We start from the raw sequence: 218,487 nt of genomic DNA on the forward strand, positions 1-218,487 counted from the left end.
TTAGAGGCCAGGCGGAGGGCACCATAACAATATCCCAGCAACGGCCTGTGAATAGCAGCCGCCACTAAATCAGCACTGTGCAGCGGCAGATAGCGCAGACACCTGTGGAGCAGGCGGAGGGTCCTGAGAGGAGCAGAGGCGGACTGAGCAGATGTCCTTGTGTGTTCGGAGGAAGAAATACTGTCACATATGCGTTCATCGGCAAAACAACCTGACGTTAATACAGCCTGTTGTGCTTATCGGGGGCTCCAGCAGTGAAGCCGCTCGCCATCACTCTCAATCTCTTCTTGTCTTCCTGTCTCTCTCCGTCCTCTCCGTCTCCCGGAGTCTATATTTACACCCCCCACCGAAGCCGTTTCTGTGCGCCCGTTCCAGATTTAGTGCTCTTGGGCATGACAGCAAAGTGCAATCAGCTCAAGACTCCCGAGTGCCACCGGCCCTGTTAAATCCAAACAAACGTCCTCTGTGGGTCCTTTCAGAAAATAGTTTGTCGTTATTTGCTTTCTTGCTGGAAGTCTCAAATCTGTTCCTTTGCCACTTTAATATAACAAGAGAATATTGAGTCAGTTCTGGTTCTACAGCACTGGAACAATCATCAACATACTGTCTTTACACTATAGCACTAATATTATATGGACCCGTCTTTCCATATTTGTGGCAGCAGTCTGCAGAAGTTTCTTTCATTCATCAACATAAAATATGCACGAACCAGATCACCTGTACAGCTCATCCAGCAGTGTGCAGCTAATGTCCACAGGCTGTGTCACTAAAAAATAAAATGCACAAATGTCCAAAAATAAATGTTTTTACCAGTTTGGCGTGGAGGAATTGACCTGACCTCCTGAACTGAGACTTCTACCATCAAACATCCGTTCACTTCCCAACATCACTTTAACGGGTTACAGATCCCTGCAGACAGGTACCAAAATCTAGTGGAAATTGTGAAGCCAAACGTGTGGATGCTGTATTAGCTGTTAGCTAGTGGCTACTGATTTCAGAAAAGATGGAAAAAAAGGCAACAGGGATGTAATTTTTAGGGGCTTCGTGGTACATTTACAGCTGTGAGACAAGCATACAGGCACCAGACAGTGTGTGTGTGAATCTCAGTCAACGTCATCTCAACTGAATCTCTTCACAGATCTTTGTCTGTACACTGAGTCTGCTAACCTACTGTGAGTTCACTAAGTATGACGGACAGCGGATTACCATGTCAGTGCACAAATGAATGAATATTTTGACTAAATAAGCCGGTCACACATGGAACTCTCTCCTCCTCTGTGCGGTTCAGTGAAAGTCTGGAGATAACTGAGAAAAAAAGCTGACACTTAAAGTCAGATTGCAGATAAAAAAATGAAAAAAATTGGTTTATCGGGACGGTGCACACACACAGCATCATGGATTGATGCCCTTTGTCTCACACACACACACACACACACACACACACACACACACACACACACACACACACACACACACACAATAAAAAGAACAGTTGTGCTCATTGTGTCTCTTAAACAAGACAACGAGGAACACTTCTTTCCCTTAGTCTTTTATTTCCAGTAGTGCTTCTCTCCTCATGGTGCAGATTCTCTTTCTGTCTTGACTTTCTTCCTTTTCCTTTCTTCTGCACCGCTCTGTCCGTGGTGCAGCACCTCTCGCCCTTCTCTGACTTCTTCTTTGTTTCTGTTTCCTCGTCGGCTCGTGCTGCATCTGCTGTCGGTTGGAAAACATCTAAAGCCTCTTCCTCTTTTGTTCTCTCCTCCCTCTCATCACTGCATTTGTGGGCGACTTCTGTTCTTGCTTCCTTTTGAACGCAGCACATCAAAAGTTTTTTCGTAACCTCTACCTCTCTCTCTTACTCTGGACTTCTTGCTGACCACTTATATACTTCATTAAACTGAACATTATCTGCGCCTTCAGCAGAATTATCTCTGTTTGTGTGATAACGCCAGAGATACCGTCACGGTTTCCACATGAGATAAAAGCTGCGCTGCACCATGCCCCCTTCGAGCCACCCTGCCTAATTAGAACAAAACTCATCCACCCTCATTACTTCCAGTCTTAAATGTAAAACTCGTCCGTTTCATCTCCTCGTTTCCAGTCGAGTTACGACGGATCCTGTTCCGCGCGCCTCATGCAAATCTCGGCTTTGTGTATTCAAGCTTATTGATTTGTTTGCCAACTCCATACTGTAGACGTGGAGAGCGTGACCGGCTCCCCCGAAAGTGAGTTTTCTCGAGCGAGGCCCCATTAAACAGGCTCCACTGCCCACACATAATTACAGCCGCTGATTTGCAGCGAACACAAGATGCTGCGTAAATCAAGGGCTGTAGCGACAGAACAGTGGCAGCACGGAGAGGAAAGTGAACAAGTCATAAAGTCACTCTCTCTTCCTCTGACGGACAAAAGAAACAAACCGTCTTCAGTTTTTAGGAATGAATCGTTGGGATTTTTGACGCTGAGGCCACAAACGTGAGGTGGGGGATCACCAGAGTCAGTTATCCTCAGGGGACCATGACAGTCTGTGCAAAGTGCAACATGCAATCCATCCAATAGCTGTTGGATGGCCGTAATCTACGCCAGTGGCACCAGTGGGCACATCGACACATATCGTCCAGTGGAAGGGCGACCGGGGCGCCCTCTTCTGACCCGGTTCACTGTGTAGCTTTGGGGAAGAAACTTAAATCAGAAGAGAAAGATCTTCACTGACATGTTGAAGAAGGTTCTCAGTCATCCGGGTCGTGGCAAATCTAAGCGCTGTATCGTAGACAACCAGATGTGTTTCAGTTTCTTGGAGACGCTTCACTTCCTGGAAGCCTCTCGGATGAAGAAGTGAAGCATCTCCAAGAAACTGAAACACATCTAGTTGCTCTCGATCTTCGTTGACTCCATTGACCTTTAAAGAACACCACAATCTCAGATTGTTTTACTTGGTTTACAGAGGCGGACCCTGCCACCATCTCCAGCTTTACACAGTGTTCTGTGTTCTTGTTTATTCACTTACGGGGGGAAAAAATAAGTATTTTTGAGAGTTTGTATCATTACCTCATTAACACTGTAACTATTATAATTCTACAGTGCCTTTTTTAAAATCATCATGTCAGTACAAATGAGCTCATTTTGGGGACAACTGGGTTTCATCAGAGAAGGTTTCCAGGCATCCTGAGCATCAACATCATGTGTAAATATAGGTCAGTATTAAATGCCCCCTTTTAAAAATTAAAGCTGTAGATTAGGATGTCTTGGGACTCCCTCTCTCTCTCTCTCTCTGTCCATCTGTCTCTCTCCCCTCTCTCTCCCTCTCTCTCTCTCAGTGACAGCCGTCAGAAACACCACCACGGGAGCTCAGATCTGCAGCTTGAAAGAATCCCGCAGCAGAACTCATCTTCTCCTCCAACGCGAGGACGCACGAACAGCGCCGGGATGCCCGAGGACAGCGCGTCTCTCTCCGCCCTGATGGTTCACAGTGAGCGGCGCCGGGCTGAGTCCACTTCAGCTGCCTGAGAGGACCGCAGGACCGCAGGAGTCCACAGCAGAGGCGCGTCGGAGCCTGCAGGAGAGCAGCCGTGAGACTGAAACACGCAGGGCGGAGAAGATGTGGATGTTTCACAGCGCGGACGGGTCAAAGTGTCTCTTCTCTGTGTGGAACCAGTGTGTGTGTTACGCAGTGGTGGTGTGTCTGCTGTCCTCGCCCGTCAGGACGGAGGGTCCCTGCCCGTCGTCCTGCGTCTGTGCCAGAGACTCCGGGACGGTGATCTGCGGGGATGGGGAGGACGGTGAGGTGCCGGGAGACATCCCGGAGTGGACGTCCACCTTGATACTCAAGGGGAGCAACATCTCAACTTTACAGCGCGGCGCGTTCATGAGCAACGGCACAGAGTCGGACATGACAACCCTCTCACTGTCCTACAACGGGATACAGACCATCGAGCCCTACGCCTTCCTGGGGCTCCCCAAGCTGCACCTGCTGGACCTGAGCCACAATCAGCTGGAGTTTATCTCGGCCCGGGCTTTCCACGGGCTGCTGGAGCTGCGCTCTCTCTACCTGAACGACTCTCTGCTGCCTCCGGCCGCAGCGCAGCTGCCCGGCGCGCTCAGCGCGGAAAGTTTGCGCAACCTGCACCGGCTGGAGTTGGCGGGAAACAATCTGCGGTCTATACCCCTGGTAAACTTCAATTTCTATAATCTGCACGCGTTGGTGCTGGTCAATAACTCCATAGAGAGCATCGGGAGGGAAAACGTCACCAGCTTCTACCAGCAAAGGCGCATCCGCGTGTACCTGTCTCTGAACCCGTTCAGGTGCGGCTGTGAGCTGGAGGCGTTTTACTACTGGTTGAAGAACTCGTCCCAGTGTCCGGACGCAGGGCAACTCCTGTGCGCCGAGCCGGAGGCCAAGAGGGGGGTCCCCGTGGAGAGGCTCCGGGGGGAGGACGTGGATTGTATGACCGAGAACCTGGAGGCGGTCTCGTACGTGTTCCTCGGTATTGTCTTGGCTCTGATCGGGGTGGTGTTCCTCATGGTGCTGTACCTGAACCGAGGAGGCATCAAGCGGTGGCTCAACAACATCAGAGAGGCGTGCCGGGACCAGATGGAGGTCTATCACTACCGCTACGAGCAGGACTCAGACCCGAGACTGGCCAACGTGGCTGTGTGAGGCTGACACATCAGGACTCAGCTGTGTGGACGCACTTTTATAAACCACTGTCATCATGTTCTGGTAAACGGACAGCACTCATGCACAGAGCCAAACACACTTCCCTGACTGTGAGATTATTACTGTACATAATGTATATAAGTGTCTCGAATGCTTTTCATGCATCATGTCAGAGTAACTTAGTATTATTTACCTTATTAACCAAGTGACAAATACATACAGAGAAGCTGCTGAATGTGTGATTAGAAAAGTTGGAATGAGAAGGTGAATCAGTGTGATTACTGAGGCTGCAGCTCCCTGCAAAGTAAAAGTCTGCATTCAGGAAACCCTGCAGGGAACACAAGGTGATGCTGCTTTATAATCTCCTGGAGGAGGGAGTGCACAATGCAAAGGAACCTGCAGCAGAGGAGAGGGAGGCTGCAGCTGCCGAGGAGAGTGCCATGTTCCTGCAAGGTGGACTGTCATGTTTCATCATCGACTGACCACATGGCATAAGTTACTCCACCTTGTCTCCACTAGCAGCCTTTGATCCTTTAAAATAACACACGTGTATCATCTGAGCAGAAGGTCAGCTCGTCAGCAACGGGGGGCAGAAGAGGAAGAGACAGAATCTAACCATGCATGTGATTGTTGTAGGCGTAGAAAAACCAACCAAAACATGAATAAAAAGGTCGAATAAAAAGAAAAAAAAAAAACCACGGTGAGTTGGCGGTGTTCTTCACGTCGCTGCCTTTTATCGTCACTGTCAGGAAATGTTGACTCCGCGCAGCGCAGAGGAAACGTTCCCTCGTCTGTGTGCATGTTTGAAAAGTTTTGCAGAATTTGCCAGAATCAGGTGTGAGTGCACCTGCAGGGCGGCGTCTGGCTCATCAGGGAAAAAAGGTTTTCGACCGTCTCATCGGTTTCTTTTTTAAACCACCGAGGAGTGCGAGGCTGGCCGAGGTCTGCGTGGAGAGATAGAGTAACACAGAAAGGCATGGCAGCGTTAATCTCATCAGCACCGAGACTAATAAACCGCACAGAGCGATGATCGACCTGCAAAGTCAGTATCTCTCTGCAGCTCGGAGCTCATCAACCCTCTCAGCCAAAGGTCTGTTATCGTCACAGCGATTTTGGAACCAAGGTCAAGCATAAAAAGGCAGGAGAGGAGTGTGTGTGTGTGTGTGTGTTTGTGTGTGTGAGCACATTTATTTAAAAGGCATGTGTGCAGATGAAAGTGGAAACCTGAACCATCAGGAGTTTTCACAAAGACTGTGTGACGTAGACAAGTTTCAGCATCCAGACTCTGAGTCAGTTCACCTGCATGTGCTGTCATTCGCCTGGAAATCACAATGAATGTGGCCGACACAGCAGATAATGATAGAACAGCTTCAGAGATGACAGGAGGCAGGATGAGAGGGATGGGAGGGGGCGCGGAGACTCGAACCCAGGCCCACTTAAGTAAGGACAAAGCCTCTGCACATGGGACGCCAGCTCTACCAACTGAGCTGATGGGTGCTCCTGATACAGCAGATTTAAGACAAAGAGGCAAGAAATCAATCAGATCCAGTCGCAGTGATATACAGTTGTTACAGATGGACAGACAGATAGATGGATAGATGGTGTAGTCATGTATTTTTCCTGTGCTCTTCATGGGAGTTTTTCACCATGTCAGCAGTGTAGGAGCTGTCTTTATCTAACAGTGACATCAAAATGCAACTGGTTGTCACTTGTTATATCAGGTGACACGACCACATAACCACACACTGTCATGTTGTATACGGAGCCACAGGAGATGCATGTAATCGTATGGAAGGGAGCGCTCGAGGATACATGCATGTTCAACACGCGCACCTCCATAACCAGCAAAGACATCCATCAAGAGAACGAGTGTGACGCCCACCTGTGTGCAGGAGGAGAGCTTGGAGGACGAGTCAGAGAAGGTGTCTACAACGTGAGAAAGAAAAGAAGAAAGAAAGAACATCACAAAACAAGATGTGAAAAAGTTGAGCTAAGCTAAGGCTGCTGAGACTGATGGTGATCATGGTAGATTTGTAGATATCTGATACAGATGATGGTGCTGGATGAAACGTCAGCGTCACCAAAGTTTTTAAGATGTATCTGTTCGGAGTTTATAACCCCTTAATGGTTTGGTTTTTTTCCAAACTGAACTAAGCAAAAGTCCAGAAATGTTTTAAATCAATCCAAGTGTGAGGCGATCACACAACTTCCTCTTCACATCCTTTTTTCTGTTAGTAGTCACAAAGGATTATAGGAACCAGAATTTTCACAAGGTTTTTTTTTGTAGTCATTTTTAAAGAAATTATAAAATAAGTAACCCTGGTGACTTATGATTAAATATAGTATGATCCAGATATGGATTTATCTAAAAAAACAAGAACTTCATTTTCCATAGTTTGTGCTTTGAGCCAGAGTTAATCTTGTATTTAGCATGTAAGATGAATGCTACACTTACTGTGTGTCAAAAAGAAAAATAATTCAGGCATGATGAATATGTAGAGTCAACATTTTGATCCTGTCATGTGAAGTCGACAGTTTCCAAAGTTTGTTTCCAGCTCCAACAGAAAAAAAACTGTTTAAGCTCGTTACCGTCATTAATGGGTTCATTGGAATCGTCCACTTTTGATTTACAACCTCCTACAAATGTCAGCAACGAGGCTGTACCGTAATGTGGCACGTGTCAAAAGCATTTGTTGGGTGTAACTCTTTAGTCATCTTGGAAATGAGTCGAGACACTAACTGACTGTAAAGCAACGTTTAATGTTCAAATAAAACGAGTGCTGCCATCAAACAGAGAGAGTGCAGGCTGACGTTTAACTCATGAAGACGGAGAAAGAGTGAAAACAAAAAGTGCGGATCGTGCTCGGATTAATGGTGACGCTTTGTATTTAACATCTGGACACAAACACACGAAACACTTTGTCTCTGTTTACATGATCCTTGTTTCAATGTCTGATATAAGCAAATGTTCACCGTGGGTTTAATTAGATGGCCACTGCTGTACAGTCTGAAGCAGATATTTAACTATCTTGTCTTTGCTGCCATCTTCTCAGACTTCACGCTGTATAAACACTATAAACAGAAACATGTAAATCTAGGGGGAATGCCAAATGTCTGCAACGTGGACAATAAACCAATAAACAAATGTGCTTCTCCAAGCTCCCAGGGAGATAAAATGTCAAACTGACGGTGTGTAGGAGCTTCGGGTTTCAGGAATAAACAGTTTCCTCACTAGAATGATGTGGAGGGTGGAAGACGAGAGAACACTAGCGGGCCTAAACAGACCAGAATCTCTGGCTGGCAGGGGATGAGGTTCTCAGTTGCTGTGTTTCAGTTCAGGGTCTGTATCCTTCGAAGGAGCATTTGAAGGCCACTTACATCAAAACGCTGCGCGCAGGTTGTCCCAATTTGAAGGCTCCTCCAAATGCAGCCCACAAATGCTCCTTCTTTTCCCTGTTTTTGGAGGATGCACCACTATGATTCTTCGTGGCCTCACATATCCCAAGATTCTTTGCACACCTGAAAAAAGAAAAAAGAAAGAAAGAAAATGGCGACATCGCGTGACGTAGATCGTCACTTTTGCGGGCCTGGGCGGCAGAAATCGGGACATAAGGGTAAAACATCTGGTGACGCAACCAGGAAATGCTGCAAAAGCTAGACCTTTTGATTTAACAACAGCTGATGCGGGTAACAAGGTCTCTGAAGGACTCGCCTTCGAAGACCACAAAAGCCGGGTCCTTCAGAGGATGCAGACCCTGAACTGAGACACAGCAAGTGAGTCAGGAACAGATTCAGAACAAGGGTGAGAACCACATGGGTGTCATTCCCACCTGTTTTAAGCCTTCAGAAACGGGTGACGTCACGCGCTGATTGGCTGGAAGTGAATTGCCCCACGCTGCATCTACTCCTCAATCAGGAGTCCGTCTCCTCCTCCACCTGCACACATCTGATCTGAATCCACTGCAGTTAGTCGGGAAGGATTCTGAAAATCTGCCCAGAACAAAGAAAGACAGCACGTCTCAAACAATGGGACTGTTTACAATGCTGCCGACTAATTCTCTCATCAACCATCAGCTTCCTCTTTTTTCTGGGATTCTGGAACATAAATAAAGGGGTAGAAACAACAGGATGTTCTGTTGTAGGTCAACAAGACAGAACTGACTGCCTGTTCTACATATTCGGGCTTCACCGCTCCACTCAGCATTGCTCCGTTTCTTTGTTCTGTCTCCATTTTGCCACATTCTCCTCGCAGACACAGCGCCTGTCAAAGACATCCGCTCTGCCCTCCCTCTCTCTGTCTATTCCCCTCTCCCGCTCCTCTTCATCCAGGTAAATGACTTTATCCAGTTGAGTGACTTTGTAAGGACGTGGGGACAGGGTTTAAGCTGAGCCCAACGGAAGGGAAGGACGCAAGAGGAGAGATAAAGAAAGAGAAAGCAGAGAAAAAGATTCATTAGAGTTCTTTAGTCCAGGCACAAAATGTCCTTGCCTCATGCAAAGCGATGAGTCATCGTCTTGCTCTATATGCGAGTGTCTGTGTGGTCAAAACTCAACCAGGGGAGAAATATTATCTTTACTGTCGAACGGCTGCTGCTGTCAGAGGATTCAAAGACATCTGAACCTCAGATCACTTTGTAAATGTCATCCGCAGGGACACTCTCACCACGATGATGTGTCTGAGAGTCTAATGTGTCTCAGCCCATCAGCCGCCGACTGAAGACGGTTACCTTTACACATCACGCATCACGAGCTGTGTCAGACGGAGGGTGCACGTTACCTAATGTACTGAGTAAATGTTGCCTGTCCAGGTGAGACGGGAAGCAGAATGTTAGACATTCCTGATGTGATATATGGAAATAAGACTGATTACTGGGAATTGATTGCTGGACACACCTCCGCTGCTGTTTGAAACAAAGCAAAGGAGAAGAGTGTTAATGTTTAAAATAATTTGGAATTTTAAAACATCCTCACTAGTCGAGTTAAAGCGAAACTTGCCAAAATGCAACCTAGGCTTTTTTTTGTGAATGTACCCGAGTCAAACCTTCATGTAAAAGCATGATTACCATGAAAGAGGCACTTTAAGATTGACTATATTTTCATTTTCGGGTCAAGATAATTTTCAACTCAAATCCATGTCATGTCGCATTCAGAAATCGATATTTCTCGGCTGGTAGGACAGCAGCTGGAGGAACAAGCTACTGCTAATGTGAGTTCTTCAAAAACTTTATTTTAGTAAAGTCTGTGTACACAAACAATGTTCTCAGTGCTGGTGTTCATGTGTAGAGACCCTGGTGATACTACCAGCAAAGTTTCATGTTGTGTCGAGCCTTCTTACGGTTTTAAAAATAGAGATTTTGATGCTCTCACTGAAAATGAGCTTGACCCGAAAATCAAAAATACAGTAAATCTTAAAAGTGCCTCTTTCATCGTAATTATGCTTTTACATGAAGGTTTGACTCAGGTACATTCACAAAAAAAGCCTAGGTTGCAATTTGGCGAGAGTTTCACTTTAAGCACAAATACTTTAAGTGTTTTTATTTCTAAATTATATAATCAGTAACCACATGTGAATAATGTCTAGTATGAAACCAAGGAGCGTTATGTGTTGAACTTCTATTCCAGTATGTATTTTTGAGCCAGTGTAAATGTGATATTGAGCATGTCGAATGAACATTAAACTTGCTTTTGTGATTTATTGGTGTTTTTAAAAATGATTTAAATGATAAAATGGCTCCATGCAGCTCCTACGTTGTGATCCAAGTCTCCAAATGATTTCAAAAGACGTCACCGACGCTGCTGCGCTAAAAGTACTTCCTCCGTCTGAAGTGGGTGCATGACCTTGACGGTGCATTTAGTATGTATCATCTCTATCTTTTAAATTGCGTTGTGATCGTTGGGCTTCCACAGACATAAATTATTCTGGACGAGCTGCATGGAGCATTATTTCAGTCGTTAATCATGAACAGGTTAAGAGAATATATAGAAAACAATTACTTGTGCTCATATATACGCCTGCAGGGTTTGACAAGAGCTGGAAACTAATCTGATTTTCTGTTTCCCTCCTCTGCTACCACCGTCCTACAAAGACCAGCAAGCAGAACCTTCTCCTGCATCTCGAAGGGCAGTCTGTTACTCTGAAACGTACATTTTTAGCCCCACGATGTCCCAGAAGTCCCAGGAGTCGGGAATATATTGCAGCTCAGCTTCATTGTTACCCTCAGAATGAAACAGAAGCTGTTAACATTAATGAAAAAAAGGGATCAGCAGAGGAGTGAATGGTTTGACATTGCTTTTTTACTTCTCCTCTGCACTGATAATACTGCATGTGTTCGAGTGAAAGAGAAGCGGTAGAAGACCTAATTATCGAGATTAATCAAAACCAAAATTAAGGAAAACATTATTTCAGATGTGTAACTTTCACATCAAGGGTTGCCTGCACAGAAGCCCTCGACTTGAGAGCAAACTTCAGATTTCAGAGGATTGAAACGTCACTTAAGGCGATGATGGGGATTCCCTGAAGAGGACGAGCTGAGAGGAAGCCGGCGAAGGCTCGTTAAACCACCACTGAGACGTACACAGCGCTGACAATCACCACGCTCGCTTTAAATTAAGTGTCAGTTTTCCAGACCAACTTTTCCTCATTACTTCTTTCCGGTGGAGGCTTGTGGCGCCTGACAAGTTCTTATGAGATTAATTAAACTTAGATTCGAAGAGTAAAAGGTTTGTTTGTTATTGACGAGGTCGTTAACTGGTGGTAATGTCATCATAAAGGGAGCTCATTAGAAAGACTCCCAGGAGTCAGAGTCCTTTGGTCTGAGGTCAGCGTGTCCTGTCGGTGATAAATGCATCCTCATGGGGGAGTACTTTAAACCCGGCGCGTCATCATTTTATTTCTTTGACATCCAAAACTCACGCATAGGACGATCAGCTTCCTCTGAGTCGGGGAGATAATTATGAAATAAAGCATCAATCCCAGATTACACCTGCACGACTCACTCAATATTCCATTTTCTGACGACTCTGCAGGGTAATTACCAATCATGGGAACCAACGCACCGAGGTCTGATACTGTGAACTTCTGTCGGGACTCTGAGCTCAAAGGTCAGGTTGGTTTTGATCAGGTCCATGTGAGGTAATAAAGAGGACGACTGCAGTCCCAGCCTCAGTTTTTAATTCCTCCTGGACCTTGTGTGTGTGTGTGTGTGTGTGTGTGTGTGTGTGTGTGTGTAAACACAGCTGGCTGGTCGATTAGCCTTTGACCAGGAGAACAGATTCCATGTTAACAAGTTGCACAAGACGTCTAAAATCTATACACTAATTAAACCTGCTGACTCGCCTCTAAGTTCCTGAGAGGAAATAGTCAGTGTGTGTGATGAGCTTATGGAGGAGAACCAGAGCGAGACAGAGAGAGAGTCCTGACCTCAGCCTCTCACTGGAGGACAAACATTAATTTGTTGGATTTCACACGCTAATTTCAATCAAGTTCTTTCCAGCGAGGGCACAGGTGCTCGTCTTGGATCAGATGGATCGATTAACACGAATCATTAATATTCTTCACGTCCCTGGTCTGAGGAGTGATTGGAAAGGTGAAGCTGAGGCACTAGATATAACCCAGGAGCCACGGAAGTGATCCAAGTGAGACACTCTGAACATGGCCAAGTGCAATATCCAAATTATAGAGGCAGCATTCGTGTGACATGTGTGACAGAACAGCCTTATAATAAAGAACTGTGGCGCTGCAGAGATGCTCTGTCACATAAAGGTTGTTCTACAAAGTTGTAAGAAAACATGAAAAAAAGTCTCTTCTTCGTGACTTTAAAAGTTTTCTCAATCAAAATATGATGATCATTCACTAATTGCGCATCATCTCGAAATCTTAACATCCGTCAAAATAATATTGTTTGTGACACATCGTGCAGCTCTAATCTCCCAGAGGTGATAACTCAAAAATCCTACCACGGCTGCTTCTTTATGCACCAGACACAAACTTCCCTGCGACCTCACAGCGCTAATATTTCATAAAAACCTCACAGCAGTTTTTACAGCAGCTGCCTTGCAGCCTTCACCAGCTGGGCTGTCCTCTCAAGGAGAACCGCTAATCACTCCATCAAATTGTGAATGAATAATAAGATGTAAGATATGTCTCAGTTTGAAACCTGCATGATATCTTGTAAATCCGTAGACACCAGAGCTGCTACATCAAACAAGAGAGTGAAGGGCACAAAAAGACAGAAAGAGAAAAATGTAAATGTCCTAAGCAAATGCAATTTTGGGCAATGTAATGATTGTCAGTATGAGGTCAGAGTGGATCAGTTCAACACACTCGCCACACGTTATTCAGTCCCAGTAAACACATGCACACCAAACTGCACAATATCCAAGAGGAAAGATGGAGGAGACGCTGAAAGATTCACTGATCTTTATATTCTGTGCAGACCTTATTGGACTATCCAACTTATTTCATCAGTCCATTTAATCTATTAAGTTCAGATTTTACAGTATATGCTGAAGATTTCTATTATCTAATAACCAATAAACGGTTTTCCTGCACATGTTGTCGGCTGTTGTTGAGCCTCACTGTGATGTACCGGGCTCTGTTCGGTCCTGGGCTAGAAATTTGTCATAATTTCGCACCAGCAGAAGTGAGTTTCAACTCCAGCGGATTATAAAAGTGTTCAAGCTATTTTCCAGAACATTTTCAGCAGAATTTGAAATGTGGCGAGGACATGACCTCAGCACAAAACACACCTATGCTTTTGAATCATTTTTACTCCCATTGACATAACAAGATATTTGATGACATCATTTTGGGCTTTAAAAGACACTTTCACCATTAATTACTAATTAAAATGGGCAAATAAAATCCACAGATTAAACAACAATGGAGATAATCTTCTGTTGCAGCCCATCATTAATCTATTCCCTGCTGATGATTTTTTATGAATACAGATGAAGAGTAAATCTGATCTGCTCTGATGTCAGTCGGTGCTGTCTTGGCTTTTGCAGATCTGCCTTTTGGTTTTAACAGAATCAAACTCTATATACTGTATATTAAAAAAACTGCTCTCATTTCTTGCTTACATTGTAAATCTTTAACTCACTTTCTGAGAAAAACGCCCCCCGTGGCTTCGTTTTAATTACAGCAACACGCAAACATTTTTCAATGCGATGTTTGTTTTTGAAACCACTGAGGCACGTCTTTAAAAAATGATAAGAAAGCACTTCAATGCCTTATAACAATTATTCATCTTAATTACTAAGCGTTTAGTGCCCATTAAATCCCATTCACATCAATCACACCACCAAAGACTGCAGCTCTGCTAATTAGCTGCCAGCCAGTCTGTCTGTGCAGCACGAATCCTTGACGGGCAGCTCCTCATTCAAATGGCTGTGAGAAAAAAGAAAAAGTGCCATCTCAGCACTTTGAATATTTCATGCTGTCCTTCAGTCAAGAGTAGCTGCCGATCGTCTGAGCGATGTAACATCGGCCCGCTCCCTCAGAGAAAATAGCATCTGCTCTGACAACCTGTCCGTCACCTCCTGAGCATTCAAAGAGCTTTCTCCTCTCAGTACGAGCTGCTGTAACAACCTGGAGTTCAGCCTGAACCACAGGACACACCAGCACAGTAACATACTTTGATTTTTTTGTATCCCATTTATGTTTGAATTTGACAAATTCATCAGAAAAGTCCTGTTAAAACCTGCAAATTCTGCAGCTGCATCTGGATGGTTTCATGTGACCCAAGACCTGACAAACTTTATTAATTCGAGCAAAATGCTGAATAATCCTGGAACCTGAACAGCCTAAAATGTTAAAGAGATGCATACAGCTCAAGAATTATATACAACCTTTTTATATACATGTGCATCTGAGTGAATACTAACTTTTTGCACCCTTCTTGGGTTTCACTGGTAAAATCTTTAAACTGTCAACTACTGCCCTCCTGTGGCCACAATCTGCTCAGCCCTCCTAGTTTTTTGGTTACATGAACATTATTAAAAGGTGTTGAATGGATCATTTGAATTCAGTTATTTTAGGCATTATTTCTTCAAGTATCAGATATGAACTTTTCTGTAGCATGATCTCTCTGATGAAGTGTGTTCTTTCATTTTCTGGAGGCATTGCTTCATCAGAGGTCATGTGACATAGATTTGTTGGGTTTCAGTGTGTTTCTACATGCATCTCCCACCGACTTCAATACAGCTGTCGTTCTTATTTTAGGCTCCTCGATGGTCTCCTGTCCTGTGCAGATGTTTACCAGCTCCAACACACCTGATTCAAATGATCAGAGCACAAACTTTTTCCCTTTGAGGGCCGAAACTGAAACACAACATTGTATTGTTAATATAGAAAATGGTCCCTAAATCCTGTTAATCCATGTTGTAACAGCAGCTATTCTGACATGAAATAGTAGGTAAACACAGGTGCCTTTAATTAACACTATGTACCTAAACACAGCCTTTAATTATGTGATTAGTAACAGCTACTGTTTCTGCTGAGTGCCATTCTTGTTTTTTTTCCAGAGGCCAGCAGTGAATGTCTATGTTTAATCTCTATAAAGACCATGAATGCAGCATTGCGAGTGCTGCTGTTAGTGCTGAAGCTGACTGTGGTAGGGTGGTCACAAAACTTGGTGCCAACTGTGTCGGGCTGTCATGTCCCCAGAGTAAATTTAATTATATCTAAAGTTTCAACCATCAGTTTCACAGAGCAGAACACAAGTGCTCGTTTGATATCCATCATCCTTGGAATGAAAAGAATCATAAATCAACGTCAGGATGAAAGAACTGTAGATCCGGAGGTTTAGGTGCAGCCATAAATCACAGATCCTGCCAATTAACAGCAGGAGAAGTTTGTTAAACACAGTTAAAAAAAAAGTTAAATATTATATTTTGTGAAAGAGTACGTGCATGTCTTTTTTAAATCTCTCCTGTTACTGTCCATGGTCCTGAATCTGTTAATCCACTGTCGGAGCTCTTCTCACTGCCAATATCAATTCAAGGAGGTCAAGGCTGTAATCCAGCCTTATCAGGAGTCTGTAGTTCATTCATCTATTTTTACCCAATAACCTACATAAATCAAAGCACAACCCAGCTTCATAAGATCCCTCCTGGTATGAATCATCATGTCAGCATTTGTTATGGTTTAAAAAGTCAAGCCAAGGTCGGTGCACTATTCAGACATGGGCTGAACTGAGCACAGACGGTTACATAGCAGAGAGCCCAGTGGACAGTAATCATTTCATTATTTACTGCCTTGACACTTTGATGAGATTCCCCTTGGAATTTACAACTTACATTCATTTCATTATCAAGAAGGACGTGATGACCCAAGACAAAAGGATTGTGCCTCTTGAAGCCTCGCTAATGAGTCCCGATTGCGACGGCATCACCGGGGAGCGATGCTTAACGACCTTGCCTGCAAACAAACAAAGCCTCGACTCTCAAACCCTTCGTCTAATTAAACTTTTCTCTCGTTCATTACGAAAAGAGGGGTGGGAGTTGAAAAATGGCTGACAGACATCAAATAGCTACTGTTGATTTAAACAGCCACCTGTTTTTAGTTGTTGAAAACTGCAGTTTGGCACAGTTCCTTCATTCAGTGTGGGGTTAACATTTGAGCTGAAGAAGAATTAAGACTGCTCCTCATGGGTACTGTCTCGTAATTTGGACAATTTATATGCAAAATCTTGAGGTCTCATTGTGGTGTGGCGTTGTTTCAAATAAGCTGCTTTTAAAATGAGTACACAGCCTTTGCAGCTTATGATTTTCTGTTGTGTTTTTCTGACAATAAATCTTTTCACAGCTTGTAAACTGCATTCCACAGAACAGCTGACAGCAGCTCATATCTGTTCTGTTCTCGTGGACCCTGCTGGGCTCTTGGCTCAGTCTTATCACCAACTGTTCCCATTTTCCACGTCTCCTTAATCCTTTAACACTATTTTTGCAATGGTCTGGACAAAAAGTTTTCAAGAATTGATTTCATTGTTGGACTTCCAGACAGCTTTGAAAGCAGAGAGACACCATTATTGTGAGGATTCTATTGTACACACTGCCTGATATATTTTTAGGACAGGATGTTCTTTTTGGAAACAACACAATAGTTGATACATACAGACATTCCTTATATTTATATTACTGTTACGTCACAGCACAAGCAGCCAGTGAAAGTTATAAATGTGACACGAGCGGAGCAGAGGCTTTTAAACACTTCAATTCAACATTTCACGGTGTATTAAATATACATAACAAAGGAAACCAGGTTAGTCAAAGGGATGCACTAATACAAATACAGTTTCTTTGTCAATGTTATGAAAAGAAAAGTGACGGAAAACAGCAAAATCAAAATAGAAATGTCCTCAGTTTTTCAAAATAAGTCTGTTTGCTCTCTTGAGGTTGTTCTCTGATGAGCCTGCTGTTCATATTGTTTGTGTCTGGTACAAACGCAGCTAAGTTACTGTCGAACACAATCTAAAGTTGAATGGCGCCTATTGTTTGTCACACTTTGAACGCTAATTAAAGAGAGGACACCTCAGAAGGCGGTGTGCAGGGGCTGAGGGGCTTAGAGAAGAGGTTGGACACAAATGACTCATTAATATCACTGAACACCTAGTCCCATCACAGCTTTAGTTGCAAGGGTGTGAAACCTCCTAATGGATGCAGATGAGATTAATTAGGGTTAAGTGTGAACAGTAAAAGTTTTGTTTGTTACAGGCAGGCAGTCATTAACCAGCATCCTCTGGTAATGACATCACATACAGGGCTCATTAGCTGGACTCCCAAGAGTCAAAGAGGAAGGAGAGGGGTCTTTTGTCTGAGGTCAAAATGTCCTGTTTGGTGATAAAAGTCCTCTCAGGGAATATTGTTCTTTGTCATTTTGTTGTTGAGTCACTTCTTACAGTCAAGTTTAAGTGTGAAAGTTGTTTGAAGATTGTGGTTATAACCTTGACAGTGGTGGAGCTCGGTGATGTGTCGCTGCACCGTCCACAGGAACTTCAGTTGATATTTAGAGAAGAGGCACTCTTGGGGAAATGCCTCCCGTGCACAGGGGCTCCCGTCCATTTCCCTCCAAACATGATGCCGTTCCACCTGCTAATAGAGGCAGGTGAGATTAATTAGGCGATGATTTAAATAGTAGAAGGTTTGTTTGTAATGAGAAGGGCCATTAGCCGGCGTTCTCTGATGATGAAATCTTAAACTGGGTTCATTAGAAAGACTCCGAGGTGAATGATGCAGATACTTTAATCACACCCCAGAGAGGATGACGAGAACTGCTTTGTTTTTCACTGATTTCAAGTTGCTTAAATATTTATTTGTATTCTTGACATTACAACATGGTCTTAAATCATATTACCGTGAAATCAAATATCTCAGTATCCTCTGTAGATTTGTTGGTTTGTACTGGTGAGGATCCAGGCTGGCAGGGATGTTATCTTTGACCTGCCGGAGAACCAGTTTCACCAAGCACTTCATCAGAACAGAGGTGAGGCCGACGTGACTCAGCACAGCAGACCTTTTAGGTACAGGAACGGTAATGGCTGTCTACTAAAGAGTCAGGGATGTTATCAAGACTCTCGCCAGGATTCTTTTTTGTCACATCTGGCCGGTACACTTGAGGCGGAGTAGAGTTCACAGCCGAGGCCATGTTGAGGAAAATTAAAAAGGCATAAAATATGTAATGTGGCCTCTCACATTATGGAGTAATGTTATCAAGTGTCACTGCTGATGTCTCTTCTTGGCCGTTTTGATGCCAGCTCTCAGTCTTGTTCAGGTGGTGTTGTATGCTTACTTGTTACCTGACTAAACGGCAGCTTTTCTGGCACTGCAACCGCTTTTCTGAGCCCTAACTACTTCACTCACCCAGGCCTTCTGGTTGGGGAATGATCTTATTGTCTTTGTGATCAAATAAAGAGACCTGTGGTGATCTCTAAATCTCAGAATTTTGCTCCAGGCTGCCGGCTGCTTTGCCAGAGACCGACACCGCTAACATCTACAGCTCCTGGGGGCACTTTGAAGGGCAGCTGACGGTACTACAGCCAGAACAGAGGCTCAGACTGGCTCTCCTCTCAGCAACAGAGTGAGCATCACTGCTCTGGTGGCTGCGGGTGGGACGGGGGGGGGGGGGGGTTGTAGCAAAGAGCCCAGATCTTTGTTGACCATGTTTCAATGTTACTTAGAATCACAAAACAATAATTACATGTTTGTTCTGTTGGAAAGGTAATTTGGAAGACTCATTAGTCATTACTGTAGTATTCATCCATATTATTCATAATTAGAGGGCTGAATATTGTCTCAGGAGATGAAGGAAGGAGGTATTTCTGCTGTACGCTGGATGCAGACACTCAGTGGTCCGATCATATGGAGTCGCTCTGTGCAAACGTTCATCAGTGTATCAGGTGAGTCACAAGTATTCTGTTCCATGTTTGATTAAATGATAATAACACACTTTAATTCACTATAAGGATGGTTTTAATATGGTTGATGCCAAATGCACAAATGTATATGTCTTCATTTGAAGTATGTGATTGGACTGATGAGTGATAAGATTCATTGTTTTCCTCTTTTTCAGACTGTTGAGCTTCTAAGCTGAGGCTGTCCTCCAGCACACAGACTGTGGAGAGCAGAGATGTCTTTTCTCAGGACCTTTTCGAACAACTCTGACATCATTCATCCTCCAGGCTTCTATATCATCGGATTTGAGACATTTCCCTTCATCAGTGTCTACTTCATCTTTCTGGCGTTTGTTTACATGGTGACAGTGCTCTTTAATAGTTTGGTGATCTGTATAATTGTCTTTAATCGTTGTTTACACTCTCCGAAGTTTCTGGCTGTGGCCAACCTCGCAGTGATTGATGTGATCCTGAACACATGTACTATTCCAGGCATGATAAAGATATTCCTGGTTAAGGATAACTTTGTTCCATTCAACCTGTGTTTGGTGCAAATGTTTGTCTACTATATGTTTGGGACTTTGGAGTCATATGCACTGGCTATACTTGCCTATGACAGGTTGATTGCAATATGTTTCCCTCTGCGTCACAACTCCATCAACACATTGCAGAGTATGTCCTGTATTGTTGGCCTGTCTTGGTCTTTTTCTCTGGGAGTCATTGCATTTGCGACAGGTATAATGACTCGATTGTCTTTTTGTAACTCTGTCAGGGTGTTCAGCTATTTCTGTGACTATGCGCCTGTGTTCAGACTGGCCTGTAATGATTTCACAATGCAGTGGTCTGCAGCTACTTTGCTTACTTTCTTGCTGCTGGTGGGACCGTGTATTTTTATCCTCCTGTCTTACGTCAGCATCTTGGTGACTGTGTTCAGGATGAAATCTTTAGACACTCGAGTGAAAGCTTTGGCCACTTGTGTTGAGCATCTCATCCTTGTTGCTGTGTTTTACATTCCTCTCATTACCATTTTTACTGTCGGGTTTTATCTGCGTCTCATTGACCCGGACCAGCGTGTGCTGAGCCTGTCTCTGGCCTCTTGCCTCCCACCCTGCATCAACCCTATTGTGTATTCTTTGAAAACTAAAGAGATTAAAGTCAGAGCCCTGGCACTGGTCAGGAAAAATAAAATTGGCACAGACCTACATAAGAGCAAACCTCAGAGAGGTAAATGAAATGTCATAAAAATGAAGCTCTGAACATTTGTGTAGTGGCCTGGGCTCTTTTGATCCAGTCCTTCACTTTCAGTGTACATATGTTGTGTTGAAGGTTGTGTTTACGTGAACATAAACTAAGGGTAATTCTGGAGTCACGTTATTCACAAAAGCTTTGAATAATCTTCCTCTCCTTTATACTTTTGCTTTTCCCCATCTTTTTATCTAAATCCAGATTATTTCCCATATTAGCACAGTTTGTTTGATTGTGTCAGCAGGGCTGTGTTCAAAATGTATCTATGCAACTTTTAAAAACTTGTTGTTCATACTGTAAACTTATATTCATGTGTAGGCAACAATTTATTCATAACATGACATCACTGCCGTTGTTTCACATCATTTACTTAGAAATGATAAATTAACACTAACTCCAATAGGTTACAAGTTCTAGTCCTGCATTCAACACCTCCTGAGGTGAAAGTATGTAATCATCAAAAATTACATCAAAAGCAGTAGTATCAAAAGTAATCATTGTGCAGCAAAAATGGTCACCACCAGTGTTTTACTAATGAACTTTGTTAATATGCATGTTACAAATTACTGTTTCATAGGTTTATGGTGGATTTAATTTTAACTACTGTGCATACTGTTGTTTATTATAATCTACAACAATAAATCATTTTCAATAGCATCATGTTATCTGTAGCATCACTGCTCTTAGAGAACTACTGTGCGTGTCCCTGCAAAGTCAGTGTCATTGTAAGCTGCGTTCTAGCTAAGCAACGGAACCGATGCACGTCGGAACTATTTTACGGTTGCACATTCGTCCTCTGCTCAAATATATCCCCCCGCGTTAACGCCTGACCGCTGACCGTGTGGCTGGTTATAAAAAGTCCAGAGTGATGCAGGTTGTAGAAACTTAGTGTCAGTGTCTGGACGAACAGATTGACCCCATTGGAACACACAGGTGAGGAGACGGTGATGCTAATATGTGTGTAATATAGCCGTTAGCAATATTCGCGATAATGTTAGCTAACTTATGTAGCATTTGGTCACGTTGAGGGGGTGTGTGTGTTGTGCCGGAATGAAGAGGAATGGAGAGTTTGGAGGAAGATAGGAAAATAGAAGAAGCAGTAAAATCTATTAAAAAGACGTGTGTCCTCTGTGACCCGTGTAGTTACACAATTCGGCAACGGTTTTTAGGCACTGGGTCACATGAGATGGAAGCTATTGAAAAGAAATGTTGGATTTTCATAATAAAAATTCATATAAAATAGAAGAAGCATTAAAATCGATTTAAAAAACATATATCTTTTGTGGCCCGTGTAGTTACACGATTCGGCATTGGTTTTGTGTCACTCGGTCACATAAGATTGACGCTATTAACAAAAATAAGCCATCGCTAACAGATACATAACTCATTAGCAATCAACATTAGAGTGCAACATGAAATCGGTCTAGTACTGTATTTTCAAATGATGATCATCACTAATATCATCAAGTCAGCATGAGGACACACTGTTTTTGTGTTAATCAAACAAACAGTAGGGTAATTTATTGATGGTCTTTAAATCAGCCTCCAGCGCAAGGCGAGGCTCTGGGAGGCGAGCTAGCCGCCTTCCTGCTACCAACACTGGGTCAAACTGAGTGAGAGGGGCCGCTGGGTGTCTCCGGAGTGAAAGTCTGTGACTTCCTGCCTCTTTTGTCAAATCAACACGGTAGTCTGATATTAACTAGCAACACAGCTATATACTGGGTTGTAAGAATGTACACTTGGCAGCTGGTTAAGTTGGAGCTCATTATAACTGCTCACATCAAATATTTGGAATGTAAAATCATAGACTGCAAATGAGCTGTGAATAACTATATTTCAGTCATATGTAATGGAGTAAGGACAATTCTTTTCCTCTGAAATGTACTGGAGTGAACGGGTAAAGCTGAACAGCCTAAATGTAAAGTACAAGCAATACACTGAAATTAATCCAAACTACAAAAGCTGCAATTTTTCATGAAGGTATAAAGTGTAATAAAACAGAAAAATTATAAACAATCCATTGGTTGGCTGATGTAAGTGTTCTATCACAGATGTATCAGGATCAGTGGATTTGTCACCGAAAATGTGCTGACATTAAAACTTGGTTTATTCTGATTATTATGCATAAAAATAATTAATTGTTGAACTGTACTTGATGAATTTACATATATATATAAGTGTTTGATAACCACATTTGAGGGATTATTCATTGCAAAAAAATGTCTGTTGGTCAATATATCAATATCAGGATTCTTTTACTTCCAAATATTGGTATTGGCATCGGACCTAAGAAACAATTATCAGAATCAAAATACTGTAGTCCTGCAGAGATGTCCACATCTCCAAATCTTGTTTTCTACATGGAAGAAAACATGTTTTTTCCTTGAAAATGAGAATACAGAAGGAGATTTCGAGACAAGTTCAACGACTCAGAGGCCGGAGGGGCAAAAGTGTGCTGAAGGAACTCCAGTATGTACTGTGGTTGTCCCTTAAACTGTATTATCACTTGTTTATTAATAATGTTGTGTGTCATCCTCTGCAGACCCACTGAGTCAGCACTGTGCATTTAAACAGAATGGCGTCCCCTTCACCCCATGACCGCAGCCGTAAAGAGGATGACGAGGATGACCCTGTTGAGCGGATGATATCCCGCACTGGCTGTGCTGAGCTACACTATGCAGTGCAGGAGTGCATGGCTGAACACCAGGACTGGAGATTGTGCCAGAGCCAGGTCCAGACTTTCAAAGACTGCATGATGAACTTCCAAAACGCTCGGAAAGAACAGCTGAGGAAGCAGCGGGCGGCCTCCACTCAGTCTGCTCCCAGCTGAACAACAACACTCCACACTCACACTGAAGACTGTACACAATCTAATTATTCAGGGAAAATAAACGAGAATAAGCAGCTACAACATCTTGTCTTGGACATTCATTTAAGAAGTGTCTGTATTATACAGTTTGTCCACCAGAGGGCGCCGCAAGGTTAATTTGTTCTTATTGTAAACTGTCCTGCTCAGTGCATATCTTGATCTGAGTCACTACTGATCTTAAAAAAAATAAACAAACACATTTAATAAAGGAACAAAACTGATTGTTTGTGCTGTCTTGATGGACAAAAACATCTTTTTTCTTTGTTGATCTGTTTAAAATCCAGTGTGGATCCAGAATTCATTTTGTTTTTAATTTGTCAAGCATATTTCATAAGTATAAAGGAAAAGATATCTGGTATAAAGATTTCTATTCTATATTTATTAAAAAAATAAACAAGCACATTTAATGTAGGAACAAAACTGATTGTTTGTGCTGTGCTTAAATATTTCGTCAACAAATTATTTAAAAGAAAGGCAGCTAACAGTTCTCTAATAAATCTCAGTTGATTTTAGGATTTAGGCTAGATACTAGTTGTTGAATTATAGAATCACTGAGAATTTAAAATCTCTGATGTTTCATTTATGAAACCAGTGTGAGCTGTCTATGGTATACAAGAAATTGGAAGAAACAAATTGGAGTACCCCGGACACACACTGGGTGCCTCAGACCACGACTGGAATGAGGAGTGCACACTGAACATCCTTGGCTCGGTGTGAGCGTGCCTGGAGTAAGCCCGTGTGTCTTTGTTTTCTAAGTTGATCAGTTTTACTTCAAGATCACATTTCATTCACCTACAGTTTACTACTTCACAAACCAGAGCACCAAATCAAACCTTAACTTCTACAACAGAAGCTAGTGACCCCAAAGTGCAGGAGGTATCCTATTTCAGTAAACTTTTTATTTGTTGGAAATAAAGATAATACATGTTTTGTTTAATTGTCACCTAATGCAACAAAAGGTAGTGGAGTAGAGAGACAAGCTGGGCTTTCTGTTGCAGCACATCGTAGGTTTGGAAATTTACTGGTAAAGCTCTCATTGTTTAACTTGTTAATAGGTGCAAAAGAGATTAATTAGTCTCAAGTTTGAACAGTAAAATGTTTGTTTGTTACAGCACATGTCATTAAGCAGCATCACTATGGTGATGACATAGCAAACTGGGCCCCCTTAGAACCACAGCCTGTTTAATGATTAATGTACTGTTAAGGAAAACATTGCTGTTTGCTCACTTTGTACAAACAAACTTCATAAAAGTTCTTATACATCATAACGTATCATTATATCTAAGTCTGGGAATATTGATTTGATAATGATTCTGTACAAATCTCTTCCTCTTCTGAATTGACTAACAGAACAGTTGTCACAAGAGGCACTGAGGTATTAATAAAGTTATCACCATCAGTTTTACACTGAGCAACTGCGACTTCCTTTTATTTTGATAAGCTTCACTGAATCCATGTTTTTTAAAGGAGTGTTGTGAGAGGCTGAAACTCACTATGTCATCAAAACAATAATTTGATGTTTGTTTTGAGTACATACAATGTTACAGTACAACCCTGCTAATTATGGATGATGTCATTAATGGGGAAATGCATACGGCTTTAGAGTTATCTCAAGAGATCAATGAGGACACTATTTCAATGTGAACACAGGTCAGACCTGCAGTCGTCTGTTTGCTGCTTTTGGATGCAGCATCTAACAGCTGCTGTTAAACAATCTCTAAGTACATCAGGTGAGCCACAGTTGCTGGATTTCTGCCTTACTGGGAAGATATTCTTTATACAGCTTAATTTGAATGTTCTCTTCAAACTGGCGTAAATATTATAAATGTGATGTGATCATGCGTATGTTGGAATTTCCCTGTTCTTTAGACTGGAGAGCTGAGGCTGTCCTCCAGCACACAGGCTGTGGAGAGCAGAGATGTCTTTTCTCAGGACCTTTTTAAACGACTCTCTCATCATTCATCCTCCAGGATTCTATATCATCGGATTTGAGACATTTCCCTTCATCAGTGTCTACTTCATCTTTCTGGCGTTTGTTTACATGGTGACAGTGCTCTTTAATAGTTTGGTGATCTGTATAATTGTCTTTAATTGCTGTTTACACTCTCCAAAGTTTCTGGCTGTGGCCAACCTCGCAGTGATTGATGTGATCCTGAACACATGTACTATTCCAGGCATGATAAAGATATTCCTGGTTAAGGATAACTTTGTTCCATTCAACCTGTGTTTGGTACAGATGCACATTTACTATATGTTTGTATCATTGGAGTCATATGCACTGGCTATACTTGCCTATGACAGGTTGATTGCAATATGTTTCCCTCTGCGTCACAACTCCATCAACACATTGCAGAGTATGTCCTGTATTGTTGGCCTGTCTTGGTTGTTTGCTCTCGGAGTAACAGCCTTTGCGACAGGTATAATGACTCGACTGTCTTTTTGTAACTCTGTCAGGGTGTTCAGCTATTTCTGTGACTATGCGCCTGTGTTCAGACTGGCCTGTAATGATTTCACAGTGCAGTGGTCTGCAGCTTCTTCTCTCACTGTTCTGATTCTGGTGGGACCCTGTTCTTTTATCCTCCTGTCTTACATCTGCATCTTGGTGACTGTGTTCAGGATGAAATCTTTAGACAATCGGGTGAAAGCTTTGGCCACTTGTGTTGAGCATCTCATCCTTGTTGCTGTGTTTTACATTCCTCTCATTACCATTTTTACTGTCGGGTTTTATCTGCGTGTCATCAACGGGGACCAGCGTGTGCTGAGCCTGTCTCTGGCCTCTTGCCTCCCACCCTGCATCAACCCTATTGTGTATTCTTTGAAAACTAAAGAGATTAAAGTCAGAGCCCTGGCACTGGTCAGGAAAAATACAATTGGCACAGACCTACATAAGAGCAAACCTCAGCAAGGTAATGAAATGTCGCAAAAATGAGGCTCTGTGTGCAGTGGTCTGGGCTCTTTTGATCCAGTCTTTCCTTTTCAATGTACATATGTTGTGTTGAAGGTTGTGTTTTTGTTACACAGTTTGTCCACCAGGGAGCGCTGCAAGGTCAATTTGTTTTTACTGTAAACTGTTCTGCTCAGTACATATCTTGATCTGGGTCACTACTGATCTTAAAAAAAATAACACATTTAATAAAGGAACAAAACTGATTGTTTGTGCTGTCTTGATGGAAAAAAAACATCTTTTTACTTTGTTGATCTGTTTAAAATCCAGTGTGGATCCAGAATTCATTTTGTTTTTAATTTGTCAAGCATATTTCATAAGTATAAAGGAAAAGATATCTAGTATAAAGATTTCTATTCTATATTTATACCATTCAAATTTTAGCGGCTTAAATATTTCATCAACAAATTTCTCAAAGTTGCACCCTTGTGGCAGTGGTTGCGTGAAACCGGGGGTCTCACCACAACTTAATGCTTCCTTTGACTGCAACGTGATTTGTGGTCTCACAACTTTCAAACTGGGAGTGACGTCATTGAGATCCTGGCGAAGCTTCTGGGCTCACAGCCAATAGGCATCGGGTGAACATCTTGGGGGCAGGTCAACCGGAGTCACAGTTTTTCACACCTTTTTGGGCCCTGGATTCGTCCCTTTGTTCTTGAACTCCTAAAGCCCCAGTAGGCTTCTGATTTCTCCAAAGGCCTTCTCTTTGTTTGAGGCCATGTGGGGCAAGGCCCAACAGTGTCCCCCTTGGTCCTAAGGGTGGGGTGCTGGCCACGGACTTAGGAGCAACCCAAGGGCCTAACTATCCTTGTGTCCAGAAAACACGGGCGGTTGTATGAGCCACACGTCCTTGAGACGAGAGAGTAGTTGTTTTGATTTCACAGTTCAGTTCAGTTCAGTTCAGTTTAGTTCAGAGCAGTTCAGAGGCTAATGTCTGGGCATTGACAGAGAGGCAAAGTTTGGGCAGAAGGTTCTTAACTGTCCGTAGCTTATTCTAAAACATTTTAACAAACAACACATCAGCGTTTCCCTTAAAGCACCAGAACACAAATGGAAACAAAGAAGAAAAAGGAAGATAGGTGTAGAAGAGGAAATGTGGTTGTTAGCAAATGATTAGTAAGCTCTTCTCAGTCCTCCTGGGTCATCTATTGGCATTGTGTTGGTCTGTCCGGAAATGTGGTGACACTGGGAGAACAGAGTCTAGTCTGGTCTGAACAGACTAACTACCCCCCTGCTTCTGTCGCCTATCCTGCTGGTCAGGTGGTCTGAAGTCTTTACCACCCCCCCTTTTTCCGTTGGTTTTTTCACTGGTGGGGTGGTTGTCCTTGGGGTCCCACACGTGAAACAAACTTAGCACGAGACCTCTCGTTGCCTTTGAGTGATAAGTTTGCTTCCTCGGATGTTTGGATCCCCAGGACTCTTGCGTCTTGTCTCTTGATATCGAGCATACTGAGGTTCCTAGTCTGACAATACATCTCCACTTGACAGTGTATACTTTCATGAAGGTTGTGAATGAAAAGTGACTTAAAGCCAAATTCCTCCAACCCAGGTGTATTGCAGCCTTGGAAGTATGCTGCTTTCTGGCAGTCGGTAGTACTCCTTGGGAGCTTCCTGCCTCCTGTGAACAATGGCAAGAGCACCAATGGTGGCAGAGGAAGGGCTAGTACACCGAGAGTATTCTTCCCGTAAAGCCATGCAGTGTGCAGGGTAGCAGTCTCCGGCACCAGGGGGAAGTTGTTCCATGAAAACATGGACACTCCTAGAAATGGTCCTCCAAAGGAGCGAGAGCTTCTCGTGGGTGGATAGATTTGGAAGATCGAGGAGACAGTGGTCGACCTCTCTCAGATAATCGTCAAGGTTACAGTCCTTATTGCCGGGATCAAAACGTTTGATGTCCCTGGCTAAGGACTGTATATAACGTGGTTGCAGGCCATATTCCTGAGGGAAATAAGGTCCATCAGAGTAATCTGATGACATGTCTCTGTAGCCGCTACAGTGTGGGTCACTATAGCATGGGTCATGCTGTGAGTAAAGCTCACCGGTGGGCGGAGGTCCAAACCTGCGACTCAGATCTGACTGAGGAACATTACCTGGGGATGGGGCCCTTCTGTCTGGTAGGTGGCCCCTGGCGGGTGACCCATAGTGATCTGGTGGGCCGAGATCACTAGTTGCTCTGAGAGGGTCCTGGGATTGTATGGGATTGGGATTGATTGAACAGTACTGATAAGGAAAACATTGCTGTTTGCTCACTTTGTACAAACAAACTTCATGAAAGTTCTTATACATTATAACGTATCATTATATCTAAGTCTGTGACTATTGATTTGATAATGATTCTATACAAATCTCTTCCTCTTCTGAATTGACTGACCAACAGAATAGTTGTCACAAGAGGCACTGAGGTATTAATAAAGTTATCACAATCAGTTTTTCATTGAGCAACTGCGACTTCATTTTATTTTGATAAGCTTCACTGAATCCATGTTTTTTTAAAGGAGTTGTGAGATGCTGAAACTCACTATGTCATTATCAAAACAATAGTTAGATGTTTGTTTTGAGTACATACAATGTTACAGTACAACCCTGCTAATTATGGATGATGTCATTAATGGGGAAATGCATACGGCTTTAGAGTTATCTCAAGAGATCAATGAGGACACTATTTCAATGTGAACACAGGTCAGACCTGCAGTCGTATGTTTGCTGCTTTTGGATGCAGCATCTAACAGCTGCTGTTAAACAATCTCTAAGTACATCAGGTGAGCCACAGTTACTGGATTTCTGCCTTACTGGGAAGATATTCTTTATACTGCTTGATTAGAATGTGCTCTTCAAACCGGGGTAAATATTCTAAATGTGATGTGATCATGTGTATGTTGGAATTTCCCTGTTCTTTAGACTGGAGAGCTGAGGCTGTCCTCCAGCACACAGGCTGTGGAGAGCAGAGATGTCTTTTCTCCGGACCTTTTTTAACAACTCTCTCATCATTCATCCTCCAGGCTTCTATATCATCGGATTTGAGACATTTCCCTTCATCAGTGTCTACTTCATCTTTCTAGCATTTGTATATGTGGTGACAGTGCTCTTTAATAGTTTGGTGATCTGTATAATTGTCTTTAATCGTTGTTTACACTCTCCGAAGTTTCTGGCTGTGGCCAACCTCGCAGTGATTGATGTGATCCTGAACACATGTCTTATTCCAGGCATGATAAAGATATTCCTGGTTAAGGATAACTTTGTTCCATTCAACCTGTGTCTGGTACAAATGCATGTCTACTATATGTTTGTATCATTGGAGTCATATGCACTCACTATACTTGCCTATGACAGGTTGATTGCAATATGTTTCCCTCTGCGTCACAACTCCATCAACACATTGCAGAGTATGTCCTGTATTGTTGGCCTGTCTTGGTCTTTTTCTCTGGGAGTCATTGCATTTGCGACAGGTATAATGACTCGATTGTCTTTTTGTAACTCTGTCAGGGTGTTCAGCTATTTCTGTGACTATGCGCCTGTGTTCAGACTGGCCTGTAATGATTTCACAATGCAGTGGTCTGCAGCTACTTTGCTTACTTTCTTGCTGCTGGTGGGACCGTGTATTTTTATCCTCCTGTCTTACATCTGCATCTTGGTGACTGTGTTCAGGATGAAATCTTTAGACAATCGGGTGAAAGCTTTGGCCACTTGTGTTGAGCATCTCATCCTTGTTGCTGTGTTTTACATTCCTCTCATTACCATTTTTACTGTCGGGTTTTATCTGCGTGTCATCAACGGGGACCAGCGTGTGCTGAGCCTGTCTCTGGCCTCTTGCCTCCCACCCTGCATCAACCCTATTGTGTATTCTTTGAAAACTAAAGAGATTAAAGTCAGAGCCCTGGCACTGGTCAGGAAAAATAAAATTGGCACAGACCTACATAAGGGCAAACCTCAGAGAGGTAAATGAAATGTCGCAAAAATGAAGCTATGAATATTTGTTTAGTGGTCTGGGCTCTTTTGATCCAGTCTTTCACTTTCAGTGTACATATGTTGTGTTGAAGGTTGTGTTTTTATTATACAGTTTGTCTACCAGAGAGTGCTGCAAGGTTATTTTTTTTTTGTAAACTGTCCTGCTCAGTACATGTCTTGATCTGGGTCACCACTGATCTTAAAAAAAATAAACAAATACATTTAATAAAGGAACAAAACTGATTGTTTGTGCTGTGTTTATGGAAAAATTAAATTTGTCAAGCATATTTCATAAGTATAAGTACATCGTGGCTTTGGAAGTTTACTGGTAAAGCTCTCATTTTTCAATATGTTAATAGGTGCATAAGAGATTAATTAGTCTCAAGTTTGAACAGTAAAATGTTTGTTTGTTACAGCACAGGTCATTAAGCAGCATCACTATGGTGATGACATAGCAAACTGGGCCCCCTTAGAACCACAGCCTGTTTAATGATTAATGTACTGTTAAGGAAAACATTGCTGTTTGCTCACTTTGTACAAACAAACTTCATAAAAGTTCTTATACATTATAACATATCATTATATCTAAGTCTGGGAATATTGATATGATTTTATACAAATCTCTTCCTCTTCTGAATTGACTAACAGAACAGTTGTCACAAGAGGCACTGAGGTATTAATAAAGTTATCACGATCAGTTTTACACTGAGCAACTGCGACTTTATTTTATTTTGGTAAGCTTCACTGAATCCATGTTTTTTAAAGGAGTTGTGAGATACTGAAACTCACTATGTCATTATCAAAACAATAGTCAGACGTTTGTTTTGAGTACATACAATGTTACAGTACAACCCTGCTAATTATGGATGATGTCATTAATGGGGAAATGCATACGGCTTTAGAGTTATCTCAAGAGATCAATGAGGACACTATTTCAATGTGAACACAGGTCAGACCTGCAGTCGTCTGTTTGCTGCTTTTGGATGCAGCATCTAACAGCTGCTGTTAAACAATCTCTAAGTACATCAGGTGAGCCACAGTTACTGGATTTCTGCCTTACTGGGAAGATATTCTTTATACTGCTTGATTAGAATGTGCTCTTCAAACCGGGGTAAATATTCTAAATGTGATGTGATCATGCGTATGATGGAATGATGGCTGTCCTCCAGCACACAGGCTGTGGAGAGCAGAGATGTCTTTTCTCAGGACCTTTTCGAACAACTCTGACATCATTCATCCTCCAGGCTTCTATATCATCGGATTTGAGACATTTCCCTTCATCAGTGTCTACTTCATCTTTCTGGCGTTTGTTTACATGGTGACAGTGCTCTTTAATAGTTTGGTGATCTGTATAATTGTCTTTAATCGTTGTTTACACTCTCCAAAGTTTCTGGCTGTGGCCAACCTCGCAGTGATTGATGTGATCCTGAACACATGTACTATTCCAGGCATGATAAAGATATTCCTGGTTAAGGATAACTTTGTTCCATTCAACCTGTGTTTGGTACAGATGCACATTTACTATATGTTTGTATCATTGGAGTCATATGCACTGGCTATACTTGCCTATGACAGGTTGATTGCAATATGTTTCCCTCTCCGTCACAACTCCATCAACACATTGCGGAGTATGTCCTGTATTGTTGGCCTGTCTTGGTTGTTTGCTCTCGGAGTAACAGCCTTTGCGACAGGTATAATGACTCGACTGTCTTTTTGTAACTCTGTCAGGGTGTTCAGCTATTTCTGTGACTATGCGCCTGTGTTCAGACTGGCCTGTAATGATTTCACAATGCAGTGGTCTGCAGCTTCTACTCTTAGTGTTCTGATCCAGGGGGGGCCCTGTTCTTTTATCCTCCTGTCTTACGTCAGCATCTTGGTGACTGTGTTCAGGATGAAATCTTTAGACAATCGGTTAAAAGCTTTGACCACTTGCATTGAGCATCTCATCCTTGTTGCTGTGTTTTACATTCCTCTCATTACCATTTTCACTTTTGGGTTTCATCTGCGTCTCATCGACCCGGACCAGCGTGTGCTGAGCCTGTCTCTGGCCTCTTGCCTCCCACCCTGCATCAACCCTATTGTGTATTCTTTGAAAACTAAAGAGATTAAAGTCAGAGCCCTGGCACTGGTCAGGAAAAATACAATTGGCATGCAACTAAAAAGGCATAATAAAACTCAGAATTAATTCAAAAAATATGTTGTGTGTGTGTGTGTTGTTAAAATAATAGGGGTCAGATGGAAACAACATAAGGTTTTCAATTGTACACAATTCAACATGAACGTGATATGTATAATACACTGACGCAGCCCCGCTAATTGGGCTGTAGTGAGTCAAATGATCACTCAAGGTCTCAAACTTCATAAACTAATAATTGGACTGTCATTTTACCACTTTTAGGTAACATCTACTATAGTTGTACTCCATGTGTGTTTAAAATATTTTATTTTGTTATCCTGCACATAATTCTTTTTACAGACAATTCATTTATTTTGAAAATCCTGATCTTCCTTAATCAAAGTGACATAATTGTATATTCATCTTTTACATCATCAGTGACACTTGAAACACTTTGTGTGCACAAGTGGAGAAAGTATTTATGGCTTTTACCCCAGTAAAGTACTGATACCGTACTCTGAAAATACTCTGGGTCCTGCTTCATTATTTTAATGAAAGTATGTCATGATAATCTGGAAAATGTACTAATGGTATCCAAAGTAAAAGCATACAATGCAGACACATGCTCCCTGTGACGGTTATGTTATGGTATCATTAAGTCATGGATTTATTAAAAATATGCATTTTTCTGTTGTAGTTGGTTGCAGTGGAGCTCAATTTGAAAAATGTTAGGACTGAAGATAAAGACTATTCATAATGGATTTGTCTGCTTAGTTTGTTAAGAGTACTGTACTGCATGATTTCATGTGGATGTGATTGAATTAAAGTTGTATTGTGTACAATTTACTAATGCATCATCATCTTTTTGACTGGCTGGTGAGTCACTTGATCATCGATCTGTAGTTTATTCAAATCAGCGTCATTACTTTTTGTTGTTAAATTGGAGGTCATTCTCTAAAGTTGTTGGGATTAAAACTGAACCATTTGTTTTGGCTATCCCTTCACAAAAGTTCACAAAAAGTTTTATACAAAGCCTGTGTTGGACAGTCTAAAATACATTTACATTTAAATAAGCATCATGATCACATAGTGATGCTAAATCATATTTACCCCTCTAAGTTTCATGCGACGAGGCAGATATGTGATTAAAACTGCTGATGGTCCTGATTAGTTCAAATGAGGTCAGAGGTTATTCTCATTGTGTTGAGCAATTTAATACTCGAGGACTGAACTCTGATTAATGCACTAAGTGAACTGATATGTTTAACATTTGTACGGCTAGTATATTTACTTTATGTTCTCAAGAATAGTTAACTACAGCAGATACCTGATATGTTTAACATTTGTACGGCTAGTATATTTACATTATGTTCTCAAGAATAGTTAACTACAGCAGATACCTCTGTCAGATCTTGTTAAAAGTGATGTGCTTAAAGATAACTTACTCATCCTGCTTCAAAGACACAGCTTCATAATACACCAGACAGGACACAAACTACACTGTGGTAATATTACGAGTGCATGCCCTCTAGTGGGATTATGTGTACAATGCCGGCTGTGCCATGAATTACACTCCGACTTTAATAATCTGTAACAGTACTACATGAAAAACAAGAGATCACAAAAGCTGCTGAGCAGTAAGTTCTGTTTTGCCACTGACAGATGGGTCAGTCCATCTGTCTCTTTCTTTCCTGCAAGATTAATATCATTATTTGACAAATGTGTTTCATTCTCTGTCCAAACACTGCATATCCACTAGGTCTCCCTACACCCTTTTTCAATAAATCCATCCCCTTAAATCACACATGAAACTAAAAAGGCCCTAACAACATTGACTAAAAAGGCAGAAGCTAAGCATCTGTAACCCAGATGGAAAATAGTTTGTAATTGCTATGACACAGATCACAGCCAGCACAAAAGCATGAATCCTGCTTTTATTTTCATCAGTCTCAGAATGCATTCAACAAAAATCATCTTGTTCTGGACACCGGATATGGATATAGAGGGCATGTCATTATACAGCCCTTTAAATACAAAACATTACATATGTCTAGCTGATTAGTTATAAATTTGAATACATGGGTAGGGGGGTTAGACCTAATGGTCAGATATGTAGGTGATAATGCTAAAATAGTGACCATCCTGTCTCTGTTTTGATTTATATGTTTTAAATCTAATCCAGCGCTCCACTAGATGGAGCAAGACTCCCACATGTTGCATCTTCAGCCCTGTCAAGACAATGTACATCTGTAAAACATCTTAAATATGGATTATGTAACTTGGATATATCTAATATAGATATCGATATATCTGGATGTTTTGAAATCTCCTCTAAAGTACTTCATATCTGTTAAAGAAATATCACAATATTTATGACCAAATCCCTTGATATAGATATTCTTACAATGTATGAGTTTTGGTGCTTTCTGCAACTTTGACAACAATCTCATTGTTGTTGATTTGACAACAATCTCATTGTTGTTGTCAAATAATCATCAGTAATGTGAATATAATGGCTAAGTGGTCAAAGGTAAGTAACAGAACAAGTAGAACTGTCTAAATTTAGAAAATCAGGAAAGACAACAATTATGCCACATCAACATGTATCAATATCCAAAAACTAAGATGACACAAGGTCTCATATATCAGAGACTGACATGACTCAAAGCAGCTCACAGGCCTGAAGCTTGTGGTATGTTAAGCGTTAGGCCTCTCATATAAACATATAATAAATGTTGCAGTCAAACAATGGAGTGTATTTATTGCAAGATTAAAACATAAAAGACACCTAACTGTTTGAATGTTTTGGGGGGGGGGGGGGGTTAACTTAAATGTAATAAACACTCGAAATGATTAGTTTGTTCAGTTATCAGAAGACAAAAGTATGTCTGATAACTTGAGAGCAGACACTTTTGAGATTTGATGGTAGTACCATCACAATGATACAAATGACCAATCAAACCACAAACAACATAACAGATTAGCTGCTACTGTGAGATTTGAGAATAAAAACAAGATTGTTACAGGCTGCTCCAATATGATAACAAATGACCAAAAATCTTGTCACAATAAATAGTTTAGTCAATTATTTGAGAAGTTCATAACTACATTTGTACATGTTTTTAATTTCAGTGAAATAATGACAATATTGATATAATAATAATATTCTTGCACATTTTAATTCACTCTCTGTCTTTGCAGTAATTCTGTTGAATGCAGTATTTCTTTGGATAAGCAGAGATAACAGTCTTCTCACTGGGCTTATACACTGGAGGAAATACATGTTCATTGTGTATTGACAGCATTATTCTATAACAGAAATAAGCAAGATATAATTATTCTGCACACAGTCACAATCCCTCTGATTGTATGGTGTTGAAACCATGACGTACAAAAGCTGAAGTCTAAATATGTTTTAAATTTTTACCGCAATTTTGGATTGCTGTCTAATTTTCAACAACTTCTTCAAAGACTGTTTGATTTCTTGTGTCTGCAGAACATAGCGTTGGCGCAAAGCGATATACAAATATGATGGGCAGGTAATAGACTGCCACTAATGAAAGTTGACCTGTGCAGGTTTTAAAGGCCCTCACTCTTTCCTGAACTGTGGCCACTTTAGACAAAGCATAGCCAATGCCACAGTAACTTGCCAAGATAAACACAAATGGAAACCAAACAATAAAATTTCCTACAGTACCAGCTATTATACGATTGGGAGTGATATCATTGCAGCCAAGCTTGTATAATGGGCCATGGTCACAGAAATAGCTCTGAATAACCACTGACTTACAAAAGGAGAGTCTAGTAATGAAGCCGACTGCAATGAGTACAAGTGTGATGGCCAACACACAGAAAGATGCAATCAAAGACAGCATGGACTTGTTGGTCACCTTAATTCGATAATGCAGTGGGTAGAAGATGGCCATTAGTCTGTCATAGGCGAGTGCAGCCACATTGAAAGACTGCATCGAAAAGCAGGTGAAGCAGAAAAAAAGGTAAGTCAAGCAGTTGTTGTAGGGAATGTAGTGATGGTTGAACAGAAAGATGTCAAGAACCTTCGGCACCATGGCAGAGCTACTAAACAGGTCCACAAAAGCTAGATTAAAAACTGCAATATATTTTGGAGCTCTGAGATTATGATCTAAAATAATTACAGCCATCACAGTCACAGTTTCCCATCACTGAAACAATATAAAGAACAAGACGTAGTAATACTTAACATTAGGTATGCCAGAATTATTACGTATTATGAAATATTCAGGCCGCACAAAGGTGATGTTTCTTCCTGAGCTGAGTTGAAAAACTCCATTTGAAGAATAAATGTCAATGTTTTACTTTAGGGAGGGCAGTGCTTCATGTAGAGACCTGTCCCCTCCTGTGACTCAGTTGGAGTCCTGCATTGTCTTATGTAAACTGAGACAAGCTTCTCTCCCTCGCTCTGTTTCTGGTGCCACGTTATAGTGATCTTCTCTGTCTCTGTCACTGTCCCCCTGTCTAACACTTTCTCTACTTGAGCCAGAGGCCCCACATGGGAGTGTTTCAGACTGATGATACTGACGTTGATGATGACGGTCCATTTGAGGCTCTCTTTGTTATTCAAAATAAATCTTTGGGTGACACTTTCTATGTTGAGTTCATTTGTTTTTGTACATTTTTTGAGTTTGACTATTGTGAAGAGAAACTACATTTCAACTAAGGCACCAGCACGAAGAACTGTACATAAAGTGATTTCAAATGGTTGATTAAACAGACAACAGACAGAGAATACTGGAACTGACCAGTTGGGAATGAGACTCAAAACTCAACTTTTTTGCAAATGTATATTTTATGTATGTATATCGCGTTTCAGTTTGTTAAGCCATTGTGATTTGTGATTCTTGGCTGAATAAATAAATTTACTTAAGTTAACAAAATACATAACATTACATATCAAATATGTGAAATTTATGTGATGCCCTGATAGCTCAATTGGTCGAGTGTGCCCCCATGTGCAAAAGCTGAGTCAAAGTCTGATTTAATCCAGCAGTCCAGTCAAATATTAAAGGCCCAATAAGTGCAAAACAATTAAACAAAAGCAATTACAATACTATTTTACTAGATGTAAAAAGAGCATCTCAAGCTTGATGCCAAGACATTTGTTAGGATAAACAAGGTGTCACTGATTTTAAAATGCACCTTCTTAAATTGTATTGATTTTTCAACTAAGATATAAAAACGAATACAAAATGTACTGCCAGATACACAGCAGACATGATACTCCAACTGGGTGACATGCGTAGACACAGAATGCAGATATACAGGTTACCTCAACAATTTCAGTATACGGTATTCTCTGACACAGCAGTCTTACATTAGTTCACTAGGCTCATACACTGTAAAAAGAGTGAATAGCTGTGGTTATTATGTGGTGTTAGCTTTAAAAAAAAGATTAATGTAAAGAATTGTTACAAAAAGTGTACCTTATTTGCAAATGTATTAAATTATAAATTCTATTTAGTTAATTCATATTCAATTTGTGTGATGTTAGAAAGAAGAGTGATAATTTATGAAAAAAGTTTTACTATTCTCAACTGACTGTAAATAAAATAGCAAAAGAAACTGTCACATTATGATCACTTTTTTCACAGTTATTTTGTTTTTTCTTCCGATTTTTAATAACCTTTTCACAGATTCTTTGATTTCTTGGGTCTGCAAAACATAAATGATTGGGTTCAACATTGGAGGAAAGACCGAGGTCAGAGACAGGTTTATAATTCTGGCGTTTGGATTAATTTTTTCCATTAATGTAAATGTGATTAACAGTGGGATGAAATAGATTGCCACTAATAAAAGATGACCTATGCATGTTTTAAAGGCCTTCAGTCCTTGTTGAACTGTGGCCACTTTAGCCAAAGAACAGCAGACATATAGGTAACTTAACAAGATGAAAACAAGTGGAAGCCAAAATATAAGAACTGGGTAGAAACAGCTAATTGCGTAATTGGGGAAATGGTCATTACAGGCCAGCCGGTATATCTGACCATGGTCACAGAAATAGCTGTTAATGACGACAGAATCACAGAAGGAAAGTCTTGTCAGGAGGCCAACTGCAATAAGAACAGCAAGTATAATAAACAGCCAGAAAGATGCAATCATACAGAACATGAACCTGTGGGTCACCATCACTCGATAATGCAGTGGGAAAGTGATAGCTATCAGTCTGTCATAGGAGAGTGCGACCAGATTAAATGACTGCATAGAGAGGCAGGTATAGCAGAAAAAAAGGAAAGTCAAGCAGTCATTGTAGGGGATGTAGCGATGGTCAAACAGAAAGATATCGAGGAGCTTCGGTACCAGAGCAGAGTTACCAAACAGGTCCACAAATGCTAGATTAAAAACTGCAACATACTTTGGACTCCTCAGACTACGATCCAAGATTATCACAGCCATTACAATAGTGTTTCCGAGCACTGAAACAATATAAACAAAGAAGAGAAAGACATAGTAATGTTGTATATTTGGAATACCGGATAAACCACTTATTATGAAATACGCAGGACGCACAAAAGAGATATTTTTTCCAAGAGCAGAGTTGAAAAACTCCATTTACTTGTAAAGCCGTCCACAGTTCAGTATTTTATATTGAGAAGTGTCCTCTTCTGTGTATCAACACCAGAATGTTGTTGGCAGTTCCTTCTCTTTCTGGTGACAGACGTCTGATGAGGTTTAACTGAGGCGGGAGTGGCTACTAAGAGAAATAGTCTATCTCTGTATTCCCCTAATGTAAGGTCAATGTCTTTCCCCCTGTGTCTAAGTGACTGCTCATCAGACAAACACTCTTTAAGCCACTTTACTGACAACTGTTGATATAACTACAATAACTACAGAGTACTCATAATACATTTTTTTAATATTTGGAATTGTATTTCACTCAGTGACCATTAAATTGGTTTTCTGACTGGATAAAATGTTTTTGTTAAGAGATATTTCAAAAAGAGACAATAACTAAATGTCTGGCCAATCATTCCGCTGTATTTTTTAATCCCTACCATGACAAATAAACCTGAATTTAAAATTTCCATGAAAAGGCTGGTGGAGCACTACTTGCTTCAGTGAGAAGAGGCAAGTTAGGGATATTGACCAGGGCAGAACATGACAGCATCCAATATATTCGGCCACATTTGGCACCTGGCACCCAAGAGCTGAGTCAAGATATACGATTGCTAATTGCAGGGCTAACCGAGCTAACCTGGCAATGGAAACTTAATTTAGCTTTTGCAAAAAGGTTGAATCATCATAAATTGTATCATCAGGAAACTCAATAAATCACCTCTCTAATGTTAAAGGCCTCTGTTGTTGTTGGAGGTAGCACACGGCCTCCATACGGATGTGTTGACTGAGATGCTGCTGTTTACCAGCAGTTAGAAGTTATTTAGAAACAAGTAAATCTGTCTTTCCAGAGTTGAGACTGAGCCACTGAAAGGACAAGCCACAAAACATTTTCTCCATAGCATATGATCAAGCAGCTCTTCTCAGTTTGTGTAAATAAGGTTATTGTTGATCCCCTGTGTCTATTTAACCTGAGAGTCTGGCCCTAGCTCTGGTTCAGGAAAAAATCCATAAAATCAGCCCAGTCAGGTTTTCAGGTCCTATCATATTAATAACCTACTTTTATCAGACAATGCTGTGAACCTTTCCATTTTGGTTCTCCTTGATTTTAAAACAGAATTTGACCGACGTCCACTGATTTAAGTCAAGGAAGGACTTTCACAGTGACTCTAGGCTCTCTGTCTTAGAGCCTCTCTGCTGGGTTACAAGGGGTTAAGTGCTTCAGTTACTCCTGTTGTTGATATACTACCTCTTGTACAGGACAGCCGCCGCCTCAATAAAAAGTCTGATTCTGTGGGGAATAATGCATATCTTATATATCATAGTATCAGGTTCTACTTTTATACGTATAACACAACAACCTATGAAAAAAAATCATCAAAAAATGCGGGTATGAAGGGGTTTTTAAAAATCCGTTCTCTTCATGACTGCATTTCAGACAATGACGATAACATGAATCAATGCATGCTGCATTTCCATACTTAAACTGCATGATTAAAGCCTTGTGATTGAACAAGATACCCTGAATTAAAACACCATTCTTAATGGTAATAACTATCTCTGGACAATAATGTCAAAACCCTTTTTGTTCAAATTTCACAAGATTTCATGAAAAAGAGATCACATAAAGAGAAGTCTGGTTTCTCAGAATCCACGCTTCCTGATTCACAATAAAATTATTCAACAAAAGTCAGTGTGTCCCTCAGTGGCAGGAGAGGTTTTAATGCAAAGCAGTATTAAAAAACACAAGAGATTAATTAAAAAAAGAGACACACACAAAAAACTAGATGAGATCCTGTTTTTAAATTAAGTATTAGTATGAGCTACCACAATAAAGCAGGAAAACATTGCAACATTTGATTGCAACACATTTTTCTGAAAAATCAGCTTCTCTCTATGTTTTACATTTTGCCCAAAAAGATGAAGAGAGAAAACAAAGTAAACTTTAACATCTCTCTTAAAAATATCCTGCTTGATTTTTAGGTTAATAATGATGTCATATGTGTGGAATACATTCTATTAAGTTTCATGTTAAACAAGTATTTACAATACATGTTGCTTGATTGATTTTTGTCATCTTTAATGTCCCAGACAGAAGAACAAGAAAATATACATAAACGATCATTTTATGTTTACTTTCTTTGCCATAATTTTGTGTTGCTTTCTGATTTTAAACAGTTTTTTCACAGATTCTTTAATTTCTTGTGTCTGCAGAACATAAATGATTGGGTTCAACATGGGAGGAAAGACAGAGGACAGCGACAGGTTTATGATTCTGCCATTTGGATGAATTTTCGAAGCCATTGTAAATGTGATTAATATTGGGATGAAATAGATTGCCACTAATGAAAGATGAGCTGTGCAGGTTTTAAAGGCCTTCACTCTTCCCTGAACAGTGGCCACTTTAGACAATGCATAGGCAATATATAAGTAACTAAACAAGATGAACATCAGTGGAAGCCAAACAAGAAGAACTGGTAATGACATACCAATACCAAAGCTGGGACTTATGTCATTGCAGGCAAGCCTGAATATCTGACCATGGTCACAGAAATAGCTGTTAATCAATACAGACTTACAGAAGGAAAGTCTGGTAAGCAAGCCGACTGCAATTAGTACAACAAAGATGACAAAGACCCAGAATGATGCAATCAAAGAAAACATGAACCTGTGGGTCACCTTCAATTGATAATGCAGTGGGAAGATGATAGCTATCAGTCTGTCATAGCAGAGTCCAACCAGATTAAGAGTCTGCATAGAAAGGGAGGTGTAGCAGAAAAAAAGGAAAGTCAAGCAGTCGTTGTAGGGGATGTAGCGATGGTCAAACAGAAAGATGTCAAGAAGTTTTGGCACCAGGGCAGTGCTACCAAACAGGTCCACAAATGCCAAGTTAAAAACCACAATATATTTTGGAGCTCTCAGATTATGATCCAGGTAAATTACAGCCATTACAGCGGTGTTTCCCAGCACTGACACAACATAAACAAAGAAGAGAAAGACATAATAAAACTTGATATTTGGTATGCCAATGAATCCACTTATTATGAAATATGCAGGACGCACAAAAGAGATGTTTTTTCCAAGAGCAGAGTTGAAAAACTCCATTTAATTGTTGAACTGTCCACAGTTCAATATTTTATGTTGCGAAGTGTCCTCTGCTGTTTATCGGCATCAGAACGGTGTTGGAAGTTCCTTGTCTTTCTGGTGACAGACGTCTGATGAGGTTTAACTGAGGCGGGAGAAATAGTCTACCTCTGTATTTCCCTAATAAGGTCAATGTCTTTCCCCTGTGTCTAAGTGACTGCTCATTGGACAAACCCACTTTAAGCCATTTTGCTGACTACAATCATGTAATACGCTGATATAATAACTATAGAGTACTTGTAAATTATTTTTTGATATTTGGAATTTTATTTCACTCAGTGACCATTAAATTGTTTTTCTGATTAGATTAAATGTTTTTGTTAAGAGTTATTTCAAAAAGAGACAATAACTAAATGTCTCTGGCCAATCATTCAGCTGCATTTTCTAATCCCTACCATCCCTACCAATTAAACCTGAACGCAAAGTTCTCATGAAAAGGCTGGTGGAGCTTCATTTGCGTCAGTGAGAAGAGGCAAGTGAGGGATATTGATGAGGATAAAGCAAGACAGCCTCCTATATATTCAGCCATATTTGGCACCTGGCACCACAGAGCTGAGTCAACATATACAACTGCTAGCTGCAGGGCTAACTGAGCTAACCTGGCAATGGAAACTTAATTTAGATTTTGCCGAAAGGCGAATTGTATCATCAGAAAACTCAATAAATCACCTCTCTACTGTTTAAGGGCTCTGTTATTGTCGGAGGTAGAACGTGGCCTCCATACAGATGCGTTGACTGAGCTGCTGTTTACCAGCAGTTAGAAGTTACTGGTTCAGGAAAAAATCCATAAGATCAGCCCAGTCAGGTTTTCAGGTCCTATCATATTAATAACCTACTTTTATCAGACAATGCTGTGAACCTTTCCATTTGGTTCTCCTTGATTTGAATACAGAATTTGACCGACGTCCACTGATTTAAGTCAAGGAAGGACTTTCACAGTGACTCTAGGCTCTCTGTGTTAGCGCCTCTCTGCTGGGTTACATGGGGTTAAGTGCTTCAATTACCCCTGATGTTGATATACCACCTCTTGTACATCAGTGTTTCTCACACATTAATTTATTTGTGGCTGTCCATCACAATATCAACATTGGCTGCAACATACTGATTTTCTATTTTGGAACTGCACGTTCCGTTCTCTCATTCAAGACAGCACACCCATCAGTGGATAGCATGATGTTATATACTCCGATACAGTGGATGGTGGTGTGGTTTTTGGTCCGCAAGTAAAACCAGTGACGAAGAGGAGGAGGACTTTTTGACGCAGTCTGCTCAACTTCCTCTGCAAAGAGGGGATATTTTGGGAAATTCAGTCCAATAAAATATGGAGAGCCTAGAGGAGCCACCAAATTACTTTTCATCCCATATTACATATAGATATTTAGCTCAGTGCTAAACCGTAAGTTAGCCGACTGGACAGCAGCCACCTCAATAAAAAGTCTGATTCTGTGGGGAATAATGCATATCTTATATATCATAGTATCAGGTTCTACTTATACGTATAACACAACAACCTATGAAAAAAAATCATCAAAAAATGCGGGTATGAAGGGGTTTTTGAAAATCCGTTCTCTTCATGACTGCATTTCAGACAATGACGTAACATGAATCAATGCATGCTGCATTTCCATGCTTAAACTTCATGATTAAAGCCTTGTGACTGAACAAGATACCCTGAATTAAAACACCATTCATGACGATTATAACCATCTCTGGACAATTATATCAACAGCGTTTTGTTGACTTTTCACAAGAATTTGCAAAAAGAGATCACAAAAAGAGAAGTCTGGCTTCTCAGAATCCACGCTTCCTGATTCACAATAAAATTATTCAACAAAAGTCAGTGTGTCCCTCAGTGGTGGGCAAGGTTTTAATGGAGAGTAGTGTTAAAAAACTCAGAAGATTAATTCAAAAAAGAGAAGTACACAAAAAAACAAGGCAAGATCCTGTTTTTAAATTAGGTATTACTATGAGGTACCACAAAATAGCAGGAAAACATTGTGACATTTGATTGCAACACATTTTTCTGAAAAATCAGCTTCTCTCTGTGTTTTACAATTTGCCCCAAAAGATGAAGACAGCAAATAAAGTACATTTTAAGATCTCAAGCAGATACAATCAAGACAACATATGCAGATTACATGAACATATTTACAGTATAACCTTGCAGCCATCACACCACAGCAGTCTCAATAACGCGGATCTCATGTGTGTCATTCTCTCTAATTATGACTGTATTGTGCTTTCTTTGAAATATTCATTTGATTTCAGTAATCCTTTAAAAATGTCCTGCTTGATTTTAAGGTTATCAACGATATCATTCATATAGATTCTATTAAATTCTATTGAGTTTCAAGTTAAACAAGTACCTCATTGAGTTTTGTCATTTCTAATGTCCCAAACAGAAGAACAGGGAAATATACATAAAAGATCATTTCATATTTGCTTTCTTTGTCATAATTCTGTGTTGCTTTCTGATTTTAAACAGTTTTTTCACCGATTCTTTGATTTCTTGTGTCTGCAGAACATAAATGATTGGGTTCAACATGGGAGGAAAGACAGAGGACAGCGACAGGTTTATGATTCTGCCATTTGGATGAATTTTCGAAGACATTGTAAACGTGATTAATATTGGGATGAAATAGATTGCCACTAATGAAAGATGAGCTGTGCAGGTTTTAAAGGCCTTCCTTCTTTCCTGAACTGTAGCCACTTTAGACAATGCATAGGCAATATATAAGTAACTAAACAAGATGAACATCAGTGGAAGCCAAAGAAGAAGAACTGGTAATGACATACCAATACCAAAGCTGGGACTTATGTCATTGCAGGCAAGCTTGTATATCTGGCCATGGTCACAGAAATAGCTGTTAATCAATACAGACTTACAGAAGGAAAGTCTGGTAAGCAAGCCGACTGCAATTAGTACAACAAAGATGACAAAAACCCAGAATGATGCAATCAAAGAAAACATGAACCTGTGGGTCACCTTCAATTGATAATGCAGTGGGAAGATGATAGCTATCAGTCTGTCATAGCAGAGTCCAACCAGATTAAGAGTCTGCATAGAAAGGGAGGTGTAGCAGAAAAAAAGGAAAGTCATGCAGTCGTTGTAGGGGATGTAGCGATGGTCAAACAGAAAGATGTCAAGAAGTTTTGGCACCAGGGCAGTGCTACCAAACAGGTCCACAAATGCCAAGTTAAAAACCACAATATATTTTGGAGCTCTGAGATTATGATCCAGGTAAATTACAGCCATTACAGCGGTGTTTCCCAGCACTGACACAACATAAACAAAGAAGAGAAAGACATAATAAAACCTGATATTAGGTATGCCAATGAATCCACTTATTATGAAATATGCAGGACGCACAAAAGAGATGTTTTTTCCAAGAGCAGAGTTGAAAAACTCCATGTCAAATTTTTCACTTTCCAAAGCAGTGTCAACTGAAGAGAGCAGTACTGCAAGTCAGCACTGTCTTCTATAACTGAGACAGACAAAAGAGCTTCTCTCTCACTGTCAGTCTGATGATGATGCTCTGACAAACTTTAAATGGTTTGCCAACCTCTGTGTCTAATCACTTGAGACTTTTGCATCAGACAAAACATTCTAAAGCCAGTTAATCCATTTTAGATATGAAATCTAGGAAATATGTTCAAACAGTTTTTTATTGTCTTTGCCTTTCTGTCTTCTTGACCTTTCAGTTAGCTTACTGTTTTGAATGTGTGTGTATATAAAGTAATTCTGAGAGGAGTTTTTTTTCCGTTTTACCTTTTACTTTTATTTTACTACCAAAAACAGTGTGTTTTTAATGTAAATGACCAAAATGTACACAAACTAAATAGAAATTAACTTAAATTTATTGAGGTGACAAACAACACATTTCCATCAATACTGTACTGTACAGTACATTAAAGTGCATCACAAACAAGTAGTAAGTAATGAAACTTTAATCAATTTGTCATAAAACAACAACCAAACATTTTAAACTTCTTCAAAAGTAACTTTAGTTATTTAAGCTGTAGAACTAGTTAGTCCTTGTGAGCTGCTCTCTCTTCAAGTTTCCCACTTGTCAGCGACATCACCATTGAAATACATGACTGCCAGCATCTTTGTGCTGAGTTCACGTGGCCTTGCTAGTGTTATTATTGTACTTTTCCTTGGGGGTTTCCTTAGGGGTTAATGTCAAGTTTCTCAATTTTTTCACTGACTAAGACAGAGCCATGGGCAGCCACTTCTCCATGCTTACATTGTTTTGAAGGTGGAGGCACTCAGTCTGTGGAGGAGGCTTATAGTGCCACCCAGATTTGCTTAATTCCGAGCAGTTTTCCTCAGACATACGCATTTCAAACAGCATTTCAGTAAAATTATGTCAAATTCCACGTTATTCCGCGTCAAAAAATAGTTCCGGATTTAATTGGCCAATTCCGTGATTCCGTCCACGATTCCAGAATTGCAGAAATCATAGGGTCCTACCAATAGGGGAAACAAAATGAAGGGGTAACAATCCTGTAAATATGCAGATGTAGCATTTTTTTTTTAGACCCAAGCACCAGACGACAGTGTAGTGCCTGGAAGGTTGTTCTGGTGTTCAGCTCTTTTAAGCATCTAGTGATTCAAGTGATTCTATGATGCACTGATTCATTAACAGCGCATAAGCAAGTGTTTGCAGCCTATGCTGATTGTCTGCTTGACAGTACATTTGTAAAGTTAAGCAGCAACTCTGCTCTCTTGCCTTTAACTGTGGGCAGACAAGAAACCCAGACAACTGGGCACATTTCAGACTTTATGAACTCCCTTGGGAATCTGTAAAACATGCCTCACTAAACATGTTTATAATATTCTGTTGCTGTCTTCATAAACTAAAGGTTTTTCTATCTCACATTCAGTATTTGTTGAAGTTGAAGATGCTGAATACTGTACAGGTTCCCTCCTGATTTCCAGATGATGCCACCACAGTATTGGTGACTTGTCTACTTCTACTTTTCTACTTTTTAGTGCATTTCATAATCTGACTAGTCGACTAGTCGTCACAGTAGCCGATGACTAGTCAACTATCAAAATAGTCAATAGTTGCAGCCCTACAGAGAAGGGTTACGGAATATGGAATCTCCCTGCCCAAAGTGACAAACTTCAAGCGCCTCGAGATGATGTTCATGGATGAGACTACTATAAAGCCTGAGATTGCCACTTGGTGGTTTCAAGAATCATGAGGATGCCCTGCCTGACCATGACAATAAAATGGAAGTTAAACCTCAATGCTGAATACTTGAGTTACTATACTTTGATGATCACTCATTTGTAGTCAGGACTTTTGGGTTACAGTCCTGCTCAGGAGTGTATTTCAGAATACTCTCAATGCCAACAGAAAAAAGACTGTTTATGCATCTAATTGTGTTGCTATAACAAAATACTTGATATCTAAAAAGTGAGAGGCAACAAACTTTTGGTTTTTTGATTTGTACTTAGATTAAGATTGTTTGTGCCTTGCAGTGCTCGTAAGTAGGCGGTTAACAACATAACTATTCTTCACACCCTTGCTGAAAGCTGGAACATCTCTGTCTCAGGAGGCTGCTAATGAGCTGTTTGTCAGCCCTACACTTGTGAGATGATGACACATCCAGAAGAGCTAGGTAAACACCTTGTCCCGACTGCAGGGAACTCTCAAGAGACAGGGGAGGCTTGTGTTATGCAAGTTTGAAGAAAGTAAGAATCACATTGCCTCATGAAGTTAGAAACTTTCCATGGCATAGAGCATCAGAGGAAGAAAAAGCATATGGTTCATGTCTGTTTGTCTTGTCTTGATTAGTGCATGTAGCAGCAATTTGATTAAATGCATAATATCTATTACTTTAATTTAATAATTAGCTTTGCTGTCCTGTTGGTGGAGAGGTTAGTGCCTCATCTAATAGTTATGAAGAAATGTTACACATCCACATTTCCCAGCTAGATTTCTCCAGTTGCTCTGAGTTTTAAATCAGCAGAACTGAATGCTGAACTGATAATCCCGCTTTTCTAACGTTAAGCCTCTCAAACACATATGCACAGAGATGAAAGGTTTGGGATTTTAAGATATAACCTTATATCCGATCACACTGAGATATGTGGTAAGAAATGCATCGCCAGCAAAACAAAGCAGCTTTTAGAAGTTAAAATGAATACATTGACAGGTGTGTCATGCTCAAACAGGCTTTTGAACTCTGTGATCAGGGTCTTATTCATTTGACTTCCTGAACAACAAACAGTTCCAGCATCCAGCTGATGTTTTAACATTGCAGTTTTCAGTTTAGCAGGAGTTGCGTAACATATTAGCTAAGCTAACTGCTTGCTGACACTAGCTTAACATGTAGTACAAAGACAAAGCGGGTTTAGTGCATGTGCACAAACACCTACATGTGGGTGGAAGGAATGGCTCTGATATAATGTACAGTGGATGGCTGTGTCTGCACTTACAGGTAGCAGGTCAGTTCCAACATGTGACCTTTTCCTGCATGGCATCCCCCCTCTCTGGAAATCTGACTTCTCCTCCTGCCTTACAGAATGCACAATATAAATTCCTGGGATACATACAGTACACAAGTAATTCTTATTAATCCCATTGGGCTCAGTGTGCTGTGCCAAATACATTATTAGAATTGACCCAAGAGACTACTGAAACTCTTGGGCACCGACACCTCTAAACTATTACATGGAGCATTATCCGTAGGGATTTAAGGTATTATTTCATCAGACTAATGAAATTAGCTCCCTGGGTGTATTTCCAGTGTTTCAATTGTCCTACAGAGAGAGATGTCCTCTGAATATTATTTACAAAGTAGATAAATGATGGGATGGACACTGCCTCATGCAATGCCATGCCCTCAAGCTCACAAATTAGGGGATCAACCACCTGTTAATTTGACCACAGTAGGAACACATACATTAAAGATGCAATTAATGTTGTTCCTTATCAATTCATCTTTCCGTTAATTTGTTCAACAAATCAGCTGACTGTTTCTGCAATTAGACGTCAGAAAACAAGGGATTAATATGATAAAGGGAAGTTACCAAAGCACACTCCTCAACCTGAAACCTATAAATGGGGCTGAGCATTCAGCATTCATTCTGGGCGTTCATCAGTTTTTAAAATTGTATAAATAAAGTAGTGTTACCAAAAATGCGGTGCATGTTTCAGAAGTTTTAATACATCAAGCAGTAATTGAAGTCGTCACTGTATTTTTGCTGGGTATAGTTGTGATTAAAGTAGTTATAATTAGTCTAAATGAATAACTACTGGTTGCAGTCACAGAAACAGTAATGATAGGGTAATAGTCCTGAATTACAAGCAGTAGTGGCAATCTTTACAGTGATGAAAGGAGTAGAGGAAGTTGCCTTGTAATGTTATAATAGTGGTTTTAGGACATGACATTTTCTTAAAATGCAATTCTCATATTTTGACCTAGTTTACCTACACTGCATCTTTAGGCTGTCTTTACTTTTTTTCACAGAGCCTAAAACATTCATCATGGATTGTAGGGTTAACTTGGCCTTACTTTACCCTTTAACAAACATGTCTATCAACCCTCATGCAGGCTCACACAGGGGAATCCCACCACAAGGCCAGTTTAACTGCTCATCTTTCCTCAGAGGAGATCTCTGTTTTTTTCTTGCTTCCTGAGGGACAATAATCTTGCTTACACCGGTTATGACCAAACTGACTAATTGATCCTGGGGGGGGCCTCTTAGGATCAATTAGTCCCCCCCCCACACACACACACAACACCGACAGACAACAACACCAACAGTATTTATTTTTATCACACGGATGGTGACGCCTATTGTTGTTCAAGAACTTTTGTTTTTGTAAGTTTTATGGCCGCTTAGGACCTTTATTCCGAGGAATTACCTAAATAAATGACGTTATGATTCAATGATAAGCATTTACATGACAACCCTGCCTTATCGTCACAGAGATCCAAGCTCAAGGAAATTAAATAACTGTACTGTAGAAAGAAAGTTTGAATTTATTTAACTTTACTGCAGGAAAAACTTTTTTATCTAACTCATGATTTACAACATAAAGTGGTCCACGTGGCCAAAAAGGAAAAAGTTTTGGCAACCCTGCCACCAGAAACCCTCACAGTAACAAAATGCTATGAGGGACTGTACTCATACACCTACAACCGTATTTGGGTGACAAGTGAGTCTCGAGCGGCATCAACACGAATGCCAGAACCAAAGGTTTCCCAGGTGTATGTAATGACTTTAACAACATGATCAACGTTATTCACTTCCCCTGTCTGTGCTTTCAATTTTCGGTCTTAAAAACTAATGTTAATCTATAAACAGACTACATTGCTTTCACAGGCCTTAAACGTCACCACCACTTACTGTTTTATGATTAGATTATTTGCGATTAAATCAAATAGGCTTTATTTATCCCACAATGGGAAAATTCACTTGTTATAACAGCTCAAGATGCAACAAGTACCAGATTATACATTTAAAAATTTCAAACAATTTCTAGAATCTGCAAGTTGGAAAGTTAGACTAAAGCCAGCCTGTAAAAGCAGACTGGTAAACAGCCGCTATGTCCAAATCACCTTAACACTTAATTGTGGGATATTAATTGATTTATTTTAAAACGTGTGAGTGTTTCAAGCCTGTGGTAACCACAGACCTTATTTCAAGTATTTACCCAAAAAACTATTTTTAAAAACTAATGAACTTTGGAGTGACTGCCGGGACTGCTAGCTAACTAGCTAATGGCAGCTAGCAGCAGTTGGCAGTTAACTTCGTGATATGCTGCCCCCTATTTGTTTGAAGTATGAATCTGACAGGTGGTCAATTCTTATTGCACGTTTAAACATCTTTAACTTGTTTACCATGATCAAGGTAACCCCACCAGGCCAGTTCATGCTTTAGAGCAAACCTGCTCAGGAAATTATTGAACGTTAGCCCCGTCGCTTTGAATAGCCGTTGATCAGCTCAGGAGTGTAAGACACTGTATTTGTTAGCTAGACAGATGAGCTTTAGCAAAATTTGACATTATTGAAGAGTTATCAGCAAGTGAGCAAGAAAAAAAACAATATCTTACCTTCATGGCTCCAAGTGTTGACGCTGTTGCCCGAGGTGAAGTTTTAAAGTATGACACTGGACAGAGATTCAGTCCGCAGACATCGGGTGTTGGCTGCAGTGCGACCGTTGGCTCGAATAAGAGAACGTCGCACGCGCTGAGCTGGAGGCTGATTTAGGGACCATCAATAAATTACCGTATTGTTTGTTTGATTTACACAAAAAAAAAAACGACGTTTCTTCATGCTGACTTGATGATATTAGCGAGAATTATTATTTAAATAATAATAATAATAATAATTCATTAATTTTATGTAGCGCTCATTCGATTTTAGTGTTTTTTTCTATTGTGTATGATTATTTATTATGAAAATCCAGCATTTCTTTTCAATAGCTTCCATGTCATGTGACCCAGTTACTCCAAACCAATGCCGAATTATGTAACTAAAAGAGACAAATATGACACACTTCTTTTGATTACATTTTATTGCTTTTTCTATTATATATGATTATTTATTATGAAAATCCAGCTTTTCTTTTCAATAAATTCCATGTCATGTGGCCCAGTTACTCGAAACCAATGCCGAATTGTGTAACCAAACAGGATAATTAAGACACACCTCTTATCGTTGGGTTTTAGCGCTTTTTCTATTCTATATGAACATTTATTATGGAAATCAGCATTTCTTTTCAATAGTTCCATGTCATGTGACCCAGTGACTCCAAACCAATGCCGAATTGTGTAACTAAAAGAGACAAATATGACATACTTCTTTTGGTACATTTAATTGATTTTTCTATGTTATATGAATATTTATTATGAAAATCTAGCTTTTTTTTTTCAATGGATTCCATGTCATGTGTCCACTGATTCCAAAACAATGCCGAACTGTGTAACTGAATGGGACATTTAAGACACACCACTTGTCATTGGATTTTAGTGCTTTTTCTATTTTATATGAATATTTATTATGAAAATTCAGCATTTCTTTTCTTTTCTTTTTCAGACTAACTTCACTAACAGTCAAGTGTTGCTCTTAATAGTTGAGCACGCTGTTTTTCTGTCCCATACTTTGATGCATGTTCTCCTGTCCAAGGTCGACGCAGATCCCTAAAATCAACCGATTCATGCTACCTTACCAACTTTTATTTCATCACAGGTGGTGTGAGGTATCAAATGAATGAATGTTAAAATGGGTGTAGCAGCGGGCAGGGAGTGGTTGGGTTTACACAGAGGAGGTGGCTGTACTGTGATCCCACATTCCTGTATGCAATGATAATCAAGCTGAAAGGGGGACTGAGGCCTGATTCCCTAACACCAGAGAGGTGTGTAATTATCAGGTGTGTTTTAATGGGTCATCATTGAACTCTTTGCACACATTCTTCTGCAAATTCCACCATCTTAGTTTCAAACACTGTACAGCTCCTTTCGGTTCAACAAGGTCACAGCAAACTACTTGATCTAAGATAAGATTTAGCTGAAACTTACTAAAACCTGTCAAAGCATGATCCTAAATACTTATTAACATTTTTCCCCATGTACCCAAGATGTTAATAGGTGCCGTAGAGTTTCATTAGTCTCAAGTTTAAACAGTAAATTTATATTTGTTTGATACAGTGAAGTGTTCTCCGGTGACAGCATTGAAATTTTGGCCCACGAAAACCACGGAGGGATTGAGATTAGAGTCAGCTGCAACCTGCTCATCATGGATGACATCATTATCGGGGCATTATGAAATGAATTGTCAGTATCAGCTGGAAGCTCTCTCTCAAGAGATCAATGAGGACAGTATTTCAGTGTGTACGCAGGTCAGACCTGCAGTCGTCTGTGTGCTGCTTTTACATGCAGCATCTAACAGAGCTGCTGCTGAACAATCTGTAAGAGAACATCAGGTGAGCCACCGTCACTGATTTACAGCATATTAAAATGTAAACATGCTCATCAGCATGGCATAAAAAATGATATGTTTTTCTCTTTGTCAGACTGGAGAGCTGAGTCTGACCTCCAGCACACAGGCTGTGGAGATCAGTGATGTCTTTTCTCAGGACCACTTTAAACGACTCTCTCATCATTCATCCTCCAGGCTTCTATATCATTGGATTTCAGACATTTCCCTTCATCAGCGTCTACATCATCTTTCTAGCAGTTGTCTATGTGGTGACTGTACTGTTCAACAGTTTCTTGATCTGTATGATTGTTTTGAATCCATGTTTACACACTCCAAAGTTTCTGGCTGTTATCAACCTCGCAGTGATTGATGTGATCTTAAACACGAGCGTTATTCCAGGCATGATTAAGACGTTCCTCTTGAAGGATAACTTTGTTCCATTCAACCTGTGTTTGGTTCAAATGTGTGTCTACTACGCTGCTTTACCTCTGGAGTCATACGCGCTGGCTATACTCGCCTATGACAGGTTGATCGTGATATGTTTCCCTCTGCGTCACAACTCATTCAACACATTACGGATCATGAGCTGCATGGTCAGTCTGTCTTGGCTTTATGTTCTCTCAGTAGATATATTTGCGACAGGTATAATGACTCGACTGTCTTTTTGTGACTCTGTCAGGGTGTTCAGCTATTTCTGCGACTATGCGCCTGTGTTCAGACTGGCCTGTAATGATTTCACAATGCAGTGGACTGTTGCTTCCACTGCTAGCATTGTCAATGTGCTGGGGCCTTTTTCTTTTATTCTTCTGTCCTATTTCAGCATCCTGGTGGCTGTGTTCAGGATGAAATCAGTCAGCAATGGAATAAAGGCTCTCACTACTTGCATTGAGCACCTCATCCTTGTTGCTGTGTTTTACATTCCCATATTCAGCATATTCTTAATCGGGCTTTATGGGGGCACCGTCGACCCGGACCAGCGTGTGCTGAGCCTGTCACTGGCCTCTTGCCTCCCACCCTGCATCAATCCTATCATATATTCTTTGAAAACTAAAGAGATCAAAACTCGAGCCCTGGCACTGGTCAGGAAAAATAAAATTGGCACATAACCATCACAATAAAAACTTAAAAGAGGTGAATAAAGAACAGTGACTGTACGCTTTCTGAATAATGTCTGTCAGCAGAAACGTGTCGCCAGAAGGTCAAGAAGGATGTGAGAACTGTACTACAGACACTTTCATGTGGATGTGATTGAATTAAAGTTGTATTGTGTACAATTTACTAATGCATCTCCATCTTTTTGGCTTTGGTCAATTGATCATTAATCTGTTGAAGTTTGTTCAAATCAGTGTCATTACTTTGTCATTCACTACAGCTAAACTGAACCATTATATTTTGGCTATCCGCGAGTGTTTTAATGAAAATGTATCCTCATGGAACATGATGCAAAAGCTGCATCATTAAATGTTGTTCAATTTGAGCATAAAAAAAGTTTTTAAAAAGTTTAGTACCTTCTGTTTTGTATATATGTATTCACTTTTGAGTTTCATGTGACCGAGCAGATGTGTGATTAAACTGCTGATGATCCTAATTAGTTCACATGATGTCAGAGGTTATTCTCATTGTGTTGAGCAATTTAATACTCGTGGACTGAACTCTGATTAGTGCATTAAGTGAATTTATATGTTTAACATTTGTACGGCTAGTATATTTACATCATGTTCTTAAGAACTACAGCAGATACCTCAAGCAGATCTTGTAATAAAATGTGATGTGCTTAAAGATAACTTACTCATATGGTTTCAAAGACACAGCTTCACAATACACCAGACAGGACACAAACTACACTGTGGTAATATGATAAGTTTATGCCCTCTAGTGGGATTATGTGTAAGTGCCGGCTGTGCCATGAATTACAAACAGACTTTAATAATCTGTAACAGCACTACATGAAAAACAAAGAAATCATGAAAGCTGCTGAGCAGTGAGTTCTGTTTTGCCATTTGTCTCTTTCTTTTCTGCAAGATTAATATCATTAGTTGACATGTGTGTTTCATTCTCTGCCCAAACTCTGCATATCCACTACTATTAATAACTGATGTGTTATAAAGCTCACAGATGTGAACAAGGCAGTAAGTACTCATCAGTGTCACTAACAGGAGGAAACTTAATGTACCAACTCACCAGAGGGAAGAAATCTGTCAACACAAAAGACTAAAAGTAATACATTATGTTCCCACAAGTGAACTATAATGATTTATCTTGTGAACTGACTTAAATCAGGCCAATACTGACCTTGGCTCAGACATGCTGATCAGTAAAAGTCATTAAACAATGTTTCTTAGTTGCTGCAATTTTATGAACCATCTGTGACAATATTGATCCAACATGATCCTTAATACTTATTAATATTTTTCAGCACATATCCAAAATGTTAATAGGTGATGCAGAGTTTCATTAGTCTCAAGTTTAAACAGTAAATGTATGTTTGTCACAGCAAAGCATTCTCCAGAAATAGCAAAAAAATGTTGGCCCACGAAAACCTTGGCCTGTTAATTCTTGAATAAAACTTTAGGGAACACTGTGCTGTTTGCTCTCTTTGTACAAACAAACATCACAAAACATTTTCTAAGTTCTGTATAATCATTCTGCTGTCACAAGAGGTCAGTGAGGAGATCAGGGAGGCACAACAGAGCTCTTCAACTGGACCAAACTCACTAAATCATCATCAGAACAAGCATTTAGATGTTTGTTTTGAGATTAGAGTCAGCTACAACCTGCTCATCATGGATGACGTCATTATTGGGGCATTATAAATGAGGACAGTATTTCAGTGTGTACGCAGGTCAGACCTGCAGTCGTCTGTGTGCTGCTTTTACATGCAGCATCTAACAGAGCTGCTGCTGAACAATCTGTAAGAGAACATCAGGTGAGCCACCGTCACTGATTTACAGCATATTAAAATGTAAACATGCTCATCAGCATGGCATAAGAAAATGATATGTTTTTCTCTTTGTCAGACTGGAGAGCTGAGTCTGACCTCCAGCACACAGGCTGTGGAGATCAGTGATGTCTTTTCTCAGGACCACTTTAAACGACTCTCTCATCATTCATCCTCCAGGCTTCTATATCATTGGATTTCAGACATTTCCCTTCATCAGCGTCTACATCATCTTTCTAGCATTTGTCTATGTGGTGACTGTACTGTTCAACAGTTTCTTGATCTATATAATTGCTTTTAATCCATGTTTACACACTCCAAAGTTTCTGGCTGTTATCAACCTCGCAGTGATTGATGTGATCTTAAACACGAGCGTTATTCCAGGCATGATTAAGACGTTCCTCTTGAAGGATAACTTTGTTCCATTCAACCTGTGTTTGGTTCAAATGTGTGTCTACTACGCTGCTTTACCTCTGGAGTCATATGCACTGGCTATACTCGCCTATGACAGGTTGATTGCAATATGTTTCCCTCTGCGTCACAACTCATTCAACACATTACGGATCATGAGCTGCATGGTCAGTCTGTCTTGGGTTTATGTTCTCTCAGTAGATATATTTGCGGCAGGTATAATGACTCGACTGTCTTTTTGTGACTCTGTCAGGGTGTTCAGCTATTTCTGCGACTATGCGCCTGTGTTCAGACTGGCCTGTAATGATTTCACAATGCAGTGGACTGTTGCTTCAACTGCTAGTATTGTGCATCTGATGGGGCCTTTTACTTTTATTCTTCTGTCCTATTTCAGCATCCTGGTGACTGTGTTCAGGATGAAATCAGTCAGCAATGGAATAAAGGCTCTCACTACTTGCATTGAGCACCTCATCCTTGTTGTTGTGTTTTACATTCCCATATTCAGCATATTCTTAATCGGGCTTTATGGGGGCACCGTCGACCCGGACCAGCGTGTGCTGAGCCTGTCACTGGCCTCTTGCCTCCCACCCTGCATCAACCCTATCATATATTCTTTTAAAACTAAAGAGATCAAAACTCGAGCCCTGGCACTGGTCAGGAAAAATAAAATTGGCACATAACCATTACATTGAAAAATAAAATAGGGGAACAAAGAACAGTGACTGTATGCTTTCCAAATAATGTCTGTCAGCAGAAACGTGTCACCAGAAGGTCAAGCAGGATGTGAGAACTGTACTGCAGACACTTTCATGTGGATGTGATTGAATTAAAGTTGTATTGTGTACAATTTACTAATGCATCTCCATCTTTTCAGCTTTGGTCAATTGATCATTAATCTGTTGAAGTTTGTTCAAATCAGCGTCATTACTTTGTCATTCACTACTGCTAGCCTGAACCATTATATTTTGGCTATCCGTGAGCATTTTAATGATAAATGTATCCTCATGGAACATGATGCAAAAACTGCATCATTAAATATTTTTTAATTTGAACATAAAAAAGTTTTTAAAAAGTTTGGTACCTTCTGTTTTAAAGGGCGGCTGTTCGCTAATTCAAATCCCGGCTCAGGGCAAGGCTGAGCTGCATGTCGAAGTGTCTTTGAGCAAGATACTGAACCCCCCATTGCTCACTAGTGAGGGCCCTGCGATGAGCTGGCGACTTGTCTAGGGAGTACCCTGCCCTTGCCCTGAGACAAGGCTGGGATTGGCTCCAGCAGCAACACCCCGTGACCCCATGGAAAGGGATAAGCGGTTACGGATAATGACATGACATGACCTTCCGTTTTATATATATTCACTTCTGAGTTTCATGTGACCGAGCAGATGTGTGATTAAACTGCTGATGATCCTGATTAGTTCACATGAGGTCAGAGGTTATTCTCAGCAGATTGAGCAATTTAATGAATTTGTACTGAACTTTGATTAATGCACAAAATGAATTGATATGTTTAACCTTTGTACGGCTAGTATATTCACATTATGTTCTCAAGATTAATGAGCATCACCAGATGCCTCTGTCAGATCTTGTAAAACCTGATGTGCTTAATGAAGACACAGCTTCACAATACACCAGACAGGACACAAACTACACTGTGGTAATATGATGAGTGCATGCCCTCTAGTGGGAATATGTGTACGTGCCGGCTGTGCCATAAATTACACTGTGATTTTCATAATCTGTAACAGCACTACATGAAAAACAAAGAAATTACAAAAGCTGCTGATCAGTAAGTCTTATGGTTTGCACAGAGCCTGGACCCAAATGCACAACTAAAACAACAGGTTTAACAGTGAATAGCAAGTCTTTTCCATGTTCAATGTGCAGACAAGTGCAAGTGGGAGGGCTGGGGCATTGTCCCGGGATCCAGACATGGCTTGTGGACTCACCAGTGAGGGGGAAAGAGAGAGTGTCTTGATGTGGCGGCGCTGTGGCGCAGCACAGTGGGTTCCGTCTCTCGAGCTAACTCACAGGCAGGCAGGGAAGTAGCACATACGAGATCACGAGGCACGCATGGCAATCTGAGGTGAGGTGGGAGGAGACAGAGGTATTAGCTACACAAGCTAATAGATAGAACACAAAGGCAAAAACACAGAGGAGCCAGAACGCAAACACTCCCGTAGACTGATGAAATGATCTGGCAATGAGCAGGAGTGAATCGAGAGGCCCCCCACCCCCTCCAGGATCCAGGATAAGCCCTCTGAGTCATCCAGCTCCTCTCCTCGGGTCCATATCCCTCCCAGTCAGCCAGGTATTGGCACCCACGTTCCCTACGACAAACATCCACAATGCGACTGACTGTGAAGGCTGGGTGTCCATCGATAAGACACAGGGAGACTGGGGCGAACAGCAGAGGGATTTACAATGGTTTCTACTTCAAATGGACCAGTGAATCTGGGAGAGTTTCTTTGAAGCCACTCTGAGGTGAATGTCCTCCGCATTCAACCAAACCTTTTGTCCCAGTTTGTACTCTGGAGCAGGAGTATGCCGCCGGTCAGCCGACCTCCTGTTCTGGACCTGGCTGCGCAGGAGAGCCACTCTGGTCTCCCCCCAGATTCTGCAGATCCTGTGAAGGTTGAGCTGAACCGATGGTACAGCAATCTCCTGTTTCTGGGAAGGGAACAGAGGTGGTAAGTGGCCTACCGAGGCTTCAAATGGTGTCATACCAGTAGCTGCTGATGTTAGGGACTTGTGTGAGTACTCCACCCAGGCGAGGTGAGTACTCCATGAGGCTGGGTTCTGAGCACATATGCAGCGGAGAGCGGTCTCCTTCTCCTTCCACACTGTGACAAAAACTGGGGGCCTCTGTCTGACGTGATGTCCGCTGGAATCCCATGGATCTGGAGCACATGAGGGCAGTTAAGGAAGGGCCACAAAATATACAGCTTTGGAAAAATTATCCACAATTGTTAGTATAGTGTCTTTACCTTGGCATGGTGGCAATCTGGTCACGAAGTCCGAGGCAATGTGGGACCATGGACGGCCAGGTACCGGAAGCGGACGGAGAAGACCAGCCGGTGGCCGATGGGTCGCCATCCCTCAGGGGGGTATACAGTACAGGCCTTGACATACTCACAAGTGTCAGATGACATGGTTGGCCACCAGAAGTGGCATTGTAGAAGAGTCAAGGTGCAGAAAGTACCAGGATGGCAGTTGAACCGAGATGTGTTACCCCACTGGAGGACCTGAGGATGGACAGAGACAGGCTATCCTGGGGACCACCACCAGGATCTGGGGTAGCACAAAGAGCTGTCCTTACCAAGGACTCAATCTCCCAAGTCAGGGAGCCAATAAGACAAGATGGAGGGAGAATGATGTCTGGCACAGGTGGTCTGCCCCTGTCATCGTGAAACTATCTGGATAAAACGTCAGGCTTAACATTCTTGCTCCCTGGCCGGTAAGTAAGGTTAAACTTGAACCAGCCAAAGAACAAAGCCGACCAGGCTTGGCGAGAGTTCAAATGTTTAGCACTTTGAATGGACCAATCATGTAAGCCAAACTTTCATGATTGGTCCATACCGTGAAAGGTGAGTCCGTCCCCTCCAGCCAGTGTCTCCACTCCTCAAGCACCAACTTTACAGCAAGCAGTTCCTGGTTTCCCACATCATAGTTTCGCTCCACAGGTGACAGTTTCTTGGAAAAGAAGGCACAGGGATGTAGCTTGTTGTCACCTGAGGTTCTTTGGGACAGCACTGCGCCCACAACAATATCTGATGTGTCGACTTCAACCACAAACAGACAGGGAGGGTCTGGCTGAACCACGACGGAGGCTGAGGACTAGCGTCTTTTCAGGTCCATGAAAGCCTCCTCCGCTGCAGGAGACCAGACAAAAGGCACAGAAAGAGTTGTGAGTTGGGTTGACGGGACAACTACCTAACTGTAGTTTCTGATGAAACGGCGATAGAAATTTGCGTAGCCCAGGAACCTCTGGAGCTGTTTGCATGACTTGGGCTGAGGCCAGTTTGTTGGCGTCATGGCTGGTAATGGGATGGTCAAAAACAGAAGTCATATCGTTTGAAAATAGTTCAAAAGTGGCACTGGCAGTGAGTGGGCTATGCCAAAATGCCGTCCCCTAGGCCTTAGCCCTCCACGTGAGCAAACCCAACAATTTTAGCTCTGTCAGTACTATAAGTAAATGGTTGTAATTCACAAACTAGGGAACACTGGAAAAGGAAATACTTACAGTCACCTCAGTTACTGTCGTGATGTTCAGGGGCTGGAACGAATGACTCACATGGAAGAAAGGTGCCCACTGGTACTGCTGGGGAGAGATTAGGCACAGGTGGGTCATTTTGCTAGAGCTGACCACTTGAGGTCAGATTGGCGAGGGAATCCATGATCCCATGCAGTGTCTGGTCATGATGTCCAAGCATAATTGCTTGGGAAGACACAGCATGTTTAAGGTTCGTCACCTGTGAACCTGAGTCGGCTGGGTCCAACATGGCCAAATCGTTCTGTTATGGTTTGTACAGAGCCTGGACCCAAGTGCACGACTCAAACAACAAGTTCAACAGTGAATAACAAGTTGTTTTAATGTTCACTGTGCAGACAAGTGCAAGGGGGAGGGGTGGTGCGTTGTCCTGGGATTCAGACATGGCTCGTGAAGTCAACAGTGAGGGGGAGAGTGAGAGTGTCTTGATGTCTGCCACATGGTAATGGCGGCACTGTGGCACAGCGCAGTGTGGTCCATCTCTTGAGTGTACTCACACTGAGGGGAAACACAGGAGAGCAGGCAACGGGCAGGCAGGTCGACAGGCAGGGAGGGAAGTAGCACACACGAGATCAGTGGGAGGAACACATAGGTAAGAACACAGAGGTATTAGCTACACAAGCTAATAGATAGAACACGAAGGCAAAAACACAGAGGAGCCAGGACGCAAACAGCCACGTAGACTGATGGAACGATCTGGCGACGAGTAGGACGGAATCCACAGGCTTTATAGGAGGGTTGATTACTGAAGTGGATTCACCTGGTGCTGCCTGTAGAACGAGACCACGCCCACATGCATACACACAGAACAGACGGTGGAGAGACACAGGATGAATTATACAGACTGGGAATGACAACACACACATGTAAAGAGATAAGGGAGGGCTGCCATGATGAGGATCATGACAGTCAGTTCGGTTTTGCCACTGACAGATGGGTCGGTCCATCAGTCTCTTTCTTTCCTGCAAGTTTAATATCATTAGTTGACATGTGTGTTTCATTCTCTGCCCAAAAACTGCATATCCACTATGTATTAATGACTGATGTGTTGTAAAGCTCACAGATGTGAACAAGGCAGTAAGTACTCATCAGTGTTACTAACAGGAGGAAACTTAATGTACCAACTCACCAGAGGGAAGAAATCTGTCAACACAAAAGACTAAAAGTAATACATTATGTTCCCACAAGTGAAATATAATGATTTATCTTATGAACTGAATTAAATCAGGCCAATACTGACCTTGGCTCAGACATGCTGATCAGTAAAGGTCATTAAACAATGTTTCTTAATACTTATTAATATTTTTAACCACGTACCCAAAATGTTAATAGGTGCCGCAGAGTTTAATTAATCTCAAGTTTAAACAGTAAATGTATGTTTGTTTGTTACAGCAAAGCTTTCTCTGGTGATGGCATCAAACATTTGGCCCATGAGAACCTCGGCCTGTTAATTCTTGAATAAAACTTTAGGGAACACTGTGCTGTTTGCTCTCTTTGTACAAACAAACATCACAAAACATTTTCTAAGTTCTGTATAATCATTCTGCTGTCACAAGAGGTCAGTGAGGAGATCAGGGAGGCACAACAGAGCTCTTCAACTGGACCAAACTCACTAAATCATCATCAGAACAAGCATTTAGATGTTTGTTTTGAGATTAGAGTCAGCTGCAACCTGCTCATCATGGATGACATCATTATCAGGGCATTATGAAATGAATTGTCAGTATCAGCTGGAAGCTCTCTCTCAAGAGATCGATGAGGACAGTATTTCAGTGTGTACGCAGGTCAGACCTGCAGTCGTCTGTGTGCTGCTTTTACATGCAGCATCTAACAGAGCTGCTGCTGAACAATCTGTAAGAGAACATCAGGTGAGCCACCGTCACTGATTTACAGCATATTAAAATGTAAACATGCTCATCAGCATGGCATAAAAAATGATATGTTTTTCTCTTTGTCAGACTGGAGAGCTGAGTCTGACCTCCAGCACACAGGCTGTGGAGATCAGTGATGTCTTTTCTCAGGACCACTTTAAACGACTCTCTCATCATTCATCCTCCAGGCTTCTATATCATTGGATTTCAGACATTTCCCTTCATCAGCGTCTACATCATCTTTCTAGCATTTGTCTATGTGGTGACTGTACTGTTCAACAGTTTCTTGATCTGTATGATTGCTTTTAATCCATGTTTACACACTCCAAAGTTTCTGGCTGTTATCAACCTCGCAGTGATTGATGTGATCTTAAACACGAGCGTTATTCCAGGCATGATTAAGACGTTCCTCTTGAAGGATAACTTTGTTCCATTCAACCTGTGTTTGGTTCAAATGTGTGTCTACTACGCTGCTTTACCTCTGGAGTCACATGCACTGGCTATACTTGCCTATGACAGGTTGATCGTGATATGTTTCCCTCTGCGTCACAACTCATTCAACACATTACGGATCATGAGCTGCATGGTCAGTCTGTCTTGGGTTTATGTTCTCTCAGTAGATATATTTGCGACAGGTATAATGACTCGACTGTCTTTTTGTGACTCTGTCAGGGTGTTCAGCTATTTCTGCGACTATGCGCCTGTGTTCAGACTGGCCTGTAATGATTTCACAATGCAGTGGACTGTTGCTTCAACTGCTAGCATTGTGAATGTGCTGGGGCCTTTTTCTTTTATTCTTCTGTCCTATTTCAGCATCCTGGTGACTGTGTTCAGGATGAAATCAGTCAGCAATGGAATAAAGGCTCTCACTACTTGCATTGAGCACCTCATCCTTGTTGTTGTGTTTTACATTCCCATATTCAGCATATTCTTAATCGGGCTTTATGGGGGCACCGTCGACCCGGACCAGCGTGTGCTGAGCCTGTCACTGGCCTCTTGCCTCCCACCCTGCATCAATCCTATCGTATATTCTTTGAAAACTAAAGAGATCAAAACTCGAGCCCTGGCACTGGTCAGGAAAAATAAAATTGGCACATAACCATCACAATAAAAACTTAAAAGAGGTGAATAAAGAACAGTGACTGTACGCTTTCCAATAATGTCTGTCAGCAGAAACGTGTCACCAGAAGGTCAAGCAGGATATGAGAACTGTACTGCAGACACTTTCATGTGGATGTGATTGAATTAAAGTTGCATTGTGTACAATTTACTAATGCATCTCCATCTTTTCGGCTTTGGTCAATTGATCATTAATCTGTTGAAGTTTGTTCAAATCAGCATCATTACTTTGTCATTCACTACTGCCAGACTGAAACGTTTGTTTCGGCTATCCACAAGTGTTTTAATGATAAATGTATCCTCATGGAACATGATGCAAAAGCTGCATCATTGTTGTTGCTCTCTTTGTACAAACAAACATCACAAAAGATTTTCTAAGTTCTGTATAATCATTCTGCTGTCACAAGAGGTCAGTGAGGAGATCAGGGAGGCACAACAGAGCTCTTCAACTGGACCAAACTCACTAAATCATCATCAGAACAAGCATTTAGATGTTTGTTTTGAGATTAGAGTCAGCTACAACCTGCTCATCATGGATGACATCATTATTGGGGCATTATGAAATGAACAGTCAGTATCAGCTGGAAGCTCTCTCTCATGAGATCAGTGAGAACAGTATTTCAGTGTGTACGCAGGTCAGACCTGCAGTCGTCTGTGTGCTGCTTTTACATGCAGCATCTAACAGAGCTGCTGCTGAACAATCTGTAAGAGAACATCAGGTGAGCCACCGTCACTGGTTTACAGCATATTAAAATGTAAACATGCTCATCAGCATGGCATAAAAAATGATATGTTTTTCTCTTTGTCAGACTGGAGAGCTGAGTCTGACCTCCAGCACACAGGCTGTGGAGATCAGTGATGTCTTTTCTCAGGACCGCTTTAAACGACTCTCTCATCATTCATCCTCCAGGCTTCTATATCATTGGATTTCAGACATTTCCCTTCATCAGCGTCTACATCATCTTTCTAGCATTTGTCTATGTGGTGACTGTACTGTTCAACAGTTTCTTGATCTGTATGATTGCTTTTAATCCATGTTTACACACTCCAAAGTTTCTGGCTGTTATCAACCTCGCAGTGATTGATGTGATCTTAAACACGAGCGTTATTCCAGGCATGATTAAGACGTTCCTCTTGAAGGATAACTTTGTTCCATTCAACCTGTGTTTGGTTCAAATGTGTGTCTACTACGCTGCTTTACCTCTGGAGTCATATGCACTGGCTATACTTGCCTATGACAGGTTGATCGTGATATGTTTCCCTCTGCGTCACAACTCATTCAACACATTACGGATCATGAGCTGCATGGTCAGTCTGTCTTGGCTTTATGTTCTCTCATTAGATATATTTGCGACAAGTATAATGACTCGACTGTCTTTTTGTGACTCTGTCAGGGTGTTCAGCTATTTCTGCGACTATGCGCCTGTGTTCAGACTGGCCTGTAATGATTTCACAATGCAGTGGACTGTTGCTTCCACTGCTAGCATTGTCAATCTGATGGTGCCTTTTACTTTTATTCTTCTGTCCTATTTCAGCATCCTGGTGGCTGTGTTCAGGATGAAATCAGTCAGCAGTGGAATAAAGGCTCTCACTACTTGCATTGAGCACCTCATCCTTGTTGCTGTGTTTTACATTCCCATATTCAGCATATTCTTAATCGGGCTTTATGGGGGCACTGTCGACCCGGACCAGCGTGTGCTGAGCCTGTCACTGGCCTCTTGCCTCCCACCCTGCATCAATCCTATCATATATTCTTTGAAAACTAAAGAGATCAAAACTCGAGCCCTGGCACTGGTCAGGAAAAATAAAATTGGCACATAACCATTACATTAAAAAAATAAAATAGGGGATTAAAGAACAGTGACTGTATGCTTTCCAAATAATGTCTGTCAGCAGAAACGTGTCACCAGAAGGTCAAGAAGGATGTGAGAACTGTACTGCAGACACTTTCATGTGGATGTGATTGAATTAAAGTTGTATTGTGTACAATTTACTAATGCATCTCCATCTTTTTGGCTTTGGTCAATTGATCATTAATCTGTTGAAGTTTGTTCAAATCAGCGTCATTACTTTGTCATTCACTACAGCTAGCCTGAACCATTATATTTCGGCTATCCGTGAGCATTTTAATGATAAATGTATCCTCATGGAACATGATGCAAAAACTGCATCATTAAATATTTTTTAATTTGAACATAAAAAAGTTTTTAAAAAGTTTGGTACCTTCTGTTTTATATATATTCACTTCTGAGTTTCATGTGACCGAGCAGATGTGTGATTAAACTGCTGATGATCCTGATTAGTTCACATGAGGTCAGAGGTTATTCTCAGCAGATTGAGCAATTCAATGAATTTGCACTGAACTTTGATTAATGCACAAAATGAATTGATATGTTTAACCTTTGTACGGCTAGTATATTCACATTATGTTCTCAAGATTAATGAGCATCACCAGATGCCTCTGTCAGATCTTGTAAAACCTGATGTGATTAATGAAGACACAGCTTCACAATACACCAGACAGGACACAAACTACACTGTGGTAATATGATGAGTGCATGCCCTCTAGTGGGAATATGTGTACGTGCCGGCTGTGCCATAAATTACACTGTGATTTTCATAATCTGTAACAGCACTACATGAAAAACAAAGAAATTACAAAAGCTGCTGATCAGTAAGTCTTATGGTTTGCACAGAGCCTGGACCCAAATGCACAACTAAAACAACAGGTTTAACAGTGAATAGCAAGTCTTTTTCATGTTCAATGTGCAGACAAGTGCAAGCAGGAGGGCTGGGGCATTGTCCCGGGATCCAGACATGGCTTGTGGACTCACCAGTGAGGGGGAAAGAGAGAGTGTCTTGATGTGGCGGCGCTGTGGCACAGCACAGTGGGTTCCGTCTCTCGAGCTAACTCACAGGCAGGCAGGGAAGTAGCACATACGAGATCACGAGGCACGCATGGCAATCTGAGGTGAGGTGGGAGGACACAGAGGTATTAGCTACACAAGCTAATAGATAGAACACAAAGGCAAAAACACAGAGGAGCCAGAATGCAAACACTCCCGTAGACTGATGAAATGATCTGGCAAAGAGCAGGAGTGAATCGAGAGGCCCCCCACCCCCTCCAGGATCCAGGATAAGCCCTCTGAGCAATCCAGCTCCTCTCCTCGGGTCCATATCCCTCCCAGTCAGCCAGGTATTGGCACCCACGTTCCCTACGACAAACATCCACAATGCGACTGACTGTGAAGGCTGGGTGTCCATCGATAAGACACAGGGAGACTGGGGCGACCAGCAGAGGGATTTACAATGGTTTCTACTTCAAATGGACCAGTGAATCTGGGAAAGTTTCTTTGAAGCCACTCTGAGGTGAATGTCCTCCACATTCAACCAAACCTTTTGTCCCAGTTTGTACTCTGGAGCAGGAGTATGCCGCCGGTCAGCCGACCTCCTGTTCTGGACCTGGCTGCGCAGGAGAGCCACTCTGGTCTCCCCCCAGATTCTGTAGATCCTGCGAAGGTTGAGCTGAACCGATGGTACAGCAATCTCCTGTTTCTGGGAAGGGAACAGAGGTGGTAAGTGGCCTACCGAGGCTTCAAATGGTGTCATACCAGTAGCTGCTGATGTTAGGGACTTGTGTGAGTACTCCAACCAGGCGAGGTGAGTACTCCATGAGGCTGGGTTCTGAGCACATATGCAGCGGAGAGCGGTCTCCTTCTCCTTCCACACTGTGACAAAAACTGGGGGCCTTTGTCTGACGTGATGTCCGCTGGAATCCCATGGATCTGGAGCACATGAGGGCAGTTAAGGAAGGGCCACAAAATATACAGCTTTGGAAAAATGATCCACAATTGTTAGTGTAGTGTCTTTACCTTGGCATGGTGGCAATCTGGTCACGAAGTCCGAGGCAATGTGGGACCATGGACGGCCAGGTACCGGAATCGGACGGAGAAGACCAGCCGGTGGCCGATGGGTCGCCATCCCTCAGGGGGATATACAGTACAGGCCTTGACATACTCACAAGTGTCAGATGACATGGTTGGCCACCAGAAGTGGCATTGTAGAAGAGTCAAGGTGCAGAAAGTACCAGGATGGCAGTTGAACCGAGATGTGTGACCCCACTGGAGGACCTGAGGATGGACAGAGACAGGCGACCCTGGGGACCACCACCAGGATCTGGGTTAGCACAAAGAGCTGTCCTTACCAAGGACTCAATCTCCCAAGTCAGGGAGCCAATAAGACAAGATGGAGGGAGAATGATGTCTGGCACAGGTGGGCTGCCCCTGTTATCGTGAAACTATCTGGATAAAACGTCAGGCTTAACATTCTTGCTCCTTGGCCGGTAAGTAATGTTAAACTTGAACCAGCCAAAGAACAAAGCCGACCAGGCTTGGCGAGAGTTCAAACGTTTAGCACTTTGAATGGACCGATCATGTAAGCCAAACTTTCATGATCGGTCCATACCATGAAAGGTGAGTCCATCCCCTCCAGCCAGTGTCTCCACTCCTCAAGCACCAACTTTACAGCAAGCAGTTCCTGGTTTCCCACATCATAGTTTCGCTCCAAAGGTGACAGTTTCTTGGAAAAGAAGGCACAGGGATGTAGCTTGTTGTCACCTGATGTTCTTTGGGACAGCACTGCGCCCACACCAATATCTGATGTGTCAACTTCAGCCACTTCAGTCAGAGGTGGCGGGTGCAGTGGGATCTGGGTGGCGGTCGTGGGCGGGGGCCCCGGCGACCCAATCCCCGGATGGTGACTCTAGCCATGGGGACATGGAATGTCACCTCACTGGGGGGGAAAGAGCCTGAGCTGGTGCGAGAGGTTGAGCGGTACCAACTAGAGATAGTCGGGCTCTCCTCTACGCACAGTCTGGGCTCTGGAACCGAACTCCTTGAGAGAGGCTGGACTCTCTTCTATTCTGGAGTTGCCCGCGGTGAGAGGCGGTGAGCTGGTGTGGGCTTGCTTATAGCTCCTCGGCTCAGCCGCTTTGTGTTGGGGTTTACCCCAGTGAACGAGAGGGTTGTTTCCCTGCGCCTTCGGGTCGGGGATAGGTATCTCACTGTTGTTTCGGCTTATGGGCCGAACAGCAGTGTAGAGTACCCGGCCTTCTTGGAGTCCCTGGGAGGGGTACTGGAGAGTGCTCCAACCGGGGACTCCGTCGTTCTTCTGGGGGACTTCAACGCTCACGTGGGCAACGACAGTGTTACCTGGAGGGGTGTGATTGGGAGGAACGGCCTCTCCGATCTGAATCAGATTGGTGTTATGTTACTGGACTTCTGTGCTAGTCACAGTTTGTCCATAACGAACACCATGTTTAAGCATAAGGGTGTCCATATGTGCACATGGCACCAGGACACCCTAGGCCGGAGGTCAATGATCGACTTTGTGGTCGTGTCATCTGGCCTCCGGCCGTATGTCTTGGACACTCGGGTGAAGAGAGGGGCTGAGCTGTCAACTGATCACCACCTGGTGGTGAGTCGGATCCGTTGGCAGGGGAGGAAGCTGGACAGACCTGGCAGACCCAAACGTATTGTGAGGGTCTGCTGGGAACGTCTGGCAGAACCCCCTGTCAAAGAGCTCTTTAACTCCCACCTCCGGGAGAGCTTGGACCTGATCCCGAGGGAGGCTGGGGCCATTGAGTCCGAATGGACCATGTTCTCCACTTCTATTGTTGACGCGGCTGTCCGGAGCTGTGGCCGTAGGGTCTCCGGTGCCTGTCGTGGCGGCAATCCCCGAACCCGGTGGTGGACGCCGGAAGTAAGGGATGCTGTCAAGCTGAAGAAGGAGTCCTACCGAGCCTGGTTGGCCCGGGGGACTCCTGAAGCAGCTGACGGGTACCGGCAGGCCAGGCGGGCGGCGGCGCAGGCAGTCGCGGAAGCAAAAACTCGGTTCTGGGAAAAGTTCGGAGAGGCCATGGAGGAGGACTATCGGTCAGCCTCGAAGAAATTCTGGCAAACCATCCAGCGCCTCAGGAGGGGGAAGCAGTTCTCCACCAACACTGTTTACAGTGGAGGTGGGGAGCTGTTGACCTCGACTGGGGATATTGTCGGGCGGTGGAAGGAATACTTCGAGGATCTCCTCAATCCCGCTGATATGTCTTCCATAGAGGAAGCAGAGGCTGGGGACTCGGAGGTTGACTCATTCATCACCCAAGCCAAAGTCACTGAGGTAGTTGGGAAGCTCCTCGGTGGCAGAGCAGCGGGGGTGGATGAGATCCGCCCTGAGTACCTCAAGTCCCTGGATGTTGTAGGGCTGTCTTGGTTGACACGTCTCTGCAGCATTGCATGGCAGTCAGGGACAGTGCCTCTGGACTGGCAGACCGGGGTGGACCGGAGGGTGTGCTCCAACTATCGGGGGATCACACTCCTCAGCCTCCCTGGGAAAGTCTATTCCAGGGTAGTGGAGAGGAGAATTCGGCCGATAGTCGAACCTCAGATCCAGGAGGAACAATGCGGTTTTCATCCGGGCCACGGAACACTGGACCAGCTCCATACCCTCCGCAGGGTGCACGAGGGTTCATGGGAGTTTGCCCAACCAGTCCACATGTGTTTTGTGGACTTGGAGAAGGCATTCGACCGTGTCCCTCGTGGCATTCTGTGGGAGGTGCTCCGGGAGTACGGGGTCGGAGGCCCCCTGTTAAGGGCCGTACGGTCCCTGTACGAGCGGAGCAGGAGCTTGGTTCGCATTGCCGGCAGTAAGTCAGACCTGTTCCCGGTACGTGTTGGACTCCGGCAGGGCTGCCCTTTGTCACCGGTTCTGTTCATTACTTTCATGGACAGAATTTCTAGGCGCAGCCACGGGCCGGAAGGGATCTGGTTTGGGAGCCACAGGATTTCATCTCTGCTTTTCGCGGATGATGTGGTCTTGTTGGCTCCTTTGAGCCGGGACCTCCAGCATGTCCTGGGGCGGTTTGCAGCCGAGTGTGAAGCGGCTGGGATGAGAATCAGCACCTCCAAATCTGAGGCCATGGTTCTCGACCGGAAAAAGGTGGCTTGTCCCCTCCGGGTTGGGGGAGAGCTACTACCTCAGGTGGAGGAGTTTAAGTATCTTGGGGTCTTGTTCACGAGTGAGGGAAGGATGGAGCGTGAGATTGACAGGCGGATCGGTGCGGCGGCCGCAGTAATGCAGTCGTCATACCGGTCTGTCGTGGTGAAGAGAGAGCTGAGTCGAAAGGCGAAGCTCTCGATTTACCGGTCAATCTACGTTCCTACCCTCACCTATGGTCATGAACTTTGGGTCATGACCGAAAGAATAAGATCCCGGATACAAGCAGCTGAAATGAGTTTCCTCCGCAGGGTGGCGGGGCGCTCCCTTAGAGATAGGGTGAGGAGCTCTGTCACCCGGGAGGAGCTCGGAGTAGAGCCGCTGCTCCTCCACATCGAGAGGAGCCAGTTGAGGTGGCTCGGGCATCTGCCCCCGGGACGCCTTCCACAGGAGGTGTTCCTGGCATGTCCCACTGGGAGGAGACCCCGGGGAAGACCTAGGACACGCTGGAGTGACTATGTTGCCCAGCTGGCCTGGGAACGCCTTGGGATCCTCCCAGAAGAGCTGGAGGAAGTGTCCGGGGTGAGGGAAGTCTGGGTGTCCCTGCTCAGACAGCTGCCCCCGCGACCCGGTAACGGATAAAGCGGTAGAAGATGGATGGATGGATGGACTTCAGCCACAAACAGACGGGGAGGGTCTGGCTGAACCAGGACAGAGGCCGAGGACTAGCGTCTTTTCAGGTCCATGAAAGCCTCCTCCGCTGCAGGAGACCAGACAAAAGGCACAGAAAGAGTTGTGAGTTGGGTTGACAGGACAACTACCTAACTGTAGTTTCTGATGAAACGGCGGTAGAAATTTGCGTAGCCCAGGAACCTCTGGAGCTGTTTGCATGACTTGGGCTGAGGCCAGTTTGTTGGCGTCATGGCTGGTAATGGGATGGTCAAAAACAGAAGTCATATCGTTTGAAAATAGTTCAAAAGTGGCACTGGCAGTGAGTGGGCTATGCCAAAATGCTGTCCCCTAGGCCTTAGCCCTCCACATGAGCAAACCCAACAATTTTAGCTCTGTCAGTACTATAAGTAAATGGTTGTAATTCACAAACTAGGGAACACTGGAAAAGGAAATACTTACAGTCACCTCAGTTACTGTCGTGATGTTCAGGGGCTGGAACGAATGACTCACATGGAAGAAAGGTGCCCACTGGTACTGCTGGGGAGAGATTAGGCACAGGTGGGTCATTTAGCTAGAGCTGACCACTTGAGGTCAGATTGGCGAGGGAATCCATGATCCCATGCAGTGTCTGGTCATGATGTCCAAGCATAATTGCTTGGGAAGACACAACATGTTTAAGGTTCGTCACCTGTGAACCTGAGTCGGCTGGGTCCAACATGGCCAAATCGTTCTGTTATGGTTTGTACAGAGCCTGGACCCAAGTGCACGACTCAAACAACAAGTTCAACAGTGAATAACAAGTTGTTTTAATGTTCACTGTGCAGACAAGTGCAAGGGGGAGGGGTGGTGCGTTGTCCCGGGATCCAGACATGGCTCGTGAAGTCAACAGTGAGGGGGAGAGTGAGAGTGTCTTGATGTCTGCCACATGGTAATGGCGGCACTGTGGCACAGCGCAGTGTGGTCCATCTCTTGAGTGTACTCACACTGAGGGGAAACACAGGAGAGCAGGCAACGGGCAGGCAGGTTGACAGGCAGGGAGGGAAGTAGCACACACGAGATCAGTGGGAGGAACACATAGGTAAGAACACAGAGGTATTAGCTACACAAGCTAATAGATAGAACACAAAGACAAAAACACAGAGGAGCCAGGACGCAAACAGCCACGTAGACTGATGGAACGATCTGGCGACGAGTAGGACGGAATCCACAGGCTTTATAGGAGGGTTGATTACTGAAGTGGATTCACCTGGTGCTGCCTGTAGAACGAGACCACGCCCACATGCACACACACAGAACAGACGGAGGAGAGACACAGGATGAATTATACAGACTGGGAATGACAACACACACATGTAAAGAGATAAGGGAGGGCTGCCATGATGAGGATCATGACAGTCAGTTCGGTTTTGCCACTGACAGATGGGTCGGTCCATCAGTCTCTTTCTTTCCTGCAAGTTTAATATCATTAGTTGACATGTGTGTTTCATTCTCTGCCCAAAAACTGCATATCCACTATGTATTAATGACTGATGTGTTGTAAAGCTCACAGATGTGAACAAGGCAGTAAGTACTCATCAGTGTTACTAACAGGAGGAAACTTAATATACCAACTCACCAGAGGGAAGAAATCTGTCAACACAAAAGACTAAAAGTAATACATTATGTTCCCACAAGTGAAATATAATGATTTATCTTATGAACTGAATTAAATCAGGCCAATACTGACCTTGGCTCAGACATGCTGATCAGTAAAGGTCATTAAACAATGTTTCTTAATACTTATTAATATTTTTAACCACGTACCCAAAATGTTAATAGGTGCCGCAGAGTTTAATTAATCTCAAGTTTAAACAGTAAATGTATGTTTGTTTGTTACAGCAAAGCTTTCTCTGGTGATGGCATCAAACATTTGGCCCATGAGAACCTCGGCCTGTTAATTCTTGAATAAAACTTTAGGGAACACTGTGCTGTTTGCTCTCTTTGTACAAACAAACATCACAAAAGATTTTCTAAGTTCTGCATAATCATTCTGCTGTCACAAGAGGTCAGTGAGGAGATCAGGGAGGCACAACAGAGCTCTTCAACTGGACCAAACTCACTAAATCATCATCAGAACAAGCATTTAGATGTTTGTTTTGAGATTAGAGTCAGCTGCAACCTGCTCATCATGGATGACATCATTATCAGGGCATTATGAAATGAATTGTCAGTATCAGCTGGAAGCTCTCTCTCATGAGATCAGTGAGGACAGTATTTCAGTGTGTACGCAGGTCAGACCTGCAGTCGTCTGTGTGCTGCTTTTACATGCAGCATCTAACAGAGCTGCTGCTGAACAATCTGTAAGAGAACATCAGGTGAGCCACCGTCACTGGTTTACAGCATATTAAAATGTAAACATGCTCATCAGCATGGCATAAAAAATGATATGTTTTTCTCTTTGTCAGACTGGAGAGCTGAGTCTGACCTCCAGCACACAGGCTGTGGAGATCAGTGATGTCTTTTCTCAGGACCACTTTAAACGACTCTCTCATCATTCATCCTCCAGGCTTCTATATCATTGGATTTCAGACATTTCCCTTCATCAGCGTCTACATCATCTTTCTAGCATTTGTCTATGTGGTGACTGTACTGTTCAACAGTTTCTTGATCTATATAATTGCTTTTAATCCATGTTTACACTCTCCAAAGTTTCTGGCTGTTATCAACCTCGCAGTGATTGATGTGATCTTAAATACAAGCGTTATTCCAGGCATGATTAAGACGTTCCTCTTGAAGGATAACTTTGTTCCATTCAACCTGTGTTTGGTTCAAATGTGTGTCTACTACACTGCTTTAACTCTGGAGTCATATGCACTGGCTATACTTGCCTATGACAGGTTGATTGCAATATGTTTCCCTCTGCGTCACAACTCATTCAACACATTACGGATCATGAGCTGCATGGTCAGTCTGTCTTGGGTTTATGCTCTCTCATTAGATATATTTGCGGCACGTATAATGACTCGACTGTCTTTTTGTGACTCTGTCAGGGTGTTCAGCTATTTCTGCGACTTTGCGCCTGTGTTCAGACTGGCCTGTAATGATTTCACAATGCATTGGACTTTTACTTCCACTGCTAGCATTGTCAATCTGATGGTGCCTTTTACTTTAATTCTTCTGTCCTATTTCAGCATCCTGGTGGCTGTGTTCAGGATGAAATCAGTCAGCAATAGAATAAAGGCTCTCACTACTTGCATTGAGCACCTCATCCTTGTTGCTGTGTTTTACATTCCCATATTCAGCATATTCTCAGTCGGGCTTTATGGGGGCACCGTCGACCCGGACCAGCGTGTGCTGAGCCTGTCACTGGCCTCTTGCCTCCCACCCTGCATCAATCCTATCGTATATTCTTTGAAAACTAAAGAGATCAAAACTCGAGCCCTGGCACTGGTCAGGAAAAATAAAATTTGCACATAACCATCACAATAAAAACTTAAAAGAGGTGAATAAAGAACAGTGACTGTACGCTTTCCAATAATGTCTGTCAGCAGAAATGTGTCACCAGAAGGTCAAGAAGGATGTGAGAACTGTACTGCAGACACTTTCATGTGGATGTGATTGAATTAAAGTTGTACTGTGTACAATTTAATAATGCATCTCCATCTTTTCGGCTTTGGTCAATTGATCATTAATCTGTTGAAGTTTGTTCAGATCAGCGTCATTACTTTGTCATTCACTACTGCTAGACTGAACCATCATATTTTGGCTATCCGAGAGCATTTTAATGATAAATGTATCCTCATGGAACATGATGCAAAAACTGCATCATTAAATATTGTTTAACTTGAGCATAAAAAAGTTTTTTAAAAGTTTGGTACCTTCTGTTTTATATATATTCACTTCTGAGTTTCATGTGACCGAGCAGATGTGTGATTAAACTGCTGATGATCCTGATAAGTTCACATGAGGTCAGAGGTTATTCTCAGCAGATTGAGCAATTTAATAAATATGCACTGAACTTTGATTAACGCACCAAATGAATTGATATGTTTAACATTTGTATGGCTAGTATATTTACATTATGTTCTCAAGAATAGTGAGCATCACCAGATGCCTCTGTCAGATCTTGAAATAAAATGATGTGCTTAATGAAGACACAGCTTCACAATACACCAGACAGGACACAAACTACACTGTGGTAATATGATGAGTGCATGCCCTCTAGTGGGATTATGTGTACAATGCTGGCTGTGCCATGAATTACACTCCAACTTTAATAATCTGTAACAGTACTACATGAAAAACGAGCAAATCACAAAAAGTGCTGAGCAGTAAGTTCTGTTTTGCCACTTGTCTCTTTCTTTCCTGCAAGATTAATATCATTATTTGACATCATCAGAAGAAATCTGTCAACACAAAAGAAGACTAAAAGTAATAAAACATGTACCCACAAGTGAAAAATAGTGATTTATCTTATAAACTGAATTGAATCAGGCCAACACTGACCTTAGATCAGATATGCTGATCAATAAAATACATTAAATGCTAAATATGCCTTTAATTGCAGCATCAGATAATTCAGATCTCTCGTCAACTGTCAGTCACCAGCTCATCTCCACCACACTTTCTACAACATGGAATTCATTCTCTCAATAAAAGCTGTTCAAACAGATTCATGTTCATTCCTACAAATGATTTCTACAGTCTCCAGATTGTAAATGATGACTTTCCTTATGCTAATGATGCATTAAGTGCGTGTGGAGGAGCTGAAACACTGGAGAGGAGGCCCTGCGGATGCTGCTCTGGGTCAACCAGGAAGTGTTTGAGCGTCATCAGCGTGACCACCAATCATCTGACCAATCACCAAAGAGGAGGCAGAAACCCCGAAAATGAACAAGAGGCTTCACTCTTTACTTCCATTTACGACATCTGAGTCGTCCTACGTCGTTTTCTTGGCATGAATTGATTTATTAATCAGCATCACCGGATTCAAATGGATAAGCTCACTACTTATTTTGATAGAGAGAGTCAACTTGTTTTTTTTCTTTTTCTCCCCACAGGCTTGAAAATCAATCACTGAATGCAAAAGAACATCGTTCTCACCGCTGATACACCTGCACAGACGGACCTGTACCGTGAGTCACCAAAGATCTTTATCAAACATATCCAGTTTATGTATTTAGTTCACCCAGCAGGTGAATATGGCAGAAATGTGGAGACACTGTGTCGCACTATCGTCGCATGAAAATCGATTGTGCGTCTACATTGTTTTTTACGGTAAAACCCTTCGACGCCGTCAGGTACTTCGTGGTGCATTCAGGTAGCATTTTTTTTTTATCATAACAATATCCTATTCAGCATTCTCCACCAGATTTTAAGGTAGGCTGACGTGTTTCTTCGTATTAACATTTACAAAGGTACTCTGGGACCTACTGTACAAGAATCTGGTGGAGTCTGATTATAAGAATTTGATTTGAGATTTTAAAAGTAATTTTAATGTCTGTTGATGTAGAACTGACTGAGACATGTTTATGATTTTGCTTCACATAATTTAAAATGTAGAAGTAGTCTATAAAGATAAACAGAGAAAAAACACGGGAGGGATTTTTTCGTTTTGAACAACCTTTGTGGCTCTTCAAGAAAACGCTACAGATTTTACAAGGTGTACCTGAATGCACCATCAAGCGCTGTCGTAGCTCGCTCGCTTTACCGTATAATGTGATTTAGACGCGCACGTGGAGAAACGTACCCGGTGTGACCGCAGTAACCAAAGACTGACAGCACAGGCAGGGGAACATGACGCGGGACCGGACTCATCTTGAGCTTCTCTCCACTCTTTGGTTGTACTTCGACCATCCGGCAGCTTTCTAACGCTCCTCTCCTGCTCCACCAGCAGTCAGCTGGTTCATGAACCTTCAGCTCAGACATGGCAGACATCAGCGAGACTGAAAAGGTCCAGCTGCACGCCCCGGATTTAACGGAGCTGCGTGGTGGTAAGAACGTCCAGCTTTAATATTACAAGCAAAGTAAATGAAACAGGATGTTCATGCGGTGACGGCGGCCTGATGAGGACATTGTGTCTGCTGGCAGTGTTACAGGCAGGACTTCAGGACAACTTCGCTGAAGTTCAGGTGAGTGTTGTGGAGTGTCCAGATCTCACAGAGGAGCCCTTCCAGTTCCCTGTCAAAGGTAAGAAGAGCCTGGCTGCTGCACTTCATGCATACTATGCACACTTTGTTTGCACAGTGTATTTACACCTGCATGAGTGGAACACTGGTAACTGGTTTGTGTCAGGTTGCTTTTGAAACAGATTCGGACCTTGTTGTTGAAGAATAAGATCCTTTTTTTTTGTATGTTGGTCTTGATGAAGCCACCAGACTCCATTTGCAGAAACACTAATTTTATCGTCATGTTGGTCTCCCAAACAAAATAAAACTCACCAGGACTAGAAGAAAAAAGCAGCTGGAGACTAATAACTGTTTCTTGCAAATGGAGTCTGGTGGCTTTGTTAAGCACTTTGCTCTTATTCTTTAAACAAACACGTCTATCTGTGTTGGGATCTTTCACAGACATTCATAAAAAAAACCAAAACGATCTGAGCCTGTCAGTGGCAAAAACAAACAGTTTTAAAGTTGTTGTCCTCATCAGTAAAACATGTAAAGACAAGGTTTGACTGAAAAACAGCGACATTCCCCTTTAACGTCCCCTCCCTGCTCTCCCTCCAGGCCTGTGTGGACATCCTCGCATCACTGACGTTGGTGGTGTGCCGTATCTGATCCCCTTGGTTCAGAAGCACAAGGTAGTTTTATCCTGAACACATCACGGTGCAGATATTGAGCGATGACCCGTCGAGAACCTGATTATTATATATTTTTCTGTCTTCCTCACAGGAATATGACATGAACATCATATCGAAGGAGGTGGAGCTGCCGGGATGCTTCATCCTCGGTGCAGCAGGAGCAGCCTCCAGGATTCTTGGAATGAACGCGGAGGTGAGTCGTCCTGACGACTGTGTCTTCACTGTCGAGCTGTGTATGTGTTGCATATACAATCAGTTTTCCCTGGAGTGGAGACTGTGGATATCGTCTGAAAAGCCCCGAGAGGATGCATGACAGATCTCAACATAGTGAATTATCAAGTTGTCACCCTGCTGAACTGTAACCCAGATTTGTCGTCCACAGCTGATGCCCGTGGTTCTGACTGAAGCGGAGGGCCGGCCTGCGGTGAACAGCAGCTACTTCTCCTCCATCAATCCAGCCGACGGTCAGTGTCTGCTAGAGAAGTACAGCGACAGATTCTCCGACTGCTGCTTCGGACTGCTGGGTAATCTGTACGCCTGCGACGGGAAGCCCGGGAAGGTAAATCAGCCTCACCTGAGGGTGAATGACGGGCCTTTTTTAGAAAATAATGCACTGTCATCTTTTTATTTCTGGCAAATACTGACTTCTCTGGTTATTTATGAACTGAAACACAATCATCTGTGGGTTAATAATCTTGTTGAACTCGCCGTAAGTGAACCTTCAGCCCCGTCACATGTGCGCTCCAAAAGATAAACATTAACAAAAGGAAAATGAGTGTCCGAGCTGAGCTGTGGAGCCCTCCTCACCTCCCTGCAGGTCATCGAGGTTCGGGCCAAGAGGAGAACAGGAAGCCACAGTCTTGTGACGGCCATGAGGACGACGCTGGAGGGCCACTACCCGGATAAAAGCCTGGCTCTGGGAGGCACCTTCATCATCCAGAAAGGGAAGGCTAAAATCCACATCATGGTAAACGTCAGACGTGACACAGAACACACGATGGAAAGCTGCTGAGTGTTAACGTGGATTTTGATGTGTTGGTTTTTGTCTGCTCACCGGCAGCCGAGAGAGTTCTCCGTCTGCCCCCTGAACACCAACGATGACGTCAACAGCTGGCTGAAGCACTTCGAGGTCAGCGCCCCGCTCGTCTGCCAGTCAGTGCTGGTGTCCAGAGACCCGGTGAGCAGAGTCAACAAACCGTCACCTGAAGCTATAAATGAGGCTGTTTTTGTAATGGTTCTCTTGTGTGTTCAGGGTTTGGACCTGCGTGTGGAGCACACCCACTGCTTCAGCCACCACGGAGAAGGTGGCCACTACTACATAGACACCACACCTGACACCGTGGAGTACCTGGGCTACTTCATGCCCGCAGAGTTCGTGTACCGCATCGACAGGCCCAAAGAGACCCACGGAGTCGGGCGGGATTGAGGAAAAATGGAGGAATGAATAACAAATCACAGTGAATCCAGCAGTATTTGATTTATATTCTGTGTGTTATAACACCGCACAGAAACTTTGTATTTTTTAACAATGATCATGATGATTTTACATCATTCACTTTAAGCTCTCAAACCACATTTCTAAAAATCATAGTTTAAAGACAATCACTGCTTTTCCTTTAATAAAAAAATGTTGAGTTTCTTTTGGTCTTTGTTTGTTTGATGAATACAGGAGGAACATGTAGCACCCATTACTTCGAAAATAATAATACATTTGGGATCTTTAAACTCCAAAAGTGCTCACCAAGCATCGTGATAATACAAAAAAAATGTGTAAGACAGACCAGAGCAGACTGGCACAATGTTATATACACAAACAACACATGCACGCACCAGTGTTGTCACTTATTACCTCAATTCTGCCTCCTTTAAATCCTTTTTTGACGTCTCTCAGGCAGATATAAAAACACCTGTGCTGGTAATTAAGTCGCCATCATGTGAAATAAAACCATCAACAAAAGCTTCACTCGCATGACGGCGCAGGTTCAACCCTCCTCCTGGTTTTAACTGTTATTATCATATTATCATATGATAATATCATAAAAATGAAATAGTTTGTCAATTATTTGGTGAATTAATTGCTTATTGCTAATTACTAAATAATTGTTTGAGAATGGTATATTGCCAAAATAATTACCTCAGTTTAACACATTCCTGAATGTTTGTTTTTTTAAATCCTATTGTAAAAAACATATTTAAGGAATTAAAATGCAGAATTTTAATATTTACAATATCATTGAAGTAATAATACAAACTCAGAAATATGAATCTTATCATAGCTGAAGAAAAAAAGCTGTTTGTTTATTTAGTTTGTTCAGGCATTCAAATCTTCCTCTTCTGATTAAAATTAATTCAATAAACTACGTACTGCACCTTTAACGTTACACAACACGTCACTGTACTTCTGTCTCCATGGAAACACCGCCCTCTGCTGGTCAGAGCCGGTGACGCACCATTTCCCACAATGCTACTGCCGCACCAGCCCGGAAGTAAGACGTTTATTGACAATATGGCCGCGGAACTGGGTTTGGATTTGGGGGAAATTTAGTTTTGACAGCAGTCGCCGGTGCTGCGTGAACATCCCGTTTCCACCTCAGGAGTGAGCGGGACAGATGCATTTGAATGAAGGGACCCGCGGACCCACGGGACGCTGTCAGTGAGCTGAGGAAACGTCCAGAGTGTCAAACCCGTCATGTCGTTTTTCAAGAGGAAAGGTGAGGAAGCTTCCCTCCTGAAGGCTGCAACGTCAACGGCAGCTAGCAGCAGGGAGAGCCCGGCAGGGGAGAGGAGAGGAGAATGGTACCGGGTGAGATGCGACCCAGTGCGGTCCGGACTGCGGCAGCAGGCTGATTACAGCGGACGGACACCGCGGTGTTCGCGGGAGCGAGTCGTCCTGCTGCCGCTGCTCACTGCAGTAACATGTTAGCTAGCTTAGCGGTGGCCTCTCTGTCCTGCCTGCCTCATCGAACCTCACGTTAGCCCGGGTCGAGTTAAATCCACCGCACTCAGCTGTCGGAGGTTTACCACTCAGACACTGTACTATTATTAACAAAACGGCTCTTCTGATTGTTAAAATAAAACTCACAATGAGCACTTTTATCTGTGATAGCCACAAGTGTCGAGCTGTGCCATGACAGCTAGCTAGCTTCATCACCTCACACAGATTTAACCAGCAAGAAAATCTGAAGACAAAGATGCAGTTAGCCATTTATATCCGACCCACAGCTGTCAGTCATCATGGACAACATGTAGTGGTCTTTATTAACACACATTTGGGCGACATGGCTCACGTCACTGAGATAGTTCAGCCCAATCTCAGCAGAAGGACGTGATTGAATTGAACCTGTCTGCCAGCAGTGGTGGTTATAATCCACAGGAGCAGGCGCAGTTTAGACAACCAGGTGAAGGAATTGTCATTGGATGAAATACAAAGTGTGTTTTTACAAATATGATTTTCTTTTTAAAGCTTTATATGTCCCTGCTTGACCTGTACTGAGCTGCATTATCTCAAGTGAAATGGTTAATCAGTGCTCCTTCCCTGTCACATTGTTTTACTGCTTTATTAGGTTCACCCAGTTCAGGCTAATTCAGTCCAACACCTCAACCTGTAACAACTTCTACCTTCACCACGGTCACACTGCTAGTTTTCATTCATACTGTCTCATTGATCCATGTTTGGGTTATTTTGAAGGCTGTAGTCGCAGTTTACTGACGTGTACCATCTTGTATTTATTGTCCACACCACTTATATCAATCAGAGTAGAATCACAGTTCAGCACCACCATCCACCACAAACTACAGCCTTCACAATGAGCAGAGAGTTGAATCCACATCTCTCTAAATCAAATTCAACAAATCTGAACCTTCAGGATTAGATCACAGCAGTTTTAGCAAAATGAATCACAACATTTTCCTCTTTTAAAAGTATCAAGCATTTTCTCTGAGCCAGGTTTCTCACAATAAGTCCGTCTCAGTGCTTCAGTAGAAAGTACACAGACAATATGTGATTGTGAAAATGGATTTCAGCTGAAGTCTGTCTGTGTTATTCAGGAAATTGGCACAGAGTCTGAACTGGCTCGCTGCTGCTCATCTTTCGGTTCGTAGATTTAGTGGCTTTTCCTCCTACAGTGGTGAAAGCAGCTGACGCAGCACAGCTTCAAAATGAGGAAATATCAGAGAGAGTGCACTCAAATACTGGAGGATGACTGACAGGAAGTCAGAGTGTTCACTGGTAAACGGCACAGTTAAACGTACGGAAGAACGTTTTGCAAATAAATAGTTGGCAATTCATTTAATAGTTGATGAATCGATTAAGATTTGCAGCTCTAGATGAGTCCTGGTGGAGCTTTTATGTCCGTAGGTGTAGCATGTAGCTGCTGTTGCTTTCTCTTTGATGGAGCTGGTTTATAATCTCTTCCCATCTTTGCTGAGCTCCCACTCTGCTGGTAATACATCAGCACAGCAAAGACTTTCAGAGCTCAGGCTGTGAAAAATCCCGACTCTTTGGACGGCCTATCAGTGCCGGCCGTCTGTGACTCTTGGCTGACACAAACAGCTCCGTCCAAAGTGTCCCGCTGAAAGAGCATCTTGTGCACCGTGTGCCCAGACCTCTTTGTAGCGCCAGTGCTTGAAAGTGATACTTAGCCCTGACCGCTCTTTGGAGAAACGGCCTAGTCTGAAGATATGAGTGATGAGTCACTCTGAGGAGTCTGCCACTGGCCACTCAGTCCGCTGCAGGCGACATACTTCATTTTTTATTTGACAGGTAGCCACAGAGCTCAGGAGCGATGCCAAGTATTTAATTGCATTTCCCCACATTGTTTTAGCTCATCTGTGAGTTTATCTTATAGTACAGACAGCAGCTCCTATAGGTGAAGCTTTCAGACAGTCAGCTCCACTCGACTTGAGCTCATAGACCGAGGTCGCAAATCTTAACGCTGACGTCCAGCATGAAAGCCTCCTCAGTCCTGTTTACTGTATAAAGAGCGGGACTGAGGGGGCTTTCACATATCGGAACACAGCCTCCCTATTTATCTCCTCATCAGTCAGCAGCAGCAGCAGCGGTGAAGCAGCTCTGCAGTAAATTTGCGTAGCGTAGCTTTTCACAGCGGCTTTGCCAGTGTATCAGTTTCCTCATTTTGTAACCAGATAGTGTGTTCCAGTCTTTTCCTGTGACACTAAGCCCACCCTGCACCTCACCCCTCAACAGATCTCATGAGCGACTTTTGTTTTGTTTGTTTTTTTCACTCGTCCTGTCTTGTGAATGAAAATGCTTTCTCCTCCTCCAGTTACAAGCTCGCTCTCATTTTTCTCCCCACAGCCAAAAGCAAAGAACCTGAGAGAGGGACAGATGCTAAAGTCAACAGAGGTGAGTTACGTCTCATCTGTGAGGATACGAAATGTTGTGGAACTGAAAATGTTTTGTGTTGGTGATAGATTCGGTGACCCTCGGCTACTTTCAGTTGTATTATCTGTGTTTTTGCTTGTCCGTGCTCTCAGAGCTGAGATTAACTTTTGCGTGGACGTGATTCAAGTAGCTCTTTGCTCAAGTCGTCTCTTGTTATGTTTGATCGCTGCTGGTTGTATTGTCACAAGGACCAGCGTTTTCACCTCGAGCTACTGAGTGAAACACAGACGGCTCACAGTCGAACACTGAGCAGTCTGTCGTCTCAAACATCTCTCGCGCCCTGAGGCCTCTGCTCTCAGACTGTGAGCTCTTTCAAGGACGCTCAGTAAAAAGACCTTTTCATAACAAGTCACACTGATGTCATGCACTCAGCCTGCTCACAGCTTTCATATCATTGTGCTTCCTTTTCTTTGTTTGGTTTTTGCCTAACGTCTGTTTTGTGCCCTCCACCCGCAGCTCCAGCCAGCCCTCACTCTCCATCACTTGGACTGAGGAACCATAATGCCATCCAGGAGGCTGCCGGGCCGAGCCATGTGGCCATCAACGCCATCTCCGCCAACATGGACTCGTTTGCCCGCGGCCGCACCGCCATCCTCAAGAAACAGCCGAGCCACATGGAGGCTGCACACTTTGGAGATCTCGGTACGCAGTCTGCACTCATGTGTCTGTATACTGTTTTTTTTTATGAGAACATATAAAGTCACAACCAAACATTTGATTATATAGATAACTAAAGAGAATTTGAATTAGATGTAAATCAGGATTTAGAGTTCCTCAATTAAAAAACAAAAAACAAAAGTTATCATACATGTATAACACCAGAATCAGCCCATAAATGAGGAAGTCACCTTTCTGATTGTTTCTTCTTACTTGTGTATCAAGTTCAGAGTCAGAAATGCACCAGAAAACCACTGCAGTGTTAAATAAATACCCATGACAGCTGCAAAGTAATTTGACCAGGGAATAAATGTTGATTATATCTTTTCCAACTAAGAACAAAAGCCAGATGAGGAGTATTTTGTTTGCTAGTCAACCAATCTGTAAGTGATGGCAGGTGACATTCTGTCTTTCATTTGGACCATTAATTCACAATAATTTGTCTTAGATGTGGAATCATAAAAACATGCCCTTAATACTTCACCAGTCTTTTTTGCCTGAGGAGTGACTGAAATGAATAATTCATTATCAAAACAGTTGCTTACTTAAATATTTGTTTTGAGTATTTCATTTCCATTCTCACGTCACTGAAAGAAAACAGGAAAAGGAGAATAATGCGATGAGTAAATACGTGAAATACAGCCTGTGTGCAGGGTAATGATAAAAGAACAACACACTGATGCAAAGGAAATGAATAAGAAGTTACCTTGATAATATGAAAATAATTTAAAAAACAAAAAGGTGAGGTGTCATGATTTAAATTTTAAATCGAGAGTCATTTGAAGTGAGAATTCAGTTTCACTTATTAAAAGCGAAAAGCAGGATTGTTTTTTCTCAATTTATTATCTAAATTTGACCGTCTGGACTTAATTTGCTACATTCCTCCACAACATATGGCGCTTACATAACTTTTCTTTACAAATCAAGACTTGACTGCCACACCATGAAACAGCCGTCAGAGCAAAAATACATTTTCAATCAGAAAAGTGGAAAAAATCATGAGTTTACAACTGAAAGTCTTATTGAACTGTGGACACAATTCACGCCTGTTTGCTTAATAAGCTGCTGTTTAACCTACTGGGAATAATAACAGCTGTAGTAGCTGCAGTATGCCAAGTGTGTGACTCTTGCATCATTAAGTTGGTGCAAACGGCGGCTTGTGCAAGCGGCGACGACTCTCAGACTAATCCTGTGTGAGGCACGCGCCTGAGTGCACGCTTCAGTTTTGACAAACATTTCAGAGCCTGTCAGGATAACGACGGCCTTACGCGGTCACATGGTGGAGAGACGGCTCCTCCCTTCAGTCAGACGTAGGCTAAAATTAGCTTCCTGTGTGTGCCATGATACAATGTTGTGTGGCAGACGTGATAAACGACAGTGACGACAGGAACCGTACGAGCAAGTTGTCTGGAGAATAGCTGGGCTGAGTCAGAGGCAGGTGGAGGAACCTGTGCTGCAGCCGGGACAACAACACCTGAGTACAACACACCGAGCCGCCAGCGAGTCCCGAGGAGAGGCGTGAACAGGCGGAGCACAAAGGAAGGAAGTTAGGTGGGTCAGTTGTAATGATAGCTCACAGGCACAGTGGAGCTGGAAGGAGTTCAGAGACAAACAGGTCAGTGGCCTGTTGGAGATGACAGAGTGGATGTAGCACACGTCGTAACAGAACTCGACGGCCTCTCAAAAGACATGCAAATGAGGCTTTTTGATGATCTGATGCGGACAGCTGCTGCGCTGCACGGTTTGATTTGAATGGCTCTCAGTGTTAAGTTTCTCCTCGCCTGTGTGATCTGAAGGAATCTGAAGAGTGTGATTGATAAGCACCTCACACCGGCTGACATCTTTTTGAAGCGCTTTCAAAGGGCAGACGCGACTCCAGAAAGCTTCCGCCCACACAGCAGCTGATGTGCTCTGATTCATAATCCTAATTCATAAGTCTGCTTGTTTATTTTGTTTTCTGGGAGTGTGTGTTTGTACTTGCAGTCTCTCAGGATGACGGATGTTATTCAAACAGATGTGAAGTTAAACAATACGGCATCCCAACAGGAGTGGGATTTGTCCCAGTGATCAGATGAAACTGGAGTTTTTGGGACTGTCAAAGGTTCCTTTGGGTGCTCAAGTCATTTGCTGACCACCTCATACACGCTGCATGACTGACCAAACACCCAGACGTAGTTTGACTTGTGATTCTGCAAAGTCTGGTTCAAATCATCTGTGAAATTGCAAAGGCTAAGGCCACAGAGAGCTGGAAATTCACAAGACATCAAAACAAATATCCAGGAGTTTAGATTCAGCTCACGTCGGCCTCCAGTCTGGACTACATTTTCTGTTGAAGTGGGAGAGCTAAACACGGCAAATCCACTTCTTTATCTTTCACTTCATGCTGCAGCTCCCGTCAATACACTGCTCATTTTATCTTCCTTCTGGCTCGAGTGTTGAAAGCTTTGAATAATAGAGAGTGAAGTGCTCGGTCTGTTATTAAAGTTGAATATGTCTGTGTGCTTAAAGGCAATGTAAATCTTGAGTAATATGAATGCAGCGACTTTCTCGCAACCTTGTATAGTGTCTGTAGCTCCAGGGCTGCAACTATTTACCTTTCAGATGAATTATATTAGAATGTTTCCACTTTAAGTAATTTGTGGTTATTTTCTTAAGCTGCCTTCCCTTTTTTCCCTTTTCTTCTTGCTTGAAACACACTGTTTTGTAAAGCGAGTTGATGGATGACCTGCGTGTGTGTCTGTATGTTCCAGGTCATTCCAGTGTGAACTATCAGCCTCAGGAGACCCGCTCTCGGCTGTCCAAGACGGTGGACCATGTCCTCCGGGACAATATCGCGATACCCCATTATATGCATTTCATGGAGCGACGGGGCGCCGACCACCTGGTTCGGTTCTGGCTGGAGGCCGAGAGTTTTCGCTCCACCAGCTGGTCGCGGGTCCGAGCGCACAGCCTGAACTCTGTCAAACACAGCTCGTTGGCCGAGCCCGTCCCCGCCTCCTCGGATGGCTCGGAGCTCCGGGAGCTCGGACGGTACACTCCCAGCACCCTCTCCAGGGACAGTAGCATCGAGGGCCCCGCGGTGCAGACGGAGCAGCGGGACCCCTCCAGCACAGAAGCGGGCCTGAGACCCGGCACTCCTCGAGCAGACACTCCCAGCAGGCAGGCGCCCTCCAGGACTGGGACGCCTGTCAAGGGGCAGTCCAGCAGCACCCTGCGAGACCTCTCGGACAAGCTCATGAAGAGTGAGTCACCTTCAAACACAACTTTCTCTTTATGTTTATTTAAGAGGTTTTTAATTTTCAGTGTACAGTCAGCGGGCTGCTACTGCTCAACTGATTCATTATTAATGTCTTTAATCTGGGAAGCAAATTTTTAAAATTATTATGAAAGGAAACTTTTAATTGATTTACTGTTGAAGTTAATTTAAGAATTGTTTTCAAGTCTTTTACATGGAGCGACATTAAGCGTGTTTCCATCCAACCCTTTCTTAAAGCACACAAGGTAATCCGCAGCGTACCTGAGCACATTTGACCCCTAAAGTCCAGTTTGTGTGACTGGCGTGAGCTCTGTACTGTAACCTTCCTAAATGAAAACACAAAACAGACACTCAGCATATCTTCATCATGTTTCCACCATTTGAGGTTCGACTGATGCTCTTAACTCCTGAAGTTTGCATAACAGTCGTGGGTGGAAACTAAAACATGAATTAGTCAAACAGTAATTAACGTTGCTGTTTTCCAGGGATGGTTGAGAGGAATTTTTCTGTCTGCTGTTGATTTAACTCTTAACTTTCTGTGTTATTGTTTGTTTAAATGTGTCTTACAGCAGCAGTAACATGCACTGTGTGTACTTTGGATGAGTAATTAGAAGTTGTCTCTGCTGTCCTCTTGTTTGTGTAAAAATACATTCAGCCTCAGTTGATTTGAAGCGTCAGCAGTCTGAATCATACAAAACACAAAGCAGCCTTTTCAGTCTTTGTGATTTACTTCCACTTGTTTTGAGTGGATCTCTTTTCAGCCAGTACAGACAGGAGGAGCAGTCGTGGTAATAATGCACATGGATATGTTGAGTGTTGTTTTCAGAACCGATCCTTTCATCCTCGCATCACTGGATGATCAGCTATTTGTCTGTATTTTATTCAGGTATAGAGAAAGATGCGGTGACCATCTTCACTAAGTACATCTCTCCAGATGCTGCGAGGCCGATCCCCATCACAGAGCAGATCAGAAACGACATAGTTGGTAAGACGCGGCCCTCGTCCGCAGAGATTTACCGTCACGTGCTCTGCTTTCAGTCACAACAACTGAAAGTCGTCCATCTTTAAATGCTAGTCTCTAGTGCAATAATGTCTTCTCCCTGTGTAGCTAAGATATGTGGAGAGGACGGCATGGTGGACCCAAACTGCTTTGTCATCGCGCAGTCGGTCGTCTTCTGCATCTTGGAGCAACAGTGAGTTTCTGTCTGTTGGTAGTCTAGAGGAGATAATTCTCCCGCTGTGGTGTTTTGACACAAAGATTGAAGCGCAACCGGTGTCCTTTGTCAGTTTCTCCGCCTTGACATCTTCTCGAGCGGCTGCATTCATCTTCCACTTGTTCCTTCATTTCCAGGCACTTTAGTGAATTCCTGCGGAGCCATCATTTCTGTAAATACCAGATTGAAGTGTTGACGAGCGGCTCTGTGTTCCTGGCTGACATCTTGTTCTGTGAGTCAGCGCTCTTCTACTTCTCTGAGGTGAGTGGGCCCAGCGGTTCACAAAACACCACTGACTCACTGAGGCGTCCTTTTGGTTTTGTTCTTTTTTACCCACAAACTGCCTCCTCTTCTGTTAGTTTGTTCATCTACCGTGTTCACAGAAGCCCGAATATAATGGAACATTACAACATGACAAAACAAAATCTTTTGCATGCTCTGTATGTTTGTTCTAATGTTACCAAAATGACAGTTAACACCAGAACTGTATATTGCCTTCTCTCTGCAGTACATGGAAAAGGAGGAGGCGATGAATGTACTGCAGTTCTGGTTGGCAGCAGACAACTTCCAGAACCAGCTCGCAGCTAAAAAGGGCCAGTATGACGGCCAGGAGGCTCAGAACGATGCCATGATCCTCTACGACAAGTAGGTGTCCACTCCAAAACACCCGGTTATGAGAATAGTTAACACGAGCGTGTGACTAGTTCTGCTGAACAGCTGCAGTCCTGACCACACAGTAATGTTCTCAGGCTAACCGGCTGTCTTTGGGCTGAACTCGGATTGTTTCGTGGGTACGATGAAGCAGAAACTCTTCAAACCGAGAACATTTAACCTCCTGATTAGCAGGTTAGCTTCAGTGGAACAGATCAAATCGCTGCTGCAGGATCCCTGTGTGAACAAAAGAGTCTACGATGAAGTGAAAAGTAAAACAGTGCGGTAGATATTTTAATGGATCAGTTGAGACGCTTTTGCTGTTAAAGAAAGCCTCTAACGAACAGAGGGGATAGTTTCTGACAGTAAATACATAATGACAGTCATAACTGCACTTTAACTGTGCAAACATGATTTAATTCCCGTCAGGAAGCCCTGGGTGTGGAGGCTCCTCTGCTCGCACTCCATCACTGCAGCTCAGAAAGACTCGATGTGACACTGTGATGATAATTGGAAATTAAAACTATACCCACTGTTTTCTTTTATGAGGAAAACAAACCACACGCTGTTAATTAGTTCCTGTGATTATAAATGCAACATTTTCAATCAGATCGACCTCATCAGGCGCTTCTTCTCTTTTTCTCTCTGCTCCAGCAGCCGTCTTCAACTTTAAAATGTGCATCACATGAAAAATACTCTATTACTTTATCAGTTATATATCTATTTATACTCTATCACTTTATATCCATTACTATATCTAGTGTGCCAACAGCTTCTTATTGTCTTCTCACTCGCATGAATTCACTCACAGCTGAACAGGAAAACCAGGAAGTAACAGATATGGTTGATGCTCAGCTTCCTAATTATTAGTTATTAATCAGGATCAGTGATGTCAGGTTAACCCAAAGAGAGCTCACTGAGCTTGATCCATCGTAGTGGAACGTGAAACCAAAAGTAACCAGATCAAATGTACAACGTCTCAAAACTGCAAACCTTGGTTCGGACTCTCTTAGTCGCCACTTCAGCCTCATTTTAAGATACAAATCCTTCAGTAACTTCTTGAGGTTTCCTTTGAACTTGCACTGCATTTGTGTTTTGACTAAACTCTTCATGAGGTGCCTCTGTCGTTCACTCCTCTGTTTCCTCTCCAGGTATTTCTCACTCCAGGCCACCAACCCTCTGGGCTTTGGCGACTCCGTGCGGATGGAGATCGAGTCGAACATCTGCCGAGAGGGCGGGCCACTCCCCGACTGTTTCACCACTCCGCTCAGACAGGCCTGGACGACCATGGAGAAGGTCAGAGTCTTATTATGTTTCCTCTTAAACGTAGAAAACATTTAAAACATTATTTATATATTAATTACCTGCATGAACTGATTTCTTGACTTTAATGAGGTTCAGTGTTGTAACTCACTGTCGAATCGTCATATTACTCCACTGACAAATGCACCTGAGCTTATTTAATGAAATGAGGGCTGAACGCAGTTGTTAGCATATAAAGGTCAGTAGCAAACCTTTGTACCAGCCATATATCATGGAGCTCATTATTCTCTAACAGAGTTCACCGTGTTTTGCGTTCGTTCAGGTCTACATGCCGGGCTTCCTGTCCAGCAACCTTTACTACAAATACCTGAGTGACCTCATCAACTCGGTGCGGGCAGATGAGTTTGTGAATGTCAGCGCTCCGGGTCAGGGCGGGCCCGTGGACAACGACCGGTCCAGTTCAAATGCCAGCGAGGGCTCGCAGACGCAGGTGACCCCAAACTCGAACCCACATCCTCAACCTCCTGCTCCCCTGACTGCTGACATTTAGACCTGTTCCGCCTCATTACGTGATTAACGAAGAGATTTTTCTTAATGCCAAATGGACGTGATCATCTTTAACAATGTTGCCTGTTACAGTATAATGCTGCACAACATTCAGTCCGTGGTTTCGTCTCTACAGCAGGGCGCCAAAAGGGCAGCGATCAAGATCCTGAAAAACTTTGACGAGGCGATCACGGTGGACGTCGCCAGCCTCGACCCGGAGTCTTTGTACCAGCGGCCGTATGCTGGGTGAGTTTAACGGGTCAGATGTGTTGACACACAGAAACCATGTGAAGGTAGAGTTAATGTAACAGGGCGGCATCTAACCATGTCACTTCATTATCGATTTTATGATGAATCCATTAATCTCTTTGGTCTACGACTGAACAGTGAATCCAATTATTGTGCAAAATCCAAATCGCAAGAAACTGCAAATGTCTGCTAAAGATGAAACGTGTGACAAACTGCAGTTCAGCAGAGGGGTTCTGGTCTGCACAGCTGCTTCTCCAGTTGTAAGAAAACATGTTTGTTCCCCAACAAACCACATTATTGATCATTCCCAGAAACTGTGAATCATAACGCAATCGCAAAATGAATCTCAGTATGAGTTTTTTGACAATATCGTGCAGTTCTAGTTCGGTAATTCAGTGAAATCTTCAGTTAGCTTTTTTTTGTCCAACCAACAGTCCAGAACTCCAGACTCGGTGACGAACACAACCAGCAAATGCTCGCAGTTAAAAAGCTTGAACCAACAAATGCTTGACGTTTTGGCCTGAAAATCAATTGATTGTTACGAGTAAATTGAGGAAATCCACTGTTAACATGTTGTGAAACAAATTAGAGACGCACCAAGAGGAGCTATTATTATTATTATTATTATTATTATTGTTATTATTAATATTATTATTATTAATATTATTATTATTATTATTATTATTATTATTATTATTATTATTATTATCACTGTTATTGTTCTTGTAAAGTTCAAGAGTAGGAAGGAGGTGAAGCGATTTGTGAACCACCAGTTGTCTTTAAACCGTCTGAATCTGTATTTTAAATCATCTCTTTAAATGTACTCGTCTTTGATCTTATTATCCTTTTGCTAAGCTGCCATGTTTGTCTTCATGCGTCTCCTCTGTCCCGTCAGAAGGATGACGTTCGGGAAGGTGAATGAGATGGGCCAGTTTATCAGGGAGGCAGAGCCGGAGCCCGACGTGAAGAAATCCAAAGGTGTGACCGACTGGCTCTCTCTCCTTTCTACCTGTCAGCCTCTTCTTTGTCCCTTTATTTCCTCTGAGTCTTTGCGCTCTCTGTCACATTCGATATCATTGCTTTTTGTGGGGAAAATAAAATAAAAACATCTACTGTACTCCCGTGAATATAAAGCTCATGTAGCTGCTGCTCCTGTTGTCCTCACAGCTCCGACTCTTCTGAAATATTAAAGAACCGTTTCCTCCGCTGCTCTTTAGATCCAACAACATGCAGAATCGTTCTGTATCATATCAAAGAGTGACTTCACCTGGACTGGAATATATTAACTCACCTCGAGGAAGTCAAATGTAACCTGCAGTTTGGTGGCAGAGATTCATTGATGATTTCACTGATGCAGCCGCTCCTCTCCTCTCGTTTAGGTTCCATGTTTTCTCAAGCCATGAAGAAATGGGTGCAAGGCAACTCTGACGAGGTGAGGCCGCAGCGTGTTCAAATATTCATAACGACTCGGCTCTCGGTGGCGTGTACCCAAATTCACTTTGTGACCCGAGTCCATGACAAATGATTTATTAAAGAGGGTATTTTAAGGTGAACAGGGGTCACATGTTTAACTGATATCACCCTGAATCTTCCTCATTCGGTTACTCACGTTAAGACAGTTAATTGTGTATTGCAAGTTTTCTAAAATGTCACGTTTATGGTGCAAATTGAGAACTGTCTAATCTGAAATGTGCTATTTTGTTTTGTCTCCTTATGTCAACATAAAAGAGCGTTTTTGTTGTTGTTTTTTTTTAATTATTTGGACTTTTTCCCTTCTTGGAGTTCGGTGGTCCTTCTCTGCTTCAGCAGCCGTTAAATAAAACCCATACCTACCGAATCTTATGAATAGAATTTTCTATAAATCAGGCTATGAATGATATATGAGCAAACCTCTCTGCAGAAACCTTCAGAAGTTAGATGAGAATAAAACTGCAAAGTTGCTACTAAAAGCTACTGAAGTGGAGACTTCTGGGAGGAGTGAAACTGAAGAAATATATATAAATGGTCGAGACTTTTTCTTTCTGTCCCGTCCTACATTGATATAATTGGCTCATGAAGAAAAACTCGAAATAATAAACATCTAAATGTGTATTTTGGACTTTTTCCCTTCGACTGGACCAACAGAATGGGCGTGAAATAAACAAAACAGTGTTTTTATCCGTGGTGTTTCCCCTTAAAGTCTGCAGTGAGTCATTATCTGTGTTTGGCTCTTCTTCCCTCCAGGCTCAGGAGGAGATGGCGTGGCAGATCGCCAAGATGATTGTCAATGACGTCGTCCACCAGTCAAACCACGACAGCCCGGGCAAGTCCACCAAGGTACTGAACCTCGCTCTGTGGTCTGTTTTTCTTTCTGTGATGGCGTGTGGATTGGCTGCAGTCCTTCTCTAAGCGTGCTCTGTTGTCTGTCTGCAGTTATGACCCCGCTGAGGAGGAACCAAAGGACTGTCGCTCCCTGCGGACGCTGGCCGAGCCCGTGACGAGCTGATCGCGGACCGTAATCACCTCACAACAAACTGAGTTACTCTTAGAGCGAACAAGGCATTTTATCACCTCCCCAACCGCAGTGTGTAAGTGTGTGTGTGTGTGTGAGAGAGAGAGAGAGAGAGTCGGTGAGTGATTGTTCACCTGTACGTCATGGTTCCAATCTTCCAACTCCATAACACTATAAAGGTGCGCGTGTAGTCTGTCAACGTAAAAGCCAAGCGCTCACATCCGGCTGGAGGAAGTCACTCCTGGTGCAGGAAGCGTTCTACATGATGCTGGAGGAAAAGAAACGGCTGCGTCGCTGTCGCCGCACTGTCTGGATAACGCCTCACCTGCGGAGGATGTGACAAAGACCGAACAACCTTCGCTCCCTCATGACGCGCCTCCCCACACCTTTTATAACCATTCCTTTGTTTCTAGACGAGCGTCTCTCTCTTAAGGGTCGGCCGCTCGAGGCTTAAAGCAGATGTACAGTTTTTTGCAAAACGACGCTTCCCCTCAGCCTGCCTGGAGTAGTTTTGTCTGATGTGGCCGTTTGACGTACTGTAGAGCGCCTGGAAACGTGACAATGAAACGGAGGGAGAGTTGATTCAGTTCTCGGACTGGCTGACCTGCTATATGAACCTCCTGGCACCTTTACAGAGCGTAGAAGAAGAAAAAACTCTCCTAATGAACTTAAGAGCTCCAGTTGTGTTGGAAAACTCCAAACTCCATGTCGTAAATGTTCTATATATATAAATATATATGTAGATTTCTGGTTTACCCCATATGATAATGTTAGTCTCATTTTTTTATGGTGATCGCTGTTTGTTTTTGTTTTTTTTTTAAATGCATCGCTGACACAAACTTCAGTGATGATCAGACTGTTCAACTGGAAAATGTGCTCAGTAAATTAAACCTTCTTTTTTAAAATTTTATTTGTTTTGAGCCTTACCAAGATGTGGAACAGAACCAGAAGAGACTCTTGGTACTATGTACCACTAATGTTTTCTGACATGTATGTGTACTTAATCTATAATATATTTAAATTGTGTTTGATTTAAATACATATATTATGAAATGTTTTTTGTCTGTCCTCTTTTTTTCCCCTTTGATTTATTTTAGCTGAATTGTTTTTTGGGTTTTGTTTATGTCACTGTGGATTCAGCCCACTGTAGGCTTTGGTTATTTTTAATACATAAACGTGTTTTATGCTAACAGGCATTATGAATTTTAGCATTTTCATAAACATTAATGAAGTTATGTGGGAAAAGCAGTTTCATGGTGGCCTATTATCACCTGTGACCAGCTGGGGGCGATGTTGGCTGTATGTCAGGGTATACAAAAAATAAATAGGGGGGACAAAACATGAAAAAGTGTCTGCAGCTGAAGACAAATCCACAAATTGTAAAGTGCAGCTCAACCCAAAGGGCCCAAATGTCACTTTAAGTCAAGTCTAAAGCATTTAAATCCTGGATTCAGGTGTCAGTGTTGTAGTCGACTCCCGCTGTGTGACGTGTAACATCAGCTCACATCGTTCAACATAACTTAAAAACTTGAATTATCGTTCATTTAATTTTTAAAAAGTGCGTATTTTAAGGAGAAATCATGTTCATGCTAATTAGCAACAATGCTACATCCTGTTTGAAGCCTCACGAGCTCAGACCGAGGCTCACCTGCACGTGCAGAGGCAACGCCCACCTCGACACTAACGGGGGTCCCTGTCCCCGAGCTCTGATTGGCTGAGACGCTGAACGCTCTCTCTCGTGTCCGTGCGGCCGTGAACGCACCAGTAATGACTTTAAACTTGTACATGTTGATGCTGAAAAAGAAAAAGTGTTTTGTTTGGCGGACAGTATTAAAGTGAGATTAAAAACGTTTAATGAATAAAGTCATATACTGTTTTTTATCACCACCGTGTTTCTTTCTGTCTTCATCACTGGACACTGGGCGCTGAGAAGGTGAAAGGTGCGTTTAGATCTCTACCTGAAGCCTGTTCTGTCAAGGTAAACAGAGTCAGCACGCAAAACACAGGAAGCGTACATGTGGTTTTCACAATAAAAGCATGGTTAAATAACAAGTTGGGTTTCTGACCACAAGCCTGGAGTAAAAACACATTTCCCACCAATTACATACTTGACCAGACTGTCAGTGTTCACTGTTGCATTCTCCAGATTCCTGAGCAAGTCTCATTACGTGCTGAAGGTGGTGTTGTTGTGGGCGGGTGTCAGAACCTGCTGGTCCACCTGGATAATTTGTTATCATCGTGTTTAAACTTGCCGGTGTTGACAAAGGTGTAATATATTATTACACAATGCAATATCATTTAATGACACCCAAAATACATGAAGACGTTTTTTCATCCATCTGATTATATTCTTCTATGTAAGCTTGTGGAAGTGCAGGCCTACACATCGATGAATTACGTCTGTAAAAATCTCACCAGGCTTTATAGAGTGATCACATAATTACAAAGTTGTTGTTCCTGTTGATTTAGTATGCAGTCTATCAAAATTTGTTTCAGTGATATCAAGTGTATTCTATTTTAAATTGGTACACCGCTGATTTCATTGTGATAAACTAATTGTATAAAGACGTTAAAGAGGAAAACCAGGCTTGATGACATAAAATGTCGTGGTCAGTCATAATTCAAAATCTGCTCAGAAATAATTCAGAGTGTGATTAAAACTTCAGACTGATGAAATGGAGAGTAAACCTCGTGAGATAAAAAGGCATGATTATTAGCTAAAAAGTCAAATATTAGTTAAAAAATGCATATTTTTGAACATTAAAAGTAATAATCAAATTTTAATGTTAATTATCAGTGAAAAAGTCATGATTATTAATTAAAACATCACAAATAGAGTGAAAAGTAATAAGTATTAGTTAAAAGGTCAATTATTAGTTAATAGATCATACTTATTAATCAAAAAGTCAATTATTTGAAAATCATAATTAGTTGAAAAGTCACAATTATGACTCAACATTTATAGTGATAACCTAATGAGAATAATTCTGTCAGACTTCATAAAGCGTCATCACACATTAATATATGCTCACTGCACTTATAACTATTTTAAAACACACTCCTCGTTCAGCTGTCGAGGCTCGTAGGTGAACGCAGCGCCTCCTCTCTGAGAGCTTTACTTTGAAAATAACAGCCGGAAGTAAACACCTTAACCGTCTCCAGCTTGACGGTGTCCAGACGCACAGACGCGGAGCCGCTGCGGTCCGTGCGGAGGCAGAGAGTGTTCGGACGGGAGCAGAGCTGAGCTGAGCGGCTCCAGGACGGTTCGTGTGTGTTCTGGTGGGTCTGAGCGGAACCTGCTCCTCCACCTGCTCCTCCACCTGCTCTGATATGACAGCAGCGCACCCGGGTTTGGGTGTGACAAACATCTCGTGTCACATCTGGGCTCGTCTCCAGGCTGCGTGGAGACGCGGGTGACTTGACTCTGGTCTGCGCCGCCGTCCCTCCTCCCTCCTCCTCCCTCCTCCTCCCTCCTCCCGGCTCATGTGTGTTGGACGTGTTCAGAGTGGGTTCTGTCGGTCCGGAGCGGATGTTGTTCTGGACGCTGCCCCTGTGGATGTCCAGTGATTTACGCGCTGATGTCAGAGGGGCTGCAAGTTGAAGTCCTGCTCTTGAAGGTGTGAGCTCACAAATGCATTCGCTCCTGGGCCGGGAGAAGAAAGAAGAAGAAGCCGGGTTTGGGTTCGAGCTGGGTCTGTCTCCGGGCTCTGTGCCCCACGCTGCCACCATGTTCAGCTGTGTGGGCTGCTTCTGGGTGCTCCTCTCCTCCGCTCTGGTCGCCGTGTGCAGCTTCAGCTTCATCTCTCCTGCCTGGATTGTTAAGGACCAGCTGAGGAACAGCCACCACCAGCAGAACCAGCACCACCAGCACCACCACCACAACAACAACAAGGACTCCGTCAGCTTCGGCTTGCTGTGGCACTGCTCGGAGTCTCTGGACCACATGTACCGGTGCTACACCTTCGGGGGACTGGGCAAATTCGCAGAGATCCCCTCCAGCTCCTGGCAGGTAGGGTCACCACACACACACACACACACACACACACACACACACACACACACACACACACACACACACACACACGTCAGCCACATGTGGGTGGAGGTGATCCAGAATGAAAAGAGCAAAAAAAAAAAACCAACAAATAATTCAGCTTCCAAAGTCTAATTACTGCGTTTAATCAAAGAAAATTACACCTGATGAGAAAACTGCTCCTGATTAGAGACGTTCAATCAAAGAAGCTGATTGTGCAAATTTCCACTCAGGTGACCCGTGACGCTCATTAATCCGTCCTGTTTGCAGAACCTCATTCGATTGTCCACATATTTAAGAAATCCAGGTGACAGAAGCTGCAGGGCCTCCGGGTCCACTGACACGACCAGGCGCGTCCTCAGGTTTTCACCTCCTCCCTCCCCAAAAACAGAACCACACACATTTGGACCGGTGCTGTGGGAGAAGTGATTCATTGATCCAGTGCGTGGGATCACACAGAGCAGCATCTGCAGCACAGCATGGCAGACACACATCAAAGCTGTGAAAGTGGCACCGGGCTTGGCGGGGCCCTCCTCCACCGATCAGAACCCCCCCACACACACACACCAACCAAGCAGGGATTTCAATTTCCACCCTTTTATTTTTTTTCTTTTGTCAGATTGAACCCGGTCAGGGAGTGTGTGAGCTCTTCGGACCTCACAATTCAATCTCCCCACCTGCGGTGGAAACACCTGCGCAGTTACATCCAACGACAATCACACTCAGGAAAATGGAGGGTTGAGAGTTTGATGGATCAGCTTGACTCGGGGGGGAAAGTTGTGGGAAGTGATGGAGACGCTCTGCTTTGGAGAGTCTGAATGCTTGTTAGAGCAGAAAACAGTCGGCCTTGTTGGGAGACTTGTGTCTGCTGGTGCTCACTATTCATGTAAGTAGGGATGATTTCCTCCTCACCACAGGCTGTTTGGACCCCCCCGACAGAAGGAAGGCTGCTACAGTGAGCGAGTCACCTCTGGAGTTATGATTTATGTATGAAGGGAATTAGCATTTGAAAGGGAGATATTAATAAGTGGCTGCTTGTGTAATTGTGGCGCAAAGAGGGGAAGAATGCGGCGCCTGGATTTCTGTGCGCAGGACTGAGACTGTGACGCGTTTAGCTAATTTGGCTGAAATCAGCAGTTAGTTAGCCGGTTGTCAGAGAGTCGATTAGTGTCTCTTCCTCCTCTCAGTGTGTTAGCGAGCGCGCGGAGCCACACTTGTTATTACGGCGGTGAACCCAGAGCGCACGATCCCGGCTCCCACAGCCATTAATAAAGGTGAAGGGGGCCATTAAGTTTTCATCAGAGCCACTTTATTACTCCACCACTCCTCACTGATGTGCACACCGTTTTGGGGTTTTTTTTGCTGATGCCGTCTGTTTTCGACTTGTCAACAACCTGCACACACGAAAAACAAAAGCCTGTGCACTTCACTTCAGCATGTGTGCTCAGCTCGGGCTACGACACGGGATGGTGAGAGACGATCAGCGCGTGTGGAGCTCTGCGGTCTCCATCGGGGAGGTGGAGTCTGAGGAAGACAAGCCGGAGCTCTGCGGAGGCTGTGAGAGTGAACCAGAGCAGGGTGAGGACAGGACAGAGGAGGAGGAGGAGGAGGAGGAGGAGGAGGAGGAGGCTCCCTTAGAGGCTGGCCTACTTGTGCTGTAGTTTCTGTGGGCTCCTCTGTCGTCGCTTCATGTTGTCAGAAGCTTTTTCTTGGACCGAGCTGCCATCCAGAGCTGCTGGCGCTCAGGAGGACGGTGCTGTAGGCTGGCGCGTGTTTGTACAGCTATCCTTGTGGGGACTTTGTTTTGACACACCGGACTACAGCATATTTGATATTTTGGTTTCATTAGGGATTAAAAAAATCTGATAAATCAACAGATATGTTTTATTCACTGTTTATACACATACAGAATATAAACATAAGCATCCATTATTTTTTTTTGCAACAACCCCTCAAATGTGGTTTTTAAACACAAGTGACAATGTAATGGTGGCAGGTTATTTTATTTCACAGGTTAAGAATAAACTTTATTGTCCAAATCAATAAACTTCAGTGGAAGCATCTTTTTCTGCAGTATGTTTCTAGAACAATCGTCTGACCTTTAACCTCACCAGGACCTCAGAAGTTACATTTTGTCTCATTAGATCTTTGGTCCCCACAATGTGTTAACCAGCGTAGGTCCCCAGTAGGTATCAAAATGTTTCTTATACACACACAAATAAAATACTGGACCCTCTTTTTCCAATACTAGTAATATTGCTGTGTTTTCTGTTTCTTTTTTCTAATTGCAAGAATTTGTTCATTAAATCTGAGTTACCTTGAAGGCGTTGAGTGTTAGGAGGCGTCTGTACTTGTTTCTCAGTCTCTCAGTTGTAACTGTGATGTGGATCTTAACCTGAATGCTGTTAACAAGTTGGAAAGTGGTCCTTCACTGTGACTCACACTTAATCTGATTGCAACAGGAAAGCTTTTGAATTTTCTCCTCTGCGTCGTGGTTTTCCACATAAATTATTCCTTGTATTACTTCTGCTCGCTCCTGCTGGGTCGCTTGATTTTTCCCATCAGCGCAGATGTAGAGCAGCAGCAGCAGCAGCAGCAGCAGCAGCAGCAGCAGCAGTAGTGGTATTAGTGGTAGTAGCTCATGACCCTGCTTGTGCACACACACACACACACATATTAGCATATGTACATGTGTGTGTGGAAGTCAGTGGAGGTGTGAATGGCGGCGGCGGTTGCCAGGTTGAGCCTGTCAGTGGAGGAGGTGCACTGCGAGCCGCCGCTAGGTAAAGTGTGAAGGAGGAACGAGGGCGCCTGCCAGAAAACGTTTTCACCTGAACTTGTTAACAGCTTACGTGCTCCCAGCTGCTTCACAGCGCTAAACACTGGAGCTGGATTAGCTTGGCCTCTGTGGGAACCAGCCAGCAGATCAGACACACACCTCGGCGTGCACACAGGAGGTGGTGTGTTCTGGGTGCTCTTGGATCGAACTGTATGTGTTCGCTGTGTCGGCGGTGGCATGTGTGCGAATGTCAATGTTGTCTCGTAGCCCTAAATGAGTCGTGGCCGAGCTCCAGGAACGCTGATTGGAAAATGAGTCTGTCCTCGCCTTTTTTTTTTTTTTTTTTTCGTCTGTCTGTGCTGGAAATGGCAGCGCGACAAGGCGGAGATTGTGGACTTGTAGAGAAGCGGATGTGATTGTGCTTCCATTGAAATCCTCTGACACACGAGACAAAACAATCGGCCCATGTTGTCTTTTCACACGCGCTAAAAAAAGATGAATTATAGACATCAGCGGGAGATGTTTTACCATGCCTAATTGCCAGCTACCTATGAAGAACACTTACTGGTGCGGAAAGTCTGCTCGACGCTCCAAATGTCATTTCACCACTCAGTGAGCCAGAACTAGTTCAAAGTAGATAGATAACTCATTTAATGAAATTCACTTGTGATTCCTTTGTCTGGCTGCGACCCAGCTTTTGTCTTTGCCTTTGACTTCTGCAGTGAAAAAGGATGTTAGGGCCACAAGTTTTACTGTCTTCTGTGTGCGTTAACATGTTATTTTACATGCAGGTCTGTTATATAACATCACAGCTCATGAAATGAGTTTTAAAGCATCTTAAACGTCAGTGTGTAATCTGTATTTTAGGGAATATTATCCAGGTCGTAAAATGAAATCACGGTCTGCAGGTTGCAGCGGTTTCACTGCTCGTGTTGCTTGTCTGCGGCGTGGAGCAGGTAATGAACCAAAACAGATTAAGGCTTCAGTTAATCAGCAGAATAGACTTAAAATCCAATTACGTCGAAGCTGGAAGTCAGAGCCAAATACATCATCCGAAGACAGCGAAATATAACACGTGTGTTTACTATTTACCTTTATTCAGGTTTCTATTTTGATAGCTCGTTGTGCACTTCTAGTACTTTTTGAAGTGTGTTTTAAAAAATGTATTTTGCCTTGGATACATTTGAAATCAAACCTTAAAGGGATAGTTTGTGTTTTTTGAAGTCATATGAAGTACATATCTATAGTCGGTCTGTTCCCGACAGTAATCACTGATCAGACCTGCCTCTCTTTTGGCACTATGTTTTCTCAACCGTAGAACCTTAGTATCCCTACGCATTAGCGCAACTGGGCTTTTGCAAGTGGTGAAACACAGCGCGAGGCCCAGTTGTTGGATGAGAGGCTTGCTTTGGATAAAAACTTAAAAACTTAGAGCGTCTTGGCTGGAGCGGCTCTCTGCTTCTCCAAAACTGAGGCAGCGCTGATCAGTGATTACGGTACGGATCAAATCGACTATAGATATGTACTTTATATGACCCCACGTCAAAAAACACAAACTATCCCTTTAAGGAACCACGTATTGTGATTTCCCAACTACTTACTGCAGATTAGGTGGTGTAATAAAAACGTGCAATTAAACATGTCGTGCAAATTTAACAATTCTTGTGGGGTTTGGCAGTGAGAGAATATAAATAACTCTGGGGAGGAAACATGAGGTTTGTGAGGAACGCGGCTGTTTAGCCCTCAGAGGACGGCGGGTTCACACAGATCCACCAGTTCATGTGCCGCCTGATAAAAGAATGATGGACAAGGTCTGGCCTTCATCTCCCTGAACAACATGAGGAAAGAATGAAGGGTCTTTGCTCTGAGCCGGCCACGTGGGGCATGAAGGTGCATGAACACACACACACACACACACACACACACACACTTTCCCCAGGGAGTCAATGTGTTCCCGTCCACTTAGTGACAGATATGGCGGCTCAACAGACTCGCGGAGGGCTGTGAAATCTCCACTGAACAGAAAGCCGTCATATTCGTCCTTGATGCAGACTCGAGTTGCTCCTTAGATTTACTGTGGCAGTAAAGCTCCTCTCTCCCTCTCCGCCTCTCACAGCCTCGCTCCCGTAATGCTAATGGGGGAACCTCTGTGGTGAAAGCCATTTGTGTGGAAGTGTGTCTGCCTGTTATAAATGATGTTATGGGGTCTAATGCACATGTTGTATTGCTCCTGCCTCTCCCTCCCTCCCTCCCTCCCTCCCTCCGTGGGGAGTTCACTGCCCAGTTTGCATGTGAGACAAAAGCAGGACTTGTCTGGCTGCTTTCTCCCGTCGACCTCATTCTGTTTCCAGCCTCGTGTACGGTGCTTTTTTTCTCCTACGGAGGCAGGTTCACCACACACACACACACACACACACAAGTATGATTAGACAACTCAGAGTGATGAGACGTACACACACACACACATACACTCACATGCACACAATGAGATGAAAAGACTGATGCAGATCTGCACACAGAAAAGACTCTCTCGCCCGTCAGAGTGCGATCAAAAGAGACGTTGACGTGATGTGCAGTGGCTGTCCGTGTCAGCGCCGATGCAGTAATTAAGGGTTCAGGGGAGGGAATGCCGCAGGACATTAGAAGGCAAAGAGAAAGAAGTAGACCCAGTGAGTCATTTCAATAAAAATCCTTCTGCTGTTGCCCTAAGAAGAGACTGTGATTTCTGAAAGAAGCGGCAAGAGCACAAAGCAGCCATCGCTCCACATTCTCCCTCCCCGAGCAAACCGCTTCCTTTCAGCTGATATCATAAAAGGGACTTCCACCTGCAGTGTTGCGGCGAACAGCTCCAACCCATTTCCCACTTTGCTATGCTTCTCCCCCCCCACCCGACCTTTACTGCCGCCTCTTGTTGTCCGAGCACTTACCTGCGAACAAGAAGAGAGCAAAGAGTACGGCGACGGTCAAGAGGGGGGCGAGCGACAACTGGAGGGGGTCAAGAGTCGCGGTTTTTCTTTCATGCGGCTGGTTTATTTCAGAGCAGTGTGAAGAAGCACATCGTCTGCTTTATGAGACAAACTCGGCCTCGGACGCTGACGAATATATATTAGTGCTGGTTTGTATTTGGCTGTCTGATCAACTTGACTTATACCAGGTACATAAATAGACCTGTAGCAAAAAAAAAGAAGAAAAACTGGCATTAGGAGGCGCCGGGACGGGACAGAGAGATAGATGTTTGGTCCTTTGACAGCAAGTCTTGCGTGAAATGTGGTGCGCCGGCTTATTATCATACAGTGCATGTTTACTTCAAGGCCGCCGTCTGACTGGTGACAATATTAATGGTGGGCGGTATGTATACAGAGGAACGTTTACAATGATGGATTCAGGTGAGAATGGGCCGTTTGGATGACATCCCGGTTCTAGTTCCTGCTCTCAGAAGCCATAATTTGCTTTTTCTCGCCTCCCGTTAGAAACAAACCTCTTGTGTGTTTGACTGTAACGTAACACAACGTGACGGTAATATATGTGCTGATGTGACACTCGTCAATACTCTGGCTTGTTGTCTGTGGAAGGCACTTAAAGGATCATGCTAGTGTCTCCGCACTCATTGTGCCGTTAACTTCACGTTGTGAACACAACCAGATTTCACATTGATTTTCTTCTGCCACCCATGAAGCTGCTGGTTTCAGTTCATGTCATCACACAATGAAAATGAACAAACAGATGTTTGAGACCTGCATGAGAAAAGGTAATCTACCACAGTGAATATTAGCTGCTTTTTTATTCATTTATTTATTTATTTATTTATTTCTCGGTGTGACATTATGTAGAAAAATACAGTTTGAAGCAGCGACTTGTTCCTGAAGCTCTTCATGCTGGTGCCTTCAAGGACGCTCTGACATCTGAGACTTCCAAGTCGGCTGATGATCAGAAGATTTTTTTTTTTAAAGGCTAAAGGATACTTTCATTCTGGATGTCTACTACAAAACTTAACATGCCTTGAGATGGAAGAAAACACATCATTTTCTTCACACTATTCAGACTCAGAAATGACATTTTCTTACAAAGAGCACTTTGATACTTTCACAGCATTTATATTTATATAGCACCTGAATCTGCTTTATGAAAAAGATCTCCTACACTTGTTTGTGTTTCCCTAATACGTTTTTCAAGATAAAACTCCCAAGCGAACCCCCGCCCAGACCTCGCCACCTCCCCGGGGAGGAGGGACGGCGCCCCCTCGCTCCCGGTGCGACTGTCGCCATGTTGCGTTGTTGCCAGGGCGGGGAGCGCCGAGGGTCTGATTTCTTTTAAACACTGTTGGTGTGGACAGGAATTTGTTTGAAACCGGAGGAGGGAAAGAAAAAAACAAAACGTGTTTTTAAGTCTCAGAGGAGCAGAAGGAAGTAAAAGTTAACCCTGTCTGATGTATTTATGCATAAACATGATGTATCTGTGTATCGATCTGCACACGAGCCTGCATCAGTCACAAGATAAATACATAATACATCTAATACACATTCGTAAAAGACATAGACCTGAAACATTTTAACATTTGGAGACACACTCAAATGATAATTACATTACATTCTGTATTTAAACACATACATACAGGAGCTCATTCACGCATTTCTTCTTGTAATCTCACTCTGAAGTTTTACATGTCAGAGCGTCTTCGAACACTCGAACTCGACAAGTTTAGTTCACATCTTCCGGAAAAAGAAAAGCTCCAACTCTCTGCAGAGTCGATTTTCATGCTGTTTTAGAGAAGAATGTAAAGCAGCGACTGCCTGGAAGGGAGGTAATCAATTTAAAAGGCTTTAGAAAATGTTTGCCAGTAATGTTGAGAATATTGGATTTGTAGTTCATTTAATTTGGTCGACTCTAATGACCGCGCGGCTTTCGCTCCTGGAGTTTGGTGCCAGAAAAGTTTAAAGCGGCGAGGATCGACATCAGACGCACACAGACGAATATCCAACAATATTTCACAAATACACACAGTACATGAGGAACACGTGGGAGTGGGGAACATGCAAACTCAACAGCATTGCTTCTTTACACCTGTCAGTTCATACTCAAAAAAAAGAAGGGGGATGCATATTATTAGAAAAAAATGCAAATTGCTGCTAACCGTAGCTGCCCGTTAGCGGGTTAGCTCAGTTAGCCATGCAGCTAGAGGTTCAGACAGTAAACATGGTAGCTTTTAACTTGAAAAGGGACAGATGTAGCTGGTTAGCATGCTAACTTTAGTAGATGTCTCCTCGACGTAATACAAAAATGACATAAAGTTCATTTTTTTTTTTATGTTTACAACTAGAATTCTTCCATATTGGACCTTTAAGGACCTAAAGTAGTACGTTTGTTTTTCCTAACATGAGCAACATGATCGTGCTCGAGGACACTTTGACATGTGGAGGCGAAGATTGACCCACCGACCCGACAATAAAATGCTGAGCCGCTGTAAGACCTGAGACAGCCGCCCACTCGATGTTTCCTCGTGATTAAATGAAAGGGTGGTGCAGGGCGTGTCCTCCCTCGGTCCAATCCAACTGTCGCCTCTGTAGATTTTCTCTCAAATACCTGGATATGGGATTTCGACGGTGGTGAGTGTGTCGACGGGCGGAGCAGGGCAAGAGGTCGCTGCTGCACACCGGAGAGGAATTGAATGTGCAGAGGAACAGCTGTCCAGATGATGGATAGAACAGGTGCCTCGGAGAGAGATGAGGAAGAGGAGGAGGAGGTGGAGGAGGGGGGGACATGTTGATCTGCATTTTATACCCATCTCGGTGAAGTCAGGAGGAAATCAGTCCGTCTGAGGAGGAGAGGGATTTATGATCTCATCAGCGTTGATGGATGGATGCTACCTGCAGCGCGCGATCATTTTCTGCAGCTTCTTACATCTGATACTCGACGCTCTCTCAGCAGCAAAACACTCGCCTTTGATGAAAGCCACCGATGGTCAAAAAAAAAACCAAAAAGTGATGTACTCCGCTGACGGAACGGGAAATGTTTCCTCAAATACTGGCAGCAGCAAACGTTTATCTCTCTTATGAATTATACTCTTTGCTTTGGTGCTATTTAAGAGTCTCTGATCAGCAGTTCGCAGGTAGACTCAGCGAGCCGTCTGACTGATAGGAGGCGGCGAGGGATGGGGCGGCGGGAACCGAGCGCCGTTTCCCCTCAGCCTGCTGAGTCAGCGGGCTCCGGGAGGCCGCCGTCCATTTGTTAAGCGGGCTGTCACATCCACTGCCTTCACTGTGGATCCTGCGGGTAGTTTATGTATTGATTTAACAGGGAGCCTTTCTCCATTTTTTAACATAAATGATGGCTCACTTGGCTCGATGCGCTGAAGTCGGTCGCAGCCGGCCTCCATCAGTAGTCAGAGCACAGGGGCAGCAGGTAAAAGAGCTCAGTAATAACCCTTTAATACGCTAAATCCGCCTCCCCTCCACATCTTAAAGCCGACACTGTGCAGGAAAGAAGTGTTTATAAGAGGAGGAGATGCTAGTTTTATGGAATCAACTATTTTGTGGTAGTCGGCCGTGTCTGTGTGCAGTTTCACGCTGCTCCAGTTTTTCACTTCTCACGAATCCTGCAACATCAAAACACAAAGCTCCCGGGGATCCAGATCCGAGCTCCAAAACACAACTTCTCCGTCGGATCCCGGAGCGCGTCGTTCATCTTCAGAGAAGAAAACCCACAAGTCCCATGTGTGCAGAGTTCTATTCTGTGCTATTTAAAGGGAAATGTCACTGAATTTCTGCTTTGAAATATCTGACTCGTATAAGCTCTCAGACAGTTTAGACATGTCAGACATGAAAAAAAAAAATAAAATTAGCCGCTGGTTGGGACACGAGCTGCCAGCGTTTCCCCTCAGAAGTTTAGATTCGGGGGTCAGAAGGGAATTGCAGCATCTAATCGGATTTTCTGATCTTGCTGTGGGGAGTTTGGCCGTCTGACTTCAGGCGAAGACTTTTTCTCCTCGCTCACTGAAACGAGATGGAAGCAGCCAAACTTTGCTGCACTGGAGTTCATGTTTTTGTGCATCAACAGGAGACAAACTGACCTTAAAGGACGACACGGTTTCATGCTGTTTTACTTTGTTTACATGTGGCGGACCCTGCCACCTTCCCAGCTTCAAACAGTCCAGTGAGGAGGATTCATTCACCAAGTAATAAATACTTGTCGCTGCTAAAACGTGAAAGAGGTAGAGCCGGTCTTTAGTTTGGACGCTCTGGGCTGCTGTAGAAAACATGGCAGGGTGCAACGTGGCGAACTCTGCAGAAGATCACTCAAAAAGGCTCATTCCGTGTAATGAAAACACTCCTGTTGTTAATTTCAGGTGATTATAAACCCGTGAAAACATAATTATGAGCATCATATTCCATTTGTGCTAATGGATCCACTCCTGAATCCCACTCAGCTGACCTTTGAGTAACATTCTCTGTTTTTGTTTTCATCTGATCTTCATCTTCACAGAACAATATGCCACAGATGTGAAGTTCAGGCCAGCAGCGTGTGTCATCTTAAGGGTTTTTTTTTATTTTTGCTTTAGTCGTTTCAACCTTCTTTCTTACTCAAAAAAAAAAAAAAAAAAACAGCTTAGGAGGATGAAAATATGCCTCAATAAAAAGTTAATTTCCTGCTCTGCTACAGTGAAGAGTTTGACGCCGCTGTGCTAATGTGCCTCTCCGCAGAGAGAGCGCCGACTGAACGGAGAAGATGAATGTGGGAGCACCCAGCAGGACTCGGGCAAGAGCCAGACACACATTTGTGCGTCAGTAACATCTCAGATTAAAAAAATTTTCCATTTTAAGACTGTTTGCGCTTATGAATCTAACGCGCCCCCCCTCCAAGGCCAGACGAATACGAGTCCTGCATTTTGTGTTTGCTCCCATTAGTGGGTCGGTAAGTAATGACTTTAATAAGAACGGCGGCTCCTTGTTGACAATTTTTCCTTTTGAAACTCTTGTTGTGCACCGACTCTAAAACAGGAGCGGCTCAGTTACTTTGTGCTTTTAAGATTCATGCGTCTTCAAGCTGCCCTCGCTTATCGTACATCAGTGTTGGCCCAGCATGCGACAGCCATTTACAGAACCGAGCCTAATTAGCGACCTACTGTGTAACGATAAACTGTCATCATGTGAGATGAAGCAGCTCAGCAGCACGTTGTTGTCCGGTTACATCACTCTCTTCCCCGAGACCTGATAGGCGCCGACTCCTTAACATGCGCGAGATGCTCTCCCTGCCGTGAGGTTGATGCTTCATCAGACTGATGCAACCGTGATCCAGACCCGGTAACACACTGATTAACCCCTCCAGTGGAGATCCTCCGCTCTCTTCTTAAATTTGTGGGGAAAAGAAACACCCCAGAGACAAAAACCAGAGAGGTGAGCTGACTCTCAAAACTAAGATGTGTGAATGTGGAACTTTTTTCTTAAATGGCAGCCTGCAGCCATATGTTCATTTCAAGAGGTGGTGGCGGTGGCGGTGGGGGGGGGGGTTTGAGGAAGCTGTAATCTGAGCGTGGCGTGGAGCAGCAGTCTGACTTGCTGATGAAACGAAGCAGAGTGAGTGGTGGAGGCAGATATAGTAGCATTTCCAGTTGCTACAGTACAGTATGTATGAATTATGAAATGTGCACTTGGGACCAGCGGTAGTGCAGATCATGCATAAATGCAAGAGCAAGCTGGGCTGGGTGAGTTTGTTTGAGGGTGTGTGAGTGTGCGGGAGCTGAAGGACGGGAGCCCACACGCTCTCTGAAACTCCTCTAATACAGGTGGAGGAGGTGGAGGAGGAGGTGGAGCCACGTGACACCCTCCCGGTTCTCCTTCTGTTAGGATTCAGCCCTGTGTCGCTGATGTTTTAAACGAGAAGGTCTGTACCATCAATCGAAACGCCAATATGCGAATATATAAGAGGTATAAATATTACATCAAAATACTGAAGAGCTAAATGTCGTCTGGGACTTCTCAGCCGGTTCAAACTGGATCGTAGAAAGTAGCTTTCTGCTCAGAAGATGCTGCTTTCTAAAATCCAGTCATCGACTCGTTTGGACTTCCTTTAAGATTAATTGATTTTCTGAGTCTTTAACTCATCTCTGTCCTTTAAATCAACACACAGTGACACAGTTGGTTGATCTCGACGTCTCCGTCATGAAATAACATGTCATTTTCCACATGCGTGTCGAAATAAATGACAGCAGTGTCGCTCAGATGTGGTTAAATTAATCCAAGTTAACATGTTCGCAGCTTAAAATGAGCTGGGAAATCTTAATTTGCCATTCTTGGAAGGAGATATGTTTGTGTCAAGAGTGTGACCGCAGATGAATGAGGTGAATGTGTCGGTAAAGCTTCCCAGCATGCATTGCTGCAACAGACTCCAGAAAACGTGTCCTCAGTCTCAGAGGTTCGTTAGCCTAGCTTAGCACAAAGCTGTTTTTGGAGGTAATCTATTGGAAACAGACGTTTAATTTAATATTCAAACATGACATGTACACATGCTTGTATAGGTGCATTAAACCTTCATCACGTGTAAATATTTTAAATATTTTACTTTTTTAACAAGAAATTAAATGCCTTGGTCACAATTTCAGATAACTGAATTGACAACAAGAATGCACTTTTGCAGGGTCGGGCTTTAGAGCTGCAGAAACATTTTCAGATGACTTCGGAGAACGGAAAAATCCAGGAGATCACAGTCATCCACCTACGGATCACAGGACCAGGAGCAGTGCTGTGACAGAGAAAGTAATTCTGTACAAATGCTGCGTTCACTTCCACCGTTAAGAGTGTAAAAGTGACAGTTTTCGTACGTGCTTTTCAAATAATTCTGCTTTTTTTTCGTCTCAGTTCTGACACTTTGAGTAGGTGGGTTGGTGCTTTATTTTTTTTTTTTTCTTACGATTAGGAGTCATTTTATTTGCTGACAAACGGGGACTAAGTGAGCTTCAGGGAGGACAAACAGCTCCTCGCTTGACAGGACCTCTTACAGATGGAGCCTTACAGTATGTGGGCTGCAGTGTTATCAAGCCAACGTGAGAGGAGAGTAGTACAGTATTTCTTCTGCACTTTGAAAAAGGCACAGTGCTCCTCCCTTCTCCCTCCATCCTCTCCCCTCCGCTGCCTCGCCTTGATGTAAATAAAAAAAAAAAAGATCCACCCTCATTTCTGAATCAGGCCTTTTTTTTTCTTTCTGTGCACCAATTATGCTCGGCTGTTTGTTGGGATGCCAAACATACGTTCGTGTTAGCGATCAAACCTTCTTAATTCAGTCGGCTCCTTTCGCTCCAAATTTTTAACATCCAGTTCTTATTAGCGTCTTGCTTTCAAAGCCAAGAGACAAAACAAGACAAATTCCAGCCGGGGAGGAGGAGGAGGAGGAGGAGGAGGAGGAGGAGGAGGAGGACGCAGGAGTATTAGTCGGCTATAATTCAATTACAGCATCTATAGAGGGAGAAGAGAAAGGGGGAAACTTTGCCTGGGGGTCGCTCTCTTTTGACTACCCATCAGCCCCCACCACCCCTCACCACCACCAGCCTATTATAGGAGCGTGGTGAAAACCTCTGGCCCGACTCTGAGGATGTCATCATTAAAGTAAGCTTTGAGGGATCCCATGCATTTCAAAAACCAGCTGTTTGATCCCTCCTATCTGATCCGATCGTCTTGTGTGATCTATTATGAACGAGCAGAGAGCAGAGAGGCGCTATTAAGAAGTTTTCTGCCTGCACCAACAACCTGCACACCACCATCCTTCCTCCTCCTCCTCCTCCTCCATCCTTTCTTACAGGGGGATTTAATTGAGAGAGATGAAGAGAGAAGAGGCAGGAGTGTTGCTGCTGGTTGCAGTTTGGATGCTCCTGCCGGGTGTGTGATGGCTCCGATCTGATGCCGTGGTTTGGGGGCACATGGAGGCAGGAGGAGGTGTGATGATGAGGACGAGGCGAACAGAGGGAAATCAGTCGTGGAGCGCTGCAGTGTGTTTGTGTGGGCAGGTGGTGCTCGGCGCTGCCAGATGGACACTTGATCACTTGTCACGCGATTCTCCTGATTAATCCATAAACGGGGGAAACCGCTTGTGTGAGCGCTATCTCGTAAAGTATTTTGGATTGTCCCGGTTAGTTAGATGTGAATCATCGGCGGCTGCTGTGCTCGATGTACTTTTGAAAAAAAGAAAAAAAAAAGGAGGTGTTTTCTCTCCGAACGACGAGCCTAGAATAGAAGCGTCTCTCTGCGCCCTATAGCCCTCCATAACAGCCTCTTACACATGAGTCACCGTCTGTGCTGCTCCACCTGAGGGTTTCATAAAGATGACTCTCCTCTGGGATAATACCAGCGTGCATCTATTTCCTCTTCCTGCAGCGCCGCTGATGTGAAACTGGAACTGCGGGTTTTGTGTTTGTTTCTCCAGCAGTTCTGGGACTCGAGCCGCACTGAACTTTTTTTTTTTCTTTTTTGGCAGGTTGGCAGGTTACCCGAGGCAGTTTCATATTCACACAACTTCTATTCATAGACTGAAGTCATTTTGAAAATGGAGAACACGATACAACATAATGGCTTTACTGTGCAGAGAAAAAAAAAGCTCAGGTAGATCCTCTCCGGAGCTTCTCGTCAGCGTGGAAACATTTAGGCTGCAGTTTTTAAACTCTTGAACTCGTGACGTCACCGACAAGCAGCTTGTCCTTCTGACCGCTGTATCATTATCACTGGCAGCACAGTTCATTTAGCTAAAAGCTGAGAAGGTGTAAAACAGACTTTAATGAGTCCGCTGGGGAGATCGCAGCACTGTGAAAGTTGAATCGGTTAAAAAAGCTGAACGAAAAGATCAGGACTGAGAACCGTGTCGTCGCCTGGCTGCTCGGAAACATGCAGCTCGAGATATTTACAGCTACGCAAAACATGCAGGCTGATGATTTGTCATCATTCAGACCGGCTGCAGTGAGAGAATAGTTCGCAGTGACAGGTCACAGTGCAGCTTTGGCTCGTTGATCAACAATAATTTGGGTTGATTCATCAGCCCCGAGCCCCAGAAGTGAAGTCCCTCTGGTCTCCAGGTGTTGCAGCAGGTGGCGGGGAGGCAGCTGCCTGCAGCTCCGGATCAACTGGAACCGGGCCAGCTACAACCGGAGCGCCGTGGGCTCGGCTGTGGGTGTCTGTTATTTTGCCCCAGTTGACTTCTTCTATAAGTAGCAGGTTCAGTGTTGTTGCCTTGAAGCAGTTTGATTAAACACTGGTCTGATTTGGGATTTGGACCATGTCAGTGCAACAAAACACTCCATGTGTTCAGGTGATTAGTCTCTGTCAGTGGATGCAGGAACTAAATTAAACTTAAAGCAACATTATGTAACTTTTTTCACCATGAAATAACAGATCGAAATCATTTTTATTGTACAATATCTGACAAGGTGTTTGTTTGTATTTACAGCAGTCGTCTTGCACTCAGAAACTGTGGAGGGGTGGTAAAAATAAAAAAAATAAAAACAACTTAGAAAACTGATATTTGATTAACTGCGTCACAGAATGAAATACCAGCTCGTCCTGTATGTTGGCTTGATGATGAATCCTCTCAAAACATCTGAAATATTCCAAGTTCAATGAAGAGCTGCAGAACAAACATGAACCTCGCTGCTGTGTGGGACACACTTTTAGCTCAGCGGCCAGATTATTGTTGCGTTATTCTGTTTTGCTGACTGATTGTGAGCAGGTTTTAGAGTTGTGGATGTCCTCTGGATTACCCCGAAACTTCTCCTTCTGTTTTAAATTCTTTATGATTTACTCTCGGATGAGGAAGAAACATCGAAGTCCTGAAGTTGGAGCTGAAATAACTTCTATTTTTACGACTGTTGGCTTGTGGATGTTTTGTGTATACAGCCTGATGTCGGGTTGATGTTGTGCCTCCAGTCTGGACTCAAAGAGTGTTTGTTCTCTCAGAGTTGGACTTTCTGCTTCAGATACAAACGCTGATGTTTGGTGGGGAGATACGGTCCATTATACAGACGCTGGACCAGAGACGACAGGTTTGTGTTGTCCTTTCCGTCTCTGGTGATTTGAAAACCGACTTCCTGCTCCTGAACTGTGATCCAAACCAAACATGCAGCGTAGTACTGTAGTATACAGGTGTGTGTGTGTGTGTGTTCTCCTGTTTCCTGCACAGCTTCAGACGTGGCATTTTTCACCGGCTGCAGGAGATTCCCACCGTGTTTTGATTGAACGTGATACCGACGACTCGACACCACTTTAAAGCTCGGCTCCGCAGCAGGCGGCGTCCTGTGTGGGTCCCTCACGACAGCGAGGGGCTTCCTGGTGCCTCTGTGTTTCTTGGCTCTTGTTGGACGAAGTATTAACATCAATATTTACACTGGTGCTCTGAAGGAGTCGTGGTACCAAACATTATAAATGTCCCGATCAGATCGGAAGCTTGTTGCGTTCTGCTCCGAGCAGACGACGTTCACTTCCTGTGACATGTGACGCCAACGTGGTGAAGTTAATGCATAAAGTTACATTTTTTTCAGACATTGGTTATGAAAATGTGCTGAAATGCAAATGTTCCGTCCCTCCGAGCACGAGCTTTTAATAATTTAAGTATTACATTTTTAAATTATTCATGTAAATGTCATTACTTTGATGAGAAACCCCAACATTTTCCACTACATAATGACATTAAAGCTGCCACTTGACCTTTACTTTACGGTATTATTACATAATTTAAGGGAAGTCACAGTTGGAGTTTTCCTGTCTGACTCAAAGTTCTGGAAAGTTGCAGGAGAGCAGAATAGATTCTAGTAAACAAGACAAGAGGCCTGTCAGGTATTTTATCGTCCTTTCTTCGTGATGATGCCATGTGAAAATGTGCAAGTAACCCTAAAATATGTCAGACAACACAATCAGGCAACAAGATGATGAAATGTCCGAGGACGTGAAGTCGGCAGTGAAATCTCAAAACAGCTTTTAGAAAAGACGCGTTCCTTCTTTTGTTAGTCGGCCTGTGAATCATCGTGAAGAACGTCTTTTTATTCTACAGTTTCAGCAGCAAATCATCGTTGTCGTGTTGGAGTAAGACCCGATTAAAACGCTTGAAAAGTTGTAGATAAATTAACCTTCCCCCTCAGGACTGTCCCCTCTCAAAACGCCAGGTAACCATGACAACGTCGTTATTTTAATGATGGCAGCCGAAGTGTCACAGTACAGGAAGACGTCTGTGATATAGTGCGAGAGTTCACTGTGGTGTTCCCAGAGACAAAATGATTATTTTTAATGGTGCACTCTGTAGTTTTGGGAGAAAAGTTGGAATCAGAAGAGAAAAATCGTCACAATCTTCGATGCCACCTTTCTGGCTTCATGCTTGTTTATCCACTTAAGGAAAAAATAAATGTTAATATTGTTAAATGTTATATTAGTATTGAAAATTTAAAATATTCTGAGTTTGAATTTCTTCTCCAGAACTACGTAGTGGCCCTTTAAAGTCCTGATTTATTTGTGGATCGGGATGTCGTTCACGTTGCAACGTAGAGATTCGAGATGCTGCTGTTTTGTTTCCTGACTGTGAAAATAATTTTTTTGCATGTAAAAAAGTCAAATCTAAAGGACATATTTCAGAAATCAAAACTTTCTAGAAAATCTATGAGTTAAAAAAAACAATAAGAAATTAAAATAACTACTATAAAAACTAAATTAGAGATTAATGTGGGAGAAACCAGCAACAGAAGGATCCATAACAGGCCAAAGAAACATGAATTCATCATGAAAAGAGTCATTATATGTGAATATATTCTACATTCCCATCACTAAAAGTCAATTTCTGATCTCTACAAACTTCTTCAGGAATCCAACATCTGAGCCCTCGTCTTCTTCAGACATCTGAAACTGTTCCCGCCCTCACACATGAACCAACAAGTGTTTCCTCCGAGCCTGATAATGAATCTCAGCATCGTGCCGTGTCTCAGTTCCAACTCCCTCACAGTCCGGTGTGATGCCAATCCCCCTCTGAACATATATGTGTTTGTCTGCTGACATTACCTCTGTGTGTGAGTGTGTGTGAGAGTGTGTGTGTGCGTGTGTGTGTGTGTGTGTGTTGGAGTGGGAACAGCGAACGCTCCCATGTCCTCCTAAGTGCTCCTGAATGTCACATCCTATCTGCAGCCTGTCCCCGAGGCACAAATGGACACTCCATCCACTTGTCAGGTGATTAATCTCCGCTCCCCTCTCTCCCTCATCTCCTCTCCATCTCGCATTCACTGTGTGTGCGCCCACAGCTTCGTCAGCCATACAGAGCGCCGTCACACACACACACACACACTTAACTCCATACACTGCCTCTCCCACTCTCCTCCCAGTGACGATCAATGAGGAAGACGGATGTATTATTCAGCACATTAATTTAGAGGTGGGTGTGTGTGTGTGTGTGTGTGTGTGTGTGTTTCTGGCAGGATTATTAGGGTCCCTCTGAAAAGATGATGAAGTCGCACACCTGGCAAAGAGAGGAAGAAAGTAGAGGGGAAGGGCAGCGGTTAACAGAAAGTGGACCAGACAAGAGAAATCTGTGATTCCTCGTGTGAGGCGGAGGGAGCAGGAACACCTCTGGTGGCTCGGAGATGTTCTGGGGAAGCTGTGTTACCGCGCTAATGGGCTTCTAGAGGCAGAACATGTCGGGGCTGATGCTTCAGTGTGACCGCCGGGCCCTCGCGCTGCTGAATGCTGATTAGCGATGGGAGGGCCGAGGATGAGACGGCATACCTATACACACTAACAATGCACAGAGATAGAGAGAGAGACATGAGGCAATACGGCAAACTCGTCACGTCTGCTTATCGCCGGATCTGCAGCGCTCTCGCCTCACCTCTTGTCCTCCATGAAAGAAGAGGCATCGGATTGTAAAGTGCCGGGGTTATTTCTGTCAAGGGCCGACGCCGAGCATTAACCGGCTCCTGTATCGCTGGCACCCGCTCGACGAGCACAAGTCCTCCGTTTTCCACCGCCCGATCTGAAACATTTAGCCAGGCAGCCCAGGCATGGAGAAGGCAAAGTGTGTTTAATGAGACATGCCGTGCCCATCTCCATCTTGTAACTCCCAATTGAGGAGACAATGAAATTTCATTGGCCCGTACAGTGTAATCCCTGACTTCCTTAATGTAATTGGAAATCAAAGAGTCCCCTTCAGATTGTCCCTTTATTAGTCAAAGCAGCTGGATGGGTTTTTTTTTTGTACCAGTTATTGGTCTCTGACAGGCTCAGGATTTGGACCATTTATTGTGGGAAACCAATAAAGTTTCTTTATGACGGAGCCGGGTAGTCTTACATGTGTATCAGAGGCTGCCGCCTGTGGTTTTATCAGCATTGTAACACTTGTGCAGATACATTAACAGCCGCCCCGGGCCGGTTACTGCTGCAGAGGGATTAAATGGTGCTCGTGGGTCGAATCCACCCAGTAGTTCTTGTATTAATCATGACCGTGATGTAAAAGTTGTGTGTTTGAGGTTGTCGACATTTGGTGTGATCGGATCACAAGTGGGCAGCTTTCAGCCCGTCAGTCGACACCTGGCTACAAGTGCGTCACGACATGCAACATGCAGATAAACGCCTACATCACTGGAACAGATCAACATGTGCTGTTACACAAAGAAATAAATATCTTCATGTATAACATTTGCCGAATTATCAAGAAGGCCCAAATAGAAAAGATTTTGTTGCAGACAGTGTTTCACCATGTCTGTAAGTTGCAGTGATGCAATAGCAAACTGACATTTGTTGCAAGGAAAGAAACATCTTAATGTCTTGTGTTTAATGCTGAATATACAAGAAGGCACCAGTGATTTAGATAAAATTCACAGTAGTCGTTTCACAAAGTTCGCAAGTTTCTCCTCACTCAACAACTCTTAAAATCGCTATATTTGTAAGGGAGTCTGGGGATTTAGTGATTGGATCTCAAATGCATTCTCCGTGCACCTTGGAGGTGTTCGCACCTGTACTCTGAGCTGTCCACTTCTGATCGGATCACTCAGGATGGATGTGAGCCGGGCTTTAGTGCCTCGGCATCGCACCAGACAGAATATCCCGAGGTGATTACCGTCAAAAGTTTTCAGATCCCAGTAAAGACGGAGAGATTAAGACTCACTCTGTCTTCTGCCAATTGTCCTCCACAGTTTTCCATTTTCCACCCTTTCATCCCGCTGCTTCCTCTCCAGCTGTTATTCCGACCACTTATTAACACGAAATTACAATCTATTTAGGAAGCATCACTGAGACTTACCAGTGCTGTTTGCAGCTCATTTTCTACTAAATTAACTCGTGCTCAGAGCACCGTAAGTACAATTGAGGAAAAGGGGGATTCGGAAGACTGTTTCTGTATTGTCTGTAAGTAAAAATGGTAATGATTATGAGTTTGTTTCATCAGGACACACACACACACACACACACACACACACACACATACAGGGACGCAGTGTGGGGAGTTGATTAATTGGGGCGCCATAAATTGAAATGTTGGTTGGTTTTCTGTGAAAATAGCTGTTGTAGCGCTCTGATAGCCTTTGTTAGTCTCTTGGGCTGCGTTTAAATGGCACACAGAGGATGTCACGTGTTATAAATCTATTAGCGCTCGCAGATAATGAAGCGGCTGGAAAAATGGACAGAATGCGAGAAAAAAAAGCTGCTGGATTTACAGCTTACATATGGAAATATTTAGATTTACAGCTGTTGGTAATTTTCATTGGATTTTATGCTAATCGGCGTCCTCGGACTCGATTCAGCCGACTTCTCCTAACGCGTCTTTTATTGTTTAGTGTGACTGTAACTTATGTACCTGAACGCGGCACGTCCTCCCCCCTCTCGAGCTCTACTCCCCCGTACGAGACGTGATGTACCTTTAATGTGTCATAGTGAATTGAGAACAGCAGGGTGGGAGGTGGGCTGCACACCGGGAGCCCCCCCACGAGGCACGCCGAGATCAAGCAGCCAGAGAGGCGACGAGGCATTCCTCTGCATACATGAATATCATTCGAAGGAGAACAAAGACCACAGAAGTTAATGACTTCTCTGTATCTTCAAGTGCGCGGCTGCGTTCTCTCCGGTCCTCGAGCAGTCGCCCGGTTCAAAACAAGAAACACAAGGAGCGGCGGCAGGACCACCGGAGATAAGAGCTGTCGCTGGGAGCATGTTTTTACTTATTATGTTCCTGTTATGTCGTGTTAAAACGGCTTTAATCAGTGTTTTTATACCAACATCAGTCACAACAGTCGTGTTTTATGTTGCAATATGTGAGAATTGAGCTCAAACAAACCAGAGGAGCCACTAAATGGAGCTGTTGTTAGCTCAGTTAGCCACACAGCTAACATTCAGACATGGAGCACAGGGACAAGAGCTGGGGCTAACTGGCTAGCATGCTAACTAACACAATACATAGAAATCATCAATCATCAAAACTGCAGTTTCTTCACATTCTGTGGATGGTTTCAGTTGTTCTTGCACGTTTCTTAATTAAAATTCTTGCGTATTGCCCCTTAAAGTTGTTATTAGCTCTTGGGAGCATTGTCGTCAGTCAGAAAAAGCAATTACACAAAGTTAGCAAGCAGGGAGAGAACCGAGTGCAGAATTTAAGCTCGTGGCCAAAAGAGCTTTTAATATAATGTCCTGCTGTCATTTTTTTTAACCAGCTAAGAACAAGAATATAAATCAGAAGTTATGTGTCTCCTACTTTCATATCTAGTGTTGAGGATTTTTACTAACGTACACCTAAAAGACAGACTCGTCTCGGAGGGCTGTGAGGCGGATGAATCTCTCTATTCTTAGACCCTGACCTGATCAGACCCTCGCTGCATGTCATTCCACCTCTCTCTCGTCTGTTTTACTGTCACTCGACAGCTGTCCGGTCCGATTAAGCCATGAAAAGGAAAATATACTTATCCTAAATAAGTCTGAAGGCTCCAAACATACATGAAGAAGATGTATACGGTGTGTTACAGCTTGTCCTAGCAGACATTTCTGCTATGAGGTGCTGATATTTAGCATCTAGTGTGTTAGCATGCTAACACTAATACCACCGTCACTGTAACATTACTACTTAGTCGTAAGCACAAAGTACAACGGAGCCTTTTTTGTCATAAAAGTATTCTAGTTAAAATTGTGACCTGGCTCAGCAGGATTCTTCCTCCGCGGTTCATCAATATTTGTGCAAATCTTCAACTTCAGAATTTCTCTGTCTGCTGTGTGCTGGCTAATATTGAAGCTTCCATTAGTTAATCTCCCAGCGGCCATCACAAAAGGAGCCAAATGTCAGCAGACACTGTACCGCCGGAGGACTGAGAGATGATCTGAATAACGATGACACTCGAATCGTTAATTAGATCAAATTAAAACTGTAATCCTCAAAATGATTTGCAATAAAAATCACTTGCTCTTACTCCGCGCGTGTTCTCTCTTTGCTCTGTCTCTGTGGTCAAGGTGCCCTTGTGCAAGGCACTTACAGCAGCTCCCAGCGGTTCACTAAGGAGCCTGAATGTGTCTGAACGCACCGCTTGATGTGTGTGAGGCGTTGACGAGGAAGAACACACTCACGTTCAACAAACCTTCGATAAAAAAAAAAACAAAAAACTAAAGGTCAAAAGAATAATCATCATCGTCGCCAGCGACATCACAGCACTTAAATATTTCGCGGCTCTCCTCTGCTGCCTTTCTGCCAAACACCCAGAACAAGCTAATTAAATCTTCTGTCAGGCACGGAAGTCACTCTGCTTTCATCCTCCCTCCATTCACGTCAGTCACATCAGGGACACGCATAATGACACATGTTTTAGGGCTGTAATTCCCCCGTGCATGTTAGACATTTCTCTCGCGCCTGCCTGCATGCTAATCAACCGAGCTGCTCGTGCGCCGTTCTTGTCCGACTCCTAAATGCAGTCTGGCGGGATGTGCGGCAGCTTTTATTTGAAGCTGGAGAGTCTCAGTTTGAGAGGTTGTGCAGATCAAACAGGCCTCCAGATTGCAGGGAAAACACTCTCACACATGCACATAACACTCTCCCTCAGGGCTGAACGCGCTGTTGGGCTTTAAACTCAGCTGCCGCCACTCGTACAGGAGCGTACTCACTTTCCCAGGAGTCTGGAGCCGAGCGGAGGGGGGTTCAGCTTAGCACATTGATCAGCATGAAAAGGCAGACGGACAGGTAACAGATAACCTCGCGTCCTCGCAACTGGAGAATCAAACGCCGGCTGCTCGAATGTATTCATGCACTCGTAGCTCAGCGGAACAAGTTGTGAATGGATCTGTGTGTGTGTGTGTGTGTGTGTGTGTGTGTTACAGTGCTGCTTCCCTCTCAGTTTTGCTCCTCTTGCTGGCAGCGTGTGTGTGATTAAGCTAAGATGTAATGAATAGGGACAGAGCCCCGTTGTTTGGCCGGGCAGCGCTGTTTTCCAGCTGAGAGAGCCATTAACCTGTTAGGAGGATCGACTGTGAGATTACACAATCTGACCTGACCAGAACACAGACTTCTTGGCTCCTCGGGAGTGTTTTCAAAATTGTAGAAATTCACCTTTATTCACTGACAGGAATGTAAAACATGTGCACGTTGGTTTGTGGCTTCAGTGTAGCCGCTCCAAGGTGTGAAAATTGAAGGTTATTGTTTAAAACCTGTCAGTCTGTTCGCTCTGCACTTCCTTCAGAGCGCTCCGTCAGCGCTTATCAAACCCATTCTGCTTTCTTATTCAGCAAATACCTAAATCAATGAAAAACATACCACATTTCCCCACTTCACCACTGTGCATCCTGGCAGATTGACACACAGTACAGCACACGCATACAAACGAGCACGCCGCTCAGGTTAATTAGTCATTGATGCCCGATTGCCAGGCAGCTCATTTAAGGCGGGTCACCACAAAAAAAAACTGACGGAACGGAAGGTTGGAAGAAACGTGACCTAAAGGGAGAGGAAGAGGGATGAAATGAAGAGGTATCTTTAAATTGTTTACTGCAGTGCAGCCATGACATTAGATGATATAACTGGGATGCTGTTGAACCGTTGTATTTTCTGAGATGGTTATCCTCACAGCGGCTTCCACAGACGAAGAAGTCGCTCCCTGTCGATGAGAGCGGTGTTGGCTCCACCCTCAGTAAACTTAAATTGTGTTTGTCTTCCTCAGACGAGTGCGGTGCTCTGCTCAGGAGGCTGTGCTCTGCTGGCCGTCAGCTCCCTGTTGGCCATCATCACCATCTTCCTGCCCAGCGGAGGATGTGAGAGGAGGATCTGCACCCTGGCTGGATACATGCAGATGGCTTCCGGTGAGCACAGACGTGAACACGCACACTAGATGTGTACAAAATTCATCATTTCGCCGAATCTCGCGTTCTCTTTGCGTCTCTCAAGTAGAAAACATCCTTCACTTTTCAGGAGTCTTTCACCATTAGAGCCACTCTGCATCAAGCACTGATAAAAAAAAAAGAAAGAAAGAAAAGGAGCTGACTTTGTGTTGCCGATCAGTCACAAAAACAAGAAAAGACAAAAAGAAACAGCTCGAGGACAGCTGCTGCTAGGCAACCGCAGTCTGCACCGTACCTGTAGGGGTGAATCGGGGAAGGGGAGGCGAGGATAGATTTAGAGCTCGCTGTAAAAAAGACAATTATGCCTCCTTAACACAGGTCATTGGTTCAGGGCTCCATGTGACTTATCAGGCCGCTGCTTTCGTTCAAACACAGACGGAGTCTCGTAAACAGAGCGCGGACGTGTCAGCACTCCGGCTTTAAAAGCCCATAATGCAGCACGGCTCATGTCACCGCTCAGCGCCGGCCTTCACGCTCTTGCATTGTGAACTCGACCATTTTAATGGCGGTCATGTTTTCTGTTGTTGTGTGAGGGAATGTGGTTCCTGTGTGCTTTAGATATCAACGTACTGTCATATACATGTTACATTTACCACCGTGATGCTGTAAACACCCACTTTATTGTGCTGCTACTGCGTATTTACGTCACATTATGTAGTAGGTAGTTCATATCTGTCATAAAGTATCATAAAGCCTCTTTAACAGACGAGAATGGCACTTCTGTAGATTGCATACCTCCACCAAGGCCCAACAGTCCCCTCTGTCCTCACACATAGATAGCAGCCACCTAAATACACTAGATTTTTTAAGATCAAGATCCAGTAATTACTCCCTGAGAAATCAAAGAAAAACACCCAGTCATGCAATGTTAAAGAAAGAGAGGAAACAAATAATTGATCCGTCCTTCTATCTGGATCAGCACCAGCAGTTAAAGGGGTCTATTCTGGGCCGAGACCCATCTTCCATCCAAGTTTCGTGGAAATCGGTTGTGTGGTTTTTGTGTCGTCCTGCCGACAAACCAACATACCGACAAATGTGTGAAGTGTTAAGTGCCGAGTCGCAAACACCAGCATGCTAACGCGTCAATGTTAGAACATTTTCTCTGCTTAAAGGTCCCATTTCATGCTCATTTTTTCATATTTTAGGTGTGAACTAGAAAATGTTTACATCGCTACATAATACTGCCAGTCTGCTCTGACTGGTCAACTCTCACGTGCCTGAGCAGGCCCCGCCCACTGTCAGCTCTGCCAGTGTTTTTGTAACCATGGTGACAGTGTAGCTGTGACATCACAAGCTTACAGAGCCGTGAGGGCGGAGTTTCCCTGGAGAACTTCGACCTGCTTTATAATAAAACAAGACATCTCATATTACAGGACATGGGACGTCAGCCTGGTGATTTTGTTATTTAGCATTAGCATGATGATGTTAGCGTTTAGCTCTCTATATTCCCGCCCCTGTCTGCCTTTGCCGGAGCTCTTCCAGAACCTCTGAAGCCATTTTGAGTTAATAAGTCTGAAGTCGCTTCATCGGCCCGCTCTCTCCTTCAGCTCGACTGATCCACAAACCCGTAATCGTTACTTTTTTTTCCCCTCTTCTCTCATTTATTTAGCATCAGCAGCAATTACGTGGCCTCTATCCTTGAGAATATTGAGTAGCTAATTTGAATCCCTGCATGTGGCATTTAACGAAGCGTAATTAGAGGCTGAATTCATTGGGCAGGTTAAATCTTTACTGACGAATCTGGAACTTTCACAGGGGCATGCTTAATGGTGTGTTTAAAGTGGCCCCTCATCGCTTACAGCCAGACTTCTCCGTCTGACTCCAGGATCAGATCAGTGTTGCTCAGAGGGGGGAAGATGAGAAGGAGTCTGAGGCGAAGCGCTGAACCTCTTCCTGATTGTGTGCGTAATCCCGCTCTGTGCGATAGAGCTGTGCTGTCTTTTTCTTGGCGACGGACTTTTGCTAAATGACATCGAGAAGTGAGACGCCGGCGCCTTTGTTCCGTTTCCAGGTCGACTCTTGTCTTGATCGACGGAAATTTCACAGAGAGCCCACAAAGCCCCCGAGGAGGGCAGATCAGAAGAGTGTTTGTTTTCCCCGGCATTGCAAGTGTGTGTGTGTTTGTTCGTGTGTGTGTGTGTGTGTGTGTGTGTGTGTGTGTGTGCGACCAAAGAAAGCTGATAAACTGAAACAAAGTAGATTAAGAACAATGGGTTTCTTTGTGCTCGACAGATTATCAGCGTTGCTTTTGAGGGTGTGTGTCTGTGTGTGTGTTTTCTAGCAGATTGGAATAAAAATGAACCGTTGACGAGATTCTGCATGTCAACTTTCCCTTCGCAGATAGAAGTGATGCCTGTTTTGATCCCCCTGGGAGAAAACTGAAAAGAGAAATCCTACAAAGCGAGGACATTTTGCACATCAGACTTCTTTTGAGGCTCTGGATTGAGTGTAAACTCAGTAATTAGAGGGTATGTGACGAGAGTAAAGGCAAAGGCGAGTGTTTGGAGAGATTCTTCCCCAATTTGCAGCAGTTAGATTACATTTAACATGTGATGAGAGGACAGGTTTATTCTTGAGGGGCGATGAGAGATTGAAAGTTTATTTTGCATTTCAAAGATGGTTTGACTGAGGCACGTTAGCCTGACGCTAACCTGGTCGCTAACTGTACGGATGTAAACAAGCTAGCAGCTCTTACCTTTTCCTCTGAGCGGCCTCGCCTCCCCGCATGCAAAATCCCCCAGGACAGTATTTTGCAGGTGCATGTCGCTGCCTCATGTCGCCTTTGTGCTGCACAAGGTGATTGTGATTGGTTGAAAGAAATACAAACAAGCCGGAGCAGTTTTTCTCCCTCGATAAGCTGTTTTTAGTTCTGTGCTGGAGAAAGATTCTGGCAATTTGAATCTGCAAAATCTGACCTCCACTGTCACCATCCAGCCCCCACAGACGCCTTTTCACAGCCGACATTTGGACTTGTCAAAGACGGAAAACCGCAGGTGTGACCAATAACATTGACAAGGGCTCAGTTCTATTAGGAGTCGTAGTAAGTCATAGTAAGTCCTTAGCGAACACACAAACACACACACACACACACACACACACACACACACACACAAAGGCAGAGCTCCGGAACAAGCTCACATACACGGAAAGCAGAAATATGAACTCATGACACTCATAACAGAGCTGCTAGACCGCATCTATCACAGGCTGAATCATTGTCTCGTCTGAACTGTGGTCACACCTGCAAAGCTCCTGCTGCTTCCATTCACAGTAACATCTCCTGAGCCACTATTATTACACAGCTGGCAGGTAGGAGGCAAAACCCAGGGCTGTTTGTGTGTTCGCTTGTCGAGGTAAAGCAAGAAACGACCTTACATGTCAACCGCTCCGTCATCTCTTGCCCTATAAACACACACATCACACACACACAGAGCGGAGGGCTGGGTTGAACCAGGAAAAACCTTTTTTCGAGGTAAAGCTGCCCGGCTCTCTGGTCCCGTGGGTGAAGTCCAGAATTAGATGTGAACTTGCTAACCCAGCTCAGCGCTCCATCCAGCGGTTCAGCTGCTGCGCCCGCCGAGCGCTGCCGCCCATCAATGTTTTACGCCTTGAGAGGGAGGGAGGCAGAAACATTTCTGTGTGCTGAGGCGGGGAGCTTTTCTCTCCTGTCATGCATATTTCATCGGGCCTGTTCTTCTTAGCGGTCAGGATCCATTGGGTTGCACGGCTCAGAGGGAGACATGCACACACAGACACTTTGCACGGTTACCAAATACACAGAAGCATCACTCAATCTGATTTAATAACATTTTATTTAGATTTCTTTATTTAGAGCTCACGTTCTTGCAGCGAGGCTTTGAGCAAATGTACTTAAATGCTTCATTCTTGCTGACCTCTGTTGTGATTCCAGTTAAGTTTCCTCGCCCGCTGAAAGAAGCAGCCGAACACCGCGTCGGGGTTTTGTCGCGGTGCAGTTATCTGTTCAGGGCTGAAGACACGTCACACTCGGCTGAGTGAACAAGCACTCGCTGCACATGCGAGCTTAATCTCCGCTGTTTTCCTGCAGGGTTATAGCCGTATTAACATATGGAGATAATTTACATTATGTGCTTACATGAAAATGTACTGGAGTTTTTTTGTTTTTTATTTGCTGCAGTGATTGCTTGTTGTTTTTTCCTGCTTTTTATTGATTCGCCTGCATGTGAGTAGAACTGAAAGAGAAAGAAATGTTAGTCGTGTGAAAACGGTTCTGTGGGAGCTGCTCTGGTTGAGGACTTGAAAGCGATACGCCTGAAGCTGTGTTTTCCTGCTCTTGAAAGAAATATGAACCAAAGCGCTTTTTTTTTTCCTCTTCTTTCTCTTACCTGTACAGTCAGAGATGTTTGTTGTTTGTGGTTTTTTTTCCTTCTTACACAGAATAGATAAAAGCAGAGAAAAGGCTCTCAGCAGTAAATCGGGAACCACAGCTGGAATCAGGCTTCGCTGTGGTGGTGTTTTCTTCTAAATATTGAAAAGCATATAAACCCAAATCGTCCACACGAGGGATCCTGTCATTTAAGAAATACTTCATGTGCTGCAGCATGAAGATGTTGTCGTGATTTTCCAAAATGTCACTCAGCTTTTCAAATCGTTTTAGCTCAAGACGCCGAGAGATTCCCGAACTGAAACACGATACGTTAACTGCAGCATGTTAGCATGCTGATGCTGTTTGAGATTACAGTTTACTTACTCGTGTCATAAAAAACGGGAAAAAAATAGCCTTTTATTTCTCGAAGTGCATCGATTTAAAACCTCCAACACTCGGTGCTCCGACCCACTTGTCTGTTCCTGGCAGAGTCGACTAGCTTTGGAGCTAACTGAGCTAATTAGCTAACTGCAGCTACAGTTGTTTTAGCAAACATCCTGTCTGTTCTGTAGTTAGCAATCCCCGTCCCTGTCTGCCGTCATCGGAGCGCTGGAGTTGGAAGCTTCATCTTCTCCGGATGCTGGTGTTGGTACCAGAACTGCTCTCCAGTGGCAGGTCAAACTGCTCATGGGGCAATTCAAGAAACAACAACCAAAAACATCAGTACAACGAGATCATTCTTCTGATATCTGCGGATATCACAGCACTTCAGCCACTCGCCTGAATTTAAATCAGAACCGTGGCTTCTCTCGGGCGCCGAATGAAGTAATTTTGCAGCCGCAGCAGAATGAATGAAAACGACTCTGTGTGAAGGAACGTTATCATTCGCTCAGCCGGCCGTCTTTGGCCTGAAAAGGTTTCTAATTTGCAGCTGAACTCCTTCCAACCCAGGCTGCACCCGGTGAATATTTCCCTTTGAAGATCCCTCCCTCGTGCAGCCCTCTGAAACTGTACTCTCTTATCTGCCTCCCCATCAGAGAGTCCTTCAGTGTTTTTTTACCTCCGACCCTGGCTGCTCGAGAAAGGAAGAGAGGCGGTGTGTGTTCCTTCTCACACACACACACACACACACACACACACACACACACACACACATCCAGTTTCATTGTGCTGATGCTGAGGAAGCCCGGCCTGCTGTGTCAGCGTTCCCTTGGGGCAAAGCAGCTATGCAGATGTCCTCCGTAGCACGCTGATGAAAATAGGAAGTTCCTTTGATCGAAGCACCTGCTGTGATATTTCAGCGCTGCCGTCGCCGCCGGAGCCCGTATGGATCCTCCGCCAGCTGCCAATCACGTCTCCGATACAGATGAATACATTCCTCCCTGTCAGGCTGGATGAGCGCGGCTCAGTCTATTAGCAGAACGTGTCCCCGCAACAATTAAATCACACTCTGCGAGTTTTTCTCTCATCAGAGGAAAGACGATTGGACTCGCATTAGTATTCTGAATCGTTTTCCTTTTAAAAAAAACTGAGAGAACTTTTTCTTAGAGAGCAAAAATCAGTGAACATTGTTTGATTTTTTTTTTCCTCCCTCCCGCTGCCTCCAGGCATGAAATGCAGCCATTCCAGTCCAGTTTACCATATTTCTGTGTGATGGGAGCAACTCCAGGTCAAGCGCCTTTGCTCAAAGATTCCTGGCCAGCCGTTGTTTTTTTTTTTTCTTTCATTCCCGCTCCGCCCTCCAGGCTGCTTTCTGCTCATCTAATATGCTGCTTGTCTGAGAGCAAACCCACGCTCCTTTTTCCTCCGACCCGTCAGTCTTCCATCTTCCGTCCAATTTCTAGCTTTCATCCTTCTAACTCGTCTGCTCTCACCGACTGTTTCCTATAGAGCACGTCTTTATCACAATCAGCTCCCCGGACTTTCTTTCTCTCTCTCTCTCTCTTTTTTTGTGCTTGTTTTCTGTCGATCACTGATATTTCATTCTGTTTCATCATGAGTCGGGCCGGCTCCGAGGCTCTGAGTTGAACTTGCTCACCGATCTCAAGAAGAAAATCAAGGGCAGAAAAAAGTCTATTTAACTTTCACCCACACACACACACACACACACACACACACACACACACACACACACTGTTTAATGTGTGTGTGTGTGTGTGTGCGGAGAGAGAGTGTGACCCAGTTTATCTGCAGTGTGTTGCTGACGCTGTCACCTCTTCACCTGTGACTCACCGAGCGCCGACAATACACATTAATCATAGATGTGCGTCTTGTCAGTCAGGGGTGTTTGAGTGTGTGCGTGTGTGTGTGTGTGTCACTTGATGTGTAATCAGAGCTGCATTGTGCTGTTGTTGTTGACAGTAATGCGATTGGTCACATCTCACACACACGCACACGAAGCAGTCTGAACATTTTTCCTCTGGTTTGCTCTGCAGTCGAACAAATCTCATTAATTAAACGGCGCAGGAGCAGATTTACACAGAAGTGATTCATATTTACTGGAAAAACATTTGCGCAGCCACTTCACTCGCACTCAGAGCGTTTACCAACACGTTTGATTCGTTCATTAATACTCGCGGCTGCTTTATTACAGCAGTTTCTCATCATTTTAAACGTTACCCCCCTCCCTCATCCTAATGTCCTCTTATGAATCAAAGCCTCTGTGTGTTTGTGTGATTGAGTAATAATCTCGCTCACCAGTCAATCAACCAGTCAATTAGAGCCGGACCGGTAATTAAGAGTGAACTTCCATCCCGTCCAGTTCATCTGTTTCCTTTTGATTCTCTGGATCTTTTCCTCCTGTAGACTTTGAGATCAACAGTTTTTAGATCATCAGCATCCATCTTTAATGTCGCCCCCGGCTTTGATATTTTTTTTTTTCCTCCTCAAATGTGAAGAAGAAGAAGCAGCAAGAGCACCAGTCTCTTTAAGGAGTCTTCCCTCTGATATTAATGTTTTCTACAGCATTAATTAGCCTCCCTTATCTTCTGGAAACCCTTTGATTATCTCGAACGTCTGCATACGGAAACTAAAAAAAAAAAAAAAGCATGTTGTCGCGCGTCACGAGCAACAAATGACACGTTGATGCGGGAGTGGAGGGAAATGAACGGAGGCAGGCTGGTTTTTTATTTTTTTATTTCTCTGTCTCACGTTTGCTCTGGTGGACTCGCTCTGTCCTTCTCCCTCCTGTCAGATGGACGAGAACGTGTTTGTCTCCCGTCTCCTTCCTCTTCCTGCTCTTCCGTCATCCTGCCACGAACGCCCCGGCAACGACACACACACACACACATTCACACACAAACACAGTTAAAGAAGTAGCAGCTATGCATATTACATGAGTCCTCCACCTCTGAAGGCCTCTTTGCCTTTTTTACATTTTCTAACTTAAAGCAGAGATGATGAGGTGGAAGAGAGATCCTGCACTCAAGGGGCCGTTTCCTCGCCAGACGCTGCTGTATTATGGGAAACCTCTGACTTAAAGATGTTTTCTGCAGCAGTTTGAAACAATCGATAATGTATTTGTGTAATGGTTAGAAACAGCTGAGACTTACGTAATCAAAGAAATCCAGTGCTTATTGATTTCTCTGTGAGAAGACAACATCTATAATGTCACTTCCTCCCCTGTACTTGAAGTTCACTCTGCATTTCTTCTCTTTGGCTTCATGATGTTTCACACATTTTCAACAGTGTAGTCAAATTGTTTAAAGCCTTAACGGTTGCAGCAGTGCAACAGTCCGTTTAAATGTTTCCTGATTGATCAGCAGCTGAAAACATGACATATAAGAGAATATTTCAAGGTAAAACAACATGTTGATAACCTGTTAGCATTCAACCACATCCTAGCTAACATTACCTTTTGTTTACATCCATTCAAGCTGAGATAAACACCTCTGCTGCTCTGCTGCTTACAGAGGCTCAACAATAAGTTAGATACACGACCCTCTTCACAGTCTGTAACAAGTTAAACAAGATCATTGCTTTTGTTTTAAATGTCTTTAAGATACAATTTCTCTAATGTCTTCCTACGTCATCATCCCAGATATTTCCAACAACGTTCCTGGAAAACTAAATGTACCCCCGACTTCAACATGAATCTTTTACCTCGAATGTTTCTGCCTGATTCTCAGTAGTACAAGGTTTTATATTTGTCACACGCACAGAGGATTCAACACAGTGTGCAGTGAGATGCAACCGTGGCTGTTTCACAATGAGAACAACAACTCCCATGATCCCACACTGCCCCTGTCTTTTATTTTTCATTGAAAGGCTCCCGGCAGCTGAAACTCAGTGATTTTTCACAAAACAATATTTGGAGTTGTACTAACTAGTGCAGGTGTGTGTGTGTGTGTGTGTGTGTGTGTGTGTGTGTGTGACGGGACGACACCTGTTTCTGCAACAGGGAACAAGAATCACCTGTGCTGACACTCAGGTGTGTGCTCTGGCTGTTTGACTCAGTCTTCAAGTGGATCTAGACGAGTGCTGGTTACAGTCACATGCAGACGGCTCAGTTATGGTCACGGTGCTACAACTGTGTGTGTGTGTGTGTGTGTGTGTGTGTGTGTGTGTGTGTGTGTGTTGTCTCCTAGGAATTCCCACCGGTGCCTGTTTGATGTGTAAAAACAGCCAGGATGACTCATTGTTGTGTCTGTGGCTGTTGGATTGCAGCTGCTTTATTCCTCCACATTGGGCCCTCAGCCGTAAACACACACACACGCACACACACACACGCACACACACACACACACACACACACACACACACACACACACACACTCATCGAGAGAGTGTGTGTGCGTGTTTACCCATGCTTTCCTTTCACTTTCATTTCTCTTCTTGTCGTTTTGTCCGCGTCCCCCCCTCACGCCGTGATTGATCTCTCTGCTCCGTGGCTTCTTCTTCTTCTTCTTCTTCTTCTTCTTCTTCTTCTTCTTCTTCTTCTCTTGAGCACCCGGTGATGAGCGAGAGCTCGTGTCGTGTTGTCTTGTTTTCGTTTTGTGCCATCTGTGTTGTTGGGAATTAGTTTTTGTAGGCAATATGAACGGCTGAGACCGCCGCTACCTGTCACACACACACGCACACACACACACACACACACACACACACACACACACGGCGTGATTGATTGGGCAATGCTGCTCGGTTGCTATTGCTTTGCTTGTGTTTACGACGTCCTTATTTGCATGAGGAAAATGAATGTGTTAGCTCTGCTAAGTGAATTAAAAATGCCGCATCTGAGGTCGATGTGGAGGTGTGTACATGCGCGTGTGCTGACCGGCCTGTTGTTGGTTCTTAGAGGAACAAACGTCAGCTCGTAGCCCGGCTGACATTACAACCACAGACCGCTTCTTCTTCTTCTTCTTCTACTCTGTTTATTACAGCCACTGTCGCCTGTATCTCCTGACAGAAATGTGTTTCTGTAGCCTAGTTTATCTGTTTCAAACCAGTCCTCTTCACAGTAACTTGCTACTTTCCTCCCTTGTGTTTTGAGATCTGTCTGTCATGTTCAGACGGATCCCCGGCTGGACCGGACGTGACCTCATTGCAAACACTGACACAGCAACATCAGCATCGAATTAGAATAAACCACAGCAATCAAAGCGAACGGACATCCATTAAGTGTAAAAGCATTTCTTAAAGAGACCGAAGTGATTCCGTCTCGATCCTCAGTGGACGGACAAAAGGTTTCCCATCAGTCCTGATTATCTCTCACGCTGCTGCTGTAAGTTTTGCTGTTTCTTCTCGTGCGTTGCAGGTTTTTCTGAACTTTCTTGGATGAAAACTTCGACAAAATACGTTCAGATTCAGATCAGCATCAAAAGTCTGTCACTCCGCCTCGCTCGCTCTCTCTCCGACATGCTCGCCGGATCGACCTGATATCTGCTCTCATCCAGCTGACTCTGAATGCACAGTCGGTGCCCGGCGGCTCTGCTGCTCACTGATGTCCTTGTGAGAAAAATATTCCCTCTGCTGCTCTCTCTGCCTCTCTCGGCTGCAGACACTTGAAAGCTCAAACACGTCCCGCGCTGGTTCATCTGTGCAGACCAGCGACTGTACAAAAAAAATAAAATAATGAAATAGTTCTAGACAGTACACTGAATTCAGTTTCTGTCTCAGGACTGTGAACTGAGCTACCAAAGTCTTGCTTTTTCAGGACTTCTGGTTTCTTTTCTCGGTAAGAAGAGAAGTTAGGTGCCGATTTCCAATTTCTAAATCCAAGCGTGTCTCTTCTCACGTGTTCAGTAACCGTCAGATAACACGACTTCATCCTGTCGTGCACTGACATGAAGAACTGTCGCATGTTCGGCGTGTGAAAGTGAGACACACCTGTCCGTCCACTCAGGCTGCAGACTGTAATATATGACACACCAGTGAAAGATGGCCGCCACTTATTAGAGATCAGAGGAGCTCACTCACCTGTGGAGGGAGAGTGTGTGTGTGTGTGTGTGTGTGTGTGTGTGTGTTCATTTTGACGCTTTGACAAGACCGCAAGTCAGTTTCTAACATGCCTCTCTGTCTTTGTCGAGGAGATGGTACCCACAGGTGCGTGTCTCCCACCTTGACACACACACACACACACACACACGCACACACACACACACACACACCTAAAGGTAGAGAGAGAGAGAGAGAGAAAGCTCCACATTCCTGTCTCGATCGCCCCTGGGCCTCACATACAGTTGGCACAGTGCCTCCTTAAATCAAACACACACTCCTTCACTCACACACACACACACACACACAACCTTCCCCCCTCAGTCTGGATTATATATCACACACACACACACATTCACACAGATACACACACACACCTTTGTGGCGGTCCTACAGATGTGTATCTCTGGCTGTGCAGACGAGGAGGATATGATATGTGCATCGCTCTCTGAGGTTATTTGTAAGCAGCAGCTATCATATCTCAGCAGGAAGGTGGAGCTCGGATCAGTATTCTGAGAGGGACCACACACACACACACACACACGCACACACGCACACACACACAGTAAGACACACTGGTGCCATAAAATCAGTCAGTTATGGATGGTCCCTTCTCCCCACATCAGGACCAGACGCTCATATTATTCTGGACCTGTCTCTATCTACACACACACACACACACACACACACACACACACACTATGTATTGATTTCATCGATCATTTTCGTAATGAAATCTGTCCTCATGTTTTCACACGTTGATCCACTTCTCCCCGGCCATCGATCTGGAGCTCCTCGGTGTGTGAAGATGTTTTTTTACTCATATGAAATGACGGACGTGTGGCTCACAGTGTGGATCAGATCAAGTCTCACGTTCACTTATATTAAAACTATGTAGGCTGAATAAACAGAAGAAGAAAGTGTGTGGAGGCTTTTTCTCAAACCTGCTCATTGCCAGGAGACGAGTCTGCCTTTCGTTTTCATTTGTCAGACATCATAAATTTGCCGGAAAAACAGTAAAAAGCTGCAAATTCTGAATTAGAAGCCAGAAAAGCAGTGAAGCTTCTCGCTCAGTTTTCATCTGTGCTGAGAGTTTCTGACGCGCAGCACCGATCAGGAAGCTAACAGATACTTTCTGAATATATTTTACTTCGGTCTCTCTTTCAAGCTCGGCTCCGACTGAACAGTGTTCGAGCCTCGCTGCAAAACAGACGAACAGGAAGGTATTAACGAGGCGGCACTCGTCGAGAGTGGGCCAGAAGCTGGTGTCAGTGGATTAGTGACAGCTGCAGACTGTATGTTCATGTATGTAGTGACATTTAATTAAATTGCAGCAACATTTTTGATAATTGATTAGTAGTTTAAGTCGTTAATCCGGCATGTTATCCAACAATTTGCTCATTTCAGATCATGAAATATGAGAATCTGGCAGAATATGAATTATGTATATTCAGAAAATGGTGATTTGAATGTGTCACCCTGAGCTCTGGGAAAAATTAAGCCATTATACGAGATAATATCACCATCATAATAACTATTTGCTGCCCTATTTATATGTTTTTGAAGTTTGAAAGTTGTAAAACAGAATTTTTGGGGCCTTTGTCCGTACTAATATTAGCTTAGTAAAACATTTTGACATTGATATATTGAGCAATATTCATATTGATTCCACTACAAATATATGTTCTGGTGACAAGATAAAGGTTTTAGTAAATCTTACCATCAGAGCGCTGAGACAGAAAACTTAATTAAATAATGATTAATCACGCCGAGCATATTTATCTGCATTATGTCAGTCACATCACATATACCGCTGTATTTATGATATGGCCAATATCGGCCAATAACATCGTCCAGCTGATCGATCACTCGCTCTCTGTTGTCTCCTTTTGGTGTTTCTATTAATTTGTCTGCCTCCCCTCCAGATGACCTGTTAGACTGTCAGTGTTCAGGTGTGTTTGCTCTCCGTAATGGCGGCTTAATATGAAGCTTAATCAGACACACACACACCGAGCGAGTGATCCCTCCTAATTGATACGTCGTGTGTGTGCGTCGGGCCGCTCGCCCGCCTCGCGTTGATTGATCTGCTGATGGGACGGACGCTCTGGAGCTTGTGATCCAATCTGTTACTGCAGAGAAGTGCACGGGCTGAAGATGGAGAGAGATCTCTGTCGTCTCTCTCTCTCTCTCCATCCCTCACCTCCCTCTGATTACAGTTTAAAGAGGGCACCTCACAGGAGCCGACAGACAGGAGGAGGAAGACGGATGGAGGGAGCAGCCGGTCCGGGACCGAACAGATTAAAGCCCCCCTCCGTCTCCCCCGTCTCCCCCGCCGGCCTCTCTTGTTCACATATTTCACCGTGTGACTGGAGGGTCAAGACGAGCAGCCTTTACTGTGTGTTTTAGTTCAGGTGACTTTTTTTTTTGTTTTGAAGTTTGCAGTCTCTCTATAATGCCGATCGTGCTTTGTGTCGGCATGTGAAGCTGCATGTCGTCTGTACATCTTCCTCCTCCCCCGGGCGCCTGCGTTCTGCCGGTGAATCTCAGTGTCCTCATGTGAGCTCAGAGCAGCAGCTAACCCAATAATGACTCCGACCAGAAGATAACGCTCTCGTGCAGAGAGAGCAGACAAATGAAACAGTCGGTGATGGTGGAGGGGGGGAGGGGGGGGGAACATGTGCGGCATCTGAAACACGACGCACCAGTAATGACAGCACAAAGTAAGCTGCTGTCAGCACCGACGCGTCAAGAGTTTCACTTGTTAATCGTTTGCAGAGACAGATTTTCAGCCGTGATATCAAAACCAACAGAAGCTACGACCAGAACCACAAAGACAAAGAAGATGTGATTGTGTTTTAATAACAGTAATCATTCATGTTGTCCGTGTTGAGGTTGAACGTCTCGCGATCGTTATCCGTCCTCGCTGACAGGCCGATACAAACAGCCTCAGTAGGAGCTAACACTGTGTCAGCGGGGCTGAATCGCCCGTCCATGGATGAGATGCTCGCCATCTGCTGTGTTTACACTTTCAGACTTTTTCGACTGTATTCTTTTGACAGCCTTTGATGCATTAATGATTTCCTCTGTCTCTCGGGCCTCGTAGCTTCGGTCTGACCCTGTTTACTCTGGAGTTAGCTGCACTCTTTCATCATGGCTGGAATTCCCCTGGCTCGCAACTTCTAGCCAAAGCATGTCAGATAGACGGGGAGAACGGAGAGAGAGTGAGGGGTTTTTGTTTTTTGGGGAGGAGGGAGAGTTTGAGAAACGCAGGCTGTCATTGTCTTCCCGTCAGTCTAATGCGGCTGAACGCTGTTCATCTTCCGAGTCTTTTAAAGATCGCTTCTGTGGAGTTTCTGCTTTGTTAGACGGAGTGAAAAACAAAACTCAAGATGTGGATTTTAACAAAGCGGAGGAAGAGTGATTGCTGGTACAGTAAAACCTTGCAGAGGAGACGAGTTATTCATCTCTGCACCGTTGCATTTCTCACACAACGTCCGCTTTGTCAAGAAACACAGCTGCCGACACATTTCCTACCTTTTTAGCGCTCTCTCGTGATGAGATGTGAGGTGTGGGAACTGGCTGCAGATTGCTCCTCTTTCTCTCTGTCACACACAAGCAGTTTAATGACCGGGGCGGCGAAAAGCTTCTGAGGAGAGGAGACATCTATACGATACAAGTCGTCTCTTGAGGGAAGACGAATGCTGAAGACAAAACGAGGGAAGCTAAACCAGACGGAAAGAGAGAGAAGAGGGTGGCTGCAACAGCAACAATTTTTTGGAGACCCTCTTTTCTACTCGGCGGGCGTTAGCCGTCCCTGGAGTCTCCCAGCACCCTCAATCTGTCGCCACACAGGAGGGGAGAGCACGCACACGGCGAGCAGACACGAAGCCAACAATCATCAAACCTCAAACCATAACACGATGAGCATCAGCATGTTAGCATTGCTATTATTAGCATCTTTTACCTGCAGTCATCATTGTGTTAAACTTTCCTGGTAGAATCTCTCCCTTATTTTCTTGTGCTGCAGACGTCTCTTCATTCCTCTTTTCGATTTTATTAATATTTTACTTTACTTCTTTTTTCCAAATCTAGAAACTGAAAAAAAAGCAGAAGAAATGAAACAGAATACTTATATTCGCAGGAAAGTATCTTGCCGGCTTTGCAGGATAAGAAGATCTTTTTAGTGATCCCTGCAGGGAAGCAGAGAAGAAGAAGAAGAAGGAGCCATATAGGTTGGTGTTTTATTAATAAAGCACATGAATAAAACAGTAATAAAAAGATATAATGTGGAATAAAATAGGTTAAAACTAGGGCGTCGGCATTATATTCAAGAAATATAGCTCCACAGTGACTTAAAAATGAAATTGGCAGCATAATAGTTTGGGACAGATTTACAGATTAGATGACAGAGTTACATGTGGCTGGTTGTCGGTCGGGGAACACAAGCGTCTCTGTGGTGGAGGTCAGAAGTGACACGGAGGCTCTGATCCCTCCGTCATCTCCGCTCGGCCTTTTACTGCCCGGCTGTTTAAACGCAGAGGCCAGAGGAAGTCGACGACCCTCATGAGAGCGACTCTGTACGACCGACCGCTGACCAGCACTTTGAAGTCGAGGGGGAGGGACGTTTCCTCTGATCGTTAATCCTGCCCCGTCTCTACCGCGGCGTGTTGACCGGCTCTTTCAGACGGGAAAGGGAAATGCCACCGTGGAGATGCTTCGGCGTGCATCAGAAGAGACCGGCGGCGCTCCTGACAGCGGAGAGCGTGGATGCAATTATCGCCACAATGCCTCACTTGAGCCTCAAAGAGAGATGGAACAAGGAAATGATATACGCGCACAACTGTGTTCCCTCCTCACCCCTCTGTGCTCCGGCTCTTCCTTTCAACTCTCCCTTTTGTTCCCTCTTCCTCTTCCGACCCCCCTCCTCCTCCTTCCCATCACGCCGTCCCTCCATCGCCTCTTCATCTTTCCTTCCTCGTCCTCTCTATCTTTTGAAAGTCTCTGAAACGGAAATGTCTGGTGACCTGCCCCCTGACGAGGACCGAGGATAAGTCATTGTTTTCTCCCTCGCAGGCGTCGATTGATGATTCCCGCCCCTCGCGTACATGTATTTACTTTTGTCGAACACATTCATCCTCCTCCTCCTGCTGCTGCTGCTGCAGGTTCCCGGTCGTCCCTTCATACAGACGCTCTGAATCTATGTGCTATAAGAGGAGCGCCATTAATCTCCTCGTCCCGCGAGAACGCCGCGTTGTTTGCGTGAGTAATGAGCTCCGTACGTCCACACCGTGTCTCTGTTGTCTTTAATTGGTGCAGTGTGACTCTATTAGAGGGGATCCGCTGTAATTAACGTCTTCTCCAGAGTCGGAATCCAACCGAACGCAGGCCTGATTTGTTTTAGCATTTTATCGATCAGTTATTAACGGTTGTGAAGTGAAACTGCGTGGGAGAGTTCAGCTGATTTAGATTTCTGAGTGTGGACTTTAATTACACGTCAAAATCCTGAAGCGGCTCAGTGTGACAGGTCCTGTGTGTGTGTGTGTGTGTGTGTGTGCAGGAATGTGTTTGCTCAGTGTGTGTGAGTGTGTGTGTGTTTGTGTGTTGGTGTATGCCTGCAGCGCTGTCATATGTGTACCCAGGTGTGTGAGACAAACCATAAGGAGCTGATAAATAATAACGACGCTCCCCTCCGTCCCCGCCTGCAGCTTCTTTAATCACTCAGCTCTCCGTTTACATCTACACGCAGTCGGTGGAAGCAGATCACGATGAGTTTGAAGCAGTTCAGTGTCTTCGGTAAAAAAAAAAAAAAAACGTTGCTGCTCAAATATTAAGAGCCTGGCGGTCGATGGCTGTTGACTGAAGCTTTTAGCCGTGCTGCCGGATGATTCGTGGCTCCCAGAATGTGAATTATATCGACTTTAATGATGCCTTCACATTTCCATCTGACGCTGATATACCTGAGCAGTTGATGACATTAGCATCAGCCTCAGACGTGCTTTGTGTTTAGAGCTACTGTGATCAGACTCAGCTGAATGGAACGAGATAACGTGTTTGTGGCTCTGATTGGTTCAAGGCTAATCTGTTATCCTGCAGAGTAATGTTGGTCTGCAGCCGCCGATGACCTCTGACCTCTGTCTGATTGTGTCCGATTACAATTATCAAAGTGTCTTTTGTACTATTCTCTACAAACTACACACAAACAATAGTATAAGTTTCTGCCAGGATACAAAAATCGAAGTGTCAACATTAAAAAACTGTGATTTCTCAGTAGGAGTTTTGTCTACAAGTCCTGTTTTCTGAATGAAATAAAAAAAAAAAAGATGAGTCACACTTTCAGATCTTTGGGGAATATTTTGGCTTTTGTGCGACTGTGTGTGTGTGTGTGTGTGTGTACAGTATCCATGCACGCTGCGATGAAGCCATGTTATGTGATCTCCCTCCTGATCGAGGTGACTTGGATGGGGTAGTGATTTTTTTGGGGGGAGCTTCCTGGATTAAGATGTCAGGCAGGGCTGGCAGGTCTGGGACTGCTGCGCTCCCTGTGATATGACTGGCAAACACACTCCCATGCTGAGCCATGCGTCACACACACACACACACACGTGCACACACACACACACACACACACACACACACACACACACACACACACGTGCACACACACACACACATGCACTGCTAGTTCAAATAGTCTTCATCCCTCTGTTTGTTTTTGTGTTTGTGTTTGTGCATGGACGCTCGGTGTGTCACTGCCAGTATCCCTCCTCCTCCTCCTCCTCCTCCTCTCTGATGATCCGAGGCACCGTCGGCTCGGCGCAGCCTTGATGTCACTGTCATGCCAGCAATCTGAAATCTGAACCTCCCTGCTGCCCGAACCAGCCCGAGGAGGGAGAGAGAGAGAGAGAGCAGCGACGAAAACCGAGCCAGGGAGGAGAGGACGGAGACAAAAGCCTGGTCTCTCTCCTCCGCCCTCCTCCACGCTCTCACTTAGTTCTCCATCCAGGTGACGAGGGGTTTTTGCTGCACAGGATGAATGACGAGGGATAATCCCCCCCCTCCCCCGGCTCACAGATAATCAACTTACACCCTCTCACTGCCCGTCAAGCTCGCCTCCCCGTGTCCGGCCCCGCTCACAGTTATTGATCAAAAAGCTTTATTCGTGTGTATTCGTGCTTCGGAGCTTCACTCGACCTCGTTTAGTTTCTTTTCTCACACGTTGTTCTCGGCCCATCGGCAGCTTTCACTGGGATTTCTCCCTGAGTGTGTCTGTGCCTGCGAGGGGCTCCATTAAGCGTCAGGCTGCGGTGCGGTGTAGATAATAGGACCTGATGTGTGGTTTGTGGGCTCTGTGTGTGTGTGTGTGTGTGAGAGAGTGTGTGTGTGTGTGTGTGGGGGGGTAATGAAATGGGAAGATTTCATCAGTTTGTGAGTTTATGTGCTCGATGCCTCAGCAGGGATGTTGACACACGTAAATACTTCTAATATAACGTATTTTTGGTCGAGCTCTGATGAGACCGATGATCCTGGAAAAGTTTGGTTGATCTGTATATTTATGCGATGTCATCTAGTAACCATGGTAACGCACCTGTGCATCAGCATGCCGGTGCAGGTGTGTGTGTGTTTTCACCCCCCAAGTCCTTCCTTAAAGGTGCAACATGTGAGAATTTTAGTTGGAATCATCAACAAACTGAAGGATTTTGACTTGAAGACGTTCATGTATTGTGTTGTCAGAGATGTCTACTGAAGTTAGCATGCTAACCAGCTAGCACAGACAGTGTTCACTCTAAAGCACTTGGCTAGCTGCACTGCTAACTGAGCTAACTAGCAATCTGTAGCTAAAATTAAGAGCAGTTAGCGCTGACCCTATTTCTTCTTACCTTTTTGTATTGTTTCTTTTCTTAATATTATTATTGTTTATTGTTATATTGAACTGTTTTAAATGGGAGAATTAGCGTCAGTGGTCTAAACTGAATCCTCCGTCCACTCGGAGAGTTTACACCACCTACGTCTCCGTCTGAGCGCACAGACGAGCAAACACTGTCACCTGTGCTCTGCTCGACAGCGTCACACACACCACACAACACGTTCACCCATGACTGCATGTCACATCCACTTTATGCAAAACCTGTCACTCCTCTCACACACACACACACACACACACACACACACACACACACCGTATCTCCACCCGGGGACTGCAGTGACGCCAATTCTCTCCGTCATGTACAGTCAAAGCCAGTCACACACACTCCCTGTCAAACAGCAGCCAAGGCTATGAACCACTTAACAACCATATCCGTGTGTGTGTGTGTGTGTGTGTGTGTGTGTGCTTGCACGTGTGTGTGCATGCGTGTGTGTGTATGTGTGTGTGGGTTCACATTGAGGGCTCTTTGTGCAACAGTGGAGTGTCTGTAAAGCAAAGATGGATAAACAACTCTCCTTTGTTTGGCCCCTAGTGTTGGCTGCACACAATCCAACCAGCAAATACACACACACACACACACACACACACACACACACACACACACAGTTATTGTCTATGTACAGTTATCATCTCTGTAATGATGGCCCTATTTTCCCCTCAACTCAGCGTGGCCCACACTTGGCTTCAGAACTGTTCCGTTTAGTACGTGCCAATTACAGACCTCACACACACACACACACACACACACACACACACACACACACACACACACACACACATACACAGGCAATACAGGTAGGGATTTGTTTGCACTAACAAGACAAATGAAGATAAGTGAGAATGGAAGTGTTGCGTTTATTGTTTTAATCCACTTCTCTGTGCAGCTGCTTTCTAAGTGATGTTGTCGATCTGCCTCTATGTACAAACACGAGTCTTTGTGTTCATGTTACGGGTTTTTGAACATCTCCTCCGGGTTGCTGCTCTGATTTCTCTGGATTCCTGTCAGTGAGTCACGTCAGGGTTTACTACGATACTCACGCAGCCACACGTGAGTCAGAGCGCGAGCTAATTCAAACCGCCTCGTCGTCCAAATTCATCCAAGACGGTGCCAGAAGAATCTGAGCGTGAAACCGAAGAAAGCCTCGATCACACTCGTCACCACAGCTGCGGCTCCTTCAGAAACAGTTTTACCTGGCAGGTCTGGCAGAACGACGTGGCGAGCCTGTAGAGCAGGTGGAATATTTCAGCTTGGTGATTGGATTCTTCTCCTCGAGGAGTTTCAGGTGAACCGTTGACTTTTTTAATGCAGTTGCTCAACATTTGGTCTGAGGATTTAAGCTGAAAATAACACTTTTTAGACAATCTTAGGTTTTCCCAGCCCGGATTAAAAAAAAAGTGCCAGTTAACCACCGATACGCTCACAGTTGTAGATGCTGAAGGTTAGATGCCTAATGAGGATGAGGATGGCGGTGGAGTTACAGTCAATATGGCTGCTCAAGCTTGTGTTTCAGCATTTGTGGCAGTCAAACCGCTGGATATTTTTAAGAAGACCTCAAGAAAATTCCCCGCTGTTTGTGGTCAACAAGGCCCAGATGTGTCTGCTGGGAAATCAGGACATCTGCAGCTGATCCGTAGCAAACGATACCGGGTGTTTTTGCCGTGACCTTGTGACATCTCCAGCTGTGACCAAAACAGATATTTTAAGCCGAAACTTGATCTTTTTCTTAACCACAACCAAGTGGTTTTTGTTCCTGAACCTTCGCAGAGCAAATGCACAGCGTCAGGTGGACAAGAAGACTTAATATTTCATATCTGCTAAAGATCTGAAGGACATCATTCAGAAACCACGATGTTTTTTGACTCAAATCATTTAGTTTCAGCACCGACTGGAGGACAGATGGAAGCGTGACTCCGCTGTAACGCGACTATTTTAGCACATCGCACATCATCACTCATGCTACAGCTGCTCTCCACGCACCATCGTGGGCTCCACTCTTTGTTTGCCGATGCGAGAGAAAGTGCGTGCCTACATTTTGCCCACCTCATGATATAGTAAGTCCCTCCGTGCACCAGCCCACGCACAAACAAAGCAATGTGTACTCAGGGATTCTCGACGATCGCGGATCTAAACGCCGCAGAGTGTTGGGAAGCTCCGGCATCATCAGTATGCAAATACACACCGAACAATAAAGCTTTTTTTTTTTTTTTTTTTTTTTTTTTTTAAAGCAAGCCAAGATGTTACTGTCAAGACATCGACTTCATATCATCGCTTCCCAACAAACACACTGATTAACCCCGTCTCCATCTGTGTCTGGCTGAATGAAACAGACGGGAGAGGTCCGTGCCCTCGCATTTATCTTTATTTAAAGTACACACACACACACACACACACACACACACACACACAGAATGATATGTTAATCATGTGTGTTTCCGTCAGATCATCAGAGAACAGACTGAAGCTGCTTATTGAGATACAGAGCCGTATTAACTCCAACTGGTGAAAACAGGGACACATATGCTTCAGAAGTACAAATACCCCGAGGGTGTGTGTGTGTGTGTGTGTGTGTGTGTGTGTGTGTGTGTGTGTTGGCATCTGTTTGCATCGTACTGTGTTTGTTTGTGTGTTACATTCCAATGTTGACTTTGCAGATTGGCAAGAAAAAAAACAAAACAAAAAAAACTCTTGGCTGAGTTCTTCAGAAGAATTTTCAGAATTTGGTCAAAAGTTAATAAAAGGCCACAAAACTTAAAGATAAAATGTGGAAACAGAAAGTTTTTTAAAGGCTCATGCAGCCAAAAATCTTATATTAATCCATATTCATCTTGAAGTAAAGCTGTTTTTTTTTTTAAGAGGTCTTCAAGGTGAAGTTGATAAATATAGACCATGAACATTCATTTAAAAAACTTTTAGTATGCAAAGGCAAATTTTTTTTAGAAATACTTCTTCATTCTGAAGTCAACAGGAATATGGATTAGCAGACCAACTTACCTGTTTAAAAGTCCAGTTTCCCTGCAGCTCTTGAGCATCTCTTGTGTCTCAGTTCAGTCTGCATCCTCTGAACGACCCGGTCTTTGTGGTCTTCGAGGGCGAGTCCTTCAGAGACCTTGTTAACCGTGTCAGCTGTTGTTAAATGTGACGGTTTAACCTTTGGAGCATTTCCTGGTTGCATCATCAGATGTTTTATCCTTACGTCACGATTTCTGCCGCCCAGGCCCGCGAAAGTGACGATCTACGCCACGCGATGTCGCCAATTTCTCTCTTTCTTTCTTCTTTTTCGGGCGTGCAAAGAATCTTGGGATGTGTAAAGGATCGTAGCGGTGCATCCTCCAAAAAGAGAGAAAAGAAAGAGCATTTGGATTGGGAGACAGTCTTCACGCAGCGTTGTGACATAATTGGCCTTTAAATGCTCCTCTGAAGGATGCAGACCCTGAACTGAGACGCAGCATGTTAGTGTATGATGAAGTCTTGGACGTGTCTCCACCATTCAGCCTTACTTCCACCGTTACCTAGCAGCTACAGTGAAAAAAAATCCACCTGTCGCCTCAAAAAAAGCATTTTTTACCACCATTATGAAAACGAGGCGTCTGTAGAACCGTTCACAGGACAAATCCAACTGCAGACGAGGTGCATTTCATTCTTCATTATTCAAAATACAGGTAGTTCTATGTGCATATCGGTAATTATTATACCGTTTATAGTTGACTCAGTTTCCCACAATGCACTGTGAAAAGTAGTCTTCAGATGATGAGCAGTTAACAAGCATTTATTAACTGTTTTCATCAGGCTGAACAGGCGCCATCTTTGTCTGCGGCGTCCTGTTCGATTACACCTCCTTCCCTCTGTAGATATTAAAGGCTCGTTCAGAGATAAACGAAAACAAATTCATAATTATACACTAATGAAAAACACGATTATGAATGTGATACCTGAGAATCAAAACCCTCAAACGTAATTGTCTTTTAATGTCGTAAAGACGCGATCGCGCAGATGTTTCGCTTACACGTCGAGCTCTTTTATATCTTTTAATATCCACCTGTTCGTCTCAGTCAACAACAAATTAAATTACATTTCATATAAATGTTCCTGTCACAGTATTGAATATCACCTCAGCGTTACAGATGAAGTGGGAGGTGGCGCGTATGCATCAGCCACGAAAAAATAAGTCAGATCCCACTGAAAACACACTGAAGGCCAGTTTCTGTAGCCGGATGGATCCCTGCTGCATGACTTCACAGCTGCCCTCCATATATTCGTATCGTGGCTATCGTCTCTCTGATCTGCGTTCCCGGCGGCTGCAATCTGTCATTCCCTCCCTCGTCCTCTGTATTTCCTCATGCTCACCCTCTCCTGAACCCCATTTCTTATTCTCTCTCGCTCCCGTCGCTCCCGTCGCCCAGACTCTTGCTCCGTTTTTAGCAGGTGGTAAAAGCAAGAGATGCTGGATCAGAGCGGGTAGGTTATCCCTGTGATGAGAGCAGGTTCAGGGGTGAAGAGCAGACGTAGGATCCCCTGTCAGGGCCTCTCCCTCTCGAGGAGACGACTGGGGAGATTGGAGTCGGATGCTCCTCGAGATGTCTCACTTTCTGCTTGTTAGTGTTGTTCGCCACAGTGACATGGCGGTGGATGAGCGTGTCAGCGTGCAATGGGTGGCGATTACATTGAAGGGGAAGGTGTGTGTGTGTGTTTGAATGTGTGCTCCTGTGTTGTCTCTTCCTTCTGATAACTGCCCTCGAGTCGTCGATGCGATGAAACGCACCTCTTTCCTTCTGATGCAGAGCAGATAGTCCCAGCTCACAGAGAGCTCAGAGAGGCGAAGGAGAAATAATCAAAACAACAGCACGCCACACGCCGCATCGCATCCTCCACCACTGGAGGCAAGGGGAGGGGATGAAAGCAGGTGTGTGTGTGTGTGTAAGTGTGTGTTTGTGTGTGTGTGTGTTGTAGGGGGTGCAGACAAAGGGGCTGTGGAACATCTGGATGCTGGTGATAGCTCTGCTCACACGCGTTACGAGCCAAATTAATCAAACCTGGTGGAGAGACTGCTGAGCGTGTATGTGTGTATGTGTGTGTGTGTGTGACGTATATTAAGAGTCGATCCACGTCCTGGACAAGCCGGTGCCGACATATAGTCGTCCAGGGGGAGGGCAGGCGGGATGGAGAGAGCGGCGGAGACGGAGGGAGGAGGAAGTATAAATCAGCGGTTTGACGTCGACAGGGCGACTGCACTGCACTCGGAGTCGGAGCCGGTGAGAAGAGGAGCAGACGCACGGTGAAACTCTTTAATCCCGTTGGAGGCGAGCTGGGAACAAAACCACAGCTGCTGCTGTTCGGCCTCCGCGGAAACACGAGTCAAGCCCAGACCAGCTTCAGGGCGGCTGCTGGGGGCTGATGGTCTTAGATGTACCTGGGTTAGATGGACTCTCTGGATTATTCAGTGAGCCACATTGGGTTTGAGGGTTAACAAGTGGAGTCAGATGCTTCACATTGGTCCTGATTATTGATAGCATTGTTGTTTAGCCATCAGGGATGACAATGCTGGCCGGACTACTAACCCTAACCTCTCAACACTTTAATTTGTGTAATGACCAAATACAAGTTAGCATGCTGGGGTAAACATTATGTTAGCATTAGCATTTAGCTCAAAGCACAGCTGTGCCTAAATACAGCCGGAGACTCGTAGTCACGTTGAACACTTGATTAAACTGAAAACTATAAGCTGTTGTTACTCACTTGTTTTGGACCCCTGGGTGTGCAAACTTGTTTGCAAATCACTGAGGTGGAGGAACCATGAATGTGATTAAGCCGGCGGTGTTCCCTCTTCCTCCTCCTCCTCTTCCTCCTTCTCCTCTGAGTGTGATGGCATTTGGAAGGCAGCAGCAGCAAAACCACCATCACTTATTTCCCGTCTTGACCGGAGGGGTCGATGAGAATTAGCATTCCCTTTTAAAGGAAACCTTCGGGGATTTACAAACCCACCGTCCCCGCGACGGCTGCGTCTCACTCGCAGCCATTTTCATCCGTTTGATTCAAACTCACTTATAAGTTGAACAAAACAGTTTAAACACTCTTTCATTAAGTTGCAGCCTTCTGTTTATTATGATAATGTCTCAGTTTAACCAGTTCACGTCTACAGCGCCTCATCCACGGAAGTGAAAAACTGGAGGTTTGAATTGAAGAAGAACTCAGCTGTTATCAGCGGTTTGACCTCCGTCTGCGTCTCTTTCTCTTTCATTCGCTGCCTTTTACGTTAACTATGAAGGAAGACGACATTTTCCAGTGGGAGGGTTTCTTCCCCCTCTGTGGCCTTGCTGTTCTGAGCCATGTTAATGTGAGTCTATTATATCAGCATTGATTTTTCTCCCCCTGCATTCCAGCCCATCGGCACATGAATATATCACGTTAACTGCTGGAGTGCGCCCGGTCAGGGGTTTATGCACTGGTCAATGCGGCTTCAGGAGGGGAAGATAAAGAAACTGCACGGACTCCATTCTGATTAGAGGAAGATGAGTGTTCGGCTCGAGGCTCTTTTGAAAAAAAAATCCAATTTTCTTTATCATTTTCGAGGTTGAACAGAATCTTTAAATCTCGTCGGCTACTTGTTGACCTAAAGGTGAAGTTTCGTTGTTTTTTTTTTCTTTCTGAATAAATCCACAAGAAATGTCATTTTCTAAGGAGCATTCTTTAATCCTCAGATCAGTCTCATGGTTCCTTTTTCACTCATTTTTAAGAAAAGCGAGATCTTAAGACAAACCGGCGCTGATTTGTTCGGTCGATAAGTGTTTCTCCTCGGCGGCGGCGGCGGCGCTCCTCAGACGGATCGTGTGTTTATTGTCATTATTTATCTCGCTCTCTCTTTTCACCATCCCTCCCTCGCATTCTCTCGCTGTCTGCTGATGAGAGCAGGTAGCGCTGACGGCTGTGAAATTGAATTAAGCGTGCCTCCCAGCCCCCCTTTACCGCCTCCTCCTCAACCTCCTCTGACATGCAAAAGGTTTTAATGATCATGAAGCTGGGAAGCATTCCAAATGGCAAACGCTTAATTGAGAAAAATGAAAGGGACAGCGGTACGATTCATTCATCTAAACAGAGGAACGTGGGGTGCGAAGGGTCACCCCGTCTTCAATTTCTCTCCCTCCCCCCTTTCAGACACTTGCTCAAAAGGGAATGTGGGAAAATTTCATTAGGTGAGGTGCGGGATAAATCAACATGACGAATCTCTCCGCTCGCCATAATTGTGTTTCGCTCAGCAGAAAATCAAGATACGGGCGCCGCTGGATGTTGTGGATGCTTCTGATGCTTCTGTGATGCTGATGATTGAGCGGCATATTTGTGAAGAGTTAAAGTGTGACTCAAGTGTGTTCACGGTTAATATATATATACACGACTGCATGTGTGGAAAAAAAAGTAGTTAGAAGTCTTTTGTGGCTCCAGAGGAAGCTGTGTCTAATCTGCCTCCAGTGTTAGTCTGAGTTGCATCGTGGGTAATGTATTTCAAGTCACGTCTTTCAACACAAGCAAGCTGCCAATCTGGCCGTTCTTTTTGCGGCTAGGTCCACGGACAGAAGGATGTAAACCAACATGTTTTCATCGGCGCTTCATCTCTGTCGTCCAAGCAAAGGTTATTCATGGCAGAGTAAAGAGTTACCACGGCCGGGTCCAAAGGGCTGACCCGGTTAATGAACCTCTCATTAGTGACATCATTAGCATCCGCCTCCCTCCGTTTGAATCGCACCTCAGGGACGAGCCGACGGATCCGCTTAAATCACCTCCGAGCTCGGTTCTCCGTCTCTGCTGTGTCTCTCTCTGAAGCCGCCCAGAGGTCTCCCCCAGCGGGTTGGGGTTAATGTGGCTGACCCCGCCTCCACCCCCATCTCAGCCCGACCAGCTTGGCTCGATCCATCACTCCCAGCCGACCCGGCCTAATCTGTGATTATGTGTCAAGCAGGAGGCCATTTATTCCAGATTAATTTATTCATCTTGCTCGTGTGGCTACAGCTGCAGGGGATTGATGGCACAATATATCTGAGGCAAAGAGAGCCGGAGAGCAGAGAGAGATCATCCGTTTCCCTCCCCGCCGCTGTGCGTACAGTGGAAATCAGCTGTTTTACAGCCAGCGGCTCCCCTTCACGATAACCCCATCGTCAGGCCACGTGTGACAGGCAATTAATCAGCCGATTTAAGAAAAAGAAACTCTGAGAGTGTCAGTAAAGATCATTGGCCTACGTCTTCAGCTCAGTTCTAATTGTGCCTTTCAGATGGCTCATAACTTCCTTGATGTTTAGTGTTAATATTTCTCTCTAATAGGAAAAAGCGAAGTCTCCGAGAATCAAAGTCCCTGAGCGAACCCTCCGCACTTCCACCTCGTCTCGGCTCCTCTCTATATTAAAGATGTAGCCCGAGGTTCGGGTAAAGTCGGTCCTTTGATCAGCTTAATGTTGCGCAGCGAGAACATCGGTAACCTCTTCACGTCCGCCATGTTCCTCTTCATTAAAACTCGCTCGTTTCTGCCGTTTGCGTCCAAATACGAGCACGCGCTGCAGAGAAAAGGCAGCAGAAATCATCCACATCGTTGCCGGTTCAAGGACTTGCTCTGGCGTGAAAACACACATTTTGCTACATGTGTACAAAGTCGCTGCAGCCGTCTGGTGTGAGTTTTTCTTATCCGCCGTGTTTTTCGTCTCAGAAGGAAAACATAATGAGTGGAGAGGCTACTGAGGTGAATACTGAGCGCCCAGTAAAGAGGCTTATTCATTCATCATGGTGCTGATGAACAGGATCGGGCCATATGTTCTGATTTGAAGGGTATCTGGAGAGTGGCGGCAGTTTATTTTTTATGGTTTTTCTCTCTGGTCTCGCTCTCTCCGTTTCTCTCCCGCTGACACTCTGAGCTGCTCGTTTTTAAAGATGACGTGGATCTGGACGGAGGTCTTTGAATCCTGTACATGTGTTTTCCATCATCCCTCTTCACCGTGAGATAGCAGCTGTTTGACTGACAGCAGATAATGTGCGTCTATGCCCACCCTGCAGCCTGCAACAGCCAAAGAGTTACTGTTTTTAGACCAGAGACTGTTTCTCCTCTCTCCTGAGCCACTTACATCTCAGCCTCTGGATGATTGATGAATCATGAAGCCAACGAGATTTCAAATCCAGTAATATATAGTTTATGTCCATTTTTAAATCCCCAAATTTGAAAATGATGCACGTTTTATGCATTTTGACAATCTGAAGTAAAAGTAAATTCTCTGTCTCTCAAGCTGTGGCATTTTAAGGTCACAAAATGGCTTTTTTTTGCGCAAAAACATGTATTAGGTATCAATTTTCAGTTATGTTGTTATTTAATTTGAACATGTAAGACGAGAGGATGTGGAGTTATTGTATTTTCCGTATTTTCCAGCTAAAATAAGCAGTTGACTTGACTTTGGGCTGGACTAAAGTAGGTGTTCAGGCTAATTTTACATGCACTTCCATGATTACGATGAGATTAAGAAGCAGGGGTGAATTTTTCGCTGCAGCTCTGAGCTCAGGCTTGTAGTCAGGCTGACGGGTTCTCATAGACAAACAAACATTCACGTGAGCGGCTCTCCTGTTCGTCCAGCCGGTGGGCTGTTGAAGCTGTTGTGTGTTTATCTTGCAGACACGTCTCTTCTAGGCAGGATGTCTTGCGTCTGAGGGCCCTCAGCGAAGGTAGAATCAGACTCACAGACAGAGAGGTGGGAGGCTGAGGAGACTGTTCGAGGCTGCCGGTTTGATGGAGCTCCCTCGATAGCACTTGAATAGAGGGAGGATAGAGGAAGGCCCCATCTAAACCTTCACGTCTTTGTTTGCCATCCTAGCAGCAGCAGAACGGTGGTTATTTTGAAGAAGAACGACTTTTTCCCCTGCGTAGAAATGCACCCTCTCGTCTCCGTCTAATTGTTTTGCGAGAATGTTCGCAACCTCGTGATTTTTCTGCAGAGTTGTTGCTCTACTTCTCGCAGCAATCCATCTCAGTAATCATAGAAATAATGTGACGGCGCTGCACCTCCTGTGCCCCACTTATTGTGGACTACGCCGGGTAAACACTTTATCAAAGTATGTGTCCAGGTGTGTCTGAATGAATGCGAGGCGAAGTTTACTTTTCTCAGATGAAATTAAAGTCAAGGATGAAGCTGTTCTGACGGGTGAGACAAGGACAGGAAGGTCTTTAAAATCTACTGCCTCAGCCAGATGTTGAGACGAGACATCAAGTGAGACTGATGTTGGGGGGGAGGCTTATTGAAAGCCGAGTCAAACATACCTCCTCCATACCTTCCTCCTCTCTCTCTCTCTCTGTCTGTCTGCCTCCATCTCCTCCTCATCACTCCCTCTCAGAGCTGCCGTCTCCTCTCTGCTCCGTCCTCCCAGATGTGCCACATTAATTCCACAGCTGCTGTCCCCATTAATGTTCACCGTCACAGCTTGCACACCCTCATTTTCAGCTTTCTTGCCCCCCACCACCACCACCACCTCCCCAATACTGCATTTGTGCATCACTGTGTGTGTGTGTGTGTGTGTGTGTGTGTGTGTTTGACAGCGAAGTGCAGCAGCTGTTAGCCCTCCACTTCCTAGTAAAACTATAGTAGCAGCGGTGTGAGGAGGGGGAAGCAGCAGGTTTACTCATTCATGGAGATGTCATCAACAGCAGCGCTCATGCTTGTCCGTGACTCACGACACACACACAAACACACACAAACACACACACACACAGTATCAGCACCACTCCCTTTCCCATTTAAAACAGCCCTGCCTGAGAAGATTTCAATAATCCGGGCTCCACAGTGGGCTGTTTTTTTCCGACACGTTGCCCCGGCCAGTTGAGCCCCGATGGACGATATCTGTCCTTTTACCCTCCGGCGCCTCTTAAACCCACAGCGACTCTCCTCCGGATGTGTATCTCAAAAATACAGACGCTCAGAATGTTAAAAATCAGCCCCCCACATGCGGTGATACACTCTTGAATTCTCCCTGCATGCACATTCATTATTAATTTGTTTACTTAACAGCAGCTCGGCCTCTCTTGTAATTACGACCTGCTGCTTAAGATATAAGTGTTTTTTTGTTTTTTTTTGTTTCCATCCTTGGCACATTAATGCCTGCGGTAAATATTAAGTCATTAAACTCATTTGTGTATGATTTTTTTGTTGTTATTTTGCAATATCTTACTGCCTGTTGGAAGGCTCACACTGACTCCCTCTCCTGCACTATCTCCATCTCTCCTGCTGGAGACGGTTAATTTGAATGCGGCGGGGAGTAATTGAAGGTCACACCTTTGTGTCGGCTGCCCGGCTTAATGAAGGCTGGCACTGTATCTCCAGCAGGAGAGGCGCAACACACATTTTTCAGCCGCCACACCGGGGATCGCTGTCACTGAGTGTCTTGTAGACGGCGGTTAGGAAACTTGCATCTGTTCTCCATCGTTGCTTTAATCCGTATTCATGGGACAAAAGCAATTTCAAAAAGGGGGGGACTCGACTGATTTTATACATCACAGTCGGTTAGATGATTCATGGAGAGAGACCGAGCCTATAAAGACAGTTGTATGATGCCCTCTGTCGCTCTTTAGGAGCTTTGTCAAATCTGGGAAAATGACGCGAGTGGTGACATAAATATTTAAATCAACTCCCAGGAGTGTCCGCCTTTCAGTCGGCTGATCAGATGGTCCATCACTTTGGTCCAGACTGAGAAAACTCTCTGATTATTGGACTGAATGACGTAACCTGTGTCGCATGCTTTCTAATAATCCAGTTATCTTTATCTAGCGGCATCATTAATCAATATTTTCTCCAATATAAGGATGTCAGTTTTGGTTAGTTTTGCTTTCTATAATCTGACATCCAATAACCGGTAAATAACAGGTTAATTGTTGAGGGGAAAAAAGGGGGAAAATGATGTGAAATAGGAGAAGTGTTGTTCCTTTCAGTTTGTGCTCCTCTGACTCAGCTTCTCTGAGTGACCAGCTCACTACTACTCTTGCATAACGTTGTTGTGTTGTTGCTGTGTCAGCGCTGGTGAACGCAGCACATCGCGCTGCATCTCCCAGTCAGCACTTGAAGTTCGCCTCGTCAGAGCTAATATTCGCCTGTCTGCCCGAGCTACCTCGACTTTCAGCTCATCCATCTTCTCAAAGTGCTTTCACGTGTTTTCAGTCACAGTAGCTCTTGATGGGGTAACATACTCAAGATGACTAACTTGTTTAGTCCCTTGGCAGCGAGGAGATCTTCAGCTGCAGGCCGTCCTTGGACGAGGCAGCGAGGTGTTTTAAAATTAACCTCTTGATCAACGTGCAGAACAGGTCAAAAACATTGTCTGCAGCTCACTTATCAGCATTTACTCCAACACTTACAGACCAAAAACAGCTGCTTAACTAATGACATTCCCATCGGCCTCGGCTGTATGCTATGTATCGTGCTAATTAGCATGCTAACTGAGATGGTAAACATCAAAAGGCAAGGTTAGCATTGCCATCGTGAGGATATTAAGATACGATTGACACTATTTTATTAACAGTTGCATTAAAAACTGAGCATTTTGCGTGTAGCTTCATCAGATTTGCTCCGGCTGCATCTTCTGATTCATGCTTAAGTTAGAATTTAGCTCACAGCCTAGTTTAGCCTCTACAGAGCTGCTAGCATTAGCAACCTGAGGCTATAGAGACTGTTACTGCAGAGCATGTAGTCTGTTTCTAGCGCTAATTAGTAAAAGTTAGCATGCTAACACTGTACCACACATTACAACTTTAGGATATTAGTGTGCTGAAGTTAGCATTTAGCTCCCAGAATTGCTAGCATTAGCAACATAATTAGTGTTTCTGAGGGCAAACACTGTCAGGCAGCTTCTTTCCTGACCATTTCTATAAAAACTTGTCTCCCATGTGTCTCCCAGCTTCATGGAGTATTCCCTCTAAGTATGTCTTGATTGAAGAGATCTGCTAATGACATCATGACGGCAAAAAAATGTCCTAAATTTTGAGAGTGGGAGGTGAAGTCTGGCACATTCCTCTGCTGCTGCTGCTGCTGCTTCTTCTTCTTCTTCTTCTCCTCTACGAATAGACATCTTATTTCTAGAGGACTATATGGTCGCCTGGCTGATAATGGCTGCCAGTTCTGTCACATCGCTGTTGACAGAATCTCAGCGCTGAAGGATTACTGCGCTGGCCAGGGTTACACAGACAAAAATATATATGCTCGCACACACACACACGCACACACACACACACACACACACATGCTTGTGAATAAGCGGCAGCAAGCCATAAGACTGAGGCTGAGTGTTGGACATGGGGAATACAGGACTAACGGGACCTATTGTATCTGCAGCCGTGACCCGGCCCTGCCTGCCTCAGATAACAGAATTACTGCAAATTGAACTTTGGAGGTTTTCTCCCTCTCTCTGCTGTTTTTCCTCCCACTGAATCACTCTGTCTTCCCCCCCGTGTCACCTCCTCCGCTGCTCCCTCTGGGATTTACATCTTCTTGGAAAATCATCTTCCATCTTGTTCTGCTGGAGCTCCTTATACACCGAGAGAGAAGGAGCGAGAGAGGAAGCGGGAGTGAAGACGGAGACAACGAAAAGATGGATCACTGTTGGGCCGAGTGATAAAGAAACAGGAAACGGACAAATAGCGGAACAAAGTAGAGAGGAAAGTGAGACTGATGTGTGTGGAAGGAAACAGAGAGGCGTGCAGGCGGAGGGTGGAGGGGAAAAAAGGAAGAAATTGAGTCGAGGGAAAAGACTCGAGGGAAGACTCTGCACTCCCCAACACCTTCCTTAATTAGGAAATATAATATTGAGAGAGGACTGAGGTGGATCAAATGCGGGAGATAATGGTTTTATCTATGGCCGACTTCAGAATTATGGATGCGACCGCCGAAGACCTTTCCAGGTCGGCTACCTGGAGCGAACAGAAGTGTGCAGGGGAAAGAGGAAAAAAAAGCCTCGGGCCGCGATTTGCACAATTGAATTTAACAGAATTGTGTGGAATACTCTTGCATTATTAAAGCCCCTATTAAAGACGGGAAAAGGAAGAGTGTCTATTAACATTAAAGTGGATTTAGGCCCTGGAGGGACGGGCTTTACATGCTGATCGGAATTCATCAACCTAAAACGCTGAATTCAGACATTTATTATTGAATTGATGTGTGTGGGTTCGTATCTCTTTGCATGAATTAGTGAGTGGGAGTGAAAACAGGACGAAGGTCGCAGCTCGGTGATCTATCGTTGGGCTCGAGTACAGATGTCGGACTCACGAGGGGAACGATTTCAACAAGTATGAGCAGCGCTTGATTTTAAATGGCTGGATCCTACATTTCCCATCATGCAACTCAGTAGGGGTGAAGTCTCTGAAGGGTAGGCGACGCCCCACGCAGGATTTTAATGTTGCAGCTATCAGAATAAATTAACGGACCGTCTCCTCCACTTTGGCATCGACCCAACTTTACGTTTCTAAGGGGTCGACTTTCATTTTCTTTTTGTCGGGAAAAGTTCAGACAAAAAAAATCCTTGGTTGGTGCTCGGAAAAATATCATGTTTTGGCTGAAAATAGATGTTGTGCTCAGCTCAAACACAGCTGGAAGAGTCTCGATCAAAACAACAACACAGCTGCAGTTGTGCCCGACCTCAAAAATATCATGTTTTTGTCGCCACAAACAGCAGCTGGAAATTGACACAAGAGACAATAAACATCACACAACTGTTTCACAAGGTGAATAGTTCTCATGAAGAAGAGTTTACTGACTTATCTGTTAAATCGCGAGATTGATCCTTTACATGTTGTGCAAAAAAAAAGGACAACATTTCTTCAATATGTCATTCTTATTTATCTTAAACTTGCTTGTTTTGTTTGTCCAGCAGCTCAAAATCTGAACGTATTAGATTCACAATGAAAAGCACCAAATGATAATGACATTTTTGGTATTTTAGCTCAATAAAGTACTAAAACAGTCACTTAATTATTAAAGCTGTTGACTGAACCATTGACCGACCGCTTGTTGGTTATTAAGTGTTAGTCTTTGGCCTTACTTCCCATGAGTCCATCACACCCACGTGACCCTCAGTCACTTCAGGGTCAAAGGTCAATGAGGCGATGTGTGCTCCTCCTGATAGGTCGGAGGATGTTCGAACCATCCGGGGAAATCTCTGTGACGGCAGTTCAAAGTCTCCTGGAGCCTCCGTGGTCGGTGTTTCAGAGTATCTTCCTCCCTGATGATAAAAACCTTCAGTATCGCTGCGGTGAACGAGCCAGTCTTATGTATACATGTCGCTCTGCTTGGTGTTCAGCTCACCTCCTTGGAAGGTTTTGGATTCCTCGTCTGGACGCGAAGAAGGAGACGAGTGGAACGGGACACTGAACGCAACGCTGTGAAAGCCAAACATAGAAACACACTTCTGCTTCCCAGAATTCAGTGGGGGGAGCGGACCATCCCAGGATGCCGCTCACCACCTCGAGGTTCATTTACAGGCTTTTTTTTTTTCCTAGCTGCTATTTTCATGCTGGACCACTCTCTCAACTCTTTTTGTTTTTTTTTTCCTTCAAGTAACTTCACTTTTCCATCAGTTTCTGTCCTCTGCCAAGTGGGAAGCTGTTGTCATCGTAACCACCAGCGTCTCCGTCCTCTCTCTCTCTCTCTGTTTCGCTCTCTCAGCCTCTCCATTTGTCCGCCTTCCTCTCTTTCCTCTGATGTGATAAATATTTATTTCCACGCCACTCTGAGGAGGAGGAGGGATGGAGGGAGGGATGGCGAGGAGAGCTTGAGTGGTTTTTAAGGAGCTAACAGAATTGGAATGGGTGACTGGTACCCGGGTACAAGGACAGAGCGCACACACAGATATCCACACATGCATTTATAGGTTCAATGGAAGGAATTGATTGTGGCGGCCGCCTCTTTATTTATTTATTTTTTTTACAAACCTGTCTCATTCACCGAGGGGAAGCTTCTAGCCGCTCGCCCTCCCAGGGGGGTCTTCAATATGTGTTACGGGTGTGTGTGGAGGCCCGTACCGCGTGCCAGTCAATTTTAATCATATAAAGCTGTCTCGGCCGCTCGCTGAAGGCACGCCGGCTTTATATTACACTCCTCCTCACTCTGCTGCGGCTCGAGTCATTTGCGGAAGTTTTTATGAGAACAGAGGACAGTTAGAAATACTTTGATTTTATAGGGGGCGCTGTGTCGTTTAGGAGAAGAAATGCTTACAATATTAATGAGGTAATGATGAAAATTCAGAAAGCTGTTCTCAGAGGAGAATAAGGTCCAGGATCAGTGTTTGAAGTTAGAAAGGTGTCAAGGGTCGGAGAGTTTATTTAGTTTATTCAGGCTTTTCTGGTCTGATTAAAAGTTCTTCTTCAAAACTACGCCGTTCAAACATTATACATATTCAGACAGACTTCCTGAACTCAGACCCAAACGCAGTTCTCTTGAGGATTTCTGATTTATTCCCCTATACAGGAACAAATCTCTTTCACGAGTTTGGAAACATTTTCATTAAAAACAACGTCTGGCAGTTGTTTCTTCAGTCGACTGCCGCAGATTCTTGTTTTTTCTTTAGGTTCCTATTTTGAAACTCAACGCCACAACCTCCTCAGCCCTCCCATACCGCTCTCTCTCCAAAACCTTGTCTTTCCCACTGTTCCCCCCAGTGGGCCACAATTACAAATCTTCCTCCCACCATATGGGCCAAATCCTATAATAGCTGGAGCTGAAAGAGGTGTGTTTGCTTCGCGGTATTCGTCCCTCATTCGCACAAAAATTACACGCATTAGTAGCTGTGGGACAAAAGCCCCGGCTAAAGACGGGGGGGGGACCTCTTCTAGGCTGCGGTGCGAGATGGTGGAGCTGGAGAAGAAGAAGAAGACGCTGCTTTGCATGGCAATGGGCTGATAGTGTGTATGCATGAAGTCATGGGGCTGGCCGGCCATCAAACAGAGGCTGAATGTGAAGGAGGCCGTGCCCGGACGCTCCATGGCTAATTGTGTTACCCAGAGAAAGCCCGGGCCGGCCTGTTCTCAGCCATTGAGGAGCGGAGGCGCGGGTTTAAAGCCCTTTTCAGGAGAAGGTAGAATGGACCCCTGTCTCTGAATGGACCCTTCCAGAAACTGAGAATGGCTGAAAGACAAAACGGGAGGAGGAATGTGATTATTGGATTTCCCAGAGAATAAACCGTGTTGGCAAACACACAGTTTGAAAGAGTTCACCGGTGCTTTTCAGAAACAGATACTGTCTCGGCTGAGCGTGCGGCGGTGCAGCGTTCGCACTAAATAACTGGCAGGAGAATGAAAGTGTTGAACGCTCCTCGGTGCGAACGCTTCTTCCTCTTAGCTTTTGATTACCTCGTATTGATCGCTGATAGGAATCTGTGTTTACTGCTGTGCCTTCATAGCTGAGGAAACCAGACTCACCACATCCTCAGACTCTCTCCTCCTCCGACCTTTTTCCTTTCTTTCTCCTTGTGTTCATGATTTATAATAACTGAAAATACTGAAACGAAGGGAAGATTTACATCCATCATATAAGACGCTGTGTCTCCTGGACAGGTTAGCGGTGCTGCAGGATGGAGCACCGACATCCTGCCCCTCTCCCTGCATCATCTCCTCCACCTTGACTCTGCTGACCTTGGATGCTGCGATATTTAACCACTGATATCCTTGAGTCTCGCTATTTTTTTTTTTTTTTTATGTCTTTCCTAACCTTTTAAAAATGCTCCTACCCGGGCCAATACCTCGGTTTATAATCGCCATCCATCTCTGTCGGCCGGCGAGTGCAACCTCCCGAAAGACATAATCGGATTTGGGTGGCTTTAAACCAGCAAATAGCTGCTGTCATTGGACGACCTGCGAGTAACCAGGTTTAGAGGGGAACACCACATTTGTCAAGTGTCAGGGCTGAGGCACAAACACCAGATATGGACATGAACTGTACACTTGCTCCAGTCTCAGAGGAATTAACACAAGCTGTTAGCATGAGGAGGGAAGCTGTCTCATTTCATTTACTGTCAGGCTGGACGTGCGGGTTAATGGGCTTCCTTAAGCCCAAATGAAGATTTCAAACGTAAAGGGGTCGAGATGATAACCTCTCAGAGGATGTGAGAGCTGTAACAAGCTCATGAGCGCTCGCTGACAATCATGTTTGACTCAGTCCGGGTCAGTACAGCACAAAATTCAACTCTGGGTTGATCAAAACCAAGACAGGACAATTGTTCAAGTCTGCAACTAGCAAATGTTTTAATGTCATGTTATGTCATTTTTTAAAATTCTATTTGAGGAAAAGCTGCAGATTCTCACATTTGAGAAGCTGAGACCAAAGAAAGTTCTATATTTTTGCAATAAATGACTCAAACAATGAAAAGATTGTTGAAATATTTGCCAAAGAATTTCCTGCAGATTAACTAAACTCAGTAGAGCGCACACCTCAGCCGAGGCCCAACCGTCTCCTTTGATTCAGTCGAGCCTAATCCAGCGAAGAAATAAACATTTAAATCTGCAAGATCCAGATTTTTGTCCTCACTTATAGACTCCAGCCACCTAAATACTCCTGTGTTTTCATCGAGATCCAGAAATTAACTAAAATGTTGAAAAACGTCTCACAGTGTTTCCTGGATCAGTCTCTTTATATGGATTCACACCCAAAAGGTTATGGGGTCAAATCTTGGCCGAGGTCCTTCCTCATCCGTGTTTTGTGGGAATCTCTGCAGTTGTTTTGCGTCATCCAGCTGATAAACCAACCAGCCAACAGACAGATAGAGATAAAAACACAACCTCTCCGCTTCTTATCAGGCTGAATTCTAGACAGATTTTAGTGTAAATTGCGCAAAATGATGCACAAATGAAATGATGAAGCTGCAAAACAAAGCTCCAAACCTTCACCTTAACCTAACGTCGATTCATTTCATATCCCTGAACTCAACCAGGACATCAGAAACGATGTTTTGCCATGTTAGGACCACACTTTGGACAACAAGAACCAGTCCATGCTCCACAGGTGAGGCTGTGATGGGTGAACTGATTTAAAAGTGATGCACCTTCACCTTGTTGAAGGGCTCAGACCTTTATACACACACTGAGTGAGCTATACACTGCAGCCAAACTACCTGTTGTCTTGGTTCAAGTTAACCCACTACACTGTCAACACTGACCCGGTGACATCCAGAGTGTGAGGAATCCCAACAGGTGTATTTATTTATTTTTTATTTTTTCCTCGTGTACAAATCGTCCGTTTCCTCCTGCCTGCCAACTGAGCCGTGTTGCTCGTGTTCCTTCTGCCGGCGATATTCATTTCAGACGTCTGTATTGTTTGTTCTGGAAATGAGAAATATCTCTCAGACGCGGGGCGATGTCTCATTCATCACGGGCTCCCACTGTCCGAGTGTCTCTGCACCGGAGACGGATAGATATGGCGGAGCATTGTCTGCAGCTGACACTGTTGTCACAAATGGTCATTGTGGATGTGAGTGCGTCTCATTCCCCAGGACAGATAAAACCCAGCCCTCTCTCTCTCTCTCACTCTGTCTCTCTCTCTCTCTCTCTCTCTCTGTCTCTTGCCTCTGTAATTGTATTCTGCCTGCATGCACTGGAGATGTAAGTATCAGATGATATGAGTAATGAAAGTGCTGAAATGAGATGCTTCCCTTTTTTTTTTCCAAGTGTCAACGCACAAACTTGTTTTGTAGCCGGTTGCCAGGTCGGATAGATTATTTGCGTGCATGTGTGTGTGTGTGTGTGTGTGTGTGTGTGTGTGTGTGTGTCTAAGGAGGGGGGGAACAGTGATCGGTAATCATTTGGAAGGGAAGAAATGAGGCGCCTCATCAATCACGCGTCATTCGTTAAAGGTTACGTTGCCACGTCTGAGGGAGCGTATTCGGCCTTAGCGAGGGGGGAATAAAAAAGTAATTATCCTTTATCATCAGCCAAAGGAGACTTGACGTAATTAGGTTTTTTCTTTTTTTTTTCTTTTTGTGTTTGAAGACAATTTGGGTTTCCTGCTGTCCTCAGGGATTAAATATATCAGCCATTTCATATCATTTGTCTGTTCCGCCGTACAGTCCAAACAGACCTGAGACAGAAAGTTGTCCATGGCTCCGTCTATAGATCCACCATGGATCACCTGTCTGTCTGTCTGTCTGTCTGTCTGTCTGTCTGCGATGCGTCTTCACGCCTCTGATAATAAGACGTGGGGGGGTTGGTGGGACGGCGAGGAAGAAGAAGAAGAAGAATCTCCCCTCGGGCGTCAATTAAGCCTCACAATGAACGCTAATAAATCTGTGTTATTATTGGCAAAGGCCACATCGCTCACACCTCATTTTCACAATAGCTCATCTTAATAATTAGATATCATTTATCCATTTTAAAAAATGTTGATATAATGTGTCCTGATGTGAGCTGCTGTTAAACAACGAGCACAAAAACCCTGAAGGTATCACACCCGGAAAGAAGAAGTCATTCAATGCTTTTTAGGAAATATATCCATTTTTATTATACTGTTATAGGTAAATGATGTTATACTTTTACTTACTTACTATGATTGTTTCTTTGTTATTCCAGCTGATTTTTCTGTCATGAACACGACATTTTAATCACTTTCTAAAGGTCCAGTGTTCAGGATTTAGTGTTTATTTCAAGGTGAGATCTCTCCAGATCATCTCATCCTCCCCTCACCTGAGCCGGTGTTTGGTTTGTCCTTTCTGGGCAACACACTTGACACTTCCTCTGTAGATGGAAAAGGCTTGTTTTAAGGTTACCAAGTGACCTGCGACCTGATTATAAGACTCAAAGATCAACTTTCTTTAGCTCATACTGGCCCACGTCTTCTTTCTGTTTCCTCTCTCCCAGCAGTGATATTTCTTTCTTCATAAGCTTTTTTTTTTATACCCGATGTAAACTGTACGTGTGGGAAACACAGTACAATTATGTTACTTTCCCAACATTGCCACTGATTTAGAGTCGTATGTTGATGTGGATTACCCATCATGAAAATAAAACTGTTGGAATATCCCTTTAATATCCCATTTTTGATTGTTTGCAATGAATGTGGGCATCAGATTTATAACTTTGTCAGTAGTGTTCAGTCTTTTTCTTGCAGTTAATCTCACTAAGAGTTAGATCTGCTGTTGTTTCTGCCCTCGTGTTGTTTTAGAAGTGCAGGTAAAATCGGTTACAGCTAACTGAGGTGTGAGTAGCAGTCCTCAGACAACCCGGCCACGGAGTGAGCTGTAATGATTTTGAATTAGAGGAGCACGAGGACGAGGCAGCTCCTCTTCCCGCCATCACGGAGCTTCTAATTACCTGCCATCTTCCTTTGTCTCCTGGACTTCACGCTGGGCTGTGGAGGCAGAGAGACGGAGAGGTGAGGGAGGAAGAATTATGGAAAAAGGGGGCCGACTGAAGGAAAAGGGGGCTGAGAGACTGTAAGAGAAAGAGAGAGTGAAAGCCAAGTGAAAATCCATATACATGATTTATACCAGCGCGACTGTGCGCGGTAGGCAGGAGTTATCTTTTATTTATGAGGGCATCAGCGGCAAAGCGCCCAGATGTTAAGCTGTGTGGGGATCTCATCTAGCCAGAGTCGCTCTCTGGCAATAAAGCCAGGAGGTAGGCTGCTCCGGAGCCGGGGAGGGCGGCGTCGGGAAAATGTGCAGGAAGAGAGGCGAAGCTTTGTCTTCTCTGACAGGAAGCTTCAGGCTTTATAGTTGTGGCCGTAAGCAGCAGGAGCCTGAAAACTTCTGTTGGATTAGTTACAATTTGTTAAACTAGAGACCCGGGAAGGAAAAAAAACACAGAACCCAAGTGCTGATGGAGTAATTTACAGGACCGGCTCATTTTCCACTCGTCCATTATTTATCTGCGGAACACACACACTTGTTGTTTTCTCCTCTGTCAACAGCTCATCAAAGAAGCGCTGAGGATTCATTATGGAAATGAAGCCCTCATTGTCAACCTCTGCAAATCAGATGCAAGATCTCCACGCCGAGCATCATCATCATCAATCTAACCTCACATTAACGCGGCCGGGATATGAAAAACACGCCTCGCGTCCTAATAGCACTAATAAAGACGGCTGCTAATGTTACGCTGCAGCCACCCGAGGGTGGAGGTTGCCGACAGGGCAGCGGCTCGCTCTTCACGTTAGTTGTTTTTTTTCCACAACATGGCAGCGTTGGTGACAAATGCCTCACAGCCTCGGGGCCGAGTGCAGAGAGATCTGTGAACTGTAACGGGAACGGAAAGGTTGCACTGTGACCGGGTCACCGCACACCCTCCAGCAGGTCCGGTGCTGTGTTGGTTTAACTGTGGCGTCTTTACAGCTCCGACAGCCTCGGCTGGCAGGACGCTCACACTTCAAGCAGCGTATCACCAGAGAGTGTTTGTTTCTCTGAGTACTCTGAACCTTAACGCTGCTTTGAGGGCTTCAGTCCACTGAAAACACAAATACTTAATTGAATTATGTAAAGCAGACATATCTATTAAGTTGGAGGTTCTTATATCTTTTAAGTTGAGTGCACTTATCATCTTTTAGTAATTAAAAGGGGACAGGATGATACTTCTGAAGCCAGTCTGACTCTGCTCAGTGAATTAGGATCTCGTGCACTGGCTGAAATATAAAGAAATAACGGAACCTGTGTAATTGACCTTGAGGAGCGACTGTAATAAAAGCCATTAGGACTGAAAATGTTTACTCTCAGCTTTGGAAAACAAGTTTGCCGTCTTTGCGGGGAGCCTGTGTGTGATGGTGGGCGTTGGTTTGCCCTCCACCTCAGCTCCATTACCTCGATTGAGGCAGTTAGTTCCTGTAAATGGACGGCATCAACGTGACACTTCTTGGCTCCTGAAGCAGGTGCTTACATTATAAAACGCATTTCAATTTCACTGCTGAGCCGCGGCTTCTTAATAGCTCGTTCCTCCTATTAGCAGTTACTGGAAATGACAAAAGGTTTTTGCCCGAGCGTTTCACTGTTCAGCCAGTTTGTTATTTCAAAGTATTTTACAAGAGATCCAAAAAAAAAAAAAAAAAAAGTGAGTGAGGAGGATCCTAAAACATTTCTGGTGTTCCACTTGAGTAACCGGGGGGGCAACCAGAGCATTACACGTTTGATAACGTAAATCCACATCAGCTTTTGCTCGGCTGCTGATGAAAGGTATAATCTCAGTCACTGACAAATCAGGACTGTCGGCTGGAGGAGCACTTCAGTGTGTGTGTGTGTGTGTGTGTGTGTGTGTGTGTGTGTGTGTAGTGCAGCGAGCTGAAGGCAGGCAGTCAGACAAAGAGCCACTCCCTGCTGGTTGTTGAAGGCTGTTGTTGTGTAGATGCTCCTCGTCACGTTGAAAACACACACACACACGAGGAAGGAAAAAAGGCTGCGTCTCCGATAATAAAATGATATTGCACAGCACAGGGGATGTAGAGTAATATATGACACTGGATTGTTTGTCTTCTACCGTGGGAATCTTTTTAATATCAGGAACGGCGATACACAATTTTTATAGTCTGAATTAACATGGATGAATGTTTCCCAGAACGAGTGATCATAAAGGTTTCAGTTACCGTCACACCCCGTTTGAAGAACATTAACTACAAAACTCCTGATTTTACCTAAACATATGTTGGTACGTAAAAATCTGGAGGTCTACTGGTTATTAATCACAACCCAGTCATCTTAAGTTCATTACTGGCCAAGAAATGACGCCACCTCACCGCAATGCAACCCTGATTCTGTCTAAACGGGGCATCTGTCGCTCTTTATTTGACCGCTTCCTTGTTTGCGCCCGTCATAATCACTACGGCCACTAGAGGGTGCCACTTCACGATAAACATAAAATGAGTTGTAGTAAAGTCCTTGCACAGATGAGCTATACAGCTCTACAGTCAGCAACGAGGTGGTTAGCTTAGCCTAGCATCAAGACTAAAAACAAGGGTAGCAAAAGCTGCCTGTTAGCTTCTACAATGCTAACTACTGCTTACTGGGGTTATTTGTAGGACCGTCGCTTGTACTGGAGAAAAAAAATTTATGGTGAAAAGTGATTTATAAATATTAAATTGAATGATAATATCGTCCAGTTTCAATAGTCAAATAAAATGTAGTCATTAAATTATTCAGCATTTCATTTGACCTAAATCAGCAGTTCAATATGTGCATGATAAATTCAAATACATATAATGCAAATATCAGCCGACATTAATCTCTTCTCTGCACCCGATGCCCCTCCACCTCCTCACGTCCAATAACAAATCATTGGGAAAGCAGACCGCCGTTAACAAATATGCAGCAGAGGACGTTAACGTCGGATGAGAGCGGAGGAAACGTTTCGATCAAGCTGAACCTGTAGCCACGCTGCAGCAGACTTCACATCAGCCAGTATGGCATCCACTCCCCACAGAACCGCCATTATCATAATGTCCCCGGGCTTAGCACCCTGTCCCAAAGGCCAATGGGGTCTCCATTTCAGCGCTCTAATAATGGAAAGTGCCTCAGAGCCTCGCCAGACCTCCAAGCTTAGCCTGCTTAGGGTTTGGCCATTAGGAATATTGTGACTAAGTGTGATACATGTGCATACTGGATGTATTAGTGTGTGCTTTTGTGTACACAAAGGCTCGGACGGATGTAATATGGGAATAATTCATTGGCAGTTAATGGGATTTCAGTAGGCGCTCGGGTTGTTGACAGTTTACAGTAGCCGCCTACCTCAGTGTGAATTATTAAACGGCTGTGAATTCCTATTAGTGCTTATGACAATGGAGCGGGCCAGACAAAGAGCCGCATTCACAGACTGCACCCACACATACGAGGCAGACAACAGACAAACTGCTCCACGTTACTGAACTCTTTGTCCTCGGCACACAAAAACCCGGCCACACAAACACTCAAACACAAACTCCAACACCTTCCGTTTGCTCGGTCCAAATGTGATTATTATTCTCACAAGTTTAAAGTAGTGAAGTGAGACCTAACAAGATTTAAAGTAATGCATCAACCCGACGCAGCCTGGCTGCCTACACACACACACGCACCCACATAAACAACAGGACTGAAGAAACAGCACTTCCCGGGTCGCAGGGAGCCTTAATTTAATTTCCCAGTGTTTGGTTCGAGATGAGACAAGGTCATTTGCATTTCCTCCCTGAGTATTTTTCTAAGCTGCTACTCAGCCCACCAGCGGGGCCGAGACACTCACAGGGCAGGGGAAGCAAACGAAAGCCGAGGCTTAAATAAAAAAATTTTTAAAAAAGCATTGTTTTGAGTCGTGAGTGTGTGTTGCGGCTGCTTGAGGTCGTCCGTGTCTACGTGTGTGTGTCCGTCCCATTACGCGGATACACAAGGTTACAGCGTCTGCCTGCTGGGTGTCGGTGTTTTCTTGGTTGCGGTGTTTTACTATCTGCTCTCGGCTTTCCACACGATCGTGGGCACCGCGGACGGCGCTATTAAAAGCCAAGGTGTGCTCTCAACCGAGCTGTCTGTCAGCATGATTGGTCGGCTGCTTGTAATCGATGGAGCCCGGCCCACAGGCCAGCCACCTAAATCCATACAGACGGCTGGGAAAGATGAGACGACAGTGGGAATGTAGGCTGCGAGAAAACTGTCTCACACACACACACACACACACACACACACACACAGCAAACCCCCCACTCCTTGTTTAAATGGCTCCCCACTGTTTAAGACCCCATCGATCAGTTAGTGAGCGTGTGGCATTTTGACTTAAACCGTGCATGGATAATGGGCTTGGCAGGCACCATACAGATATTGGGACAGCAGCCCAAGGAACAAGCAGAGGGGGGGGTGGGCTCATTAATCCAGGGGCATGCCATGACACTGCCAACAGGATGCATCTGGATTGAGGAGCATCTGGAGCGTCGTCCACCCCCAACACACACACACACACACACACACACACACCATCAACGACCCACGTCTCTTTGGAGCAGCGGCCTGGCCTGGTCTGGTGGGGTCGACTGCCAAGGCAGATGGTACGTTGGGTGGATGCAGGCTGGGCGTGAGATGTGCATGGGCAGTGATGTGGGTGATGGAAGCGCACAGACATGCTTTGGCTCGCGCTCGGCACGCTGGTCGTATTTACTTAGTGATGGAGCGTAATGTAGCGTTCGTGGTTGTGCATTTCGGGTGCGTTGATAAGGCTGGACACGGGGAGGCTTTGAGAATTGGTAGCGTGTAGAGACTTTCTGCATAAACCTGGGATCAGGCTGCACAGTATCAGCCTGATCCAACAGATGACAAAATCTGTGCTGGCCGGAACAATTAGTCCTTTAATCCTCTGTGGTGGACATGTGATCCTGTGATAAGGCCTGTGTTCATTCACTGCAAAAACTCAAAATCTTATGAAGTATATTTGTCTCATTTCTAGTCTAAATGTCACATTATACGTAACGATAGTTGATTGTTGAGCCTCATTACCATCAAGTCAATTAGTGACGCTTCTTTCTAAAGAGTCACATTAAGGTGAGATGTCAGGACTTATTTTGAGAGATTACATCTTTCTTTCACTGTTCCCCTGCCTGATGTTCTTTTAAAAGTAACTCGATTTGACGTGACCCTGTACCTGAGCTATGGATCGATCTGACGTGTCGGCGTTGTACTGCCAACATCACAACTGATGTTGCTCGAGGACAAAACAATGCAGCTGATCAATCACACTTTTGTAATGTCATAGCTTTGCGACTGACAGAGTTCAAGGTGTTGTGTTCGTCATTAAACGTCCCACGGTTGCGTAACAAAAAGAACCATACAACAGACTGTAGATACAGTTTTTTGTGCCCATATGCACAATTCTCTAGTGCATTTTGATCGAAGCATCAATTAGGTAAACACTGAGTCCACCTCTCCTCGTCCAGCTGTAGTCCTGCAGTCTGCTGGCTTAGAACAGGGATCGGCCCTCAGGTTCGACAGCTTGATCCGGGATGTTGTGGTGGAGACATGGTGGAAAATGTGTCGCACAACAGTCTGTGATTGCCCGTTGAAGGCCAGCCTGAGTCCCATTTGTCCATTTAATTTCCCTGTGACCAGACACAAATCCGAGCTGAATTAGCATGACTCTCATTCCCACCCCCGTCCTCTCGTCCCTGAGGTGGTCCAGCCGTTCAGGGTTGGATGTTCAAAAGATGCTGTGGGCATTGATTGTTCTGACGCCCACCGCTTAATCTGAAAAACAACTCTTCCTTTTCCAAAACTGATCAGTTTATTTCAGTCGTAGGCAGTTTGTGTTGCAGCAAAGAAACCGATGGTATAGTGAACAAGAGCCCTGATTTTTTTTCGGGGAAAGTCTAATGCTCGACCCGTTTAACCACCACGACCTGTTCACTGTCCAGACTTAGATCAGTTGCAGTGATGGTCCGGTCCTGCAGCAACATTAGTTATGATGCTGGATCATCCAACATCGACATCTAAGCAATATCAGCTAAGCCGTGAGGTTTGAATGAAAGAATCTAGTCAGGCGATCATTGGGCCGGTCGCTCACAGTCACCGGCTCTACAGATGGTGTTATGGTGATATTTAGTTCACACATTCATCACGCTCTGCTGTCCACATCTCCGGGTGCAGGTCTGCATATTCAGTTTGTCTTTCCTGTCCAATCATTGGACGCCACTGACGGGGTCTCTCACCCCCTGACGCATGGGTCTGCTCCGGCAAAATTACACTGTTATTACGACCGAACACACACTCGCCGGGCTCCCAAACTCAGACATCGATAAACTAATCACACACCAGGGTAGAAGACAATCGGCACGTCAATGCACCACACTCGCAAAATGTCAGCGCTAATGAATGTAAATGTATTCAGTGTAAACCTGCACACACACCAGTTGAAGTGTCGGAGGGCAGGGAAGAGAAACGTGCGCCGTCCCTCAACTGGATCAACATGGCGACCGTCCTCCAGTGCAGACGGTGCTTCGCGGAGGTTTCCTGCAGTTAAGCTTGACCTCTGACCTCCCTGTGGATGCGGCCCGAACAAAAAAAAACAAAGAGAACTTACTCCTCTGTTGGGGATTTAAACTGCATTATATCGACTCACCAGTAGATTTGTGTTGTCTTTTCTAATTACGCGGATTCCTTTTCAGCACATACACAGTCTCAGCACATCACCTCTCATTAGCCAAGATGGGCACCAAATTGAGCGGCTTAATTAGCCCAAAACAGAGGGAGAAGAAAATTGCTAATGACAGGGAACACGGTCCGCAATGAAAAACAGAGCATGCGCACAAATATAAATCTGTGTGTTTATCCGGCGCGTCTACATACAGCTGCGTCCTTGTGAACGGCAGACAGCTTCTTTTCTAATTAACCCACAAAAAAAAAAACCCCAAAGAGGAACAGGAGGCTGCAGTTTGCGTGGGCGTGCTTGGACCTGGCGCGAGGAAAGAGAGAAGCATTTTATCGTGGTCTTACTGCCGGGACCTGGACTGAGGAGGGAGACGTTCTGATAGGCTGACAGCGTCTCCCGTCGCCGTGACGATCATCTGGGCCGGCGCTGCACTGTATCAGCTCAGTGGGGGATTGTCGAGGAGAGACGTTGACGGTCTCATAGCTGCTTTTTAGTGCATGCTAATGGCTAATTAGGCATTTCATGGCTAAAGCTGCATGGTTATTCTCATTACATGCCACTCAGTACTCCCACTGTGCTGTAGCATTATGCCGAGGACGTGGAGAAGACCTGCCTTCGCTTTTTTTTCTCACTGTAAAGTCTTTTTTGTGGATTTTTCTATAACCTTCACACTAACTTTATTTGTAATTCATAGCTGCTGGGTTTAATGGCAGCGACGCCCCCGCTTCACTGTCCACAGACGTCAGTGTGACTGTTCGGAGTCGTCCTCCCTGACATGATAGAGGCCCTTTAGATGCTTCTGTCAGCTTAACTCCTCACCCGGGCTCGTGGTCATTAAAATGCTGTCTGTCAAACACCCTCCAAATTAGACACAGCACCATTACATTTAAATTGACAGTGTGTGTGTGTGTGTCTGTGTGTGTGTGTCCCTTGGTGTTTGTGTGTGTGCAGGAGAAGAGATTGGGGGGGTGGGTGCTGTTGCTTAGTGATAAAGCTGTTAATAGAGTAGCCACTGAAGATGTTAACCAGTTTTTTTGTGCGGCGGGATGAACGCCCCAGTTATCATGATAATTTGACACGAGGGAACCCGACACAGTGTCCAAATGAGTTGGGGGATATCTGTGTGTGTGTGTGTGTGTGTGTGTGTAGAAGGTGACAGGGGCCCATAATAACAGAAGTCCTGCGTCTTTCTTGTTTTGTCGCGTCACCGTCCTGAAATGCCGGGGGTTTTCCAGACACCGTGAGATGCTTTTGGGATGAGGGACTGTTGTTACACACAGAGAGGGACTAAGTGCTGATTTTAAGGCCTTAAACAGACGGACTACGCCTTGTTATTAAAGCGTGACCAGTCAGTCCTGCACCTGGCTTCGCCTCCCACGCCTATTCATCGTCCCGCAGACAAGTGTGACAACCTGGTGGCTCTGCTCCTCCCTTCGGTTGAGCTTTCAGCTGCAGCGCCAGAATAAAGCAGAATCTTTAAAAGCTTCCAAATAAATAAATCTATCTTTAGATTGTACCTGTTGTGCCGCGAGTGCCAGGAGGCTCAGGAGACTGTTGGAGTGCAGATAAAGCTGCGTACGATTGTGTTTACAAGATTGTCGAAATCCTGGAAAACGTGCGTGTAAGACTTCATTTTGAACGCGTTACTTATCGCGCACAGTTTGACGTTATTCCACAGAGTGCATACATGAGTCGCTTGCAGAAGGAATCAAGCGGGGCCACTTTGCTTTGTTGCGGTGTGTGTACGCTCATACAAACACGTACTGTTACCAGCTTCTCGGGGAGATAACAGCTCCATTTACGCTGCCCCGCTCGCCTCACAGCTCTCCCGTGATAACACCTCACAGCGTCAGTCGAATGGTCAGCACTAACAGCGAGCAGCGGACGTCTGCACTGGAGCGCAAAAATACTAAGAGCATCCCAGCAGAGGCCGATTGAAACCAAACCCAGACTTGGCAGATAAGCCGGACTCAGGTATGACACGTTGAGTGCTGGAAGTGAAGGGCTGAATATGACAATCTACAGTCGGACTGATGTGGTTGATCCCTCCGTGTTGCACCCAGTGACCTTTTCCACTAAGGCCCCCCACCCACCTGGTTCACCTCCCAGACACCCACACACCCCAGGGCGATGATGATGAGTTCCTGCCCTCCTCTTGACGAATTGCTCAGTGGGCCGACCCGAACACGAGGAGGTGTGAACTGCAAAAAAAAAAAAAAAAATGCATGATGAAAAAAAATTCATCGGAGCTTGTGTTTCACAGTGGTGGAGGTGAAATACTGTGTGAGTGTTTTAATCCAGATTTTTATTCTTGCTGGGCGGAAAGACAATGAAGACCAGAGAGAAGTACGAAATGAAAAAGATTGAGCAGGAACTTAACACGCCGACCGTTTAGTGCAATTTATTGTTTTTGCCTCTTTACTGCGACCGTAAGAGCTTTTGACAAGATTGAAAAGTGACTGTATCGTTTGGCTGCAACTCTCTGAGGCCCGACTGGAGTCTAAAGTTATTCAAGTTGGGTTGAGAAATTAAAGGTCCAGTGTTTGCGATCCAGACTGCAACCAACTGAATACTCCTCGTCTCACCCTCCTCTACAGTAAATGCTTTAAAGTCGTCCTTTTATCCTACGTATTGGTCCTTTAACACTATAATGGTGCATTGTCACAGTTACACTCCACCTATCAGTGTGTGGTGTTCAAATAGAGATCTGAAACCACGCAGGGCGAACCAGACGGGTGTAGTCGATCATAAAAGCATGGTGTTTTCCAAATCTAGATGTGTGTGTGTGTGTGTGTGTGTGTGTGTTGACATGCAATTGTATAAATAATTCATGAGGCCATTAAGGTCTCTGAAACACTCGAGAAGAATAAGCCAGCTGTCAGCAGAAGAGCAGATCAGGATACCGAATCTGGAAAAAAGGTGATTTCATAATCCTCATGACGACACAGACGGGGGGGGGGGCTTAAATATGTGGCGTCTAAATGATCGTAATAACCGCGACATCACTCATCATCAATCATTTATCTTCGTCTTTACTTCCGAATGAGCGTTTTCCTCAGAAGTTGGTCACCGGTTTTCTAGAGACTTTTCCCTCCTCGTGTCTTTCAGGCGTGTCAGCGTCTCCGTGATAGATGCTCCGAGGACAAAACAATAAGTATGTGTGATTGAGCCCCCGCGAGTCACGCAACGACGAGCCGAGGTCACCCTTTGACCCTCGCAACCAACACCCTGTGAGTGTGTGTGTGTGTGTGTGTGTGTGTGTGTGTGTGTGTGTGTGTGTGTGTGTGACGGAGGACGAAGCATTAAATAAAGGGAGAGTGAGGTGCACTGTTGTTACTGAGACTCTGTTCCCGAGAAAGGCCAAATGTCACACACACACTGACACACACACACACACACACACACACAGGCGCGTGTGTGTGTGTGTGTGTGTGTGTGTGTGTGTGTGTGTGTGTGCTCTGACTGCTTTCACGACGGCTGCTGTAACCAGGGAAATGCTTTCACTGCATTAGCGCTCCCCCTCCCTCAGCGTCTCGGTGGTCTTCTTGATTACCTCGGCTGGCCGAGCTCGTTACCTAAGCCTTCATTTACAGATCTGAGAGCATGTGATCGATTGAAGGGGCGAGACGGAAGCCGTTTATCAGCATTGGAGAGGGCTGAACGGTAGATTTATTTATTTTTTTCTAATTGTCTCCTTGGATTAAAGAAAAGATGCGAGCGATTAAAAAGAAGTCTCGAACTGGAACTCTCACGGTGAACTCCTGAGAGCCCCTCATTACTTCACCAGAGCTTCAAGAGACGTGTTTGTTTGTTTGTTTGTGTATCTGTTTGTGTGTGTGTGTGTGTGTGTGTGTGTGTGTGTGTGTGTGCGACTGTGAGTCACACTCCTGGCTGGCAGAGGGAGGAAGGGAGAAGCTCATTAATTATGTAAGAGATGTACGAGCAAAGAGTTTGAGAGGAGTGCAGCTGCTTTATCGCACAGCTGAAATCATCTGCATGATCCTGATAAACCATCTCACGGCTCCAACTACGTTAACTACTGATCACACGCTGTGTATAAAGATGGAGGGTCGGCAGCATCTAAAAAACACAGAAGCTAGTATTAAATACGGTGAATGATTTACAGATGGGTTTCCTGTTGACACACAACAGAGGAGGCGGGAGGCGATAACGATTTGCCACAATCGGTGGGTTTCTGTTCTTTACCTCGATCTTCAATTTGTGCGTAAAAAAAACCTTGAAATGATGAAAATTAGACGAAATTCCTCGATTGAGCACATAAAATCAACAAAATAAAATATCGTCAGATCAAAATAAGATCAGTGTTCCAGGTATTTTATTAACAGTTACATTAAAATCAAGAAGGCGCTGATCGGCACTTCACAACAGACTTTTAATTAAACACCTGTTGTGAATGTGATGAAGCCACATGTGAATCTCTCCAATTTGTTTTTAATATAACCGTTGATAGTGTCAATCGTATCCTGGTGTGAGCTGGAATATTGATATTTTATTATCTACCATGATTGGTCCTTGTGTGTGGAGTATCTCCTGTAAGGAAATATCATATTTACGTTTCACCGTTAGAGGGTGACGTTCATTTAATCACGTCGAACTGTATGGCACATGTGGAGGAACAGGCCACACTTTGTTAAACATCCATCCACTCTGATTAGCTACCTGGCTGACATGACACGTGGAACTCGACTGAGGAGACGGCAGCGAGCGGCGCCGTGATGATGATGCTGAGAGAGACTTTACAAAGATGAAGGTTGGAGGATCTTATGTTAGTCGTAGACGCTGTGATATGTGTGTTTCATATGTACACAGGCAGAACATCAGTCCTAAATGTTATTCATGAGCCACAGTTTGAGATCTGCACCTCTGTCACTGGTGTCAAACTGGTCATACTTGGACTCAGAGCCTGTTAGCTCAGCTTCCTCCCCATCAGTGTCTGTGCAGAAACAACCGCCCTCTTGCTAGATGCTAAAGCTAACTGTGCAGTCAGAGCCGACGGGGAGGATTACCTCCCCGGCCTGAACCTTTTCCACCCGTTACTTTTATGGGATTTGCTCAGTTTTATGGCACAAACACAACGTCTTACATCAGTTTCCTCCACGAGCTCTCGTTCTGTTTGTTTTCTGCCTCCTTCATCTGCAGCATCTCTCACAGTGTTCAGAAGTCTGTCAAATGCTAATTTGCTGAATGTGGTCGTTTAAGGAACGTATATATACATATTGTAAGATTCCCACTAAATAGATTCTTGTTTGTGATGAAGTGAACGTATTGAACTGTATCTTAAAAACTTCAGCAGGAGAGGAGAGGAGGAAACAAGAAGGAAGAGTAATAAAAAGATAAAGGAAGGAGGAGCAGAGCCAGAAGGAAGGCTCTTATCTCTCAGGTTCATCTGTGGCACACACTGCGGTGGTGCTCCATCTCTTGTAATGAACATGATCCCAGAGATCTGCTGATCAAATGATCTCCGGCTGGTGGCTCTTCAGTCAGAGAGGCGGGCGGTGGAGGAGGATGCAGCCGCTTCATCCCCTCCACAAAAAAAAATCATTTGTAGGGAATTAAGACAAAAGCCTCCCCTTTGTTTTGCGTTCCCCTGGGGTCCCGCGGAGTTCTGCACTTCTGAACAACGGTTCTTAGATGCGACTGAGAAATGTGCAGCGGACATCACACACACACACATAAAAGCACGGTCTGTTTACTCTGTTGGAAATCCACAACAAACAACGACACTGTTCCTAATAAGATGCATTCAACCAAGGATGAGATTATCTGGAGGGGCACTGACACACACTCAAACACACACACACACACACACACACACACACACACACACACACTCAAACACACACACACACACACAAAGCTCTTATGATCCCTCGGCACTTATTCCGAGACTTCTTCTGCTGGAAATGTGTCTGAGTGGGAACATCCAATCTTCTTTCAAACCTCCGTCCTGGAAGTTTGTCTATTCTGCACTTTAGATAGTTGTTCAGATACGTCGTTCTTCTCTCAGGTACATCAGGCTTTACTGTACATTACACACACACACACACACACACCTGAGCTCGACTACAGCCTGTCAATACTGTGACGGACCTATTCCTCGTGTACAGTAGGAGTTCTGTCTGGTCTGGACCTCCTGCTGCTTCCCGTCTCTCCCTCAGCGTCGCTCCTCTGCGAGCACCGGCAGGTTGTGGAGGTGAAGGCTGAACGTAATGGTTTCCATTTGTCTTTAATGCCAGTGGGTCAGAGAGCGACGGCAGGGCAGAGCTTCATTACAGCAGCCCAGCAGGGCCCCTCGTCTCCTGTAGGGATTCATTATGTTGCTGCCTCCCCTCCGCCAACACACACACACACACAACCTGGCTACACCCAACACTCATCATAAAGGCTCCTATATATTGTCGGATAATGATCCTCCAGCTTTGTTCCGCAGCAGGAGGCCACAACATTCACTCCTCAGCTGCATGTTTGCACGCTTTTGTTTCACGAGGAGAAGTTTCGTTTGCTCGGGCTGTGAGAGAAATGTAACCGTTCCTCAGGAAATCGTGACGAAGCACATTTCTTTCTTTCTTTTTTGCAAAACTGCCAAGCCTGAATATTTCACTCAGCACATCTGTGAACACCGCTGAGTCCAGAGCCAATATCAGGATTGTGCAGTTCACTGTAAAAAAAAAACAAAAAAAACTGCCATGATTGATTTCCACAGCAGGTGTTCCACTGTACCTGCTGAAATCTCTCAGGCAAAGACAGAAGAAGGGTTTTATTTTCCATCTCTGTGCTTAGATGGTTCTATGTACAGAGAGCTTCTTTCCCCTTTATATTTTACAAAATTGTCCAGAAAAAAACACATTTCCTAAAAAACATCTGGCCCTTTCTCAGATTGTTTATTTTGACAAATCAAATGTCTCTTTGCACCGTCTTCCCTCTCCTCCCCAACACAAACACACAGATTGAGATCAAGACTCATGAACAGGCACATTCATCTATTATGTTCAGACTACACAAGCAACACAAACACACACACACACTCACACACACTCACACAGATGAATGGGAGCTTGTATACAGTCAGGGCGCTTAGGTGCAGGATCGTCTTTTGTCCTCTGCAGCCTCGCGCTCCGTCTCCTCCTCATAAACAGCAACGACACTTTTATAACTATCAGTGGATGCAAAATTAATTCACACAGCGCAGGTGAATTCCAGCAGCGCGGCTCGTCGAGTTTCAGGCTCCTCTATGTGCTGAATGAGCTTCTGTAACTGCGGGACGCTGGGAACCCGTTCAGAACGCGCTCTGCAGTTTGAAGAATGTGCAGCAGGTGATTGGAAAATAAGCACCTTGTTTTTAAGTCCACCTCATGAATTTATGTATTTTTTTTTTTTTTTTTTTTGCACTTTTCATTATACCTGTGGTGTTCTGCGGGAGCTTCTACAGTATACTAATATCACATAGCCGGTGTGGGTGCTGTGTTTATGTATACATGTATATTTATTCAATGAGATCCACCACGGATTTTGTTTTTAATGCATGTTTTAGCCGAGGAGTGTGTGGTCAGACTGAGGCTCAGTCGGAAAGAAGGTGTCAGGACTTACATTTAAACTGGTAAAGAAGAAAGTATTATTAATAGCTACGTTGCTTATTCGGTCTGTAGTTGTTCTGCCAGCCTGTCTTGTAACTTGATTGTGATTTTGTGGTTATTTGCACCCAAAGCTGTTTTACATTCCTTTGCATTTGTTTTGTGTCTCTTTGTAGTCACTTTTTTGTGTCTTTGTAGTCCATTGGTATGTGTTTGTCTCCTTTATGCATCTCTATGTCATTGATTTGTGTCTCTTTGTAGTTTCTTTGTGTCTCTGTCATCATTTTGCGCCTATTGTTATTGTTTTGTGTCTTTGTCTCCTTTGTCTCTTTGTAGTCCATTGGTTTCTCTATGTCTCTTTTATGTGTCTTTGTAGTCCAATTGTGTCTCTTTGTCTCCTTTATGTGCCTCTTTGCAGTCGACTTGTGTTTATTTGATGTATTTATTCATCTTAATAGAAACTGTGTCTCTTTGTAGTCTTTTTGCGTCTCTTTGTGGTTGTTTCACATCTCCTTGTTGTGTCTCTTTGTGTGATTAACCCTCCAACAACGTATGCTAACAGTCCTCTTACAGACTCGTGGGGTTGATGGGGGGAAACCTCGTGGCTACAAACAGTTGAACCAGTTTCTCATTTAGTAACTTTCATTTGTTAATCTTTGCATAAAACACACAATATGTGATCTGTGATGCCGCAGCACAGCGGGATACACAATGACACCTCACAGTGTCACCGGGTTGTTCTGACTTTCATGGCTGACATTCCCCCGTTGTACCCGAGGCAGCCACTGAACCCAGGAGACGTCTGGTTTAAGGGTTTAGCCTCGGGGCCAAAAACTGTCAACACAATCACTGGGTTAATGTCAGACACAGGGCTGTACAACACACACACACACACACACACACATCACCTTTTTCAACCTTCCACATGCAGCACAGGGACGGACCTTCAGGTTTCATCAGATAAACCATTGTTTCCTCATCGGCTGCCTCCTCACACGACGTACACCACAATGAGCGTAACTTCTCGCCGGTGATTGATGTCTTCAATCTAATCGCCTCTTTCTCTCATGTGTTATTATTATTTATATTCCCCATTCATGCATGCCAGGTAGTTTTTCTCTCCCGCGCTAATCCAATCTGCGTGGAGGGACGGATGGATGGATGGAGCGACAGATTAACTTTGGTTCGTTTTGTACGCCGACACGTGTGCACGGCGGGTCGCCTCGTAAGAGATAAGAGAGAAGTCAAGGACAAGCAATTTGTCTGAGGTGTAAATTAATTTGCAACATTAAAAAATAGATGGGGGTATGGAAATGGAAGTAATTAAGATGATAGATTGGATGCAGCGTGTGAGATTCATGTGTCTTCACACTCGTAAGCGTGAGCTCAGACGCCTCAGCAACGCTGCGAGCTGAGAGACAAAAGCTGTAAGTGTCCACCTAGCTGCATGCTACGCTCACTACGCATCGTGTTGTATATATTTTATTATTTATTAATATCTCTCCGTCCTTATCTGCTACTGAGGACATTAAATATTAGAGGAGCAAATTAAAAATATATAATTTTTGTGAACTACATGAACTTCCGAGACTTAGATTATCATGTAATGTGGAGGAGAAGCTGCTGTGACGTTTGTGTTATTGTGTTGCCATGTCTAGCATGCTAACCAGCTAGCCTCGGCCCAGCTGGGTTCAAAGCTCCAGTGCTAGCGGTTTAAACACAAACAAACTCCCGACTGCTCTGCGCTGCACAGCTACCTGAGCTAACTAGCTGAAGGCAGCTACAGTTTGCAGCAGTTAATGAATTTAAAAATGTGACCAATCTTTACACACTGTTGTCCTTTAAAAAAGGAATAGTACATCTTGGATAACACACGCAAGCTAACTTTACATAAGATGGAGCCATCAAGCTTCAAATGTAGAATAATTCTTTTGAATTCACCTTTAATCTCCTCACAACAACATCTTTATATCTTTATGTCAGAGACGTTCTCAGACTGTAGCTGCTTGTTATCTGTGTCATTGTCTCTGCAGTGGAAACATTAAAGCTTCACTTCATCATCTGATACGATCTCTGCGATGCACTCGCACAAGTCAAAATCATTAAGAGTCCGAGAGACTAAACAAAACATTTACGCGCTCTGATGCACTCTGGACTCGAGGCTTTAACCACCTATGCTGTCCTGCGCTCGAGCTTAGAGCGGCCTGAATGACTCGGTGATAAACAGAGCTATTACTGGGCTCTGATTGACCCGTCCACCGGCAGGCCTGCAAACTCCAAAGATAGCAGAAGCTATTTTATTGCCTTGCTAATCTCTCCCAACTCCCTGTATTTTATTTCCTCATCTGCTTTCTCTCTCTCTTCTTTTGCTCTCTCTCTCTCTCGCCTTTATCTCTTTTTGTGCAGTGCTCAAGGTCAACAGGTTTTTATTTTTTTTTTTGCCTTTTTGACAGCAGTGGACCTTTTCCACTGAAAATGGTTTGATGCTCTTTAACAAGTCGCTGAAAATGGACTTCGACAAAGTAATTCCCCCCACGTGGCTTCAGACCGGATTTACAGGCAGGCCGAGTGCGTACCCTCGGTTTGTTTCGCTTCTTTCTGGTAACGTAAAAGCGAGGACCAAAAGAGCACGAGAATACAAGTCAAGTAAAAGTTTTAAAGATGCGGCACTCAAGAAAACGACAATGTTTACGTCTTTGTGCTGCAAGTGGTGATCGTCCCCCAGAGATGTGTGCAGCAATTACATTACTTTGTCTAATAAGAAACCAAATAAATGAACAAAATGTCAGTTATTTTACACCTATGTTAATTACACAGAAGGAGACAACCGAACACCGTCTGCATTCAAGTCTCTCTCTTACTGAGCTAAGAAAAGATTAATCGCCCCGTTAACTCGTCATAAAACAAAGTTCATTCAAACTGAACAAGTACAGGAACAAGAATAAATGTAATCCATTACTTGGACCTCCTACTAAAAATCAAGCTGGAACCAACAGACTGATTTTCCTCTCAGATGTCTTATTTATCATTTTAGTAAACGGCAGATAAGTGAATCTCCCATTTACGCACCTGAAACTTTTACCTGCTCTAATGTTTTTCACTAAAAATGGAGGTCCGGCTGGAAAATGTGCTTTAAAATTGGACCAGCGCCTTTTCATTTCCTCCCTCTCATTGAGTCTCTGTCATGCTTCTTTGCACCCTTTTAAAGAAAATAAAATCAAATTAGCAATTACAGGTCGAACAAAGTGCTTCCCCGAATCTTTGAAAACTTCTCTCTCCTCCTCCTTTTTTTTTTTTCTTCTTTTCCTTAATCGTCTCCAGAAACTTTTTGTTGGAGAGTTGTGTTGTAGCTGCTGCTGTGTGCGTGATCACCTTAACCCAAACGTTCTTTTTCGAGAAATGTAGGTAGTCGGAGCGTCATTAGCATAATTTCCCAGAGGCGCACTGAGCTTAATTATCAACATGGCTGTGTGCAGACTGGAGCACAGCTCATCACATTAGGATGGAGTCCCTGCTGTTTTCGCTCACGCTCCACCAGGTCCCGGCTGACGACCTGAAGATTCATTGCTGGCACAGTTCAACTCCCCACAACTCGGAAAACTTTCATCTTCCACGCTACGATTCTTCACCTGGAGCACGTAGAGGGGCTAACCCCGAGTAATGGAGGGACCTCGATGCACATTTATATACGTAAGACGCCGACGCACCATCTGTTGTCGTCTGTGGCTACTCAGGGATGCTCACACACTCCGCAGGCTTTAATCCTTTATCTTCATCTACGCCGAATGCCCCGTCGCATCCGTGTGTTTGGACGTCCTTCTTCACGCCGCCTCCGTCTCCACTCGCCTGTAGATAGAGGAGGAAATGGAAATACTCCTTGTATTCGGCCAGTGAAAAGGCAATTTCCTAGAGACACGCCACTGTTACGCACTGCCCATTGTTATGCTTTCCTTATTAGAGACACACACACACACACACACACACACACACACACACACACACACAGTCAGGCTTCCAGCAATCTTTCAAATGTATTCATTAAACTGCCCTTGAGCCAGGCACTCAATCCCAATTGTTGTAGAAGAGGCTCTTTATAAAGACAGTCACGTATGTTGTGTTTTTCTTGTGTTATACAATATACGTAAGCGTATGTGGGTCACACACACACACACACACACACACTCTGTGTTTACCGCCCCGGGCTGCTGCAGTCAATCAGCACCTCATTTCCATCAGCTTGCCTGATGACATCTGGGTTAATAATATCTACGTGAGACTCGACAGAGATCAGCTCACCTGATCGTTCCGTGGAGAAAACTAAAATAGATAAAATAAGAAATGTGTTTGTCCACCTGGCTGTGGTCCTGAGCTCTGTCTGCCCCGAGCATCACCTGTCCGTCGAGAGAGGCTTCATCAAGGATGTTGTGGTGGAGACGGGTCTCTGTGAAGATGTGTTGCACAACGCTGCTTTCCTGTTGAAATCCTATTTGTCCATTTAATTTTCCTGCAACCAGGATCTACCCAGGAAGCAGCCTTAAATCCAAGGTGGATTAGCTCCCATCCTGAATCTCTGCCCAGTCCGGCTGGTCGGGTCAGACGGTCAAATGACGACGTGGGTGGTGATTCTGTCCACTGCTCCTAATCCAAAATGTTTTATAGGCTCCTGTCTCAGCAATAAAGCCCCCAAAAAATACGTTTTTTAAGGACCAACCAGCTGCTTCATCTGCATGCAGCACTGTTTCCATACCGAGGGGAGACAGGTTGATAAAAAATGTCGCTGAGTACGACACCGCAGAAGAACAGCCGTTCTGATGTATAGCTTTGGGCCTGCATCTGTAATTAAGCCACATTCTGCAGCTTTTTCCAGCATATGTTTCCTGTCGCCGTGTTTCATCAATGACAAACATGGCCGGCAACACAAACAAATGAGCGCCGTGTCGGCAAATCAAGATTTATTAGCCGCGTTTTGTTGTTGTTGTTTTTCTTTTCCCTCCAACTTTCCACCTGGAAAGACAGCAGGCGTTATCCTCGGCAGGGACGAAAAATGTTTTTCTCGCCGGCTTGTGTGTTGATGGTCGTTGCTGCGCGAGGTAATGTGACATCAAACGGGCTTGTGGTAATGTAAGGCCACAGTCTAATGTGTGCGCTCTCTCATGTGTCTTTGAAGTGAACAGTAGCTGCAGATAATGTTCCTGTTTGGGCAGCGGCCAGATAAGAAGTTTCTCACAGGAACGAGAGGAGGCGGTGGGTGCTGGCGACGTGGAGGATAACACCCAGAACCCCGCTGTGGTGCTGCGCTGCTTCTTTTAATGTCTTTGTATTTACACATCCGACTGCTCTCCTCCCGGTGGAGCTGGCGGTCTCCACCTGACTGTCTTGCCTGGCTTGTAGGTCAGAGGAGATAAGCGGGGCATTACTCTATTCTAATGTATTCAAGTTCCCTCTCGCTGGCTGTAGGGCCTGAATTTATATTGTACAACCTGTCCTGTCTTATTCTCCTCAGTGTCAGTGCACACTCTCCTGCTGACTTCTCTATTTTTTCAAAGTGTCTGTCCTCTACAGAAGAACACACACAGACTGCATATTCAACCGTTAATTGTCTGTAAAGGTTTAACAGAGCCACACTGTTCAGCCGGTGAATCACTCTGCGTCAGTACGAGGCTGCCGTACGCCGGGTTTCGCCATGCGACATGCGTCTCTCCGTGTGGGCGGATGTGACAATAATCACCTAATATACTTTGTGTAACTGTTTGCCAAAGGGGAGAAAACAGACAAACGACGCCACGACGAAAGCAAGAATTAGAATCTGCATCAGGGGAGCGTCCCATTTCCTGTTGAATTTAATTCAACCCGTCCCGTCGCTGATCGTGTTACGACAGTCAGCAACAGGGTGGAAATAGAGTTTGATCCCACAGCGGAGGTCTTGGCATCGTAATAAAGAAAGTGGCCTTGAAGCTCACAGAATTGATTTTTTTATTATTAATATCTTGGGAAGAATAAAATTGAAGAATTGTAAAATATATACAAGGTGTATGAATGTCTGGGACCACAGTATATTGGATTTCTGACATTTCTGACAAGAGTTGAGTCTTATCAGATTTTCTACAACTAAACTCGGGCGCTCACGCTGAAATATGAAACGAGTGATCCCATGTTTTGTGTGTTTCTTGGTCTAAGCCAGTGATTTCAGTGTGAGAGCTCTGCGATGGAATTGATTCAGTGTCACGCTTGGATGCCAGGTTATCACACACCTTCCTGCCCCACAGACCCATTCAATCTCTTTCTATCACCGTCACCGCTGTGAACCCGTCTCACCGTCTCTGGGAGCAGCTTTCCATTTCCCGCTACACCGCTGAGAAAGAGATTCAAGGTTAATTCAGTTCATTTAGTTGTTAGAAGCTGCACAGAGTCTTTGTGTGGCAGTACAATGCTCTGTTTTATTTAAATTTGCATCTCTTCCTCTGACAGCCTTTGCCAAAGATGCACACAGACAAAAAAAACCCCTCTGCACAAAAAGAGAGAGGAAAGCGCATAAAGGTGTTTGCTATTCATTAACGTACACAAAGGCCTCCACAGCCTTGCAGCTATCTGCGAAAAAAAGAAAAAAAAAAGCAAGACGAAGTTGATGAACAATGAAATCTAGTGCTCCTGGACGCTTCTGGCTGTTTGGCATTTCCAAATCAATAACTGTACTCCCCTCACTGTGAAGTCTGTGTGCACTTCAAAAGCTGCTGACGTGTGCATTCAAATAAGTTGCCATTAGCGAGAAATAGAGCGAGTAATCCGGGGACGTTTTCTAAAGATTAACGGACTGTAAGTATGTTAAATGACGATGTTGTGAATGGGGGGAAAAAAAAAGGTAATTTAGGGAAACTCAGAATACTCCGAGTGGCCGGAGTTTGTTCCGCCATCTTCTCTGTGAATGAGAAAGATCGTGACCCTCTTGTGGCACTTTGTGTAAAGTTTGCAATGAAACTGGGACACATTAGTGCCCTGCCAACGCAGAGGTCTCTCCATTATTCACTGTCTCATCATCTCTGAGCCATTATGATAGCCTCGTCTACTCAGCGACACTCGTCTGATCGGGGCTGACAGACTCTCTACTTCTATTCTTCTCTGTGGGAAAAAAGGTCCGGCCAAGTTAGACTTGAGTTCTTACAAATGCAGACCATTAATTAGGGTTTGCAGGTGAGTAAACTGTCTGCTGCTTCACTCTATTAGGAGGATAAGTGATGGGAACAATCGTGGGTTGTTTTTTTGTTTTTACTGCCTGGTGGCTGCTGTGTGGACGGCTCTTTAAAGGCAGTGTGTGGGACTGTATGATAATTACTGGGGTGTGGTCATGACAGAATATTCCAGCTGCTCTCTCTTGTTGCACAAAGGGAGGCTGCTAGGAAAAAGAACGAGTGAACTTCGTTTGGATTAGATCAGATGAGGCTGAGATCAGATATCTGATATCCCTCAAATCAATTACACGATGTCTGAGTCAAAACAAAAGCCATCCTTGTGGTGTAACTGTTCACTACAGTTTTTTTTTGTTTTTTCTGGGATAAATCTCACCAGAGAGAAGTAAAATAAATGACATAATCCTCCGACGTTATCGCCCCTAACTGGATTTTAAAGAGAAATTTAAGTCTATCTTTAATTCAGAACAACAAACCAGCGTGTTGCTGTGGTTACTCAGCCTTCAGCGCTCTGAAATCATCACCTGCTGACTAACTCCTGCACCCCGTCATTATCTTAGCCGATGATGTCAACAACACAGGGGCATTTAGTGTGACATGTTAAGTGGGAGTCCACGGGAACGCTGCTCTCCTGGCTGCAGTAATGAACACTTTTCAGGCTTTGGCCTCACAGCGTGACATCTCGGTGTCACGTCGGCCTCTTTCATCACGCCGTCCGTTCTTCATAGGATTAGACTGCCGGGCCGTGTTGAAATTAAGCTCGTCCACCCCGCTGTGGAAACTAGAATTCTTAAATGAGGGTTGTCACAAAGCATAAACACACAGACCTGATGCTCTGTGTTATGTATCCCGTGAAGTAATGCAATATATATATATATATATATATATATATATATATCAGGCATTAAGTCATCCATAGAGTACTGCATTAACATTAACGTGTCAGAGATGTCGTCTTTTTTATGTCAGACACTGTTGCCTACACTTCCCACAATGCAAAGTGACTGCCAATAATTTGGTTGGAGATTCCGGTGTGTTATGCTAATGCTAGCTAAAGTAGTCTTTAGCTGCCAGTTAAGCAGAAATGAGGACTGGGCTTCAGAGGTCGGCCGAGTTCCTTTCTTCACATCCTCATTTTATATATTTTTTATTTTCTATAACTTGAAGTCATCGGCGCTAAACCACCTCTGACTCGAGTGACACTGAGGAAAGTCTTGTCATGATACTTGATGATACCTTGAAACTTATCGATATTTGGTACAATTTGGGGCATTAAGGGCTTGAAATGTTTTATTTTTCAGCTAAGATCATGGACCTCTGGAGGAGACAGCAGTACAAGTGTCAACTCTCAGAGAGGAGAGCGAAAAAAATGCAGCTCGGGATAAATGAGTATTGAATCTGTTTAAAATAACAATAATCAATATGTAAAGAAATGTTGATACTTTGATATTTTTGCCAACACAACTCGAGGACCTTTATCAGACTTCATGCTGCTCCGCCTGGAGCCACAAAAGGCTTTATAAAACATTTTCCACACATCCAGTCGTACATCCAAGACCTGCGAACAGACTTTGATGTGTAAAATCATTGGCGTTCCCCATTAAGGTGTGTAAATGCACTTCGGTTTTGTTTCATCCCTCTCAGATTAGAAGGATAAAAATCGATGCATTTGGAGTAAGCCTCTGATATGAGGCTGATTTTACAGTTTTTCAGTGGTTCTCCTCTCATTAAAGGCTCGCCAAGATCCAGTCAGCTTATCTGATCCAGACACCCGGGCCTGCATACCGTCCTGGTCTGATTGATAAAATCCAGCCCTCGCTCTGCTTACCTGACACTCGTTAGAGACTGCTGCCTGGATTTCTTTCCTGTATTGATTACTTGGAGCTTATGCTGTGTTGCTGCTCATAATTTATTCACTCTAGTTTTGTGTCCAAGTCTGTTTCAAATGCTTTCACTTCAGAGTCAGAGGGAAGTGGCCTTGGTTTGTAAGTGCATGCCTGCGTCTTTGTGCGTCTATCACAAAAGGCAGCGATAGTTTGATAAAGAAGGTCATTAAAGTGTCATTAGGCAGTGAGCTTTGAGGCGCTGGAACCGTGCAGATAAAACGTGGAGCCACTCTGAGAGCTGGGAGGGCGAGGTAAAGGATTGGGAGGCAGAAGCTCAGCGAACTCCATGGAGAGTCACTACGGCAGGCTAGACAAGCACAAGAGATACCTCTCCTTCACCCATTCAGACCATCACTCAGCTGCTCTCTTCCTAACACTCACTCCCAAAGTCCCAAGTGAGCAACTAGAACATCAGTGCAACCTCCTCATCCCTGTTTACAACCCTTCACGGCCCACACAATCCATCGATTTGATACTCGTACAGCTGCTGCATTGTAGCTCTCACATGAGCGCTGTTTCGCCCCGACCACGAAGCCGCTGCCCTCGAAAGTAGGAAAACAGACATCTCCTGAAAATCAATACAGCGCAATAAAAGATATGTTTGTTGTATTTTCTAGAGGGCTACTCACTATCACAAGTCCAGGCTTTTCCACTCACCCCAGCTCTCCAAAGCTAAAACAACTATGACACCTGGCATTGTAATGGAAATCCAGCCGGCACTCAGAATGACTAAGAGCAGCAATGATAGCCTGTAGCGCAGTCGATAACTGCTTGGCAGCAGAGGCTGGGTGACTTGACTCAATTTGTAAAAGCAAGCCGCTCTCGGGCTGCATGGGCGCTGAGGACAGCGTCTGAGAAAGCTGATCGCAGCAGAAGAGAGAGGGAGGAGGGGGGGCTTCTTTATGACGCCCAGGAGTTTTAAAATGAGCAGTGCAAATGGGTTTAAGGAGACGTGGATCATTTTTGCACTATAAGGTTTTGTCCATTACACGTAAACAGAGCTTTTGTTGTTCTGTACATTAAAAGCTCTGTTCTGCCACCGTTTGACTAATAAAACAATCAAGGTCATGATTTATTTATATATATATATATATATATATATATATATATATATATATATATATATATATATATATATATATATATATATATATATATATAACACAAAGCAACCCATCATAAGTCTTTGTGCAAAAGGAGCTACTTCAGCACTGATGAAGTATTTCAATTGCTCATTTAACCCTCAGATTGTTCTCAGCCAGACCTCTACTGCCCCCAAGTGGCCTTCAGCTGCCACACACCAGTCCAGTATATAAATCCAGCTCACACACGTCTGACCCTGCAGTGCTAACAACAGCAGAGCAGCTCTGCTAAATCAAGTGTTAAATGCCAATCCAACCGCTCGGCATAAATCGTGCATAAATGTGTGACACGGTGTGATGTGTGAAGGCGAGACGACTGACGAGGCGTTTCAGGGGCAGTGTTTTCTGTGGGAGAGAGGAGCTTCTGTTGGTGCTGACTTTGACCTTTTTATCTTTAAACGTCCTACATGCATGGTGGTGTCATGTCGTGCATGTATGGGTTGTTCGCCGTCTGACCCACTCTGTTCCCTCTGCTCTGCAGTGTTCATCATGGCTGCTGGACTGCTGGTCTACCCCTTCGGCCTCAACTCTTCACTGGTCAGGTCCTTCTGCGGGGACTCTGACATCTACTACGCTGGCGAGTGTCAGATCGGATGGGGCTACATGCTGGCTATCGTTGGAGTCATGCTCACTGTCTTCTTGCCCTTTTTTGCCAAATACGCACCAAAGGAGCAGCTGTCCCCCACCCCTTTACCCACGCTGTTATAGTGTTGTGAAAAATGTTTCTCCCCTCCTGACCACTCTCTCTAACGTGGGCTCGACGTCACGGAGAGACACCCGCATCCCGTCTTTGAGGGCGATGCTGTTTGGGAAGCCCCACTCGACACTTAACAACAAACACTGTCTTCCTGCATCTGTTATGTAATTAATTCAAAATTCAGTTCATTTAAATGGAATGTTTTGCGTTTTAAATATTACTCTGTGGTTATCATTTTACCCTCAAATCTAACAGTTTTCTGCAGTTCGACATAAATGTTTTTCGTCTTGTTAGCTGGAGATGATGCAGATTAAGATTAAAGAAAAATTAAAACAAACGTAACAAGTACTTGCTAAAACTTTTAAGTGTTTTTTTTTTCCTTCTTTTCCTTTGTGGGTAACAAGTCAACATGTATTACATTCCAAAACAGACTGGTAATTGGCTGCATTAAGAGAGCGGAAGCACGAGGTTACGTGGCAGTACGACTCGTCCGATCAAGAGGTTCTGAAGAACATTCGGCTCAACCACAGCGGTACTCAAAACGGCCGAGGACATCGATGGATCGATGGATGGAGTTGTATCTCGTGACGATGTTTTGTGACTGTACATATGGTCTGGACTCACCGGAGCTGATGTCTGAGGTTTCAGAATAAAACAATGACAAGACAACTCAGACATTTCTTGCTCTTCAGACATTTTTCTGCCCGACCAGCCAGAACCAACCAGTGGGAGTCGAGAAGAGCTTTCAATGACAGTACGTTTAGTAACTGTCACAAAGAAAAAAGAACAGTAGACACAGCATCAGACCTGCCGAGAGGACACATGGAAGTCTCTTCTCCTAACAAGGAAGTGAATCTTAATAATAAGTCGTGGTTGTTGAAGATTTTACGTTGGGATACAGCATCGTTTTGTTAACCTTTTTCCCCCAGAATTGTTTGTGTAATGTAACTCGCTTGTTGAACATAAGCAGTTGTTTTCTGTCTACAACACACAATACTAAACACTCTGATTCAGGAAAAAAAAAAAATAATTGCAAAAGGCAGGGAGACGTAGGAATTTTGTCAAAAATGCATGATACGATGGGCTTTGTTAATGGTAGAACAATTGATCTAGATTTTAAATGTGATCAGACCAACTTGTGCCTTTTAACATAAAGACAAGTGTTTAATACGATTATCAGGTTATCATCTTTTTCTGCTGAAAAACTGTGGATCCTGTTGTGTGACGTGTTTTTCCTTCTCTTATAATTTTCTCCTCTCAGAGGTAAAGAGTCTCTCCTGTACTCGATGCAGTATGATCTCATTAACTTGAGAAAATGTTTCCGGGGGATAAGAAAGATGTCGTCCTCTAATCCGTGGTAACAGCAGAGAGAATGAAAAAGAGAAAAAGCAGTGTTCTTGAGTTCAATTACGCCCTGAGACATTTTTGCCAATTATCTAGAAGAGGTAGCTTGAATTGCGACATTAAAAGGTTGTGACATGCAGCTAACAGATTAATTCCTGGCATCCTTGTCTTATGTGATTTAGAAATTGAGTGGCAGAGGAGGGAGCTGTACAAATTGAACTTTGCCTTTGGTTATCTGGGCTGAGCCGACACATTATTCACATTATGAGTAAGACGAGGCTTAAAATAATGAGCTCCTCCAATAAGCTAATGTGTTGCTGTGTTTTCTGTCAAACCCACTTCTCCTTTTAAAACGCTGGCACCATTCCTGTCATGTTCCAAGGACAAAATGTCTACTTCTCCACTTAACTGTCCCTGTACACTGCCAATTTCATCAAGCTAGACTCCCTTTTCTAGTGGGTGTTTATGTGCGTATAAGTGTTTCAATAATGAGTTTGCTAATGGGTTAATCTTTAAATATTCCCCAAATTTGGGTTCCCAAATGACATGTCCTGACATTAAGAAAAATTACTGTGATTATGTTGCCATATTTGAAAGAAAGTCAGGAGAGAAATGTTGGTATTGTATTGGACCTCATACTGTGCTTGACTGTGGGAATGACTAGCGTGACTGCACTGGACTTATTCCCCAATTTGTTGAACCATTGTGTGTAAAGTCTCGGCACTGGTGAAACTGTTTTGGTAGAGTAGAATTATTGTTTTTTTTTTTTTTTCCATTGTGATGTTTGACTGTAAATAAACTAACTGTACTTGATATCACGTTATTCTTAACTGCCCCGTTTTTCAAAGATATATTTTGAGATATTACCTCATCGTGTTTGCTTTACCTGAATTAACCTCTAAACAATGTTTGCTGTTCTGTGAATTTTTCTTTGTAATAAAAAAATATTTCAGAACTTACAAAAACAGAGGCCTCACTTTCCGTTAAATGAAACTACTTTTTATAGATTTCTTTCACAGATTAACACAAGAACGTCTACGCCAGAACATGGACGTGAATTCAGCTGTTACATTCAATAAAAAAACTGAAAAAAACTAGAGTCAACAGTTCCTTTCAGGTCCAAAACGTTAGCAGTGTCTTAAATATGCTTCTAAAACTATGGAGGCTTCAAACCATAACACAGATCATCTATTACATCATCTATTATATACAAGTACGAGGCTTGGCTCTCATGTTCCCTCATCAAACATCGGTATACCATCTTGACATGAGTCTCGTGCTGCCGAAGATACCTGCTCACACTCAGACTTCACTGAGTGATTTGACCAGCACCCTCATCTCAGCATCGCAGGCTTTCACAGCCTCCTGAGCGTTCCTCAGCTCTGACGGGAGGCCGGGTCTGACGGACACACACACCAGGACATCTGTGCTGTGGTCATAGTTCCCAACACATCGATGTACTTGACCACGGATGAGTCGGGGCAGTACCTGCTCCTGTTGGACAAGAGGCAAAAGTCAAATCAAGTTAGATTTCAGTGCCATTTTATGTTTTGCCAACACCTGGCGACATTTTGTCAGTCTTCATTTATGGCTAAAAATGTGTTTTGTGGGTCATAGTGACCAAAAAGATCTAACCAGTTTATTTTTGAGTCCAAATGAATGTTTTTGCCAGACATAATGACATTTTCTCAGGTGTTCAGGGACTTGTGAAAAGGGAGAAGAGGTAGGTATTCACTAAACCCTCCAGATTTTTGTAGTTTGATCAAATGTAAAAGCCTCTAAATTCAAACTAAGATAATAATGATACTCATCATTCTTGGATAACACTGACACATTGAAGCTGAGGAGCATCAAGGTGAGTTAATGTGAGAAATCTGTTGCTGTTCTTTGATAAAACTGAGTCACATTCATTCAGCTTAGTTCTAAAGAGGAGACTTTTTCCCGAACTCACATTTTCATAGAAGACACACTGCACAACCTGCTTCCCATCTCTCATGAGGAAGTTCTTGGCTCCGTGTCGACCCACCGTCACTGCCGAGTCCAGAGTAGCTGAAGGAGGAGCACAGCCTGTCAGTTTACTGGTGGTTGAAACACTAAATGGTACAGCTCCTAATAAAACTGACCAAATATCTCAAATAAGTTTGGGACTTTGTCTTTGAACTGGCTCCAGTGTCTCATGCCATCAATAACTGCGGTCAGGATCCTCAGTGAGTTCTCAACAGCTGGCTTCTTTGTAAATGTTTCCTGCCGAGTACAAATACAAAGGCTGCGCTTATCACAAATAATATATTACCAATATCAATCTCTGTATTTATCATTACATACTTTATATGTGTTTCTCTACCTGAGTTTGTCGCACAGTCTGAGGTTGATTTCTGCTCTTGTTTCCCTCAATTGTGGGTTTCTGTGGCCCAAAGCTGTCAGTAAACTTCCACGAGTTGTTTTGTGGCTGCACCGGATGAACAGAGGGCCTGCTGGGTGGAGGGACAGGAGCAGGCAGAGGTCTGGACTGCTGGGAATACTGATGTGTGGGATTGGGTGGTTTGTAAATTGGCTGCTGACCCATCAGGGAGAACGCAGTGTGGGGTTTTGGCTTGCTCTGTGCACTCTCACGGATGTGGCTGGACCGATAGTCACTCTGTCTGGAGTTCAAACTGGGGCTGGAAACCTGTTGTTTTCTCACTGGGTTGCTGTACTGTCTAAAATGAAACCCAGCACACAACTTTTATTGTCATTGGTCTATGTTTTTTTTTTTTTTTTTTTTAATATCTGTGCAAGGCTTTTAGAAGTGGTTCACATTGCTGGGTATCAAATTAATGGTCAGAAATAAACATACCTTGTGCCTTCAGCTTTGTATGGATGTGTTATAGGTGCATAGTGTCTCATTGCAGGAGCAGGTCCAGGAGCAGGTCTGTTGCTGCCATACTGCTGGGGCGGAGTAGATGATGGGACGCACTGTCTGCTCCACAGGTGGCTTTGTGGAGCACCAGAGGAAGTACCAGAGGCCTGGTCACATCCATACGCACCTGAAGAGAGGTAGACTCTCTGAGGATAATCTTAGAGGAGCCTTTACTGTTTGCAGCAGTGAATGGTTATCTTAATTTATAGGGAGACATTTTTACAATATTGTCCTCTTCAAAAATGTCAATGACACTCTTCATAGACAAACTGTCACATGGAAAAATGAAATATTTTCTCTTTGGGTGTGCTGCCACCTAGTGACTGAAAGAAAACACGAGGTCAGAGGGCCTAACTGCATGTTTCACCTGGGGAGCTGTGAGATGGAGCTGAGCTGGTGCTCGCCATGAATTCACTGTGGGAGAAGAATTCATTCTCACTGGGAGCAGATGTCAAGGGAACTCTGGTTCTTTTCTTCTGGTTGAACAGCAGCACAGGCAGGCAGCCTGATGGAGAGAGAAGAGGACACATATCATCATCATTACAAAAAAACACTCCCTTCATGATTCTATTCATACCAGAGATGTGAAGTTGAGTCAAAGAGCTCAGACTTGAACGAAACCCGGAAGGTAAAGACTTGTGATTTGACTTGACCTGAGACATGATGACTCAAATGACCTTCCTGTGTTCATTATTTTGTTTTCAGTTTAAATATCAGACAAATTACACATATTAAAAATGTTCAACATTGTCAGAGTTCACATTTCAAGTTGAATAAGACATTTATAAAATACATAAGCTGTTAAAAAAGTTATTTGTTTTGGTTTGATTACGTTTATTTCATGGAATAGCAATAATTATAATCTAAATTGAATTATCATCATATTGTTTGTACAGTCTAGATAAAGTGGCCAAAAAAATCACCATGAAGGACTTAAAAATATCCACTCCTTTCTCTTTATAAAGACTGAATACGGAAGGGGGGTGACATTAAGTAACTGAGGACTCAATAGTCAATATCCATGTATATAATGACATTTAAAATATTCCCAACAAATCTCATTTTACAGTCTTTAAAATACACAAACAATTGCATTGTAGGACAGGCACAGCCCCATTGTAATGAATTTAATCACTGAACCTGGTAGAACTCAAAGCACCTGATTACTATAAGATAATTAATATATCATAATATAATATATAATAAATAATATTTTGTACGGACCTGCTGTTGGTCGGGGTGGCTGGTTTTCTTGTCTCCTCATTGTGGTTGTTTAGAAAAAGCAGCTCATCCAACTAGCTAGTCCTGTTAGCCACACGAAGAAATGTTGTGAATAATAAAAACAAAAAAGTCTACCTAACTTATTAATTTATGTTCAGCTTTGTGTTAGTCGCCCTCTCATTTCAGTACAAAAGAAAAGAAGTAGGTTAACTCAGCTGTAAAGTCCTGATAAGTTAAACCACTTAACACTGGTTTGTTGACTGTTAGCTTAGCAATATGTCAACTGCAAATTAATAAGTTAGCTTAAAAACTACGGTTAAATATTCAGAGGTCTCATCGAGCTCTGTATGTAATACTAGCTGAGAAATATAGTTACAACTTGTAACTGAACTAGAACTGAAACTGTATGTTAAGTCATCACAAAGTCGCTTTTTGTTGGTGAAAATTACCAACAGTTAGAAAATGAACAACCTGACCTGAAGTAACGTCCTCTCCTGTTCAGAACCTCGGAAAGCGACGCGCGCCAAATCTGATTGGTGACGTATGTTGCCTTCAGGTACCCCCCCGGTGAGCTCGGAGGTCCAACCTTCAAATACTTCAGGTAAAAAATAAAATAAAATAAAATAAAAAAAGACAACAGTAGGCTAGTTTCTTTTATGTGCGACTTACTGCGCTTGTAAGTATCAGGGGTTTTTTTTTTTTTTAGAAAATTGTTACTGATCACCTCCATCATGTTGACATAACTCCAAAGTTTGTGTATCCCTACAACTCAAATTTGGATCTTTTTACCATTTGTTTTGAGATACGTGGAGAAAAAAAATGCAATTTAGGCGGTAGAATAAATTTTAGACATCATTATTATGGATAAAAACACATTAACACTTACATTAGATAAGCATATTTTATCTGACATGACTACAGGACTTGAATCCTGTTTCTGATCGACTGCTTAACCATCCAGGTCTTGTATCGATAATTATTCATGTGTCACATTTTAGACTGGAAAGTATAGTCATAGACCAGCTGTTCATGTCCATTCTTGCATGGAGAAAAAACACATGGAGCCAGCTGGTTATTTACCAGAACTGGCAATAATAAAATCATATTATATCGCATTCTGAATGCGATTGTTAATGTGAAAATAAAGGTAAAATATGGTAATGCCTAGTGGTTTGTCCAAGGATCAAACTTAAGCTGCATTTGTCACATTTGTCACATAGAAAAATATTGTCAAGACCATAATATGTCAGTGAAGGAGGGATAATAATGAATCTAAGACTGCAAAAACAAGTAAAAGTTGTAATTGTCATCTCAATGCAATGGATGAGTTTGACAAAAAGACAGGAGGGGAAGTGAAAGAGTGTGTTTATATATTAGTGTGACCACACTGTGTTAACCTCTGCTCTCTTGAAATGGAGAAGGGAGAACAGATTGAGACAGAGAGCAGGCCAACACCCATAAAGGCTTTCAGGCTTTTTGATTTCAGTTCCACTTGACTCCTCCTGGGATGGAGATGGAGACGGAAGACAGACGAGGGCAAAGGCCACACACCTCGCGGCTCTGCCCTTCGCTTGGCACTCAGCCTGCGGCTTCTCTCGGCCTCGGCGAGTCTGCATCACATCCTCGGCGAGAGTCTCTTTGATCCTGACACACACACGGCTTCTCTGTCTTGCGTTTCCTCGGTCTTTGCGTCCATGGCAACAGCAACATGAATGGACTATTCAGGATGTCCTCCACGACAGCCTCGGCTTCTGATGAACAACTGTGCGGCTCAGCGAATAGTTTGTGTTGTTGACTTTATTCAAGGTGAGAAACAAAACTTGCAGTTCCAACGGCCCCTCAGTACCCTCTGAATATCTTTCTTCTAGGCTCTGGAATCCAAAACCAAGTATTCAGTTACTGAGTTATGATTGCATTGTGGGTAATGTAGGCCCTGGGTTATCTGAGCAGTCCACTGCTTTGCTTTCCGCCCCTATTACACTGTAGGACTCATTATGGGCCTAATAAAGCTATCTATCTATCTATCTATCTATCTATCTATCTATCTATCTATCTATCTATCTATCTATCTATCTATCTATCTATCTATCTATCTATCTATCTATCCATCTTGGTGGACCCTGCCACCTTTCTGGGGACCTTATTTTCCTCTGAGAACAGCTTGTTTATTCAAAAGTACTCCTAAATGTGTCTTATTACCTCATTATTATTGTAAATATTGAAATTCTGAGTTTGAATTTCTTCTCCAAAACAAACATAATGCCCCTTTAAGAGATTATTGATGGTTATATCCTAATAAGTAATAATTAGTTTAAATAATTATCACTCTCAGGTTGATTGTAAGAGACTTGATGATTGACCTAAATGTGGTAATTAGACTTATTTTCATTCAGCTCTGCACAGTTTGGGCAGTGTGACTCATCCAGTAACACTTCCTGGGTTTGTCTGTCCTCTTCTGGAAGTTTCAGTTCGTGGGGCTATAAATTCCTCCCCCACAGAAACAACCCTCCACTTGCAAGCACGTAAATCTGCACGCCAATTACGGGATTTCTACATCACAAACTGGCAACCTGCGCGTTGTTCAGTGGGAGGCGCTAGTCCGCAGTAGTTTCTGGAAGGAACCTCATGCTTGCACCATGGAGAAAGTGAGTGTCCTGCAACTATCATCAAAATAATTACCCTGACACTTACGTGATTAATGAATATCGCTGTGTATCTCTGAGTTACTCTAATTAAAAGTCTCTTTGTGATAATAATTTAGAGGATAGCGTAGTTAAGCTAGTTTTTACCCTGAGACCTCACTGTTTGCTAAAAGCTAACGTTAGCTAGCTTGTCAGTTTAGCATCAATCCGGTAGTAATGTGTTGTAGCTGTTGTTGTCAGACTGTGAGCCAACACAAGATATTTTAACAAAGCCGGTGTGGAGTTTAGCTAATTAATATTTAAAGAAAAATGCAAACTATGCAAGGTTAACTGGTTGTTCATTCGTGCAGGGTTGAGGCTCACCACAAGGTTAGCTAACCTAACTGTTAAGCTAACGTAACATTTCATGACTTGGCGTTAATTATGTCACAGTTGCTCTGTCATTGAAAAATACCACAGTAAGGTTTGTAATAACTGCAGTTTGTGTTAATGGATCAGAGTATCCGGGCAGCTTGTAAACACACTAAATCACCGGCAAGATGCCCGTTAAGAAACTCCTAAATTAGCATATCGCCGTTCAACCGCTAAGTTACCATTAGCTCACAGTGTGAACGCAGTCATTTATAAGGCGACGGACGAAGAAAATAAAACTGTAGTAAATCGGCAAATCGATTCGTAGACACTAAACTGTTGTATCAGGAGATAGGCATGCTTGGAAGTGCGACAGTCGGCGTGTAGCACATGCTGCAGGAGTATTTTAGGATCGGCCTCAGCAGCGCTCTCACACCGGAGGATCATTCTAGATGCACACGGTGCCGCTGTCATGGCTACAGCCGCAGTCTGTGTCGTCACCGAGCTGCAACTCGGATGTTTCAGATGATGTGATAGTTTTGATGAGATGCATTAAAGAAAATAGTAATATTAATTACATATCTACTCCGGACAGTCAACATAACTCACCTGGTAGCTCCACTAAACCTACCAAGTTAAAGTTGGTGTGTGTGTGTGTGTGTGTGTGCACCTGGTCGGAGGAGTTCCACATGTTTACAGTGTGTTTTATCTTTTCAGTCACTCAAAGACAATAAACGATTAATATTATTACAACAATTAAACACCTTCCACTGCCTCAGTGCATCGCTTGGGTTATTTTTTAACATTTTCAATTTCTGGTCACACAAAGAATTTAAAGACTTTTGAGTCACACACCTGCAGTGTTTCCATCCCAGACACTTCAGTGTCAAGACAGGCTTCATTTTAATTATTGACAGTGTGTCTGTGGGTTTGTGGTCATGTGTTTCCTTTATAGCTGAAAGAAGTGTATTGTATTTCCTGATGCAAAAGAGCAGATCGTCATCCCCAATAACAACCACGCCCCACTAAGATTAATGCTCATCAGTGTTGTTGTTAGAACTATTACATTTTTTTGTGTGTGTGTGTGTTCAATAATGTTACTGAGTTACAACCCTGGTTTTCTAAGTAGGAAGCTGATCACAAGGCTCTGGACCATTTTGTTTGACTAATGTCACTAATTTATAATATGTCAGAGTTGCAGCTGAGACTTGTTTGAGGAATGTTAACTTTTTATTGTACTTGTACTAGTCAAACACATCCCAGTGTACAGTGTTGCAGGGAATTGCTCTTTTTCTGCATTTTAGATGTTTGAAGGTCTCTGGAGTGAAAGCTACACCGGTCAGCAGATCTTGTTCTTAGCCTGGGATGATTGTTAGTGCATGTTTAGTGTCATCACATTAGCTTTGAAATGAAGCCAGAAGGGATAGAGTTTAAAAGCAGAGTGGAACTTCTCTCTGCTCAGTGTTGACTTGATTCTAGCCCATAGTGTAAATATGCAGCCTGATAACTTCTCAAACCACAACAGTTGACCAACAAGGGGAGAGGTGGTGTTTGAAAACAATCTGTGCACTCTGATCACACTTTTTTCATCCAGCCCTGGTAGCATCGTCATTATACTTTCCCTTTGCAAGCCTGAACCCTCTTCCTGTGAGGCTGTACTCTAACCGCCAGGCTTACAGAATAGATTGCCTCCTGGAAGACCGTGAATGTGCTTTAACAAAATAAACACATCTCTGTGTCTGCTCCACCGCTGCACCTGTCAGACATGAACAGCTGAGTGGTTGAGCTAAGTAGTTCTGTCAGGGGCAGCTGTGTAAGATGTCTGTTCAGTACTCAGATCTATATTGGGGGTTGTGTTATAGAAGTTGGAGCAGGAGAGCTGCAGTATTGGGAATGTTTCTCTTAATGCTTAATTTGATCGTGTCTTCCTGGCTCACAGGTTTCAGCATTGAAAGACCAGGGTAACAAGGCGCTGAGTGCGGGGAACATCGATGAGGCGGTGCGCTGCTACACCGAAGCTTTGGCCCTTGACCCTTCAAACCACGTTCTGTTCAGCAACCGCTCTGCTGCCTACGCCAAGAAAGGCAACTATGAGAATGCCCTCCAGGATGCATGTCAGACCATCAAGATCAAGCCTGACTGGGGCAAGGTGAGATATCATTTGTCGTGCTGTTATTCGGTTGACCAGATATATGTATATATAGGTATTCAGATTGAGAGGGTCATTTACACGCTGTCAATTCTGATCAATCAGGGTTACTCCCGCAAAGCTGCAGCTTTGGAGTTTCTTGGCCGATTGGAGGACGCTAAAACAACTTACCAAGAGGGACTCCGGCAAGAGCCCAGTAATCAGCAGCTAAAGGAGGGCTTACAGAACATCGAAGCCCGACTTGCAGGTACATACTGTGAACATAATGATGTCTTTTTATTCTACAGAAGATGTTGAATTATAATGTGACTATAGTATGAGTCACTTTTCCCTCCCACACGAGTGGAGAGGATTTAGACATGGATGCTGACAGGATCACTAAAGTAAACTCGCATTGTGAGTGCTCAAGTTTTCAAAAGGAGAGTAGGCAGCCCACTTGGGTTTTGAGTGTTGTGATTCATCTTGACAATGCACAAGTAGTTCAGGTTAGAGAGGAGAAAGAGCTGGTGAATTTAATCCTAGAACAGCGCATGATGGGTGGGCATCCTGAATGTTGACCACAAAAATGATTTTTTTTGTTTCATCAGAGAAATCAATGATGAACCCCTTCGCCATGCCCAACTTGTATCAGAAGCTGGAGAGTGACTCTCGGACCCGTGAGCTGTTGTCAGATCCCACCTACAGAGAACTGCTGGAGCAGCTCAGGAACAAACCCTCAGAGCTTGGCACGTATGTATATTTTCAAAAATGTTGATGTAAGACAAAGAATTTGTCTTTTGGCAGGATTGATAATGAAAGATAATAACTTTGCATGCATAATAGTGAAAAGGGGCCAAAACCAAAACATTTAGATAAATCGGATCCAAAATTGTAAAGTTAATTTGGAAAGCGTGCAGTAGCGTTGAGTACTGTGGCGTTAGAAATGCATTTGTTTATCTGTTCTTACAGGAAGCTGCAGGACCCCAGAGTGATGACAACACTGTCTGTGCTGCTGGGACTGAACCTCTCCGAGATGGAAGAAGAAGAGGAGCCCACTCCCCCTCCTCCCCCCAAACCCAAAGAGACTCAGCCACCTCCTCCCAAAGAGGAAGACCTTCCAGAAAACAAGAGAAAGGTCAGTTCATCCTGCGTTCCACTTTCAATGAGTCCTCAGCCATTTGGTCAGATTAAGTTTTTTTTAATCCTCTTATTCACCCTTTTTTTCCCCCCCAACAGGCCTTGAAGGAAAAAGAACTGGGAAACTCTGCATATAAGAATAAGGACTTTGAAACAGCACTGAAACATTATGAAGAAGCAGTCAAACATGATCCCACCAACATGACGTATATATCTAATCAAGCAGGTATGCATTGTCACATGTTGGGAAAACAGATTCCAGATTTACACATTTCATCTGATTTACCCGTAAAGTGATTAAAACAAACCGATAATCCAGAATTTCTCCAATATAGAATTGGTCATGGTTGAGATTAGTTAGAGTAGATCATAAAGTGTCTATACAGTAAATTACTGTGGCTGGTTTGGTTTTGAGAGTTCCACTTGGCTATTATTTATTGTTTCCTCTCACTTGCACCATTTGAAAATAGCTGACAGAGACTAAAATAGCAGACTGGGAAAGCAGACAAGGAAATGATAAGGAGTAAATGGAGAAAGAAAAAGGATGTGTGATCAGAAGGATCATTGTGAAGTAGCTTCAACACAGTCACACAAAAACAGATCTCTAGTTTTGACCTATGCAGTCCTGAACTATACATGCACTGCAGGTGAAAACACTTTAAAGACACACCTCACTGCACATTCACTCTGCATGCGTTGTGTTGATTTGTACAGTATAGCCAAAGTTTTTGTTTGAGTTCCAGTTCAACTCGGTTCATTTAGAGATGAACACTGACATGATTAGTACTTGGAAATGTAAAGATGTACTGCGTTGTGTTGTCCCTCCAGCTGTGTTCTTTGAGAAGGGAGATTTTGAGAAATGCCGAGAGCTGTGTGAGAAGGCCATCGATGTTGGCAGAGAAAACCGGGAAGACTACAGACAAATAGCAAAGTGAGTTTGATACGAAGTATTTACATTCATTCATTCATTCATGTCTTTACTCAAGGGAATCTACTCACAATCTTCTCCTCGTTCTAGAGGATAGAACTGGTATTTTGTGTATTTTAAGGCCACAGAATTTTTTTTTCTGGATTGAAAATCACATTGAGAATAGAAATTTTGTTATACAAGAACCACCTGGTGGCAGTGTTGCGCTATCACTTCCCAAAGATGGGACAGGGATGTTGAATAACAACCCCAAATTCCCTGTCTGTCTTTTTCATTGTGTTGTGACGACATGTTCGTCTTCGTCCTTCTCTTTTCACAGGGCCTTGGCAAGGATTGGCAACTCGTACTTCAAGCAGGAGAACTACAAATACGCGGTTCAGTACTTCAACAAGAGTTTGACAGAGCATCGTACTCCTGATGTTCTGAAGAAGTGTCAACAGGTGGAGTGCAAGAAGATTTTCTTCTTAATGAGTTTCACTTATTAAAAACACAAATGGCCTCTTCACTTACAGCTCGATACTTTACTTGATTCCTCAGGCAGAGAAGATATTGAAGGAGCAGGAGAAAATAGCATACATCAACCCTGAATTAGCCTTGGAAGAGAAGAACAAGGGCAACGACGCCTTCCAGAAAGGTACGCACAAAACTTGAGTGCTTGATAATTGTCCTTGGAGTCATCTTTTGTGAATTTGTATGAAGATGATGATGTCTGTTCCATCCCACAGGAGACTACCCCTTAGCCATGAGACATTACAGCGAGGCCATCAAGAGAAACCCCAAAGATGCTAAACTCTTCAGTAACAGAGCTGCCTGCTACACAAAGCTGTTGGAGTTTCAGCTTGCTCTGAAGGTACAATATGTCCTTTAAGTATTTCTGTGAGTCAGTTTACTGGACCAAAAAAGTCACTCTTTCATTTAATTGTATTGCCTTTTTAAAAATCAGAATCTTTCCTTTGTGTTTTCCTTCACAGGACTGTGAAGAGTGCATCACACTTGAGCCCTCTTTCAGTGAGTTGGAAACTTTGCATTTTTTACTTTTTTAATTGAAATGTATTCATTATTGTCAAACTTTAGTAGTTGTCTTGATTTGACTTCTAATTTAAATGAATCTGTCCACAGTTAAAGGCTACACGCGTAAAGGAGCTGCCCTGGAGGCCATGAAAGATTTTTCAAAAGCGATGGATGCGTACCAGAAGGCGCTGGAGCTCGACTCTACTTCAAAGGTAACTTACAGGTTAATGTTCAGGTATATCATGACGTTTCAAGGCCTTGAAAACTTCATACATGAAATACATGAGTAAGATGTGGAAGAATGCTAGTGTTTACATTATATTACAAGTTCCAGTAAGAATCAACTGTTCCAGGTTCAGTATTTAATCTAGTAAATGATCAAATCTTAGTTTGCCTCACACATTATTTTTAAACTTGCTAAAACACTTCCATGTTGTAGTGTCACTGGTGATGGTGATGAAACAGGTACATCGACCACCCTTACTGTCAACTACGGATGTGCTTTTCTAGATTTGATACATTTCTTTTGCATTCTTCTTCTCACATTTTGTTTGCATAACTTGAAGTGGTTATAATGACTGCATTTGACTGGATACTTAAGCTGCTGTTACCCTCAAAACAAACAAACATCCACAAATGAAAGATATTAGAGATAATTATATCCAAGTCTGAGCTCCTTTTTAAAAAGCCATAAAGGAAATCTTTCCAGTGCTTGTTCCTCTGTTGGTCTGGACACAGCACATATGGCATGATAGGCATACTGTTGGGGAAATGAAAGTATTTACAATTTAGCTGAAATGTTTGCATCACAGAGCTGACACTTTGCTGAGGCACCGTGTAAACAGATTTTTATCAATGAAGTAGATCGTCTTTATTAACTATGGTTCCTTCTGGCTAACTTCATACACATACGACCATATTTGTGCTACAACAGTTATAAAATTAAGCAAGTCTAAAGAAATATTTGTATATTGAAAATACTGAGCACCAAAATCTGCAAAACGGTCGGTGTTGTTGGTGTTTTATGACTTAATTTTCCTTTTCATTATTTGTCCTCCATCTTCAGGAAGCCACAGAAGGCCTGCAGCGCTGTATGGTGAGCCAGGCCACGAGGAATGACACTCCTGAGGAGGTGAAGAAAAGAGCCATGTCCGATCCCGAGGTGCAGCAGATTATGAGTGACCCAGCCATGCGCATGATCCTGGAGCAAATGCAGAAGGACCCTCAGGCGCTCAGCGAGTAAGTTGGCCCACTTTAGTGTCACTCTCTCTCTCTGCGAGAAGTATTTAATGATAACGATACTTAACGGTTATTTTTCTGTTTGATCCTCAGCCACTTAAAGAATCCAGTTATCGCTCAGAAGATTCAGAAACTCATTGATGTCGGACTGATAGCCATTCGCTGACAACAACCAAGATCCAGATGTGTGAGGAAACTCGGAGACAACAGTGGAACAATGTGCAAATTCCCTCCAAAATATTACATTCTCTTTTCTTGCCTTCAAATTCAAAATAATATTGTCCTTAGTCTCACCGAGACTTTGTGTGTATGTTCTGTTTTTTTAAAATCAGTTTCACAACTTTTACATTGTATTCAACAAAGCATCTAGTGTGTCATCACAATGTTGGGACTCCAGAAAACGTCATCTGAAAAACTGGATTCATGTGTACAGATGCTGAAATACATCTTCAAATAAACGGCACAGTTCAGTGCACGAGCACGCTCAGTGTTTTTAAAGGGGGAATTTAACCAAAAGCAATTCACACATACCTATATGTCTCCTATGAAATAGAATTTCTCCACTAAAAGTCAAGATTGTAATGTACTGTAGATCAGAAATTGAAATTGTCAGCCTTGTTCAACATGTTGTCTTCTTTAAGGCTTGACTAAACATGGTGCTTTAAAGTTGAGCTGTCTAGTCTGTTTTCCTCAGTGCGTCCTCTCTCTTGGTCATCTCCCTCACCTCAGGTGGAAAGCTGGATCTGTCCTATCTACCAGCCATTCAGGGGCAAATTGTCAATGTTGGGTATTGTTTTTTTTCTCATTCAAAAGCATTTGTATAAGAAAATGGTTCAAGAAGCTGATACAAAAACATGTCAAACCTGTGAGAGCAGAAATGTCTCAGGTGGGGTGTGTGTCCATTTCTTTTATAGGTCGAGGAGCTAAAAAATGTTTTGCCCTGAAAGCACCGACTGGCCCCGTAGTGAAGTGTGTGTGTGTGCTATTTGTAGCTCTAACTCAGGCTAGCTTTGGTACAGGACTTTTATTTAGGTATCAAAGTAAATCCCCTTACTTCTCTATTTTGTACATAGAATTAAAGAAACGTATCATATGTGTTACATAAATAGTGAAGTTTAGTTTAGAATAAGTTAGAATTTTTAAAGTGTTAAAGTTACAGCCAGTGTGACAACATACCCATGTGACAAGAAGAAATCTGATGTATTTTAGGGGCCTGTTGGGACTTTTTGTCCCAGAAGACCAACAATGTAAAATACAGACTCAGTGCAGTAGTAGAAATTATTCTTACAGAAAGATTTTAAAAGTGCATCAATAAAATTGAGAGATTCTGCATATAAATGTGTAAATATCAATGAACATGTGAAGAGTAAAATACCATCTTTAACATTAGAAGTATATTATGGAAAATATATATCTCTAGATTGAACAAGTGTAAATATACGGGCACATAATGCTGCAAGTCTTAATAAATGTGTAAGTCTCTGATGCCCTGATAGTCTTGATAGTTGTGTTGCCCTAGTCGACGTTTTTAATTTGGACATTCTTATTTTTTTTAAATTACACAACTGTATATGTTGAAGAAATCTACAATATATAATACTTGAAGAAAGAGTTGTTTTAAATGAACCCCTGTGATTGAAACAGACTCTGGACCAGCCTGGTCCCTCTGAGAGCGCCAGCACTGTTAGCCCCGCCCACTCCGAGCGCTCACGTGACTGACCGTCGCCCAGGTTGTGTCGAAAGCATCCTGGAACTAGCCGTTAGCTTGCCGCTAACAAAAAAAACACAAAGTTAGGTGTGGATATTTTCACAATGGGCGAATTATTAACGTGGCTGTAGTGGACAGAAAGAAGACAAGGGACTACCCACACTGGGCTCTTCAACATGGTCTGATAGCCGACATCTGTAAGGGCAGTTAACATAGCTAACTAAACATTAGCGTCAGCTAACGTTCAAACTTTGACGGGCAGCTGCAGTAATTCGCTAGCTAGCTGCTAGTTTACCAATTTACTACTGCCATTCCAGCAAGATAGGTAACACGTCTTGTGATTGTAGCAGTTACGCCCAGTAATTAGCGTTGTAGGTGATAATTCACTGTCTAATAACGCGTTGTTTTGAGCAGCTGCGTATGTGAAACTAGCGTTATCGTTATTACTGAATAACGCCAGCGAACTTATGAATAATGACTGTTGAGCGGCTAATGCTAACGTTAGCCGCTTGAACTTCGATATAACTGACATTAACCGTTACTTCGAGTTGATGATCTCTGCCGTTGCCAGCTGATAGTGAATTAAGCGGACGGCGGCGCGTTACACAGCTGTAATCTGAATAGACTCAACGTCTGTGATTTGTGATTGATTTCGGCCAATCACATGAGATAAATAATGCGAAACACCAGGATGTCAAACGCATGGGGATTAACGTCAGGGCAGCAGTATTGTCTGGAAAACACAGCTGTCCGGTCATTCCGATAATCTTGCATCCGTCATAATGCAGCTGTGGTAGAATTGTGTCTGTTTAACGTTTAGCATAACATATTGTAGATACTGAAGCATTTAGCTGCTCAATTCATCAGTCAGGAAGTTATAGGATATAGTCCAGTTTTATTTAAAGTTATGCCTGGGGACGCATCTGATAGTAGCGATGACTCCGATGCAAAAACAAATGAAAAGGCCTGTACCGTCAAGCATCAGATCACCAATGGTAAGTCAGATGTGTTGTTTGTAATCACACAGGATGTAAACACTGCATAACCCCTGCATAGCTCCTGTAATTATTATTTGTGAAAGACCCCAAGATCAATCAACACTCAGTCTTATTCATGATGATATGTAAATATGCAGGTGTTTTATATTTTCTGTCACCTGGTGTATGTTGTGGATTTGAATTCAGGCCGTGCAACATTTTTACAAGAGACAAGAGCTCTTGATAGGTGGAATAGCATCATGCAAAAGCTAACATGAGCTTCAGATGTACTCTTGAAACATTTGTTTACGTTTGCATTGGTTCACACTGGAGCAAAACAAGGCTTGGAATTAGTCCTCCAGTGCTAGACTATAGCACCGTATTCCAATATTGTATTGAAAAAGTTCAACACACTCAAAAAACGACAACATGCGTCGACGTAAGCTTCTTTTTACTCACAACCTCTATGACTGTTGTACTTATTAGGACGGGGTCAAAAGGTTACATAGGGAGCCTTTAATGTCCTGTAGCTTTTCAAGGAAGGTGTTAGAAAAGATCTCACCCACCTGTGTGCCAGGCAGCGAGGAGCTTGTTAAGGGTGCACTTACCTACAGGAAGACAAACTGACTCAGGTGGTGCTGTGTTCACTTGTTCTGGACTCTGGACCGGAGAGTTAAGGAGCCATTGTTGCCTTATAGTTTATCTTATAGTCTGTATCTAATTTAGAATGTCATTCACAGCGTAAATCTACATTTAAAACTCACACAGGATTAGATAAAGCAGAGAACTGCTGCACTGTCCTCAGAGAATCATAATCAGCGATGTGACTGCATGTTGTTCATATACTGTCGCAGGAGAAATGTATTACTCTACTCACCCTGTCATTTATTGAAGTGCAACAGCATTTAAATCTATGGTGGACGCAGAAAGCAGCTTTGTTATAAGTTGCAACAGATTGACATGAATAATTTCATACATATTTATATAAGATGTTTGGTGTTTATTGTAAATCTACTCATAAAAAGGTCTAAAATTATAACTTTGTCATTACAGTTTTTTGAATAAACACAGTTTATTGGTTTGGCTGAGTTTGTGCGCTCTCAGTTAACATCTGCGATCTTGTTAGACAGCTGTTTTAGAGTGTTATTTATCTAAATGTGTCCGCCCATCCTCTTAAAACCAAAAAACATGTGTTTACAGGGTACAGAAAAAGTGCATAGAATACCGTTTGTCATGACTGTGTTTTTTTCCTTCTGCCACCAGCTAACCTCACAGGTCACACTGAGAGGGTCGGCATGGAGAACTTTGAGCTGCTCAAAGTCTTGGGCACTGGAGGTAAGTCTCTACTTGAAGCATGAAACACGTTAAATACAGATACAGTTGAAGGAAAACTTGAGTAGGCAGGAAGTATTTTCCTGTCGTGGCTGAATATCTCGTGGGCTTCGTGTTCATAATTAAGTTTCATAGCCTGTTAGGGAAAGTGTCCCTGAGGACTTGAATGCTGCAGCCAAGTATTTCTTTACGCTCATATCCTGATTGGGGAGTTGCAAATCAGCAGCACGAGTACTATCTGAATGTTTAGAAGGGAGACCATATGTTGTGGATGTCTGTGTCTGTTATTAGATCTCATCCATAATGAATACCTGTGAGAAATCTGCAAGGCTGTTTACATCAACAAAAACACCTTATTAAATTTAGTGTGCAGGGATGTTCTTTCACAGAAAAATCTGACTTTTGTATGGAGTAAATGGAATGTCAGGGTGAAATATTTGTTTTTCTTTCTCTAGCTTATGGAAAAGTGTTTTTGGTGAGGAAGAACAGCGGTCATGATGTGGGCCAGCTGTATGCCATGAAGGTGAGACTCTTAGCCTGAAACATGCAATTAAATAATTCTGTTCAGGATTTATTTTCTAAATATTTTCCTGGTCTTGGAAAATAACAATTAGTCAAAAACTTGAGCTAACTTTATTTTGATTATTGCTCTAGGTGTTGAAGAAAGCAGCTATTGTTCAAAAGGCAAAGACAACAGAACATACTCGCACTGAGAGGCAGGTGCTGGAACACATCCGCCAGTCTCCCTTCCTGGTCACGCTCCACTATGCCTTTCAGACGCAGAGCAAACTCCATCTCATCCTGGGTGAGTGATGGGACAGGACAGCTAAACGTGGCGAACTCTCATCTCTTCCGTCATGAAGCGCTGAATAGATGTTCTCCTGTTTGTGTCTCTTACTGTTTGTCTGTTTGTTGGCATTTTGTACATAATGTGTATTTGTGTAATATTTGCATTGCGTGTATTCAAGCCCCCTGTGTATTTGTCTGTGTGTGAGTGCAGACTATGTGAGCGGCGGGGAGATGTTTACTCATTTGTACCAGCGGGATCACTTTCCTGAGGAAGCGGTGCGGATTTATATCGGGGAAATAATCCTGGCTCTGGAGCACCTGCACAAGGTGGGTTTCACTCCTTCAAACTCTATAACTTCAAGCGACCTTGGATGATAGGATGCAGAAGAATGACAAGGCCAACATAAGGAGACATGGCACTAGCATATTGACTTATTTATTTACATGGCTGACATTTGACAGCCTCAGTTATATTTTGTTTTGTTTTTTTAGGCCTTTTGGCTTTATTGACAGGATAGTTGAAGACTTGACAGGAAATAGGCTGAGAGAGAGAGGGGGAGTGACACGCAGCAAAGGGCCCCTAGGCCGGGACTCGAACCCGGGGCCGCTGCAGCGAGGACAAAGCCTCTGTACATAAGACACCTGCTGTACTCACTTAGCTAAATGCCGCCCCACAGCCTCAGTTTTGAGTTACTTTGCTGCCTGAAATACTCACTTGCTCACTAAAGTTACCTGACAACATTTCTGCACATTCCCCCTAAAACATGAGTGTCTAAAGCCACAGTGGCACCGAAGGATCCTTATTTATTTTAAAGGATGTGCACAAGCCTCTGTGTGGAAGGAAGGTAGACTGCGTGCATTTTCAAGGTTTTTTACTCTCTGGATGTTTTTGTTAATTAGCAGTGCTCTGTAACTTCCTTTGAATAGCATCAAATAACTCCTATTCTAATTTACCACCGTCTTGTTGCAATTACGAGCTTCACTTCAGTGTGTGTTGTTGTCTGGCAGTTGTTTACATTGAAAGATTTAATGATTAGAACTACAGAATGAGGTTGGGAAACAACTGTGATGACTTAAATCAATTGGAATATAGATAATAGTCCACAGTCGTCTGTGTTTACGACATGCCATCTTTGTTTACAGATTTCTACACAGACAATTAATGTAACTGATAATTTTTCCCTGTGTTGTTACACAGCTTGGGATCGTGTACAGAGATATCAAATTGGAAAACATTCTTCTAGACAGTGAAGGCCATATAGTGCTGACAGATTTCGGGCTCAGCAAGGAGTTTCTGGAAGAGGAGGTACGTTTACGTGGTACCCACGTCCCAATATTTTGTTCAGGTAAGATTTGCTTTCATGGTTTAAGGCGTCATCTTTCTCCTCATTCCAGAAGGAACGAACGTACTCTTTCTGTGGCACCATTGAGTACATGGCACCTGAAATCATCCGGGGGAAAACAGGGCATGGAAAGGTAAATACATGACAGTAAGGCAGCACGCGCTGGTCTTTAGAGGGCATATCATTTTGGTAATGTTCAGAGGTTGCATATGAACATCATCTTTTTACATTCAGGATGACAGAGACATCCATTGTGACTAAAATTATAGGCAAAGTGCTGTAAGTCTCATGACTTTGGGTGACTGTGGTTCTGATGCAGAGCACGTATAAATGTTTTAATGGATAACATCTACTCTGAACACTGTACATGCTGATTTACCGTGCATTAGATCAAATGTTAGGCTGATATTCGTTGATGGAAGGCAGTCAGTGTCATAACAAACAGCCTCTAAATAAATACACATGCGGCGTCTTATCTGCTCGTGGTTTGTTCTCTTTGCTTTCTCCCTCAGTCGGTAGATTGGTGGAGCCTCGGGATCTTGATGTTTGAGCTTCTGACAGGAGCATCTCCTTTTACTCTGGAGGGAGAGAGGAACTCCCAGAGCGAAGTGTCAAAGTGAGTGCTGCCGATCATAACAATGATCTGAGTCAGTGTGTCGAGGGTACATTTTATTAATCATTCATGTGGCACAAACTGCAGTGCCACAATTTTACATGTGATTGTCCTTAACACAGTGAAAATATTAAAGCTGCACTTGGATTTTGTTATTCAGAATCTTATGAGGGGTTGTTTTTATTTCCGTGACGATTGTTTTTCACCTGATCCTTCAGACGTATTTTGCGCTGCGATCCACCGTTCCCCTCTATGATTGGACCCACTGCTCAGGACCTGCTGCGGAAGTTGTTAGTAAAAGATCCCCACAGGAGGCTGGGCTCTGGACCACGAGGATCTGAAGACATCAAAGCACATTCCTTCTTCAAGGTCCCACTCACCTAAACTGCCAATAACTCAAATATCTCACTTCCCCATTGCCCCCTCTCGATGTAACCCTCCTTATCTTTGTGCTTCTTTGTTTCCTCACAGGGCCTGAACTGGGCTGATCTAGCGCAGAAGAAGGTGGCAAGTCCATTCAAGCCTGAGCTGAGGGGTGAACTAGATGTGGGGAACTTTGCAGAAGAGTTCACCGGGATGGATCCCGTATACTCTCCGGCGAGCACGCCCCCAAGCACTGGACGTCTGTTCAAGGTTGGTCATTGCCGTCTCAAATATGGCCCTGGAGCTGGATAATATTATAACATACTTGTATACACCATCTGAAAATATTATTACAGATGATGAGGGCTCATGTTTGATTTTGGGTAATCTGCACTCTCTTTTTCTCTTTTCTTTCTGTTAAAGCAGATCACTCAATGTTTACTACCTACGTAACATTACTTCTCTGTCATTTTAGGGTTACTCCTTCATTGCTCCCTCCATCCTGTTCAATAAGAACGCAGTCATGGGAGACTTTGTAGATTCCCAGATCGGAGCTGATCGACCAGGTTCCGCCTCTGTCCAACGCAGTGCAATGTTAGAGGTACGGATTTTGGATTAAGCCATTTTTTCATTTATTTTATATATAATTTGAGTGTTATTTATCTTTCTTTACAACATGGCGCAGAGGCAGTTTTGCTTAAGCAGCATATCTTTATTTGAAGCCTTCTGTAATCTAGACAGATGAAAACAGCTGTATGTGATAATGGTTACAGACAGGAAGAAAAACTAGTTTATTAATCACAGTTGGTTCACCATAGTCATAGATTCCCATGGCTAGTCAATACTGACGTTACAATTATCAGTAGACTACATACTGATAAAATAACAGTGTCACAAGCATCAACTTTAATATTGCTTCTTTTGTCTTCATATACTCTGTGAAGAAAACAAGGAACACACTCAAAGAAAAGCAGTGTATCCTCACATTTAACAAGCTGGAACCAGCAGATGTTTGACAGTCTTTGCTTGAAAGATTACTCAGACCATGAATAGATTACCAAAATAGTTGGCAACTAATTTTCTTTTGATTAACTGACTTATTGTTGAAGCTGCAGTGTAAAGCTGTATTGCAAGCTGGAATTCAGAAATCTTAGTGATTTCTTTGTATTAGTAACAACAAAAATGTGTGTCACAGCTTGTGATATCAACATCCTGTTTATGATAATAGATCGTATCTACATGCATCTAAACGAGTTCTTTTATAGCAAACCCTGCTAAGGGACATGAATATTAATACAGATACTTTTTACACTACCTGGAAGTCACGCCCTGTTACATCAGCAAAAAGCAAACAAATGCACAAATCCCTTCACAGCTCAGTGTGACTCACACCGTCTCTTCTTTGTTCAGGAGTCCCAGTTTTTTCAGCACTATGAGCTGTGCCTCAGCGGGCCACCTCTGGGTGAGGGTAGTTTCTCTGTGTGCAGGAAGTGCCGACACAAGCAGAGTAACCACGAGTACGCTGTCAAGATCGTCAGCCGCAGGTCAGTGGAGATGTGATGCTGCAGTGGCATCTGTGTCATTGCTTTTGGTTTGCGTGTTCTCACTTTATCACCGTCATCTGATGACATAAGTCTGAGAAGCTTATTGTTGATGCTGAATGTGTCTTTTGGCTGTTAGGATGGAGGCGAACACCCAGAGGGAGATCGCTGCTTTGAGGCAATGTGAGGCTCACCCAAACATCGTCAAGCTGCATGAAGTCTACACAGATCAGGTAAAAATGGAAGTGTAAAAAGACAGACGTAACATTAACACAAGAGACAATGAATATACTGTATATACTTTGCATCCATTGCTTCTCTCTTGACTTGTGTGTCTCTGTCAGTATCACACATATTTAGTGATGGAGCTCCTTCGAGGCGGGGAGTTGCTGGAGAGGATCAAAAGGAAGAAACTCTTTGGCGAGGCGGAGGCCAGTCAGCTGTTACAGAGCCTGGTCTCAGCTGTCAGCTTCATGCACGAGGCAGGAGTCGTGCACAGAGACCTCAAGCCAGAGGTGGGCTCCGCTTTGATGACTTAATTTATTCCCGAAAGAATACAGTGTGTCATAAAAAAAGTGAATATGATAAATCAGTCCAACATTATTACAGCCATTATTCTACTGTATCACATCTTATTAAAAAATGCCTTTCAATAATTAAAATTTGCCGGAGAGAAGTTAGGAAGTTGAAATTAGGAGGGCATTGTATGTTTCTGGCTTGAGTAATGTGGTGGGGAAATGGAATCAGCAGGAATGTGAGCAGAGCAAAGCTTTAATTGTCTCAGTGTTTCTCCTCTGTGAGCTGCATGTGTCCTGTGTGCCCCGAGGAAAGCTCATTTTAACTCACCAGATACAGAGTTTTAACCAACCAGTTTGATGTGTGTAGATGTTAGCGCGCTTATTCTGCAGCATCATTTGAACGTGATTTAATGGAGGTAAACAGTGGACAGCACGTCCACAATGCCTCTCTGCTGTGGCGTGGTGCTTCTCAGAATGAACGCTGCAGATTTATCACACACATATCCTGCCGTCTTCAGATGGCTGTGGGATTTAATTAACTGAAGGAAAAGGCTTTCATATAGTATAAAGCAGCTGTGAATGACAGATAGTGGTAAGAATCGGCCATTAACTTTCAGTTCTGCACAGTGTTTTACTGAGACGTCGCCGTAATTGCATAAACTTTTATTTTTTGATGCCAATCTAAACATATTTAGCGGGTTGGATGGTGTTTGATTAAAACTGTTTATCTGCATAACTCCACAACTCCTGTGCATTTCATCTTAAGTATGGAGTTTATTGACAGAATCTCAAAATGATGAATCACAGTGAGATGAGTGATGTGGAAAAAAGTGTCGTCCTCTGGCATCTAATCCAGTTCTCACCAAAATGTCAACAACACATTTTGCAGTGGCTCATTTGAATGAATCTGCCATCTGTTTGACCTCTACTCCCACATTTACACCACATGTGCACACAAGGAAAGCGTACAGCAAGGTTAGAAAAATCAACTTGTAGTATTTAGCGGTCCTTCTGCTGTCAGTAAACAGAGCCCTGAGTGTAAGAACTGAAGACAAAGAAGAGAGTAAAATGGTGGATTTTATGTGTTTCCTCTACAGAACGTACTGTTTGCAGACGAGGGGGAGGACTCGGTGCTGAAAGTAATAGACTTTGGATTCGCCCGCCTCTGCCCTGCAGGCAGCGCCCCCCTGCAGACTCCCTGCTTCACGCTGCAGTACGCTGCACCTGAACTCTTTGAAAGTGCAGGATACGACAAAGCCTGCGACCTCTGGAGTCTCGGGGTCATCCTGGTAATTTTAACCCTAAGACCGTTAATCTAAGCCATCAGTGAGTCTAAGTGAGATACTAATGCCTCTGTCTGTGCTTTCATCAGTACACCATGCTGTCAGGCCAGGTGCCGTTTCAGAGCGAGCAGCGTGGGATGACCTCATCATATGCCGCTGACATCATGCAGAAGATTAAAGAGGGTGATTTCTCATTGGAGGGGGAAGCATGGAAGGGCGTATCGGAGGATGCCAAAGAGCTTGTGAAAGGTTTTTAGTCACACATTTGCTGTTTGCTTTCCGGCCACGTTACGTTAAGTTATGAATGCTTCATTTGTGTCTGAGGCGTTGGAGAACGTGATGGATGTGATGTTTTTTCAACTCTATCTCTTAACAAGTGAGCTTGTTTTGTCTTTGTATAACTTGTTTCATCTGTTGTGATTTCAGGCCTGCTGACGGTGGATCCTGAGAGGCGTCTCAAACTCTCTGATCTGAAAGAGAACAGCTGGCTGCAGGGCGGAGCATCCATGTCCACCACTCCTTTGTGCACACCAGATGTGCTCGAGTCTAGTGGGCCTACTGTTCGCACCTATGTTAACGCCACTTACAAGGTAATAACAGAATAGTGCACCAATCATCGCACAGGCTCTTTGAGTAGATATAAAGTGTGCTTAATGTGTGTCATCCTTCCTCCCTCATCAGGCTTTCAACCGCGGTAAAAGAGAGGGCTTCTTTCTGAAGAGTGTCGACAACGCTCCCCTCGCAAAGCGACGAAAGCTGAAGATGACAAGCACAGGCGTGGAGACCCGCTGGAGCTCATCCTCTTCCTCCTCCTCTTCTTCCACTTCCTCCTCTGCCTCTGCAACAGCATCCAAAGCACAGCCAAAGCAGACTGTGACCCCGAAGAAGAGCTAGCCTGAAGTGAAGTGGAGAGAGAGAGCAGACGGAAGTGGTATGTGCTTATACTGCCAACATGATGTTCTCCAGTGATGATGGGGTCAGCAAGATCCAAAAAAAAACCCCATACTGACAAACCGAAAGGCTGGTTTAAGTTAGTGTTTAGTTTTACATACAAAATCGAATTCCGCTTTTTAACAGAGCTTCGTTCATCATGCCGTATTCTCCCCGAACCAAACGTGTATTTTCTTAGAGTAGAAGGTCTAGATGTACAGAAATCTGTGGCCTTGAGGAACATTTGTACTTATTCAGTATTCTCCCACCATATTGCGGTGATACGACACACTAAAATGAGATATTTACCTACTTTCACTGTGGGTAAGAAACAGTGCCTGGCTAAATAGGGATAAAGGGAAAAAGGAGCCATAAATGAGCAGAAGCCATATAAACAGCACAGCAGTTAATACATCGATCGAGCCGAAAACACACAAATCTGCACAAAGCAAATGAATAGTCCTTCCAGAAATTAGCAGTCCTAACAGATTGATTGTACGAGCTATTTGCCACATGCTATGATTGTTTGGGGAAAAAAAGACAGCAAACGATTGGCCACAAGTGCTGTGACACACGTGGGCACCCAAAAAAATTAAAACGTCTTGTTTTTCTCAGTTGTGAAATGTTTGCACTATTTGCAGAGAATGTAAATATACATGATGGAATGGTAAAAAAAAAAAAAAGCAAATTGCTGGAAGGACTGAACACAGAAGAAAATGCTTGTGATACGTAAAAGCTTTGAGGCTGCAGAGGAGGAGTGACGCTGTTGTTAAAAGTCTGTTGGATGCAGACGGTTTTAACCGCCATTCCAAAGGGCGCCACACCTCCATTACACTACCAACTCCACCGCTCCCAGTGAACACAACATGGAGTGCATGTCTTGATCGACGGCTCCGATAGAGTGTTTTTGTCATCCAATCCGAGCTCGTCTTGACGTACAAGTGTCCGACAGTAGCACCTGTATAAAACCGATGAAGACGCAGTCGTTAAGAGTGTGATTTCCTCGTCATACTTGCTGTAAATTACTCGCATTATTGTGCCGGTCTGAAAATCTCTAGCATGCTAATCTGTTGTGATGATTAACTGTAAGGACTTTTTCTATATTTTGGTATCTGGGGCTCATTAGGAAAGGTCACCCAGAATGTTTCTACGCTACACAAAGTGCAGCCTTGCACTAAGATTAGATCAAAACTCATTTTTGGTGATTGAGCATGAGAATCGCTGTTGGCTTGTGAATTTCTAAAAGGGTATTATATTTACTTTTTTCTGGTGCCCTGTCAAACCAGCGCCATCGCGGCTAACGCAGATACAATCTGATTTGATACAGTGAAACATCGTCGGCCCTCAGTTGACCTCAGCTTGGGGTGAAAGGGTCTTTTTACAGCTGTGGTTTTAAAAATATTGTACGGTTTTTGCAGTTCAAATTATGTTCCAGAATGAGACACTTAATGAGTTCTGTGTGAGACCAACCTGAGAGACCTGGTGTGTAAATACTCATCCTTGATTCAGAGCAAAAAACGATGTAATGATTTAAAGATCTGACAACTGTTTTATCGGTATATTAGTCTCCTGATCATGTTTTTATTGGACTTTCTCTCTTTTTTTTTTCTTTTTTTTTTACATGTTGCACAGTCAGTTGATCAATTAAACACATTTCAGCTTTAAAGGTGCTTTCACTGATATTTATTACATGTGATTGATTTTAATGCTGTGGTAATGGGATTGATGATAACATTGGCGCTTGTTGTGTACCAACATTGTGTGTGTGTGTGAGCGTGTGTGTGTGTGAGAGAGCGTGAGAAGCACTGGGAGGTTGGTTTTAGATGTTTCTGTACCAGATGAAGCATTTTTTTTTGTTTTGTTTTTTGCAAGTTACTGTATTATTTACTTGTCGTTTGCCGCCTTTGTCTTTTTGAAGGTAAATGGTTGTTTGTGTTTGAACATTTGCAATTTTTACTTAAGAAACTGTGCTTTTATTGGTGTTGATATTCTTTGTTGTTGTAGTAAATGACATTTTCTTCTCTTTCATTTGTTTTTTTGAGCATTACTATTTTGCTGAGATGCACTGTCACTGATGTCGTAACTGGGAATTTATCTTTTTTTTTTTTGCACCTAAGATTTTTTTTTGGTCGGTGCAAAATAAACATTACTTTTAAATAGATCGTCGTGTGTTTGGTCTTTTGGGTGTTGTAATTGTTCTGTGAATGCTCGTTCGTTTGAGTGTCGTCGGCACTTAACAACGCCGAGATGTGTTCGTACAGATGTTGCTGACTTTGAATTGTTGGTACTGCAGATACAAATAGTAGAGGGAGTTTAATAACCTTTCCATGTGACAGAGGCCATTCTGTCAGCTCCTCCTTAAACGATGCTCCTGCTGCCAGGATGAGCCCTTAAACCACAGAGTAAGATCATCTCCTAAATTGTGATGCCATTCATAAACCCCAAAATCTCATCTGTTATTAAACTATATCTAAATCCCCCATCATTTGTTAGCGTCTGTCTACAATAGCACAGTCTGAGCCAACTCCACAAAAAAGACGGGACAAATCGGGGCTTGCGTGGACTTCTGAGAATCGTTATCTGATGCTCGGCCAGGTTTTTACAAAGTTCCCCTGTGGATGTGAATGTCTTTTATCTTAAGAGCCGCTGCTTTAAACAGCAATTAGTGCGCCATCTTAACTTTGCTAACCGGAGACAGATCGTGGTTGAGACTTAAAGAGTAACTCCACCAATGTTACACATTAAAGGTGCAATACGTAAACAATTTGCTACCTCTTAGAGGTCACTTCAAACAAATAGGGGGCAGCATAACAATAGAATAACCGCTGTTGTTAGCTAGTTAGCTCAGTTAGCTCGGTAAGCCGTGCAGCTAGCGGTCCAGACTGCAAGCTTAGATTGGTGTTATGAAATAAGACGGGCAGGAACTAGTTGGTCTCTTCAACACAACGCAGGATGGCGAAACATCTATTTAATCCCATTCAGTTGATACTTTGTTTATTTTTTTAAGCCAAATTTCTCTCATATGGCGCCTTTAAAGTGTGTTTAAAAGTAATTAAGTAATGCCACAGAGTGATTTTGTTGGTAATGTTGGCAACAAGTTTAAAAAAGGAAGAAGAAGAATGTGCTACAGGAGCAGTGGACTGCTCTGAAAATACTTGGCTCCTACATTACCCACAATTCAACTGGGAAATTACTGGAGGCAGTTTATCAGACAACATGCAGCTTTCCTGTGGAGCCACACGAGGCTTTATACTACTTTTTCACATATGCTCCAGTACCTGTAAACACACTTTAATTTCTAAAATCTGATGTTAATTGGTAACCCTCTAACATCAGAGCGCCTCGTCTGAAGTCTTAAATTGTCTCCAGCATTCACAAGTGTATTTGGCAGCTGACATGCTGAGGTCTTGTCTCATATTGTATAAAACGATGAATTAATCACAAATACGGTGCAGATGATTTCTGTCTTGGCAGGAGGGTCACGAGCAGGTGGGCTGCACGCTGTCGAACTTTAATCTCTGTTTTATATCTGCTTGATCTTCATGTCCTTGGAGTTTCCTCATGTTGAAATCTTTCACTGGATTTATTTAAAACAGCAACATGATGTTGGATGGAACGAGTGATTTCAGCCCTCTGCCAACATTGTGTGTTAGTTTTCACTCCCCTGCTGTTCATCCACAGCCTGCTGCAGAGGCAGTGTAACATTTGTCTGTGCTGCTGATGTTAATGCGTATTTTGAGCCGTTGTTATTATTTTTTAAAGATTAAGATGATCTTCTATCTGTCCTTATGTAAAAAGGTTCACATCACACATGCTGATGCTCATACTCTATGTCCACGTGGCCTGATGACCCGTCAGCTCTGATTCTTGGCTCACGTCTGAGTTGTTTGCAGCGCTACAATATCCCGTATCCACCATTAGGTGGCTGCTGCGTGCTGTCCTGTGTCCTTTGTCTCCTGCTCCGTCTTTCCCTTCATTGTGAAAGATTATGAAATGTGTCCAGAGTATCGTGGTTTAAAAACGCCTAATAATATTTTTCCTGACTTGATGTGATTTACAACGGTCAGTCGCACTGGATTTAATACTGTCACATGCTACATTTACCTCATTAGTCCACATCAGCGCGTGAACCATCGCTCAGGACGAGGCGGCAATTAACAGCGCAGGACACGAGGAGCAGGACAGGGCTGACACAGGGCAGGACATGAGAGGACGCGGTGCCCATCCTAATGATACAAGAGATCCATTACACAGGACCAGACAGAGTCACACGTTCTCACAAAATGACACTTGTTCTCACGTACCAGCGGAGAGAAACACCTCGACCGGCTCTGATGGATGCAGTTACTGATATTAGGACTCAACGTAAAGTCACCTGAAGCTGGGAGTGTTAGAGGATCACCAGTCGCTGTTCAGGAAGCCAGAACAGTTTTGACCCATAATAGTCCAAATCTCACAGGCCAGAAGGAATAACTCGGCACAGATCCGGTCGTGATTCTCTCACCAACACACCTCAGAACTGGCCCAAGAACTGCTGCTCAAACTGGACCTGAATTATCATCATAATGCGTAAAATCAACCCAAGAAAAATGATAGAACGAGCTGACACAAAGTTTTAAAGTGCCGTCTCTTCACTTTATATATATCAAAACTTTCTGCGTGCTGATATCATGGCAGTCAGTCCAGTAGCTGTTGTGACCTTTGACCCAAAACCACAAATGTTAACCTCATGGAGCATTAGAAGAAAAGTCTTTAGCGTTCGTCCTCTGAGCACCGTGAACACCTGAACAAGGTTTCAACACAAACCATCAAATAGTCACTGAGATATTTCACCGGACCAAAGTTGCGGACCCTGCAGATCGGCACGACAATAGAGCCACATAAGGTGATATCACACTGGTGGCGATGATGCATGTGATAACACAATAGCAAGGAGAAACCAATAAAAGTGATTGGCATGCTTTGTAGCCCGCTCATTGATTGTTGGCAGCAGATGAATCCCCTGCAGAGCCTCTGGGCTAATCAAACTCTTCGCTTCACATATTCCACCGACTGTGTGCTGCAGCAGTTATTGGCACCGCATCGCTCACAAACAGCTGCACTCTTCTGAAGGGCAAGACTTTTGTCTCTGCTGGAAGAGGCAAATGTTTGCTGATAAACTCACACAAAGCCGGTGAACAGTTATAGATATCGTTAGGGA

The 218,487-nt window shown here is 43.7% G+C and overlaps 20 protein-coding genes and 1 pseudogene across 28 annotated transcripts; 16 read left to right on the forward strand and 5 right to left on the reverse strand.

The window, feature by feature from the left end:
- Positions 1-2,890: 2,890 nt before the first annotated feature.
- Positions 2,891-5,597, forward strand: waif2 (Wnt-activated inhibitory factor 2). The gene is made up of 2 exons (XM_037118559.1): positions 2,891-4,717; positions 4,989-5,597. Exon 1 carries the CDS (start codon positions 3,596-3,598, stop codon positions 4,652-4,654), a length of 1,059 nt encoding a protein of 352 aa, XP_036974454.1. The 5' UTR covers positions 2,891-3,595; the 3' UTR covers positions 4,655-4,717; positions 4,989-5,597.
- A 12,185-nt stretch (positions 5,598-17,782) lies between these two features.
- Positions 17,783-20,949, forward strand: LOC119030737 (olfactory receptor 2AT4-like). 3 transcript variants are annotated; one of them, XM_037118562.1, is made up of 5 exons: positions 17,841-17,877; positions 18,041-18,137; positions 18,606-18,731; positions 18,931-19,050; positions 19,224-20,949. In XM_037118562.1, exon 5 carries the CDS (start codon positions 19,281-19,283, stop codon positions 20,274-20,276), a length of 996 nt encoding a protein of 331 aa, XP_036974457.1. In that variant the 5' UTR covers positions 17,841-17,877; positions 18,041-18,137; positions 18,606-18,731; positions 18,931-19,050; positions 19,224-19,280; the 3' UTR covers positions 20,277-20,949. The 3 variants fall into 3 exon arrangements, with proteins under 3 accessions (XP_036974456.1, XP_036974457.1, XP_036974455.1); XM_037118560.1 differs by having other exon boundaries at positions 18,951-19,050; XM_037118561.1 differs by having other exon boundaries at positions 17,783-18,174; positions 18,951-19,050.
- Positions 20,950-21,063: 114 nt separating this feature from the next.
- Positions 21,064-23,379, forward strand: LOC119030740 (cytochrome c oxidase assembly factor 4 homolog, mitochondrial). Its single transcript, XM_037118565.1, has 2 exons — positions 21,064-21,222; positions 22,832-23,379. The coding sequence occupies exon 2, from the start codon at positions 22,865-22,867 to the stop codon at positions 23,117-23,119; it is 255 nt and encodes an 84-aa protein (XP_036974460.1). The 5' UTR covers positions 21,064-21,222; positions 22,832-22,864; the 3' UTR covers positions 23,120-23,379.
- A 1,588-nt stretch (positions 23,380-24,967) lies between these two features.
- LOC119031555 (olfactory receptor 2AT4-like) lies at positions 24,968-28,270 on the forward strand. The gene is made up of 3 exons (XM_037120117.1): positions 24,968-26,064; positions 26,180-26,204; positions 28,090-28,270. Exons 1-3 carry the CDS (start codon positions 25,077-25,079, stop codon positions 28,268-28,270), a joined length of 1,194 nt encoding a protein of 397 aa, XP_036976012.1. The 5' UTR covers positions 24,968-25,076.
- Positions 28,271-28,777: 507 nt separating this feature from the next.
- Positions 28,778-30,272, forward strand: LOC119030738 (olfactory receptor 2AT4-like). The gene has a single exon (XM_037118563.1). The coding sequence runs from the start codon at positions 29,050-29,052 to the stop codon at positions 30,043-30,045; it is 996 nt and encodes a 331-aa protein (XP_036974458.1). The 5' UTR covers positions 28,778-29,049; the 3' UTR covers positions 30,046-30,272.
- Positions 30,273-31,239: 967 nt separating this feature from the next.
- On the forward strand, positions 31,240-32,232 carry LOC119031556 (olfactory receptor 2AT4-like). Its single transcript, XM_037120118.1, has one exon. The coding sequence runs from the start codon at positions 31,240-31,242 to the stop codon at positions 32,230-32,232; it is 993 nt and encodes a 330-aa protein (XP_036976013.1).
- Positions 32,233-35,578: 3,346 nt separating this feature from the next.
- On the reverse strand, positions 35,579-36,472 carry LOC119031557 (annotated as a pseudogene).
- Positions 36,473-37,764: 1,292 nt separating this feature from the next.
- On the reverse strand, positions 37,765-38,748 carry LOC119031558 (olfactory receptor 6C4-like). The gene has a single exon (XM_037120119.1). It carries the CDS (start codon positions 38,746-38,748, stop codon positions 37,765-37,767), a length of 984 nt encoding a protein of 327 aa, XP_036976014.1.
- A 2,124-nt stretch (positions 38,749-40,872) lies between these two features.
- Positions 40,873-41,856, reverse strand: LOC119031559 (olfactory receptor 146-like). The gene has a single exon (XM_037120120.1). The coding sequence runs from the start codon at positions 41,854-41,856 to the stop codon at positions 40,873-40,875; it is 984 nt and encodes a 327-aa protein (XP_036976015.1).
- Positions 41,857-44,178: 2,322 nt separating this feature from the next.
- LOC119030739 (olfactory receptor 52E8-like) lies at positions 44,179-45,307 on the reverse strand. The gene has a single exon (XM_037118564.1). The coding sequence runs from the start codon at positions 45,305-45,307 to the stop codon at positions 44,324-44,326; it is 984 nt and encodes a 327-aa protein (XP_036974459.1). The 3' UTR covers positions 44,179-44,323.
- Positions 45,308-52,619: 7,312 nt separating this feature from the next.
- LOC119031450 (olfactory receptor 2AT4-like) lies at positions 52,620-54,034 on the forward strand. Its single transcript, XM_037119942.1, has 2 exons — positions 52,620-52,840; positions 52,931-54,034. The coding sequence occupies exon 2, from the start codon at positions 52,980-52,982 to the stop codon at positions 53,940-53,942; it is 963 nt and encodes a 320-aa protein (XP_036975837.1). The 5' UTR covers positions 52,620-52,840; positions 52,931-52,979; the 3' UTR covers positions 53,943-54,034.
- A 1,207-nt stretch (positions 54,035-55,241) lies between these two features.
- LOC119031446 (olfactory receptor 2AT4-like) lies at positions 55,242-56,865 on the forward strand. The gene is made up of 2 exons (XM_037119933.1): positions 55,242-55,762; positions 55,854-56,865. Exon 2 carries the CDS (start codon positions 55,903-55,905, stop codon positions 56,863-56,865), a length of 963 nt encoding a protein of 320 aa, XP_036975828.1. The 5' UTR covers positions 55,242-55,762; positions 55,854-55,902.
- Positions 56,866-62,211: 5,346 nt separating this feature from the next.
- On the forward strand, positions 62,212-63,422 carry LOC119031473 (olfactory receptor 2AT4-like). The gene is made up of 2 exons (XM_037119973.1): positions 62,212-62,320; positions 62,411-63,422. Exon 2 carries the CDS (start codon positions 62,460-62,462, stop codon positions 63,420-63,422), a length of 963 nt encoding a protein of 320 aa, XP_036975868.1. The 5' UTR covers positions 62,212-62,320; positions 62,411-62,459.
- Positions 63,423-64,181: 759 nt separating this feature from the next.
- On the forward strand, positions 64,182-65,600 carry LOC119031448 (olfactory receptor 2AT4-like). Its single transcript, XM_037119935.1, has one exon. The coding sequence runs from the start codon at positions 64,301-64,303 to the stop codon at positions 65,261-65,263; it is 963 nt and encodes a 320-aa protein (XP_036975830.1). The 5' UTR covers positions 64,182-64,300; the 3' UTR covers positions 65,264-65,600.
- Positions 65,601-72,884: 7,284 nt separating this feature from the next.
- LOC119031560 (olfactory receptor 2AT4-like) lies at positions 72,885-74,557 on the forward strand. Its single transcript, XM_037120121.1, has one exon. It carries the CDS (start codon positions 73,595-73,597, stop codon positions 74,555-74,557), a length of 963 nt encoding a protein of 320 aa, XP_036976016.1. The 5' UTR covers positions 72,885-73,594.
- Positions 74,558-76,068: 1,511 nt separating this feature from the next.
- On the forward strand, positions 76,069-79,518 carry c13h11orf54 (chromosome 13 C11orf54 homolog). 3 transcript variants are annotated; one of them, XM_037120784.1, is made up of 9 exons: positions 76,069-76,215; positions 76,977-77,073; positions 77,171-77,269; positions 77,806-77,879; positions 77,971-78,072; positions 78,262-78,438; positions 78,697-78,846; positions 78,940-79,056; positions 79,132-79,518. In XM_037120784.1, the coding sequence occupies exons 2-9, from the start codon at positions 77,007-77,009 to the stop codon at positions 79,303-79,305; spliced, it is 960 nt and encodes a 319-aa protein (XP_036976679.1). In that variant the 5' UTR covers positions 76,069-76,215; positions 76,977-77,006; the 3' UTR covers positions 79,306-79,518. The 3 variants fall into 3 exon arrangements, with proteins under 3 accessions (XP_036976679.1, XP_036976678.1, XP_036976677.1); XM_037120783.1 differs by having other exon boundaries at positions 76,074-76,215; positions 76,974-77,073; XM_037120782.1 differs by lacking the exon at positions 76,069-76,215 and having other exon boundaries at positions 76,908-77,073.
- Positions 79,519-80,301: 783 nt separating this feature from the next.
- On the forward strand, positions 80,302-94,667 carry akap10 (A kinase (PRKA) anchor protein 10). 4 transcript variants are annotated; one of them, XM_037118775.1, is made up of 15 exons: positions 80,302-80,590; positions 83,197-83,244; positions 83,740-83,925; positions 86,691-87,182; positions 88,083-88,181; positions 88,305-88,389; positions 88,548-88,671; positions 88,919-89,055; positions 90,213-90,357; positions 90,647-90,814; positions 91,010-91,116; positions 92,018-92,097; positions 92,499-92,551; positions 93,343-93,435; positions 93,532-94,667. In XM_037118775.1, exons 1-15 carry the CDS (start codon positions 80,569-80,571, stop codon positions 93,535-93,537), a joined length of 1,845 nt encoding a protein of 614 aa, XP_036974670.1. In that variant the 5' UTR covers positions 80,302-80,568; the 3' UTR covers positions 93,538-94,667. The 4 variants fall into 4 exon arrangements, with proteins under 4 accessions (XP_036974670.1, XP_036974667.1, XP_036974666.1 ...); XM_037118772.1 differs by having other exon boundaries at positions 80,303-80,590; positions 91,007-91,116; XM_037118771.1 differs by having other exon boundaries at positions 80,304-80,590; positions 92,015-92,097.
- Positions 94,668-95,533: 866 nt separating this feature from the next.
- On the forward strand, positions 95,534-188,892 carry LOC119030856 (transmembrane protein 211). Of its 2 annotated transcripts, XR_005078438.1 has the most exons (4): positions 95,534-97,619; positions 121,550-121,688; positions 186,775-187,154; positions 187,421-188,892. XR_005078438.1 is itself a non-coding variant. In XM_037118778.1 (3 exons), exons 1-3 carry the CDS (start codon positions 97,242-97,244, stop codon positions 186,999-187,001), a joined length of 744 nt encoding a protein of 247 aa, XP_036974673.1. In that variant the 5' UTR covers positions 95,534-97,241; the 3' UTR covers positions 187,002-188,486. The 2 variants fall into 2 exon arrangements, 1 of the variants encoding a protein (XP_036974673.1); XM_037118778.1 differs by having other exon boundaries at positions 186,775-188,486.
- A 419-nt stretch (positions 188,893-189,311) lies between these two features.
- On the reverse strand, positions 189,312-193,008 carry LOC119030855 (spermatogenesis-associated protein 22). Its single transcript, XM_037118777.1, has 8 exons — positions 192,931-193,008; positions 192,458-192,538; positions 191,601-191,738; positions 191,171-191,360; positions 190,679-191,033; positions 190,458-190,578; positions 190,286-190,383; positions 189,312-189,828 (listed from the first exon to the last, which is right to left on the reverse strand). Exons 2-8 carry the CDS (start codon positions 192,495-192,497, stop codon positions 189,637-189,639), a joined length of 1,134 nt encoding a protein of 377 aa, XP_036974672.1. The 5' UTR covers positions 192,498-192,538; positions 192,931-193,008; the 3' UTR covers positions 189,312-189,636.
- A 2,082-nt stretch (positions 193,009-195,090) lies between these two features.
- stip1 (stress-induced phosphoprotein 1) lies at positions 195,091-202,561 on the forward strand. Its single transcript, XM_037118776.1, has 14 exons — positions 195,091-195,099; positions 197,387-197,596; positions 197,702-197,843; positions 198,184-198,325; positions 198,545-198,710; positions 198,812-198,938; positions 199,541-199,643; positions 199,960-200,080; positions 200,178-200,274; positions 200,366-200,490; positions 200,612-200,648; positions 200,760-200,863; positions 201,718-201,890; positions 201,984-202,561. The coding sequence occupies exons 1-14, from the start codon at positions 195,091-195,093 to the stop codon at positions 202,054-202,056; spliced, it is 1,629 nt and encodes a 542-aa protein (XP_036974671.1). The 3' UTR covers positions 202,057-202,561.
- A 1,040-nt stretch (positions 202,562-203,601) lies between these two features.
- On the forward strand, positions 203,602-215,448 carry rps6ka4 (ribosomal protein S6 kinase, polypeptide 4). The gene is made up of 18 exons (XM_037119882.1): positions 203,602-204,593; positions 205,839-205,910; positions 206,363-206,430; positions 206,562-206,712; positions 206,908-207,023; positions 207,895-208,002; positions 208,092-208,172; positions 208,552-208,655; positions 208,871-209,021; positions 209,124-209,285; positions 209,491-209,616; positions 210,426-210,559; positions 210,696-210,789; positions 210,901-211,071; positions 212,172-212,363; positions 212,447-212,606; positions 212,784-212,947; positions 213,039-215,448. The coding sequence occupies exons 1-18, from the start codon at positions 204,506-204,508 to the stop codon at positions 213,249-213,251; spliced, it is 2,355 nt and encodes a 784-aa protein (XP_036975777.1). The 5' UTR covers positions 203,602-204,505; the 3' UTR covers positions 213,252-215,448.
- The last annotated feature ends 3,039 nt before the right edge of the window (positions 215,449-218,487 follow it).

Source organism: Acanthopagrus latus, chromosome 13, assembly GCF_904848185.1.
Source record: "Acanthopagrus latus isolate v.2019 chromosome 13, fAcaLat1.1, whole genome shotgun sequence".
Classification (NCBI taxonomy): domain Eukaryota; kingdom Metazoa; phylum Chordata; class Actinopteri; order Spariformes; family Sparidae; genus Acanthopagrus; species Acanthopagrus latus.

Bases quoted from the DNA above. Each gene is read 5' to 3' on its own strand.
- waif2 (XM_037118559.1), top strand. From the start codon at position 3,596: ATGTGGATGTTTCACAGCGCGGACGGGTCAAAGTGTCTCTTCTCTGTG.
- LOC119030737 (XM_037118561.1), top strand. From the start codon at position 19,281: ATGTCTTTTCTCAGGACCTTTTCGAACAACTCTGACATCATTCATCCT.
- LOC119030740 (XM_037118565.1), top strand. From the start codon at position 22,865: ATGGCGTCCCCTTCACCCCATGACCGCAGCCGTAAAGAGGATGACGAG.
- LOC119031555 (XM_037120117.1), top strand. From the start codon at position 25,077: ATGTCTTTTCTCAGGACCTTTTTAAACGACTCTCTCATCATTCATCCT. The intron at 26,065-26,179 runs GTAATGAAATGT...TTTGTTACACAG, and splicing joins TAAGAGCAAACCTCAGCAAG to TTTGTCCACCAGGGAGCGCT. The intron at 26,205-28,089 runs GTCAATTTGTTT...ATGTCTCTGTAG, and splicing joins CCACCAGGGAGCGCTGCAAG to CCGCTACAGTGTGGGTCACT.
- LOC119030738 (XM_037118563.1), top strand. From the start codon at position 29,050: ATGTCTTTTCTCCGGACCTTTTTTAACAACTCTCTCATCATTCATCCT.
- LOC119031556 (XM_037120118.1), top strand. From the start codon at position 31,240: ATGTCTTTTCTCAGGACCTTTTCGAACAACTCTGACATCATTCATCCT.
- LOC119031558 (XM_037120119.1), bottom strand. From the start codon at position 38,748: ATGGAGTTTTTCAACTCTGCTCTTGGAAAAAATATCTCTTTTGTGCGT.
- LOC119031559 (XM_037120120.1), bottom strand. From the start codon at position 41,856: ATGGAGTTTTTCAACTCTGCTCTTGGAAAAAACATCTCTTTTGTGCGT.
- LOC119030739 (XM_037118564.1), bottom strand. From the start codon at position 45,307: ATGGAGTTTTTCAACTCTGCTCTTGGAAAAAACATCTCTTTTGTGCGT.
- LOC119031450 (XM_037119942.1), top strand. From the start codon at position 52,980: ATGTCTTTTCTCAGGACCACTTTAAACGACTCTCTCATCATTCATCCT.
- LOC119031446 (XM_037119933.1), top strand. From the start codon at position 55,903: ATGTCTTTTCTCAGGACCACTTTAAACGACTCTCTCATCATTCATCCT.
- LOC119031473 (XM_037119973.1), top strand. From the start codon at position 62,460: ATGTCTTTTCTCAGGACCACTTTAAACGACTCTCTCATCATTCATCCT.
- LOC119031448 (XM_037119935.1), top strand. From the start codon at position 64,301: ATGTCTTTTCTCAGGACCGCTTTAAACGACTCTCTCATCATTCATCCT.
- LOC119031560 (XM_037120121.1), top strand. From the start codon at position 73,595: ATGTCTTTTCTCAGGACCACTTTAAACGACTCTCTCATCATTCATCCT.
- c13h11orf54 (XM_037120784.1), top strand. From the start codon at position 77,007: ATGGCAGACATCAGCGAGACTGAAAAGGTCCAGCTGCACGCCCCGGAT. The intron at 77,270-77,805 runs GTAAGAAGAGCC...CTCTCCCTCCAG, and splicing joins CTTCCAGTTCCCTGTCAAAG to GCCTGTGTGGACATCCTCGC. The intron at 78,847-78,939 runs GTAAACGTCAGA...GCTCACCGGCAG, and splicing joins AGGCTAAAATCCACATCATG to CCGAGAGAGTTCTCCGTCTG.
- akap10 (XM_037118770.1), top strand. From the start codon at position 80,569: ATGTCGTTTTTCAAGAGGAAAG. The intron at 80,591-83,196 runs GTGAGGAAGCTT...TTCTCCCCACAG, and splicing joins GTCGTTTTTCAAGAGGAAAG to CCAAAAGCAAAGAACCTGAG. The intron at 88,390-88,547 runs GTGAGTTTCTGT...CTTCATTTCCAG, and splicing joins TTCTGCATCTTGGAGCAACA to GCACTTTAGTGAATTCCTGC.
- LOC119030856 (XM_037118778.1), top strand. From the start codon at position 97,242: ATGCATTCGCTCCTGGGCCGGGAGAAGAAAGAAGAAGAAGCCGGGTTT. The intron at 97,620-121,549 runs GTAGGGTCACCA...TGTCTTCCTCAG, and splicing joins TCCCCTCCAGCTCCTGGCAG to ACGAGTGCGGTGCTCTGCTC. The intron at 121,689-186,774 runs GTGAGCACAGAC...TCTGCTCTGCAG, and splicing joins ATACATGCAGATGGCTTCCG to TGTTCATCATGGCTGCTGGA.
- LOC119030855 (XM_037118777.1), bottom strand. From the start codon at position 192,497: ATGAGGAGACAAGAAAACCAGCCACCCCGACCAACAGCAG. The intron at 191,034-191,170 runs GTATGTTTATTT...GTTTCATTTTAG, and splicing joins TACAAAGCTGAAGGCACAAG to ACAGTACAGCAACCCAGTGA. The intron at 189,829-190,285 runs GTGAGTTCGGGA...CTTGTCCAACAG, and splicing joins AGTGTGTCTTCTATGAAAAT to GAGCAGGTACTGCCCCGACT.
- stip1 (XM_037118776.1), top strand. The intron at 198,939-199,540 runs GTATGCATTGTC...TTGTCCCTCCAG, and splicing joins GTATATATCTAATCAAGCAG to CTGTGTTCTTTGAGAAGGGA. The intron at 200,864-201,717 runs GTAACTTACAGG...CTCCATCTTCAG, and splicing joins AGCTCGACTCTACTTCAAAG to GAAGCCACAGAAGGCCTGCA.
- rps6ka4 (XM_037119882.1), top strand. From the start codon at position 204,506: ATGCCTGGGGACGCATCTGATAGTAGCGATGACTCCGATGCAAAAACA. The intron at 211,072-212,171 runs GTGGGCTCCGCT...TTTCCTCTACAG, and splicing joins ACAGAGACCTCAAGCCAGAG to AACGTACTGTTTGCAGACGA. The intron at 212,607-212,783 runs GTTTTTAGTCAC...TTGTGATTTCAG, and splicing joins TGCCAAAGAGCTTGTGAAAG to GCCTGCTGACGGTGGATCCT.